This window comes from Chlamydotis macqueenii, chromosome 4, assembly GCF_036417535.1.
Source record: "Chlamydotis macqueenii isolate bChlMac1 chromosome 4, bChlMac1.mat, whole genome shotgun sequence".
NCBI classification, from domain to species: Eukaryota; Metazoa; Chordata; class Aves; order Otidiformes; family Otididae; genus Chlamydotis; species Chlamydotis macqueenii.
The window spans coordinates 10667723-10956080 of record NC_141559.1 but is presented as its reverse complement, the minus strand read 5'-3'; positions in this window follow the sequence as shown (position 1 = coordinate 10956080).

The following is a 288358-nucleotide window of genomic DNA, read 5'->3' as shown; positions in this document are numbered from 1 at the left end:
TAAAAAAAAAATTCATGCATTGCTAAACTAGTGCATTTAGTAACAGTGGTAGAATAATTTTAAGCATTGTAATTTTAAAATTGAGCCTGCTAATCTTTAGACTACAATTGGTACTGGCCCGTCACTGCCTGACTTTGGTCTTTATTTTATCAGAGTTTACCAGCTATGCATAATTCTATTTTCCAGGAGAGTGACCAACATTAGTCCGCTGCACCCACCATCAGAGTGTCTTTCATTTCTTAGCAGAAGAGCAGGCAACAGTTCTCGTTACAGTGGTTTCACGTCCTACTTCTCGTCCTGGTGGTGGTTTAGATTTCTCTGAACACACCCCTTGTTATCACAATCTTTAGATGATACCAGCCAGAGAAGAAAACATTCCACTGCTGCTACTTTTTACGTGCATATGTCTAGCACTTTCATGGGTGCATTGCCAAATACTGTACGCTGTGTTTTTTAGGATGCGATCAGAAAGAGCAGACATGGGAATGTTGTGAAAAGTATGTGAAATAATTCAGATATATATGCTTTAAGGAAGAATTTTCCCACTAAATTAAATTTTGGAAAAGACAGTATTTCAGAAGGAAAACACCCACAAACTTGATCACACTGTGGGACTTAATCTTTAGTTCTTAACATGAAAGAAAACCCCACTGAATAGCCTCCCACTGACTTAAAATAAGGAGAATACTGCCAGGATTTACAGTTGTTGGATCACACCATCACATGCATTGCTTTTTGCAGTTGTTTTTTTCTCCGTAAGGGGTTTTATTTTCTCTTCCTTCTTCCTTTAGAGCAGCTTAACCCCACAGTGAAGTCAAAATCTTTGTATTTATGTGATGCCACAGCAAAAATCTGTGCTGCTATGGAAATTAATTTGATACCACAAATGCAGCAGTGCAACTTCACTGTTGGGATCAAGTATGAAAGGGAGACCGGCTGAGAACAAGCAAGCTTTTAATCTCTCCCATAATTATCGAGTGTGGCGAGACAAATATGAAGAACAAATGAAGGGTGAATATTTTAATTATTTTTCAGTTTGCCACGTTTCAGAGTTTCTCCTGTGTCCTTAAGTCCATCATTACTGTTCTGTTTGGTTGGTAAGCACATATAGACACAAAGCATAAACTACACAAAAGCTCAAGTCTTAAGCATTCTTAAAGGTGACAATTACGAGTTACAAAGGTCTCAAAGGAGAACTCCACATCCACCACGTTCTGTTTTCTTATTTGCATTCTAAGGAAATTTTTTTACTGGTTAAACAGGTAGAAAAGCCAGAACCTCCCCCTTCCATAAACTAAATATTCGGGGAGCATTCTCTTACTAGAAGAAAAAGATTATGCTTTAGCCACAAATCAAATTTGTTAGTCACTACTCCCTATGTACGACTACAATTTCTTTACACTTCAAAAAACTCCAACAAAAAACCCTCAAAAAAATCCAAGGACATGGAATAACACTGGTTTTCACAGTACAAGCAAATGTCAAGTTAGGCTATTCATTAAAATTATTTAAAAAAAAAAAAAATCTCTCACCTGTAAGAAATCTTTATTCTCTAACATAAAATACCCTACAAATACAAATAAAATTATACTAAACAATTTTCAATAGAGCTACAGCATATACAAGCAAAAAACTCAATGGCAAGTACATAATACAGTATTACTGTGACTGTATTATTAATAAAATCATCAATAAGAGGAAGTGTGGTCTATAATTAGTAGTAGTCTGCCTGTGATTAAGGAGAGCTGTAAAACGGTTGGTTTGGGGAAGCCAGATAATTTTTCTAGGTGTTATGACACTGGACAACTATACCACACATGATCCTGTTCACTTAAAGCAGTTCAGTCACAACAATAGTGCTGTACAGAGCATTTCCTGTCTTCTCTTTGGTTTCCTTTCTTATTTCTTCTGTCTCATTCTGGACCTTAAAAGCTCTTGGTAGCCTGAACAGCCTTTTCTACGTATTTGTCCATTTATGTATCCTAGCAGATATTAATTCTGATTACATCTTTTAGGTAAACAAACAAACAATAATTAAATTACCCAAAATAATGAAAAACATTTTAAGAAACAACACTGAATAATAAGCTTCAGTGCAAAGATCAAAATGAGCTGTATAAAAGCATTTTTTAAAAGGCTTAAAACAAACACCTTATCCCCAAGGGAAGATTAAAAAAAGTTTGAATGATTTCTGACAGTTGACATTAAAAAATAAATAAAACATAATAAAATCTCTGGGTGCTGCTACAGGGACAATTCCCTTTCTTTGGCTTAAAAGCATAAAAAAAAAATCTGCTCTAGTGACAACAATGACCCATCTTGGCTGAACAAGGAACAAAAGGCAGCCAACGGACCTGATGGACAAGAAATGTTTGCAGCAAGTGGATGCTGCCTCTTCAGTCAAGTTTTCATCGACTATACCTGAGGCATTTTATATTTTTAGTTGTTTGACCCAGTTCAAGACTCAGATACCAACTTTAGATGAGAAAATAGGTAGTTTTGTTTTACATTATAGACCTACGTTTATTAACCATACAAAGGTCCAAAACACAGATTCTACAACTGAAAACTAAGTACACAAGATTATTGATTCTACTACTTTTTTTAAAAAACAGAAAAAAAATATATTTCAATATACATTCTCAGCGATTCCCAGCTTAATTCAGATTACCACATGGCTGCACACAGGCGAGTCTACCATTGCCTCATCCCCAAACTCAAAAGTTTAAAAAAAAATCAGTAATTTACACTGAACATTAACTAGAGATGTGCCAGAGACGTAAAAAGGCACATTAGAGAAAACTAACGGCCACATGCACACAAATATAAAAGCTGGTTAGAGGGGCAAGACAGACAGAAATCTCCTATATGCTGTTTGGAAGAAAAAGGAGGAACTGGAAGTTCTCACTTAATTATACAATGTTCACTACCTGCTTTGCAGGAGCACAGTAAACACAATTAGTTCAGAGCATGATATGTGAGAGAAAAAAGCAGACCTGACAACAGCATAAAAGGGAGCCTTCGCTTGCCTTCCTTCAGTGACAGCACCAAGCACCCCGATGTCAGCTCTACGCAGAGAAATCGTGTCAGCTGCATTCTCTGATGACCACTATTTCCCCAACCAAGAGACGTTCCAATTTCTTCCTGTACTAAACTTTAGCCTCCCAAAGCTACAGCTGCCAAATTACAGGCTCCCTTCCACATTATGAATCTGTTCCCTTAGGAAAGATGGTATTTTCTTATTTCACTTTTGACCTTTTCCTGTTACTGGTAAGAGAGGATGATAATTGACCCTATTGCAGAAGAAGAGAGCTTGGTAGGAAATGGAAGCATTATGGAATACATAAAAATTACCTCAATATAATCCCCATACTTTTTTTTTTTCATAAAAGTAAAAAAAAAAAAAAAAACCAAAAACAAACAACCTCTTTACATCAAACCCACTAAGGAAAAAAGCAAATAAAAATGTTCTTTTTCCTTTAACTAAAAACTATAGCTCTTATTTACTCTGCTACTCTATACTAGGGATTGCAATGCAATAATAAAAGCCTGTCTCTAAATCATTTGCTCTTCTGCAACTTTTTTTCTCCACATCTGAGTCAGTCAGAGCTCAGTATTTATTTTTCTGGCAAGGTGTCCTTACCAATACAGAGTTTATTTGTATGGAAGGTCAGATGTCAGTTATCACATGATTGAAACAAAATGTTCTTGAATTTCTGTCTTTCGTGGATTTTCTATTAGAACCTGTAACTACACTTGATCTCCTGGCAAAGGACAAGCAGATAAAAGAAGGAAAATGTTTAACTGCTTCTGGTCTAGAGTTCATGCATAATCTATTTTAAACTGCTTGTTTAAACATCAAAGTTGTCTTCTTGTTGTTGTTTCTTTCCCCAACTGCGTGACAGGTCCTGTTCTCAAGCCCCTACAACTTAACAGTTCTTCCACTCCCACAACATGGATTTTGGTGTTCCTGTCAATCAGCTTCACCCTGTGTAAGTGCCAGGCAATGGTAATTCATGTGAATGGAGCTATTCCTTATTTACCCCAGTGAAAGCAAGCAAGGAAACATGCTCTGTAGTGTGCATTTCTTATATATTCCAGCTCACTGCGCAGTGAAAAATGAATGTTTCTTGACTGTTAACTATAATTTAGGACTTGAAATTGTGACTTTTCAAGTCATAAGTGTGAAAAAGCTTTCACTTTAAGGGTACTCATGTGCATAAGCTTTGGCATAAAATATTTTGTTTTGTAAGCAGAAGTTAAAATTACCCCTGTTTGAAGCAAAAGCCATTATAGATTGAATTAATGCTTAATTCCAGCATTTGACTGAAGTAGCTGGCTGAAAGAATATAGTAGGAGTAGATCACGTATTTTAACAGTATACTGAAGGCACCACAGTGCTTTTTCGATAGATCTGAAAGAGCAGACAGGAACACTGATGTCAGGCTTCCCACAGAATTTCTATCCAGGTAGATGTTCAGAGGAAGACTGGGAGCTGCCTTTAGACTGCTGCAGCCAAGCTATGCGGTGACACGTATCGCCGCCCTCATCCATCAGGTTCCGTGGGTCACACGTGCTGGAGACTAACGCTAGCCATGCTGGGGCCATGCCCGGAGGCTTACGGTGAGGCACGCAGAAGTTCTAAGGGGTCAACAGAAATACAACCTATATAGCCACAGTTAGGGCTGCCACACTGATTTGACCCATTTCATACATTTATGTTTTAAGCCACACTTAAGCACAGACTCTTTGATTTCCACATGTAACAGCACGCTTAGGACTCTTCCAAGACATGCCATAAAAGTATCTGTGTACTGAAAAAGATTCCATACCGGAGGTGTCTGACTTGTATTGATCCGAACCAGCATAATTCTCATTTAAATTGTGGCTGCTATTTATTTCATATTCACACAAACTGTACAAATTGAGAAAACAGCTCTATGTTACTGATTGAATAGCCCAACCTCTAAATAAGCCGCCTCAAACTTTTTACTCCCTTCCAGTTTTCTGTTCTTTTTCATCCGGAAGATAATATAGAAATCTAACAAGCACAAAAAGTTATGTCACTAATTCTTTCTTCAGAGTTTGCATTATTACATGCAAAAACCAAATGTCAATTCATTGCACGCAGTCTAATCTAAATCTACAACCTAGGTTCTGGACAGAAAAGGCTGCTCAAACATTATATAAATTCAAAACAACAACAAAAAAAAAACCTGTATTTCTAGAAAGTCAGTTTTGGAAATAGAGAGGGCTGTTAAATGTTTTCTTTCCATCCTAGCCTAGGATATTAAATTATAACTATATATTAAAAGGTGATATTTCCTTTTTTCCAGAGAGGCTATAAACCACCATTACACAGTGACAATCAATCTGAACTTCAGCAACTGAATTCTGCTGTTTCAGCTCTTTGCTGGCTGTGTCATTAGCAGAAAACAACACCCCCAAGGCTTACTTACATGTTAAAGATTTTAAGTGCTCAAAACAAATATTTTCAAAAGTAATCAAACTTGAATTTCTTTTCCTTATGCTTATTCATCTAAAAATATTGTTGCTAGAGTGTTCAGTGACAGAAATATTTTACACCCTATGCACCTCAGAGTCCTCCCTGGGATGCAGTCATACCACATAGATTTACACTTCAGTGTTTTTTTTTTTTCCACCCCAACCTCTAGAAGCTGACAATCCATGAGCTAAAAATCACCTGGTTCATGGAAGCAGGTATGTTTGACTTCACTATATCAATCTGCATCCACTCTGGTAAGTTAGAGCTCTTACATTTATTATGCTACTCAGTTTAGGAAAGCATTGAGACAATCACAATATTACCATAAGGGTATCCAGAGAGTCCCACTTCATCTCGCGTATCAACACATGGTAACAGCAAAAAGTAGCAAAATTAGATGTATTCTTTAGAAATCAAGAGGATGTAACACTAAACTAAATATATATATATTTATAATTTGGGATGTATTCACATAGGATTCTGAGGTAAATACAAGTTTATTCTGATAATAAACACAGCACGTTATTGAGCCCACACTAGAACACAGTCATAAGAAGTACAATCTATTAGGGTATCAATCTGAGTGATTTGGTCTGCTTCGAGGTCAGGCAACTTTTGGGCAGTTTCTGATCCACCCAGTATAGATAGAGGCTGCAAAACACTAACCGCAGCTTTTACACTAAGTCCATAATTTGCTTGTGCTGTATGTAGAACAGCCACTAAAAATACGCAGTCTTCATGCAAAGATTTCAAAAGAGATTATTTATTTCAATGGTAACTTTCTTGATCTAAATTAAGCTTTTATTCTAGATTGGTTTTGCATCTATCAGAGAAAAAGGGATGCTACTTCATTTTGAAGTCTTTCTTTCTTCCTTTGCATTAAGTGCAAGGCACCTTAAAACAGTTAATTTGCTTAGATTTGGATTGCAGTTTATCTTCTGGAAACATACTGTCATGCCCAAAGATCAGCATTTTTCAATGAGCTCAATGGACCAAATTGTGTCTTTTCCTCACCCCCTCGTGGATGGATAACAGCCTGTGATTATTAATAAAGCATTTGTTCTCACTCAATAAGTTGTTTTTTTTTTCCTTTACTTTGTTTGGGTTGTATGTGCATAGGGGTTGCACAGAAATGAGCTGCATACTGAGAAGAAGTGCAATACCAGAAACTATCAATTTTTTTAACATTGCCTACAAACAACAATTGTCATTTATCTTGCTGAATATGTTTGCACATAAATTGAAGAGGATGGAAGGTATTTTGAAACTCTAGATCTTCTTGCTCTGCGCCCACATACAGAATGATGTCTAAGTCTTTAAAACATGTAGGTGGGGAAAAAAAGATTAAATAGAAGAAAATATAAGGAGGAAAGAAGAAAACATGCCAAATTCCTTCCATGGACTTTGGAGTTCATGGAGGTCAACACTACATAATCGAATCTCTCTCTTACTTAAATTCATCTTAATATCTCTTTTAAGAAGTTTAATCGCATTAGCCAAAGATAAAAAAAAAGAAAAAAAAAGAAAAAGCCCTTCTTAACCTTGTTTTTGCATATGAAGGAGGGAATTTAAAAAAATCTTACTATTATTTCATTATCATTTCTCCAAGTATATGAGTAGGAGGAAACATTAAGTAAAAGAGTGAAAAGTACGATGCGTTTGGTTCGCCTGCATGAAGGCTGAGAACTGAAGGGTCACTAAGTCCACTGTGTCTCCTCTTAACCTGCCAACCAAGTAACTTCACTGCTCTCCGGAAAAGCTTCACGTACTTCAAAAAGGTTCTGTAACAGCCTTCCCCAATCTCTCTGACCTTACCAAGCTTGGCTTAATGAATGTAGCCCTAGAGGCATACATATGCACAGCCAGTCACTGTTTGCTCTCTCATGTTCCCTGATATCTTTTATACTTGGGTATATGCCACCGCACCAACTCCAGCCTCTTCGATACGTCTGCCTTCGAGTCAGACAAAAGCCACAATCATAAAATCAGGAAAGAAGATAACTCAACCCTTAGAGAAGGCTGCCAGAACTCGGTGGCTACAAGAAACTCTCCACTTTACTGGGGAAGACCCAGCACATTTCACTTGCAACTTCAAAGCTGCATCAGAATTTCTTCTCATTTTGTCACATCAAGTCAGAATTCGTTTTCGTCAAGCTAGGGCAAAAGTGTAACCAGGTCAGTATGTGTCAAGTTATGTAAAGAAAAAATGAGTAATAAATCAAATACAATGGGAAGCTGGCCTTCAAGGTTTTCTTTTTTATTCAAAGCATGCCCCTTTGCAGTTGTCTGGATGTGAACTCCCTATGAACAAATCTGAAATTATTGCAACTGGCATTTCTAATGACTGGTGATCTAGCCACTAAACATCTAAATTTTGTATTATATATCTAGGGCTTCCTTTTTAAACAGAGATACAACTCGTGTGCTTACATTTTGCATAGGCCCTAATCCAAAGCCTGAAGTCAGCATAAATTTAACGGAAAGATGCCACTTGCTTCCAGTGTAATTTTGAACAAACCATGACTGTGCCTGCTTTTCTGTATTTGCAAGTAGGCACTAACAGCCATCCAAGACCATTCTCTACATCTGCACACCCTGTGTGCACCCATACACGAGCAACTGCAACAAGCACGAACCCAAATTCACGTTAGGATGTGGACCTGCAAGTTAAAACAAAGCAGCAGGTACTACTGCACTTTAAAATAAAATAATTTCATCTGGAAGCTTTGAAAGTGTTACTATATTTCCCTCTGCAAGTAAAATCACAGTAAGAAATACTGTACTATTTATTCATTTTATCATGTAAGGGAATGGATGTGTCACAACGATCTGTTATGTCAATAGCATAACAATCTGTATGACGTTACAGGTCGAGGCATTCAAAGCTGTTAACACAACTCCGGCACTGCCACAGAAAGCATGGGTCACAATTTCAGGCTTTGCTAATGATCAGCATTACAGATCTATTAGAACAGTCTGTGGTTAAGGAGAGAAAGAAACAAAGGCAAGGGATTACACAGATTTAGTCTGAAGTCGGACTTGGTTTTAACAATAACCTTCCTCCTTTCCCATCGCTCTCCTACTGTCTTCTCCTGCTATTTCTTTGCAACTGTTCTTGTCGGCATTAACTACCCTTTATGGCTACTTGGTTAGCGACCTAAAACATTCTCTAGAAGAAAACAAGACAGAGGGATGAAAAAGAGCAGAAAGAGTAGGTAGGAATCTGGCTACTAGAAAAAGATAGTAAATTGACAAAGATACTAGAGTGTTTTCTTTTTGGTGTGTATTGTATTTCTTGATATTGCTGCCAATATTAAGAGCTTGATTTTTGCAGGTACTGTTGTAGTTCAGCCCCGATCAGTACCAGACTACGCAGTCTCTCTCTCACTCCCCCCCACCCTCCAAGAGAATAGGGAGAGATAATACAAGGAAAAATGGCTCGAGGTTTGAGATAAGGACGGGGAGAAATCCTTAAAGTTACCGTCACGGGCAAAACAGACTCGACTGGGGGAAAAATATTCATTTTCTAAAACTAGCAGGAGAATGAGACAGGGAACAAGATAACCTCCCCCCACCCCTCCCTCTTCCTGAGCTTAACATTATCTCTGCTACCTTCCTTCCCCCACCCCGAGTGGCACAGGGGGGAAGAGGGAATGGGGGTCGCGGTCAGTTCATCACACGTTGTTTTATGCCACTGCATCATCGTCAGGGGAAGAACTCCTTGCATTCCTCCCCTGCTCCTTCGTAGGGTCCCACTCACACACTAGTCCTTCCTGAAATTGCTCTGGCGTGGGTCATCTCTTCCATGGGGTGCAGTCCCTCTAGAACAGCTGCCCCAGCGGGCCCTCCATGGGCCACAGCCTCCTTCAGGCCTCCACCTGCTCTGGTGTGGGGTCCTCCACAGACTGCAGGTGGATCTCTGCCCCTCCGTGGACCTTCCATGGGCTGCAGGGGGACAACCTGCTCCACCATGCCCATCACCACAGGCTGCAGGGGAATCTTGGCCAGGAGCCACATTACTCCTCCTTCTGAACTGACCTTGGTGTCTGCAGCCATTCCTCACAACAGGCTGGCAGATGCCTCTCAGGATCCTTTTTACATCTTATTCACTTCTCATCTCCTCTCCACTTCTTGCAGCCAGGCCCGGCCAAGTTGGGCCCAGTCGGCTGCCCAGTGGGAGGCCAGAGGGTGAGGCCTGCAAGGCCCATGAGGCTCACGCCTCTCCCTCTCTGCCCACGCTCAGCTGCTTCACATCTTCTCCTTTTTTTAACCTGTTTTCCCCTTCTTAAATACGTTATCGCAGAGGCGTTATCACGGGACATTCTGCTACCAATTGTCTCGGCCTTGGCCAGCAGCGGGTCCGCCCTAGGCCCGGCCAAGTCCACTGAACAAAGGGAGCGACTTCTAGCAGTTTCCTACAGAAGCTACCACCTTAGGCCCCCCCTCACTAAACAAAACCAGAACAGGGACTTAAGGTAGGAAACAAAGACAAAGCAGATGAAGTTCCAAATGAACTAACCACCACATGAAGTATGAGAATTGAAGATGGCTGGAGTAGGGGTGATCAAACTTCCTGGATTTTTACCATTCCTAAGAAAGAAATGACAAAACACCGCTGGGAGTTGACCGTGACAGTCTACTGGCATGAGAAGTGCCCTGGAAGAAAAGCACCCAATGCAGAAAATTCAGCAAAGATGCATTCAGATTTCCAATGGTTTTACCTATTTCTGTTGCTGAATTTCATCTATTACTCTACCCCTAATGGGATCTAGCCCTTTATACCGTCTCTCTAAGGGAGGAGGATTGTCTTGTAGGTTCAAGTTCTCATACAGAACCACCACAGATCTACACTGGGCAGCTCTAAAGTGTTTTTCTTCCTCCCAAGATTTCAGAATAGGAGGGAATATGTGATCCTTTGCTTATTTCCTAAAAACCAACACAATAAAGTCTGATGTTTTAACACACCTAGTATTTTCCTGCCAACATACACTCTAGATCAGGCTGTGTTTTTATTTTGTTTTAAAATTTCTCTTAAGAGGAAGCAGTTCTTTTGAAGCAAAGCAATTACTGTAACCTGAAGTTCATTCTGCAAGAATCACTTCATAATTATCGGTATGCTTTATTAAAGTCAATATTCTTTTATAATTTTTCTCATTCACATTTTAACAGTATTAATCCAAACAGTATTTTTTTTTTCTAGTGGAACAATATGCAGTATTTAAGGGCTAGAAGAGTAGAAAAAGTTGACATTTTAGTAGTTTCACTCTTTAATTGGTCTTTTTCAGGTGTTCATTTTCATTATTCACCATATTACTAACTAGAATCAGTTCAAGTCAGCCCTTTAGTGTCACGCCACCTAAATACTGGTTTCTTCCTGTTTTCCACAATGACTTAAATTGAAGATTCTATTAAATGAAAGATAGAAGTCATTAGTTTCTTTTAGTTCTTGTCAATTGCTTCCCACTTGTCAGTGCTGTCTGCCAAGTAAATATTGCCACTTGAATTTACAAATTATTTCAAATCATATATTTTGGCAGTGCACATTGTACAGAAAAAAAAAGGTCAACTTTACAGTTTTACACACAATCCATAAATAACTTCCACAAAATTATTTACATCAAAAGTGAGTCAGCAAGCCACATATTTCTGTTATTTTCTAGGTCTCTATCCTTAGCAGCCGGTTCTTCCAAAGTACGGGATCAACACTATATGCGCTCTGTCTTTTTGGGAGAGGAAAAATGGAAGCCAGCCAGAACTGTTAGAAGTCTGTTTCTAGACTAGTCGAAAAAAGAAAGATGCAAACAAAAGCTTAAAGAAACTTACCTTTAATCTTATGAATGGCTTCCTCCTTAGCTGTACTTAATCATGGGTGAGAGTGACACTTAGCTGTGCTTTACCACAGCTGACACTTTATTTCAGTACAATTGAAAAAGTAATATGCTTAAAAAGCAAAGCTGAACCATGGGCCTGCACTTGGACTGCACCAGACTGCACAGCCAGAGTAAGAGGTCAGAAGACTCCTGCACCACTCGGTCAACCCTCACAGAAGAAAGGTAACTCCTGCAAACAGAAGAGCTGTGTTTCCCAGAAGGGGCTCAGGTTGAAAGCTGTGACATGAAAGCCAACGCATCTTTTGTCGCTTTTCAGAAAGACACCAAGATGGTGGATCTCAAAGCAGCTTAAAGGAGTAGCACTACCCAGGGAAGATACGTAAGTTGAAGATCTCTCATATAACAGAGAATTTTCCTCAAATACTCAACTCTCCCTTAATCTCCCTCTTCTCATCCTTCTACAGTCACTGATAACAATTATTGCAGGCATTCAGTATCATGATCTTTTCTAAATAATCTTGAAGCAGGACACAAGAGCAACAGCAAGTGAGGAAAGCATCCTATTCCAAGTCGAATTTTAGTACCACGCTTTGTATCACATCGCACTGTACCTTTGCAGGGTTTCTGAGAAGCAGCCAAGGCTGCTTGCTACCTGAGCAGCCCAGAACCTCCACATCCCAAACTAGCTGCGGAAAGGAGCAGCAGAAATTCACCCCTTATGAGCTTAGGTAAGATCTATATGGCAGGGAAAGCACTAGGACAGCATCCAAAAACTCCATAACTGACAAACAGGAGGACACCAAGAAAAAGCATAATAACAATTATTTCTAATTTCACAGTGCAAATGTCTATTAGAGAATGTTGTGCTGAAATCTAACATTACCCTTTCCATTCATAGTTTGATTTGGTTACAAAAGAGGATAAAAAATATCTTTGAATCTCCACACATAATACAATCATACCATTTATTATTTTTACTGCCTTGTTTTTTAATCATAGGAACATCAGCATCATTTGCTAATTTCCTAATTGTCACCATCAATAAAAATTAGCATTTAGGCCTCCAAGACTGATTCTACTTAGTCTGAGCATCAGCATAAAGGGAGCTGGGGAATATCGAATATAAATTGATGATGCTTTTATTATGCATCTCATTAAATAGACGCCACTGGCAAATAATATAACGGCACAATATATGGACAGTTCATTAGAACCAGAACTTGAACAACTATAAAAAAAAATTAGGCAAAAGATTATATTTTTTTTGGTAATACTCAAGTCAAGCAAATACAGGATGAATGGAACGTGCCCTTAACTCACTTCCCAAGTATCTAACATTCTTCAAGTACAGGTTGTGTAACCTTACAGACTTCCTTATTTCAAGTTTCTGCCAGAGGCAAAAGATATACATACAGAAAGATAGTATGGCAGAAGTATACAAGCATAATACAATTGGGCTAAATGTAGCTTTTCAGAATGAACTTCTAAAAAAGTTTCAGATTGCATTTTTGAATCTGTTAAATAACAGCTAAGAGTTGTCATGTAAACTGCTGATGGTATGGTTTGGTTTTTGTTGGTTTTTTTTGTTGTTGTTGTTTGTTTTAACCACTCACCACAGTAATTTGAAATTATCAGAAAAGAGTATTATTAGCGGTATAAATCAATACATTGAAGGCACTTAACTGAAATGACTAGTACGATAGTTAACCCTGAAATATGAAGATGTACAATCACAAATCAAATACAAGGTTATCACCATCTAGTAAACAGAACAAAGCCCATGACAAAACAGCTAAGTAAACACAGAGTAAACAAAAGAAACACTGTAAAATTATTATTATGTATGAAGTGTTCTGGAAGATCAGAATGTTGACTTTTTATCTCCAGTGGCTTAAGAAACCTAGTGTTTTCTTATAGATATGAAACATAACTGCAAGTTTACCAAAATTCAGAATTTGAGAACTGGAAAAGCACCGAGATGAGAGAGGCAGATAGGACCACTTATACTGTTTATTCATCTTGGGTGAACCAGGAAACTTCCCAGAATTATGTGAATCAGGATTCAGGATTCATAAGCAAGAATATAGCTGAGCATCACAATCTTGCACACTTTAAAACAAAAAAAAAAAACCCACTATAATTTGTAAACAAAAGTTTAGCATTGTCCACAATCTGAGGCACATGGGGTGCAGCCAAAAACTGAAGGCACAGTGATCTTATCTGAGCCATTTAGAAGCGAAGACAGATAACCAGGGAGCAGCCTGTTGACTATGCACATTGCATCATTTAATACAACTACTGTCATATTAGGCTTATGTAGGTAAACATAAAAACATCGAATGAGCAATGATGAATATGCTGTCAGCATTCTGCTGTTTCTTTTAGGCAGAGACTGTCGAAGTCTTTGGCATTTAACAAATCTCAAGCAGACTCCACAATAACTGGATGTGCAGTAATGAAAATTAGAAAATTGAGGTACAGTGAATTCTATAATACACATCTGGCTGCACGTGGATGAGTGGGCTGTCTGAAAAATCAAGTTATCATGGGATGGTTTGGGTTGGAAGGGACCTTTAAAGGTCATTTAGTCCAACCCCCCTGCAAGGAGCAGGGACATCTCCAACCAGATCAGGTTGCTCAGGGCCCCGCCCAACCTGGCCTTGAACATTTCCAGGGATGGGGCATTGTTGTGGTTTTGTTTAGTGAGGGGGGGGCCTAAGGTGGTAGCTTCTGTAGGAAGCTGCTAGAAGTCGCTCCCCTTTGTTCAGTGGACTCGGCCGGGCCTAGTGGGGATCTGCTGCTGGCCAAGGCTGAGCCGATTGGTAGCAGAATGTCCCGTGATAATGCCTCTGCAATAACGTATTTAAGAAGGGGAAAACAGAGGAAAAAAAAAAAAAATGGAGGAGAAGAGAAGATGTGAAGCAGCTAACCGGGGGCAGAGGTGCAGAGGGGAAGGCGCAGGCCTCATGGGCCTTGCAGGCCTCCCCCTCTGGCCTCTCGCCAGGGGGCCAACTGGGCCCAACTCGGCCCAGCCCGGCTGCAAGAAGTGGAGAGGAAATGAGATGGATGATGTGAAGAGATTCTGAGAGGCATCTTCCAGCCTGTTGTGAAGCACTTTTCTTGTGAGAGGAAGGGCTGCAGATGCCAAGGTCAGTGAAGAAGGAAGGGGAGGAGTAATGCGGCTCCTGGCCAAGATTCCCCTGCAGCCTGTGGTGAAGACCATGGTGGAGCAGGTTGTCCCCCTGCAGCCCATGGAGGTCCACGGAGGGGCAGAGATTCACCTGCAGCCCGTGGAGGACCCCACACCGGGGCAGGTGGTTTCCTACAGAAGCTACCACCTTAGGTCCTGCCTCACTAAACAAAACCACAACAGGCATCCACCACCAGTGCCTCACCACTCTCAGAGTGAAGAACTTCTTCCTTATGTCTAATCTAAATCTATTCTCTGAGTTTAAAACCATTACCCCTCTCAGTCTTTCTTCATAGATCAGAGGGCTGGAGCACCTCTCCATCTTCTTGGCCCTCCTCTGGACTGTTCCAACAGGGAGAATGGCTCTTAATGATCATAAACTCTCTCTTGGCTAGGCTAGGAGGTCTTGACCCTTAGCAGAGTGCTCGAGCAGCTCAGGGGGAAACAGGACAGCAAGGGTTTCTTTAACCAGCCACTAACAACAGAGATGACTTCTCACCGAGTTGAATACTAAAGGCTGTGGTACAGGACAGTAAATTTACCCTTCATCTCTAAATAAATGTGACACAAAGTGTATTGCTTCTCAACAAAATGCCTCCTTGCAAAAAAAGCATCACCCTTCCAGTGTCATCCTTTACTCTTGGCTACTGCAGCTTGCACAGTTCCTTACCCGAAGATAAAATCTTGTTCCAGTTTTCAACAAATCTTCCCATAATCTTTACAGATTTCAATGCCATCCGATCTAGGAAGTTAAGAACCCATCAGCCATCGCTAGCAACACTGGGATAATTATAAAGCAATTGTAAGTGCTGGTTTTAACTTCTGTGTGGTGAGCTACAATGTACCCTTACTAACAAACATTTCTGTACATGCATTTGAATCTTGGCTTCCTTATCAAAGCATGTTTTTGTGTAAAGAAAGTAAGTAAACAAAGGTAAGTAGTAAGAATGTGAAATGTAACCCTATAACAACAAGGTTAAGTTAGTTACAATATTGATGCTGTTATTTCCAATGAAGACTAGCAAGGACTACATCAGTTTGATTTAAACGGCGGCCAAAGTAATTTTGTTCTAAAAAAAACATTGCAGCAAAATCACATCCCCAAACCTCAAACAAGTCAGACACTCCTGAACTCTATCTGCTCTGGAATTCTAAGGATTTCATTAACATAACCATATAACAGTCTTTTTAGAGACCTAATATCTGTAGAATTTATACGGCTTACTCTTGCCTTATTTTGAGTGACAGTAACTTTTCCCTTCAGCCACATTCCATAATCACTTCAGCTCCCTGGTGTGCAGCACTAGCTATCCTTTACCTTTTGTTTTGGTTTTGTTTTTGGTTTTTTTCCCCCTTCCACATTTTCTTTCGTTTCTTGGCCCCTTTCCCTACATTATCAGGGAAAAGATGTAAACACTTATCTTCAGAGATCCAAATTTACTTTTCTCTTCCAATACCATTCTCCAGAGCTAGTGCATTTAGAGTAACAGAAAAAGGACTTAAAGTACACACAAAGGCTCCCTAACCTGCTGCCACCTCAACTCAGAGAACCACCATGGCACAGTAGTGAAGACACTAAGTAAATGTATGATGGTCTAATAAAACTTTCTCTGCTTACAAGTTGCTCTTATTCAAGTGAATGAAAGCCACTTCCACAAATTGCAACTTCATAACATGGAGATAAAACTATTTTCTGAACACACTGGAACACCACGTGCTTCAAACTATAGGAGTATCCAAGGGAAATAAATTATTTTTCCTAAAATTAATGTCCACACATTTCATGAATTGCAAAAAAAAAAAAAATCTAAAAACAGATTATAGTGCTCAGTGGGGGAGCCATAGGCACCCAGATAGCAAGAAAATTAAACAGGGAGGCCAGTGGTGAGGTTTAAGCTGTTTTCTGAGTTAGGCTCACAACTTTCTCCAACTCCACATAGAACCTGCTTTTGGATACTCCAGTGCCACATAGTTAAACTTACTTTAAAGTAAACGTGGTTTGCTTATGAAAACCCTTAAGAAATTTTAAAACTTCTGGTTTTCTTCTACCAATTTGCGCTTTTTAAAACCCTTCATTTCTTAATGCAGTGTCTCTCAATTTAGTGAAATCATGAGGGCTGTTTAATTAAATAGTGCTTCTAGCACAAAAGTAATTATCACTCACGGCTCTTGAGTGACTTAGTTCAAAACTCCCCGGTCTCTGCCCATTCCCAGGCCCACATTACAAAAACTGCCCTCATACTATGAGGTCATTGGTGCCACCTCAGCAGAGACAACAAGCAAGCATTAACTGGGTCCCCCCGCTGACCATGCTGTCAGACTCAAAATTAGTCCTGCTAGAGGAGTCTCCAGTAATTTAAGGACTCACAGGAGCTTTGTATTTCACCTGCTATACATGTCCTGGGGGCAGGCAAGAGTTGTTCAGCACCTAGCGTACTCTCCCTGGCACTTCCAAATCCTTATTTGCTTTACAAATCAGAACTTCTTACTTCCCAAGCTTACCTCAAACATGAATTAAGATTTCTTTTGAGGTGCTTGCTAATTTCAAAATTATATGGAACAAGAAAGAGCATCAGGTGATATTTTTTACTAATAGATTTTTAGCAGCCCTGTGTAATGCAGCACAGCTGCTTCAGGAATAAAAGACATACTGCCTTACTTCAGCTACTAAAAATCTATCATCAACTGCAGACACATGAAACTGCAGTTTGAAGAAATTACACTTTTAAATCATATTTGTGCAACTGAAAAAGTAGCATTATCTCACTCTTAAAATTAATTTGAACAAGAAATGGAATTTGGAAATAAACTTGTGCACTCCTATTATTTCTCAAACATCCACTCATCAAGGTATAATTCCACCCTACTAAACACAGAAACAGTCCCATCTTACCTCATTAATCGGTGCTGTTATCTCACAAAATTGGAAAAAAAAATACATAATTCTTTTACTTCTACAAAACTATTGAGCCAACACAGCTGAAACATTCCATTCCATCTTCTTCCATCATAAATACCAGCAGCTCCATTGTACCTGCAAGTTCAATATACCAAAATCGTTGCACAGCTCTAATACAAGACTTATCCAACACAATCTTTATCATCACTGATGATGTACAAAATGGAAATTACCCACCTCAAATCAAATTACTGTATTCTTGATAGTTTCAAAATAAACCTCTCTTCATTTCATTGTAATCTGGGTACACATATTCTGAAAATTACTGAAGCAAAAAACCATTAATTTCACAACAAAAATTTCACAGATTCACTTACAGAAGTAAACCTACCATTTAAAATTTAAAAAAAAAAAATTTAGTAGTCAAAATGGACTACAGATTCCCCTTCCAGTGAACCTTAAAAAGTAGATTAGTTTGAATAAGGAGGAAAAAAAATAGTCTTTAAATTTCTGTAATCAGAAATCAAAGAAATCCATGAAAATGAAAATAAATACTAAAGAAAGTATCCCACACAAAAGTTTTAAATTCACTTTGGTTTTGAAAAAGCGTAGCCCATTTCTCACAAATAAATTCAAGGTGTCTGCATTTTAAATATAAAGATCTCAATACAGCAAGGTGCTACCAGCTCTCATTTATGTTACTGGGAGGTGAAAGGCTCTCAGTACCTCACAGGATGCTCTGTTGAAGAAAATGATTCGTTTGATATTAAATTCTGCCTTGAACGATCAAAAGTAAGTTACAGATGGGTGGGATTTCAGTCTAGTATGGACTTTCCACATTACTTTCCTGTGTTCTGGGAAAGTTTAGCAGGAACATTGCTGTAAAAGAAATACAATAAGAGTGTAGATGAGAGAGCCAGAGCTCCAGCTTTTCCAAATTATTAGAATACCCAGGGAAGGTACAGAAAACATGGTTTCAGTTCCTCTTGCTGCTTTCTATCTTTTTATCTCCTGTCCAAATTTTAAAGTATAAGGGTGATAGTAGATAGTTATCAAATTTTGCCTTAGGTGGTACAGCATCCTCGCTGGAAAACTGCTCTCAAAACCTCACTATTACATTGCTGAACATTTCAACACTACTGTACTTTACCTATTACTTTTTTTCATTCTTTGCCATATATGAATCCACTTTTTTATCTAGAGAAATGCTTTTTTTTTCTCTCTCTTTTTCTTCCCCTCACATGCTCGGATTAATTCCGAGATCCTGCTTTCATTTGTTCAGTTACATAAGTTCTTCTCTAACTATTTTTCACTTTAATTGACTTACAGTAATGCTGAAGTTTTATTTAAGGAACTAGCAGATTTCAATAATTAATTCTACTGATTTAAGAGTTCCATATTAAAAAAAAAAAATCTATTTCTATTCAGTAGGTTTTGCTTTTGTTTAATCTGAATCAGCAGCAAGCACTCAATTCAAGGCTACTCTGGACCTACTCTTACAACTGCTGCTTAGTAGCTTCTGTTTTCCATTAAGAGAGCACCCTTCATACCCCAAGACACCCACCACTCTAGCAGGGTTTCCTTTGCCTCCAGGAGCACTAACATCATCTGTAGATCAAGCTATACCAAAGCTCAGGAGTCTATGGTGGATGCATAGCACCGCTCTTAAGAGAAAGAACTCCAGCTCCCATTACTGTTCCCCTGGCAGCAGGGAAGACCAGAAACTCAGCCCTACTGATTTTCAGTTTACTATCAGTTCAGGTACTACTTCTTCAGTTTAAAACCCTCTGTTGTTAAAACTCTAAACTCAGCTCCTTGTTAGGTGTTAGCAATTAAATGCCTGCAGCAATCAAAAAGAAGCTTTGTGTACATGGTCTATCAGCAGCACTAATCAGAAAAAGCTTATTCCCACCTTCCTTCCTTACAGGGGAAAGTCCTAGACATACTTTCATTTTACCCTTAAGATATGGGAGATCCAAATCCAATTCCCTGTCCCAGTGTATTCTTAGTGACATGTAATAAAGTGGGCCTGAAGGAGAAACATGCAAGGAGATAGCTCCATTTATTGTTGGGTAGTCATTCCTAGTAAAACAAGAACAGAGGCTTAAAGTTTTGGTCTGGATTTAAACCCAGCTCTGTTTTGTCTGGTGCAAGAACTGAGATAAAAACTGGATTTACTCAACCTAAAGTTTTATATCTTCAAAACATTAATGAACTTTCCCAGAGTTTTTGTGTTTGAATCCTTCTCTGGATTCTCTGAATAGTGGTGTGTTTTTTTTTTTTTGTATTAGTAATTTTGTTATCTCCAGCAGAATGAAAAAGCTATACAGTATTTAATTTAAGAATTTAATTTCAAACAGATAGATGAACAGGACTGCACTTTAAATTATAAATAGGAAAATTGAATGATAAGAAATATGCTTTCATTACTTTCTAAGTACAGTAATAACACTTGCTACCTTGGGCCAGAAGATTATTGGCAAACAAAGTTTTAATCATCAAAACAGAAAGATTTTGTGTATCTAGGAGATAGTTGTTTCTCTACTACAGTATATTCCTTGATATTTTGAGCTCTGGCTAATAAACATTTAATAATGATTATATTAAAAGTTATTGTCCTCAGGGCTTGCTTTTGATGTGTACCATATAAAACAGGTGTCCTGTATTATTTTACTGGCACTGGGGCTTTCCGGTTTGCACTGAGCTTAGAATTATTAGTTTAGAATCCAGTTGCTATCTTTGTTATTGCTTTGTAAAGTTCTAATTAGAATTTGGGGAGACTAAAGAAGCAATATGCTGTGTGAATAGCATTATGTCTTTTAGATGCATGATTGCTATTCACTTTCTTTCACTTGTTATATTAAGCAGAGAACAGCGAAGAAACGTTTGAATAATCATGTATATTTGATCTGTGCGTGTTGGAAAATTTATTAACAGTAAGAATAGGAGATGATGCTCAATCAGTATCCACTTTTAGGGTGCTAGAATGGAGACAGGGCTAATTAAAGAGTTTGAGCAGAATCTGTATTTTAAAAAAATGTCTACTGGTCATTTAGACTGTACGATTCCAGTACCTTCAGTTCAAAGAGACTCCATGTCATCAGCCCAGATGTCTTCACAGGCACACGTTACATGTTGCACCACCATTTCCTTTTGAACACCTCCACTGCTGATACCCCAATTTACAGGGCAATTGAGCGTCTCTCCTCAAAGCTAGGAATCTTAAGCAATACTACTTTAAAAAAAATTCCTTTTTTTTTCCCCCCATACACACAGAGTTAAGACTGTAACTTCAATGGAATAACATGCAAATGACCCAAGTCCTACCTTCTAGCCAAACCTCTCTGACATCTTAATCTTCCATAATGTTGCTCCACAGATTTTCATATAGCTCCATAAAGGAACTCAGTGATTGCATGGAAACTAAAGCAAAGGCCTGACTTCTGACTTTTCTGTCCCTTCAAGTAATGAAACGAGATCACCCCAGGACTGCAGGTTTTCCACAAGGACTGATACACTCTCTGTCAGGCTATCACAGTTTGGTACATAAAAACAGGGTGAGGGACAGGAGGTTGAGTGTCTTGGGCAAGAAGGGAACTTATTGAAATACCCATATCCAACAACAGGCTGGCAAAAGAGAAGCATGTAGTTAGACATGTGTAAATAATTGATTTTTTCAATTTAGCTACTGATGTGAAAAAATCAAAGAAAAAATTCAGACTAATTGACCCAGAATAGAAACGTTTTGGGGGTTTTTTTCCCCCTCTCATTCTCTCTTCAAATACGCTGAATGTGACAGGCTATTGAGTTTCTCTTTTGTTCTTTTTTGAATAGTTAGGATTGATCTAGATAGTAGAAGGGTTTCAGCAGACGAATCAAGAGAAAGGTCCATCTCAGAAGGCCTCTGGCTACTTTTCAGAGGCATAAGATGCCTGAGTTCAAGTCTATCTTATGAATTAGAAAAAGATTACAGGTCAGTTCCCTAGCCACTGGCTGAAGAAACCAGAAATGCTTCAGTTCAGAATGAACAAACTGAATTATTCTGACATTTCAAAACTTTTTATTTCCTCTCCCCAAACTAATTTTTAAATTTAATCTGGGTATGCTGTTTTAGTTCAAAACAAATATGTACACATTTTCTGCCTGGAAAAAGCACTATTTTTGGTTTGGGGTTGTTTTTGGTGGTTCCCCCCCCAGAAGGGGTTTGTTTCATGACTTTTTCCCTTGAGCTCTGTACGTAATCAAAAACAGATTATCTTCAGCACTGTGGGCTTTTTTCTTATTCTCTTTCATGGTCAGCAGTGGAATGGGAAAACAGCCAACTGGAGAAAAATCTCTTGCTCATGTTAGGCAATCCCTATGGAACACTCATAACTGATGTCATTAGCAGGACACAAAATGCCATATCATTTTACCTCTGTGAGTGGCTGATCTTTGGCAACTGTAGGTACCTTACTCCAAGGTCTAATAGCAAGCATGTTCATTTTACTCTTGAAAATAGGAAATCTGGACTTCTGATTATTAACTAGATGCAGCAGCTACTAGATTTCCTGCTTCCACTGCTTAGTCACATTAGTCAGGTCTAAGCCATTTCAGTACTCTCTAGTTCATCTGTGTGCATTCAGTATGTATCCAGTGGCCTAACTAGAGCCCCTGGGAGTTATACATGTTAAAAACTTAATGTTAAATTTGGTGCTCCATCCACTGTGGAATATTTGTGGTACCTTTCAGACTTGATTAACAAAGGCTACTGAGGGACTGAAGCATCATTCATATGAGGAGAGGCTGAGAGAGCTGGGGCTGTTCAGCCTAGGGAAGAGAAGGCTCAGGGGGATCTTATCCACGTGTATAAATACCTGACACACGGGAACACAGAAGAGGAAGCCCACTGACAGGGGCAAGAGGCAGTGAGCAAAGATTACAAACATTAAAAAAATTAAAACAAAAAAAATTAAAACTATTAAATTCAGTCCAAACACAAGAAAACAGGTTTTTACTGTAATGGCAGTCCAATGCTGAAACAAGTTGCCCAGAGAGCTTACAGAATTTCTATCAGTGAAGATACTAAAAAAATCCAACTGGACAGAGTCTAGGACTCTGCTCTAAGTTGCCCCTGCTTGAGCAGGGGGTTCCTTCCAACCTAAATGTCTCTGCAATACTGTGAACAGAACAAGAAAAAAGTCTACTATGCAATGTAATACAAACTACTGAACACACTGAGCTGGTGCTGAACATGTATGAATGACCCTTACTGAGGGCAGGGCATCGCCCTGCTGTGGTTCGGTGCTGCATACCCTTCCAAACAGGTTAGCACACAGTTTCCAATCACAGCAATTTTGCATCAGCCTATAACTAAGCATCCAGGGAGATGACTTCTTACCTGCCTAAAGTAATACTTATTTACAAAAACTCACTAAGAGTAGTGTACAGTCTCCTTTCATCCAGAAAAGCAGTAAAGCACAGGCTCAGGCTGCCCATCCTTCTCCTATGAGCAGGAGGAAGCCTCCCCTTCTGCAGGCGAGTGCTTTTTGCCACCTAGGCTAGAGCGCAGAGAACCAGCAAGCAGCGTGCCTTTCGGTCACTCACGCAGCAGGTTACAGAGCCAGCACAATGCAGAATGAGGGGGAACAACTCTACAGCCTCATGGTCTGACATGAGCCAGGTCTGGAACTCAGGCTTTCCTCTTAGTTTTAAATACTGAAGGAGAAATCAGAATTTACAGATGATACTTTAATATGATGTCAACTTTTGCACATTACACACTGCATTGTAGGTCCTAGCACTATTCCAAGTTCTCAGAAGTTGCTCATCTTCCATGCTGCTCCCATACTAAGAAAGTTGAACAGCTGCCAAATTTAAGGTATTTAAAGATGTATTCAGTAGTCAGATGGGGTTTAAAGTAACATTTAACATCTGGCTCACAGCAACTAAATCTGTCAATTAATTTCCATGTTCTTTTTTCCCTTTCAAAAATGGTTTCCTATATTTGATATATTTTGACCCATTTATTATTTTAAGGTGTATAGCTTTTCAGCAAAAGAGATAAGTGCTTAATTATTACATGGAAACAAAGTGAAGAAATGCTTTGATTACAAATGAACAATGAAGGAGGCATTTCTGCTTCCAATGCTTTTTTAACATCCTTGGAGGATGTATGCTGATACTATTACATTCCATAAATGTTTTGTGTCCTCTTCCGTAAAACTACAGATACAACTTATGCAATTTGTTTTATATATTAATATCCATTTATAATATTAAACAAGGAAAATATACAGTTAAGTAAGGCAACAGGAAAAAACTGAAGATATCTTTTTTATTTCTCACTAAATATGTGTCAATTACTGTTAACAGACCACTTGTTTTTAACTTTGTGGTCACTTTTTGTGGAAAAAAAAAAAACAAACAAAAAAAAAACCCCCAGAAAACCAGTAATGTTACTTCTTTAAAGCAAATTCAATAGCCCACTCAACAAACCACTAGTAGCATAGTACTTGAACATCACCTTGTTCCAGCAATCTAATGGCAGAAATGTGTGTGCACCAATAAAGCTTGCAAAATATACATACATGCAAAATGAGTCACAAAAGTGTTGGTTTGGGGAATACTGGGAGGTATAACAAGTTTGGGTTTTAATGTGTTGCTCATTTTTACAGTTGTTTGTGCTTAACCACATACTTAACTAAGTACACAAGTAAAAAATTAGCTAATAAAATCAGACAGCTAAGTAGAATAGTGTGTTCTTGTAACTGCTTTGTGTACAAAAAAAAACCCAACACACAACAAAAAAAAAAAACCAAAACAAAACACCACCAAATAAAAACAACACATCTCTAGCTAAATCTTAGGATTCTCCTAAATTACACTGACAAAATGCTTTGATATCACTGGCTGCCCTAAGATGGAGAGGTCATCTGACCAAGGGAACTGATGAGCAACGGGATAATCGTTAGGAATACTGGGGTGTTGGTTGCCTTGATAGCCTATGGCTCTGTTAATTAAGCCTCTGCCTTGCCCAATGGACAGCAGTTGTTCTCTCTTGCACTGAAAGGTTAAGAATACCAGAATTCTTAAGTGGGAGTGACAGAAGACACTCAAGTTATGGTCTCCTCAGTGTTTTGCCAAGAGTTTAAAGGTTAACATACGAAGCAGGAATAAGGAAGTCCTTCCCTGGGACATGGCCTAATGGAAATTCTCTACTGTGTTGCTGTGGTACAAAATTGATATTTCATGCCTACAAGATTTCAGCCTTTGATTTCTCCAATTCACTGCTGAGGCTCATCTTTTTCACAGTATGAAAGTCACAGTACATGGTCATCACACATTTTATAAACAGAGGAAGGACTGAAATGGACACAAAAATATAATAAATAAGAACACAACAGTGTTCACCTTGGGAAGCTCAATTTTTAGATGTCCTGAGCTGTAGCAATGCTATAAATAACAGCTGAAGAGGGACAAGTTAATTTATTTAACTTTTATGTAGAGGATTCTTACTGAATTCCTACTGAAGTCCTGCATTGCTCTAGGAAACCAGACTCACTGATACTTTGAAAACATCAACAGCAAAACCACTGTACAAATTCAGCTGCCCACATGCGAAAGTGAACCAACTGAACGCCAATGCTTATTATTGCAAGATTACTAAACTGGTTTGCCTCAATTTCACTTAATTTTGTAAGGATTAATGAGGCCTGTGGAAGAAGAGGGTATGGTCTGGTCCTACAGGGAAAGGTTTGCAAAGTCATGGTCACAATTCAGATGGTAAATGGCATTTGTAGCTTTGAAATTAGCCCCTATGGGCTTTACCCAGTTTGCATGTGTAGAAATCTATTTCCTTTTAATTCTAACACCACTACAGAATTAAGTGGTCATACATGGAACACAACTGCCTACTGAGATGGAGGGAAGAGTCTGCCAGTGGGTACAGCCTGAGACATCACCACCGCAACTCTGTTTCTGCCTCCTGATGGGGATTAATCAACTTGCAATCACTGTAGCATGACAGTTTCTTTGGTCCCGCTCAAAGTCTACAGTAACAAGAGCTTAAAAAAAAAAAAAAAGCCTACACAAAAAAAACCCACCCCTTAAAAAACAATTCTTCCTTAACCAAGCAATACTGCCCAGGGAGAAGGACAGCAGAGGGCGGCTAGTAATTTGCAGCAAGTACTGCCTTTAACAGCTCTAGTGAAAACATACCTGCTTTATGATACTACATCTAGGGCCACGTTTTTCTGTGACTGAGCAGAACCAAGTTAATATTATTTCTTATTAAAGATTTTAAGCTAAGCAAGTAGGAAAAAATATTGCCACTTGAAGAACAAATCACCACAGTTTCAGACCACAGGCTGATATAGGGACATTTTACTTTAGTCTTTATCATGTTATTTTTCACATTTGAGAGCTATGCTCTCAATTGTGTACCAATTTTGTTACACCCCTTGAATTTTTTCCATTTATAAATGTTAATAACTGTCAAAGACCATAGGGCTTTTTTTTAGCTGGGCTTTCTACAGCTGTTGAGGTGTACGTACACTTTCTGTAGTGAGCTGAAGCAACAGAACTGAAGTGACGCAGTACCACTCCTTCCTGTACTCTTTTGGATTAAGTTTTAATACTTTAATTTAAAAAAAAACCCCACTAAACTAAGAGCATCAGCTAAAGTCCAGGTAATTTTTTTTTAAATTTAATATTGTTATACAGTTCTGGTTTCCCAATACAAAAGAATAGATCCAGTATGTCTACAAAAAAAAAAAACAAAAAAAGAACAGAGATAAGAATATATAACTGATACTTCTGTAAGATCAGTTAACTGAATTCACTAGCTGTTGAAAGAATAATCAAGATTTAAGTTTGCAAAAACATGAGCATAACGGAAGTCGAATAAAGAAGGATCAGTTTCCTGTTTTCTTAAGTCAAACACCGTGCCACCACGTGAAACTAGCAAGCAGCACACAGAACAGTCCAAGGAAGGCAATTCCTCGCACAAGGCACAGGTAAGCTGGAGAGCTCCTCACTGGGACACATTGCGAATGCCAGAAGTTTGCCAGGCTCAAAAGGTGTTTGGACAGACTCACAGATGGAGAGGAGAGGAGGAGAAAAAGAAAAAAAAGACAATATCAAGGATCATTATAGACAAAGGCACTAGTTCATCCATTCCAGTTTGGAAAAATATTGAATCAGCAGCCACTGAGGACTAAGAAAGAAAGAAGCAGCTGCCTCAGCATTTACTGTCAGAGACTGCATACCCAGACAAGATTAAACTTCATCTTTTCGTCTTTCTTACTTAAGCTGATCTTTGTGTGTTATCTGTCCCCATGGTTTCAGATCAGGTCCTATGATTATGTCAAAACAAGTTTCTGTACAGTTGTGTGATAAAACAGATTGAGAGAAATGTCTAAACTATTGGGGTAAAGCAAAATAAGCAGGTTATTTATTAAAATCTAATTCAAATGTAGACTGATAAACAGAGAAGTCAAACTCACTCTGCCAGCCTTGTGATCATCTTAGCAGCTGAAAAAAGTAACAGAGCTACCAGAGCTTTGTTACTTACCCAGCTCAGTCTACAGTCATAAAAAGTATCCCAGTTCTGCTGTATTTTAAAGACAACATAGACCAGTTTTTCTCAGGCAGTGGGAACCCAAGAGATATGGATAACTGTATTCCAGAAATTGGAGAAGCAACGTACAAATTCCAGATCCTCAGTAAGCTAATCTTGCTGAAATCCTAAACCAGCATCTATTTACAAAAATACTCTACCATTGACTGAAGTGAACTATGGTTCAGGCCCTTTCCACTTTGTCTAAGGGACACGGCAAGATGTGCAATAAGGTGGAGTTAAAACTTTCTTCATGTCCTTCAAAACTCTCACACCCAAAGATCCCGGTAGCAGCCATTTGGGAAGTGTTTCCTAAAAGGACACTGAATCCTCCCACTGGCTGTTATTATGCATATTCAAACATCGCAGGAACAAGAAGTTCACCTGAAATACATTAGGGAGTCAATGAGGTTTTCAGTAAGCACTTCTCAAATTCCTCCTCCATACATAACATTTAAACTGGATCACTGGAGGACAGCTGCCAGCTGTAAACATGAATCATGACAACTGCAAGTAATATTGGCAGTACACTGATTTACCGTTAAGGTCATTTAAAGATAACGTCTACTCTTCATTATTCAGTCACATGCAACACATGCAATATGGCTTAAGAAAGACACTTAACTTAATGAGGATGGTCCAAGTATGCTTCTACCTACATTTTTTCTTTTTATATTTTCAGAGGGTCCTACTTTGTTCCACAGTGTTTTTAACTGAATTTGACCCTTTTGGAGTCTTTGTAATAAAAAGTAAGAAAGTACTATTTCATAATCACTATAGTTTGAAAATCACACTTCTGAAAAGTTTTCTACAAATGAGTGGTCTAGTAGATCTAGAAAGCATCTGAGACTGATTTGCAGTATATGTTTAATTTATCATCCAGTACCTACACAAATTTTTCTTGAAACAGCACTTGCCAGAGGAACACTCCCCCCAGCCCCCCCCTCATATAGTATAGTAGCTCTGCCAGATCACTACCACTGCCCTATTGATTCTTCTCTAGGGAAAATGGTAAGGAAACAACACTGTTTTATTGTTAGTTACTCATAAGAATGGAAACAACATTAAAACAGGATTAACTGACGCTCACACAGACCTATAACCCTTCTTCCTTTTTATTCTCAAAAGAGAACAAGAGGAAAAGTGCTATGTATTTGAAATAGTTTGCACCTATTCTACCTGTACCTCAGTGCTAAAGTGTTACTCCTCTATTTTAGACACACGGACAGTAGAAGGAAGCTGCTCTGTTTTGCCTTGATAGTGCAAATGCTTATAGATCCAAGAAAATTCATGCACATTGTAAACTTAGTCACACACATAAATGTTTGCAGGATCATGCCACAGCATATAAATTAGCACCTAATATTGTTTGTTCTTAGTCATAGCACAACATGCCATGGGTACAGTTTTATTTTGTTAAGTTACTGTGTCAGATTCCAAGTAGGAGTTGCAAGCACAGGTGGGAGAAAAATACGAGCTACTCTCTTCTACGTAGTTGTTAACACACCTTATTATTTCCAGAGTATTACTTTCACTAAAAAGAAGCGTTATTATACAAGTTATTAAAATGCAATTGATATTTACTTTAAATTCAAAATATTGCCTAAATTCATTGTAGTTCTCTTAAATTAGTATCTGATAAAAAAAAAAAAAACATAATCATAGTGTAACCAGGAGGAAAACAGAAGAATCTATTGAGCTGATAAAAAGGATGGAGCTGTTAGACAACGAGACGTGTTAAATTACATCTTTCCGTGTACCTGACAACAATATGTTTTGTTAAACAAAGTCCTTTTATTTGAATAACTGAATGCTATAAGAATAAAAGACACTGCTGTAGTGCAATGGGTTATCACCTAATCAGCCTCCTACACAGTGTGCTGAATACACTTTAATAAAAGTTGGTTGCGCCTTAAGAATAAGCCTGCGGGTACTTCTAGAACAGCTTTTATAGCTGGTGTCAGGCATGCTACTTCAATTCTACATTTCAGTGTTATAACGACGGTCTGTTTTCTCTGAATTGTATGTATGTGTCTTGTTTACACAAACACTTTTATGATTAGCCATCTTAACACAAGCAAAGCTCAAAACAGAAATTGTTCTTAAAAGGAACAGCCTTCTGGATTTCACCTCCAGGATAAACGGTTACACTTCCTTTCTTTTTTTGTACTTCAGTGACTTGCAAATTTATTTATTTATTTTTGCTTCAAAAGGACAACTTTCAACTAGAACTAGTAAGAATACCCTCCCCACACAGGAACTGAATTTAATTTATCTATATTGTCGAGACTGATTATGGAATAATGCCCAATTTACTTGAAGAAAGCTTCTTTTTCTGTCTATTTTAGATTAAACTGGTGCGGCCACCTTTCCATTCTACTGTTCTTAATCAGGCACATCCTGAGAACACACAATGGGTCAACCTCTGACACAGCCTATTCATGTAAACAACGACAATCCCTGTCCAGTATACACGCAGAGCCAGAAGGCTGAACCCAGGAAACACAATGGATAAAAATAAATAAATTTATGGAATCATCTTGACATGGCAAGTGAGATTTGGTTCTTGCAGTAGGAGCAACAAGCATCATGCAGGTAAGAACTAGGCACCATATGAAAAGAAATTTCTCCACAGAACATGGAAAGAGCAGAGCTGGGGAAGGACACGAAAAGGAAAACACATTACAAAGGTGGAAAGTGAAGGAGGAGCTCTAAGGAATGTTTTAGAATGGGATGCATTGAGCCGGTGACTAAACCCCCTTGAAAAGAAAGCCGATATGTATTGTCATGCGACTGACCGTAGAACAATCAAAGCAGTCCTCACAAAAAAAAAAAAAAGCCTAGAGACCATGGAGATGAACTGATTATGTGAAAATAAAGCTGCATTTTATAAATACAGGAATTGTGTGTGTATATATATATATATATTATATGGGAATTACATATAAGTATGAGGATTATATCTCTTCCAGCATAATTAAAACAAAGTGGAGTGTGCTAATTTAGAAAATCCAGTATATACCATACAACAACATCAATATCACTGCCACAAAGAGGAAGAAACTAAGGTACAGCTGACCCCATGCTCAGGAAGGAACAGACTCTTACTTTTATAGCACCATTTTCAAGTTCTATAAACAGACATTTTTCATCTCTTTTAGATGGGGATAGTCACATTTAGTTCTATGTTTTCTATTACAACACAGTTCTCAGATTTATCATCATTTCCCTTCTCAGCTCTGTAACTTCTCAGTACATATAAAAAGCATACAAACAATTCTGTAACTGCCTTATCCTTCATTTGAAAAACATGTAACTGAACCATTCATGTACTTAAAACTTCATTTGTGAGACTGAGATCTGACCTTACAGTGCAAATAGACATTGTTACGAACATGGAACATTTCCTTCACATTTCAGGCAGACTGGCACAGCTAATGCCAGTCTGGCTTTGAGAGCTCTAGGTAAGGTCCAGGTCACTCCCAGAGATCACAGAACGTTGAGTTAGATACTAACGCACTAAGCGACAATCCTTGTCTGGGAAGGAGCTGCAAGGTAAGTGATTAAAGCAGGGAAGGAAAAAAAAAAAAAAAATCTATCACAAATATGGAAAGACTAACCCAGAGGTCGTGTGTACAGAAAGGTTAGCAGAGACAGATGTACACTCAAATCTCCTGGCTTTCTAGTCCAGTGATGTAATTAGCTTTTATTGGAGCGCAGTGGAAATATGGTCAGGTGCCTATTTTTCTACTTAATAGCTCTATCTCCTGCTTTTTCTTTTGAACTTTTTAATTCCATAATTTAACACCTCGATTACATGCTGTCAAGTTTGAGTAATCAGTCTTAAGAATTTTTTACAATTATTTTGAAAGTTAGATCACGTTTTAAATCTTAATATGTAACTACATAAAATGTTTTAAAACCATATTTAATAAACATTATCATTTGCTATATTTAAAATGCCTTCTCAAGCCTTCAAGTAATTATAAAGTATCCAATCATGCCACACTTAATGCACATGGACAGGATAAGAATGTAATGGAAATACATATGGAAACGTTTTCTTATCTTCATCATTAAAAGTTCAATTTCTGGTCTGCAGCATGTCACAGGTTTGAGTTATTTCTTTCAAATTCAGTTCTAAAATGTTTTACGAGGTTTTAATCTTCATCTAAAGGAGATCAACAGATTATCACACACAAAGAGTTGCCCATGTTTCCCTGTTTGGATTGCCTCAGTCCCCCACATTCACACACTCATTCAGGCAAGTGCATTTCTGAAACAATGTGTGTTGAGACACTTGTCACACGCTTCAGTGTGATTTGAGCCCGGTATTTCAAGTATGTATCTTGACTTCTAAAGGGTGTACAACTGTATGTATTAAGCATTAGAGACTGAGTAGAACTTCAAAGTCTGAACTGTCCCAAAGCTCAGGACTTTTCAAGACTCTAACATCAGTTTCTTACAGTTTAGTAACTCTCTCCAGCTCCAGGAGTTGTGTGCAGACTATGGTCTTGAGGTTTTTCAAGAGCCAGGTACAAAATGTATATCCTCAATTTTATCATCTTGGAAAGTTACCTTAGATGCTTTTTTTTTTATGTCCTCTTGACCTCTTTCCTTTCAAACTAATTGTATTTATTGCAAATGAGAGCAAGATTTTACTGATATAAGCTATTGCTAGTTCCAAATTTGTGGGGTGGTTTTTTGTTTTGTTTTTTTTTTTATACTGAACAAGTAGAGCCCCATCTTCTTAGCCTCCTGTGATCTGGGAGGTTTTCCTCTTCAAGTAATAAAACCACTGTATTTATAATTAGAAGTGTACCCTACCAGCGAAGAAATAACAGATTATCACAGATCACATTAACAGTGCTTACAGTATGGTAGGACACAAACTAGAAAGACCAACACACCGGCAAAGGGCTGATTAGGTCTGGCTTGTTATACATCTTCAGTGGTTTTAGCATACTTCTCTAAGCAGGGTTAACAAGAGGCAGTAGAGACGCCACATTTATTTCGTAGCTCCTTTAAAATTTAAGGACAACTTAATAAAACCCCATTTGTCTTAAAACTTGTACTACAGATTGTACTTCATTAACAATTAAATGCCTTCATCCAAAAAGCACAGGCTGAAGGCTTGTGCAAGGGCCTTGTTAACTTACATTTTTAAACTGGTAAAAAGAGTTTTGATGAACCATTATGCTACTTCACTGTGGTAAACTATTATCCCCTCTTTTGTTGAATTTAATTGTTTTGTGTTAATTGCTTACTGTCTCTGCCTCCTCCCTCCAATTACATTAAAAATCCTCTACCTTTCATACCCTTATTTTCCTATTTTTTTCATTACTTTACATAATTATTTCTTGTGAAGTTAAACAAAAGGTTCCATCATTGTTAATTCGTTCAAAAGCCACAAACACAATCACATAATGCAAATACAGCATTGGAAGATGAGACTTTAAAACAAACAATCCAGCAATGCTCAGCAGAGTTCAATCCAATCGAATAGTTGCTAATTGTATGGATTACTAAACTGCATCATCTGCAACAAGTCATATGGACATTTGGTCTGGATAAATTAGGCTCAAACAATGATGAGCTGTCACAGAAATGGATGGGAAACTGAGGAGCAAGTGTTCCTGAATCAGGAAGATCATTGCCTTTCATTTCAACAGCCACACCATGTTCCCTTAACTTTACATATGTTAGAGTGAACAACTTCCTGTCTTGCATCCCTTTTTGGTCAAGTCTATCACTATTTCAGCATGCTTTTACTGATACAGCTTATTCTCTACACACCTTTACAAATAACAGAGGCTATGCTGACACAAAAACACAACCCTAATGTCACTAAACATGGAAAATGACAGCTTGGTTTTACATACACCCATTTGTGTAGACCAGAATCTTACCAAAATGGAAACTGTGCAGAGCTCAGGTTTAAACACAAAATGTTTCATAGTAAGTTTTTCTCTACTGCAAAATAACTATTTCAGACTCAGTTCTTTGGTGCTTGGCACAAGAATTTCCCTTTCCAGTCTAGAAGTCACCAAGGAACTCAAGGAAACCAAATTTGCTGGTATCTACCATGAGAATTGCTTCAGCTGAAAGAATTCAACTTCCATTCGGTTGCCTCTTTAGCCTTACAGAACAGCACGTATTCAACTCCCTAAGCATGGTTTTGAAATTAATCTTTATTGTCATACCTCCAGAAGGGGATCAATCTATTATATTCCATGAATATGGCTTAGCTTTTAGAAGAAATGGTAGTCTTGCTACAGACTCTCTTCAAAGCAGTTGATTAGTAGGGGATCATCATTTTTTGTAATGTTTCTCAGCTTGCTTGCTTTAGCATCTTTAAATAATAATACTGGAAAACATCTTTGCCTTTAATTTGCTTTAAATTCATTTGCATATTTAAAATAATTAATTTTGGACTAGACAAAAAAAAAAATAAGACCTGCACTTCTAGTCTATTCAAAACTAAAGAGATGATAGCTATTTTCCCCCAAAGTGAGAGTCAAATTGGGAAACCATTTCCATGAAACATCTAAGAAAGACTTTTCCATTGAAAGTCTTTAGAAGAGAGAAGCAAAAAAGCTCAAGGATGTGGGGAAGAAAGCCCCCAGGATATCTGAAAGATATATTAAGAAAACAAGGCATGTTCATCTTAGCAAAACAGTCACTGGCACACAAGTCCAGAGCTTCACTATAACTGATTTGATGTGAAGTCAGACTTAGTAGGTACTCAAAATAATGGCATCACATTTTAAAGATGGAAGGTTTGTCACCCCATTTAAAAAGAAAGGTCTGATTTTTATTTCCAAGAGATGCTGTTTTCATTTGCAAATTAGTTTAAAGAAAAATTTAAAATAATGAATGAAACATTTCACTCTTTCTAGGAAGAAATGAAATTCTTTCCTCATATCAAAAGATATCTTTATTACTACCTACAGAGTAAGAAACACCTCAAAATACTGGTTCTGAGTAAAAGCCCTGGTTACTTTCCAGCTCAGTATCACAGGCAAGGATTACTGTTTCCATCACCTGGGGTAACATGCAAAACAACTCCAAAAAACCACAGGTAATCTCTGCGCACCCTTAAATTTAAAAAAAAAAAAATTAATCATTAAAGTATGGATTCTTGTATCAAACTTTTCCCTGATGGAAAGCAATAAAGAAAAAATGTAGAGAACATTAAAATCCCTTTTTGTCCATGAAAAACACTAAGACTGTAAAGTTTTAGATTAATTTCTAGAAGCTTTGACATACTTCCTACCCTATCATTTCTACATCAGTAGATGTAAGCCAGTCTCTTAATTTCCATATAATACAAAAAACATTGTTTGTTCAAAGTTTTATGGAAGAAAGTAATTTTACATGTAAAATTACATTAGTGTGTTTTCCTGCAACTTACAGATGTCAGCAGGGAGAGAAATTAAATATAGGACCGCTGTATATCTCAAGTCTTGTATTTCTATTGATACCATTTCATACAGCATTGTCAGAAGGAAAAAGAATCCACCTTAGAAAGTCATACTCTACATAAGTAAACAAAACTCTTAAATAAACAGAATTTATTAATTTGTCTCTGTGTCCTGGTTTTGGCAGGGATGGAGTTAATTTTTCCTCTCAGTAGCTGGTGTGTTTTGGATTTTGTGTGCGAAGAATGTTTATAAACACCCTGATGATACCAGTTGTTGTGAATGAGACCACGGACACCGTCCTGCTTTCCAAGTCTCACTAATTTGCAGATGCAGGAAGCTGGGAGAAAGACAGACAGCATAATTGATCCAAACTGGCCAAAGAGAGTATTCCATGCCATAAACATCATGCTCACTATATAAGTGGGGGCAGGCGAGAAACTGTGTGGTGATTTGGGCTAAACCATCACACTCTGCCACACTGAAAGATAACAGACACTACCAGACCAATTTAAGGATTTTATTATTTACCATTTAGATTGATACTGTGTAGGGTACAGAGTGTGCACACTCGCCAACTCAGTGATATAGAATTAACAAGTTCCACATGGCGCTGTCCCATTCCAGCCTTCACTCCACAATTTTGACATTAATTCTTTTAACCTCAGTGGAAACTTCAAAATTTGTATCATTCTGAAGTATCTTAACATAATACAAGTGAGGGGTAAAGATCATCTGCATGTTTAGGGCACCTCATGTGCATACCTTTTCCATTCTTCTTCTAATTAAATACATATATGCATATACATACGCATGAACATGGGATACATGTGATTTTTTTTCCTGGCTTGAGAACAACTTCAATGGTGAGATGATCCAAGAAGCACTGATGGGACACCAGAAGACAAAAAACATTTTCCTCCAAGTAAGGAGAACAAAGATGCAATAAGTAAATTTGGAGTCTGACCAGCATACAGTTCTATGTAAAGTGAATCTTAGAAGTATTATTAGAACACACACTTTCTGTTAATTAAAACTAAAACCTGAAGATCATACTAGTCAGAACAGAAAAATATGAAAGGAATTTCATTGCTTATACTACTAGTTAGTGACCTGGGTTTTTTTCTACAATAGTTTGATCTCATTCAAAGCAGCACATTCTTTGCCACATTTCAAAATAAATAAAAAAATAAATCTGCAAAACTTTACAAGAAAGAAGCAAAAAAGCTCAACGATGTGGAGAAGAAAGCCCCCAGGATATATGAGGGACATATTAAGAGAATAAGGCATGTTCATTTTAGCAATAAAAGACTGAGTGTAGATGTAACTGTCTACAGATACACAAAGGAATGACACAAAGAAAAGGATCGATTATTCTCATTAGCTAAAGACAACAGAAGAGGATGCAGTGGGCTTAGCTGCAGGAAGGATATTTTAAGCTAAACATTTGGAAAAAAACAAGAAGTCTAAGAACTGATAAGCTGGCTATCAAGGAGTCATTGAAAGGCTGTGTTTTAGGCTTAACTTGACACTAATCTATTAAGACTAGTAAGCAAATTATTTAAATGTTTTGGAAGGAAATTTGGCCAAAATGTCCCACTAAGTGTGCCTTTCAAACATGAACTTACTTCTTTGTTTGCCATATCAATAGTTACTTTAAGAGGGGAGATGGAAATTGAAGTGGAGGTTAATAGCAAGTAAATATTGGGAAAAGAAACAATGGTAGGAAAAGGTAGAATTAATAGATATTTCCATATTTTCAGTAGCTCACCTGAAGAGAAAGTCTTATTTCCGCATCTGTAACATATCAGATGTATAAAATCAAGAGGGCCAGTATGGACAAGACACCCAAGTATATTTTTATCAGCCACAACATTAAAATGATAAACTGTCTCAGCTTTCAAATTCTTAAAAAACTGTATTACTAGGATCAGAAACACCGCCAACATCCAAAGTACCTAATCAAACTCTGGCTCCTTATCTGCACTTAACACATCAAATTATCAGACAGTTTGAAGGTTTCCTTGCTGGTACTGTTTTCAGCTGCTTGGCTTCCTTGTCAGTGGCACACAGGTTAGAATTTTTGCTCAGTAGTTGACTCTTAAATGCTTCAAGTAAACTAGAAAGAGTGAAGAATATGCTGACATTGACTTGCAGCTTCAAGTAGTTGCTCTAGAAGTTTACTTGCACTTCAGTGGCTGCATGAACCATATATTCAATATAATTATACTTGGCTGCATTTGAAGCCATCCATCAGCTGCCATAGATGGATAACTACTTACATATATTCTCCAGCATTTGCCTAGTTATAAAGGCAGGAAGAATTGTCATCTACATCTGTAGCTTATATTGTTCAACCAAGCAACATAAAGATGATCCTTAAACTGTAAAAGCAATACTGAGACGATATAAACACACATTAGACAGGGTAAAGATCTCACGGCTCTCCTACTGATTTTGTTTAGAATACAGAAGTGCTCATATCTGCTAGAGATGTCTCTAAAAAAAAAAAAAGAAAGAAAAACCTGTAAGAAAATGTTCAATTGCTGTTAGTGAAACTCGAAGCCTTAATGCAGACCGTAAGCCGTTTTCTGTTGCTGTTTTCAATAATACATCAATTTTACTTCTTCCCTGAGAAACTGGATGATGCAGTGCTGCATGCCAGGGAGACAGCCAGTAGGCAAATTACAATAGGGATCCAAAGTTGGCTAAATGAACCTTAGCAGTGGTGAGAGCCTTCTAAATTATTTTTCTCACTCTGGTATGAGGCAGGCAAATTAGGATGACTACTCTAAAAGGCAGCAAGAATAGCATTGTGAAAACCGGTAAGTACAGCTGAAAAGGACAGCTTACTGGTAGGACTTTATTACTCTTTAATGGGAAGGAAGAAGTCTTGATATCAAGATATCTGTTCTCCTTTGCTTTTCCCACACCCAACCTTGTTTTAAATTCATCAAGACTGAAACTACAGTAGTATATGTGAAGAGAGGAACACAAGTAACTACTTAACTACTCATGAATACTCCTTTTCCACTCAAGGTGTCTTACCAAATAATGTACATGCAATTATTCATGTTTGTATGCAACTCCTCACAAGTCAGTTGGATTTTTAAGACACTTGCAAATTGTTACATATGTATGTAGGCATATTTAAAGAAATCTTTCCATGCAATAGATTTGTCACTGACAACAACATTATTTGGTCTGTTTTGTTGCTATTTGGACATGGAATGACAAACTGTTTTGTACAGCTAGCTTGCTTTTCTCCTTTTGTTGCTCTAATCAACATTAATTTATGCCCCCTTTTTGCTTTGCTTCCTATGACTTACTACTCCTACTATTCTATCACCCAGTCACCTTGTATGAAGAAAATGAAGTGGGGAACTTACAATGCACCTTCCCATCCCTTTGCCCTCAGATACGCTTATGTCATCTTCTCTCAGCTTTTGCTTCACTTATCTCCACAGCACTACTCAAACAGGCTTTCCTTTGGTGATGGACTTTATTCATGTAACAAGCAACAGGAAACTGGTTCTGTGACACAACGAACATAACTGTAAAGGCAACAGGTCTCTTCATCTATGTTTAAGAACAAACCTAAGAAAAGGCTGTTTGGGTCCTAGTGAGAACAACAGTTACAATCAGCATACAGTGATACACCGTAACGACAAGACGTAGCAAGACGTAGATTCTGTGCCATTATTAAAGATGAGTCAACAACCTGAATGACCCCCTTCCCACCTCCACTCCCCATCAAGGCTATTTGATCACCTCTGTCAAGAATGAGTCTTCCCTCGTTCAGGATTTTATTTCTGATTTATTGACCAGTTTTACATTCACATACCTCCACTGATTCAAAGAAACAGAAGATAAATCATCTTCAAATTGTTAAGTTTTTCTCCTTCTCAGTGAGGAAATTGCCATTTTAAATAAAGTACATCAGGTTTTCACGATGAAAAGTTAAGGGGCTGACTATATTTGTCTTCTCTGAGCTGCCATTGATGCTCCCCCTGATAAATGTGTTGTTTATAGATAATTAGTCATCTGAAAGATACTTTTGTAAGTAACCAGTAAACCTGCACTGTAATTAGTCATCAGCAACAGTTTGTTATGTCTAGAGTGCACACAAACAGATGAAGCAAGGAATACTGTAAACTAAAAACAAAGGTATACTGTATCCTTACAACACATAAGGAAAGTTTAGAAGACTTCACTTGTAATGAATTACTGCAATAATAAAAGTATGTAAGTGACAGTAGGTGGAATGCACAGTAAACATCTTGTTAGTAGTGTATTTTTATATAACACAATCATGAAACAAAACCAAATACATACATACATTTCCCAAACATGAGGCAGAACCTGCTCCAAAGAAATGTGTGTTCTAAATGTTAGCATTATGGAAACACACACATACAAACAGAGCAAGCAGAGGGGGGTTGTTAGTTTCCCCACACACAAACTGACAATGCCAAACACACCCATGCTCAGGAAGATAAATTTACAATCAAAGTGGGAATAGTAGCATTGAGATTTTCACTCCATTTCACTGGAGACAGCCAGCAGCAAATACATCTGGCCAGAAGCTTTTCTAAGAAGCTGCTGCATATGGGTTTGATACACATTGATTACTACCAGAATGCACAAGCCAATGCACCAGACGCCCATTTTTCCTTACAATTCCATAACTGAGTACTTAAGGGGTAAAGCAGCAACTCTCAGCATGGCCTTTTACCTTCATTTCCTGCTCACAGGTCCCTACATCCTTACTGAACTGTTCCATCTACCCATATAACACAGACTCCAAATTTCCACTGTGCCAACCCTGGAGAGCCCTTACAAGTCAAGTTGATCCAAATAAGTAACTTGCCAGCTTCATCTAAGTATGAGCGTAACCCACAACATATCACATTATTCTATAAGATGTTCCAATGATAAATTATCTATTAGAAGGGTACTAGTTGAGTACCAAAACCAAAGTTTTTTCAGGCTTCAAATTTCTCTCATTTTACCTTACTATGTCTTTAGAGGGAAGACACCCACCACATGGTATCTATAGTCCCATAAAAAAGATCTTTGAGAAGACCATTTTCAGCACTTGAAATATTTTTACAGCTTCTTTTTCCAAATGCCCTCCAATTCTCAACAATTTTAATGAACTGTAGTCTCCCACATACTCTAACACACAAACTTTGGTCTCACTAGTGCTCCTTCCCACTCTTGTTTGCTTATTTAGTCTTCAAGGGAGAGTGTTAATTTCCTTAGCTACTGTGCACTCCATTTGAGTTACTTATTCAGCATGATGCCAAAAAGAATTTCTGTATCATATTACAAAGAAAAGTTCTTCACTCCAAAAGGATAATTTGCATAGGTTTTAAGTTGGTTTATTTTCTTGCCAAAACTGCAAAGAGAAGTTATTTGAGTTTGATCAGCCTTTGTAGATCGCTTGGTATAACTGAGGTGCAACTAAAAAGTTACACCAAAAAAGCTTTAGAGCTCTAAAGCCTTACATTTTCTCTACAAGCCTTCTGTCTTCTCTGCAGTAGTAATCCCATCCCCACTGTTGAAGATTCAGTTTAGTTTCACAGTTACACCTGCAGACACAGTTAACTTCTGGAGTTACTTTTTTTTTTTCCGCAGAAGCTCCCTGACACTTGCTAAGAGCCCCTCCTTTGTGCTCATAAAGACAAATTCCTTCACATGCTTTCAAATCCCAGTCTGTTGGTAAATTGTTTAACACTGACAGTGGCAGTGAAGACTGGGGTAAGACTGTATGGCACCATGTGTGCATTTTATGTCTGGAAGCAATATACTACCTGTGTGGAACCATGATTTTTAGAAGAGATCACATAACAGTGCTATCCTTGAAATCACAATATAATTATATCCATAGTTGAGATGCATTCTTGTCAACCAATTATCAATTATTTTATTAAAAGTATAGAGAATGTTAAATGTAGAAGAGCAGAAGAAAAACAAAGTAACAGCAAGTAGAAGTATTTTAGTTAGACCAAGTATAAAATTCTTCCTCCATTAAGATGGCTGAGAAGTAAGTCCCCATGGCAACAAAATTCCTCAGATTACCTGTGATATTTGAGTGATGCTCAGACTACAGCTCTTTTTCTTGCCCTAGCTATGAAAACACCTAGCTTTCCACACCAACAAATCTACATGGTGTTTCATATTAGGCACCAAAAGCTGAGGCCACAGCTTGGCTGAAAACTCAACTGGCACCGAGTCCGTGTCCACATCCAAAACATGCTGCATTGACTGGATCTAATTGGCAGATGTCAGCGGAGTTAACAAAAGCCTGATTGAAACACTGACATTTTTCCCCATCTTGATTATGAATCAGACCATGTGTATACACACACACGTACATAAATGTGAATATATAGGTACAGAGGTGTGTACAAGAGCACAAAAATGCTCTGGTCCTTTACCCAGCTATAAATCTAGATACACGTTTCACTTTATATGTTCAACCCATCTGCCAACAGATTTCATACTCTGAATTTTTATGAACTTAGCAAGAAGTGACATCTTTGAAGATGTCAACGCAGAATTCTTTATAGGCAGTGTTAAAAGTATGCAATTAATATGCGGATAACAGTTGGCACTAGATAATAAAATATAGAAAGTATGGGCAAATGGAGACTTTTTGGCCTTGCTTTTCCTTTTTTTTTGTGGTTCTAGTAATACAGATAATTTCTGTATTTTATAGCAGTATCACAAGCAACAGGACAATCTTTGCCAGTTGGTCCATAAGCAAATACATAGATTATTCTTTCAGCCTTTTGTATCTACCTCGCTCAAATTATATCATCATATTGCATTACGATAGACTATATTGTTTCAACATGGTTAGCATGTCAATCCCAAAGATCTCACTTTATCCTCACTTCTACCTGTAGGAAAAAGCATCTGACACTGATAATAAAGAGAACATGACCCATATTCTTCCATAGTGCTGTCAGGTGACAGTAACAGCAGATGAGAAGTGTCTTCTGAAATAGAGAACCAAACTCTAGGATTCTTTTTCACGGTCACTTCCTATTTCTCAAGGAGATGGTTATCCCAGCAGGACTGCACCATGTCCTTACCAAGAACAATCAAAATTCACTAAGAGAAGAAAAATGGTAGTTATTAGAAACAACATTTCAGTCAATTTTCAGAGTTTCTTGAATTATCAAGAATACTTTTCTTGACATTGATTCTAAAATCAGAGATCTCTGGTTTTGTCAGATACCTAAGTGACAATTTTACCTTATAGAAACCTGTTTGATCTTTTCTTTTAAAAATCCTCAAGTTAACTACTCATAATGAATCACAAGATCTGATGTTGTATCATCAGTCATCTAATTGTCATTTAACTATTCAGCTCTCAGGCTATTTTTAAAACATCAAATAGCAGTAACAAGTGGAACCAGCAACTTCAGGGCACTACACAAGGTAGTTAAAGGTCAATTTAGATTCTAACACTGTTCCACAGTTTACCATATGTATTTTATATAATGTATGTACATACACATGCACACACACTCAGCTCATAGAAGTCACATGCTAGAACTTTAAGCAAGTCCCAAACTTTTTAGAGAAAGGTTTGTGAGACTGAAACAGATGCATATATTTTCAGAGGTAGGTTCAAATGACAAATGTATAAATCCTCCTCCTTTTAAATTATACCATGTAACACTATACTGTAAGTGGCAAAGCATGGAGTTTAATTCCAAGAGCTCAGAAGTTACAACAACTCATATCAATCTGAACAAAACCATATTCTGGGCAACTCTTTTCACATTTGACACCTTTCTCCTGGGTGTACTCCTGTAGAAGCCAAGGGCTTTGTCCACAAGGTTTTCACCAACCCAGTTTTATCCTGCTAGATCCTTTGCCCCATTTTGTCTCAGAGTAATTAAGAGTAGTCTGCCTCTATAGCATCATTTTTTTTACTTACCGTGGTAAGAAACAATAGAAAACTTCTGAGGCCATTCATATATTTATACATAAAATAACTTCTAGAATATAGAAATAAAGTATAATTCTTCCCTTAATAAGATACTCAAGAAAAATTTGCCCAGTTCATCAAATGTGATATTCTTGCTTTGTATCTTATAGAACACAACGGATTTTCATAAAATGCCATTTTCCACAGCTGATGTGGAAGTTTAGATATATAAAAAGAAATCAAAGCTCCATGTTGTCATTTGACATATATTGTTATTACTAATCATCCTAAGCTGCAGTAGGATTTTGCTTTGGGAGAAAGTATTTTCTAAAATCGTTTATCTTTTATATCCTATACTTAAAGACTTTCTAACCCAGGAAGAAAAATTTTGCTAAATAGTCTAAGATTCATCCAGATTACTAATTTGAAACACAATGCAGAGATCCTGAAAGTCAATTACAAGCCCTACCCCAACTGGACAGGAGCTTAGATGGTACTGGAAGTGAGGTCTATACCTAGCTTCAGACTCCAGACTGTAGATATACACATCTTAATTTGTCACCCTATGTTCTCTTTATGGTCAAAAGAAGAGAGAAAAGGACTACATCATGGCTCATTTAACCACAGAACAAATGTCTCAAATAGGAGAGACAACTCACACCATGGTATGGGCCTAATTTTTTTCCATTGGTCCTACAGGGAGTTTTGGGCAATCAGTTGCATTCTAGAAAGCTCAGCTGATGCAAAAACTCCCTTCTGTGTACTCAGGTAGGACAAGCTAGTCAAATTAAGACAGATACAGATATGTCAGAGCCAAGTTCCTTCAATCTGTTAAAAAAATTAAATTAGGAGACAAGCCAGCTACACCGGGAATGCCAACGGCCATAATTTTGCTCATCTGAATCCCAGATAACTGGTTATGGATGGAAAAAAAGCTCCCTCAAGTTCAGTATAAGCGTTATATAATCCTCAGGCTCTCCTTGTCTAAATCCCACTATAAGAAGTGGTATGCAGGAAGCGTAGGTGAAAAATTCCTAGACAGTTAAAATTATACATTGCATCACTGTTTACAGTAACTTAACTCACATGATTTGACTCACGGGTAGAAACTTGAAATTATTTTCAAATGGAAAAATTGCATTCTGAAAATGCACCAAAAAAATCCACTTTCCAGAAAAGTGTATGCTTTAAAGTTTGTTCAGCCAAGTATATAAACTCAGCAATGTCACTATTGCATAATCTTTGCAGTAAAAAGAAATGAGTTGCAACATTCTAATGTTATATAACCTTGTGCTACATTTTGACTATACAAAAATGTTATAGAGTTGAAATCACAGAACTAGTCTCCCAAAAAAATAAAATAGATTAAATCAGTACCTGCAAGAAAAAAAAAAAAGGAAATCTTAAAAGTTTAAGTATATTTAGATAATCCCAATACACTATAGTGTTGTGTCATTTAAAGGTTGTACTTCAGCATAACACAATTGACTTATTCATGACTTAACTGCTTTTGCAAACTATAGTTTCTAACCAATAAAGTCTGAACCTGGACAGTTTGAGCTTTCACTTACAAATGACGCCTGACATACCCATTAAAAGAGGTAAAAATTGCTTATCTTTCTGTTTTTCTTTTGTTTGGTTGAGGGCTTTTTGTTTTGTTTTCAAATGTTCTTTGGGTCCACAATCTAGAATAAAATAAGTGGCAGGTTCTGCTAGATGCAGTGGTGGTGTCACAGCACCAACATGAAGCCATCATACTGCCTGACAGCAGTCATAACAAGGGAGTCTGCGCTGAGAGGCCCTAGAGTTAATCTGCGGATTGTGTCAGGCCTGGATTAACCCACACTGACAACTGCATAGAGAAAGCTAGTAAAATGTCTGTTTACACCCAGCTCAACCAGTCAGATTCTCATTGCTCAGGCATTAAAGTTAGGTTTTGTAAACAGTTCAACCTAGAAGTTATTTTTCAGAAACATTAATAGATACTCAGTTTGCCTTTAAAATGGCTGAAGAAACAAAGTAAGAAACATACTATTCTTATATGCATTACAAAAAAAGCAATTAGATGCTCTACTCCCCCAGATTTCCCACATATAGGTCATTCTTCATTTAAACTAACTTTTAAAATTATTATGAGGAAATACTATTACTCTTCTGAATAACAATAAATGAAAGCATTATGCTTCAGGGTAGACTTTTTTTTGTTCTTGATAAACATGCAGCATTAGCAACTACAAAGTCATTACATGTTTTATTGTTTTTGAAAGCTAAGGATCGAATGCAGTCACAAAATGACAGAGGAATCTGCTGGAAACGTTTCAAAGAGCAACGGTAGTGTCAGATGCCTCTATCCATCATATAACTGATGAGGATGGTATTGTAGCCACTGACCCAGTTGCGAAATTAGTCCTTAGAGTAAAATGCATTTATAACCAGTTAGAATCCAGATTCTATAAGGAGAATTAATTGTCCTTTGGTAAGAAAGGCTTGATGTTTTAGCTCTAATTTCTGGAGCCTGTTCTCTTTTAATGAGGCTCTTCCTTTTTATATCCATGTTTATGTGATTGTTTTCATCCTGGAACAGTATTTTTCAAAAACGCATAAACATTAGCAGTCCACAAAACAATACATCACCTGAAGAACAAGACTGGTTGAACCATTTCCATCTGAGAATAGAACAGACTCAGCAGCTTTCCGAAATGACTAAACACCCAAGAACATCTCTCCTTTTTTGACGTTTTTGCCCATTTCACAAGTGCCTCAGCCCAAACGCCAGTGGTTTAGCAACTCGTCAAAGCTAATTCTGAAGCCTGAATATACCTTTGGCTACTGCTAGGCTGTGCGGCCAGCGTTTCCCACAGCAAGGCTGCAGCAGCTCTGACCCCAGCAAGCCCACAGCCAGGATACGGCTGGACAACACTGCAACTCCCACCAGCCTGTCTGCCCCGATCTCCTCTCCTCCTTGTGTCCAGATCTTTCCGCTGTATGGATCTGGAAAGCATCCAGGACATATGTCTGGATGCAGAGCTGACAAGTGCTCCAATTCCTGACCTTGGAAGTGTCCAGCATGTAGCTGCGCTCAGGTTGCGCAGGGGATCACCCTAGAGCAGGCTGAATTTCTCTCCCCAGCCCAGTTACTAGACTGTGAAAGGAGCATGGTGTACTGGGCCCCGATTTCAAGAGTATTTCGGATTTTTATCCGGCAGCTGTTCAACAACGTGCGTAACCCGTTCTGAAAAACCTTACTTCTCAAAGCAAAACCTGCAGTTTCTAACCAAGATCTATCTCCCTTTTGCCAGACTAGAAAGTCATCTTTTGCCTGATGCTTTTCTTTGCCTCACAAATACCACATTGCTGGCTGAAGACCAGCAGTTTCTACAACAGCCATTGCTTAGCAGTTAGCAACATCCCTCGGAGCAGGTGAAAGTCTCACCTATGAGCATCTAGCATGGAGGAATGAGAGCAAGCCCAGACCCCAACACAGAGACGCAAAACTTCTTCATAAGAACCTTTTCCCAGCAAAGCCTAAAGAATTACTCAGTACAATGTCAGCATACTCTGCTCTTAAGAGATTTCCAGTATTGCTGTGTTTGAATCTCCATCTCTCCCTCACACAAATAGTTTAACTGATTCCTATGTAAAAACCTCCCCATACAGGAACAGTGAAGCACTAGGCCAAACCGACTCCAGGAACGTACAGACGCAGCAGTTGTATACCACAGAAACTTTTTAGAAGCCAGTCAGCACCACCTTGCAAATCGGAGTTTAAATGTTAGTGGCTGAACTCATGAAAGGATATACAACAGTTAATTTGCAGCTTCTCTACTTTCTTTGTAGAATAAGTCCACAGCTAATCTCTACTGTGAGGCTTAAAAGCAGTTTATCTCCCACTCACATACCATTTCTTTGATAGCATTTGGTCACACTCTTCACAAAGGTTGTTTGTATTTGATTTATGTAAATCGCAAACTGTTGGCTTTGTTCATATCACCTGCTTGGGCAGCATATGAAGTGTTGCATCTTAAAATGAAATATAGGCATGCATTTTCAGTGGCTGATTAGAACAAAGAGACCAAAATTACTTTCTTCCTCAACATTCTATAGACACTAAGCAGAATTTAGTCCTGATGTTCTACTACACTTCAGTTACTGAAGTATTAACTAACAACTGGCTTCTGGCTGGACCTTACTGCCATTTCAAGTCAGGTATGTGTGCAAAGAAGTTATCTGACTAGGCCGAGAACATAACCACCTCCATTTATTCCACTTGTAAGGAGTCACATATCACCCCAGTGTTTCCTTTAGAGTATAAAGAAAAAAAAAAAAAAGCAGTAACTACTACGTACGTTGACATGCTAAGTAACATAGTATTTTATACATATACATTTTTATAAATATATTTTGAGTATATACACATTACAGTGCATAATATACAACATAATATTTAATATATACTGCAATCTATAGTGTCAAACAAAAGAAAAAACAAAATTCCTAACTCACCAGACTCAATTTTTTTGTTGTTCTTTCAGTGTACGGTATTCTCAATTCCTCTATGTATCCTCCTCCATTTTTCACATTTTCTCTTGGAAAACTATATTATGGCTGAACTGGAAAAGAAACATAGCTTCAGTTATGAGTTAGATTCTCCAACTGTAAATCTAACTTTGTACCTGGTCTTACAGAACTGTTGAAGTGAATTTCAGTTTTGCTCTTAGTTGACTTTGAACACTATCATTCAATTTTCCTTCACCTGTCAAAGGGGCACAAACTCAAAGAAGTTACATCTTGCAAGAAGCTCCTGCATTTGAATTGAATACGAAATAGCCTGCAGAATCTTACAGCTCCAAAATGGCAAAGGAGTCATTCAGAACTTAATGGTCCAAAAAGAAAACAGCAGCACAGTATTGTTGAACAGGATAAATGTCAAAAAGGGGTGTAAACTTGAAAACAAGTAAGTCCTTTCCACTGCAGTAACTGTACCAATCTGGGAATTAATTTTTTTTTTTGCAACATGCTAATCTTGGTGGCATATCTGACAGGTAACTCTTTAGACCAGTAACCTGCAGTAGTAACCTTTAGACCAGCAACATATTAAGCAGCTTCCTTGTACACAGACACTAAAACATAGCAACTAGCTTTAGTTGTGTCATTCTCTAAAGCAAGGAAGGATCTCAAAAGAGATTCAGATCTGGTTTTACTGCATATTTTCAGTAACTGACTAGTCCTCTGGCTCATAACAGGCTGTATTCTTCCTGGAGAAGTCAGGTACCAGCCACACGCTGCTCAACTTTCAGCACACTGAAAATGGAATTGAAAAGCTGGTAATGTCATAAATGCTGTGTTTGTGTTCAGTGATCTTCAGTGGCATCTGAACCAGAATCCCTTGGAAGCCTTTTGTTCACTATCTTGTGTGACAAAAGATCATCATGCTACTGATACTACCTCCACTAGCAACTTGATTCTGCATCTGACTTCAGCAGAGCCAGTGCCAGAAAACCAGCACGCTGTAGGTGGATGTGTTATCTTTAATACTCCATTTCCACACAAGTGGCCTATGCTTAGCAATTGAATCCTTTTGCTAGCATACTAAACTCAAAACATTTTTAAAAAACCATTAAATCATCAAGCCCAACTACAAGAGTTTTTCACTGCCAAACCACAAATCCAACAGGCAACTCTGGAGTAGGGCACAACTCACTCACTGTTAAGTTCTAGTTCACTGAAGCGGACATTTGTTTGTCTTTTTTTAACCAAAAAAAACTGATACTGGATTCCTGAACACTATATTGGAGTTTACTCAGGTCTTAAGCAGCTGTTTCAGAAGTATCATGAGCCCCTGCACTTGCACTCTTATTCCCAATCTTTTTATTCATGCCCAGTACGGGAAAGACTTGCGTGCGGAGAGTTGTTGCCTGAGAGTTGTTGATGCATTACTAGATGCCTTACTGTACCGAGAACAATCTTGGTCTGCTTGCCAAGGCCGCCCTTTTGGATGCCAGTAGAGTATCCACAAAGAAAATAAAGGAAGTCATACAGCAGACTGCAAGTACAGAGATACTGGAACCACTGACAGGACAGAACTTTCTTTCCACAGCAGAATGACTCTAAAAACACAGACACAAAAAGCTACATCATTGGAAATGCCATACTCGATTTGCAGTCCATGATCAAACATACTAACAATAATGCTTCTAGATTCCTACCTAAACAAATCTAAAGCCCTTCTTAACAATAACAGGCACAATATTCCAAAATGGAGGTGCTTGGACTGTATGTAAGAAGGAAGCAAAACTTTTACCCATGCTTAGAAGAGCCATGTAATATCAAACACTTAGCAAGTGCTGCAAGTTTCTATCATGTGTCTTATTCCTGGAGAAAAATACATAGTTGTGGTAAAAGATGGGATATGGGAAGAGAGAACAATTTATCCTTATAAGGGATACAGAAAAAAATAATATAACCTGCCTAAAAATGGATTTATTGTCATAAACTTCAACAATAAAACTTAAATAGAAATGTTACTGTGATTCACTTTTAATTCAGAGAATCCTAACTAGAATATCGTACACACAGCCACATTTCAATCAATTCCTGCATGACTCATGCTAGGCATTTTAGGGCACTGAGTAATTGGCATAAAGGTAAAAAAAACGAAATTGAAAGAAAAACAAAAACACACACATACAAAGCTCTACTTCCCCCCCCCCAGGCAAATCCCAGAAGTAAAATAAAACTTATGTTTAGACTCAAAACCCCCAATATATCAGAACTTTCTGAACTCATTTGGTAAGGTTCAAAGCACAGGTCAGCTGAGAGGCCTCCCTGCTACATTCAGAACAAAGAGACCCATTAAATAAGAGGAAAGACAGTTCCAAGACTGGGTTCCAACACACATCATTTTGAGCACACATTGTTCCCTAAGCCTAATTGCCTGAAAAAGGCAATAACGTGTTGCGATAGCCGTTGCACAGCCACGCAGCAACTTCCCCATCCTGAGCCACCTCTAAACACTGCTGGGGCAGCGGAGGGGAGACAAGGACCAGCGCCACCAGTAATCAAACCTTCAAGTTGGCAGGATTTTCTGTTGCAGTAATGGGGAGTATTAAAAGACTTTCTTTGCACTAATGGTCTACCTCCGGGCACACGCAATAATTTTTTTTAACAGCTAGATGATGGTACGATAAGTCAAGCCGTATAATTTATTAAAGGGAAGTAATGCAAATAGAAAGCTCTGAGGGGATACAAGATTACTACAGCTACCTTGGGGAGTTTGGCGACAGAAGTTTCTGAGCTTTTCAGAGGGAATTAGGTTTTTCCTTTCATAATCTGATTGGTAGTTAAGACAGGCTTAGCGTAGGGCCTCAGTTCAGCTGCTTAGAGTGGTTCTGTTTAAGAGCTGGTTAAAAAAAAAAATACATTAACTTGGGGATACAAATAACATCGTACTGGTTCAACACACAGAAATGGTCTTACTACCACACTTGCAGAACTTGCTAGGCTTGGTCCAGAAGAATGGCATTTTGTTCCCATAGGAACCACTCACTCGGAAGGGGCAACACTAGCAAGAGACTGGCAAATAGAGAATCCGAACAAAATGTGGCATAAACAAACACAATGAGGCATAGGAAAAAAATGTTATTGCCATGCTGACCTAACTTGTATTGGCATTTGAAACCACAGATTCTTAGCAATGAATATTTTATAGCATTGCATATGATCACATAGTCACACTGGCTCCTGCACTCATTTACACCTCTATACATAAGCAAGCTTTCTGGGCTGAGTTTAAACCACAGCTTCACAGCCACAAGTTGTCACACACTACTAAAAGACAGTCTACCTAGATGTAGCTTAACAGTCTCTTCCCCACAAGGTGAGCTCAGTGAGGATACGACTATAACAAAAGTCTTCAGCTGAACTGAATGTTTTAGCATCATTTCTGAAAGTTAATAGTTGGTACTTGTTATGCTACAAACAACTAGCCACATTATTCTTCTCCTGCACTCAAAAAGGTTAAAATGCATAATCCAAACCAACAGCTATCTGAAGAAAACTTTACTGTTTGCCCCTCTTTAGCTATGAAACATTTTTATCCAATTATTCAAAGCAATATGTAGTATACTGCCTCCATTGAGACCGTTTGTATACAGGTACGCTCTTCCTTCTCTGTTCACTTCTGCAGGTTTTTTTAATCCTTATTGTCTTTCGTATCATTAAGAAATCTAAATGAAAGGAAAATAGGAGCTTTTTTTTTACGGTCTTTCAGTAACCCCAGCGAAAACTGAGGGTGCGTAGAATACAATGATGCAGAGCCCTAAATTCCAACATCTTATTTAAAAAAAAAAAAATGAACTTTAAAATAGCTGAAGACAAGATACACCCTGACTGTCCCAATACAGCCCAGGCAGGTGTACCTTTGTTCGGCAGCCCACTGCAATTCCAGCTGTCATCTTTCCTTAAGTTTTAGATCTGAATTCTGAATCACTTGGTAATGCATATTAGCTTTTTAGAAATTTCAGAAACAGACTTTCAGAACTAAACACTAGGAATTTTAAAGAAGTATCACATCACTATAGCCCAATTGCAAGTCTAGAAGTTAAAAGGACTTGACAATTAAGTTAAAATGAAAGGCTAAAACAGAAATTAACTAATACTAGGACAACACATCATGCAGATGAAGAAATAAAGTCTGGCAGCAAGAGCAGATAGACTTTTTTTTCAGTACTTCCATGCTAGTTTGTGAAACATTCACTGTGCACACCCCATGTATGCCTGAAGCATAGCAGTGTCACTAGATATGCCTTCCTTACCTCATCAGGTAACTGCTGAAATGACACTGGAGTAGTTTAAACCCTAGAAAGCATCCTGCAGTTTCTACATATACTGTATCTACAAGTTAGAGTCTATGCTCCTTTCTCAGTACAAACAGGTTCTCATTCGACTGACTGGTAATTGGATAATTCAAAAGCATAAAATTAAGAAATTCAGTTAAAATACATATTTCTCTTGTACTGACTATTAAAATAATACAAGTTTGAGTACAATGATTTTACAGTCACAACAGATAGTCTAATAAAAGCTTTATATGTTTTCAATACCAAGGGAGAAAAGATTTTGAAATTGTATGTGCTTTTCTGTTTTTACTTTTTTTAATAACAAATGCCAGTGTAACTGATGCATTTGGGGAGTGTCTCAGCAAACAAACACAATAAAGAGACTTAAGTTAACAGTGTGTAAGATATAAAGTCCTTTATGTATTCATATTGTTTTGTGTGCCTGAAGTAGTATTCAGCTGTTTGTTTACTTAATAAGGTGATACTGGAGCCACAGATTTTTAAATACCATTCTCTTCCTACTGCTTTCTCCACTCCAGCTACAATTAAATACAACCATCAAGAATCTTTGTGACATGTCCACGAGCAAATTCAGACACTTAAGCAGTATCTTAAAACCTGACATGCATATGTTATGTAAATCTCACTGCTCTCAAATGAAGTATGGGGGATAACCCATGGGACTGATAATAGAAAACAGCATCCTTCATGGCTAGTTGTCAGTTTGAGACTTTGAATTACCAGCGACTGCAAGTTGTTACCGTCTGCTGAAAATTGCATTACTTGGTGGTGTTTGTCCAGTCTCTACTGGGCAAACACTCCTGTAGCAAAACTATTCGTATTCAAAGAAAGACTCAAATGGTGCTTCCGTGTCAAGTGTTTAAAAGTAAAAATCAAAAAGCAAAGTTCCATATTGATTTCACTGCTAAAATTGTAACTCATTTATTAAGTTTTGCTTAATTTCAGAGTTGCTCTTACCTGCACTTTTAAGCATCAATAACTGAAAACTTGAGCAGCTCTATATTTTGGCTACTGGTTTTGTTCATTCTTTTTCTACCTATTTAATCATGAAAAGGTTGCAAGGAAAAACTACCATGAGCCCTGAGTTTTGAAGCAGGATGTATTTGTTTCCCAACTAGGAATAGGCAATTACTTAACCTGCGATATTAAACATAATTTTTTTTTTTTTTTACCTCAAGCTTACACACTGAAAACTGAAATAACTTGCTAGTGTTTACACTCAGCCTTTATTCAAATACACTCCCATGCCAATTTCTACACCTACTCGCAAGAGATCATTTTATGCAACTTCATTTATACATTATGGGTGGGCACAGAGGATTAAATTGATTGTTTGGTAGGTAGTTCTCCCAGTGTGTTAATTTAAAAAAGATAAGAATATGAAATGCAAGAGATGTGATCTAGCTCCTTCATCAAAAAGCTTGAAAAATGTGTTGCATTTTTTATTGAGTAAGGGCAAACCACTTTTTTTTAACAGAGGTTTTTGATGCATGGCCTAACACAGGCCTCAGCAAAAAGATAGCAAATCTTAGAATTTATTATTGTCAATAGTCTGCATGACCTTTACTTTAACTGCATTTTGGCTGTCAGTAATAATCCAAGGCTGCACTTCCAGTGATAGAATGAAAGATTTTGCATATTGAGTCTCCAGGTCTCCTTGAAAGCGTTCAGGAATCACAGTCATTTATTCCTATTGGCAGGGCAAGGTCCATTATGAAAGCTCATTCGTCTTTACTTGAAAATGAAGAGTGGAGAAACTCCATTTTTGCTCTGAATCAAGTACTAACTACTGTAGTTTTCTCAAATAAATCAACAAGGAGGCTTCTAGGTCCAGGGTCTGAAATCTTTTCTCATTCAGGGCACCTGTTCTCTAATGGCTTCCTTCACCTTTGCAACGTACAATTTTGGTAGTAGATAAAACAGCACTTTAACACAGACCTGGGGATTTTACATTCTAACCTTTCTTCATTTGTGGTTTGTTTTAGCTGACAGGTTAGAGAGTTTGCAAGTTCAGAAAGACTCTAGTAAAGACAGGATTGCAAGGGCAATAACAATAAATAATAGGCTTGTACTGGCGTCCTCTCCCCCAAGATGTTTTTAAAGGCAAAAATTACTTAAGCTGTGTAAGACATGATACGTGTAGCTGTGTAGTAAAATATCCTCAAAAGGTGTCTCAGGCTACGTGCAGATCAACCCCAGGTAGTTCTTTGCTGCTTGAGCTGCCTGGATGAGTCAAAGCCAGCCCGGAAGCCATAGAGATGTACTGGCACAATATTATGCACAAGCTGATATGCTTCTTCCGCATGTCTAGTCCTACACGACAAACATGTAAATACTATGCACTTTTTAAGAAGAGTCTGTAGAACACAAAAAAAAGGAAACGGGGTTTTCCTACAGTGTCTGTAATAAAAACTGCATTTGAATCTCACCTCTTCAATATCTCCCCAGGTTTTATATTTCTGGCATCACATAGGAGACCACACCTGATCTACATGGGAGCCCTCCTCACATCCACCAAGAGAAAATTTAGGGCAAGGAAAGAAAATTATTCACTCTCTGGGACAACAGCATCCTCCCAATAGCGTCTAGATCTAAGGTCCTGCAGAGGCTGATAGCTAATTCTCCTGCAAAGTGACTGAAGCCCATAGGGTTCTGCAGAGGCTCAGCAGTCTGTAATACATGGCAAATTGTGAGCTTCAGGACTAAGTTTTAATTAATTCTTCCACTGTGGTAAACAAAAGTTACCCCTACCTCTCCTCCTTTTAATCCTCATTTTATAGCAATTCATCACAATAGAAATATCAAAGGGAACCGCAGGCACGGGAAGCTCTAGTTGCCTGGGCCTATCACAGCCGTATTTCTAGTGAGGTTGGACAACTTTTCCAGAAAGTTTACTCACTAAGACTACAGATTCAGGTCAACTGATACTATTCACAAACCCATTTAGCTCATCACTCCAGTGAACATGTACTCATCTATGTAAAATGGAACACTGTCAACAGGAGAGACAGGCAGCAAGCCCTATAGGCACAGCAAGTGTTTTCCTTCACTTCTAGTTAAAATGCAGGACCCCATAAGGTATTTGTTAGGTTTACCATGCTGAGCCTGGATACAAAGTCTGCAGGACAAGACAGAGCCAATTTCATACACAGAAAACCTCTCGAATACTCCACAAGAAGGACACTAATATACATTAACATACCTCACATTCTATCCTCTAAACATCAGGCTGCGATCAGGACAGTCAAATTACATAAAACAGCTCCTTTCCCCCGCCTCCCCCCACCCCCCCCCCACCCTCCCGCTCTAGCATTACTTTAAAGTATCTACTTTGCATCATAGGGTTTGGAATTATTACCGCAATAAGCAAGAGCTGAAATCTTGCATGCCTTAACCTGTTTTGCTCTCTAGCCTTAAAACCTTTGAGAGGAAGAAAAATCTAATTGATTCTTGCTGGGTCATGTAACTGCTGGCAGAAGTCCTTCTGTACTTCCACACCTTTCTCCACCTTCTTTGTTTGACTTTCCAGAAGATTCTTGCCAAATCTGCCTCACTGCCAGTGCTCTTATATAAACGTCTCCACATCAGACACACTCTGAGCTATAGCATCCGGCATATGGGTTGTGGGCTGAGGAACCATCCAACTTCACAGCATACTTTCTATTGGCTTATAGGCATATATTCTCAAGTCTACTAAGTTTTAATTCATAACTCCTATGTCCTCTGACTACATACAAAGTAATAAATACATACAAGAGGACGGGAGAAATAGGAAGAGGGAGTTCAAGCTCCCTGATGGCACCTTTCTTTAACATAGAAGTTTTAGTTCCCACAAGAGAAGCCTCAGAAATGGAACAGAAAAAAAAAAAAAAAGTCCTGCTGTCTGCCAAAGTCCGATGACACCCTGAAACAATTCCTTTGAGAAATACAAATAATTCTGTGATGCTGAGAATTCAAAAAACATCACTGCAGCATAGCATCTGTATGTAACACACCCAACCAACCTCCTCCATTCAGCAAGTGGCCAATTAGCCACCGATTCTTCAGAGACCCAAACCTATTGAGGCCACTACTATTCTGCTGTTCTCTAGCAGGATCTAGGCGTAACAGAAGAAAACAAACACCCTTACGCAGTTGTACCCCCCTGAAGTCTTTTAGTCATCGCTATGATCTACATCACCCATGCACCTACATACAGAACCACAAGATTTTATACAGCCCTGTAAAAATCCTCAACTTTTTCCCTTTCACCATTGGATATGTCAGAATTTTAACCAGTTTACACTCTAACAATGTATACTAGCACACATTTTTAGATTTAGCAAGTGCAGCACTGGTAGTCCACAGGGTAAAAACGCCTTTTATTCCTAGCCACTTTCTCCCCTTTTTCCCCGTGGCCTGAATGATGGAATATATTCAGTCTACAACAGAACATTACATATTTTTCTATATGTAAGGCCATCTTAAAAATAAAAATGTATGATTATACTAAAAGATACGATTAGAACGTCAAATTATTTTGCCAATGACCTTCAGATGTTCACTGAAGTAGCAATTTCCTTCCTCAGTGGCAGTGGATTGTTGTTCCCTCGTCCTCACAACAAGGAGGAAAACAATGATGCAGTGTGTGTAGTATCTGCTGCAGACAATCAATAATTTTTTTTTTTTTTGCCAATTGCACAGAGTATTTCAGCCCTGGACCTGAAGTTTCCAAAACAAACGCATAGGTTGATACTTTTACTCTAACTTCACTCCTTTTGGGTTTAAACATACCACATGTCCCCAAGTGCTTCCTATCCATGTAAGCTACATCCACTTTAAAAAGGTAAGAGAGATTCTTAGCCTGTAAAGCCATCAGCAGAGAAGCACAAAAATGAATCAGTAAACCGTTGTACAATCATAATAAGGAAAGAGGTGTCCCAACTATAAACTCTGACCACCGGTTCCAAAATACATGTATCAGCAATCCTCTAGTATTTTCATTGCCAGGTTACATCAGAAGACAGCTAAAAGACATTAAATTTACTTCATACTCCTCTGTATTTTACTTTTTATAGCACATAAAGAGATCAGGAGGGGGAGGAGATGCTCTATACATCACATTTTCAAAAAGCCCCTACCACAATAATTGTGTTCCTTGCATTTGTATCTGTTTTTGCAGCAGAGTACAGCTGCCTATTGATGGCAGCTTGAGATGCCAGAGGTGAAGCTAATTAAACAGATTAAAATGAAATGAGCACTAAGAGATTATGAACCAACCAGCAAGTCTCCCCAAGATGGATCCAGTCAAGGAATTCAAAGAAGTTTTCCTTCAGGTGATTTTTGTATTTTAATAATTTTCATATTGGGATATATGCGTTCAGGAGGATTTTAGGTTCGGGTTTAGTTCGGGATTTGTACATATTTTGTGCAAAATGTTAGAGAAAGAGTAGATGTCTCAAGGAATAATTTAGATTTTTTTTTTTTTTAGGCCCTTTTCAGCTCAACAGGACCTTTCCAACCATCTCCAGTGGGCGCTAGACTGAGGGTCAAAAGGAGCTTAGAAAAAATGCCACAACATTCGATTTAAAAACAAAAACCCACACACCTTAAACTCAAGTTCAGGTGACCGGACACTTGCCTGTTGCGTGATTAAATTTTTAGCGAGTATCCCCGCCGCTGATGGAAACCTTTCCCTTCGGAAAGCAGCGGGCAAGCACCCGCATCGCGCGGAACCTAAAATGGCGGCGGTGGAGCTGCAGGGCAGCGGCGGGCACTCGGCAGAGAGCAAAGGTCGCCAAGGGCGGCCCTGTGAACCACCGATTCTTAACGAAACGACTAAGGCAAAATCAACACCTCGCCCCACCATCAAATTTAAATTGATTTGGAGAAATACGCTCTCAGACACCGGCTATGAAATAAAGCAAGTGGGGTTAGCGGAGACGCGTGGCTGCAGCGATGACCACCCCGCACACCAAGGAGACCGGCTGTTACGGAGCCTCAAACCCCAGTTTATTTCTGCCGCCAGTCACCAACAAGCGGCCTGTTTGGGGGGAAAACAAACCATCCATCCAAACCACACCTCCCAACGCTCTCCGCTTCCCTCGCCCGAATACCCTGCTCACACGAAGTACCTGACGGGACGGCGGCAGCCCGGGCCAGGCGGCCGGCTCAGCCCCACGACGGAACCCGGGTTCGGCAGGATGGGGCGAAAGCTCCGGTCCACAAAGGCGAGGAAAGACGAGAGGTCCGAAATCCAGACAGACAGAGAGGAGGACTGAAATAGCGGCTGGGGGCGAGCAGGGGCCAAGCGTGGCCAGTCAGGGCTGTTAAGGACCATTAAGAGCCGTTAATACCCCAGAGCCTGGCAACAGGTGGGGCCTAAACTGCCCCTAAATGGGCTATTTGAGGTGAAAAATCCCAGCTGAAAGGACCAAGCTCAAATGGGTGTACCAAGCAGTCTCTTCCCTCTCAGCGGTTTGTCCGCGGCCTGTAGCCGTCACCCGCCGTTAGCGCCTTGGGACGGCCCGCGCTGGCGCCTGGGGAAAGAAAAGGAGAAATTTGTCACGTTGGCAAAGGTTTTTTTTTGAGAAACAAATGGAACGCTTTTTTTTTTTTGTCTATGTTAGCTGCAACGTCCCCCCTCATCGATAGCAGCGCAAGAGGTCGCGGTTGCAGGGGTGCAACCGGAGCGTTGCTTGGCCCTGGGTCGCGCAAGCCTGGCTCAAAAAATTCAGAAAGAGAGGTAACAAAGTATGTGACAGGCCCAGCTGCAAAGGATATGTCTGAGTAGTCCTGCAACATAACTTAAAAGCATGGTTTTGTTTTGTTTTGTTTTTAAAGTAGGGAAAAGAAGGAAAACCCTGCACAAAGTGTGTATTTTTTTTTCCCTGCAGTTTTCAGCCACTGAATTTTTCTTATCTTAATTCCTTAAAAGTCAGACAACTAAAATTTATAGACTGTACTAATCCTTAGAGTACAGATCCACTCTTTTGAAAGTCATAAATACAGAGCTAAAGAACCACAGGAAATTAGTTCTCTGAGTTATGTTAATTGCTCCCAACACTCCAGTTTCTATCTACACAACGAAGGAATGCAATTTGAAGAAGACATCATAACATATCATGGTTAAAAAAAACCAAACATTATGCCAGACGCTTTTTCTTACGAATTAAAAGGGGGCTGACCCACTTAAGAGGAAAAATAAAAAATAGCGTGTCTGAAACGTGGCCAGAAAGTATGTGCACAGTAGAAATAATTGATCTGAGTGCTGTGTTATCTGTCAGTTTAAATCTCCCTCTCTGCAGCAGCAAGGGAGTGAAACCCATGAAAAGCGGCTGTAGAAAAAGGGAGGGAGGAAACAACAGGCTATGACTACGGTTCTGAATCCAAAAGATTAGCAAAGGTACGTTTCAGTATTAATAGGGTGGCTTCAAACAACATGAAGATAGCGAGAAAAGTAAATGACATTAGAAGAAAAACAAATTGGTAACTGTTTTAAAACAGTATAAAACAGTGCAACAATATAAGCAAGAGCAGTGTGAAAAGTTCTCCTTGTATCTGAGCATACGTGAAGAATCTGATTTATACCACTGAAATATTAATTAATTCTTAATTTCATCTACCCCAAACAAGCAAAACTATGTTACTTTTTTTTGTTGTTTTCAATATGAAAAATAGTTTGGAGATTTGGACCATGCGCAGGTACTGCCTTGCAATATACATTCAAGGTTAATTTGAAAACTAGCTAGTGACTATTTTCTTAGACAGATCTATATAGAAAGCTTTTAAAACATGTAGTTTAGAAAGCTTTTAAAACATGTAGTTGTTTTTAAGGCTCCCTCAATTTGTCGTGACTACAAGGCCTGCACAGGTCAGACAACTTGAATATAGCCAGGTGGCTATGGTAGTGTCAGAAATTTATCTCAATTATATTGCAGAAAATAAATTCTAGTTAAGGTTGGAAAAATGTGCAGTCCTGCACAGAGTAGAGTTAAATCCCAAATCGCTACAGTAGTTTCAAGTTTTTATAGCTGTGATGAATAGAAGACAGTCTGGCATGTCAGGGTTTTCTATATGACTGATAATGTTAAGAGATACTTCCTCATGGCTGGCTACACAGGAACATTCAGCTTTAAAAGAAAAATAACATATATCATTTACATATTCCTTTAATCCTAAAGTTGAAATAACTTCATGGAATTTTGGTGGTACTTCACATTTGTTATTTGCTATGAAAAAAAAAAAAAAGGCATTTATGAAGTAGGAAATTACAGAAAAGCCTAGAAAGTAGGCTTTTTCTCCCCTAACAGAAGACTAAAACTTAAATATATATCTGTTTTTAGCACTCTGGCACTTCCTGCCCTGATTGGCAGTGTAACCAGAATCACAGGCCACGGTGCTCCAGCATGGGCTGATCAGTGGCAGTCCTCACTCCTGACATCAGCCTGAAATGTGGTTGTCCTTGTCTTCCAGGATAGCCACCCTTGTCCCAGCTGAGCTTCACGACTTGTCCTGTAGAGATTACTTACTGGTATAATACTTAAAAGAACCATGTCCTAAATCAAAATAAGTGTCTGTGTACACTGTAGGCTGAAATACATTCGATTTGGTTTACAACATTTTGTGCTCTGTTGCCTGCATTCTCAGTGATATGTTCTTAATTGCTATTCTTAGGTTTGTTTTTAGGTTTTTTCCTCTGATGGTTTTCTTTTCAATGGCTCTGTGAAATAAGTCTTTCATTGCTAACATCTTCTTGTTTAAGTTTGGTTAAATATTTTGTATTTTAAATATAGCATGTTAATAATTATTTTTCAGTTCTGAATTGGAACAAGTGTAGCTGAATGCATTATTCAAGAACAGCATCTGATCTTATTTAATATCATGTAACGCTTTGCTTGTTCTTACTCTTTTTTTCATGTAGATGCAATATAGCATGCTTGCCAAATGTGTACAAGTACCTTTTCTCTCAAACAAGCTGTTCAGAAAATGTTATTAGCCTAAATATCTTGTCTTGAATTTTTTGAAGCATGTTTCTTCTGAGTTAATCATAATTTTTTTGTGTGCATTGGTTATAGTCAGCTGTTTCAGAAACAGCTGTGCAGTAGGATGTACCATAATACGATAAGGAAAAAGTTAATCTTCTAAGAAAGTTAGTGACCTTTTTTTTTCCTGGTTTCTAAGCTGCTCACTGAGTCTGCTTGAATCTCTCTCTTAAATATCTCTAGGGTTTGAGAACCAAATGTTTTCAGGTGGTTGAATCCTTAGGGATTTATGGTTGTGTGATTTTCCGAGAGTATTTAGGCGTAGACAGTAACTCCAGTGACAATCAGCAAGTATCACACAATTATGTCCTCCTGAAAATTCCACAAGGCGCCTTTTTACTTCCTTAAGAACTAAATGTCTTAGTTTGTACAAGTTGTGATCCCAGCCGTAAAGTCATACTAGACTTTTCCAGCACAGATCTGAGCAGCCCTGAGAGGTGTTAGGGCAGGTGGGTTTGCCTGAAAAGTGGGCATGTCCTCCCTTCTGCTAGTAACTGAAGTTTACAGTACTGAAAGAATAAGTACAGAAAACACAAAACTAACTGCTTTTTTTCCCCTCCATCTCCAGCTTCTCAGTGCTGACTCTGCCCCTTTTTTTTTTAAATTCACTCTCTCCTTTCTGGCTCACCCAGAGCCTTTTTTTTTCATGCAGTAGACACTGTTTCATCCTTTAGTCATCGCTGGAGCTGTTCATTGTCACTAGCAATAATTTTTGATACATACCTTGCCTTAGGAGGCATATGCATAAGTTCATATAAGATGCCAAGCTCCTTAGAATATACTTACTGATTCTTATTTTGGCTCCATAAAAATGCGCTTTTTTTTTTCCCCAGAATACCTCACGGCTGTATAAATATGACTGGCAATACAATGGTGAAATTCAATATTAAGAGTGCTGTGCTTTGGTAGCATACTGGTAGCATTTTTCATTTCTAAGTATCATCAAAGGATCACTCTTTTATGAGGAGAAGCTACTACGTCAAAAGCTTCTGTAACTACACAGAATATCCTTCCTTTCCTGACTCCTCAGGCTGAGTCTCTCTGGCGAATTTGAAGCCTACTGTAAATGAAGATAATTTGTTTCTCTTTGTAAGGATGGGAGCTGGATGTTTGGCTGTGAGGCTAAACACTGGCCTGCACAAATTGTTCGAGTAAAAAAGAAGAGTCTGAATATCATGAGCCTGGAACATCTGTGGCCATGTCCGAAGCTAATTTTTTTAATTACTCAAAATAGCAAGCGGGATGTGCAGCCAGTAACCTTCCTCACCACATCATAATGTTTTATAGGCAATTTTACATTCTGTGTGTTCTTTTTTTCCTCTCTGTTCATACTCATTTGGATTGGCTGTGGGGATGCGACATATGCGTAAGTGTGCAAACTAGAGTACACAGTGTGTACTTATAAAACCTTATGATAAAAAAAGGCATCTAAGTTACCCTTTTCTGACCTGCTTATGTGAATAATCTGTTGGTGGGAAGCGAATCTAACACCAATGATATTTATATTATGAAGTCACAACTTCATTTCTCTTTCAATTCTTCTCCCAAATAAATGATCAGATAAATAATACAGGAGATGTGAGTGTTGTGGTGAAACAGATTTTTTTTTTTAAATAATTCTGAAGTTGTAACTTGCTTGACTTCACAAGCAATCTCATGGGAAACATTGAGTCTTTAAAGTTCGTTTAACCAGGTGTGTAGGTCACATGGCATAGAGAGAACAGCTAGATGGGTTTACTTCTGAGTCTCAGATTTATGCTGTGCCTATTAATCACTGGAGTCTGAAATGTTGATTTGATGATTATTTTCCACCATTATATCACTATTTGCTGTTTTTTTTCCAGTATTTCTTTCTGTAAACTAATTTGGTACAGTGTTTGAAAAAGACAGACACAAAAGAAGTGCAAGCACAGTAAAGCTTAAATTTAGAGCTGGCTGGGAAATTTTCAATTTTCTTTCATTAGAAAAATGTTGGTTTGTAGAAAACAAAAATTATTCCTTCAATTCAAGCAATCGCCTACTAAGGAAAGAATTGGAAAGGGTTTATAAGCTATTAAAATAACAAACATTTTAAAGTAAAAGGGTTGCTTGCAGGTCAAGTCCTCTTTTAGTATTTTTAATTAAAACACAATAAACTTATAACTAAAGAAATAAAAGTTAAGAATTTAAAAAATACTTCTAAAATCACACAACCTTAGGTTGACCTAATTAAAAATGTGGAATTTTAAATAAAAAATAGGATATCAGCTTCTTTTACAAGTACTTGGTATGAAGAAATGCAGGTATCAAGGGAAGTGTCACATGATGGAAGAATGGGTGTCTTGCATCCATCAGTTTTAAAAGATCCTGATGGAGATTATAAACTGGACCAAGCACCTCGGTCCGACTCCAGCTCTGCATTGACCTCTGTATTAGACTGCATTTACTGCACAGGGAATTTTTTGCTCAGGTGTCTACAGTTCTGTATTCTGAGCACCCACTTGATTTCCACTTACGTCTAATTATTGTTCTCCTTTTCCATTAATAAGCTTTCTTGTTTTCAAATAGCAGATTCAGAAGCTGGGGTTCAGTCCCTTTGTGCTGCAACCCAGAAAAAAGTATTCCAGAGGGTGTGCATCTAAGCTGATGCATCTGCACTACAGCTGGGCTCTGCATTTCCATGCTTCCTTCCAACACGTGGGGTGAGCTGGGACAGCGGAACAGCAATCCAGCGTGGCTATTTTCCAGTGGCGCAATGCCCAGGACCTGACAACACTAAGCTCCTTGGCAGCGGCTTCCAGTTTCGTTGGAGTCAGGCCTGGCCTTGAAATCAGGGAGCTGATCACATCTCTCTACCATCTCACTGGCTCCAAGAGTTACTAGTCACAAGAGAGAACGTGACGCTCCCTGCTTTCCATGAGGCTGATCTATCATTATTAACTCTGCTAATTAGACTTGGGCTACAGAGCTGTAAGACTGGTGTAAATGACCGGAACCAGACCCATCAGCCATTTTGGTTCTAATTTTAATTGCATTTCACATTGCTTATTTAACATACTGGTCTCCTTACACTGTCAAAGCATGGAAAGTATCCCAGTGTTTGAGAGATGTAAATCTGACTTAAATTAAAAAATAAATAAATAAAAAACCTTCCAAGTCCAAGAAATAAATCTTTTAAACCTTCACTCTTTGGGACTTCTTGCTTGTACAGTGTTAAGAGTAATTCACGTAGACAATAGTTTACATGCTCAAACCCTATTTCCACAACCTCTCGTTCTGATCAGGGAAAGGAGTAAACCACTTATGTGATAAACATGCTAACCTTTTGCACAGAATATGTGAAAGTATGTGCGTGAAAATTCCTTTTATATTTTAGATGTTTCCCATTTTATCTAAGTATATTATACTTTTACAGTAAATACACATATATATCCTATTTTATCTAGGATAATGTATTCAGTCAAAGACATATTCATGTGATGAATTTCCCCAAACATATTATGCAAAGAGCATTATTCAGAATTAAACAGGAAGAGTCACTGATTTTGTTTGCTAAGATTACAAGTAAAGTACCATAAGGCAAAATTAGCAGTCGGCAAATGCTATTAAGGGCATCCGTTGACTACAATTAGACTACAGAATGCAATCAGATGGATACTATTCTAGGCACCTCAAACACGTACATGATTAAGAGTCTCCTGTTAAGGAGTTTATCTTATGTGCTCTGCCTAGGAAGTCTAAATGGTACGAATTAGAGAAATTTTGAAGATCAGTAATAAGCCGGTTGATAATACTTAATATTAATTTGCAATCTGTTTTGTTAGCTATGGACTCTCTCTTTCTACACATACAGAAAAGCTGGTGATTTTGTTACCACTGCTTTCAATACAAATGTTTCTACTGAATTGCCTGAATTTTCTTTCGGAAGTTATGGTTCCTGTTCTAGTAAGAGGATAATCCAGTAAAAGCAAATCTTCATACTGGTGAATTCATATGAAACAAGACGTAAAAAGTAGGAATATATTATGGTTTATAATATATAACAGCATCTGGTCATCGAGGGCTAAGTTAAAAAATAGCCAACATAGAGGATAGCAGTTTAACTTCTGTTTTTCTCAAGGTGGAATACTAACTGCAGTGATCGGAAAGTCTATGTTCCTCAGAAGCAACTATATTCTTTGATGAATTATAAGTGTGTCAATAGCCAAGCATGTTAGGACTGTTCAGAATAACTGAAGGATAACACGGGACAACACATGCTGTTCTTTCACATCGGGACAATTTTTATGAACACATCAGCTGACTGTAGCAGTCCTGTGGCTTTAGACTTTAGTTTGCTTGGTTTATCATCTGTTGTCAAAGTAATATTTGTGGAAATCCTGCACATTTTCATGTAGGAAATTTATTTTATAACTTCTGTTCCACCTTTGATGTATGTTGCTGGTGTTGCGATTTTTATAAATAACATTTTTATGGATTATGATGCACGCGGAACTTGCATGCATATTAGATGTAGACAATATAAAATCAAAGATAAAAGATTTAGTATACACTCTCAGAAATGTTGGGGGCAGGAGAGAAGAAAATGACATAAAAAAAAAAAAAGGAATGGAGAGAATGAAAATGTCAGTTGTTTGGCCATTCTACACATTCCAAAATGTGTTTTCCTGTGAATTTCGCAAAGCTGTTTTTTTATTGATGTAGATTACTTTTTTTCATGAATCATTCAAAAACTGCCTTTTGAAGAAGAGGACATGCATATTTTAATGCATACAATGAATTGTATATTGTATTAGAATAGCAAATTCTTTCAGTTTTCCTCTCTAACAATGTTAAAAAGGGGGAATCTTTGTGACTAATTATATTAACAGGGAATATGGGAAACAAAACAAAGCAGTGACAAAATAAAAGGTAGTCAAGAATTTGTTTCATTAAGTTCTCAGTAACTTCTGCAGATTTTATTATCTGTTATTCTCTATTAATGAAAATGTTTCAATGAGAGAAAATGGGACTACTCCTGCAAATAAGAACTCAAGACCTGAGTTTCCTTACATTCTTTTTTTCCTTTTCCTATTTCTGCATTTTATCGCCGTGACAAGAATGTTAATCCTCGAAGAGAAGCAGAGAAATAAGCAGTAAACTTGCTGCTATTTTTGATTTTGTAATAGATTCCCTATGTGGGCAAGTCATACATGGTCTGATTCTGCAGCCCTGACTTGCACAGGGCTCGTTATTCACATGAGTAATTCCCTCAATATTAATAGGGCTGCTTGTGCACGTAAGAATTACTTACATGAAGGGTACAAAACCAAGCCTATAATTCTTCTGTATCAGTCTTTCCTAGCTTCTTCTTGTAATAGGAGTATGGCTACATTAAAGGTGTCCAAGTTTCAATAGGCTGGGTGTTTGATAGAAGTACCTTTTTATCAATAATTATTTTGCATTATAAAATGGAACAATGGGCTGTGACATTTTGTGGCTTTAGAATTTCTGTATAAGAACAGTGTAGATAATAACACAAAATATTCTGATAGAGCTGATTTCCAGCTTCTCTGGAATTAAATAGCTTTGATTGCCTCAATCCCTTAGTTCCTGTTCAAACTCCCTTTGAAATCCTATCTTATTTTGCTGCTGGAAACAAAATTGTACTATATTAAGAAAGCAAAACCCTCTCTCTTCCTTTTAATACAATACTTCCCTAAACTCTTGTTTGTAGAGAGTTGAATGTAAAGTACATCTTTCCAACATTAAAAAAGATGGCTGTGGTCCATTTTTTTAAATTACATGGCTTTTCTAACATGCAAAATAAACGTGCCTGCAAATACGTTCAGAAACAAAAGCCCTGCATGTACAGCATGAAAAAAAGATAAAAGAGATCTCAAGAGTATTGTATCTGAAAGCCATCACGAGATCACTTCAGGTTTTTTATTTTCTTATATTCCAAAGTGTGACATTTTGAAAGGAGTGGCAGTGAATGAACTATCAGATAAAGGGATGACTTCACCGTGAAATGAGTGTAGTCATTGTACTCAGAAAAAGAAAGTATTTTTTTCTCTTTTTTTTTTTAAGCGTGGCTAATCTTTTTTATTTAAAGATCCTTGTTAAAGTTAGGAAGTTAATTGCAGTGCTTACCCATTTTTCTATTTCTGATTGGGAACTGGTCATCCACATTTTGAAGGGTTAGGAAAGATTTTAAAGATAGTCAGATGGAAAAGTGCCTATTTCTTTTAAAATGGTTCTATTCTTTTTTGTTATACATTATACATCAGAGTGATATTTGAAGGCAGATTTATTACACTCCCTGGCAGAATGCTTTGTACATTTATAATGCAAAGCTTTTATCTAAAATTCAGAGCATTATTCTAGAAAAAAAGGTGTATCATATCTGTGAGACAGGTTGAGCAGCGTCCATAGGAGCTGAAACTATGTGGTAAAACTGATGGTCAGGGAAGAGCTGAAGATGAAATCTGGATGGTTTGCTTCCTGTAGTGTTGCTTTTGAGCCTTACTCTCGTGATCTGGTTGGAGATGTCCCTGCTCCTTGTAGGAGGGTAGGACTAGATGGCCTTTAAAGGTCCCTTCCCACCCAAACCATTCTATGATTCTACAAGATCCCTATCTAACTGCTTGATCTGTGAGTTATACATAATTTGATAAAGTAAAACTAATCTATATGGTATGCACATATTGAATCCGGTAGAATTTGTAGAAATATCCTAGAAACAGTAAAACTGTCTTAAAAGAAGAAATATTTAAGCTCCTTCTGTTTGAAATTATTTCCCAGCTATACCCTTAGCACATGAAAAATTGCTATTGTAAGGAAAGAGGTCTATCCATGAGAGGAGATTGAGCTGTGTTTTAATCCTATATTGACAACCAATGGCTGGAATTTCCAGAAATTAATGCATTTGGACAATCAATTTCCACCAACATTTAAAATAGCAGGAATTTTGACACTATGTGGCTTTGAAAATGTAATCTAATCTGCCTGCCCTCATACCTGTATTTTCACATACCACTTGTCACCCTGTGCTTTCATTTTCAGACGTTCCTTGAAGAATTTTGAAGCAGCTTGAAAAAACAGTTTTGCTTCTAAGCCCTTCACTCTGTGCCCGTTATCAGTGCTACAGACATCAGTCAGTTCACTGGCTTGGGGCTTGGAATGCAAGGGGATTTTTAGGGTTTTGTTCTCTAGTGTCAGGGATTCAGCACTGAACTGAGAAGCGTGAGTTCTCAGAGCTCACCAGCAGTTCTTCTGTTTGCAAAGGAATAAACATCATACTGATGGAGTCATACTCTGCTAAGCAAAGAATCTGCAATAAAAGGGTTAAAAATGTTTTGGTTAAACTTAGTTATCTTTAATAAATTAACAGGTTAATACTTACAAAAGTTCTTGAATGTTATTGAGTAAATTTAAAATTTGCTATGAAGAATATTTTGTGAGATAAAGTAAAAATGATAGTCAAACAGCATTTTTTCCATTAAACCTATGTAAATAATAGTCAACTTTCTCTTTGTATACTTTATGACCACTTGACACTTCTTTAGAAAGTCATCCCTGTCCACAAAGAGAGTTAACATGTTGGTGTCAAAGCCAAATGCAGTCAACCTAATCTGTGTTGCAAGTTTTAGTACTGGAACTTAAAAAAAAAACCCCAGTATTTCATTGTAGCAGTGATTTCAGTGGGACTATTTGTGAAGTCACAAACTGCTAGGTATGTAAGTACGGTAATTTGGATTCCCTGGCTGACCATCTTCTATACTTCCAGTCTGTGATAAGATTCCCTGGATCTGAAATGGTGCGGGACACAAATATGTTCTTTCTTCTCTCTCCGAGGCCAGCTGTCTTCTGTCAGGCCGTACTGATGAGACAGACTGGGGAATGTCCACTTTGGAAATACTTCTAAGAGACTCTCACAGCTTCTGTTTTAGATTAGGTTTTGCATTTGTCATTAGCTGTGGAACGGCATCAGCATTTGGAGAGTTTATCATACATGCCATATGGCATAGAAACTTAGTCACATTTGAAAAGCTGAGGAGTGTGGTCTGAAATTTTACCAGACTCCACAAGATGGACTTAGGTGTTTTTGTCAGAAAAGCAGGTATCTATAGGTGGCCTGTTTCTTCTGTAGACATAGGCATAAGAAGCTTAAACAACTGGAATTTCAAGCCAGACAATTTTATACCTGAAATACAGTCAAGTGCTTTATCAGTGAGTGTAAATAACTAGAGCTGTGATAATTCCTTGTCATAAGACTTCAATACAAGAATCAGTATCTTCCTGAAGGAAATGTGGCCCAGACATCACTTACCTTGATGGTCCTGTTGCCTCCGTACTGCAAAAGGGATGGCAGGGATGGCCGCAGCTGGTTCAGAGCAAGGGGCGGATCTACGCTTCCTACCACCTCCACTGGTAGTGGTGTTTTACTTTCCTTTTCATTTAGCTGTAAAGGATTTCATTATTCTAGTGGAAATAATACTTTCATTTTACTTTATGAAGATAGATAGGCAGATGCTTTTCTTAGTGCTCCTAAAAAACATGTATCTTTTAATATTACAGACATTGCTAATTACACACTTATTAGCGTATCTGCCATATTTCATGTCGTACTTTGGATATAAACTAGTGTCTGTGCTCTAGGGAAATACTGGGTTTGTTCTTCTTTCCTTACTTGGAAAAGAAAATACAGTGGAAGGGTGTAACACATTCAGTGACACGTCAAACCCATTGCTCCTGCACAGAATGCTCTTTAAGGGAGTGAAAAGAATTTCTGCTTTTTGTCATACCCGCCCATATGATACACGTCACATCAGGAAAATAAATGTTCATCCTTTAGTAGTGCATTTATGTCTTTCATAAAGTTTCAGACTTGATTTGAAAGTTTCAAAACTCTTAAGTGATACGGTTCACAGATGGTTCAAAATCCATTGATAATTCAGTGTCTGTTCAGCTCTACAGTAGAATGAAGACCTGGTAATTAATGTCCTGAGAGATTTGAAAAAGCTTAAGCACACATTTGTAGATACACTAGTATTTGCTGTCAGTGTTCAAACATTTTCAGTAAATTGAACTGTGATTTGGAGCATATGTTTCTTGTCGCCTAATTGGTAATCAGGCCCACGGAGGGCAAGATCCACACACTGGCAAGTAGCAAGGGCTACAAGGTAAAGCATTGATTAAAGATTATAGTTGAGATGATGTTTGCTGAAGTGAGCATCAATCGGTCTGCGTATCTGTTGCTCAGTTCTTAGTTTGAAAGTGTTAAGAGATAGATTTATAAATTTAAAAAGCAAAATAATCAAATCCTTCATAAATGGAAAGTTCCCATCTAATGGGCTGATTTTGCACTATTTACGTAAACAGTACAACCACTTACCATTTAAAACATAGAGACAATCAAAATGGCACAGATCTAATCAGTCAAAACCACTCAGGTTGATTTTAGTAGTTACTGATACACGTGTTGTGTGTATGTATCTGTAGAAGAGTTCATCACTGCCAGCGAAGAAAAACATTTTTATATTTCAGTCCTTTCCCTCCTCCACCACACCAGACATTGTCTTTAGTTTCACAGTTCTTTGTGATATAAACCATGGAAACTCAGAACAGGCATTTCCATAACTCGCACTTTCAAAAAAACCTAATGGCAAAGATATTACAAAGCATGGCAGACCTTAAACAGCAACTGTTATGAACAGGATCACAACTAATGGCAGCAAGACAGAAACTGAGGGATAAAGAGCAGCTCCTTTTATATCCACAGTCTGAATCTTCCAACCCGACAGAAGGCATTTTTTACACACAAAGAGTGGTTTCCAGGATGTTCTGCACAATCTAGTCCTGGTGACAAAATTGTTTATAGCAGAAAAAAATGTTTACAGTACTTTGCTGAACAGAAAAAGGAAAATTTTCCCACAAAGACTGCATTCTTTCACACCTTGTGGGTCTTTTCCCATGAATCGGACAGATTTGTAATTAGCAAATTCTGTAATGGCAAATTTGAAAGCCCCTGTGCTGTCCTGCTTGCTCACTGGGAGACCTGCAGGACCTAGGACTGCACTCCTAGAGAAGAGTTTGAGTTCACGTTCCCTGAACTTCCCATTCAGGTTCATCTATCTTCAATGAAAATTAGTAACTGAATCTCTGTGTTGCTAACACATGATCACCTTCAAAAGTTACCAGTCACTAGTGCATGGGTCAGATCACAGTTTTCATTTCATACTATATTAAGGCAGTAACAGGAGTTCAGCTTTTAATATTATGTGAAATTTCTCCTCTCTCATTTTCGTTATTTTTCCTGTTCTAGAAGTAGATGGCAATCATTTGCGCTCTGATTATAAGCTATATCTTTATCTATGGCTTTTCTCATCACAATATGTGAAAGTGGTAAATACAATCTATAAGTAATAAGTTTGGTATGAAATTTCACGAAGTCCTTATCATTCTGTGTCATCATTCTTGTCTTTGTTTCTCTCTCTCTCTCTTTATGTAGGAATATTTTTTATTTAGTGTAGGGTTTTTTTTTTCTTTGCCTTTTCTTATTCTTTTTGATGACTGAAAGTATTCTGCTGTCTAAAATCTAAAAATAGCTTGTGGTATTTTCAAAAGGTTGCTTTATATTTAAACTTACAGATTCTTTAATGTTTATCTCCCTTTTTTTTCAGTCATTGAAAAGCTAAGGATTTAAGATGCATGCATGTACTTGTGAAGTTAATATAACTGAGCAGAGTGTACCCCAATCTGTCCCCCAAAATGTTGTAAATTTTGTGCTAATGACATTTCAGATTGTGTCTCTGTTCTTGACCTTGGAGGACAATGCTTGCCTGCTCTTCCCAAAATACAAAGATACTTCTGTACTTCCAGGTATATTTGTTCAACTGACAGGCAATTACACATCTTTAGAATTGATGTTTCATTTTGCTTTACTTTTGCTTGAAAATAAACCTCCTTAAAATTCTTTGTGAGGGAAAAGTCTGAGGAAGCCCAGTTGGTTGGAAGCCATGAGCCACTATGGAAGCCTTTGATTCTCAGAATTAAGGACAATCTCATTTCCTTTGTCTACAGATACTTCAAGCTTTGGGTTCACAAAAAAAAAAAAAAAAAAGCTAGAAGGAAATGAAGGAAGCAAGCAAGCAAGCTTGCCAGTGTAGGAAGTTTCTGGTGAAGTTAAAATTTTGGCTCCTTCTTGACTACCAGACTAAGTGTAAAGAAGGCAAGTAAAGTTAGGAAATCGGAAACTTGTACCTCAGTTCTCTAATCCATGGATCTGGACCAGGTAAAACAGTGCAAGCAAACAAGTTTCAGATACAAGCCTGTGTAACACAATTCCACTTGCATATCGGCCAGTTTCCATTAGGTTTGAGTGAATATTCCGTGAGATTTTTTTATTTTTAGAGATTTCATTGATAGCCACAGTTTTCTGATAAGAATTTGTAAGTAAAAATGAAATCTTAACGTATGCCAGCAGAACGGTGACATTGTTAAAACACCAGAGCAACCCAGAACCTGAATACCTCAATTAAAACCTTACTTTTAACAATTCAAGTATTTCTAAAACATAGTGAATTTTGGTGGGGTCCGAGATCCTAGCAATCTACATGGAACCAGGTGGAGGAACGCAGGAGGAAATTGTCTGCAGAAAGCATCGGGAAGTGGGCTCGTGTACACATGCAAAACTAGCCGGATTTACAGCATCTCTAGAAATACTTAATTTAGTAATAATAAATGCAAAAATGTGCAGCATATGCAAGATGGCTAAACACATAATTATACTATGAACTCTGGCAAACACGTGCAGCTGTGGAGATTTTGAAGATTCACGTATTAGAAACAGGACTACATGAAGACTTGAGATTTCACTTCATAGTACTCTTACAAGCATCTCTTCGAACCATTAAGGAATATATGAAGCAATGCAAGAACAGCTGAGCTGGATCAAAGTAATGATAGCTACTGATTCAGATCAGTAAGTGAAACCAGGAAACAGGACCAAAAAAATACTTGGTGTCACTGTTCAGTGCTAATGCAGTAGAAAGTAACATGGAAGTAAAGAGAAGAATGCCTGGGTTCTGAATAGTGGACACTATCCTGAAGGCAAACCTACACCCAGGTGGCACAAAACATGTTTTTCCTTCTGGTAAGACACTGGGATCTCTCTGCGTTGAAGAGGAGAGAAAAAAAAATCCCACGATGTCTCATTAACATTCTAACAGAATAAAAAGCATATTTCAAAGGACAGCTTGTATAGATGGCACACCACAGTTTGAAAAAAACTCTGTGATTACAGTGCTTAAGATTACAGAACAGAGAGTTTTATTAGCAGCTATTGAAGAAGAAAGAAAGTCTGCACAGAATATTCATCACTACACCTGTTGCAGCTATCACAGAATGGCTTAGCTCTCTAATAGTGGTAAACGTTAAGAAAAACAGGACTTAATACAGATCTAAAACCACTTACTAGTTACTTAAGAACAGTAGTATTTGTTACATGTGACTGGAGATATCCTGTGTTGTTTATCCAGCCCAAAAGCGTTCACTGTTGGTGATGGGTTTTGACACGCTAAGCTAGATAAGCCACCCAACAATTTAACAAACCGTCTTGTGCTTGAGACCTTGTGGGTACCAACCCAGCTCCACCGTGCAGCTAGTGAATACTGAACCAGGCAGTGGAACAAATCCTGCATGTGTAGGTATGTATACATGTGATTCCATCTAGGGTGATATTTATGTTTACCTATGAATGATACTTACACTGTTGGACAAAGTGGTTTTAAAAGGGAGCACATCCAAGCTCATACTATCAATGTGAAAATTCTGTAATGGATGTCAGAAAAAAGAAGCTGTGTGCAAGTGGAATAGCTGGAGTTGAGGGGAACTAAAGTATTTTTGCTAATATGAAGACATTGTTGTGCTTTAAAATATTTTGGCTTAGCCTTTAAAATACATGAGGGGCCTGTAAATGCGTATGTCAGTCAATATACAGAGAGAAACAATGGAGACTTTATGTTTAGAGATGAGAAGAAACACAGAACCCCAACCTGGAAAGCTCTGGAACATGTTTTTTTTTTTCCCCTCACTTTTAATCACTGTAGCAAATCATTACGTTAATCTGGGAAGAATTATGCAGAGAAGGATCATTGGAGAACTGCCATCCAGGAACTGAAAACACATTTTTTCAATTTATGATGTGGACACACAGGCCACAACGCACTTCAGTATAATTTCAAGTGTTAAATTCTAACTTAAGGCACGTTCTCCTGCCTGCCTCAAAACAAAAGGGTTAACATAGATTTAAGGATAAAATTGGAGTAGAATTACCAAATAATTCTCAGGTGTTATGAATTATAAAGAAATTAAGATGTGATATATTGCTGTTTTCTTCTCTTTTCCTCATGCATTTGAGGTGGAAAACCATGGCCGTCTAAGACATAAACCCCTTTCTTTCCCTTCTTTTCCCCTCCTCCTTCCCCTTTGTTTAATCCTTACCGAGTATGAGCACATTCTCCGTCCCTTCCATAGTTCAGAGCGTGTGCATTCCCATGCTTCCATACAGGAAATACTGCAAAGACATTGATAATCATACTGATGTCAAGACACAAAAAGATATTTGTTATTCACTTTGATCACGTGAGTAATCAGAACGACTACTAAAGCAAATTGCATAAACGAAGCATACGCGTTTGGCTCAAGATTTCATTGCTGATAGCTTTGTGGGTATTGTAGGCAGATCTTTATCGTACCCGCCAAAACCTTAAGATCCCTAAGCTGAGAGCTATTAAAATTGTATAAACCGTATAAGACTGAGAATGGATAGCATGCATAACCAGCTTTACTGTATTAGAACAGTGGGATCTTGAAGGTGCACCGAGAGACTTTGTGGTATTTCATTCAGGCAGTATTTGACTGTTCTATAGACCTCAGGAGGAAACTGTTTTCCATTTGTCTAAACGCTAGAGATGCTGGTGTTTTAATCAAGTATTTTAAATGTCAGTGATCTTAATATGAAATATTCTTTCTCCTCAGCTACTTTCCTGGTTTTAGAACCGGTCTTTCCTCCTCGTACTTACCAGAGGTGCCTTCCAGTTACACATCCAATTGTGCCTGAGGTTGAAAGATTTCTTTCACTGTCTTCCTGAAGTTCCCTGCCTGTAATCATCAGTCACTTTTACTGGTTATAACAGTATTATGAGGCTTTGTGAATCTCAAATCACAAAGTATTCAAAATGAAAAATAATTTTTTGTACCATGTCTGTTTTCCTCCTGTAAGATTCACCCTTTGCCTCTCTGCCTCTGGGACTACTTGAGGAACAGCAGGTGCTCCAAGAATCTGAATTCAATGCAGGAAGGACCTTCAGTGAAAAGATCCTGCTTCCATCCTTGGTGTGTTGCTAGATAATGACAAAGTCTAAAACAGGACATAACATACATCTCTGCATTCTGCATGGTACTAGTAGAGGTTAAAGAATAACCAAACTGATGGACTGACCATCCAGCAAAACATAACAATTAAGTTATAACAGCGTTTTCACTGTCATCGTTGTTTTTTCTTTTAAGCTTGTTTAAATGACATGGCACACAGGCAGAGATTTCAGAAACGGGAATTTTACCAAGATTTATTCCACAGAAAATTCAAATACAAGAGATTAAATAGAAAGTCTTGTCAAGAGAGACCCTGCGAAACTAAGTTCCAATCGCTGAGCAATGTCTGATGGAATTGCTAATTAGATCACATATTTCTCCTTAGCTGTAGAACAAGGAATCACACCAATGATTCCACTTTTCATCTGCAGAACAAGTTTTCAATCCCTTTTGTAACTGGTTAGTACAGTACAAGGTACAATTTCCTACTGATGCTGAACAGAAACATTTACGTATTTATAAGCTAATACACGCCTAGGGAAAAAAAGCCTCCAACTTTTATTTTTCCAATATTTATCGTCCATTCAAAAACAGATGGTAGGAGGTAAGCCAGGTTATCTCAGACTTCTTGCGATGGGTTCAGTGGCAGAGACCCAAACAGCCTCGTATGCAGCAGAGTACCTATCCCACTGGCAGCCCGTTTTTTCCACTCAACTCCTTTTTTCTCCTTGGAGCCAATCCAGCCCAGTTCAGCTCTTTTGTAGGAACTGAGGAACCAGTATTGATTTCCCATTTAAACCAATCTTGCGTAAGCCCACCACTGCCTCCCTTGCTATGAATAGGGGGAGCACTGGAGGAAACCAGCTGCAGCATTTTCGAGGCAGAATTGCTTCTTCGAGCTGGACGTGAGCTGAGTTGCAAATGAGAAAAATAAAAAGCGAAAATGGCAGTGTAGATAGGCTTTCTTTTCAAGTCTGATACACATTCAGCACTGCCTTCCTAGAGAGGATTCTCGGAAAACAGGCAGTTTGCTTGTTAGAGCAAAAGAAGGAGATTCTTATTAGAGACTTCAGCACAGTTGTCAGCCAAGATAACAAATCCTTGTACCAAAGTGGCCTTAGAACACTGAGGCAATGAGAGCTTTCTTAAAAAAAATATCAAAATTGTGCAGTGCATTTTTTATGAAAGTGTGAAAATCTGTTGTAACTGTCTTTACTGAGTGTTTATGGATTTAAGCTGAAGACTGCAGTGATGTATGAGGTTTCTCGGGCTCTGTGCCATGAAAGCTACGTTACCAGATTCTGAGTGTTCGGCAGGCGTCCATTGCGATCGGGGAAAAAATACCTCCTGCACAGATATTTTTAGGGACTGGCAGTGAAGTTTTCCCACATGCTTTAAAAGATAAATCAATGCTAACAACATTGATACAAACTTTCCAAAGTCAGTTGGCAATAAGCTTCAGATATTTAGGATGCAGTTGCTGAAAACTGGAACACAGTTTGATAAAAAAACTGGGAGTATATCCTGAAGTATAATGTAACAGTGAAGTACAATTTTCAATTGTAGATTGAAAGTCGGAGAGAGACTGTTTGACCCCTACATGAAATTACCAGGCTAGTCTAAAAATCAAACTTTTGGAAATCTCACTCAAAATGGCTTAGCAGCTCTCTGACCTCATTTGCTCACTCTCTGTTCTTGGCTGTTCACAGTCTCTCAAACGGGAATCTATATCTGGAGTTTGTCAGGGACAAATTGTAGGAAGCTCTTGCATGGAAACAGGATGCCTCGTTCTTCTGGCAGATATCTGCAAAACACTTACAGTAACCATCCCCAGGCAGTGGAGAGTAGAGGCACTGCTTGGTCTTGTTTTTCATTGAGAAACAAGCCACCGGACCCCGGTCACGGCTGTGTTCTTGCCCCACACAAACACCGTTGGTGAGATTAGTCCACTGACTGTGATTAATAAAGACTGAAAGGACAATTTGCAGCAGCCTGATGGATGGAGCAATTTCAGACTCTACCACATGTATGTAGGAAATGAGAAACGACTGCAGCTTCCTGACTCGGCCTCCCCACTGCTTATTGTCAGGCTTTGTGCAGCCTAATGAACAAAGATATAAGCTGCTTCTACACAGAGTTTTCAACTGATGTGGAGAAAAGACCCTTTTTTATTTTTTTCTTTCTATGTTGAAAATACATAAAGCAATTGTGGACAAAATGGAGTCCATTAGGATATTATGAAGCTTAGCTGTCAGCAACTATATTTTTGAGTTATATGTTCTTTGTCAGATAACTTTATGCAAGGAGATTTCCCAAGAGAAGGAAACTGAGAGTTAGGTGGATTATTTTCATGTAGTGGAATCAATAACCTGAGTTTCCTTGGTGAGCGGTCAGAAGAGCCAAATATTTGTAATTCTCAGTTTTCAGGTATCCCCACCAGGGAATAATTAGCAGCCTAAGCTGCTGGTTTGATTGATGAGGCTGCTGAGTTATTATTTCTCCAATTTTCCCCAACTTCAATTCTCATAGACTAGGGTCAGTGAAAAGAGAATTTCATTTTAGGTTTTCAGATACCAATATTCAAAATCTTTCTGTATTTATTAATATATTTTATCTACTTTTTCGAAGAGTGAATCTAGAGGCACTGCTGAGAAGGTAAAAGACTTTACAGGGATTTTTGTGGGAGTTTTGCTGAATTTATTGCATCTGGTAGAGATTAGAAAGAATGACAGAACAGGTTCTGCCTAGCAGAAAAAGCCTGAGGAGGAGGCAGTAGTAATATTTGGAGAGAGTGAGAAAGCTGTGGAAGGAGCGATGAACATCAGAGTTCTGGTTGAGATGTAGTGCCCAGTGAGAGAGAGGAACAGGAACAAATGTCAACAGGAACAAACCAACCTTTTGCTTTTTAATGTAGTCATAAAAAACTTAGGTGCGGATAAGGAATATTTTAAAATGTGCCTCAGACACAAAATGTCATTCACGTCTACTGAAAAAAAAAAAAAAAAAAAGGCTGTTGCCTGGGGCTATGCTAATTCTTTAATGTGATGGCATTCCTGTTAGGAGAGCTCTGTAAGCTTTCCAGGCTGCCAAGCGTGCTTGGCGCCCATGTCTTCAAGCACTATTCCTGCAAGGCTCCTGAGTACATTTTCATTTTAATGGGTTCTTAAGTCAAGAATCTCTGGCAAAGTTGCTCTCCTAAAAAATGAGTGAGAGCTCATACAAGGGACAATGACATTCTTTAATATTTACTGCACTAAAAATAGCTTTAAAAAACAATACAAGGTATACAGAATGTTCTCCCCGTTCAAAAATGGCCATTTTTAGCAGCATTTGATGGATGCGGTGGCCTCCTGGTAAGTACAGTTAATATATTTTCTTTCTATATTCTTTCAATACTAAAGAGCAAATTGCTTAATATGTAATCTTGAGTAAATGTTTCCCCAGTTACATTCACTTTCTCTTTTTGATATGCTTTATTCCTGCCTGAGTATTTTTCTCCTTTTAATATTCTCAGCAGGCTGGATTTATGAGCCTATGAAAGCAAAGGATAGGAAGAATCTTCTTCTGAAGCCAGCTGCACTGGTGAACTTACTGAATAGCTGGCCGAGTACTGAATGATAGTCATACAAAGGCAAGAGAAAGAAAACGAGACAAAATCACCTTCATTTTCAAAAAAAAACCCACCAAAAACAACATAGAAAGGACCAACACCACACAGAAAGAGATAGAGAAGAAAAGAAAATCAGGGAGAGCGAACCCATAGTTTGTTTCGTTTTTCATTTTCACATCATTTCAGCCACAAAGAATGACAATATAAATGATCAAACAACTGTTTGCTAATGCATTATAGATAGTCAGACACAATATGGCAGCTTTATACTTGTGTATTTACTCACCATGAATACAAAATATACTGAGAGTGACAGGTAATGTAGCCAAAGCTTCTACTCTCTGTAAGCATCTGTGTACTATGAATTATAAATGAGAGTCTTGTGTCCAAAGGTAGCAAGTAATGTAGATAATGCCATCTGAGTAAATGAATAAATGTGGAACAGATGCTTTTTGCATTCAGGGCACACAGGTACAGCCAGGAAGCCACCAGTACAGATTATGGATGCTGGTGAGACAGCTGTTGTCTGCATCCGGTGCCAGGTGCATTCCTACCTGGAATGTGTCGAGCCAGAAAAAAAGGCCTTTGTCTTACTCATTTTTGACGAGTTTCCAGAAGGATGAGGTATCTTCTTATGGAGATTCCTAAGGTGCCTGGATTTCCTCAAAGCTTTCCTAAAAAATCAAATCAGCATCCTTATTAGAAGAGTCCTTTGAAAGAGGTGGATAAACTGCCTGAACAGAACATTTCATTTTTAACAGTCATAAAATACTTTTTCTTTGCTTTTTATTCAAGTCTCTTCTGGTTTGCTTATATATTTTTATCTCAACAAATATTTTGCCTCAAGATTACATAGCATAAGAAATTACTGCTAGAAAGGCATTAAGAATTGTATATGATTTTTTAATACATGTAAATGTGCTCATTTTATAAGCAAAGAGAGTGAGCTTGGACTCTGGTTAGGGAACCGTTTTTTTGCTGTCACTGCAGACTGCCCCCTTGATACCTAACAGGTAGGTTGAACTCCCCAGATAAAATATTAAGCCTAACAGTGCTGACAGATAGTCTTTACTTCTGAGCTACAACTACTGCTATTCTTTAAAGTTCAAATAAGTTCATAATGCAATTTGGGTTTCTATTGCTCTTGCAACTCTTCTTTTTCTGTCTAATGCTAGATTTGTGCTCTGTGCATTTCCATGTTTGCTGAGGAAAAACTTCTGTCCTTTTCACTTGCAAAAAGGAATCCCTGGGACCCGTTTCTCTGCAGATTTGTCCTTCATGAGTTCATTATATCGTGTAGGGTTCCTAAGTGTGGAAGGAAAGCATATACTAATACAGTTTTAAGAGGAAAATTAGCAAATGCAGTAATAGAATATGCCTTTTTCTTGTTTAGCGTGAGCACCTGAACTATACAAACTGTAAGAAGGAAAAAGTTCCAGGATCAAATAAAGATCTGTACATATTCTACAATGTAATTTCACTGCCTCTTGTGTAACTGAGCATTTCGGAGATAGAAAGAATAATCAGAGATTCATGCAAAAATTTTAGAAAAGCCTAAAGAACAACATACACCTTCTCAGAACGTACCAAGATGACATTTCAACTCTTAACAGAATTTATCCAAAACTACCAAGGCAGTCTTTGCAGTCATTTCACCGCGTTCTCTCAGAAGTAAGATACTTTTCTTCCAGACCAAATACCCCTAGCTTTTCAAGTTTTTTGGCATAGGTGTGGTCAGTCATGGGGTTTGCCTGCCATTGCCAGGCTTAATTTCATATTGAGGCCAATCCAGAGTAATACGGATGATATCCCAAGAGGAATTCTGCATTCTACAGGTGTCACAGAGAAGTGAGCTTTGTAGCCCAACAGCAAAGACTGAAATCTTAAACCAGAACCATACAGGTCCTGCTCCGTACTCTCTCTTTCTTTGTTCTTTCATTTGCATCTGTGCAAAGTCAGCGTAAAACACTGCCAGTTTGTCACTGCACAGATTGTTCCAGTTTGTCACTTCTGCATCCCAATTTTTCATTCCATTTGCAAAAGTGGAGGTGACGGTACACCTCGTTGGGGCGTGCAAAAGGAAGGTATGTGCAATCCAAGTAACGGGGATGGCCAGACCCTTCACAGTCTCTGGAATGACCCGTTACCACCATTGTCATACTCCAGTATGTTTAACGTAGTAAAGAAAGCAACTCCTTACGAGTTACCAATTTTGACTTGCAAAGCAAAGAAATTTCAAACTATACAACTTTGTAAGCTGTAATATTGCTTTTCAAACAGCATTATATTATTTAGATTTAGTGAATTTTAACCACAAAAATGCCATTAATCCACAGGTGGCTTGTTCCTATTTTTCTCCATGTCCTTTCCTTTCTTTGGGTGAGGAGTTGCATTTATTTCAGTGCAAAAGGGGTGGGAGGGGGTGGGGGGAAGAGACTGCGTAGGTTTTTAAGAAGTTTGAGAAGTAATTTGCAAAGTAATAGTTTCTGGTAATGAAGGGTGCTACCTTTGCCCAGGTTTCTCAGTCTAATAAAATTGTTTCAGAATGTTAATTACCGAATAATCAGATTCCCTTGAAAATGTTACATCAGCTTTTTGTGAAATATGATATTCCGAAATTATATCAGAGCTGTAGTATGGTCAAATCAACAATTATACTAAAAGAACTCATGCAGTATTTTCTGTAAGGATGAGACTCCATTATCTCAAAAGAATTAGAAAAGCATTTATGATGCACAGCCAATATGGAGACATTCGTCCCATTGGCCTCTATTATCCAGATGGAAATGAGGAAACGCTTCCATTACATTTTGCAGTGATCCGTGCCCGTCTCTTTTTGAGTCAATAAACTATATCTTTCACTGCAGTAGTTTGTGCATGTGTGCAAAAATGACCTTTTGCAGTTTGGCTGCTGAGACGCGTGCTGAGAGAGGTGGTACAGGAATTGCAGAAAGAGATGCAAACCATTTCTTACTGCCAGGCGCGACCTACCATGGAGTAATAAAATGAGGCCTGCAAAGCCTCTTGCTATGCGTAAGATTTTATTGTTCTTTGTATCAGGAGTCAGAATTCCTTTCCCAAATCAGTTCCCGCTAACCAGTTTAACTGAATTTGATGCTCAGACCACAGAAAAGTATTACAAAGAGAAAGTCCCTCAAGTGGCATTTGACCTCTGTGGAAGCGCAGTCCCCTCTATCACATCATATGCCTACATACAGCCTGTTCAAAAACCTCCTTGAAAAGAACATAAAATCACATTGATTCATAGCAGAGAGGGGACTGGGGGCCACTCAGTGCTCTCGCTCTCCTGCAAGAAAAAAAAAGAAAAAAAAACCCTTCAGAAAAAAGTACTTTGAAACTGGTGAAATAATCTTCTAAATAATCCACCAGTGGGGAATACCCACAGTCACTGAGGATAGCGTGCTGTTCAGCGGATCAACAAAAATACATTTGGCCTGAGGCAATGCTGAGGGCAAACATATCCCAGATGGACTAGAGAGGCCCAAATACCTTCAGAGATGAAAATTTAATTAGAGGAAATGTCACCACAGTGAACAAAGGATTGCTTTAGTGATTTTTCATCATTGTTCACTACAAGTGAAGTATAGTTTTAAGTGTTAGGACAGGCCTAGTACAGGAATGTTCTTAAGCACTAGAATGGAGATGAAAGGAAGGGATGTTGAAGGTCAGAGAATCACCCACACTTGAGGACTGATCAAAAGGAGTAAACAATCAAATGTTGACAGATAGCAATTTTTAATTGCTTCAGTGATGTCAAAAGGTGACAAAAGGTGTCAAAGGCAGTGCTTTCAAGGCACTATGGAGGAAAAGCTGACCTTATGCTGTTGGTCAGTTTAGGTTTTTGTTAGGTTTTGTTGTTGTTTTTGTGACATCCCAAGCATGATAAAAAGCTTGGGTCTCTCAGAAATACACAGTCATCCCTGAAAGCTGAGATGGCTGATTGCCTCTTTACCGCTTTGATAATCCACTGTATAATAGCAATTCTGATTCTTGCACAAGCCAGGGGTGAAATTGCTGGAAAAGCAATATAGGAGTTGCTGCAGCACAGTCACAAGGAATCAGCCTCCTTAAATGAAAATATGTGAGTTCTAGCATGAGTTCCAAAAGCTGTTTGGGATAAATTCAAAGAAAATAAGACATAGCAAACATTACAGAAAGTCTGTCAGACTACAGCATGTTCCGCGTTCGGATTTTACATCTTCAGAATGCAGAGCTGAGATTTTCGGTACGTAAATGTTGGTAACTTTTTTTTCCCATTCAACCTTCATTTTGTATTTTCCACAGAAATGTTCTCCATTTAGCAAAACAAAATAATCACCTTAATTGAAAGGATGCACAGCATGATTTTCCTGTCGTAGTATCAAAATAGTGCTAATATAGCACTATTTTTATTTGCTACTACGTAACAGGAATTACATACTATTATATACATCAAAAATAACGAGTACAGAAATAGTAAGTATAAAATATCTCTCACAAAGGCCATACCAATTTCAGTCAATTCATCTTCTTAAGAAGATCAAGGAGACCTCTACCTATAGACAGCTGGAGAGGAGACTCATTAAAATGGCCACAATCAAAGTAAAAAATGAAGAAAGCATTACACAAGTATAATTATATACAATTATGTATAGATCAGTATACTTATTTGGGCTTAAAACAAACTTCTGTTTTGACATAAAGAGCTCCTTTACCTATTTCCATTGTATTTCAGTTAATAAAATTTTTTTTTTTGGCATCTTAGATCTTTGATAGATCCCTTGGATTTTACTCCTGCTGTTGTGATACGTGTTCTTCTGGATCAGATACAACTATATATATAGATTGATTATTTTTTGTAGAAGGTACGAAGGAACTTGAAGTCTGCTGAAGATATTAGAAAACCTTCACACTGTTTTTAGCAGAGTTTGGATCAAGCCTCTGGAGTACTTCATTGACCTGCTAAGTTTACTGGGCAACGTGTGTCTTAAGTTCAGGTGCTTGCTTTTGGTCTCTCTTGGTGCTACTGTTTATTCTCACCTGTTACTCACACTTTTCTATTCTGGCCTAAATAATCTCCCTAGATTTCAGCTGACCGGAGGTGGTATGCTTTTGCTGGCAGTCAGAATTGGCTTTGTGTTCTCCTACATTATCTTAACAGTCCTTCCTCTTTACCTCACCTGCTTCCTTGTTTTATTTTTTTTTCTTTCTTTCTTTTTAGCAGATACAGTTCTACACAAAGTTTAATCAAACGTGCAGAAATTTGTTAGATTGATGCCAAAGGGCTTGCCCAAAGGCAGGCTCTAAACACATTATTGTTTGAAACCTGTGACAGAGAATCCAACCACCCTCTGATTAGGCAACGTGCCATACTAAGCAGATATTCATGAATCTTGGCAACCAAGTATGAGAAATCCGTTTTCTTGCCATCCTTTCTCTGTTACAGATGGTTATCTGGAAAACCATCCAAACAACAGAAATACACCATATGTAAAACAAAGCCTCTCTTTTTATTTTCAGGTTCACAGACTATCAGCTTAAGATTTCACAGTATTTATTATTTTTATAATTCAAGATGAGCAAACACATCAATATCCAAATGCATCCAAATTACGGAAGACTGAAGAAAGCAGAACCGTGCTTTATGGGGATGTGATCGTATTACTGACGCTAGGGACTCCTTGATGATCCACTCAGAGTATAGAAACTGAAAGGACAAATTTCTGCTCTGTCTATTTATCAACACCCGTAAAATGGAAGTACTGAGGTCAATAATGCCAGGTGAAAACATGTAAATATACCACCAAGATATATTAACATTGGACTAAATTACAGAGATTCTGAAGCGATATTAAGGCACAGTAATGAAGCTTAGACATCTGTTTTACTACTTTAGTCTTACCAAAAGTCTGTTGATGATAAATCCATCTTCAGCTAAAAAACAATTCTGAAGGGGAAACTAATTCTCCTTGTGTAGCCTTCTTCCTCAGCTCATTATCAGCAGCGTGGATTGCCCACTAACCATGCAGGGATTGCAAACCTGAAGTCACTATAGTATGTGAGACAAGACGGGAGACAAATAAACCTCCTTAATCAGATGTAGGTGACACTCTGCAGAAGCACAGGAAACTTAAACATGGGTAGAAAATATGTGTGTCTATTTCCACATGTTATCTCTTATTGTGTTTCTTAGTAATAATTATTTTTCTGCAGAAAATCTTTATGAAGTTATTTCCCAAGCAACTAGACTAGAACAGAGAAAAACAAATGCCTACAAAAAAAAATTCACAAATAGGCAAAGAGTGACTCCTTAGTAAGAAAAATAATTCATAGATACAAAACATTTCTATGAGGTTTTTTTTTTTTACATAACTGTAGAGCTGCTTACATGATTTTTCATACTATTCTGATGACTTATGCACCATATGAACCATCTTGTGATGTTCCTACTCACACTGAGCAGGATGTCACTCCAAAATATTTGATCTCAGTTCATTAAGACCACAAATGGTGGAAGGTAACTATCCAACCACGGGAAAGCACTGCAGTATTCCACAAAATTAGTGAAATTGCTCACATTACATAGAAGGCAGGAAAAGGTGAAAGTCTGGTGCAATAGTTTGCCATGCAACATGAGTAAGAATTTTATATTCCTGCCATAAGGGCTATATCCTAAAAAAGCTCCTAAGTGCCAAAACCAGGATGTATGAGAACTTTTGGCATATAAGTCCAAAACTTCCCTCTGAAATAAACCCACTCACCATCTGCATAAATCTAAAGGTAATGAAGCTCACTAGGTGCACTCATCTGAGCTTTCCACAGACCAAAATCCTTTACATCTATCTTCTGTAAAAATGACTTGACTGACATTTTTCCTTCTTACTCATCTCAGCATAATCATCAAAATACATTAATGTGTCTTACCTGGTGTACACTACTATGGGCAAGGTAGGATTTTTATTTTTCTCTTAACTTTTCTTCATTCCAGGATATGTCATCACAGGTCTATTCTGAATATATCTACTTTATCACTTCCACCTGCCAAAAACTCAATTTAAAAAACAAACAAACAAACAAAACAACAAAAAACCAACCCACACATGAAAGTCTGTGATCTATTATTTTGGCTTATACAGACTTTCAATTGGATATTTAAGTAGTTTAGAAGTAAAAGCTTTTCATCATTAGAAGATGCCTGAGAACAGGGTTATGGGTACAGGAAGGTTTGCTTGTTTGTTTATCTGCCAGTTCATAGGAGCAGAGCCTTGGATGGGGATAGGGAGGAAGAATTTATCACATACAGCAGACAGTTTGCTCATTTGATATTATACACAGAATTCCATGTGTTGGTTATCCAAATTTTATAATTTCCTCTAACATTTTATTTGATTTTTAGATTGGTTTCTAGATTATATTTATAACTGTGAGGTGAAGAATAAGCCTAAAAGAAAGAATTATTGCTGGCCTTCATTTTTTCCTTTATATATTTATAGCTCAAATCTGTACATCCAGAGTCCTTGGAAACCTCCAGGTTCTGGCAGTGTTTCTTGGGAGTGAGGACAACCCCACCTAGTAAAGACAGTAGTGCTTGAATATGAATAGTGAATAAATCTGATCTTAAAAGAAAGCTTAACAAACCCTACAGGAATAATTTACTGATAAATCCTTTAATATGAAATTCACCTCAGCAGGTAACCCAAGCACTGACACTGACTTCGACTGGAGGAACGTTAACCCAGCTACGCCAAGTTAAACCAGAGAGCAAATAATTTCTCCCAGCTAAATCATAGGACTGAGTTTTAGACACGGCTCTTCTGTGGCTTCTCTATGTGTCTGCTTTAACCCGTGTGCTAATGGAAATAATTACATTTTGCTATCAGAAAAAGCATTGGGAAGCTTAATTAATATTTGTAAAGCAAGTTGACTTGCTCAAGCAGAAGATACTACCAAATTGCAAAATATTATATCATATCAAATTAACATACTTTGATGCAGATTGAATCAAAATGTAGTCCATAATTTGAAAATGAGCACTAACAGAAACCATTAGATAATAATTCTTACACTGAAGGGGAAAAAAAAAATCTTTTAAAATACCTTGGCAGAAGTAATACAGAAAGTCAAATCACCTGCTCTGAAGACGTTGTCAGCAAAAGTCATATGGATTCAATCTGTAACATAACTGTGGGCTACAGAAACTGGAGGCTGTTGTGGACACGGACAAAAAATTAACCCAAACTGACTAGCAAAGCTCACCAGACTCCTGTTATTTCCCTTTGCAACAGAAAATGGTGTGTATGTCATCACTGAAAGCTAGAAAACATATTCTTAATGAAACAGAGAGAGAAAAAGCATCATGATATAAACAAGTTGTTAGTAATGTTTGTATAGAAATTCCAGGCACCTAGGGAGCAAAAAGAAGAAACAGCCTTAACGTTGAAATGCATCAGACTGGAAGTAAGAGAGTTACCAGAGCCGTGCTGGAGGATGAGTGCCAGTGAAGTGGAGGGACTGAATGATGTGCCCTGCGCAGAAAAATCACAGAGCAAAGTGATGGTGCAGAAGGTGTAGGCTGGTGGTATGAAAGACTGTAAGAAGAAAAGAGGAGTAGCGTAGAAAACTGGCCCTTCTGATGTCAGTATCTTTGCAGAGAGGTTTGTGTACTCTTGAAATTAATTAATATGTTGCCTCAGTTTTCGGTGTGGATGATTGAGTTAGGGGTGAGAGCATGAGAGACAGTGGGAACAAAGTTATAGAAATTGAAATTACCATGCTAAAAATAACAATAATGTGAGGAGTTGAATGCACTGAGGTAAAGGAATGGGGAAATCTCAGGCCAACAATTCTGGGAGAACTGGTGCATAGGGTTGCGGGCCCAGTGATGAAGATTTCAAGCAATTCTACCAAGTCATTGAAGAATCCCAGCAGTACTGCCTGCGTTCAGACAGAGGACTAGAGGTCATGGTAGTTACAGCCTGGAGGTCTAACGTCCATGTGAAAAATGTAAAGCATTGGAGTAGATTTAGGAGGAATTAATCATTGCAAACATTCATGAAAAGGGGGAAAAAAAAGAAACATGTAAGAACCCAGAACTTCTGCATTAACAGTGTACAGAATCCGTGCATTTGGGTATGATTACAGTGTCTGATACAGAAATATATGGCAAATAATGAATTAAAGCAAAGGATGAGATTTAGCTGAAGATATCAAGGAGAATGAGCTGCTATTTGAATGGTAGCATACCATTACATATTAGCATACATATTAGTATATATTACTAATTTAATATCTGTAAAACCAAAGTAAATGTAGTTACTTTTAATCAAAGTTTTTTTATCCTCTCTAAGGTCAGGAATACAGCTGTGAATTGCTTATGGCTGATCTAGCTGTCTGATCTCGTCCTGTGATGATCTCGGTTCACGTCTCCTTTCCCACATCTAATGTTATTCTGCTCACTTTTTGTTTCACTGGTGTGACTGAAGCTAAGCTGAATATACACTACCTTGAGTTCTTAGTAATGTTTTGCTATTTTGTTACTATATTCTTATCTTATTTCTTAAGGTAATCCTATGATATTTCTTTCATAATTTTATACCATGCAGTCCAATGAGATTTCCTAGAAGAGGAAATATCATAGGTCTATACAGGTGAACATGTCAAGTAAAATAATTTTTTCTTAACTATACACAAAAATCAACTATCCATTGCCAACTTTCAGAAGAACCAGAAACAACCTCTTCATCCACTTAAGAAATGTTACTAGTACATTACTTGGACTTGCTGCTTTTCTATGCTTTTCCCTTTTAATTTTGAGTGGAGATGGTTGAGTTTTATTGGAGATAGTTCTCTTTTACATTTTGAACAAATACCTTTAACCAGTTCTTTATTTTCATATGTGCTTCACCAAATTCTTTCACCTGTCTGGCACTCACTTTTCTGCATGTCAGGATCTCAGCCTTTTCTTTACTGTTGGTACAATGAAACATCTTTCAGTCTCTGTTGTCGCCTTCTAATTTCTCCTCTACCCAGCCGATCTGCTGTACCCATTTGTGGCTAGTTAGGTTTTGGATTGTTAAACTCTCTTTGATTTAGCCTTCAGTCCTGCTTTCCTTCCACATCCACTCATCTCCAATATCCAGACTGAGCTTTTTCCTTCTTTTTAGCTCTTTTCTTTCTCCCTAATGTATTTGCTGACACCTCAGAGTTTTCTTATTAATCTCAGAAGTAGCATTTACATCTCACTTTTCCTTCAGTATCGACAGAATTGAAATCTGTTATTCACATTAGAGATGTATTGTTCTTTCTGTAGATTTTTGTCAGGGTTTCTGCAACTTCATTTTTCAGACTTCAAGTCTCAAGCGTGTAGAAATCTAAATCAAAAGTAGGACTTGGGTAAGTGTCCAGTGTAGTCAAGCTGACTCATCCCCAAAGAACCACGATGCTCATGAGGTCCACTTCAACTCTCATGGCAGATGGGTAGCACATTACCTGTGGCCAATCTAATTCTACTTTCAGCTTACTTCCTCTCTGTCACTCTGAAAGGATGTGGTGTTCTCTAATTTCCTGATTTTATTTGTCCCTACGTTGTGTCAAGTCACGAGAAATTAGAAGCCTTTTGTGAGAATCAGAGTTTTTGACTTAGTAATCATTCATAAATATCTCCACTTCCTCTAGCAAAATTAGGGTATAAATAACCACACCATTGCGCTTTTCGTTACAATTTTAACACATCGCACAGACGGTAGCTTATTATGTACTCATTTGTAGCAAAGAGTTGCTCTAGGAGGTTTCTGATTCTGTCAATATCTGTGGAGCACAGCGAGTGCTCTGCCAAAGCGATGAAACAGCCCTCACCCGACTGCCTTCGTTCTGCCGTACCCACCAGGCTGCTTCTTAGCTGCTCTAGCTCCTCTTTTATGAATAACGTCTTTCTGTGAAATCTTCAGGTGTCCCAGGTACCATTTTCTCTTTCAGTGTTTAAACCCAATAGCCACGACAGAGCTTTCAAAGTCACTCTTATAAAAGGATTTTATAGAAATATATTCTCTCCCTTCTCCAATGATGTGCAGATTCTCAGCAAGTTAATGTCAGAAATATAATTTGTGTTCACTCTGTGGCCAGTAAAAGGTGCAGCAAATATCCAAGGAAGGTGGTGTAACAATGCCAGCAACCTTAACGTAGCAAAGAAGCAAGCTGAGATTGCACATCAACAAAAGCAACAAATAAACCTGAAGGTGGAAGCACAGATAGAAAAAATGCCCATGCCTGGGGACGCTGTGTGGATACTGTCCATGCGTATCCCGTGGTCTCTTTTTGGAGAGTTAAATGTTAGCTCCACCAGCTGAATGCAAAGTAGCATTTTCCCTGCAGAATATGGCTCCTCCCTAGAGGAATTCACCAATAAGACATCCCGCCCTATTAAATATCCTAACTACATGGTATTCACCGGGCTATGCATCCTATTTGATATAGATCCTGTTTGAACAGTGGCATTCAAAAATGAGGGATGGAAAAGAACCTCCATCCTACGGGCACCTTTTCTCTGCCAGAAACAAATCTAGATTGGTATTTTCTTTTGGTTTGAGAAAAGAAAACTCAGTCTGATCATATTACTTGGGTCCTTCGTTGCAAATAGAGCACACAGTAATGAATTTGAGGCCTTTCCTTCAACCTTGCCCTCAGATATTTAAAGTCTTTTTATCTTTATTTCCTTTCCTCCTCTTTCATCCTTACTTCACATTTATATAACTTTCCTTCAAAGCTCCCCAGTGTCTCCATCTCATCTCATCTCAGGTGCGTATCTTGCCAGTTCCATCACATAAATTGCTTCCAAATTCCATTGCAATAGCTGTCCACCTAGTAACAAGAAATTAATTGTTTTCTTTTTATTGCGTTTTCTAACTTTGGAGAAGGTAAATGGAAATACGTATTTAAAAGTATTCATGACAGGCAGACTCCCAGTCTTTATATGCATTTCTTGGAATTCATTTTATGTTTTCATTGTGTGCTTCCACATAGGATTTAGCTTTGACAAATGTAACTTCAACAGCTTACTTCTAAAAAAAGATGATAGGAAAAAGTTGGATTTTTTTTTTTTTTAAACAGAATAGAAGCTATAAACTGAAACCATATGTGATGTTTTTACTTTGGAGTATGTAAAGATTCCTTGGTTTTAACTGACATAAATTCACATACACCATACAACATGATTTTTTCTCTGCGAATATTGACTTGAGCTAGTTACTTATACAGACCCACTTGTATTTGTCATATTTTATGTGCTTTGTAAGGAAATCACGGGAAAGTAAACATTTCTTGGTTGTGTGAATAACTGATTTTTGAGTTTGGCTCAACAGAAAAAGATGATTTGAATGAATCTGGTTTTTGCCCATTTTTAACTTTTTCTCTCCTGAATAGAAAATTTTAAAATGTTCCTCACTTGGCTAGCCATGGCAGCTAGGGAAAAACAATGAGATTTAATAATTAATCTGAAAAGTATAACACTTAGGAGAGTGAGTAAGTGGGTGGTTGGCAGATCAGGCTTCTATACCCTACGCACTCCCTAAGCTCCATAAATTCTGTGGTTTGAGGCAAGGGGAGGCTGGGAGTGGGGAAAGCAAAGGAGAATAATCACTAGAATTTCTTTGCTTTTCAGGAAGTTTTGCAAATATAGATCTGAACATTTATGCTCAGCAACGATTTTTATGGATTTGATTACTTCCTCTGGATTCAGTGTGTTCTCTCCATGACTTATATTTTGGAGGTTATCTAATAGAGGCCAGAGCCTGAGGTAGCTCAAGGCTATCTGAAAGGTACGTGAACAATGCGCAAGTCTTTGAATATGAGCATCTGTGAATTTTTGTTTTACTCTGAATCTTCGAGACTATGAAATCCTCCCTGTTGGAGTAACGTGAGAAAAGATCTCCACTGGTCCTCCACTCTTCCACACTGGAAAAGTGAATCTGGTGACAAACAGGAACCTACAGAAAGCACTGGGAAACTAGACAACTTTTCAAAACATTAAAAATGACAGCTCCAATTTGAAGGCACTGAAAAAAAAATATTAAGTAAAGAAAGTTAATCTTTATTCACAGCGTTCTCACAAATTAAAGGTTAAAAACAGGCAGTGCAAGCTCACTAGCAGTTGCCAGCTCATATTTAATACATTGTCACATCAACTTATTCTTTTGAGATAATGTCACTACACTCCCCCTATACACAAATGTTGCTTATTTTCCTTTGCCATTTATTCAGCTTTGTGGCAGTAATTAGCAAAGGACTGTGATTGACTCGGAGAAAACTGAAGACATAAAACAGGAGCATGATGTGAAATGAATTTTCTGTTATCATATTTACACCTTCCTTGCATTTTAAATCAGAACTAGGAACAAAAATAATGGAGGTTTTTTTAGATTCTTAATAATCTTTTTGTCTCTGTTTTAATTTTGCATTTCACATTCGAAGTTTTTTCTGCCCTCTGTCCTTTTCCACTCAGTTGCCTCTGTTTACAGCAATTTTGTTCTATTTAAATATTAGACTCTGAGTTCTCAAAGCTAGCTAAAAAGCTCTTAAACGTCCCTGGAAGCTACTTCTGCTGCAGATTTTTGCATCAATGAGTTGTCCTGATACAGCTGATCTTAGAGAATTAGTCAAACGATCAAGCTCAAAAAATAATTTCAAGAATGATTATTGTTACTTGTTTTGGTTCTGTTTTAGTCATATAAGCACAGCGTAAATAACTGATCAAACATACTTTAGAAGGGAGTTCAGGAGGTCATACAAGAAGGAACGTGACACCAGAGGTGGGGTATGGCAGTAACCTCTCAAACTGGCTTCATTCTCTGAGATTTTCACAGGGAAGCTCACTTCCAACTTAAGTTCAAACTCCTTTGCGTACGAAGTCACTTCCCTCTTTTTGCTGCTTTTCCTACCATCCCTGGGGCTTCCATGAAATGAAGCATTAAAAAAAAAAAATCACCAACAAACTGTGCAATTTACAGGAAACAAATGACTTGTGATTCATAGCCTGATATCCTGCTTCATACTTAATTGATTCCAGTTAGGCGTAGCAGGACAGTAGCATTCTGCATTTTACGGCCTACCAGAAATGTCAGCCATCTGTTTGCACCTGCGGAAGTTGCTGTGGATAAGTATTGCAAATCCTGTGAGCGTCTGGGCCCGAATTTCCATACTGAGAAAGTGTTTTTTTGTTGATGACTGTCAACATGAAGGCATTGATAACTGAGGCTAAAGACATGTTTGAGAGGGAGTGCTCCCTCCAATACGAACAGCGCGAACACTTCAGTCTCCACCTAACCTTCAGGAGGACTGAGCAGACATTTAGTTCTTCCAATTTTGCTATTAAGTTTTGGTGAATGAACTAAAGTGTAGAGTCTATATTACTCGGGACAGATGGAAAATTAGCATGTCATAAAATTCATTAAAAAAAAGTGGTTGATGATGCTGTCTGTCTCAAGAAAATAATTACATAATTATTACCTCCTTTGAGAATACCAACAGACTCGGTTAGAGAACAGTCAGTTCTCTGATTTATCTAATACTGATTTTTTTAGATGTTTGAGATTCTTCAGGTAGGACATTTTGTATGGTTAACTTATTCCTTTAACTTACAGTTTTAACCCTTAGCTTTAAATTTTTAGATGCTTTGTGTAACTGAGCACTAGTGAAATCCAAGTTATGAATCTTGTTTCAAATATTTGCTCTAATTTAGAAACTGATTATTTTCTTCCAATATTTCTTTTTTAGGACAGTTAAAAGCATGTCCATTCTTAACAGATTTATTTGTTTTTCTTAACGGATTTCTTTGTTTCCATACAGCCTAAAAAGGTTGCAGGGTTCAGCAAATTCATGAAGACCTTTGCCATTGTCTTTAGCAAGTCAGATACTGACCACTAAAAATAGGTGTTAAGAAAGTAACCAGTAATGTATTTTCTGGGCTAAATAAAAAGCAAAACCCAAGGAGTTAGGTACAATACTTACTCCTGAATATAGGAGATTTAGACCACTAAAGCCAACTGAAATTCTTGGAAATTTTTAGTATTCTTAATTCATTTAAAAATACACATTCAGAATGAAAATCAAAATATAAAAATAACCCTTTTTGGAAACTATATACCATAACATGTTGGTTCGCTTTCTGTTTCAGTATATGTGTTAAATATTTGGAGGCAGGTATAAAATGAGGGCCATGTAGCGTGGTCTGACTCCGTATCTGTGGAGAAGACACTTGAGCATATGGGCCCATGAGCTAACTCACCCTCTGGGAGACCAAGATCTTGGCATACTCCTGCAGGACAGTTTAGACCCAACCATTTTACTGAAGTGGACTAATTCCAGGAGAGCTATTCTTTTCCACCTGCCCACTTTGCACAGATGAGCTTTGAAGCTGAAGAGGTGGAAGTCCTTAATTTACTTCATCACAAATTTTGTCAAGTTGGTTCAATCAATCTCATCTGAAATTTAAACTAAAAAAGCTAAATTAGCAATGAAATAGATGATCGATGTTTATGGAGTTCTGCCTAGGTTTGCCGTCTACCAGCTGTGGCAAACTATGCAGTGGCTGAGGGACAGTATAAGTTGTTCAGCTGAGACAGAGTAAATGCATCAGGATTTTCTTCTAGAATCCACGTGCATCCTGTGCTTGTGTTAATGTTCAGATATTGAACTGCACTGCTCTGCAATTATAAGTACAGAAAAAATATCTGCAAGCCTGAAGTTTAAGGACAGTGGTGCATGTGAGGATTTTCATTAATATATTATGAATTGTTAGCAGTGCAAAAAAGAGAAAAAAAAAAAAAGTAACTTTTCTATTTCTTTCTCCCAGAACTCTTCTTCTGTCCTAGAGTACCAAAGATGATCATTATACCTTCCAATTTATTCATAAAGCTAAATAACATAACACGGAAAGGACAATACATTTGACATCTCCTTTGTGCAAGAAATTAAATGTTAAAAGCTTCAATGAATTAAGTAATTCACTTGGGAGTGATAGACCACAAGATATTGAGGGGGTCCAATTACAGAGTTGTTTTACAACAAAATAAACCTGGAGAATAAGATAAGGTTAATAATATAAAATGTATTTATTTGCAGTCTTTAAGACTTTTCTTTTTGTTTGGGAAATGAGAAGGTTCCCCTACAAATGTTCTCCTTTGGAAGGAGGGAGCTCCCTCACCAGTTCTCAGAAAAGCCCTTGCCGTGGCTCCAGCGAAGCCTGCGGTAGGCTGTCCCTGAATGCTAACTATGAAAAGCAGTAACAAATATCTGCCTGCTTTTCATCTGCCTAGAACTAGCCGTCATGTTAACGTAATATAATTAATTATTAGATGAATTCAAATAGTGAACAGTCATCAGAAAATCAGGTATAAAGAAAGCTGGCTAGCTTGGGTCAGGTAGCGCAGATGGGGATTAAAAAGAGAGGGAAAGGAGTTACAGTATGCAAGGAGGCAATGAAGTATTGCTAGCAGAGAAGGATTCCCTGCCAGAATAGAGAGTGGAGGAGCCACTCGCCCTCTTCCTTCTCTGCTCCCTTTACACCTAGATCCAGAATGCTCCAGATCCCTGCTCTGTCTGGTGCTACGTGCTGGAAGGTGGGATAATCATGGTTTGCTGGGTAGGACTGAATTGTGTTCTGTGCTCCCCTACTAGGACAAAAAATTAAGGGCAACCTATGGCAAAGGACAGGTCTACCTCCAGGTCATAAGAGCAGAAGCCCAGAGAAGAGCGGGAGGGCCGCTGACAGTCTCAGGAGTTAAACCAGTGGTTTTGCAGTCATTTCTACGGTCATTTCTGTCACATGCTGAACTTAAAACAGGCACGCTCGTGTAGCGGTATCTATACAACTCAGTGAAGCCATGTGCTGAGAATGCCCGTTCTCGGTGCATATCACAGTCTCTCAAGCGCTGGCCCTAGGCAGAGGGGATGGGGATACTTGTTAAGATACTTGTTCCTACATTCGTCTAGGAAGCAGGGGAGAGTCTCAGCTGAGATCTTCTCAACGGAAAAAACACTGTTCTGAAAATCCTTTTCTCTTAAATCTCTCTGAAGTTCTCAGCTTCTCCAGGCATCGCTGATTCCCACGTTTACTCAGGACACAGACAGACACTTTTTTTCCAGGCACACAAGACTGACTAACAGTGCTGTCACTTCCAGCTGCCCGTCACCATTCTCGAGATCAAAGTTGTAAACCACAAAACTCAGCTGGTAAAATGGAAAGCCAGAAGTGTCTTTTCTGCACCAGTGCAGTCAATTTAAGTCAAAAAGGTGTAAGCCAAAATGCAGATTTGGGCATTGCAGTGCATGAAGACACACCCAGGTGACTATTTTATGGAAGCAAACGCTTTCTGCATGGGAGGGGTGGCTCTTAAAGATATTTAAACTACTCCGGCTCTTCCCAAAGGGAACATATGACTGTTCCCTCATATGCCTTGAAATCTGTTAGGCACCATAAGAATGAGGGGCCAGATTAATGATCCAAATGTGCTGTCACTTAAACTAAGGGCTCACACAGTACAGTTACCTTAGACACACGGCTGTATAAACACACAGACATCAAAGCTTTCCTAAAGATTGACAGATTCTGTCAACTTTGCATACACAAATGACATTCAATCCGTTATTCCAACCGGTTCCCAAAGGTCTCAGTCATTCAAGATTTGTATCTCCGCTTGTTGATGGAATCCACTTTATTTCTGGCAAAGAAATACTGAACAAGGTAATTGGAGTTAAGCAGTTCACATAAATATGAACCTAACTCGTTGGAGAAAAGGTTTTGTGCCGTATTTGCATTTAGCTGACAAAGTTCAAGGAAAGCTATTTCTATACCCATTTACTGGTACAATCTGTGCTGTGGTAGTGAGGGAAAAAGAAGATTTTCAGGACCCATGGTTTTTAGAAGCTCAAATATTGTTAATGTTCTTTATACTCTGGAAGGCCATAAGACAACTAAGCCTGACTTAATTATAGGTTATTGATGCATTTGTTACTGAGAAATAATAAGGGTTTTTTTTATGAATTCATGGTCTGTCTGTATTTAGAAGCCTCCTTTAGAAAGGCTTTAAGAGCAAGACTAAAGTTCCTATGATTTCTTTTTTATAAAGTGTTTTGTTTCTTCCATGTGAATGATACCCTGAGCCTTTTTGTTTCCTGACAAGACTGTGCAGTGAGGTCATTTTTTTTCTGAGGTGAACATACGGATGCATCACCTGGCCTGGCATTGCTAGAGGACCTCTTATCATATCCAGATGCCAGCACACTGCGCCACTACCAGTCTCTCTCTGAACACAACCCATAGCAGCAGTGATGAACATCAGGAGGACTACACAACTTAAAAAGTTGGAAATCAGCAAGTCACAGAATCACTGGTCTTTCATGTAAGGGAAAAAAAATCAGAATTTTTATGGTGACTTTCATTCTCATTAACAGTTAGGCTGTTTCCCATTACTCTATAGATTTAACGGGGAGTCTAAATAAAGTTTAGTCCTTTGTAGGGCCCAACAGTAAGATCCTTTAGTAGTCATAATATATATATATAGATATATATAAATTCTGTTTTGCATATTCCTTCTGTGTGTAACCCTTCTAAAAAGTTCTTAAGTAAAGGTCATTTTTTCCTCCTAATAGTATTTCCCAGAACAGACTGTTTAAGAACAACAGACTCACCAATACTCAAAGCAAATGAATATATACACTATATGCATGTCACTAAATTTAAGCATTTGTATTAGATTTAAAACAAACAGGCAGTTTACTAACCAGATCAATACAAAAGCCGTTTCTGTAATCGAGTTGGCACCAGTTCACAGAAAATATAATTTGAAAAGGTTCACATTTAAATGAATCTCGCTTTTCATCCTGTAATGTCATTCCAAACTCCTAGGATGAGGTATTAACCCTTCATTCACTTCTAAAGAACCTCAGCACTGAGCTTGAATAACCTTGACTGCAGTTACTCATCAACATACAAAATTAATGGAAAAACTAACCCTTCCTCCCTTACTGCAATGTTGTGGTTTTGTTTAGTGAGGGGGGGCCTAAGGTGGCAGCTTCTGTAGGAAACTGCTAGAAGTCGCTCCCCTTTGTTCAGTGGACTCGGCCGGGCCTAGGGCGGACCCACTGCTGGCCAAGGCCGAGCCGATTGGTAGCAGAATGTCCCGTGATAACGCCTCTGCGATAACGTATTTAAGAAGGGGAAAACAGGAAAAAAAAAGAGAAGAGAAGATGTGAAGAAGCTGAGCGGGGGCAGAGGCGCAGAGAGGGATGTGCAGGCCTCATGGGCCTTGCAAGCCTCACCCTCTGGCCTCTCGCCAGGCAGCCGACTGGGCCCGACTCGGTCCAGCCCAGCTGCAAGAAGTGGAGAGGAGATGAGAAGTGAATAAGATGTAAAAAGGATCCTGAGAGACATCTACCAGCCTGTTGTGAGGAACGGCTGCAGACACCAAGGTCAGTGGAGAAGGAGGGGGAGGAGTAATGCAGCTCCTGGCCAAGATTCCCCTGCAGCCTGTGGTGATGGGCATGGTGGAGCAGGTTGTCCCCCTGCAGCCCATGGAGGACCACAGAGGGGCAGAGATTCACCTGCAGCCCGTGAAGGACCCCACACCGGGGGAGGTGGAGGCCTGAAGGAGGCTGTAGCCCATGGAGGGCCCGCTGGGACAGCTGTTCTGGAGGGACTGCACCCCATGGAAGAGATGACCCACGCCGGAGCAGTTTCAGGAAGGACTGTGGCCCATGGGTGGGACCCCATGAAGGAGCAGGGGAGGAATGTGAGGAGTTCTTCCCCTGACGATGAAGCAGCGTCACGAAACAACGCATGATGAACTGACCGCAGCCCCCATTCCCTCTTCCCCCCTGTGCCGCTCGGGGGGGGGAGGTGGTAGAGATAATGTTAAGCTTGGGAAGAGGGAGGGGTGGAGGGAGGTTATCTTGTTCTCTGTCTCATTATCCTGCTAGTTTTAGTAATAAATTAGTAGTTTTCCCCAAGTTGAGTCTGTTTTGCCTGTAACGGTAACTCTAAGGATTTTCTCCCTGTCCTTATCTCAAACCTCGAGCTGTTTTTCTTATATCATCTCCCCCTGTTCTCTCGGAGGGTGGGGGGAGTGAGAGAGAGACTGCGTAGTCTGGTCCCGATCGGGGCTGAACTACGACATGCAATCGCTTAAAAGTTCTAAGAAATACCAACCACAAGTACGTGGATAAACCTACAGATTGCAGCTCAGCTTGTGCCCTTAGACTTCATGAGTGGGATAGCCTAATCCCTGCCGTTATTGATTATGTCTTCAGAAATGAGCCACTTAACCCCTCTCAAGCAGCGTTTGTTCCCTCACACTTGAGAAGCCAGACAGCTCACGCAGGGGCAGTCGGGTTGGCTTCACTCCTAGTTCCCCCCTCACCCACATGAATGGAGGACAGGGGTTAAGTTCTCTTCCACTCATTTAGGACTCCACTCCAGACAATGTTGACAAAACTCTTCGAAATATGGAGTTTTTCTAACTCATTGCCATCCTGAGGGAAGTCCAAGGGAAGCTGAGCACAGGGAACTCACATATTAATCCACCGCTTCCTACCGTCACACCAACCACTGGAAAACATGCAAACGTTTATCGGCATATAAAATGTCTGTACGTGGGTACGTACTACACACACACAGACATATGTGTACAAACTCACACACATATGTGCCTGTGTGTCTCTACACACAATCTGACCTGCCTAGAATCCTATCTTTCTGTGAAAAAAAAACATAAAAGAAAATGGAAAGTAGCTTCTGGTAAAAATGGCAATACTGCATGTTCAGCTGGGTAGGAAGATAAGAAACCCAGCACAATTTGTAATTTTACTTTCCACCATGCTGCATAGCCACTTTGGTATATCATGAGCCTTGAACTCAAAATCCTTCAGGAAGAGTGGTCTGATATTTGCCACCCACTCACAGCCAAAACACGTATCAAAAGACACACAGATTTATCCATGCAAATACGTTTGCAGAGTTAGCGGGACGTGGTTTTTTCTGTGAGCTCTATCCATGTCAGTCCCAAGTGATTTCCCACACTGGAGTCAAAGGGTTCTCACAGTTTCCTCAAATGGTCAGATTTCTTATATGAGATATATGGTTTGGATGGCTACATTTCTAAAAGCCTTGACGAATACTCTTAGAATCATAGAACAGTTTGGGTTGGAAGGGACCTTTAAAGGCCATCCAGTCCAACCCCCCTGCAAGGAGCAGGGACAACTCCAACCAGATCAGGTTGCTCAGAGCTTCGTCCAATTCGGCCTTGAATGTTTCCAGGGATGGGGCATCCACCACCTCTCTGGGCAACATTTGCCAGGGTTCCACCACCCTCACTGTAAAAAATGTCTTCCTTATATCTAGTCTAAATCTATCTCCTTCTATTTTAAAACCATTACTCTTTGTCCTATTGCAACAGGCCCTACTGAAGAGTCTCTCCCCATCTTTCCCCTTTAGGTACTGGAGGGCCGCTGTAAGGTCTCCCTGGCACCTTCTCTTCTCCAGGCTGAACAGCCCCAACTCTCTCAGCCTGTCCTCATAGGAGAGGTGCTCCAGCCCTCTGATCTTCTTCGTGGCCTCCTCTGGACCCACTCCAGCAAGTCCACATCCTTCTTATGTTAGGGGCTCCAGAGCTGGACTCAGTACTCCAGGTGGGGTCTCACTGGAGTGGAGTAGAAGGGCAGAATCACCTCTCTTGACCTGCTGGCTGTGTTCCTCCTGATGCAGCCTTCTGGTTACCTTCTGAAGGTTGGCCTTCTGGGGCTGCAAGCATGCATTGCCAGCTTACGCCCAGCTTTTCATCCACTCGTACTTGCAAGTCCTTTTCTGCAGGGCTGCTCTCAATCCCTTCATCCCCAGAGAGTGGTCACACTGACCTGATGCAGAGCCACTGCTCGTTGTGCGCACAGCAGCAAACTGAGCTGTGATCCGCTTTGGTGGCACTCGGTGCGCTTGCTGTGCTCCCATGGGCTCTCTTCGTTCTTCAGACCTGTTTGCCTTACAACTTTTTTAACAGGACGTTACTCCTCATTAGTGGAGCTTTCGAATTACTGAAAGGCTGTGTAACATTTAATTAGTCTTTATCTTTACAAGTGATAAAACGAGTACCTTTTGGTAAAAGAAGGCAGTCTCCGGCGTGCCGCTAGATAATAGCAGGTTTTTGATTTTCTATTCAAACAGCTATCAAACACATAATAATTTTAGCTTCATTATTTGGTTAATTCACATTTTCTTAAAAGACACATGAGAGCAAGTTTATAAATATTGCAACAAAGAAATTTGGAGTCAACAGTAAGAGGAGTTTCAAAGCTGACAGATGAGAACAATACTTGTAAAAATACAGTTTGTATTACCTGCAGACTGTTTGGTCTTTGCTAGTTTCACTTAAATAGAAATAGTCAGGAACTTCTGATACTTTTGCAACTTACCTGTTGATTATTGACACACCATGTCTTTGTTTTGAATCAGCTTCAGTATTATAGTATCATTTTCAAATACTGGAGGTCTCCTTCCAATTTTTAACAGATGTTGAGATTTTGTCAACCAACCAGACTGCAAAACAAAACAAAAAATACAAAAATAACAGAAATTTAACAGTTTCAAAATCAGTTCAAATGTAGTATCAGGACTGGCTTCTCCCAAAGACATACTGCTAATTTTTTCTCAAACCATCACTGTAAAATTTGCTCTCTGAAAATCTAACTCAGATGTCATATAAACGAGAGTAATGCCTTTTACTACATGGAAGTTATTTTTCATTTACATGAGTAAGCAGAAGATCAGGAGGAACTTCTTGACTGTTGTCCAGTATCTCTATAGAAGCAGTAAAGGGAAAACTATAGTGGCTAGCCCAAGAATATTTAATATGTGAAAATGGTTAGGAATGAACTACAAGGTATTTCCTTTTGTGAACAAAATAAGTATTTGGGTGAAATACGAATATGTAGGATTAAGTCTTGAGTTAGAATCACTTCACCCTTGCTTTCCTTAAGCATTGTTTTGTAAACAAAACCACAAAATAAAAAGTTTTGGTTTTAGGATATCACATTGAGATTTTGATATTATAGAGCAAATAAAAGTTGCAGTACTGTAATGAATGGCTTAAGAATTTAAAAATTTTCTAATGTTGTTCACATGGACGATTGTCCCTTAACTGAACATTTGCTACTACTTCTCCTTTCCCATTGATCCAGCAAACTTGTTCCAACCAGGAGTAAGCAGGTGCCAGTTTTAACTCTTGGAGTTCAGAAGACAGTAGCTGTCTTACCCTGGCTGTGCTTTTGGCACCCGTGAAACTCATCCCTGCATGCATGTGCCACTATAGACCACTTGTTTGTCATCAGTCAGCGACAAGATTGACTCTGTATCAGCAAACAGGGCAGCAGGGTAACACCAAGCAGCTGATGAGCGCCTGGGTCTCAGCCGAAGTTAGGAGCAGAAGGGAGAGAGAGGGCTTTATCCGAAGCACGAGGATACCCGCTGCAGGTGTTCACCTGGCTCTCGCCACTCCGCAGGGAGGGCTGCGTGCTCTGCCTCTGGTTCTGTGCTTGTCTGCTGCCCCTCCAGCCGAGCAGGTGAGATGCCTTTTCTCCTCACAAGTGAAACCTCAATCTCTCGTAATAAAATGTCTGCAAAGAGAGGTAGAACAGAGGTTAGAGAAGGAGGGACTTTTAACAAGCTACTTAGGAACTCTTCTTTCTTCTTGGGTTTGGTTTTTTTTAAGAGAGAAATAACTCTGATGGTCATCCTGATCCACTTGCTAGAACGTACAATGGAGTTCTGTGTGTAGTTCTGAGTGTACAATTGAGAAGAATTTTGCTAGAGAAAATGTAACCAACCTGTTGGGCGTTTGAGTTTCAAAACTATGAAATCTGTAAACTGTACATAATCTAAAGTAGAGCGGGATAATCTCTACGTTTATGACATTTCCCTAGAGTCAAGCCACAGCTCACCACTACAAAAACTGAAAGTACACTCCAGGACACACATAAATACACATCCATGTATACATTACTATATCCTTCGGACTCAGCCATGCTAATTCATAATTCTGACTGCAGGATTCTCCAATGTTTTAATGATCAGACGGAATAAATGCAATTAACATTTGCTTTATGCAACAGAATAAATTTGATCTTGCCTAATTCAGCTTTTCAATCTAGCCACCATTCATCAAACTGAAAGTTTGTTTCATTGGACTGTTTGGTGCAGAATAAATATTACTTTGTAAAGTAATGTGACACGAATAAATATTTTGTAACAATAAAAAAAAAGAGTGCTTTGCTTGACTAAAGAAACAACAGAACACTTGTTCCAATATACTAAGATGCCATATGGAAAACAGAAGAATTTCCAGAAAACCTTTCTGGTGACATATTGAGGTCAACGTGAATCTGTTTCTGGCAGTGCCAGGGTAGCATTTGCAAACTCTTAACCTATGGGTGTTGTGGAAAAAAAAAATGACCGATCATATTAAATAATTCTTGTAGCTAGTCAAGCTCGTGTAGGTGCTCTTAGGAATACACATTCCTGCTTATCATTGCTGCTCGTTTTGGACTACTTAGGTGAGAAATGTTTTCTCCACCATACTGCTCATTGGAGAACAGGGAATCAATTTGAGTTACCTCTCAAATACTGGTTTTGGTGTTGACAAGTGATCTTCCATTTCCTTTTTGACAACTCTTCTGATCTGTCCACTTCCCTGTTCCACTCAAATTTCAATGCAGTCCTTCAGGTTGATATTCCCTAGGACAAGAAAAGTAGAGTATATTGTTTCAGTTTCTTTGGGAAAAGAAAAAATAAGACTACAAGCCTAGAAAACTTAATTATGTTGCTTTCTGTTTGAAATTGGATAGATTGTGCGTGTACACAGAAAATATTTCCAACCTCAATACCATTTCAAAGATATTAAATAGGAATTATTCCCTGATCTCGGTATTTATAAACATTAAAAACGTGAAAGAAGATTCTGAAGTGCAGATCAGTGTTTTAGTCAGTATTTGGTATAAAAAGAAATTATGTCATCCCGATATGTGCTAAATAAGATACACGTTAGGTAAAAAATGCAGCCAGGAGTATGACATTTCTAGAACTAAAAGGAGAAAAATTAGAAATGATACAATTAAATTTCCTCTTTAAAAATCTCTAATTGCTGTAGTTCTAAATGGAATGACTTGTCTAAACAAAGCAAGTAATTACTGCTTAATGCCTGCATGACCTGGAATAAATAAATGATGGTAATGACAGGTGGGAAGACAGAAATAATAATGCACTGTTGACACTGATCTCTCTTCTCTACCTTTGTTTTTGTTTTGTTGTAAAATAAAAAATGAGTTTACATTCTAAATGAGAGTGGCAAGCCTTTTCTTTGCATAGTGCGGAGTGACTCATGGAATGCAGCGATGTACGGTAGGACAGCAAGGCATCAGGATGAGAAGGAATTAATTTCCACTGTCTCACTGTTTTCACTGCAGCAGCCTCAACAATTTATTCTGTTGGGTTTTTTTCCCCTTTTCTGGGTTCTACATTTCCACACGCGTTCAACATCCTTCTAGCTGATGAAAAAAAGAATGTGTAAAGGGAACATTTTATTTCTGTTTACACATAAAAGATCCATGATCCAGGACCGCTTTTTCTAGCCTTTGGTCAATATACGCAATAAACAACAGCTGACAGGTTTTTGAGAGATTGTTGTAGGCTCGACAGTTCTAGGATTTGCTAGAAAACATTTCCTTTAAATTTGCACTTGTGATCACTTATTTTTCAATCGATAGAGATGGCCAACAGACAATATATTTTTTTTTCCTTTTCTAGGCAGTAAGGAGATAACAGGGAATATTTTAATATTAATAAAGTGTAATATATAAAAATACAATTTGACCTAGATAAATGCCGAAAGAAACCTGAAAGCAGAAGCAAGATAAAACTTCTATAAAGATATATGGCAACCAGGATGCTACCAATGTTTGTTAGATTTTTCAAACGACTCTTTTTGTGAGAGCTACAGGTGGAGAGGGAGAGGTGGCCACTTGTTCCTTGTTTCTTTGGTCAAGGTTTTGTTATTGCTTTTCCAGAGTCCCTCTTCTCATAACTGGTTAAAGCTTTTATAAACAAGGCTATTATTTCTATTTTCATATTGCATTAAGCAGATGAAGTCATACGGAAAAGTTTAATGAAAATAATGCCTGGTAAAGCAAATTACAACTGGAAAAAGTGTGAGAATATTGGCTTCAGATATGCTGAACAAGTAGTAACCAAAAGAATCTTGAGAAATCTGCCTTTTTAGCATAAATCTGCTCTTAGTTTAAATGTGGCTCAGTGCAGAAGATGAGACAAGGGTTCTCGGGAGCAGGAAAGGCACAACGTAATTTTACACCTCATTATTAAAAAGAAGACAGTGCTAGAAATACGATTACTCGCTGCTTTCACCTTAGGAACATGACTGCCAAGGTAGACTAATAATGCAATTACTTTTAGAAGAAGTTCTTATTTTGCTGAATTAACAGAAACTGGGAGATGTACAATTTAATATGCAAATTGAAAAAGGGAGTTGTAGAATTCTGGCAAGAATTCCCCTTTTATTTGTGTGTGCTCATTATTTTAAAAGGAATCTAGGTACCTTTCTTCAACTTAACTAACTCTTCTTTCTTTCTATCAAGTAATGGCTTCTCATCATAATTGCTACAAATTGAGATTTCCAAAATTGCTAGACGGAGTTAAGTGTTCAATTCACTGTGAAAGCTGGGGGACAAGATTGTGTTACACTGAATTTGAGACTTGCGCACGTTCATGCTCAGGCTGCAAAATAAATGTTACCTAGACTTTAATTAACCCTTTTTATTAAAAGACTTGAAAGCCTTTATGAAATGTTTCAAATTTAAAAAAAAAAAATCCTTTGGATTTTTGGGGTAAAAAGAAATCACCATCTAAGATGTTTGGAATCTGTCTGTTGAAGACTTTCAATATGACAACTTTACTGTAGATTGTTTTAAAATATTTAAATATTTAAAAAACTGAGTTATGACATAATTTTTTTAATGTTATATGACACTTGAGCCATATTGTATTTTAACTAAACCAGACTTGAGGTCCACTCTAAGACATTTTTTCCATTTAAAAGGTTTTTAAGCATTTAATTTTTTTTTTTTCTGGGTATTAGTGAAAAAAACCCCTTGGAATAGTTTCACAGAAATGTAGTTGTGCTGAGAGATGACTTTGGAGACAGGAGTTACTTCTAGCTTAGGAATAAATGTGAATAAATTGTTACCTGAAATATGGCAGTCAGGCTTTAGTCCTTGCTTTCCCTATCTGAGAGTTTTTCATCCAAGCCTTTCATTTAATTTCTTTCTTTAACAATTGGAGCAGATGCTGAAAGATGAGTTTTCTACATTCCAGCTTGAATTATTAAGCACCCACGCATAAGCACTCATTTCTTTTTCCCATTAGGAGAAAACCTGTGGGTTTGACCTGAAGAGCAGGCCTAAGGTCCATAATGTCAGACATTTAATTTTTTTTTATATCTGCTGATACGACATAATACTGAAACCTCTCTGTGCATCAAGGTTATTAATGCAATGTCTGGAGATTGTTTTAAACCACCTGCTGCCATTCTGACTGGTATTTTTACTGTCAGCTTTCCAACAGAAAATGCTCCTGGAAAAGGTCATATCGTTTCTTGCTCTCTCCTTAATACTCCAATGTCCATTCTGGGTTACTGAGAGAAGATGCTCCTGGAAAACTCTACTGAAAGTAGGGAGGGACTGGTTTTCTCTCCTTAAGATATGGGGCATAGTTTTCTTATAAAACGTAGCTGAAGGAAGAGGTCCACTCTATTTCGCTAGATTAAGCCCAGGACTGCCTTGAAGCTGATGCTTACGCATCCTGAGGGTCTTGTCTCAGTCACTGCTTTAAGAGCGTGCCTGCACACGTGTGTGGAAGCACATACAGCAGAGTGGATGTTCTGGTTCTTCCTCATGTCTGTAAATGAAATTAGTTACTCCTACTGCCTTTGTGGTGAAGCTCAGTCTTGGACAAGACATCTTTAAAAAGTTAACATCCTGTAGCCACGTGCCGTAAATCCGCTCAGTCTTCTGCAGACAAAGTTTTAATTAGATATGCTTCAAAGTCAGTTTATTGATACCTGAGAAATCTTCTGATTAAAAAGGAGGCACCTATGGAAGTCAGGTGCCTCCAGAGTTAGGCTGGATTGTAGGATTACAGTTAGGATTTAGGTGTTTAAATTTCATCTTCAGGCATTAAGTCGCTTCTTTTAAAAAATTACTGTGTGTGCTAACGAGCCCTAATTATGCCAACAGGAAGAATTTTATGGAATGTGCCCTCGGCAACGAAACCTTCAAAGTCATGAAAGTTATGAATTTTCCTGATTAGCTTAGGTAAAAGCTAGAACCGTTTCAACCAAATCAGATAAACATTTGATCTTACTCTGCCAGGTAAAAGCACTGTAATTTGTGCTTTCAAAACGTTCTAGAAGTACTTTACTTACAAGAAGTGTAGTGCTGTAGCTTCGCTGTCCCTGCCTCAAGGGTGATACACTGCTGCCTTTCTGTAGGCTCAGCATCACGCGGTTAACAGAAAGATGATGAAGTGATGGGAATTAAAGAATGAAACCTTTAATAATCCTAGATATTCACAGAGTCCTAACAGTGCATAGCAACGTCATGCATTTGGTGGTATCACCAAAACCAGTGAATGGAAAATTTAAGATTTACTATCTGTTGTGAATATCAGTTCCAAGGTTTGCACCTTTCAGCAGCTACTATACTTAGACGGTTTTCCTTTTTCTTATTTTTAACCATTTGGCATATATTTTACTGCTTCGCTTCACTATGATCTGATCCTGCTCAATGGAAGGTGTTAGAATTTTCACAGCTGTGGGATATTTTCAGGCCAAAAGGACGACAGGTGCAAAACTCCTCTTGAAATTCTCTCCTAGTGTTTTCAGTTGTCACAGGATCCGGTCTTGGGGAAAAAAAATGCTATGGAACCATGTATTCATAGGTGCCAAAGGCTTAGATCCTGCAAAACTGTGTCTCATTAAAAGTACAAATTTGAATTTCTGAAAATAACTTATGTTGCTGTAACTTTCAGCAAGTTAACAGGTACGGCTGCAAGGATCTATACAAAGAGACCTTATCTCCCTCTCTGACCATTTTTCATGCTGATCGACCATAAAATAGCTTGGAAATGGAAATTACAGGGCTATATTAGTGGTCACAAGACTGTGTTAATGCACTACTTCTCTTCAGGCTAATTAGCTCTGCTAAGCACCTTGAGTACTGTCCAAGCACAAGTTACTGCAAATACTTATTCTGTATGAAAACATTAGTACGTACAATGAAAACAAGAATAACTTCAGTGTGCCCAAGAGTCCTCTTTCCTATAGAAACCTGTATCTTTATCATTGCGTTCAGGGTCCTTTTGCTGTAGATCATATCCGTGGCGTCCGTATAACCAGGGAGTGCCAGCTACTTCATGTGTTACTAGGAATTGAAGAAGTAATGTTCTTGTCAGTAGGAACAGCAGCTCAATTCATCTTACTATGCCCAATCACAACCTTGTAGAATAATGTTGTGCTCCCCCAGAGAGGAACAGAATGTTTCCTTTTGTCTTCATTTAGTGTTTGCCATTTGCCCTTTATAAATAATATGCTGCAGTTAGGAATCCTCGTGCTGCTAAAATTAAAACATTGTCTTCTTTTTGGCATCCAGGGATCTGTGAGGGAACATGAAGAACTGGTGCACGTGACCCTTTCCAACAAGAAAAAGTTGAAAGGCTGCATTTTAGGCTTGGCTCCTAATTTACCTTTTAACAAATGACACATTTGTCTTCTACAGCACGCGCGATATTCCTTGCTCCGGTGATGTCCCTGCAATACCTGTGGGGAACCTACGACGAGGGAAGAGGGGACTTGACGGCAATGTATCTTACTCTGCGTATGCAGATGTGTAGAGGAGGCTGCCGCAACCCTGGAAGCCTCCAAGGAAATATTATTCATTATGTATTTACAGTTATTGGATTAAAACTTTGTAATGTGCTTTGTTCAATTAATAATAATACAGAGCGGAATGAGCTATGAAATGCATTGTGCCTTTTAAAAGATCTAATATAAGAAAAGACAAGCCGTTTGTCCTAATGAATGCATCTAATTGGTGCACTTTATTATAAAGCACTGGAACAGCATTTTTCACCAGGCAGTTCTATTTGTAACAGGCTGTCTCCAGCACGTCAGGGTGTAATAAATGTGCTGCAGACTAGAACTGCTGATTAGCATTTCTGGAAGCCTGGGAAGCTAGTGGAAGTTGTTTGCCATTGCGGAAAGACCTTCTGAATCCTTACGGAGGGACTTGCAGCGCTGAGATCCATTAGGGATATGCTTACACGACCGACCTTCTGGAGATCTCCGCTACCAGCTCGTGGTACGCGTGCGCAACTGCGATAACTGAGCAGCCAAAACAACAGAGAATTGCTACGACTTTGTTCTACCCCTGGTGACTTCCACAGTATTGATATACAAAAGAGGCTTTCAACAAATACCGTCTTCAACAAAGTAGAGTTTTCACAGCAATAACTTGAGATAGACATATGGTTTATGTATGACTGTAACTCACTGTCCGCATCATCCTTTGTTCATTTTTGATGAATGTAAAGAGGAAGAAAGGAAGGATGCACACGGAAGATTTCTTTTGAGTTATAAGAAGAAACAAAAAGCCCTAGAGGAACTTCTGAAAACACACCTTAAAGCCTTAGAGGAAAACAGGCAACAGTCAATATTCTTTTGGCAGGACCCGTATAGAAAATGACATGACAGCGTTCAGGCAAAATAGTTTAGATAATATCAAATCTATGCAGAAATCCAATCTCTACTGAAGAAATAAGAGACTATGAAAGGAGTGAGCTTTGACCCAGGATTCTTTTGTCTGCGCTCTCAGAAACTAAAAAGTAGCTTTTCAGGCCTTTATTTTCCAAAAAGCTGTACTAGTAAATACAGTCAATTTTATTTTCTGCCTTTTGAAATAGAGGATAGCCAAGAAAGCTTCCCTTGGAAAAATAAACTTATCCTTTCAGGCGCAGGATAGAGCCTTCAGTCTTCATACATGCAAGCCTCTCAATCTGAGCATTAGCCTTCATTCCCTTCATATCTACTGCTGAAAGGCGCACCCTGCACCCCTCGCTGGGGCTTGCGGTCCGGTAGCCTGAACCTGGGAAACATGTGTCCCAACTTTGCGGTGTTATTCAGCCTAACTGCTCTAATCTGCCTTCATACATTTTCCTGTAATGAGACGGATCCACCCCATTACTTTCACTAATTTATCTGAAGGAACAGAGGCTTCCACAACGGCTGCTCGGGCACTGCCCTGGTATCTACAGCATTCAAAACCTGCTGATTGTCCTCATGGCAAGACATAGATTATACAGCCATACCAGGAGAACATGACTGTGTATTCACCTTCATTAATGCTCCTGTCCCTGAGAAAGGCAACTTTATGATGAGAAGCAGTAAAAACAAAGTCGTGAGTTGCAAATAAACACGCTTTGTATATGTACTTCTGTTAGGAGCCTCAGACATAAGTGTTCAAATGAGGTAAAAGAAGAAAACAGGCATCAAGCAAGGATAATCAGGGTACCACATGCTTCCTTCGTCAGACGATATACTAACTGATTGGCCTCAATCACATCACATTACGTTTTCACACCAAGCGCTGCTTTGAGACCAAACCACAGGGAGGTTGAGTGGAAGTTTTGGACGGTGTACGCATCCCAGGACTGGGTTCTGCTGCCAGACTGCCAGCGGTGGCTGAGGCACACGTGTATGATGTACAAAATGGTCCAGGGTGTGACTGTCCGCTCAATTCCTCCTCAGATTTTGGCTAAGCCAGCTGATGCTAAAGCCTGATGTATGCTCGGAGCAGCACCATTAGGTCAAAGTGAGAGCACCATTTAGGCAGGAGACGGGGCCAGAAAGAGCTGAGGGGCCATTAAGCAGCCCTGATCACCTACAAACTGCTGTCTCCGGCAGCCATTATCTTTTGTCTGGTAGTGTCAGAGTCCGCTGATTTACGGAAATGGTACAGACCAGACCTCCAAGCTGGAGGCTACAGAACATCAGCTTACCCAAAAACATTTTGAAGGAGATCCAAGAGCAGCTGGACTGCTGAGGCTTTCGTGTTTCCAGTGTGATAGAGAGGATGCTGGCATCCTGATGGAGGAGGAAGGATGAGCACTCTCATTGTTGGCTAGGTAACAAGTTCTTTTCTTCTGCTCAAAGGTGCACCATGTTAAGAGTCGTGGGTTATAAGTTATGAAATCTTATGACTTGAATGGTGAAAAAGTGAATTAACGGGATAGACTAGCCTGGCCAAAGGGGGATTGAGCCTGTTTCTTGTATTTGTTTATTGTATTTCTTAACGACCTCATGAAATAAAGAAATCATGACCTCATGAAATCACAGAGTATGTTGTTCTGTAAATGCGAGAGATCTGAATGGACCTCGACACAGGGAAAGCTGGAAATCCTGCCTTAGTGTCACTCAGTCCTGGCTGCCTATTCTGGTCTCAGGATGAAATCAAAGAATTGTAATTGATGATCTTGCTAGAAAAACAGCAAAGGCTTATGTAACTTACAGCGTATTTACTGTACTCCTGTTACCCCTTCCTGCCCAAGGGTGAGCATTGTAGGAATAATTTTGTTGATTAAACAAGTCCAAGCAACTCTGCATCAGTGAGCTATGCTGGCTTTGGGCCACTCTGTACAGTATCTGGCCACTGTCTTAATGATATTAACATAATTTTCTATGCTGGTGCTTCTGAATATTATTTTTCTTATCTTTTACCTACTTGTCTATTATCTATTTTTCAGCAGTATCTACTAATGCTGATCCTGACCTGTCATTGTGTCCCCAGACATCTATGGCCTTCTGTTCTTCCACTTCAAGCCCCATTTCGGGGCAGCAGCTAGGACTTGGTAGGCCAGAAGGGTGAATGGGAATGAGTTTGGAAGACTTTCTCTTCATGGCAGTGTCTCTGCATGAGACCCTGGGGCATATATTAAAATCCCAAACATTATTTAATGCTGTTTCCCCTATGCTTAGATCCCCCCAATAAATTTACCTGTAAGACAACAGCCCTTACAGATGGTTTGGCATTACAGGTCTCTCAGGAATCATGATTTCATGAGGGAAATATATATTTCAAGGAATAAACTCTTTATGAGAATTCTGAAATTCTTTGGAGACTTCAAAGACATGACTGCACAATAGTATGTGTGTGGCCTTTTGACATTAAATAGACAGCATGGAGAAAAACAAACCAAGCCAAACAAAAACAAGAATGAAAGCCTTCTCTTTTGTGCCTTTGATGACAGGATGTAAAAGAAATGGTGAGTTTCCTTTTTAAAAACAGAGGTCCTAATTAGGATTTCTTACACACTGGAAACAATCTGCTTAATAGGTCATAAATAAATGATAGTTATTCTACATACACAGTCAAGATACAAACCTGAATTAGCTCAGCTTGATGGAAAATATTTGTGTATCTTGTAAATCAGACATATAAATCAGGCATATTTTGCCCTGCATTTTCAATTGATTGAGCCTGAACTGAAATGTTCCCTTTTGGGTCAGAGGCTGGTATTGGCCTTTTCACTCTCTGTGCAAGAGCTTCCAGGCCTGAACTTTCTCAAGCATAAATGTCAATACAGTAGTCAAAGTGTCTGGCTTATTCCAGTAAAGACATTTTTTTTTTTTGGCGTATTTCCATATATAGGATAACATTAATATTAAAAAAAATAATCCCCAAGTTCTGTCTATTACTTATAATATACGCCAACATACAAAATAAACTAAAACATGCTAGGGAGATTCCCCTACATGTTATCTCTGGAATACACACAGTACTGTAATTTCCTGGAATTAAGTGCATAATGCATAAACATTTCTGATGGCAGTTTATAAAAAGGACATGCATAGTGTATGATTATTACAAACTATTTTTCTGTCTTTGAAAGGTTCGTGATGATTTTTGTTTCAGTGTTTCTGAAGAACTGCAAGGGATGCAAAAAGATATCTGAAATAGATACAGATAGGTAAAAAACAAAATGGAAAAATACACACTGAAAATAGATAAGAGTTTTTAGTAAAGGAACTATTATTTACATTTCAAATATTTTATCATCCCTTTGGTCTGAGCTAAATTTCAGGTTGTTTCGGCAGCAGAAGGGTTTTCAGAGCCTGCACAAGTCTACTCTAGCTGAACAGAGGAAGGAATGAGCAACAGAGGTGAGTGTCTGCTCCCATTCCAAAGTCCCTTGCAGTCATCAATTTACCCCAGAACAAGTTAGTGACTAACTATACTCTTAAATTACTGCTCATTAAGCTGGCGTCACGGGTTTATAATGCACCAGCTACTGTACATCAAAGGGCTAAAACAACCACTGATTTCCATTTCCCTTCGTAAGATACAGCAGCTACCCTTACATTTTGGGAAGTGATTTCTCCACGTCCCAAGCCTCTTGTTTACTGAAACTGAGTAAATACCTTGTAAAAGAGCTGAAAAGTTCATTTCCTGGTAAATTGCAGGGCCTTATTATTTGTAGCTTCATGGGTCTTGGCGTTCATTTTTTAAAATAATTTTCTCCTAATAAGGGTTTTTTTTTTCCATGATTCAAACACGGTCACTTTCTTCTACATAAGTGAATGAAAATGAAGTTTTTTATTAAAGAATTTAAGCATTTCAAGACAAAAGTACAGATATGCAAATATGGTCTCCTCACAGGAGCAGTGAAAACAGCAATATTAAATATTCATGGCTAACGTATGTCGCTTTTACAAAAGTGAAAGCTGGGTGACTATATCATCATGCTACTGTGACTGTATTACACTATGTGTGGTTTATTAATATGATTTTACAGTTTTTGGTTGTGTTATGGTTTAGCCCCAGCCCTGGCTGGAGTGCAGGGCTAAGGGAACTTTCCTCTGCTGACAATACTCTATACAGTTAAGTCCTGTGTGACAGACAGCATACTTTGGCCAATATAATGCATATAATTAATTTCCTCATAAATTGTTGTGCAAAATAAAAATCAGAGTCTAAATTTGCCTATTAATTTTGATACAATTTTCAGAGATAGAAATCATTGACTTGACATTGCATGACTGTACTTGCAGAGAGATAGTTTGATGTCTTCGAATCTGTGAAAAAAATATTGATTTTTGAGAATTTGAAGGGGGTTCATAAATATTTATCTAATGCTTTTCCGAAAATAGTCAAGCTTCTCAATACAGTCTTTATTAGCTGTGCTAAGTGGTTAGATGCATTATGGCATTTCTCCTTTCTGACTCTGTAATCTTTTCTGCAAAAACCCAAGCACAAATGCCAAGGAGAGTGTTCAAATGGGGAATAACAGGTTATTTTAGCCATGCGTAGTTTGGCTTGGAAAATAAATGTATTCCTCAGAAGAATATCAATGTCCAGCTAGTTGAGTAGCAAGGATGTGAGTGAGCAAGAGAGAAAACAGCCAACAACCATTCATGTTGCCAGCTGTTAACACAAACTAGTGGAACCCAAAGGTGAAGACACCCCCTTAAATGTTGGCTCAGCGCTACTTGATCAGTCGCATCGGAGGCACGTTTGGTTATAAAGAAGTCTGGACTTTTGTTACTAAGCAGATGAATGTACACAGTTGAGTCAACGTCAACCTTTGTGCTAGGCTTCCAAGTGTACCCAGTGCACCTGGCCAAGGCACGAGACAGCATCAAGCATCAGCTTCTCCAGGCCTTAGTGGTAAAGCTCCATATACACCCACTGTGAATACATAGAAGGAATGTAAAACAGAGATAAAAGTACATCTCCGCCTTCCCGATATATTTAGACATGAAATTGCTAAGAAGACGATGTAGGTATACATGCTTCCGAATGCACAGGTATCCTTTCAGACTAGTCAAGCCCGTAAGCTCCTGAATGGTGATACACATGCCAGAGCCAGAAAGCAGATGCCAGAGCCTCCTTTGAAGCCCTTGGCCCTCCAGGACTCGGACATTTTTGAAAATAAATCTCTCCAGTAGCCTATCTATATTCATATTAATGCACGTGTACATAGGAAGCTGGTGTGTGGCATCCAACCATAAAGTTCCTAAATCTAGAGCCCTGTAGTGCCCAATGGACTCACCTGTGTTTCTTAGGAGTTCAGAAACTGAAATCACCAGGCGGTGTCTTCTTCAATTATTTATTTCTCATCTACAGTCACTTCATCTCCAAGGATATGAATGTGATATTGCTCAGCTGCTTATTCCTCATAAACCATTTTACTACATTTAGGTATGTCAAATCAACATAGAAACCTGTAATAGGCTTATTAAAACAGATCGTTACGGTCTTATTATTGCTCAGTATTGATAACAGGACTGAAAGATAATAAAACACGATGTTTCAAAAGTGAGCAATAAAAAAGTCACAAAAGAACAGAATAAAAATTTTATTATGCAGTGTCAGGAATGTAAATAGTTTCCAAAGTGATACTGTCAAGCCTTTTGGGACCCATCTCATGGCGCAGTCTCTTCTCAGAAAGAGAAAATAGAAATAACTTCACAACGCAGACTGATTGTTTATAAAATCAGTGCAGACAACACTGTGCTCAATGATCTATGTTGATTTATATCAGCCTAAGTTTTGGGCACTAACTCTAAATACATGCTGTAGAACCAAAATTTGACCTACCACAGGAATATATAAAATCTATTAATTTAGCAAGCAACATCCTCCCACTGTTAAATCATCAGTCCATCCATCTGTACTCAGAAATTTTTGTTTTGTTTTCAGCTCTCTGGAAATATTTCTTATCTATAAAAGTAACATACCTCTTTTTTATTGCCTGATTGTGTTCCAAGCTTTATTTATGTAAAAGTCTTCAAGCACAAATATTTATGCATGAGATGATGAAATTCTGTTTCAAGAATATCTTCAGAGGGAGGTTGGAAATGCATTTCTTGGGAATATTTTGGTCAGCAGCATGCAGTTACTTAACTGCTGCATATCTGTGACCTTTTCAGTACCTGCATACGTTTTCCAGCAAAAGTCAATTTGGAATTGAATGAAAAGTCCAGTGGAAAGGATCTTCTGTATCTTTTTGTTTCTTTTCATTTAGTGTTAAAATTCCACTTGAGTTGTATTTTAGTCATATTATATTGAAGTCTCTTTACAAAAATCTTGTAATTATGTAACAGTCAAGGACTGTCAAGGTATTTCTAATATTTTACATTTTATTTTTCACATTCAGTTGTAGGCAACAAATAAGTAAGATGAAAGGAAACACTGAATTAAGTTTGAGGTTTAATAAATATCTCCTACCTATCTCTGTAATAACAGAGCCATTGAACTACTGTCTTTTTTGGCTGCTGAGCTAAATAACTGTTTGAAAATGTCTGCATGAAATTTAATTTTTAGGGAAAAAGTAGTTTAATTTAGCCAACACATAATTTCTTGTAGCAAACAAAAACAATTTTGCCATTTTGAAGCTATGCAAAGATTTCTAGAAAAAAAACCTGGAATTCTTTTGCAAAAGAATTTTTGTAATTAATACTTTTGTCTCTGTGTATCCTGCCATCTTGCTTTCCTGACTGTACGGAAGAATTACTAGAGTCAAAATGCTTGCTCTGCTTTTTCAGCCATAATAATTCCTACAAAGGCTGAGCAACTTGAAAGATGCTATTTCGTAACACCCTTATGTAAGATGCTGTATTTTTTATTCTTTGTCTTCAAAGATTAAACTTTGTAATTTCATATATTGAAACTAGGAGGAAATCATTCAACTTTTAAGGACCAAATATGATATAATACTAAATATATACTCACGCATGAGTGTCAGCTCCACATATGTATCAGAAAGTAATAATGATGCTGGAAAGAGTGGGGATTGAGTGGTGAGACTTTGGCTCAAGATGGTAAGTTGTCTGATTAATTAAAAAGCGGGAAAATATATTCTCTTACAACCTAGGAATTTAGGGTGCATTTTATCACTCAGAGGAGCCAACACTTTGCAGGTTTAGGCAAATACCAGTTCTGCAGCTGTTATTCATCAATTTTTGCAGATACTAGATAAAGCTAAATCAGAGTCTCACAGTCTTAATTTTTTTCTAACTCCTAGGCCTTTCAATTTTTCATCTTGACAATGTTTCTTTAGAGAAATGATACAGTATAAACATACCTTCTGAAGGAATTAAGAGAGACAAGTACTTAGAAGTAACACAGAATTCCTACATTCTTGCCTGGAAGGAGCACATCCCAAGGATAAAAGGGGAAAGCGGCTTGCTGCTCTTGGATTTTCCAAGCTTCCCTGCTCTGCGAAGCAAAGGGGCCAAGAGCAGGAGCAGTGGAGGTGAGCGTCACTGCCAATTAAAAGAGGAAGGAGCTGGACCTCTATCAAAAGTTTTTTAACAGACATTAGAACCATTTTCTTATGTTGTGGTGTTTTAAGACCATGATTCAGACACGGCTGATGTTTTACAAGAACACAGCGCAACTTATCTGATAATTTCACTGTGCTTTATACATTAAAAGTGCAATTAATAGAATACATACCGAGCAATTAGATGACTTGTTGTGACCTTTCAATTTACACTGCAACAAAGACGCACGCTTGGAATTCACTAGTGAACCATTCCCTGGCTTTCATGCAGCCATTTTAATGGAGCCTGGCAATATTTAAATCAAAAGGGGGAAGATGAAAGCTAATTACAGCCAATATACTAATGCTCAAATAATTTGTATTAATAGAAATTTAAAATAATGGGGGAAAAAGGAGCCGGTATTACATGCAGCGAGCACATTTTTCTCTACTAATTTAAACATCGCTATGGGATAATTCCTGTGTTGGTCTGTGCTGATGTTGCATGACTTTTATTAACATGAATGAGACTGGTTAATTTATCTACAGTAGACTGGAAAAACATACCACATTATTTTTGAACGCAAATGAAAACAACACAGGTTCTCATCGCGTACTTAAGTATCCGACCCACACAATTCAAACCCTCCCAAATCTTCGCATGGCTTCCCAGTGTGCTAAATGCCGTCTTTGAGGTTAAAAATTTGCTCAAGTAAGGCGTGAATTGTCATTTTCAGAAGAAGGTGCTCTCTCGCGTGAAAGCCCTCTTTTTCCTAAATTCCGTCAGCACTGCGCTCCAGGCTCCATCCCTCCCACGGGCGCAGCGGGTGCAGGACTGATGTGTCGAGCCTAAACCCTGCACCAGGAGCACCTTGGTCCTCTGCCTGCCAGGGCAGGAACCTGACACCTCCTGTTCACCCTCCAAATGCGGGACAATTTCAAGAGAGTCAGTTTGCCTCCATGGCTCCCTTACCAGGAAATGGCAAGAAATGAGCAGTTTTGGTTTGTTGCAGAATGGTACATTTTCATAGAATTCTAATGCCTATTTAATAGTTGGTTTAATCAAAACATTTTATTATGAAGCTTAAAATGGCTTTTTTGTTTTGTTTTGTTTTGATTTTGGGTTTTTTCAGGACACACAGACTGAGATTTGTTGAAAATATGTGTGCCGTGTCCCAGGTTCTGATGGGGATATAAAGAAATGTTTCAAATTCTGTTAATTTTTGTTAAATTTTGTACATTTTTTTATGCTCTTCTCTTAACTGATTTGAAATATGATTTATTAGAGCAAATATGAATTATTATAGAAAAAGAATGCGCTAATCATCACTGTTCTACTCCAGACAAGCCTCCATTTTACCAAATACAGAGGAAAATCCTGCGTAACTGAAAAAGTGAGATAAGTTTCCATAATAATTTACACTGAGAATTCACCATCTAATTTTCAGACTTGGAAATTCAATGATGTTTACTGTTTTTCTTCTTATAGTCTCTATACAAACCAGCCTACCGCTGAGGACGTACACTTTGCTAAGAAAACATTTTCTTCCTTCCAAGAAGTACCTATTTCCTTTCCAACAAATATGGTTCATTAGTAGTAGTAAGGAACATTTTGGTTAAAAAAGTCACTGTGTTATTACACAGGCCAAGATTTTAATGATAATCTTATTTAGCCAAAATAATGTTTTGAGAATGTATTTACTACAAAGAACAATTTATTAAGGACAACAGAGTCTTACGTAGAGAACCGGCACTGAACCATGTACTGAAATGATGTAGTGTTTCCCCTTTTTTTTTTCATTCTCTCTTTGTGTGGTTGAGTTCATTTTGGGCTTGATTATGCAAGTCAGTGACAAAGCTGCCCCTTGACTTCTGTGTTACAAAATCCAGCCTTATTTGATTTCCTGTTTATATTTTTAACCTAGTTGCTATTCCTGTCATGCAGCCTGCGAAAGCTTCCAGTACTGGCTGCACGCTTTCAAGAAGGTCATTGTTCTTTTAGGATCATCAAATGATCATGAGTGAACCATGAATCAACATGGAAAACACGAGGGGAACGTTCTCCCAAAAGATAAGAAAACACGTAACTTCTGCAGTGCAAGTCAAATGACTCATCCCAGAAAGGAGCATCTTTCTTTTAATGTTGGAATAGATTGCCCTATGGCAGTCCTGGTTCTCGCTAAACTTTGATTAACTCAAGACAGCATGAAGTGGTTTTGGTTTATGGCTAAAATCAGGCCAAGTATTTCTTGCAATCTGCTTAAAGAAAAAGATCTCTTTCTAGACAGATCATCTCTCTTTAGAGGGCACAAAAGCCAATCCTGTGTGAATTTCCCTGATTGTACTGTTATTTATCTAAATTTGTGTAATAGTGCTTTTTGGAAGGTAAAGCTCAATGCGGAAGAGTTGGGATAATGGTGGTTATTACTGATTTTTTTTTTTTTCAACCCTAGGGAGAAGTCAAGGAACTAAGAATTACTATTGTCTTCTTAGGATCTATATTTGCCATCTATGGCTTGAGGAGTTTCATACAAGGTTATCTCACTGTACTGTTTGAAATACAGTTTGTTCATTCTTAACCTTGTTTTTTTTTCCTAGGAAATATTTAAACTGAAGTTGTTCAAATAATTAATCTTGTAGTAGGCTGCCAGAAATTTTGAAAGACTGCAAATTCTGTTGTCCTAAAGTATTACCTACCTATCCCCAGGGCAAAAAAAAAAAAATTCCCCTATCTTCATCAAATCTTTTATTTTGATTGCACATTAACTGTTTAAATGCTTTAAAAATTCTGTTTATATTTTCAATTATTAAAGCAAAATTTAACTACAGATTAAGAGTGTGCTAGAATTGCACATTTTAAAGGCTGAAAGATGTTTTGACATTTTCATCTTCCTTTTGGATAATATAGAGTGGACTCCTAAAAGAATCTAGAACCAAACAAAAAAAAATTACTGAAATTTTTTAAAACCATAAGAAACAACAACAACAAAAGAATTGTATTTGCTTGGTCTGGATCATAACAGTCTACAGCTGTTTAAAAGAAGGCTTCAAGGAGGGTGGCAATGTGATGTTGTGCTTATCTATGATGCAGAAGAGAATCTGCTGTCTGAAAGCAACAAGTACAATGAGTTTGAATTGCAGAGTGGCAGCTGAGCTGGACATTACAGAAACATCTCCCTAATAAGGGTGCTAAGGTGCTAGAGTAGATTCCAGGGATGTTTTGGAATCTCTGAAACTGGAGATTTATAAAAGGAACTTAGACAAACATCATCCAGTAGTCTGTCTCTTAGGTAATGGATTAGCTGACCCCGCAGCATCCATTGCAGCAACCCTAAAGAGTTGTCGCTAACCAAACAGGTTATTATCTAAAAACATTTCTAGCTCTTTAGAAATGCTTTAAATATTTTTTTTCTAGAGCATCTAGAAAAATTTCAAGGTTTTTAGAAATACAGCTGTATGTTAGGCTTATTCTTCTCATTTTCATAATTGTTCATAAGTTTTTGAAGGTAAGTGGGAAAAAGATCAATAGTTCCTCTGGAAGTTTGGTGCTTCTTTGCTGTTTCAAGTTTTGTGTTCCCCTTGTATTTTGCTGTTCAATATTCTTTTTCCTTAATCCTCCGCTCTGTAGTTAATTGTATTTCCAGAACTTGAGCTCTCTCAGACATTTAAATTAACTTCTAAAATTCATACAAAAAAAAAAAATCTCTAAAAATGGTAAACAAAATCTCTTTCACTTAATAGGTAAACTCCCGTTTTCTCTAGTTTTACATAGGGTTAAGGACATCTTCTTGCCTGCTCTTGAACTGTGTGGATTGTCTGAAAGCAGTCATTGGTGCTTTAAATATGCTCAGCACAAGTTTCCAGCCTGGCTCTTAGGACAATATTAAATTTAGAATTGTATGTCACATACGTTCTTGGTCCTTGATGAGAAAAAAATGTCATTTTTTTTTAATGACATTTAGACCAGCCTCAACATGCAAGTGCTATGTGTAATAGAAATTACCAAGCATTTATAAAGAGATTTGGTTTTTGTGGTTCTGTAAGTTGTTCATATTTTGTGTTTGACTGCTTGTATTTTCCACAAGCTAACAAAGTGACTGGAGTGAGCAACAAAGCCCTTCCTATGGCTACTGGGTACGTACCCAGTCTGGTGGTGATCAACACTTTGAGATGCCATGACACTCCAGTTGTCTCCAGTTTCGTCTCCAGTTGCCCGACATGAGGAAGATGAGCTGTGGCTTGCCCGCAGAGAGTGAGTTATAGCCACTTCACCTCTTCTGCCTTCCCATGGGCCCTCCGACGCATGCGAGATGTTTGAAAAGCAATGCTAGCGCGCTGCATGGCCTACTGTCAAAACCGCTTTGAGCTCAAACGCTGGAGCGCGTCCATGTTCTTCGACACAGCCCCTGCCTGGCCGTTTCTAACTGATGCGCCTTGGTGCTGTTGGGGCAACACGGGTGCAGCTTTGGGGAAAGATGTCATGGGGCACGGGGGGACCAGAGGTGCCCCACAAAGGCTGGGGATACGGGGATGCACTGCAGATGCCAGGCCAAGTGTGCGGCTCAGCCCGCTCCCATGGAGCAACGCTCCTCAAAAACCACGGCAGAGTGCATTGGCGCACGTGCAAGTCATCACGGAAAGAAGCAAGCAAGGATTAATTTTGGTTTTGCTGCTTTTTTTTTTTTTCCTTAACTAGCCAGGTGGCAACCTTATTTTTCTGCCAATATACAAAGCTCGATTGAGGAACCAGCTGAGATCTCTCAGCCAGAAAGCCACATTGGCAGCTTTCGGCACCTATTCCTGTCCACCGCTGGCACAGGGAATGCTCTTGAATTTGTGAGAAGGGGACTTGATTACAGTAAGCAGCTCTGAGACAACTCTGAATTGCACAAAGGAGTGCCTGGCCCTAGAAGCCCTCAACGTCAGCAGAGATGAAAAGATACCTGTCTTTTTATATTTGCAGATTGAAATGCTCCTTTTATTCTTTTATTAAAAAAATAATTGTCAAATTATTCCATGTTTATTTATTGTGATTTCTACTGTCCTTCCTTCATCTCTGAATGCATACATACATGGCACCTGGCCATGTCTCCAGCAGTTCCAAGCTTGACTTTAATCCAGCTGCTGCCATATGACTGTTGTTACCGGTGGCACCCCACAGAATTCACTGTTTCTACTGCCACCTTTCTAAAGGACTGGTCATGATGGTAGTATTTACCAAGAGGAAGAGAAGCAATACTGCAACATAAACAGATTTTCTAGTTTTATATCTGGACAAAAATAAAATTAACATTTACTGTTAATTATCCTGTATTTCCATCTCCTATCACAGAAAGATCCTGCTGTTTTATCTTCTGCAATTTCATCCCCTCTCCTACTGATGCTATAACGCAAAGCATTTTACCATTAATTCTATTTCTCTCTCAATTCCTAAAGGCAAGTACCTTTAATTTAACTGCAGTTTTCTATTATTTGATTTTCTCAGTTCTGTAGTTTACTGCAGTTATCCTACTCAGGTCAGTAGTTTACTGATACTGTTGGGCTGACAGCTGCCAATGGCGTGTCTGTTTGATGTATAAGCTTTTAAAGCCTCCTCAAGGAAACTGTGTAGGTTTATACAGTCTTGTAGTTTTGACAATTAAAGCTCTAAGGGCCATTTGCATAACAAACTAGCTGTACCAGTGGAAGGCATCAACCATCATCTTACCTTAGGACTTAGGTCTATGTCTACACTGATTGAAGTTTTGCTACTCATACTATCTTTATAAGTCTGTCTTCAATTAGTGTATATGTATGATGCACAGAATGATCTGCTTTGTTTTGAACACGTTCAGAAGGCTGCACACAACTGAGCATTGATACTTAGATGAAAAGTAAACACCATCTTATGAAAGAACTGATCTCCTTTCCTTTTCTCCGAAGTCTCTGACCTATCAAGACTTACATTCCCATATTTACTTCTTATGAGCATTTTCCTTTTGGGGTCCATAAAATTTGTTTTGGTTTATTTCAGTGGAAGCAGGATCAGGTCTCTTTACTCATTCTTATGGCTTGCGCTTCTTTTACCCATCTGTTAAATGGTTTGTAAGTGATATCCACCTACCAAACACCGCTTGTGGCAAGCTCCATTTTCCTATTTTACTCTTTCTGATTCTGTGGTTTATTAAAAGCCTCGCACTGCCCGGGGACAGTAACATCAGTGGTTCAGATTAATTCTTTTTGGTCTTTAGCCAAGCAACCAGCTAATTTTGTCACTTGGCTAATTTAGTGATGTGCCAGCAAAATTCATAATTACAGCTAAAAGTATTTGTACTACTATTGCTTGCTAAGCTAAGGTGACTTCATGAATACCATGTATTCCTTCTGCCCTTCAGTCCAGAGAAACATATTTAATAAAAAATGTAGAAGTGGAATCTATCATCTATCCATTTAAAACTTTTATTGCCTTTGTTTTTTTTTTTCAGTAAGACACTAGGCCATATCCCACCCTAAGTTACACAAGAAGATATTTAAGGAAAGGATTTTTGTCCCTGGTTAGGAAATACAGCTTACAAGCAGACTATTTTAGACAGAATTTGAAAACCATGCAACTGAATATTTGAGTTAAAGCTCTGTTAGATGATGGGAGAAAAAGCCCTTACATGTGGTGGCCTTACTGAGACACATGATACGTTCTTTGGATGAGAAACAAGGAGAGCAATCTTTACAGAAAGTAAAATTTAAGGGATGTTTTACTAAGCTTCTGCATATTTTTAAATGGGTAATATTTTTGAATAAAATCTTCCATCAAAACAAAGAAATGCCATTTCCCTACAGAAATTTTTTGGAAGATAGGATTTAAGAGGCCACAACCCCACTATTAACCTCATTAGGGACAGTGTCTGTTCCACATCAGGTTCACCCCCATCCCAATCCCACCTTGTCGTGGTTTTGTTAGTGAGGGGGGGCCTAAGGTGGCAGCTTCTGTAGGAAACTGCTAGAAGTCGCTCCCCTTTGTTCAGGGGACTTGGCCAGGCCTTGGGCGGACCCGCTGCTGGCCAAGGCCGAGCCGATTGGTAGCAGAATGTCTCGTGATAACGCCTCTGCGATAACGTATTTAAGAATGGGAAAACAGAAAAAAAAAGAGAGAAGAGAAGATGTGAAGAAGCTGAGCGGGGGCAGAGGCGCAGAGGGGGAGGCGCAGGCCTCATGGGCCTTGCAGGCCTCACCCTCTGGCCTCTCGCCAGGCAGCCGACTGGGCCCGACTCGGTCCAGCCCGGCTGCAAGAAGTGGAGAGGAGATGAGAAGTGAATGAGATGTGATGTAAAAAAGATCCTGAGAGACACCTACCAGCCTGTTGTGAGGAACGGCTGCAGACACCAAGGTCAGTGAAGAAGGAAGGGGAGGAGTAATGCGGCTCCTGGCCAAGATTCCCCTGCAGCCTGTGGTGACGACCATGGTGGAGCAGGCTGTCCCCCTGCAGCCCATGGAGGTCCACGGAGGAGCAGAGATCCACTTGGAGCCCGTGAAGGACCCCATATCGGGGGAGGTGGATGCCTGAAGGCAGCTGTGGCCCGTGGAGGGCCCGCTGGGACAGCTGTTCTGGAGAGACTGCACCCCGTGGAAGAGATGACCCACGCCGGAGCAGTTCCACGAAGGACTGTGGCCCGTGGGAGGGACCCCACGCTGGAGCAGGGGAGGAATGTGAGGAGTTCTTCCCCCAACCATGAAGCAGCGGCGTAAAACAACGCGTGATGAACTGACCACGACCCCCATTCCCTTTCCCCCCCCGCGTGCCGCTCGGGAGGGGGAGGTAGTAGAGATAATGTTAAGCTTGGGAAGAGGGAGGGGTGGATGGAGGTTATCTTGTTCTCTGTCTCATTATCCTGCTGTTTGTAGTAATAAATGAATAGTTTTCCCCAAGTCGAGTCTGTTTTGCCCGTGACGGTAACTTTAAGGATTTCTCCCTGTCCTTATCTCAAACCTCGAGTCGTTTTTCCTTATATTTTCTCCCCCTGTTCTCTCGGAAGGTGGGGGGAGTGAGAGAGAGACTGCGTAGTCTGGTCCGATCGGGGCTGAACTACGACACACCTCCATCATCACCAAATGTGGCTGCATCCAGGCCAGAGATTTTTCCCTAAATACTGCTGTTGTTGGCTCTCCAAGTGACAATATTTGATAGATACTCAGCAGTCAAACTAGGAGCCTGGATGTTTGCTGAAATACTTCATGAATTTCTTAAGACTTGATAGAACTGCTCAGCGCTTCAGTTTGGCAGTTGTGAACTTCAAGTACTCAAAACCAAGCCTCCAAAACCATTAAACTACTTAAAACAGAGAAAACATGCCAGTGTCTGGTGAGATTTTTCTTTTCTTTGCAACTCTGTGGATGGTAATTCCTCTTTGCCCTTCTTATTAAGGGCAACGTCTGAAAGAGAGAGAGGCGGGCTCAAAAAGAAGAGTGAGTGTCTGGGGAGGAGGAACTGGCCCAGGCTGGAAAGTGGAGCTCCTCAGGCTGAAGCCAGGAACCGAAGCTGCAGCAGGTTTGGTACAAAATTAATCCCTGAGTACTTCTGCTGCCACTGGAAGGATATGATAGTGCTAAGGGCTGCACATGTTCACAGGCTGCTTCCCCAGCTGCTTTGAGATTAAAGCCTCGCTCCAAAGTACACGAGATGCTCAAGCGTGCTATGTCCACATCTGCAAAGAGCCCGTGCTGGTCTGCCTGGGGAGGCTGGAAAGGAGCAACTGCAGGAGCGGAGCAGAGAAACCTTGCGACCTGGCAGGGGTCTGGCAGCCTGTTGTCGGGAGGGAGAGGAGGGGTGAGAAAGGCTTCACAAGAGAGGGAAGTGGAAATAAGGGTCATGGGAGGACTATAGAGCAGGGCAGAAAAGCACTTAGAGTGTCAAAAGGACATGTTCATATTGCTGACTCTGACTTGATTTGGAAGCTTAGCTGTCATTATGAGAATTGGATCAGAAACAATTTTGGAAGATGATGATATTTACTCGCCAAGCCAATCTCTATCACTAATTCTGAGTGCCGGCTCCCTCAGCTCTCAGAAAATAGCCGCCTCTGATTTTCTTTAGGCTGGAAGCAAATACGGATTTAATGGGAGTTGTGGGTTCCCAGCACTTTTCAAGACTAAGTGTTAGATGCACGCTGAACTTAAAACCTGACACATAAATCAAGCTGGTTTGTTTTGGTATTCTGCCTTCTCTAGAAAACAAATTGTTGTAATACAAAATTGTGCTTCTCACTTTGATAGCTTATTTTAGTTACCCATGCTGATGCTCTGGGTGGTTCAAATAGGCAGAATCTGACACTGAGGTTTTCTGGCACGTCACTTCTGGTGAAGATGTGATTGAAGTGACACAGCGGTCTTTCAAAGTACTCATTGAGGGTAGACAGACTTCACACAGACTGCTTACGAGCAGAGGTACGGAGAGATTTTCAGCGACACCAGAAGCGTTCATCCTCTCGCAGCCGAGCCTTGTGAACTTCCCCTTTCTGATTCTTCCAATTAAAGGTGCTACCTGTGTGTCTTTGTACGCTTGTCACTAGAGATTTAGATTTTCATCACAATAATGGTGGTGCAAATGTAAAATAAATGCATAAATAAATAAATCCAGTAAACCCTTTCTGAGTATGGTTTATACTGCTGTCATGTAACTCTGCACATGGTGCGAAGAAAGCTACGTACCAAAGTAACAGGAAACAAACCTGCAACCCGAATGGACTTTTTCACTGCTGCTCACCAGCTGTTCTCTGTCCTGAAGCTTTATATTATTCATATTACCTGCTCATCTACCATAGCATGTGACTGTATCTATATAATAATAACTCTGGCTGTGGTCAGTGGAATTTACTGCATTTAGTTGGCAGGGAATCAGGACAAGATCTTCTGACAGAGAGCTTGCCAGATTTACATTGGCAAAAACCCCACGCATTACAAGTCTCAAAAGGTAGAGGGATATAAGCAGTAATATTAGAGTCTTAGTACCTTCACTAAGTAATGTATTTAGCCCTAGAAGATATTTCAGTCTTTAATTTTAAGTACAGGTTTTAGCCCTACTGTCTTCAATAGCCCCAAGTCATGTATTTAAGCAAATGCCTTGATCGGTACAGTCCTACACTGTGCCAGGTATTTGAACTAACTGCAGTTACCTGAACTAAATTAAGGCTCTAGGTAAATGGCACTCACCTTTACGGGCATAATGAATATACATACATATTTGAAAGAATAACTTGCTAGAAAATAGAGTTTGTGGGGCAACTTGTGAATGGTCTCACATTTCTGTAACATACACACTGTTGCCTTTGGTTTTTATTCACGTTCTTGAAAAGCACGCTCTGTATTAGACAGAACAGACATACATCTGGAAATGGCGTTTCTCAAATTGTAAAGGAGAATAAGAAAAAGGGAGAGAAAAAAAAAATTCTATTGCCAATGTAGCATTCCATATAATAGCTGACAACGAACCTAAATCACAGATAAGGTGTAACAAAAAACAATAAGGAAAATTAATTGTAAACTAACCATTTCTTCAAGGAAGAACAATCTTTTTGCCTCTTTTCCCACCTTTTTCATGTTGACATTAACGTACCACTTTCCAGATAACAAAATCAGATACTGGAGGTTTTCTTTTTCTCCATTCAAAGGTTTCACTGGATTTACATATTTGATATCATTTCTCCAACACTCAATACATTTTGCCTCCTAGAGAAGGAAACTATGAAACCCCAGATATTTCAAATTATAGTACAATCAATGAATATCCAGGAGCAATATTTTAGGGAGTCTAATTAAGACTTCCAATCATACTTTATTGCTACCATCCAGGCCCTGCCAAGTCATGTTAATGGAACTCAGACATAAGATGGTTTACTACCAACAGTGGAGGAGTACGCGGGAATTAATTACCACAAGTAGCCTAGCCACACAGTGTCCTGAAGTGGGGCAGTAACCGTCTAGCCTAGCAGGACTCTGCATTTCCCCCGTCCCACTGGAGTCAGTGTAAAGTAGTCTTCAGGAAGTTTATATCGATTTTATCCACTGCCCTCCCCTTTTAAATTTTTTTTTTTAATTTTAACTTTATGTTTCCTTTCCTTCTGCTGTATCATTTTTTATTCTATGCCATCTCTTTGCTCATCTACTTCCCTCCCAGGTCAGTGTCCTGACCCTGCAGTAACATCTCATGAAACCTGATGTAAGTCAAGAGAACTTCATAAAAACCAAAAGACAAACCTTTAGCGTTCCAGTTTGGTGTTTGTGCAGACAGTACCAGTTGTACTTCAGCATTTTCTTCTGCAACTTTTCCTTAAGCTCTAGCTTCCTTTTCTGTTTTTTTTTTTCTGCCTACTTTTCCTGTTCTTTTTCAGTCTTGTCTTTCTGTCTCCCAGCTTCTTGACTATTTTCTCTTTCCTTTTTCTTTCCTCCCTCTGCTCTGATGCCTTTCATCTCTCCTAAACCATCTTGCAGCTCAGTAGTCCAATTCTACCCCTCACTGTTCAGGCCCTACTCCATCACTAACCTTTTTCTCATCTTGCACAGTCTCTTTGACTCTATCTATGCACTTAACTTTCAATATTTCCTTACCCTCACTCTGTCAACCTTCATCCTTCAGCCAGTATGCACCACTTGGTATACAGCTTAGCTGACAGCGTCTTCAGTGGCTAATTATGCCAAAGAGAATATATTTCCTAGTCACAATCAAAATCCTAGGGACAATAATATTTTCCACTGCAAAATTCACAATAGAGGCTCTGTTAGAGACAGTGGAATAATGCATTGGTCTGTTTGGTTTTCCTTAATGAAACAATTTCATTTAGTAATTCTGATAAATCACAAAAACATAAAACATGCAAGTACTTTGTGGAAAATACTTTACTCACATGTAAAAAAACAGAGATGTGTACAGCTGTTACCTCACTTTACTTATTCCATAGCCTTTTCCTAGTTTAGCAACGAACCAACATGAAACCATATTTCAAGCTTGTGAGTAGAGAAAAGAGGAAAACAATCAAAGAAGACAGGAGAATATAAATATAAAATCAGTAAAATCAACAATAAAATAATTTACAAAAGGATCCTCTAGAAACGACCAGAGGGAAAGGAGAAGCTAAATACTGTGGAACTCCAAAGGGGAGCAAAAGGAAAAACCTGAGGAAAGACAAAAGAAAGGTGCTGCTTCTGTAAAAAGGGAAGGCGAACAGCACCCTTCCAGTAACTGAAGGTTCACTTCATTAGACTCGGGGCTAAATTAGCATATCCAACCACCAGATGTGGGCTATAACATCACTTGTAACTGCTGATGTGTCCAGAGACACCAGAGCCACCAACCCAGCTAGCGGTGGGGACTGGCACACTGATGTTCACAGTTTTACCCGCTTACGGAGGGCACGGCTGCAATTCTGCACAGCCTTCCTAGTGCATCCAGCTATCAAGATGGTATTTGCAGGGCAGGAAAGCACTGAAACACTGACTGAAAGTTCTGATGCAGCTAGACAGAAAGTATTGTTGCTCTTAGCTGAAGAAACCAGCGTTGCAGCTCCAGTTTTGACCAAGGCAGCAATGCCCAGTTAACATCTGGACAGGATGCATCTAGTACGGCAGGGAACAGCGCTAGAGAGGCGTCGCCAGTCCTGAGCTATTCCACATGCCGTGCTACCTGGTAGAGTACTTGAAGCAGCACTGCCTTTCCCCACAAAATCTGAAACTGCAGGTCTCCTGGCAATGTTTTATTATTCATTCCCACAAGCCACTTTTTGTAGGCGTGCAGGTTGTAATGACCAGTCCTGTTAAAACTACCCACCCAGTTCAATTTCCTCTGCCTCTTCGAGTGGCTATGGCATTCTTCGTTTGCTGTCTTACATTGTTAGGTAGCAGTGGTATGTACTGTTAAACTGTTGTCACATCTCATCCCAAAGGTGCTGGTATTTCACTGACTGATAAAGTGTGATCCTTTAATTTAAAACTTAAGGGACAGATATTGATAGCACTTTAACCCATAAGGGAATCTACCACTCAGAGGAAGATACTATTCATTATAAATAAGGTTATCAGAATCTAGCCCAGATAGTATTAGGGTAAAACATGTTACTTTACAAAAATGTTAGGCTTGTTCTCAGTTTTGCTACGCAGGTATTGGCAGGTTGCTGTGATAACACAAAAAGCCCAGTGCTTGACAAAAAAAAAAAAGAATTAGAGTAGGTGCATACTACTATTATAGGGATGGAGGGAACAAAGGCTGTAAAGAATTCAGGTGGAATCTTTATGTTGTTGGAAGAGATAAAGTCTTAAAAATGACAGAAAATAATTGCCTAATAAAGAGCTACAGTACTGCCCTAAGCTGCAGAATGAAACAATTATTTTTATGTAGCTCCTCATCTTTAGAATCTTAAATTCTTTTTGTTGTTCTCTTATCCTTCCCTTGATCTGTTTGAAGACTTTTCCCTGTACATTTAACAAGTATTTTTTGTTTGTTTTCTCTCCCCCCTACCTCCACTCTCCCCCCAGTGCTTTATCTATGATGCTTCTCTGTAACTTGCCTCTGCAGTGTTGTTACCTTACCAACTGGAACATCACATCATAGACCAGATCATTACAGCCATCTGTTACCCAGCGCAGCTGACATATTAACCTACAAACGCCCCTCTCTCTCTCTCCGTTATTCTTGCAGGTCAGTGCGGTTCATTGGTACCCTGTGATAGATGATGCAAAAGGAGAGGAGATTAGAGCATCAGTGGCAGGAGACTGACTCTGAATCTGATCAGTTTAGGCAGAAGGGATTTCATGTGATCCTAAGATGCAGCTGTGGTGTAATCCAAGAGATACTTCTTCATGTCTGTCATAGCGAGTGCAAAATCCCAAATGAGCAGAGACACTGAGGGCAGTTGCTCATTTAATTAACCTGCCCTGACTTTATCAGCTTCCAGGGGCTAACGTCATTTGATAGAGTTTTCACTCTGCTTCTTAGATGAGATCACCCATTCTGGAGGCAGTCTGTGAGGCTGTATCTATGCTGTAGTTCATGTGTGAGCCCAAATGCACCTCACCTCCAAACAGCATCTAGAGGACATCAACAGAGAAAGCTCGAGCCTTTGTTCAGTATCGTGGTTACAACCCCGGCAAGCCTCTATTCCTGAACGTGCTAAAAATTTCCAGGCTCTCCCTAACAGGCTACAGTGCCTCAAGCAGATGGTGGTGAACACGGGGTCTAGGCAGGCAGTGAAGCACAAGAGGCACGGCCACCAGTCCTACAGCCAAAGTGATAAGTCCAAGGATAACTGCAGGTTCAGATTCCTAACCTTTTTTTTGGTAAGGATTTTTAAAATACCATGCTTTACATAATTTTAAGACTCACATGCATATTCCTCTCCCTCTAATATTAAATGAGAAGTTTCATATTTTGTCGATTTAACAGCCACGAGCTGAAACTCCTTGGTGTTACGCAATAAAGCACAAGACCCAGTTCAGTCCCTTCCCAATCACTACTGAAAAGCTGAAGCACTTTGGAGTGGAGGCAGCAACACAGAGTATTTCCTAAGCCTACACACCTATGGAAGTCTTAGTTAATGTTTCCAATGTATACTGTGCTCATATTGTGTCCTTTACATAAGCTGCAAATAACATAGATTTGCAATATAGTTGTCACTTGCATGGTCTCAATAAGGGAGCTTTTTCTTCTCTATTTGCCTGATTAGAAAAAGGAAAATAACGCAGCTGAACAAAGAATACAAAATGGGTAATTTAGCCTACAAATTTTACCCTAATTTACTCAATCTTAATTTTCTGCTTTTAAAATACTGGGAAGAACATAATGATTGCCTAAGTGTATTCGTTATCATCTCTCTGCATCATTTCTTAGAATATTTAAAATTCACGATTCAAGCTGTACAGTTTAGTTGTCACTGGTCAGTCAAATCACACAGCATCTTATCCGTTCTCTAATGGGCAGTTGAACAAAAAAAAGCAAAAAGTATGAGGAAATGTAAAAAATCTAGTTCTGCACATGGTCGTGCCAACTCAGTAAGTTCTTTATATAGCTACTTATGAAAATAACATAGAATCATAGAGTAGTTTGGGTTGGAAGGGAACATTTCTATTACAAACATAGCTGGCGACAAGAGAGCCTAAAAATGGGAACCAAAATGCATTAGTTTTTGAAGAAGTATTCACTGAAAGTGATGTTCAGTATTCCCTCAAATTAAGATAACAAGCTATCCATCATATTCAAAAGAGAGGTTTGGCTCTGGCTAATGGCGTTCTGTGATAAAGGCAATCACTGTACCTGGTTGCCAACCAAGTACCAAATTTTCCCAATGATTGATTAATGAACTAAATATGGATTACAGCCTATTCAGAAAGTTTGAGGTGGAAATAGATTATGCCTTTTGTTGCCACCCAAAAAATATTACATAAATTACAACAGATGTTGGAAACTTTACAGTCAGCCTTTTTGCGTCCTGCTACACTTTGTTAGAAACTAGTACTTTAACCCTTGAAAAGAGAAAACAAAATGCCAAGTTGTGTGAACACAGGACCACATTAAATAACAAGAAGGTCATACACTCACACAAGCTAGAGAGAAAAATCTTTAGTCTAAAATCTGAATAATAAAATTCTAGGCTCATTGATTTTAATGGGCTTTGGATCAGGCCATTATTTCTGTTGCGATGACAATATCTATATAATGTATTCATTTTTACAGTCATGACAATGAGTTACTGTTTGATAAGTGTTTCTAATTTGAAAGAAAAAAAAAGTGTCATTAATTAAAGATTATTCCTTGGCATTAATTTTATAAAGTGTGCTGTAGAACTCTTTTTCAAATTAAGAAAGAAAATCTATGCCAACGGAGTGCCAATGAAGAACTTGTTATGAGTTAACAGCCCTAAGGATGAATAGGAGACACCTCAACTTTGTTTAGTTTTGACACTATACTGATCAACCTTTTCTTAGTAGCGCCGTCTCAGCAATGTGCTCATCTAAAAATAAATTTCAGGTTCACTGCAATCCAGATTTTCCAGCTCTAACAAATAATTTTTCTGTGTCAGGTAGTACAAAGGACTGGTATAAAACCATTCACCTCTTGGTAAGCCACTTTGGCTGACAATAATTGGAAGAGGTTTTTTTTTTTAATTGTTTATTGTTAGCTGAATTTATAACAAGTTGGAATTTCAACCACTTGATTTACTTTTGTGAAAGCAAAAAAGCTGAGAAGCACTTCTATCATTCCGTAACTTCTCTAAGCAAACAGCTGTGAATCTTTCCCTTACCTGAGAACCACCAAGTGAAATGCTTGATACAGTTTAATGACAACAGCAACAAAATAGAACAAAGAACTTGAAGATTTTTGCTCTTAGAAGTATTAATTCCAGAGAAAGAATAAATAAATAAAAAAAGAAGGCAGCTTTAGAACTGTTGCTAGTCTTATTATTAGATCTGTTTGGCAGAAGGGGAAAAGATATGGACATAGAATATTCTGTGGACCACAACATTTCTGTCATGACACCTCCCAAAGGCAGGATTCAGGTAAATTCTCCCCAAATCCATTGATTCTAGTTATGGGGTTGCATAAAGTTTCAAGTTACAGTTTCAAATAGAATTTACAATTTATGATATCTTGAAAATCCCACTGCGATTTCCTTGTTGTTCTGCCTCCCCAACGTAGAGCTTACCCAAGGAGTGGAGAAGCAGCTGGCCTAGTTTGTTGCCAGCACACCTGAGGGATATTGGCTGGAGGGAACAGACAGTGACCTGATAGCAGGAAGGTCAATAGTCTTTCTGGATTAATTTAAAGACTAAGGAACTTTTGAGGAGAGATCAAACCTGAAAAAAACCCAAATGCTAAATCTGGCTTATAAAAGCAAACATAGGCCCTAAATCCAGATCTTTTCCATTAATGCAACCACAGAACATTGTCTGACAGCTGGATCACAGTGAAAAGTGCCTGTTAATATAAGTGATAGGAAGTTACCTGTGGCAATTTAAGTAACGTGGAAGTGTTAATTTAAGTAATAGGACTTGTTTTAAGGATGGTTTCAGAGAAACTGGTGCACGTGAAAACATCCTGTTCCTTTGGGTCTGGGGATCCTTCAGCTGAGGTAGGTGGCAGAAGCAATTGCAATACTCATCATACTATTATATTTCTCCAGCGTACAAAGGGGAACATCTTTTTTTTTTCTGAGCTGCACGATTTATCTGTTCGAAAGTATCGAGTACACAAGACAATGTGGAAGAAGTACCCTTTGGTAACAAAAGAAATATCCCTGGAAGCAGAAGGAGAACCCAAACTCTAGGGATTTTAAGGAGCTCTTAACCAGCTTAATAAAAACAAAACAAAACAAAAAATCAAACGAGAAACAGAGAAAACTACACTTGTTGGGGGAAGACTGATACCATCTGGGAAAGCTGCTAAGACTGCCAACACATTTCTTAGCTGTACAGAGAAGCAGCCTAAATGCAGACTATGATGAGTACATCAGGAGTCTGCGTTCACGCTAACATAATGTGGCCACAAATAAGAGGCATTTTGCTACTGCCTCTTGTGTACATGAACAAAGATGCAAATATGCATATATTTTTCTACAAAAACTCTTAAAGCAAAATCTCAAGGATGGAGAACAAAATCAGCGTGTAGGCTTTAAATCAATGGCCATTTTTTAATAGTCTCAAGTAACTTTGCATGGTTTTAATCACCACTGACTTCAATAATCCACAACATACCCTGAAAGTTACCAATTTCCTCTTTCCCAAACCTTAGAAGTGAAGATTCCCACATCTATTGTTTATGTCTATGGTGATTCACACAGAAATTACACAGTCAAAAGATGAAGAAATATAACACAGTGTAAAGCACATAAGGTATCTTCCCTCAGCCTGAAGAGACATGGTAATTTTCCACCAGAACTAGTGAACTAGAAATTTTGATTTATTGATCTTTGAGGTCAAACACAGATATTTTTGGTTGGCTGGCTGATTTTTGTTTTGCATTGCCCTTTTGAATTTACAGAAGGTAAGGTCAAAGTGTTAATGCACTAATTCAGCCAGTATTAAAGAGCCCCTTTTACATCTTTCTGAGTATCCCTCAAAGCTGACATCTTGTTTAATATCTGTGTCTGTCACCTCTGAAAAACAATGTCATGTTGGAACTTTAAACTGCCATAGGATAGCAGACAGTTTTGGTCCTGTTTTTTACTTTAGCAGAGTTTCACTAGGAAAGGATGAGAGGGAGAAAACCCTGAGGGGTAGAGAAATAAGTTTACTTTCTTGAAAAAAATATCTGTTATTAAAGACTCAAGCTTCAACGAATCTGATTGAATTAAACTTGAGAAGTGTGAACAACACTATTTTTTATGGCTTGCAGTAATTTCTAACTGAAAGGCAGGCAGCAAGTGTAATAGGCTGATATCTGTTATTCTGGCTTTTTGCACACCAAGGATTTAATTATCAGAGGACATGTAATTTTGAGCTGCATTTTCCTATAATTTTAGTCTTTTCATGCCCAAATCACTGTGTCCTTCCAGAATAGTTCTATGGCATTACTGTATTGTAATCTTTAGGTACAGTACTAAATAAAAGCAACATTACTGCTTTGCAGTTGGTAAAACAAAATGCTGTCCATGTTTCCAAAATGCCTACTACTCTTTAGAATCATAGAATCATAGAATGGTTAAGGTTGGAAGGGACCTTCAAAGGTCGTCTAGTCCAACCCCCCTGCAAGGAGCAGGAACATCCCCAACTAGATCAGGTTGCTCAGAGCCTCATCCAGCCTGGCCTTGAACGTTTCCAGGGATGGGGCCTCCACCACCTCTCTGGGCAACCTGTTCCAGTGTTCTATAACTCTCATTGTAAAAAAATTTTTCCTAATATCCAATCTAAATCTACCCCCCACTATTTTAAAAACATTACTTCTTGTCCTATCGCAACAGGCCCTACTGAACAGCCTTTCCCCATCTTTCTTGTAGGCCCCCTTGAGGTACTGGAAGACTGCTATCAGGTCTCCCCGGAGCCTCCTCTTCTGCAGGCTGAACAGCCCCAACTCTCTCAGCCTGTCCTCATAAGAGAGGTGCTCCAGCCCTTTTATCATCTTTGTGGCCCTCCTCTGGACCTTCTCCAGCTGGTCCATGTCCTTGTGTTGGGGGCTCCAGAACTGGACACAGTACTCCAGGTGGGGTCTCACCAGGGCAGAGCAGAGGGGGAGAATCATCTCCCTCAGCCTGCTGGCCACGCTCCTCTTGATGCAGCCCAGGATGCAGTTGGCCTTCTGGGCCGCAAGGGCGCATTGCCGGCTCATGTTGAACTTCTCGTCCACCAGCACTCCCAAGTCCTTCTCCTCAGGGCTGCTCTCAATCCATTCCCCGCCCAGCCTGTATTTGTGCCTGGGATTGGCATGACCCAGGTGCAGGACCTTGCACTTGGCCTGGTTAAACTTCATGAGGTTGGCCCGGGCCCACCTCTCCAGCCTGTCAAGGTCCCTCTGGATGGCATCCCTCCCTTCCAGCGTGTCGACGGCACCACACAGCTTGGTGTCATTAGCACGTGATTTGCAAAATTTTCCACAAAAAGAAGAAAAAGCAAGTATAAACCTCCCCCTTGACATGAGACTTATTTCAGTAAAACTTAACTAAATGGAAGTAATTCTTCGTGCTCATATTTTGTGTTTGTCTACACACACACATATTTATATTTAGATACTCTGTACACATATAGACTTAAAAATCAACAGTATGTTGACTCTACTTTGCTTCCTAGACCATTGATTTAGATTGAAAAATAACACTTGATATTTCTCAGGGTGAAATCTATCATTGCATGATGGCCTACAAACTACTGGAGGCTCACTTATTTCAGGGTTCAAGTAGCATTTCAGTGATGCGTAGCCTTGTACAGATAGAATTTTACCTGTAAGGATCATCCTGCTTCTTTTCTTTTGAAAGTTTTAACTGTGCAGTAGAACTATAAGTGTTTTGTAAAACGATACTGTAAAATTTGATGTTTCCTTCCCTCTCGGTTATATATATTCTTATTCTGAGCAGACTTTTTTCCTATTTGAAAAAAAAGAAAAAAAAGGGGAGGGGGGAGGTTTTAAAGGAAAACAGTCTTCTTTTTTCTTTATATTACCACTAGTGCTGATCATATAAATCTCATTATGAGAAGTGAGGTGCTATCTGATGTGTAAAGAGACTCAACTTCACTATTCCTTAATCATGCTATTGTGCATCCTTGAGTGTAGTAAAATCGTGTCATTTTTCATTTTTCAGGAAATCAACATGTACAGAAGCATTCCGAAAGGCAGTTGGTGCAAACAAATTTATTATCACCATAGCTGGGAATAGCACTTTGTAACCAGGCTAGGTTTCTTTTCGTCAGAAAAATAAACCAGCTCTTATCTACTACACAGCGGAGTCGGTGGAAGTCCTTCCATCAGCGCCAAAGAAAATTGAGTAGGGCCTGCAATGCACAGGCTACAAGAAGATGAAAAAAGATCAAACGCATGTGGAAATGCACTAATTGAAGAACAGGGACACTGCGAAGAAAGGATTAAGCAGATTACAAATCTAATGTATAATGAGTTGCTTCATGCATGATCGTGAGTTACTCAAACCCAATTGTCATGTTGTGCAGGGGCTTCTGTTCCACAGCGCTGGCTGAGGAGGACTCTTTAAACAAAGTAAGCAAGCTTTTTTTCCAAATTTTTGGGCCCTGAATTATATCCAAACACCATGCTCCAGACTATCTAAGAGGAAACTGAGTGAAGTGAATTTTAAGTAACCTGTCAGAATTTATTCCCATAAACATAAGGCAAAGAGTTTCAAGTCCAGATGAGCAGTTTCATTACATATATAGCTTTCTGTTTAATGATCTGATAAGTTCTATAGTTTTTCTTCCCTGAGAATATTTAGATATCAATAAAATGTCTTGTACTAGTTCCAAGATTCTTGGATGTATTAATAATTATGGGCACAAGATCTTGATGAAAATAGGTTTCTGAAGTTGACAGTGAGGGATGTTTCTGAGAAATTGTTCGGGACGTCTCAATACTTCAGAGACTTACCGCAGCAAGTAATTTCATGAAAGCCTAGATGCGTACTACCCTAAGAAATATCAACTGCTAAAGCTAAGTAAATGACCTGGTAAACAGTGAAATCTAAATGCTATGTATGAGCATATACACACCTGCAGAGTAGATAAGCAATATTTATTCACACTCATATATAAATTTCAGATAAACGGAAATAAATGTCCCATGTCAATTACAGATTTACAGATACTGCATTTCTTTATTTTTTAAGATGAATTTTTGCAAATCATGCAGTATTGAGAACACAAAATCATGCATATAGAGAAAGTAGTAGCAGAAAACACCTATAGCATTATTTATTTCAACCCATTTCATAAAAGCTAGAAGGCAAAGATAAAGTAAGTTCATTTATTCTTACAACTACAATGTTGCTGCTGGTATTGGACTGCTGATAACATACCCCAAAAACCCATGGCATACTAATAATTTCCACACTGGGTAGCAGTAAACAGATTTGCACACTCTATGACTTTCACAGTTATTTCGTAGTTTTGCTTGACAATAATTCCTTGATTTGGAAGCATAAGACTAGAAGAAAACTAAGAAATGTAAGGAGCAAGTATTCAGACTTTGGCTCAAGTTTAGGACAGTGTGGTAGATAATGATGGGTCAAATGATGTTAAAGACCAGAATAATTAATTATACCACCAGAAAACAGACTCATGAATTTACCATCTGGAAGTGTTATTACGTTGTGTGTCTAAATTATTCCGCTACACTTAGCACAAATCTTCAAAGGGTGGCAATTTAATTACACAGAGGGCAAAAATTAAACTCTGTGAATGATTGGAAGGCCTCCTCTCCAGCACTGGACTGAAGAATCTTAGTAGGAGGATGGTATTTGATGAGACTATGCCGTGAAGACCAAAGCAAGAGATTGCCCCTATGCTGCATACCTGTAACAGGGAAAAGCCTCTGATATGTTTCACAATCAGCGTATATCTAGTTTTTAACCCCTCAAGATGTGAGACAAGCTTATGTACAGTTGCCAGAGGTGACATCTGAGTGTGTAATACTCGCCTGATATTGCAAGACTCCAGCCTTCCTTTAGAGGTCAGAGAGAAGGCAAACTGTGTGGCAACAAATTGTCTCAAAGTCTTCCTCTTCAGAGGTGGGGAAAAAAGAATGGAACAAAACAAATAATACACACACACACTTAGCATTAGGGAATATCTGCTTCAAATTTTTCGCTTACTACCAGAACTTCCCAAACTTCCTCAGGAGAAAGCTGCAGGTACAGCTGTACCTGTGAATGTGAACAAAGAGCACCAACACAGACCTTGGGGCAGGCAGACCCCTTTACACCTGGCGTAAGGAGCTCCCCAAATACTTTGGGATGCTGGCTAGATATCAGTTTCCCGATGCTCCTAATATATTCATGACATGTTTGTGTCAGTGCAGGTGAAAATCTACCGAGTGAATTGATATTTCTTCCATAGTACCTGTGACAGTGCAATGGTTGCTGAGTGAGGTTGGAAACGGTAAGGAAGAAGTACGTGGCAAAAACTGCTGCTTCACAATTTTCACGCCTGCCCTCCAGAAAAGTTACAAATGTCAGTTCACTCTCCACAGTTCAAAATAGATGAATGGGCACCTCAAAAGTAAGAGCCAGCTCAGACTATTACCAAACTTCAAAAGAACTCCAACCTTGCTTGGTGTTCAGAGTGCTCCTGTTCCCATTTCGGGTTGGTTGGTTTGTTTGTTTCCTTTTCAATGTTTGTGTCTTTGCACTTTCTGCAAGAAGCCAAAAGGAGAAGCAGAAATAACACAATAATGCGAGAAAGGTCAGCCTGTTGACAGTTCCAGCCTGATTTTCAGGTCAGAAAAGCCAGGGAGGGATAAACATTGGATAAGTACAGGATGTGTGGATCTTTCAGACCTTTTCAGGTTTGCTTATCAGAATCTGCAAAATGGAAGAAACCAAAGATTAAAACTATCATGAGAAGAACGTGAACATTGACATCCACAGGTTACTCCTGTAGAGGAACTGTGATTTGGGTCTTGTTTTCACGTATGAGTCTCATTTCAGGGGTGATGGCTTAAACAACAAACAAAAAATCACCACCACAAAATCTTGGTCCCAAACATAATTCTTCAGACATTAATTTGTCTCGTTAGGATGGAGTTGTAGATGGCACTTGAAGCCCATCCTGTCTTTTCTCTTTGCTAGAAAGTACATTTCTTTACTGGAGAACAACGGGGAAAATTTACTTAGTTTAATTGTACTTTTGCTAGCAAATATACTCAACTGTATCCCTATATTATTTATTGTTTCTGAAGATTATGAAGAACTAATTAGGTGCTATAAATCACTCAGGAGTAAGGAGGGAATTTCACCTGCAATGTAAAATTTTAAATATTTTAGACTTAAAGTTAACTTTTTGCAGGTCTACATTTTCTCTTATGTGTATTATTAATAACTTAGAATCATAGAATGGTTAGGGTTGGAAGGGACCTTCAAAGGTCATCTAGTCCAACCCCCCTGCAAGGAGCACGGACATCTCCAACCAGATGAGGTTGCTCAGAGCCTCATCCAGCCTGGCCTAGAACGTTTCCAGGGATGGGGCTTCCACCACCTTTCTGGGCACTTTCTTCAGAAGTGTAAAATGAGGAATATTTTAGTTGACTGAAAACTTATTGCACTACTTGATATGAAAAATCAACTCATCAATTAACTTCAATACATAATAAAGAATTTAATTATATGAGCTGTAAACTTTTTTTTCCGTGAAAACGTTTCAAATTTTATATAACCAAGCCAAGCGTCAAGTGAGCGTGCTCAGAAATAAAGGTATTGCCTTTATAAAAGTGGAGGCTTTAGCTTGATTCCCTAAATAATCCCAGTCTAGGAAGCTTTTTTTTTTAAAAAAAAAAATCTACAATAAAAAAGTGTTGAGTGAAGAAACCTACACTGAAATCCCAGTGTATGGAAGAGTGCAGGAGTGTGGAGCCAGATAATTGTTAGCCTCCCCACACTGTACTGAACAGATTTTACTAACCTAAAAACGTCCGATTTAATTCACGGTGTGCAAAAGCAGAACAAAACAAGACTCCGTTTCCCAGTCGTGATTTTGTCTGTTTGCACCTTGTAAGGGCTCCTCCACAACCACCCCTTGGAGTTTGTTTTGTTTGTTTACGTTTGCCGGTTGTTTTTTCAGAAAGAGCAGTAAAAGCCATAATCACAGCAGCGGCACTACCCAGTGCCATTAACTCCGCTTTCATACACCGCTGCTGCAGCTCTGACACTCGCTCTTACTAACAATATAGTAGAATTTAAGCTGGATCATTTAAATAATGATAAAGCTGTCAAGACTCTGATGTGATTTTCTTCTTGAGCAATTCACCTTCTATTACAGGTTTTATTGTACTTCATAGTGGGCATCTGTAAATCTGTGGATCAGCTTAGCTCCCTCATTTACACCCCTTGCACGTACTACATGGTTTTAACTGACTTACTTTAGAAGGATTCACAGTAGTTGCTAGGAAACCTTTCTGTGTTCTTTTCACTTCTTATATAGCATTAGCTTTTCAATTGATAAGGCTGTACCTTTAGGTACAGAGGGATTTAAGCAGAATCAAACAATGACAGTAGGACTGCAGCATAGATAAGCAAAAAAAAAAAAAAAAGTTGGGGGGGTGCAAATCCTTGTTCTTTGTACAGGTAATACGGAGGATTAGAGCAACAGAAAGGACATAGCACAATTTCCATGAATATTTTTTAAAGATATTCTGCATCGTATTAAGGAAAGCAGCAAAACAAGACTTCTTACTATAGCTTAAAGTTTATAGATTTGTAATGACTGTAGCAGAGGAGCCATTTCATTGTGCTGCTTCTGTTACATGGCATGTCTTCCCGGAGATAATTTCCACTGGTAATATTGTAGAGTATTTTTCTGTACGAGGGAAGGATAACTCCCTTACAGCTTTAAGGGAGTAAATGTTCTTGCCAGAAGTATCGCGATCGCAAATGTGTTCCCACCGAGATCACGCCGTTAAAAGTCATACTTTTTTCCTGCTGAAACACAGTCTGATGGATGTCCTCAGGTTAACAGACACATAGCCTGTGTGAGAGCAACACAGAGCCATGCAGAGAGCGGAGAGATAAAAGGAAACTTAACCCTTATCCACTGTAAACTACATTGCCTTACTTCTCTTCTCTACTGGGATACAATAGTCTCGTCTTTCATTAGGAAGCAAACTTTTCTCAACCAATTCAAGTATATAAACGTGCACCTGATGCAGAGCAGTAACAATTACTTTCAGAAGAAGATTTTCTATTATGCCACTTGTCTCCTCCCCAAAGATTCCTGTCTCTTTTCAAATGTTTCAGATCTTCTTTGAGCAGGCAAACTGTGAAGAGCCCACCAACGCTCCTCCATCTGCAAACCTTCCTGTTCCTGCCACACCCGGGTGCTTCTCCGTCCTGCAGGCCTCGCGGTGGCTGTTCAGCCGAGACGGTAGTGCACCCTCGGCACGGCAACTCGTTAGCCTGAACAGCACCTCAGCTATCTTTTAATAGGCCTTATAGTAAATTTATGGATAGTGGAAGATAATTTTGTTCCTTCACAATTGAACGAGGAAAGAGAATTGGAGTTGTGTTTTCTATGTCTTTTTAATCTGGGACAGCTATAAAACTTTAAGTGTAGGTGGTCCTACAGGTACTTGCTTTTTTCAAAGTTCCTGAAAGCCAAATCCTACAATTTCTTTTCTTTTTCTCTTTCTTTTTTTTTTTTTCCTATACTGTTCTGTAGAGATTAGAGAGTCTCATAACATGACAGGCTTACTTCAGAAAAGAATCTAACTCATTTCTTCCAATAGCCTTACTCAAATCTCTTGGGTTAACAAAACTGGGTTTGCATTAGCACTGTCTTGGGTGGAATGAGACTTTTTAAACACCTACTTTCTACCAGTCAATAAGAAAAAAGGAGAGAAAAGCATTCTCCAGCATCTTGCTTTCAAACCAGCCAAATCAGAGAACATAAAAGAATGCACAGAAATAAGAAGGCTATCATACCTCCATTTGTAATAGAGCCTGGCCAACCAAGTATTTCAAATCATAAGACAACCAAGAATAATAATTCATGAGTGAATTTAAAGTTCATGAAGCTTAAAGGCAAACAGACCACCGAATTAAATAGTGACTGGTGACACTGTAGATCATTGAATGCCACCAGTGGCCTCTGTGCCAAATCCACATCAGCCCTTCTTGAAAGGCATGTTTATCTAAAGCAAACGTCATCTCAGATGGATTTGAAAACATCCTGAGATAAAAAAGAATCTGCCAAGTCCAGTCATAAAGAATATCCTTTCTGTTAAAAACATTTGTCAAATTCTAATTGCAGGTTGTTTGGTTTAATCTTTTGGCCCTTCTCTTATTACCTCTTTTTTTTCCACTACTGTTTAAGAGTCTCTAGTACTCAATACTGTCGTAGCATCAAAACATTCACTTACATATGACAACTAAGTAATCTCTCAATCTTTTTGATAAGTTAACCAGATTGACTTGTTTAAATCTTTTATTGAAAGGCATTCGATCCAGTCTTTCTTTTTTTTCCCTGTAACTATTTTCTACAATCCCTCCCACCTTTTAACAACCTTTAAAATAGGGACAGTAGTCTTACGTGCAGAATGGTAATATCAATCTCTCAGTGATGCAGGCAAGGTAAAGCCCCTAACCCATTCCCAAGAAAAACTCCCCATTTGTGCATCACAGTCTTGCATAAGCTCCTTTAGCCACAAGATGAGACAGAAACCTTCATAATGACACTGTGAAAGGACGGCTAAGTTTTAAAAGAATTTGTAGAATTAGAGAGTTATGCAAGACGTATTTCATTATTATACAGGCAAGTATTCAAAAGCTTCAACCAGCATTACAACTGGCTGCTACTTCTCTTTGAGGCAGATGACATCCCTAGAAATAGTAGAAGAAACTGAAAAGATACCAAAGTGACAAAAGAACCTCCAAGCCAAACAAGTTTAGCAGAGCCTGCTGCGATAGGACAACAGGTAATGGTTTAAATTTAAAGAGGGTAGATTCAGACTAGATACAAGGAAGACATTTTTAACAATGAGGGTGGTGGAACACTGGAACAGGTTGCCCAGAGAGGTGGTGGATGCCCCATCCCTGGAAACACTCAGGGCCAGGTTGGATGGGGCTCTGAACAACTTGATCTGGTTGGAGATGTCCCTGCTTCTTGCAGGGGGTTGGACTAGATGACCTTTAAAGGTCCCTTCCAACCCAAACCAGTCCAGAATTCTATGAAACAAAACCCAACAATACAACTCTCAGATCCTAAAAAACAAAAGAGCAGCTCTCCATGCAGGATATGCTTATTAACTCTCTTAAGGGTCATTCTGAAAGTAGCAGAAGAAACATTACAGCACATGGGCTGAACTTCTATACCATCACAACTGACTTTGCATTGTATACTTTCTGTGCTGCTTCTGTGTATTTCCTAAAACGTCACAGGAATCACATCACATACCATAGATTTATGCTGCTAACAATAAAAGAAAAAGAAAGGAGGAGCAAAAGGAGGAGCAGGGACTTAAATATATTTCAAAAGGCTCAAAATAACTCTTTGCTTGAAAAGGAATTTTTAACACCAACAAAATTCTCAATGATAACTACTAAAAGCAACTTTCATCTCTTGGGTTAAATAGTTTGGATCACATTGACCTGAAGAGATCACTTCATATATGAAGTATGTAGATGAATCTACAATTTAAATACTGCAAAGATTTTAAATACTAAAAGAAAAGACTAATGCAAAGCAAAATAGAAAATTCAAATTATAACAAAATGACTTTTACATTGGGAAATACAAACTAATACACCTACGAGAATATTAGACCGTTTCTCTTTCTAAAACACATAAAAATCATATTAGCTAAAAATATACAGAAAAGACTGCTTTCACTCAGAACTGTGTCTGCAAAGGTACTCTGAGAAAATATACAGAACTAGGCTAAATTAGCTCTCATCTACTTTATTCTCATCTTCCTTAGGAGTTAGGAAATACATGAGGCTATGAAGTACCGTGTTCATCCAAGAGGAAATGCTTGAGGAATGTTGCTGCATACCTCAAACCAGCAACGACAGACAAAGCACTGATTTTATATGGAACTAGCTTATGTTATGCAGGTAAATAAAAGAAAAGTCCATCAGTCTTACTATACAACTGACTTTGTTATTTGGACTACTATTCAAGTGTAAGTTAGCTAGGATTAAAATAAGAGTGATGAAGAATAACTCTTCTATTTAACTCTTGCTTACCAAAACTAAATCATGCATTCCATACTATGTTATGTTTTTTAAAGAATGTTGTGTAGGAAGGAATACTTTAATTCAGTTTTAGAATTGCACTCAGGGAGAACATTGCTATTAGACTATTCTTGCTTCCAAGTTCTCTACTTCCCCAGCAGTGTTACACACCAAACAGTGAAAACAATACCTAAGTTGTATGCTTATGTATCATGCCTGCTCTTACTTCAAAATGCAATCAAAAGGTCTCATTCAGCCAGTGACGCTCTTTCTATCAATACAAACACACACTAGTGCATTAACTGGGAAATGCCCAGAGGTTGGCAACCCCTTCATCATTACAACCTATTTACTAGATGAGTTCAGTAACTCAGTGGGATTGGTTTGCTCCCAACTGCCTACTTGGTCTCCTAGAAGCACAAATTATGATTTAATTTAAAAAAAAAATATTATTCATTCTGATTTTTAAAAATTAAAAATAATTGGCGAAGACCATCACTTTGTGTATTGTAATTCTTAATTTTTCCTATCACAGGTTTTAAATAACTAGCAGTTAGTCACCAGATTTCTCATCTTCCACAACTTCTGTTGCACCACCAAAGAATGAATAGAACTTGGCTGCTTCTGTGTAGTGCCGAAGTCTTGACAGGTAATACTGCATTCCCCACAGTTCAAGTCTGGCAGATATTAAGAAATATTCTCATCCTTTAGAGAAATGCTAGTTGTGCACACACACAGGGAAAAAAAAATTAAAAAAAAAAAGAAAAGAAAAAGAAAAGAGAAAGGCTTCCTTAACAAGCAGAGGTTAAAAGCACATAGAAATAGATTGTTGGCATACACAGATTATCCTTACAGTGCCAAGGCAGGGGTCCTCGTATGCCCCAGTTCCCTCCACTGCTGTCTCACCAATGCTCCTAAACTTTACTGCCCCTTTAACAGCTTAAAAGTATCTCCACCTCCAGTCACCTCCCAGGTATAATGCAACTCCTTGTATGCAACTAGGATTCCAAATCAAGTCCAGATGAAGTCCTTCTCAAGTCTTGAGAGGCCTGACAGAATCAGACACATACAATGAAAAAAAAAGAGGTACAATTCTTCTATCCTAACTCCTGTTTACGATCAAACCGCCCTTCAGCTTCTGAGCATTTCTTATCAGTCCCTTCAACACAGCACTATTCTCCTTCTCAAGTGATACTAATGTCCTCATGAGCTTTTTCTTCATCTTCCAACTACTGTTCCCTCATCCATCATACTTTCATGATGTCTGTGTAACTATACACGAGCTGAAGTTTTTCTCATCCTCAATAGACCAACTAGTCAAAAGACAGCTTCTATGCTGTTTGGGCTTTTGTAACTAGAAGAGGATTCCAAAATGAAACCTAAGTGCTCTTCCTTGTCTTCTGTCCTCCTCCTTATCCCCTCTCCTCCCTCCAATGATCAGCATGCTCGAGTGCTTCTTTCCGAAAAGCTCTTACAGGATGTCTCCCACTCTTCAACACCGGGAGGGGTGGCAAACCACACCCTCTGCAGCGAATCAGAAGGAATCAACCAGCACTGTCCTACAAATTAAAAAACCTGTATGGCTTTTACCTTCTAACAGCTGCAAAGATACAGCTGTAAATGTGTTGCTGGCTCTTTCCTCTTCTGATGGCTGAGCAAGTCAGCGTTACCTGTGGAAGGACTTGTGTACTCAGAAAGGTAGCTTCTAAATACTTGTGGGATTTTTTGAGGGGAAAAAACCCCACCCTACAAAGTCTGTTGATGCATTTCCCCAAATAGTATCATTGTAATGAAGCCCAAACATTACAACAGACTGTAGAGACATATATGGCGAGCATTTGAAAACTGATGATTAAACAAGTTTGTTTTCCTATGCCAAATGTAGACTTGAGAAGGAAACAGCTTACATGGGTAATAATGTTTGTTTTGGATCGATACACAGTGGATTGCCCAGTGCTGATTATTTTGAACAAATGCACAGCTCTACCCCATGTAATAAAAATCTGGCTGCCCTTTGCTGCTCATGAAACTTGTAAAGGTTAAACCTTTAGCCTGAAGGAAAAAAAAGATCCTTTTCATCCAATGAAAATTAATAGGACTGAGCATCCCTCCCCTTGCAGGCAGCTGTAATTTTTCAGCTAAGAGACACAGAGGTTTAAGAAGAATTGATGATGGAAAGTATTTGTCACCACCATAAACACATTTTAAAAGCGGCTAGCAGTAGGCTCACACTGAGAATTGTCCGTCTGAGGCGATGCCAGTGGTACTTAGCGCAGCTGCTCGTGGCTGGGCGCCTAATTGAATGTTGTTTGTCTCAAGATTTTCCAGTGGCCCATTTCAAGCAGCAGCACGCAGCTGATGTGCCATATAACCCGCATTAACACCTCACCTGCAAAATACATAATTACATTCAAATCTGCTGATTAGATGCAAAATACAAGCACATGCCAGCGGTTGCGTTTCAGAAGTAACTGTGCCCATCCACAGTGAAGAAGACATGGTGGGGTTTTATCTAGAACTGGTCCAGCATCCTGTTTCTCCAGAAAAGATTATCGGTGCCATGTGTAGGAATTAAAATTTCACCTGATCATCTTTTGATGATGCTCTTTAAGGCTAGATAAATCTAATTCTGTTTGTTTCCCACACGTTTATTTTGCATGTTAACTCTTATGTAAAGATTTGTAAAATGCATTTCTATTATACTAAAAAGGGATATCTTCTGATAAATTATTTCTTCTATATATAGAATGAGCTGTCAAATTTAATGATTTATAAAACTAGAGGATGTTAACCTAATATCTCTTAATGTAACTGCTGCTCTCGTGACAATCATTTTTACTGGAGCACGTTTGTTCCAGATTTATGTATTTTTTAATAACTAGTGTTCACTTCACAGTGAAGTTTATGTTTGTATTAAACTAATTTGCATCCATTTGAAAAAGCTGAATCCAAGCCATTTCCTTTTTCCACTGGGAATGCAGTCAAGCACAGTTGTTGCTGAATAACTATTCAGAAAATATGTTTTTATTATTGTTGCATCTTCAGGTGATTTTGTGCAGTGGCTGATCTGAGAGATCACCACAGTCATTGTGAATGCAGGGGACTAAGCTTTGTTCTATCAGAGCAAGTAACAGCTAAAAAACTCCAAACAGAACTAAGCCTTAAATTTAGGAACACTTTCTTAAGACTTTCTTGAAATAATGCATTTATGTAGCATAATCAATTAAATTCACATCCACAATGAGACATGAAACATGGTTTGGGTTTTTTTTACCTTAGAAAATACAAATAGATAGCCTAGCAGTATTAGTCTTGCTAAATTCCATCTGCTTTGAGGTTATCTTCATTAAAATTCTTACATTAAAAAGAAATTATAATTGTTTCAGAGATGCTACCGCAAAATAGAAACAAACAACCTTGAGAACCCATGTTGTATTAAAATGACAGCTAGTGGACAAAACCAATCTCCTGAAAGAGATTTATGACAAAGGAAAAGCTTAGGGAAGCAGGCTTATAGTGAAGGTGAGAATGTAAGTCTGTCCCTTTGTGTCTTGAGAAGAAGACACTTCACTTTGTGAAGAAGGGTCCCTCTGAGGAAAGCAGTGATCTGAATATCTAATAAACATCTATATGCATTCTATAAAATAGTAAGAAAGAAGCTTGCATAGACAATCATAGAGCTGATGCTTCCTAATTTTACAGGCTACACAATCTACTTCTAACCTAGCCTTCACATGGTCTCCTAAGCATGAGATTCTTGCTAGAGAGAAAGGTACGAATAGACTTTGTTACCTCTCTATATATCCCATAATGAATCAGCTGAAGCTTTTGAACCTTTTTCCTTCAGTTACTGGAAAACCAACTGCTGTTACTGGAATTATCTGGCTGGCAGCACTCAGGGAACACACAGCTGCAGGCAAGACCTCAAAGGGGTTTGGGGAAGAAGCTTCTACTACCCTGTTTCTCCATCAGTGTCATCCTTGAGCTGAGGCTTCAGGATTTAGAGCTGGCTATATATTCTGCAGGTGGGACACTGCTACAAGCCGTCCAAATGGTTTTGAGATGGGCAAGATTTGGAAAGAAAATCTCATTCCTCTGCTTTTTCTCTTGTATACCTCATACCCACAAAGCTGTAGTAACTTCTTGGTGTCCCCACTTCAGCGAGTACTCTGCCATCAGCACTTTAAGGTATTTTTTCTCCATGGGCATGGGCTTCTCCACTACCTTTTTAATTGTTTCAACATTAATGGATCTCTTAGAGGTTTTCCACATTTCATTCTCTTACTTTGTCAAACTAATTAGTGTTGTTTTAATCACTTTCATATCTCAGAGCATCCACGTTCTGATAGGTGCTTAAGAGAAAAGAATAAAGGAACAGCTCCTTCCCTGAAGAGCTTGAAATTTTCTCATTGAAATAGTTCAAGAAAGTAGCTACTCTTAAAATAGACTTTACTTGTTAACCCTTACATTGCACCCATCATTATTTTTATATCAAATCTTTCTTTAATAAACTGATCAACAATTTCTTTTTAATAAACACTCTTCTTGAGAGTATCTCTTGCCTCAATCAAATAATTGATGCGTTTTAAGGAGCACATAGATTTTTTTTTTCCCCCCCACAATTTGTGTATTTTTACAAAGTATTGTATCACAAGGAAAAAGAGATTGACTTAGAGCAACTGTGGTAAACTAACAAGAGAAACAACTGCTCCAAGGATCTGACTTCATGAACAACAGCCTTTTGTACAGACACCAGATTTCACCAAAATTAAAGCATTGAGCTAATACGATACGCACTGTGCAGTCTTAAAGCCTCAGAGAACAAATGATTGGGGGGTTACTGTAGTAAGATGCAATTAGAAGGGCATTTAAATTTCTTACTACTAGAAGTGACTTTTAAGAAAGAATCTGACCAAGCATTATGACTCAGGCCTTTGAGAGAGCACTGTATTTCATCTCCTTAGGAGCAAATTTGAAGTGTTTATTTATTCGCTGACACCAAAGTAAATAAACTGTATTTTTAAAAATCTCATCTATTATTCTCTACTCTCATATGTCTTTTTAATTTTAAAATTAAATATTTTGGATACTAACTTGCAAAATACTCTCTTTAAAAACTCATTTCAATGTATTAATAAGATAAGCTACTGATTACACTAGCCCAGGTGCTCAGAACTGCTTAGATATCTCCATGGAGCACGGCGCCGTGCCGTATCATCATATTCTATCTTTTGTCTGGCTCATTTTGTTAGCAGAACATTTCAATAATGTAAAAAAATTAAAAGCTTCTATGTTTCACTTTATTTCATTCATGGCTGTTCTTATCCACACCAGCATTACAGTTTTTATTTGAAGGTGTTATGTGGGAGGTGATGAAAAGCCCAATGAACCTTTTTTTTTCCTTTTCTTCCCACTTGTGGTAACAGGTCATACTGGGGTTTAGCTAGAAGAAGAATTTGAGTGGCCTCACTGTAACAGAATAATTACAGTGCCATAGCTGTGCTGATATAACTCCCCCATGTGGATACTCATTTCCAAAGATAAAAAAAAAATCTTATTCTAGAATAATTACTCTGCTTTTTAATTCTATCTGATCAAAGTTACTTTCTCTCCGAAGGGAGGGATCGCATGGGAAGCATATCTACGAAGTTTTATTTCTTCTTGTGGTCCAACCCTTTCAGGGGATCCTGAGATGCTGGAATAGCACTGACTGCAACTCAGTGGAAATCTCCGCTGTACTTCAGTCATGGGAAGAGCATGATCTGCCATCTAGTCTAGTAAAAAAGCCCTCTCCACAGAGAAGAAGGGGACTGAAAATGGGATACCATGAGCTATCTCAACAGTACCAGGTGAGTAGCTAATATATAGGTTAATATCAGCCTGAACTGAAAGGATGAATTTGATCTTTGTTAAATGTCTAGACTAAAATCAAAATGTTAATTTCTTAGATTTTTTTTTTTTCTGATGGATGAAATTTTTGCTAAAATAGCTTGGTAAGAAAAGCCGAGGCCATCCCAGTTACAGACTTAACTAAACTGAGAAACATTTAGAAGTAAGGTTACTAGCATCATAGACACCACTCAGTCTCTAATATATACGAACACTTTTCAAGTTCTTCTACAAAATGGATCTGAGAGGCTGCATATAGACACAGACAGAAGATCTGTCTGTAGAAGTCTCTCAGTATAGAATATTTTCTAGACTTGCAGACAATTTCCACACTTTCGCTTCACATATCAAAAAGAATTCATGCATTAAATATATCAAAATAGGTTATTTAATACAAGTGAAAAGAAATAGGTAAGATGTTCTATTGTTTATTCCAGCCTTTCTTTTTTTCTCTTAGAGTGAAGCTCCTCCATGGTGTTAGACAAAAAAAAATTAGACTCTAGCTGATCTCGAAATGGAATAAAAGGTTTTCTATTGCTGCCATGATAAATAGCGTGGATTATCTAGAGCTGCCTGGTCACAAGTGGAGTCATGAATACATTTTGCGCCATCAGCATGGAAAGAAATTCCCATTGTTACTAGCAGAACCCCTACCACAGCCCAAATGCAAACAGTTAAGTTCACAGCATCTGGACTTGCAAAATCACCAAGACAGAACTATTTTTAGCTATACAGCTATTTTGTAGCTTTTGATTTTTCTTAAGAGTGCAGTTTTTAAAAAGAAAGTGCCTTGGTTACTGCTTTGCAGCTTTACGCTTCAGTTAGTGAAGTGTCACAGGTTTTAAAGACCATCTGAACTTCCCCATGAAAGGTATGAAAATAATCCTGCATGGATTCTAAACAACAGACACTTAGCTTGTGTAAATCAGTATCACTCCATTTACGTTAATGGAACTACGCCAACTTTCATCTGATGTGGTCTATTTTTTGCTTCCAACTATTCTTTCATGGAGATAGAGAACAAAAGAGTTTCAGAAGAGATCTTTCCGGGTACCGACTGACCTCCTCAAGCCTGACTGATACCATAAAATGGAACTTTAGCTGAGGAACCAAACGCTGCATCACATTTCCTCCAACAACAACAATTTGAAATAATGATCTATAGGCTTTTACTGTTGCCAGCTCTTTTTAAACATTTCCCCTAGTGCCTTAACAGTTGAAATCCCAGGAAGTTAAATCAGCTTGCAAATTTGACTGAATCAACACCTGCTCATCCAGAACACATTTTAACTACAGGAAGGAATTCTTCACTCTCATGTGGAGCAGCAAAAAATGAAACGCAGAAATCATGGCCAAACAATTGCAAGGCTCTGCAGGAATACAGAATTAAGCTATAGTATGTCCTTGCTGTTCCACCCTATAGTTAATAGTTTCTAATTCCCTTTTTTTTTCTTATATGCCTATACATTGCTACATATAATACTGTGATACACTGAATGCAAAAGAGTGGGATAACATCCAAAATATTTACATTTCTTCTGATGCTACGAATTCTGTCAAAATCGGTTTTAACTTGGCCTTGAAATCATAAAAAGACATAAGTTTATGTCTTTATTACTTCCATAACATATATGTTATGGAAGTAATAAAATTAGTCTAGAGAGTTTACGAATATTTAATTTATATTTATGTACCTGAAAATTTGTTGCTACTGGAATTGATAAGAAGATTTTAAAAGACATTTCAAATGTACGTACCTTTTATTGTTAGTTCATTGCATCTTTGTAAAGGAAGGAATGTATGCAGTGTAATGTTAATGAATATATTCCCTTTGTTCAGAAGACCCGAAATTGAGCTTGAAATTTTGGTAACTTAGGAACTCATGAATAAAATTGAGAAAAATTCAGATCTACAAACCAGTTGTGAAACTGGTGGTGTGGCTCTACATGTACTCAGCTGAGGCTGTTATATGAGAACAGCAGCTGATAAGCCATGAGACCATGGCTGGAATCAAGGAGAGAAAGAATTGGCACTGTCATCTCCTACATACCTAGGAAATGCCACAGCAAATGGGACTGTGGCAGTTTTAGTATGCATCTCTCCCCAATGAGTATGTTTTTTTTAACCACGAACATTTAAAGAAGAGAAATAAACTGAATTCCCAACTAAAATGTCCAGGAAGAAGATTTCCTGTTTGCCAGGTAGACCTAGCTGACCAAGACTTTATATTTAAGATGATACTTGAGCAGCTACATTTGAGAGGCCAGAGCAAGCCCCAGGAAGGAGGCCAAGTATGCAAAAAATAGGCACAAGAGTTTTAAGTGCATTGCATACTCATTTGTCATGCAGCATATTGTACATCACATGCGTTCTCATTCCTAACTTAGGAAACTGTACGGTATTCCTGTCAGCCCACGCTTAGATGTGGGCAGTGGTGGCCCGACACGCACACGTTCATTCTTTCCCTGTTGAGTCTCAGTATCACGGACGCCAGGAACAACTCCACCACTGGACCCTGATCCTCATAACAACTAACACATACGCAACTGGATTCACAGAAGCACCTTATCTTGAAAATGGTCCCCTGATTTTCAGGTGATCCACTGTTGTGACCGTTGCTATTAGTCTTTATCAGTGCACCACCATCTCTCAACTAGCAGCAAAGAGATGACCCTCCCTAGAAATGAATGACAGGAAATAATGAAATAATAAACATCTCAAGCTACTTTACTGAAATTGTATCGAGGGAGTGACACGTTCATAATTATGCTGCAAATATATTCTATGTATATGCACAGCTTATGCTATATTTTTACTGGAAATTTCCCTGCTTCTTTAATTTTGTGCCAGCTCTTTATGGAGCCCTGTACTAACTACTGTCAAGGGAACTGTTTATGTTCAGTTCCCTGTAGAAGGGGGTGAGGATTACACTAAGACTTTAAGAAGAGAAGAGATAACAAAGAAAAAAGGCAATAAGGAAGAGACATGGGAAAAAAATAGAAGATCCGTAATCTTGTAGTTCTCAACCTTTTAAATCAGTCAAAGAAGGATGAACAGTAATTTAATATAGTCTAAGACCAACAAGAAGTGAGTTTTGGAAGGCTGCACCTTATAGAACTGGAACAGTCACTTTTTGTGAAAACTTTTATAGCCCATAGCAAGTTTCTGAAACAATTTAATGAAAGTTTGGTATTTCTGAGTTTTGGACTGTGTCATAGTAGCTGTTGCATTAGGTACTGTGAAGCTTGGGAAGTACAGTCATGGAGCTGGTATAAAATCTCACTACAAAGAGACAGTTTGATTGTAAATAGGCTCATGTTGACTGTGCATGCGTTACGTGGAGAATTACTAGCTGGAGTGAACAGCAACTGCTGGTGAAATATTTTATCAGCAGTAGAAATAACTAGAGAGGAGCAGGTACCTTTACTTTTTCAGGCCACAACCACAGCACAGCATCACATTGTCCCACATTGCTAATTGCCGCGTTACAGAAGTACACCCCAAACACCGAACCTCTCCATCATGAGTATCGGAGGTAATGTCTATGCCAGTAACTAAAGTTTAACCCCCCACAGTGAAACATCCCGCTCATGCCTGACAGGTTTGTGAAGGCATGAACACCTCAACTTAAAAAACCCAAGTAATCTGCCTAAGTCAAGACCTGAGAATAGTGCAATTCTCCTCCCAGTCAGTGGAGCTGATCAGATGATCCCATAAAGGATCCTGTTGCCCGCAGAATGGATGAAAACCTCTGGCCAGTGATGCGTGCTGATTCAGATGATTCAGGGAGACTGCTTAACCTATATGGGTTTCTTGGACGATAAAAGCTCTCCGGGTTTACCGTGCCTGCACAACAGATTTAGTAGAGAGTCACAGTGCCTCTGCCCTCTGACACCAGTTTTCAGTCCCATAGTGCAAAAACCTCCTGTGGGAGACAAAAAGCATGCCGTGTAGGGATGCCAACCAGTGCCAGGGGTGAGAGGGGTCTCCTGGATACTCCTGGGACAAACACAGGGGATCCAAGCTGGCATTAGACCTGCAGTGCTTGAGACAAAAGCAGCCTAAATCCTGAACAACAGTTCCAGTCACAGAAGTAAAAGAGGGAAGATGGAGTTAGACAGAAAAGTGACATGATGGAGTGACAGCTTTCTCCAGAAAGAGGGAAGAGAGTGTCAAAGTTGACATTGGAGTTGTAAGCCTGAATGACAAGGAAGGTGCTGAAACTGCTGATGGACATGTAAGAGGAGATGTCAGGAGAGAGAGAGGTGCACCTGTGAAGAAGAGGTAGATCTAAGCCAGCATATTGAATGCAGCTAAAACAGAACAAGGGCATGGGAAAGGTAAGACTGTGTTAAGTTGTGAGACAAGGCGGCCTTCTTCAGGGACCAAGGAAGCATGAGAGAGGAACAGAAATAGAAGTAGGAGCAAAATTTTCATATCTATTCAGAGAAGCAAAGCACAAGTTACATTTTTCTGTCTTGAATTATTAAATCCATTATAGATAACCGTATTTGGTAAAGAACGCAGTTTTTTTTCATGTACTGAATTCTTGTCAAAATTACTCTGGGGACAGCCAGATATCATGTAACTCACGCTGAAGTCCTATACAGAAATGTGCTTGATGCATTATAATGTATTAACACTGAGAAACTGTCTAGACGGCAACCTAGGGACATTAACGTTGGATGTCTTAGCTGATGGTCCAGAGGCATGGGTAGGTGAATCTGAGTTTGACTTTGGGAGGTCTAACCTCTACTATGGTGGACATCTGGAACAAAAAAGACAGGTGCTGAATCTGTATTATAATTTGAAAAGTGACTGAAATATAGATGGTAATAATGGAATTCTAGCAGCATGGGGTTCAGTGCCCATATCTCTCGTTGCAAATACAAACCTTGGGGACAGAGAATTGCTCAGCTGTGGACTTAATGCTAGACAAACAGTAGGAACAGAGGAGGAATCCCAGGAAACATGAATCACAGCAGGGCTGAGATCACACTAGAGGGGGAAGCAGTTCATGAAAATTGTTGCTCCAATATACGTAGCTTTCAGTTGAAAATAAATTCCTTCCTAACTTGCATTCATTGCTTGCCTGCCATGTGTTTAGTTTTACTTTTTGCTTTGCTCTTCCTCAGGTGTTAAAAGAAAAATAAATTTACCTTAAGTCCAGTGAACATAAACTGTGATACGCAAGTTTGAGGCCTTAAGTTCAAAGGCTATGCAGAAGACAGATATGGGTTATCTTGAAAAGAGTTAAAGGAGCGGATGTTGAATACAGGAACAAACAGAGGGACATCAAAACCTATCTTAAGGTTCAGCAGGGATTTTCTCCCTGCTGCCACTGAATGACTACTCCAGAATCCCGGACTGCTAGAAACCTTCGAATCTCCACCCTAGAGTTCCTCAAGGCCTTTAAGCTGTAAATTTCTTTCATAAAGTCTAACACAGATTAAACATTAAGAGTTCTCACTTAATCTGTATGGTTGCTAACCTCGATGATGTGGCTGTCTTTGCCTGTTAGCCTATCTTTCCCTTTCAGATATTACCCTAATGGTCTCTTTTAAGTTATTACTTATCTATGAAGCCTGAGGGTCACCCAAATAGCTTTTCTGTTTACATAAAAATAATTTCTAGATATGAAAGCAATCAATATTTTCAGTTTACTTCACCAACTGCTTTCCTAAATATCTATTTTTTTTGCATGTCTTTAAAGTGAACCAATGGACCCATTTCTTAACCTCCCATTTAACTGAAATCTTAATCAGGCAAAGTTGTTTGACAGTTTGTTGTGCCGTGCATTTTTAATGACTGGTCTTCTACAACATGCTCATTACGTTCACAAACTGTACTGGTTATGTCACAATCCGGTAAGGAAACGTATGCAAAAATATGTCTGGGTCTCATCATTACTTGTAGAATTTTTTTTTTTTATTAACATCTGGAAATTACTTAATAACATAACTTCTGGGAACATTTATTCTTGTAATAACATCATAGAGACTTTACACGTCCAAGTCTGATACTTGCCATATGGTGGCTGGAAAGGTGAAATGAGATATTTTTTTATAAGGATGACAAGAGACCACAAAATATCTGAAGGGAAAAAAGGAAGAGAGGAAGCAAAGAGAGGGCAAGAGCAAAGCAAGGAAGATGTCAGAACAACTACTGAGAAAAACAGGGAGAGGACTCGGGGAGAACGAAAGCAAACAAACTGGTGAGAGAAAAACACGCTGAGCAAGATTTCTACCTAGTGTCCGTTTCAGGGCTGGAAGGGAGGGGGTTTCTTCTGTAATTCGCTGTAGTTCAAAGGCTGTCAGAATCAATATACAAGTGAAAAGAAGATATCTCAGATGGTACAATACTTAGGCAAAGTATTCCAAAAGTCTTACCCCATTTTACAAACACACACTAAGGCACTGTCTTTAGGCAACCCTAAAAGTCAGGCTTGCTCAACTCTGTAGTGCCGGCCCAAGAAGATGAAAGTCTTGTAGGTTGGAAGAACACCGCTCTCCCTGAGTGACAGCTACTGGATATCCTGTCTGCTCTTGAAGAGACTTCAGACAACCTTTTCTAGAGAATTTAGGCACCACTTGCTGCAAAGAAAGCAAGGATTTTTAACCAGTGTGTGACTACTAAATACCAGGACCGTTGCATCCTACCAGCCATATGGATATGTGGATTCAGACTGTGATGAGCTTTGGCTTTAGCCCGTTACTTGGCTTAGCCAAGAGTATAAGATAATCTTAGAGAGGAAGGTAAGAAAATAAAATGAGATAAGATCTTATGTAGATAAATTAGTGGTTGTAGAAGTATGACAAAAGAAATAGCTCAATAGGCAGGGTGATGCATGACAAAATAAGCTGATTATTAAAGAACAGACATTTGCAGCTATTAGACCATGCAGAAAAGAAGGGTCAGGTAAGTCCCACATCAAGAAGAGACAAAGACAAAGATTCTAAGTGAGGGAACTGATCTAGAACTACAAATTAAAATGGTCATGTCATGAAAAGGAGCAAGATGAGGCAAGGTGCAAAGCTAAATAAAAGCTAAGTAACAGAAAGTGAAGGGAAATGGCAAAGAAAAGAGAGCTCAAAGAGTCAAACTTATTGAAGAAGAAAGAAAGAAAAAGACAGCTGAAACTACAGTAGGACCCTGAAATATAAGGGAGCCATCATTAGTTATCAGTGTCTAAGCAAGGATAGAAACAGAAATGAAAATGATGTCTGACCTACTATGAAAAATAGTGTTAATTTTAAAAGAAAGGAATTATCTGGCTGTAGATAGGCAGTGTACTAATAGGACTGGTACCATTCATCTTACATACCCATTACTATGAGTAGTATCTAAACACAGGTACTATTGTACGTATCTATATATTACCAGGCAACAAATTTAACCGCGTAATTTAGAGTGAATATTCTAAGACAACCTCAGACTCTCTAGAAGAAAAACCAAACTGAGTTTGCAATACTCTGGTCTATATATCTGTCCCTAGAGACATCCTTTAATCAGATTTGTCTCAAATATTAATTTCTATACAAATGAGTTTCATAAAAATACAGTTAATTGAAATGGATATGGATGATTCCTCCTTTTCCATCAGAAGGTAAAGTACTTCTAGTTTTAGAAAAAAAAAAATCTACTCCAAATATTAGAATCTGAAAGTGAAATAGACTATAATTGACTATTTCCATTTTTAAATGAGAAAATTAGTGGCAGTTATAGCAAAAATAACAGCATAACATTTTTCTTTACTTTTTCAGTTTAAAGAATATAATCTGTTAGTTCCAACACAGTCTAAGTAAAAGATATTTACATTAAAAGTATGAGGCTAAATTGCTAGCATAGACAGATACAAGACCCGTGAAGTCATGTCAAAACAGATCTTTGCATACTCACCGTGGAACTAGCCCATCATTTCAACTGGATGGCGCCTCTTTAGATCAATATTCTGTGCACATGGTTGGACATTCAGTCACTGGAACTTCTCATCACAGGTGGGAAACCTAGAGTTTTTACTACATTCTTTCATTATTTTTCTTAGCCCTTTCTTCTCCTAGGCTTGACTGAAAGACCCACAACTGTCTCAGTATGTGAATAAAACATATAACAAATAAAGACAGCTCAGTTGTGAGACTCACCCTTCCTCTCCCAAGCCTCATCATTCAAGACCGCATGCTTGTGTTACTCCTTCTGCATGATCACCATGCAATAAGATGGGTGAACGTGTGAATCTGAGCATCACTGAACACTACAAAATGACTAGCCTTCACGGTTTTCATTTCTTACTTCTGAAGCACAGAACATCCATTACACGACACAGACCAATTGCCATGACTCATATCATGGTAGTCAAAAAGCTACACAGGTACTTTAAAATAAATAATTTTAAATAACATGCAATGTATGTTTCAGACTATCCATGGCATACTTGTATGCAGAAATCAGGTGCAAAACTGTACTCTCTTTGCTATGGATCTTGTCACAGATCTCTATTTTATCTGCCTATTCTGTGGTGCAGCAGAATGAGAATTCTTCATGGGGCTGTAACAGCCCCAAGGAGTTACAGACACAGCCACGGTCAGAACGAGGTCAGGTTATTCCACATCCCTTTTCTCTGGTACAGCAGCAGCAGGAAAAACATATGGCATAACAGATATTAAGCCATATTGCTCATTCTAAACTTAGTCTTCTATTTCTGCCACATGTGGAAAGTTCCACGTGTAGTAAATGTCAAGAGCCCTTGCATTGCCCCAAATATCTGAAAATTCTTCCACTTGCTCAGGCAGCTGAAGCAGGAGGGACACAAACTAAAGCCTGTGTACTCTGACACAAAAGCACTCAAAGACTTGTATTTTTTTTTTCAGGCTGCAAAGAAATGAATTTGCTCACTACAGCATCTCAGAGAAGAGAACTCTAGTCAGACGTGAAATGCCTCCAGTTTTTTATTGACACCATTGATCACATACCCATAATAAGCTAAGATGGCCACATTTGGTCTCCTTTTCTCATTGCACATTATAAACAAAGCCTGAAGTCATCCTGAAGATCACACTTGCTTCCAACAGAGACAGGAAGCGTTCAAAGGCAGGCTGAGGCGCGGTCGGTATTTCTATGTTGTCCCCAGCACAGCCGCCCTGAGCACAGGCGGTGAGGGGCAGCGCACCTCCAGGCAACCTCACTGCAAGCCGTGAACTTCTGCTCAGAGGCTATACGGATGGGAAGGAGGCAGCTGGTGGATTTTTCAGTATGCAGAGATTCTTTGGACAATACTTCTTGGAAGTAAATTATGGAGGACGCTATAGGGATTGGTAAGAGAGCGGATGTGAGAATCTTCTCCAGCATTCAAGTCCTGAACTTAGAGGGAATGTTTCAACTTGGACTAAAAGCTGCTTATAGAGAGCGAGGATCACAAACCCATTTATCATTATACTGGCAAGTGCTCCCTCTGCATTCGAAAGGAATGGGGGAGTCTCACCAGAAAATGTGCTGTGCCTTCTGCAATGTCCTCTGGGACAGCATGGCCCTTTATTCTTACTCAGAAAAATGCCTCAAAACTCTTTCGTATTATACATGCTTCACTGGGAGTGTTACATAGTCATTCAAGAGGAAAAAATAACCAAAAAAAGGATAATTAAAAGGACGTTCATATGTCGCTTTAAAAATGTTTATACGTATGCATACATCTTCAGAGTATTTTAATCAGAAATATCAATCATAAAATCAAGACCTACTGATGTAACTCCACCCTAAGGTGAAATTGTCATTGACTTCAACGGGATATTTGCCTGAGCAAGGCCGCAGGAATTAGATTGGATACAATTACAGCTATAAAATATTCCCTCACCAAAATAAAACCATAAAAAAGCTGCCAGCACTACCATAACACTGCATTATTCCAAGCGTGCGCTACCGGACTGTTATTATCCCTGCGTAGATAGTTGCAGGGGAAACAGCGCTCTACGTTCTCCTCTACCAAAGCAGATCTCTGCAGGTAATTTTAATGGGGCTGTTAATAACCTGGCAACCGTCCCAGCCAGATGTAGCACATTTAAACATTGTCCTTATAGCTTTGTCAGAACTGTTGACATTGCATGTCAGCAATGGAAAACTGCCGCTGCACCAACCAACCATCTTCATTACATGGAATCACATTGTTAATCTACAGCCAAATGCAACTCGAGCCGGAAAGAGAGTTTAGATTGCACCCATCTGTATACTATCACTCCAGGTGGCAGGTCGTTCTTCAGGATTAGAGATTGAATCAGTCTTTCCATCATCAATAAGCCCTCCTCCACAACGAATGCCTGTCAATCCGATATTTTACTCTCAGCACCGTGAGGACCGCACAGCATGGTAATGAAATTTCTTTGTAAGTAGACCACGGGGATCTATACCAGAGAGATATGTCTCTCTGCAAAGCTCGGGAAAATCAGACAGTGTGCCGCACAATCTGGACAGTAACTCGGTTTCAAGTGCCACCCTAACTGTTTTATCTGCTTAGGGACAAGGTCTACCAGATAAAACAGCATTTTAATGCTGGGTTATTTAATTTTTTGTGGTAATCAGTATTGGGTCATTATTTCCCATTTGGAAAGGTTTGACAGCCTCAGAAAAAGAAATTAGTTTCTGAAACAAAACAAGCTTGTTGGTATAAAGCTTCTACACTTAATGTTTTTCATCACATATGACAAAGTATGACCTTGTCTAAAAAAAATATTTTAAATTGCCCATGATTAAGACTTACTGGATATTGTTCATTATTATCTTTTCAAGATGCAACTTAGCCTCTTCGAGCAGCAACTGGTGTTTCTTCAAAGCCCACTTGCTACCTGCAGTAGGCATTTTGCCACCTTGAGAAGTCTTCTGCCTCCTTAAATGACCTGTCTTGCTCTTACATATTTACAGTATGACTCTGACCACGGTACCCAGTCACCCTCTCCAGGGCTTGCCTGAATCAGTTAGAATGGTTATATCAATACTTGAGGCATTTTGACTTTCTGATGATAGGTTTATTATAAAAACAAAACCTATAAAAATATATACAGACACACTAGCTGCAACTCCTATACTTCAGTTATTACAAATGAAATTACTTTCGTAACAAAAATACCATGAGTGCAAAATCCTCATATTGTAATAGACATCTAGCTTTTAAAAAGTATATGTATTGCATTCATTCCCACTTGCTTATACTATGGATATTAAATTCAGCTCCCTCCTTTTTTTAAAAAAAAAAGTATTCATATTTTAACTGAAAATGGATAGTTACAGCACAGTTTTTCAAAGCACACGGAAATAAGAATAAAGGCATTGTTCACTTTTTCACAATCTAATGTTAATTCTGGTACGTTGTACATTTGTTAAACACCTAACAAGCTCAAGCTAACAATTATGATCATTTAGCAGAAATTACTATGTGACATTGTCACAGAAACTGCTGAAAATAGGAAAGCAAATGGAACAGAAGACATTTCAGCTATGGAGGAATAGAAACAAAAGACAGACTTTAAACCCAGAATTTCTGGAGCAATAGAACTGGTAGAAACACACCCTACAACATGTCTTTTACCTCACTGCATCATTTGGTTTTGGTTTAACGCACCTGCAAATACAGGAAATGTATTTGTTTACAAACACAGTTCCTTAGAAAACAGACAATTTGATTATTACCAATCTATTGCTGTTGTATTGCTCAGGAAAATGAAAGAAAACACCAGTGGGCAGCTGAGTGTTTTTTTTTTTTTTTTTTTCCTGACAGATCTCCTTTTTATTATACCGACAGTGGGTCTGATGGATGACACTATTCCCTTTCTGACTACGTGGACTCTACTCCAGTGCCTACGGAGGGGGCTCTGCACACAGGACCACACTGGAGTACCTTAGAAATCCCAGCTCTGGCCAGACTGGAGCTCGTGGAATTGGATATCAGTAAATGCCCCATCAGGGGCACCTGCCAAGCCCAACCTGCACTGAGAGGAATTGAGCTATTCATGTCTTCATTCTGTGATCTTTTTATCAGAAATATCAGATCCAGTAAATTGTCAGTGTGGACTTGAATTTTATCTGAAGGATAAAGTCTGCAAAATTGAACTTTTCTCCCATATTTCTCAGTCATTTTATCATTTATAAAATAATAAGGCCATATCCTTTAGTATATTCTCTTATTTTTTCTTGGAGGTAAACTAAACTGATGCCATGAAAGGAAACATCACATGAAAAGAAACAACTGTAACTTAGAATAAAAAAAAAAAAGAGTTTTGTGGCTGGAACTCAAACTCTTCTATTGTCAGCCCCCAAACCAGCCCTTTCTGATGACCTTGGCCTAACTTGGTAACACTTACGAGAAGATAAAGGCTACCTTTACACTAAGAAAAACATTCTCTGGCTTCAAACAACCTACTACAGCGAGTTTGCATCTACATGTCCTTAGGGTTCAGCTCCATCCGTAAAGGATTAACTATGTCCGAAGTGTACCGCAGCCCACACTGTGCTGGGCTTGCCCTTAATTCCTCTGGCCCTATTTGCTGCTTCAATATCCGCCCTGAAGAAAAAGGCTTGTTTTTGCTGTTCAAAACACAGAAAATAATGGCCCTAAGGCAACCTGCCAAAAAGTTTTTTTTTTTAACACGATGCCAGGAGTCTATATTGTGTGCCAGGGGTATTGCACATATATATGAAGATATTCTAGGGTGCAAAGTTTGCCAAGACAGTGTGGGAAGACTGTGTAAACAAAGATCTCAAGGTCTTACATTTGAAAACAGCTGTCCCTGGAGTGAGCTACCCACAAAAGCACATCCAGGTTTTATTTTAAAAGGAACTGGCTGGTGTACACCAAAAATAAGCCTGCAAGTAAACCACCAGGTATGCACCGTGGTGATCAGCAAATGGGCCCAAGGGCCACGGGGAGAGCTGATTTAACTAAAAGTGGAGGCAATACTCTGACATTTCTTGGCTTTACACTGTAAGTGATCAGCTCTCTTTTGGAAGAGTCAGGATCCTGGACAGAAACGTGTCCTTCTTTCAAGGTCTGAGTAAGGAGCCTGCAAGCAACAAGGATTCCCCTTTTCTCCCTTCCAGAGCATTTTCAACTACTAGTGCCTCCTTGTGTGACCTTCCTACTTGCTTACACATGTGACTGTAGAAATAGCTGGAAAACTTTAAGGCCTGACATTTCCCCAGCTGCTTGTTACCACTCCTTTGCCCCAAGAGTCAAACAGGATTTGCAAGAGCACCGCTGCTACTTCGCTGCCACAGCCATCGTCTGAGCGGGGAGCGTGCTGAGGCTGGGGTGAACTCCTTGCAGAGCAGTAACAGCAAGGAGAAGCACAGGCCACGCTAAGTGGTCACAGCCATCCTTTCACTGAACGTCTCCGTTTGACTTGTCTCCCCCTTCGTAGTGGTAATTTCACAACGATAGCCAAAGATTAGCGCTGCAGCACCAATCTTGTATCCCTTTTTGGTGATCTGTGAGAAGTATTACAGCACATCCCATCCGTGTGCGGTAAAACACAACTGATCACTGTTTGAAGCACCTTTTTATGTCTTTGGATGGACATTGATTTTTAATACCACTCTTTGTGCAAACAGATCTTCCAATGCAGACAATGAAACAGCAGAAGGAACGAGACTTACAGGATATGAAATTGAAATAAACAGGCCATGTGTCATACCCCAAGGGTTGTTGGCTCACTGCTACAAGCATCTTTCAAGCAAATTAAATGCCAAGCATTAAATCTGGCCTCCCACTCTGCCACCCTCAAACTTGGTATGAATTTTGTTACCGAGTTCCAGAGGGGGGAAATTTACTACCAAACTTTCTGAATTACCATTGTATTCCTTGTATTATCAGGTTGCCCGGGAACCTGTTGAACTCCTGGCATCAATTAGAGAAAGTTTAAAGCTACTCTATTCATATTCTGGCTGTGAGCATCCCTTATGAGCCATCCACATGTCCAGAAGAGCCAGATAATTGACCATTCTGGGCCTGCCTGTAACCCCAGAACACCTCAAAAGCGGGGAGCGTTTCCAAAGGCTGTTTTACCCTTTTCTGACCTCTTTATACTGCCAAAGTGATGTAATTTGGATGAGTCCAACAGAGAGTGAACTCTTCCATGTGCATGTTGAACTGCTGAATGCAGAAACGCCCCACACCATGCTCTGTGACGGATTTACCAGTCACTCAGGCCTGATGGATGACTCCTCTCATTAAGTGGCATTACAGTGAAATTTCCTAGCTATATAACTAAAACCAGACTTTACGATGTGCAATGCTCAGTTACAGTAATTTAGTGAACATACCTGCTTAAGAGAAAGGTAGGTGATTTGTATAGAAAGGTGCAACATCTGAGAAATCATCTTAAAAGGATTATTACAGCCATGATATCTGTAGAGGTGAAAAGAGGCATGATGAAAGAAATTGACTTACATGTAGTTATAAAATAATTCACATAATGGAGAAAAAGCTGAGTCAATGAACAATTCTGTATCACTGTTATTGTGAAATGATTACAGTCCCCTTTATCACAGCTGTACAATGTGCTGACTGAACAGGAAAACATGCAGTATACACAGAGTAGTGATTTCTACCGCTGTATAAGTAAATGTCAGACTTGTTCCATGTATTCAGTGATTTTCTTAATGAAAACGTCAGCATAACACTGGCATTTTCCTCCTCTCATTTAATTCTTGCACTCCCCTTTCATCCAACTAGCTGACCTTTGCGTGCACTTGGTGGCTTGCCCAAGGTGCTGTCGCACCTTCATTGCTCCTCTCTAATGACAGTCTTTCCCTGCCAGATTCAAACGGGATATTTGGTAAGGAATTGCAGGGCCCTGTTCCCAGTATGGTACAGTGATGAAAACTGGAAAACTTCACCACGTGATGTCACATTTCACTTCTTCTCTGAAAAGAATAATCAACAATTGTTTAGCAGAATTAACCTGTTCAAATACTATCCTGTTAGAGTAATCTAGGGCTCACGAGAAGGAGTCACTAAAGGAACAACTATTGCACCAGCACCGCAAAAACGCTAAGAACTGGTAACTGCTGAATGGGTGAGACAGTAAATGGAGTATTTTTATGTTTTCTCAGTACAAAAGGAAAGGGATGATGCACAACAACAATGAGGGGAGTTTTACATGAGACAATGACAAACAGAAGTAACTTGCATTTTATAAAATAGGAACAATTATATGAAATTGCATCATGTTTATAGTACCATGTTGCACAGAGAAAACTTAATACTGTTGACCTAGTAGTTACACTGAAAGATCAACACTTGATCTGGATATATATTATTTCCAGCATAAATACAAATAAATTGTGGTCCAAGTTGCTGAAATAGAAAGAAAGATTAAAATCTTTTTTTAATACAAATCCTGATTGTGCACCATTTTCACTGCTGGATCTCTGACCACTGACCCCACAGCAGAGTCAGCAGGCAAGGGCAAGGTGCGCACTGAATTCTGGAGTGACTTGAAGAGGGAAGCAGCAAAGGCTGAGAGGACAGCCAGTAGCAGATGGTTCAAAAGGAGACTGAGTCCAAAGGTTCTTTCCTGAGCAATGCCATTTTGAGGCGTTGCTCTCTCTTTCCAGGGTCTCTATACTCTCAAAGACTAACTTTCTGCCACAGTAGCTCCTGTTCCTGCCTTCGGAGCCTCTGGGAATGAACAGAACAGATGCAATTACCTTTTCTACATCATCCTCCCATTGCTTTATACTCTTACTTTGCCTGTGGGTTGAGAAAAGAAGGAGCTGACTGCAAGAACAAATAGTTCCTGGCTAGTGGATTTCGTAAGGTTCAACAAAAGCCAGACCCATCTGGGCTACACAAGTTCACTTAAGCTTTGCTGCTATCGTGCTCTGTCAATACATTGATTTGTTCCTAACAAACATAATTCACTGCATACAGAAACATGAGGAATTCCAGTATTGGGCACAAAGCAGTTAAACTATAACTGCTAGCCACAGTTTACTCTAAAAGAAAGGTGACCTATTTGGGAAAACGAATGATCAGTTATTTAAATCCTTTTCTACATAGCATAACAAAACATATCTCATGAAAACAACTAGGTTATGAATTTGACAGGTTTTCTGCTGTGCCACAAGACTCTGTTAGGCAGGTCTCTACCTGTAATACCTATAATCAGTTTTTCTCATGAAAACGTGGATCAAAAGAAGTTGAAATGAGGCATACAGCAAGGTGTCGAACATAATAAGTAGGCTAAAGTAATTAAAGCTTTAGCTAAATATTTTTCACTTTTATCAGTTCAGTGCATGCTGAGAAAAATAACTTACAAAAGAAGGAAAAGTATTTCACATGCCATGGGAGAATGCTCATAGCCTGAAACACGAGGCGGTAAAAGGATCAGAAGTCTGCAAAGGATCGTGATGGGCTCCTCTCTGCCACGAGCATCGGCACTCGGGCACCGCAGCACCCGATCAGCATCTCTGAAGTGAGGAACACTGACAACTTCTTTAATAAACTTTAGACACTTGTGATTGAGATTTTTGGCCATGTGCTTCACACAAAAGCATAATTGAATGACAAAGTTCTGCTGTAATAAATGACTCCTTGTAATGGTGAGTGCTGGAGAGCAGATTGCTTATTTCTAGGAGTGAAACACAGTACTCTTTCAAGGATAATCTGATAATAGATCACAAGGATTTTCAATGCCACCAAAGACTAAGCAGAGCCTTGGGATTTCACCGAGAAGTGGGACATAACTAACTTAACAATCTACTGCTGAAGAATTAGAGATTCACTGCAAGCTGATATACTCAGTTATACAACCTTCTCTTGTCTCACCGCATCTTAACGAACTGCCAGGTTTCCCATAATGGGCTGTAAAGCCCTTGTTCTCCCCTCCAGCAAAACCCAACAGCTTTTACTTTCCTACAAAGAAATCTGCACAAGTGCTCTCAGCCTTCTTTCAACTGAACAAAATCGGCGCCCTAATACAAATTTCCTGTGTTCTACACAGGAAAACATTCCTTATCAAACTGTAATAATAAGCATGTGACCTGGAAAAGATGATCTGGTTGTAACACACCCTGCTGAACTATCAGTTTTACACCAACTGCTGCTTTGTTAGATAGCGTGTGTTTGTTCGGATGGGCAGGCTGGGCTGTTATGGTAGCGAATTGCACAGAGTGAAAACTTTTTATATTAAATATTGCTGGTTGATAGATAAATGATTTTGATAAGAGAACAAATAAGGAGAAGAAAACCCTACTAGATACAGAAAAGAGCTGAATTCTTTTCACAAGTGCAATATCCCTAGAAAGTTCTCAAAGGAAAAAAGCAGCAAGAATTGAACACACTCTTTTTTTTCCCCTCTACCGGTAGAGTCTGGGAACATCATTCTATAATGAGCAATGGAAAAGCAGAAAGCTCAAATTATTATAAAACAATGAATACCACCATACAGGCCTGGATGGCTTTTTTGTTCATCACAACATGTGTTGTCATGAGATTAAATCTACATCCCATTTTGTTCAAGGCAAGCAAGTTTGCTTCATATTTTCATCAATTACTTTCTTCATTTGCACATTTACCAGAAAAAAGTCTATAACCTTAGAGTAACAGATGAATGAGCTTTTCAAAACTACATACCTGGCATTGTCCCCCATGTAAAGCATAACGGACAGAGTTTTTCAAGATCTAGCTTAGTATTATCAAACTTGTACAGGCAGACAAAGTTTTTAGTGTGATGTAACCCAGCAGGCTTCTGTAATAGTCACTGTCTCCTCTGTCCTGAAAAGCAGGTAACTATTGGGATTATATTTTTAATTCAAACTTGTTTCTTCCCATCTGTTTCTTATCCCATTACATAGTTATTCAACACTAGCTGTATGTGTTTTACTATGGGAAAAAATGGAAAAAAAAAAATTATTTTTTTTTTTCTTTTTCATCCAGTTCAGGCTACAAATAGTTCAGTTTTACATTCTTCTCCTCCTCTTCTCTTCCCTGATACTGTATAACTTTATATGATTCTATAGACTAAGAGGCAGGGTAGAATTCAAAGAGTTTTAATGACTGAGAAATTGTCGAAATAGCTGTTTCTTCTGCAACACATTAATGAAGTTTGCCTAACTATGATATTTTTTTACTACATTAATTGTTAATCTGACTAACAGCTTGCTTGTTAATTTAAATAGCTCATTCTATTTTGTAATGCTTAAAGTCCCAAATTCTCTTTTAAGTTGTTCTTCTAGAATTACCTACCAGCAATCCTGCAAAGTTTCAAACATAAAGCTCATTACCATTTAAAGTAGATAACCTTAGGTAGTTAGAAGTAGTGATTTATGACATAAGTCAAGTAATTTTAGCAAAGATTAAGGAAAGAGAATTTTTGAAGTACTATAATTTTCAAGAAAATTCCCAACGTTTGAAGGAGATATTGTACGTGACTGAGATCTACTCTTCGTACAATCTTCTCCACTTGCTTAAGAGCTTGTGCTTTATTCATTTATGATAATAGGCCACTTTATATAAAGAGTCTTATTATTCTGAGTGAGTAATTTTGAAGGAGAGCATTTCCAATGACCTAGCAAACCATGAGTTCAGAATTTGAGAATTAAAAGTGGAAAATTTATCTGCAAATATTTCTTAACCAAAAGAAAAATCTTAAGTACTACATTTAGAACTTGCTTGATTACTAAGTTCTCAGCTTCATGGCTAATTCTAGGACCAAACAGTCTGATTGACAACTCATGTGCTCAGTGTTGAAATATCCCTGAAGTCCTTTAGACCAGAATCTAAAAATTTCATACAGATATGATCAGAAGCATGTGTTCATCTCGGACAGGGAATCACATTACATTTACACACCTTCTCGTCTTTGAGTACATGGTCTGAAGTTCAGAGCCTTAAAAATACCACATTGATTTCAAAGGGCACTGGATCTGGCATTAATTAAATACTCTAGCTGCAATAATATGCTATTTGAAAATATTTAATTGAGCTCTGAAAACTCCATGGGATACCAAAGCATATTTTAGTCCAGCTTGACTAAATTCAACTTCAAAACTTTGTAAGACTGATGGAACAAGCCCTAAACCAGGGGAAACTAGAAGACTTGATGGCATAACCCTTACTGCAAGAAAACTAATCATGAGTGTGTACCCACATTGCCTCTGCAGAGACAACGCTTTCATTCGAGTCCTGTGACTTATCCTGAGCAGTCAATGAATTTGCTGCCTTAGAAGCAAATAATGGCAATAAGCAACACTGGCACTCTACTGCAAGTTTTCAAAGCTAATTGAATCAGCATATAAAAATGTTTTCCCTGTGTAATAAATCTCATTATAATCAACCTCTCTATGGCAGACACTTCCCTATGATATGCAAATTTCGATTATTTATTTAGGATATATTTAGTGTTTCCATGTGATTCCATTTTCTATTTAAAAAGTCTGAGAGCTGCATTCAATGCCCAGCTCTCCTTTGGAAGTTGTTATTAGCAACAACATATGCCAACATAGTAATGGAGCTTTTCAAATATTTGGGCTACAAATACAATTTAGAAAAGGTGAAGAAAGGATTTCACTCAAACTTCATTTTAGGAGCTTCTTGGTCTGATCTGTTGTGCTGACTTCTTTACAATATGGAACACGGAAAGAGAACAAGGTTTTTACAGATACTTTACCTATTTTTCCCCAACATGAGAGAATAAACTTGATGACAAAACCATCCTATATTTTCATATTAAAGTACAGGTCAGTCTCAGTGAAGTCATGCTGGATTTCCAGGTGTAAAAAAAAATAAATCTTACAGCAACATTTACTGAGAGAGACATACAGACCTCTGACAAAAACATACTAGTGATGCACTGATGCTATGAATCTCTGTCTCAACTAGGGTTGTTAAACATCTGGAGAATAGCTAGATGTGATGTGGCATTTTTTAAATGCTAGCACACACACAAAAATGACCTTATTCAAGAAAAGAAGTCCTTTGCTTGAGAAAGTACTAAAATAATGACCTGAGTAGGGAAAATCCAAGCAGGTGGCATCTCTTGAAATTCATGTCTCCTGGTTTAAGCATACCCCATCATTTTGCTCTGCTGGAGGCAAGGAGAAGGGGAAGCATGAGAAAATACATATTGTCTAGTGGAACCTTTTCACAGAGTACTGAGTTTCTTGTTGTTTCTTGTAAGACATGAACATGGCAAAATAAAAGTCATATATAAAACACACGCTGAGATTAAAAGTTAAAGAGATGTGGAGTTGTTTTTATTCCCTGAGTAGCAAATGCTTCCCCCTACATCACAGTTACTGCGAATATAGAACAATAAGATGAGACCAAAACTTGTCTTGTGGATAATTACTATTTCAACTTGTACTAAGCATCTTCTCTGTTGTGATTCTGATCATGTAATCTGCCATAAGCACTAAGAACTAAAGCACTTGCATGGTGATGGCCACTTCTCAAGCCAACCTCTGAATTTCTACTCTTCCTTTTTATTGTTTTCACAGAAAATTGAATTAAATAATACATTACTTCAACACAGACAGACAGTCACTAAAAATGATTTCCAAAGAAGCACTAGCATTTAATAAATACTTTATGCTTGTTTGTTTTTTGGGATTCACATTGAGAAGTTAAATTCATAGGAAAGAAATAACTGACATATATATAACACAGGGCCAAAGAATTGCTCAGTAAAATGTACAGTATCATCAGCAAGAAAACAAGGATTAATAATGAAAGTATATTAAATCATATGTCTCATCAAGATAGCAGTTATCAGAGTGGTCAGGAATTAAAAAATTTTATACACCAAGCTTGTATATATTGTCTTATACCAGTTCCAGGTATAAGAGGAAGCTTTTATCATGGACGTTTCAGTGATGAATCCTGAACTGTGATAGAAGGATACATCATAAAATGATACCTGAATGTTCTTAAATAAACCCTAGCTAAGAACTGTTTGGTGCCAGATTCAAATATTAGCGTATGAAGGAGCTAAGGTTGCACCCATTCCAGGTGAATTCCCATACCAGAGATTTCTCCTCTTTTTTCTTTCCGGCCTCCTGGGTATTTAATTAAACTGGGCAAAACAAAAGAAATTCAAAAGGAGAGACAGAGGCAGTGTAATTGAAGAAAACCCAGAGGAGAAATACAGCAGATACACAGAGGATACAGATTTAAATCTCCCCTGATCCCACCTCTCTGGCTATGCTTCGTGTGACAAGCCTAGGTTAAACAGGTCAGAGCAGAAAAGGAAAGAGCCTGGTAAGAACATAAAACAGCTTCTGAAGTTGCTTACATATACTCTTATCTTCAGCATTTTCTGCTAACTGGATGTACGTGCCCTGTGTTCTCTGGATCACGTTGTGATGCACCTAACTCTCCCCTGTATAAGGGAAGAAAGACGAGTTACGCATTTTTGACATAATGATTAGTTTTGAGCATAGTTACTACCATGGGTAATGTCACACTGCTTAAATGCCTTTTGGATACGGGCCTGTGCGCACCCCTTGGCAATACACACGCGATCAAACAGGAGCTGCACTTCAGCGGCAATCGTTATGATGCTGAAATTCTTCTCTCAATCTAGTTCTAACAAACTATTGCCAGGAAAATAAAAATTTTCAAATCTAACCACTATGTTCTGTAAGCGTGGTAGCTGACATGTAGTGTTAGTAGGTACGTCTTTCTTAACGGACAGGAGCTAAGAGGAACTTCTGACTGCTGCTGAAAACATTCTGCCTACACTGGCTGGGCTCTGAACTCCTGGGAAAAGTCGTATAAGCTATTTCTGAATACAATCCCTACGTTCAATTTGGCAAAGACAACATCACACTCAGGATTCCAGTTTAAGCTTGTAGGATCTCTGTCCCTGCAGATGAAAGTGTTACCTGTGATTTTTGCCTGCACAGAGGAAGGAAAGTGATAGGTTACGTCTTACTGTGTGGCGTTGAGGTCTGCCTGCTCCCTTTCCAAACTAAAAAAAATAAAATAAAATGTGCTCTGGAAAGCATGACTCCTAAGAGAGAGACATACTCTGACTTTAAGAGAGAAAAAAAAGTCTGCATTAGGATGATAAATGACTGACTATAATTAATTAATCAATTAATTGTTTTTACAATAAACCCCAGTATTGGAAGTAAAGGCCTTAAATGCAACTCGACCCATAGTTTTATCTGATAAATTATGCTCCATCAAAATCCATAGTCAGCAGTTATTTATTGCGCAAAGTTCCAAATTGGATCTTCTACTTCTGAATTAATTTGGATCCTATGTATTTTGCATTTGTATTGCCACCCAAAAGGGTTCTTGTAAAAATCATGTTTAAAAAAGGGATATACAATATTTACAGTAGGAAGATGCTTGACTTTCTATGATATTAAAAAAGCTTAGCGAAAGGGAACAATGCTCATCATCTAAATGTCTGGTCTCCAAAAATTACTCCTGGGGTAATTTTAGGACGCTGCTCTCCCTGGATTCAATTTATGTTCTGCATCTGCAATAAAGGGCAAATGTCTCTGCGGTTCCCTGCTGAAATCCGTGTTGGGCTCGTACTGAGTCAGTCTCGCAGCTTGGAAGAAGGCCATTACAAAGAAGAACGAAAAAGGGAAATGAGCCACCGCAGAGAAAGTCAAGAGTGAAGATATACTTCAAATCAATTTTGGCATGAAGTTGAGCTCTTGTTATGTCTGGTAGGAATGGATTTTAACAGATAGGCGAGAATAACCTTAAGGTTACTATTCTCCTAATCACACAGATTATTTTTTTTTTCAGTTTGCTGGAAAGACCAAACTGTTATAGATTTTAAAAAATATATTTATTTTAAGGGTGCTAACTGTCTAACAAAAACTCAGAAAAGTGCTTCTGTCTTGGAAAAAGACCTTATTTGCCCTATGAAACACATTAACCAGATTTTTAAAGTGAGACTTTGCTATTCTAACTGTTACGTTGTCGTGTTCTTATGCAAGCACTTGCCCAAAGATGATGGAGAAAGAGACAAAAGAAGTGTCAGTCTGATGAAGTATTAAAAACAACTTTGAAATGGTATTTGACAACGTATCAAATAAAGGGCGCAATTCAATAAGGGGTCACAATTCAAACATTCAGTAGCATTTAAAAGACTACACAATTTAAACCCCACTAAAACACGTATTTATAAATGCTGTTCTAATGCACAGAACACAAATTGAGGAATAACATTTCAGAATAGCTGAAGATTGCTCATAAGGCTTTTCCACAACTAACTGAAATATAGGTCATAAGTCTCACAAAAATCCAGTTTCAAATACTTACCATAAACCTATCCCTACAGTTACACACATCAGCATCTTTGAGTTCAGCTTGCAGCAGCAGAGTTAGGTATGCTTGGCAACAAGAGAAAGCAATGTTTGTTGCTACAAATTCTTGGATTATAACTCAAGTGTCCTGGTCCGTAGCGCAGTTTAGAGCAGCTCTACAGTCAGTTATGTATTCGGGGTCTGTTATCATCTGGGTAAGCATGACCAGATGAGATCTCAACCACGATATTCCAAACATACACAAGTCCGTTTACACTGCAAATGGTGCTGTATGGATTCCTATCTCTTTTCTGGGTTATTTCACTAACAAAATAGTCACAACAAATGTACACAAAGGCAGTAAGCCTACAGACATTCAGACAGTAACACCACTCACCCCCCCAAAAAAAAGTCTTTATGTAATTGAAAATTGTGTGTGGTTGGTTGCGGCTTAGGTACATTGCCGAAAGAGTTTTCATTGAATTGCCACTTATCCACATTGCAACGTTCTCAAATTCACTTCATCTATTTTTAGAGATAGATAATAAACATTTATGTGATAAAAATAAATAATATACGTCCACTGAAATATCTCAAAGGCTTTGCTGTTCAGAATGACATCAGCCTCTGCCAGGGAAGCACACTCAGCACTAGCCACACTTCAGCTTTCAGCCATTTAGTTTTGATATAATGAAAATGCTTCCCCTCCGAGTACATGGCCTCTCTTCCTCTCTTCCATCAGAATCCACAAGCCATAGAGGGTAAAAGATGCATGAGCTTGTTCCGACTGAGAGCCAGCAACTTAGTCAGTGTATTTCTTTTTTGAGTATTTAGTATCTTTCCTGACCATGGTGGATTTAGAGCTCTTGAAAGCTAACACCACTGTGTGAGGGACAGTGACTGCTGAGACAGGACAGAGTCAGATTTTTTGCTTGTCCTACTTTCAAACACCTCGTTAAAGAGATAGGGTAAATATTTTTTTAAAGAACTCCACACATAAGGCAGTGCCACTGTGAATCACGCATTGCCGCTTGCAAGACACTTCTCTGTAACTGCAGCTGCTCACGTTCTTTTGTGTACGCTTACAGCTTGCAGACTGAAAGTCCTAAAATGAAGAGGAAAGGAAAAAAAAAATGGATTACAGATGATCTGACTGGATTGAGCCTGAAGAATATGAGGCGGTGGCTGCTTAAAGCTTCTGTTGGGGTTATCTAACTAAACCTGAGGGATTAATCCACGACTCTATTCCTAGATACCCTATCACCAAAGGCATTAGCTAGGAGTTTGTAACACAAGTAAAAGCATTCACCACTTCTACTTCAGCATCCTTTAAAATCGCAGCCAAGCACTGTTCGGCTGCATACTGACATCAGATCAGTCCTTTCTAAAGATCTCTACAGAACTGCATTGTTTCCCGCAAATCAGCAGTTTTAGGACAAATTCTATGAATCCTGGTGACCTTGTCTTTCATTAAATAAACTTGAAGCACTGCTGAATTGAACAGAGACTTTAACCAAGCTGAATAACAGTTTAAGCATTCCATGCTGGGATATGCAAAAGAACAGGCTATTCTGTAAAAGCACAAGCAGCCATGAAGTAGATTAGATTGTCTGTCCCAGCATCTCTGAAATTCAGTCCTTTCTTATATCATTTCAAAGGCAGATGGACAATGTTTTGCCAAGTCTGCAATTTGGTGGTGATAGAATTGCCTCATGAATTTGATGGAAGTTAGATGACTACTTAGAATTTCATGTATTTGTGAGAGAACAGAGGAAGAATCATCTGAGGTGTTCTAAACTGCAAGAAAAGAGAGGAAATTGGCTACCTGCTGAAGCATCGGCAAAAGGACAAGCTGAATCTGTTTATAAGAATGCTGGCAAAAGATTAAGTGCCTTACAATTTCAAATCAAAGGCCTGCTGCTGGGGAAAAGCTGGAGAGTAAAAAGAGAAACCTGCAAATAGAGTTATACTTTGCTTCTGATAAGAGATAGGAAATAGGAACAGAGAAATTAAGAGAGGGAGAGGAATGTAAGGCATTTTTATACAGGTAAGTATTTCTGAGCTCAAACTTGAGAAAAGGTAGGAGATATTGGAGGGAAAAGAATAATAAATACAGTAAAGAATTACCTCATATACAAATAAATTGTACAGACTATTTAATTTTGTATGATAGCAAGGACATTTAAACACTTAGTGGATATATTCTGTTTTGATGTGTTTACAGAATACATGCAGTGTAAGCTGTGCAAGCTGCTGGCAGTTCCCTTTGCCGTGGCACACTTCAGTTGTTTTCCGCATTACATTTAAAAGGGAGGGTTTAGAACTCCTTTCCCTACACTTGTTTTTCCTTTGTGTAGAGCATATCTATGCAAAATATGGCAATATTGGTAGGTAATATCATATAGCTAAAATGTGTTCCTACCTATATAACAATACAAAAAATATTGTTACTCGTGACATGCTATCCCAAGTACTTTGCTACAACAGAGACAGAAAAGGAAGGACGTCCCCAGTCATCTTTCTGTTTGGAACATCAACATCCCTACAGTTACTGACCACTAATAAGATAACACAATAATGGCAGATCTATTCTGAAGAAAGGGATGAAGAGAAAAGCCTAAAGACCGTCTGTAGAAGGACTCAAACTTCTAAAATAGGCTTGACTTTGGATATCTGACTTCAACCATGTGATCCAAATAGCTTCTGTTCATTGTCTCCCTGAACAGGCTCTCCAAACACAGAATGCCTGGTTTTGATCTGAAACTTTATTTCTACGTTTACTTGTCCCAATTTTGCCCTGTTTAAGCCCCAGCAGAGTAAAGAAAATGCACAGGACAGGGTTTAGGTCTTTAGGTTTTCGTTCCAGCATGTGCTCAGGGCATGTTCATACACCTGCTTAGGGCATATTAACCCACTGACAATTCTCTTTAAAGGCACTCTTAATGGCTTAGTTGACACTCATCTTGTGTAACAGCCTCATGCAGAAACATACATGTTCTGATCCAGTTGAGCTGAATTATAAGGACTTCAAGCCCTAGTGTCCCTCTACAATGCCTTAGCCAGACAAAAAGGCAGCCTGGATCAGAGCAGTGTAGATGCGCGTGGGAAAGCCATGACTTTGTCTTGCAATATCTGGACCTGACCTCCTTCATCATCCTCAGTAGGCAGAAAGATCGCCATCTGGTGATTCAAGAAAGATTTGTGACATATTATTAGAACTTATTTCAGTTTGCTCCGTTTGCTTTCATCACAAACTTTGTCTTTCCTCCCTGTTACTTACTTTCATTTTCCCTATCACAAAACTGGAACAATAACTTCAGATTTTGCTAGTGTCTGTTCTTATTACCTCTTTTAATCTTTCCCTTACTTTCACATCTTCTCACGTCACAGCACAAACATCCTTCCCCCCCTTGCCTCTCTAACTACCATTTCTCTTCTCTCTTTAATCTCTTTACGCTCAGAAATAGCACTCCTTCCTTGAACTGTCAGCTCTCTTCAACACAGTGAAGTTCCTCTTGAAATCAGTCTCCTTTTGGCTTCTCTGACTCTGTGCACTATGATAATTTTTTCACTGCTTCTTCCACAGAACTTTCTAGATTGTATCACAGTTCTTGGTGGGAACTCCAAAATACTTTGTATTTTATCTCCTGCCCTGCCTTTGAATTATCTCAGGGTACTCTTACCTGCAAATTTAAATTTAACTGATATCTTAAAGCAGCTCACAGCCCTACCTCACCATCCCAGACCTGTCACATCCTTGTCTCTTTGACATCTTCTTATGAGTGATTAGCTATCAACTTCTCAAGTTCAATAAAATTAAAACAGGCATCTTGTTATTCACTTGCAACATTTTTTTACTATATTCTTAATCACTCAGGATAACTTTCTTATTCTATCATGCAAGCAGCAATGCAAAGACAGTTTTTTCACTTGTACCTTTCAGTAGCCTTTCTCAATCTGGGAGTCAGTTTTGCAAATTCTTCTACTTGGCACCTCCTAGGTATACTATTCCTCTTCATCCTGACAACAAAATTATCTTTTTTTTTCTAGCTCTGATTAACTAGCATTTCACTAGCATATATATTTAGAAATATAAGACATATTCAGTCTCCCCTCTCTTGTTCAAAATGCTGCTGTAAAGACTGCTCTTCTACTACAAAGCTTTGTCCATGTCATTCTTCTCTTTTCATTCTTCCATTTCTTGTATGAAAGGTCACTTCTTGTATGAAATACATGTGTCTTACTTTTTAAAGCTTAATACATCATAGCCCCATGCTAGTAAATTCCAGTAATTCAACAGCAGGAACTCCAAATGAGTCCTCAGTTCAGTCTCCATATTTTAACTGTTCTACCTCTCCCATGACAGAGTGACAATATCTCCCCATCCTTCTCCCCTTCATTCATTAAAAATTCCCCTTATTATGAAGCCTCAGAAAACCTGAAAGTAGTGATGCTTGTAAAGCTTTATGACTACAGCATACCATGACTGTGCTTTTCTTTTTTTTGCATTTGGTAGCTCATTTCACTCATAGATCAGTTGGGCAGGGATCTTTGGTGCATTTGTACAGTGCACAGCCCACTGCATAACCAGTACTATTGCCACATTTATAATGCTCGTTAGGGATGTTCTCATGTGGGACTCACGTGGTTGTAGCTCCTTGTTCATAACTGACTACAAGCTCTTGAAAGCGTGTCCAAGACCCAAGGCTGGGCCCAAGATTTTTCATGGAAAGGAAATGGAGAAATAGAGAAAACTGATAGAGACCTTTCACAAAGAATATATGGTCTGGGGAACTGAGACAAGTTGTACAGGACAAAAATAGAGAACTCAAGTGAAAAAACTTTTTCTTTTGCCAAGAGAAAAACTGGCCTTACAGAAGGGCTTCTAGCAAGAAGTCACATCTCTTCTTCCCTTTGCTCTTCTCCCTGCCCCAGCCCTGCAAACATGAGTCATTCTGAAAGCAATGGTCACATTCACGCTCACAGGTTAATAATGACGAACACGAACCTTCTGTAGTACAGCAGGAGTTCTCCGTTATAACCAGACAGCAAGGAGAGGGACATGGAGCCAACAAACTTATTTCTGTTCAACACATACATAGGCATGTAAATTAGTTTATTTTGATGATTTTGTTCTAAACTAATGCTCGTATCAATACTGTTACTGATACTGCAAGCAATTACAAAATCTGTTTGGTGTAGATTTCTATGAGTCTTTTCACATGGATTTACCAGATCAATATTATGTCTTGGGTTGCTGTCCATTTTGAACTAAAAAGCTTAAGGTGTATTTTTATGAAACAGTATTTGCAGTAAAATGGTACGTGGAAAAATAGTAGGAATATCTCATGTAGAAAGTAAACATGTTTATACTGAATTACCTGATCTCTATCCTTTGCAATTCTGCATATTTAGCATCATTTTGTTTAGAATTAAAGACCAGCAGAAATGACTGATAAAGAGGTAGAAGTACACTTAATCCTATTTTATACTCAAGTCTTTATTGAATTATGTATTTTAAGTTACACTCACAAGGAGTGCAGAGAAAGGCACACCAAACTGGTCTTATATAGCAGTTAAAAGTCTTCTTCAAATGCTAATCATTTATAATTAGTCTACTTCAATTAGTAATGAAACCACAAATTGCCCTCTCCAAGAAAACAGAATATATTCCATGCACTGATTAAAAGGGAAGAGAGATCTTCAAATTGTGAAGCGAATGATTGATGTGAAGCAAAACTCTCTCACAATTTTGTTCTTTTAACTCTTTGACGAACTGATCAACAAAGGCAAGTTTCCCAAAAGTCTCAAAAGCATTATTACCAATTCACATCAAGAAAAGCACATCTGTGTTCATACGTTCGCACTTTAAATGCATCCTTACTTTAGTGTTATTTCATGCCATTTACTAAGCAGGTGTTATCTTCCCTCTTTTTCTCCCCAGGAATCAGGTCTTAATTGGCTACTTTCTAACGTGCAATAAAATCAAAAAGCAACTGACTGGTTGACAACCGGTTGTTAGGTGGTAGTCCCAAAAAAGCTTTGGGCAGGAATAAAGGCATCTTGTTGATCCAGTACAACCTCGATTACTACAGATTACAGAATTTATGAGGGAACACCTAAGTTGAATTTTAATTCAAGACTTTTTCCACTTTCTCAGTGTCAGTACTCTAAATTGCCAAGAAGAGCGTTTACTGGAAGAGTGGTTTTGCTCAATCTTAATGTACGTGTTCTCCGGGCAACAGCGTACTTTATGCTCAAGCATATGCAAATAAACAGCATTGAATCAGCTATAATGAAATGGGGCAGGGACAAGAGAAAGAAAATTAGATAATTAATTCAGAAAGTAAGTTTCTGTTTTCTGCTGATATTCCAGCCAGTGCATTACAGAAAATCAATATTCTGTTCTTTATGTTCTGTTATTTCACATATTTGGAGGTGTCTTGTATAACTGGAGTTTTGTTTACTGGTCTTGGTGGCATTTTTACTTTGTCAGGAGTGTGTGTGGGATATTAAGTGAAAATATACAGTACACTGTTACATTTTAAAAAGTAGAGAAAATTCAGATCACTGATATGAGCGTGTAGGCCACTGCTGTAGGAGTGGTAAAGAATACATTAACAAAAAGATTGAAAATGGAAAAATGCAGACTTGACAAAATGAGATAAAACTCCTTCAATGACAAATCTGTCTCAACAAGAACAGCTGATCTAGGTAGAGTGCTTCTCTAATGAAATTAATGGAATTTAACAGAGATTCCCAGTAGTTCATTTTAGCTTTACACTTCTTTCAGAAATTAAAGTCTGCATGTAAGTCTTCCCATAAGTACCCTCAGCATGGTCTCTGAAAAGGAGGTGGTATCTCCTTCCAGTCATCTGCCACAGGCACTGATTGCCCTTGTTTTGGGGAAGCAGACGAAGGCATAGAAGCATAGCTTGGAAGCTGATATAAACTGTAAATCATTCCAACGTTATAACATCACTTGAAAAGATGTAGACATGTATAGAATTGTGATCACTCCCCTCTATATGTAAATAGGGAAAAGGACATCATCTTATATTGCATAAATATACAGCTACAGCACTGATTAATTTCTTGATTAAATCTATAGATAACTTAATAAAACAATTAGGAATAGCCTCATAAATCATTTACGAAGTATCTAGAATTCAGATAGTAAACCATAGTTTCTCCAAGAAACTGGTTACTTCCCTTGTCTGTTTCTTCCTTCACTTTCAAACTACATCAGCAGTACTATGGTGAGCTCATAGCAATGCCATAAATGTTCTATCAGAGCTGAAGAATGATCATTATCCCATAAAACATTAGTGTATCTATATCTTTGCTTTAACATACTTAACCCTTTGTCTCAATTCAGTTGGTTCTGGAAAAGTTATTTATTGTGCATTACAACAACAAAATTTTTTTTCCAAGAATTTGCTACTTGATTGCAAATGATCTCATGACCCTACTAAGATGATAGGATCGCTATGATTAGAACTAAGTTGTATTTTTCTTTCTTTCTTTCAAGGTTTCCAGACAATAAAATGTCAATAAAACATTGCACACAACACATGTAAACTCGCTTGTACTGTAACTTATCTGTTTGAGTTTTTATACAGCGTCCTTCACAGAACCACTGTTTATTAAGGGATTATTCAGGAGATTAGTCAGGGATAGCCTTTGGGTCAAGTGCCTTGGTTTTCTCACACGGAGTTGAACTTCGATCCTAGACATTATATCTGGCTTTTTCTGGAGGAAAACACAACACTACATGTTACTGTGTTACCTCCTCCACATTTTGAAACGCACCGATCAAGTGAGGAGCTGAAGATATAATCTATTTAAAGAGAAAATCTATTTTGTTCTAAGACTTGCCTTCTTTCTGACCTCATGATGTGTGTATTGTTTTGTTTGACAGAAAATGTAGTATTATCAGACTATTGATGGACTTTCAGAGTTATCAATATTACTAATTCTGCAGAAATGAAAAATACTTTCCCAGGAGTCACTCAATTTACCACTTACAACGCACAAAGGACTCTGAAGAGAAACAGGAAAAATCACTTTGCAAAATAAAAGTTTATCATAAAAACTAAATATTGCCTTTAATGAAGGGGCTTTTCCTATAATAAAAGCTCTCACAGGACCAGAATCCGTATCTTGCTTCATGAAACAATATATGGAAAATGAACAGTGCACATATAAAATACTTAGCACATATCAGTTTGTATGTTCTGTGAACGCCAGTCAGGAAAGGGACATAATCCAAAGAATTAGTGAAAATATACAGGGAAAATAGCAATCTAGTTGCCTGGGAGCTCAGTGAGAAACTCAGAATAGTGTTACAGCTGATCAAGGTTATATTCAGATCAAGGTTATATTCAGTAAAATGGATCAAAGGTGCTACTCTAGCAAGAAATGAAGATGCATTTCGACAGTCTACAACAAAATCTGTTTAGGCATTCCATAAGGATAATCCCTTATGTTGGGATCTTTATGGATTCTTTTTATGGAAGAACATCCCGGAATAACATAAAGCAGTTGAAATTTTTTTCTTCATATCTGAACCACAAAGAAGTAGACACTTAAGGAAATAATAAAAATACAACATAAAATGCCAGCAGTTGGAGTTTTGTAAAGGATAGAATCCATAACTGGAAAGACAATTATTATTTAATTGGGAATGATATCCCAGAAGTACAGCTAAGAATAGTAGAGTGAAAAAAAAAGTGAAAACATAGAGAAGACATTTTCTCTGATAATGAGCTCTTCTGGGTTATGGAAAAATCTTTGATGGAATTCACAAATCTTGGAATTTGGACAAAGTACTATAAAATGCAATACAGGAAATGCTGATGGACTGACAGAACAGGAGCTGGAAGAGTTGTTAGGATTTCTCCTCTTTCATAACTCTTTACTCTTACCATTTACAGTATTAAGTACTTCTAGTATTTTTGTCACATTTCTATAGCAGTAAAAAGTTAATTCCATGCTTTAAGTGAAGGAACTCTCAATTTCTATGGGAACATCTTGCAATGTGCTAACAGATATAAAAAAGGTGACAACTGCAAAACAGCTAACTATACAGTGTCCCTTCACACACAGTAGAGATAAGCACTTCTAGAGCACACATCATTTTATATTGCCAACAGCTTATTTACGAGTTAGATCCTAAGAGGTCAATAGAACAGCTCGCAGACAGCGATGATAAACACTAAGTAAAAGTTGTACAAGACAATGTACAATGATAACGTTATTAGGATGTAATTAGACATTAGGATGCAATTTAAGTTAAATGGACATCAAATGCTTAGTTCCTGGGATGGGGGGCGGCACTGGGCATGATGCTGTGGGTTTTTTGGACGAGGGTGAGTGGCTGAAGCAGAACATAGTGGCCAGCTCTGCTGAACTGAGATCCTGGAAGGATCCTTCTGCCTCTGCACAAACACACACCATCATTAGCAGCAACGCAGATCTCCAGAGAAGTTCAGAGACTAGCATGCTCCTTTCAAAAGTCGCAGGAGCTGTCTTAAAAAACTGTGCGTCTCAGTTGAATGTACTTTGTACCTCCTCTTCTCTTGTTAACAGCCTGTGATTTGGAGCATATTTCTGCTGGGATATTTCCAGTTACTTCAAGAATCAAACTTCCTAATTTGTCTCCTACTTGTTCTTCAGCTATACCCAGCTGCGTAACAGACTAGCAAGCAGACTCCACCATGAAGGAACTGTCTGTTCTTTGCATAAACTAGGACTGATGAGTCCTAATAAACCCATGTTTTGAGTTGTACACATTCAGATTCAAAATGTATAGCCAAGACTGCTGACTGTGATCCCATCACACAACAGCATGCTTGTGTTCTGCTGCTATGACATTTTATGTAATCTCTTCTCGTCACAAGGAAAACCGAAAATGTAAAGTAAGCAAATGTAATATGCAGAGGTTTCACTCTTTCTTTTTGCAGCACTCAAATTTCAAATCACTCTGATTATACAGCAGTGAATTTAGGTATATCACAGAACACGTGAAGACAAATACGGCATAAAATTAATCTTTGCAGCAGGTAGGGTCTTGATTTGCCCCTCAGACTTCAGGCTACTGTTCCGAAAGTTGTACATTCTTAATTTTTGTACCTCCAGATTCACAAAGAATCAAAACTATTTCCCAGAATACTATTTTCATATCTTTTCATCAATTGAGGTAATTCTTCATCTGTTTGTTTGTTTTTTTTTCATTTAGATTATTAGGCATCAAAGATCATTTAAATGGAAAAATTAAAAACATCTTTATGTAAATGTGTAATTTTAAAACAGGTTATATATTTATGGAAAACAACAGCTAACTCCTCATCACTACATATTTTAAGTCAATATGATTAAACCTAAGACGCAAAAGGAAGTCCCAGTTTACCATTACAAACTGAAGGATTTTCTCACTGAAAAAGCCAAACTCATGGGCACTGTTCCAGATTTTCTGGGATCTCAAAATTACTCTTATATCATACCGTTTCTTACCCACTAATGTAAGGAAATGAGGTCAAGCACTCCCAAATCTGGATGATCTGCAACTCTCAGAAGAGAGGTCCAGGGCTATAGGCCACCGGACGCAACTTTAGAGTAGACTTTGCGCAGCTCTGATTTCAGCCAGCAGTAGGGATCTGTCTGGACCCTGGCCAGCGTCAGGCTTGAGGCAGTGACAAGCTTGCACACACTACCAGACCTGCTTTTCTATTTCTATCCCTGTTTAGACGTATATCAGTAACTTTACAGAACTTTTTGAAGAACACATACTTCACGGCCGACACTTTGCCAATGCAGAGCCTGGAGGGCAGCAGAGCTCCTCAGCGCTCCCCACAGCCCTGCTCCCTCAAACACCCTCACCACAGGCCTTCCAGGTTAAGCAGCTGTCTTTCATTCCCGTGAAAATTGAGCTGCAGAGTGGATAAGGGGAAACAACACATTTCCATCTTAAATTTTGGTCTCTTCCAGGCTAGAGGCTGTGTGCAGCGGAGTACAGGCTCAAACTGGTAAAGCAGGAATTGCTCATGCACTGTTGTTCAGATGTAGCAGCAGAGATCCTGCTTTGTAAAGTTTTGTGAGCTATGAACACATTTTACCTTTGAAATACTACAGTTTACAGGGTTAGAAATAATAAAATAATAGCAAGCCCAGCAGAAAGAACAGAGCTCGTCTTTAAAGTTGTCGTGGTTTTGTTAGTAAGGGGGGGCCTAAGGTGGCAGCTTCTGTAGGAAGCTGCTAGAAGTTGCTCCCCTTTGTTCAGTGGACTCGGCCGGGCCTAGGGCGGACCCGCTGCTGGCCAAGGCCGAGCCGATTGGTAGCAGAATGTTCCGTGATAACGCCTCTGCGATAACGTATTTAAGAATGGGAAAACAGAAAAAAAGAGAGAGAATAGAAGATGTGAAGAAGCTGAGCGGGGGCAGAGGCGCAGAGGGGGAGGCGCAGGCCTCATGGGCCTTGCAGGCCTCACCCTCTGGCCTCTCGCCAGGCAGCCGACTGGGCCCGACTCGGTCCAGCCCGGCTGCAAGAAGTGGAAAGGAGATGAGAAGTGAATAAGATGTAAAAAAAAGATCCTGAGAGACACCTACCAGCCTGTTGTGAGGAACGGCTGCAGACACCAAGGTCAGTTCAGAAGGAGGGGGAGGAGTAATGCGGCTCCTGGCCAAGATTCCCCTGCAGCCTGTGGTGACGACCATGGTGGAGCAGGTTGTCCCCCTGCAGCCCATGGAGGTCCACGGAGGAGCAGAGATCCACTTGGAGCCCGTGAAGGACCCCGTACCAGGGGAGGTGGATGCCTGAAGGCAGCTGTGGCCTGTGGAGGGCCCGCTGGGACAGCTGTTCTGGAGAGACTGCACCCGTGGAAGAGATGACCCACGCCGGAGCAGTTCCACAAAGGACTGTGGCCCGTGGGAGGGACCCCACAACGGAGCAGGGGAGGAATGTGAGGAGTTCTTCCCCCGACCATGAAGCAGCGGCGTAGAACAACATATGATGAACTGACCGCAACCCCCATTCCCTCTTCCCCCCTGTGCCGCTCGGGGGGGGGGAAGGTAGTAGAGATAATGTTAAGCTTGGGAAGAGGGAGGGGTGGGGGGAGGTTATCTTGTTCTCTGTCTCATTATCCTGCTGTTTGTAGTAATAAATGAATAGTTTTCCCCAAGTCGAGTCTGTTTTGCCCGTGACGGTAACTTTAAGGATTTCTCCCTGTCCTTATCTCAAACCTTGAGCCGGTTTTCCTTATATTTTCTCTCCCTGTTCTCTCGGAAGGTGGGGGGAGTGAGAGAGAGACTGCGTAGTCTGGTCTGATCGGGGCTGAACGACGACAAAAGTACGACGTTTCCTCGTCTAATGGGTAGATATTTATAATTTACTAACCCTGCAACGGTAATGAGGATAAGCTGACAAAGTGAAGTAAGCTCTCTGGCTTCCCAGCTTAGCCTTGTGTTTGCTCAGGTAAGCGAGCTGGTTTTCGTTTTAAGGGAATACATAACTCTATTCATTCTATTCTGCTCAGCACAAGTTCGCCAGCGTGTCAAGGTGAGGGAGACTCAGCTGCACAGCCGGAGAGATAACTGAGGCCTGAGGCTCACGTGGTGAACGCAAAGCAGCTGCAAAGTGTTGGGGGACAGAGGGGCCCCTGCCAGCACCCATCGGTAGCAGGTCGCGCTGCTCAGGCAGTCTGCAGGGGCTCCTCCTCAGGTACCGTTTTGCTCATCCCTCCGTTGCCCTGAGTAACAATGGCATCACTGCATCAGTAACCCCAACATCTTTGGGGGGGAACGAGCTGATATGTCAGCAAGGCCCAGTACTGCTTAAAGTGCTAAATGCTGTCTGATCACTCTGGCATTGCCTGGTCGCTCAGGCTAATGTTAATAGTTTGCTTTCTCAAGCTCTGCACCATACTAATTCAGCCATCCTGCGTCATTTTCTTAAAGCTGATGTAGTCTCTGGACATCCAAACGTCACTTCGGTGCCTACAGTCGTAGCTATCTCTGATGCTCTTGGTGAGAAAGACCTGCATCTCTTTTCTTTCCAAAACCACCAGATTTTTAGGTAAGAAATAGCCTAAACAGAGCCACAAAATGAAGTGATTAAAGGTTAAAAGGTGACTTTTTTTTTTTCTTGTGGGGTGTACAGGGGGGCACCACACATACACAATTTCATCCTATGTCTGTGTGCTGTTACACAAGATAATCTGGCTTTTCACACAGATATATTAGAATCACTCTGAAAAAAAAATACTGAATGTCTTTGTGCATACTATTTTCCCTGTATTTTAAAAAGAAAATAAGCCTCTGGTCTTATCTAGGCAATACGTCTAAGATTGCTTCTCACCATGTCCAAACAATCAACGTACCTGTAATAATTAGTGCGTTGATATTAACTAAATCTCTCAGGTATCTTTCCATGGAGTTTTCATAACATGGGCTGATTTATTTAATTGATGAATAGCTTTGTATGTGCTTATTTTTAATCCTACCCATTTATCTTATGAATAATTTCTATGTTTGTAATTATTCCAAAGAAATAATACCAATATTTTTAATGATAATAATGAATGACATGGCTTTAGCAAGCTTTTTTTAATGTTTGTAAAACAATACTCTGATTAGTCAGACTGAAATGTTTGCTCAGTTAATATATAAGAACTTGATTTTTTAACCTGATCTCATATCAATACAATGAATCCAACATGGTGAGTTTCTCTTTGAAATCCATGACCAGATTTTTTTTTTTTTAATCACACTCATCCTTTAAAATCTGCAGAATACTCTTGAAGACCTGTATGTTACTAGTTAAAGAATATGAAATACTACCAAAAAGAACATCTATAGCATTTTACCTGCTCTCATCTTCTACAGCTGACGGTTGTGTCATGATGAGAATTAAAATTAAAATATCTTTGTGCCAGGGAATGGGGTTTATTCTACCTGGCAGAACAGCTTCATTGTCCATTGCTAAGGTTCCTCGTGCTAATGCACTGCAAAGAATGGTTATTATTTAATGAATATCTGTCATCTCCAGGGTGGTTCACTGAGGTTTTCATTGTTAGTTACATTTTCTAAGCTTATATTAAAAATTACAGGAATAACTATCCCTTGTTCACTAAAGAGAACAGAAGTTTTTACCACTTAAGCAAAAAGCGTGTATAAATATTGTCCGTAGTTGCAGTCTCAAGAGTTCTTAAAATAGCAGAGAATCCATCTCTGGATGCCTGGCCCTGAATCTTGGCCTGTGATCCAAGATTCATTTTTAGGCCCTTAAATAGGCAGAGAAGTTTATAAAAGCCCTCATTATCTACTCACGTCACACAAGTCACTGGCTGCCAGTGGAATCCATCAGTCACTGGAGATGAGCCATTTCTCTTTTGCCAAGTTCACAGACTACAGAGGCTATTATTTTGATAATAGGCCTTCAGGTGTTTCTATTTTGATATCTGAAGCTTTTCAGAAGACTTCCAAAGACTTTCAGGAAATATCCAAACCATGCAATCTTAAATATTAAGAGAGGCCCACCTATTGCCTGCCATTTTTCCTCTCTCTTTCCTTTGATTCTTACAGAAAAATTTAGAATGAGATTTGCATTTTCAAATTCTTTTTGACAAATGACTTATCGATTTGAGACTTTAAAGCATGATTTTAAGTTATTTTTTGACCAGTCTAATCAGTTAATATTTACAGTACTTTAGCTTATGAAATGGAAAATTTGTTACATCCAATGCTTCTCAGAAAATACCAAGAAAAAAAAAGTTTATGAACTTCTACAAAATTTTGAAAACTTTTTCCAAGTTTTTAATTCATCTGAGTCCGTATCCACCTCCTCCTTCCCCAATCATTGTAAAGAGTTTGTTGATCATTAAGGAAATTAACCCTGCAGCTGATATCTCTTTCATTACATCTCCTAACAGAGGCTTTCCCAAACAAGCAATACACTATATATCAGTTTTGCTTAAAAAAGTGAACAAGGATAGAGCACATTTATTTTTAGATCTCTCAGTTGCATGCGATATACAACAAACTTTGAGCAAGAACTGAGGTCTTCTGAATATCACTGTGTACCAAAAACTGATAAAACCAGTATGAAAGTTCTTTCAGTCTGTGGAAAAGCATTAAGCAAATGTTTCATTGTGAAAAAGCACTGTAAATTTTGCCTCAAATTTTCAGAGACCTGACATATTTGGGTGCTTTTCTTCCTTGGTTTCTACTGTCTTGCTTTTCTTGTGTTCGCATACATAAGCAGAGAATACAAAGCGTGTTCGGCTTAAACAGAATGGCAACATTAAGTTATCTCAGTTTAAACGTGATGAGATTTCAGATTATCGTGTCTATTAAATTAAATCCCACCTAAGTTTTGCTTACTCTAAACTTCGTATCTAACCGCACCTCCCCATAAAAGCTCTCGGGTGGAAATAGAACTATGTTATTTTCTAGGTTTTAAGAACTCCTTCCTGCCTCTCCTATTAAAACAGAAAAAGACTGAAAAGCCATAACTGTTCATCAAATTCATTGTGCTGATAATGCCCTAAATTCCAATTTCAGTATAGTTTTTATTGGTTGAAAAAATTACTCAAGATCTACTCATGAATTATGTATTTAAGAACCAAGGACAGACAGTATCTTATGATCCATAATTACAAATCAAGTCTTACAGAAGAGTCTCTTCCTGTATCATTCTGGTCTTCTCTCAGCAATGTAGTTTTATGCAAGTTTTGTGTCTCTAATATTAGTTTTTTATTTCCTTTGGGATTGCATATTGTTAACCAAAAATAATTCAAAATATTCTCACAACAGGCTCACCTTGACATGGCTGTGGCATCGTCTCCATAGATACACTGCCACAGCTTCATTAGGCTAATGAGCATCCTTATAGCTGTTACTATAAAGAGAATTTTCTCTGTCCCCTTTAAAGGCTGGCGTTTCACCTCCTCTTAGCCTCAGGTGTTTGCACAAATTTCCAACAGGACAGGTCTATAGAATTTAATATTGCACCTAGACGCAGCACCCTGGACACACAAGCAAAGGGTGGTAAAAAGATGGAGAAAAGTAACGCTCTTGCAAGCCCTAAAGCCTGCTTAGCACTGGAATTTCTGGAAGAATAATTTTCTGAATATAACTGAACTTAGTCAAAGTATGAACTTGGACTTGCTATGTTCTTTAGTCGTTTGATCACAAGAGATTCCTGTTTTGATTCGTCCCCTGGAGGAGCACCCCAGACTCTGCAGGCTACATAAAAAGCTTGAAAAAGACAAAACTTCTTAACATAGGTGTTTAAGCTCAAGCCTAGAATAAAGTACTGTGGGTGCTCAAAAAATGTGAAAATGGAAAGCTCCAGGATCTTATGGTGTTAGAGTGGAAGCTCTACATGCTGGGCATCTCAACAGGTAAGAAGTTGTTCAGAAGAGATCAGCTAAAAGATCAGATGATGGAGGCATCTTCTTCAAGCACATCAGATTTCATGCAACAGTCTGTATGGCTTAGAGTTGGTCTGCCTCCTTTCTCCACGGAGTTTAAAATATTAGCTCTGTAGAAGTCTAGAAGCCCAACTCTTCTACTGTTCAAAGAAGGAGTAAACGTTGCAGTCCCTGCTCAAAATCAATTACAGTAGCTTGACAATTAATTAAAAAACCTGAATGCATATTTCTATTATTTTTATATGCAATTTATTTTAGAATCCTAGAGCCCTTCAATATGTGGAGAGAAAATGAATGCAAGCTTGATGTTATTTTTATATTCTTACTCTATCTTAATGATTGAAGGCATTTATGATTGCTTCAAACTAGAAAGCACATCTCAAACTTCCAAATCTATGAAAAGCAACTAAAATGTGTCTGAACGTTAGACACAAATCTATGACTTTTTTAAAAAAAAGCTTTGAATATTAATGAACACTTTCTAAAAAAATGTTTTAAACCTTATGAAGTGGTAGCTCTAATCACAAGTTGTTTGAGTTCCCTATAATGATAAGAAAGTACTAATTCTACTAAAGGGTTTAGGATACTTTTAAAAGAGGAGAAACAGAAACGCTCTTCTACCCTGAAAGTAAAGCTACTCTGATGCCACTCAGGATCAACGTATTCTTAGATAACAAAATACCAGCCAAGCATGAGATTTGCATCTTCACTTCAGCTTTCTCGCACATGAACTTCTTTCCGCCTTATCAACGCAGCTACCAAAAGGCTTAGCAAACACAGCCGGAGTGGAGTCTCTCACTGTAGTTCTGACTGAAAACTTAATTGTTCATGTCCATGTCTAGCAGCAAGTCATGCCTGCAGCCTCGTGATAAATGTAACAGCAGAACAGGAAAAAAAAATAGGGGATATACACAAATGAAATATTAACCTACATCTGTAAGAGTTAATGTGCCAAATTACGCACATAACTTCATTTCATTTATTCTTTCAATCAAATGGCCTGATCAAAAGGAGAAATACTCTACCTGTACCTCAAGCAATATGGGTCAGTTTAAACACGCTTAATGTTACCGTGTCCTTAGCAAATTTATTTCTGTCATTTAGATCAAAGGCATGTATTTGCAGCATTTTCCATGCCTGCTCTATAGATACAGATACGTTACTTTCATAAGAACCTGGTACTAATGCTATTGTAATTGCTCAGAAAATACTAAAATCACAGAATTTAATTCTGTGAAAGATTCCCTTTAATAAAATATTGCTGTTTTTTTTTCTTATGACTATGTCATTATTTATTCTTTTCATGCAGCTCGTTTCAGAAGTTTCAAAGTGTTTGACAACAACAAAAAAATCAATTAAAAGCCCAGAGACAACACTGCAGTAACATGAAAAGAAATATAATAAAATTAAATGCAAAGTTCTAAATTATTCAAATTAAAAGTTTTTGTAGGTGTCCACAGTAATAAAAATAATAAAAAACCTTCAAAGGAAGAAAAAAGGCAACAGAGGGTTTGAAGACTGATATTTGTTTTAATATCTGTAATTAGTTTAATAATTTGGCAATACTTTTGCCTCACTGGATAATAGCACTTGTCTATAGAAATTACATACGCACTTGCTCAAAATTCCATTTTTTTAACTATGCGTGCACCATTTTACAGATCCTTCATGCTGTATCTACTGAACACAGAAATATTTTGTGCTTTTATGATGCCTTTGATCTATAAATCTCCAAGTAACTTGAACAATCACAGCATTCGGCAAAATGAAAACTATTTTTACTTTATAACTGGGGAAACTGAAGCATAAGGTTCCTACCTTCGGACATTTCATGTGTTCCTGAGTGAAAATTAGTAGCCAAAAATGCAGAGGTGACAAACATCCATAGCTTGCAGTGATGTATGTATGAGTCAGAAAGCCTCGCTGTCTCAGCAGCATCAGTCCAGCTGCACTTAGGTTCCAAGGTACGAACCTGGAGTTCTTCACTTTTGGTGCCTGAGAGCATAACTGTTGGGCCACATGATTTATTCCCCGATTACATATTGTGGCACAGTATCTACAAATCTGTGTTATGGAGAATTCTTCTATCTCATTTGATGGCCTTTATTGTAATACAAGCTGAGAATCTCACAGACGGTGCGTTTGCCATCATTACCTCTTGTGACAGCACTCCAGTTTTACAGACTGAGGACCCAAGAACAATAGAATTAAGGGCTGAATGTAGGACTTATCTAAATTCACCTGGAGTAAGACGCTGCACTACCCCAGAGATAACGGAGGAATTAGCATAATGAGGCAAACAAATGCTTCAGAGTCATAACTTCCCCTCCAATGCCTCTTGCAACGCTTCCTTTGCTCTGTTGAGTATTAAAACCATCTCAGGGCTGCTGACAAGCAGGTGATAAAGGAAAAGAATAAAATGCTGTCACAAATGTTGCCCATTCCCTTTACGCTCTCCACACACATGATCTGGGGTACAGAAAAACAGAAACTGCGATACTGGGTTAGACTGAAATGGCTAAATCCTGCCTCCAACTGCAGCCAGTAGCCGATGCTTAGGAGACATGGGAGAAACAAGGTAAGGACAGAGTGATCCTTCGCAGCAAACATCACTGCTTCTGGCAGTCAGAAGGTTAAGGATTTCCTGAACTGCCTACCTGTCATGAAGTATCCATTCATCCGGCACCAAGTTCCACAATTGAACTACAAATTTTATGAAAAAAATATTTCCTATTGCTTGTGTTATATCTGCTCCTTGAGAACAGACACGAGCTCTCTTCTTTTGTAAGTAAATTGTTGTTCACGGACACCTTTGTAACAACATGGGTTTATTGATCTCTCTGTGATCCCTCCGTTTGTTGTATCCTTTGTTCCCTCTGTTTCTCAGAACTGGCACATCCTCATCTATTTGCTAACATCCGTCCATAGTAAAAATGCCCATTATTAATAAACCTCTATGTCACTTTTAATCCAGTTATTAATCACCACAACTGATAATCACTATGATTATGAAACAATCACACAAGTAAAAACATTTTCTCTCATTTTGTAATAGCTTAGTTTCCTAAAGGAACTTTCAGTGAGGAACACTGTCAGAAATACTAGTTCACCAGCACCAGAGCTACTCCAGTAAACTGGGGTGCCAAAGGCCGTTCCCACTCACCAGAATTTCTCTTCAGTTTATTCAGCCATTAAAATTGCCCTTGCCATACCTTTGGCACAGGAGAGCTGGCACTCTCTGGATAATGCCATCTGCGATGCAGTGTGTTAGGTTAAGACTGTTCCCCACGGGAAATTTGGATGCAGCCCTCCACCTTTGGATGCTGAGAGTATTTAATAGCATGGCCAGATGCTGCCTGGTGGCCCCAGGGCCAGTGAACGTGCCCTGGCACTGCTTGGGGTGCTAGCGTAGAAAAAGCCCAAATCAATGAGGTTATAGAGCACAAGGCATGATTTACCTTTGATGTCCACTCCCACTTACTAGAAGTGATTATAGATGATCAGCATATCCCCACATGAACAAACCCCCAGATTTTGGATGTTCTTGAAGGTATGGGGGCTCCTACATCCTTCTGTGGATATCTAGACCAAGCACATGCTATTCATAAATGCCTAACATAAAGAAAGCGAACCATAAAGCAGTATTCCAACATCTCAGTCCACTGCCAAAATAATATTTTCTTCTGTTTTGTGCTTAAGGTACATTTTAAGTCACAGGGTTTTTTTTGGTTTTTTTTTGTTTTTTTTTTTAATTAAAACAATGAAGCTATTTAATCATAGTTTAGAAGCTCTTCTGGTAGGACGCTTATTCCTGTAACAAACTATCTTATCATATTTAAAAATTTAAAATTATTATAAAATTATGTCTTAATTTGTGCCTTTTGTTCCAGGAAAGAGGTCATCAGAAATAAGCTATTTCTTCTACTTTGAACATTAAAACCTAGCCTGCACCCCTCTAGCCTTCCTACATTTTTTTCTTTACAGGCATCCCTTCATTAAAGACATGTTTTAGCATGGCATACTTCCTCACTCTTCCTTGCTTGGTTGTTAAGACTACCTAACTGATTATCCAGGTTGTCAGTTGCTTCCCTGAAGTCATAGTGTCTCATGCAGTTGAATTGAACTGAGCGCTTATTGAATAATGAGCTCTCATCTGACATCGTGATTCTTCTGATCAAACATAATTATAACTTTGCCAGTTTCCATTTAGGAAACCTAATCACCTTCTTACTGAAGCACAGGCTTTTATGTAATTTTTATGTATTAGTGTGAACTTTACTCCTTCTACATGTTTCCACTTTCCTTTGTGTTTCTTCCATCAGGTTTGACTGCCGCGCTGCCCCAGCTAGTTCAACAAGCACCAATTCTGCTAAGCTCTGCAGAAAGATGACTTATTCAATTAAACTTCAAGTGAGACTCATCTCACTAACTTTGGATAGCTACAACATAGTCATCTGAGTCTGCATTGGTAGAACCCTGCTACAGCTGGTGGAGAGAAAAAGGCATTTCATAGGACAAGATACTTCAGTCTACTGAAATCACAAGAACCAGCAGAGATCCAGACCTTTAAACCTTGGCCATCTAAAATTAGCTGAGATAATTCTGTTTCGCTTACATATTTTTGAATACCACCTTCCTCATAGGTACAGGAGGAGAGCTAATTCTTTGATTGTCCTGAGAAATAATAGAGGAACAGCACTTCAGAGCGCAACATGTTATATTTTCCCAAGTGATTAGCAACCAGAATGCCAACCTGCAAGTGTGAATCATATTCAATTACCATTAATCTGAAGTAGAAAACAAACGCACAATTGTTCATAGAGGCTTAGTGTGTAATTCTGTCTTTTTCAATTATTTCTCCAGAACATACTATACACCCAATGACAATCTTCCAGGGGCTTAATTTATAGCACGCTCTAAAGCATGAAACTGTCCTCTCTGATGACTTATGGTCAAATACATTGGCAGCCTAAGACAGAGTGAATTTGAACCAACAGTCTGTTGACTTGAGCCATGAAGGAGGAAATGGTCATGAGACAGGGAGGTTTATTACATGCCCTGGTTCACTACGCTCACATTCAACAACTCATTTCCCTGATCTTGACTCAATTTACCCTCATGTAGATTGAATATTCATATTTTCTGAAAAAGCAGCTGTGAAATGTTACAGCTCAGAATCACACTTTGCTTTCAAATACACATGAACTTCTGTTTGTTTCACATTTGGAATTGAAATTAGAGTTCAGCCCTTGAGGTCCATGTAAATAATGAGACTCTCAGCTGAAAAAGGCTAGGAAAGTGTGCATTAATATTTAAAGTTGCATTGCATGGCATTTTCTGGGACATGTTTTCTAATCATTGACATTATCCAAACATGCCACATTTCCTCTTTAGCAAGGTTTTACTGTGGGATTATCTTGATTGATGTGGATAACAGCATTGCTGTGAAGAGCTGTCTTCTATGCATGCACTCCAGTTTCTGTTAACAACTGTAAAGATTAAGGGTTTATACAACAGGTATTAACAGACTTTGCCTGTTATTAACCATTTGGGTCAGTATTTTGCTTTATATTTTGTGCATGAAGGCTTTATGATTAAATATTCAAAATGACTCTGCATTCTTCTTGTTTGATTTATTGCTGGACAAGCTTACTTACATCTTTGTTCACATTTCATATCTGAGGAATTCAAAAAGTCTGCAGACTTAAGGAAGGTGAATACATTATTTCACACATTAAGGGTGAATGTAAAATGCATTTCCACAGTATTTTATGCGGCTAAAAATGTTATCAGTAAAGTCATCAACCTCATTAAAATCACTTTTAAAATGACATATGTCATGTCTCGGATAAAACTCTCATCAGGGTCACAACAAGACGTTCAGAGGCAAATGTTCTGTTCTCTGTTCAATGCTGTGAACAGCACACCGTGAGAGAAGGAAAGGTAAATGTCACTCAAATAAATGATTACATATAATTGAAAGATTTAAAACATCTTCTACCTTAAGACCCAATATATAACATTCCTTTCTCACTCCTCTTCCCTCAAAAATTTCTGTTAAGGTTTTAATTTTTCTTTTTGTCAAAGGGCTGAGAAACCTCTTACATACTTGTCTTGAAGAAAATCTATGCCACATCTATTCCTGACTCCCTAGGCATTTGAAAGTTAAAGGTGTGCAGATAACATTTTTCTTCATGATGATAGAAGTATCAAAGGGTTAAAATGGAAAAAAAAATTAGAGCAATAACGTTAGGCTGAAATCTGTGTATTCACTTCCCTTTGAAGCCTGTAGCTTCCAAAAAACTTGGCGTTTGCATGATAAAAGGAATTTTTACATGTAAATAAGTTTCTTACAAATCACGTATGTATATAGCTTAAAAAGCATCCCAGAATCTTTAGGGTTGTAAAATGTTGAGTTGTTGACCTCACTTCATTCTTCCTAAGGAGAAACAGATGGCTGTAACTGAAATTATATGTGATTTTAAAGTTGTGCCTAATTTATGGATTTAGATATGGCTCTTCAGGACTTGGGAGTGCTGTTCCATGAGAAACTCAACATGAGCCAGCAATGTGCCTGCATCCTGGGCTGCACCAAAAGAAACGTGGCCAGCAGGTTAAGGGAGGGGATTCTGCACCTCTACTCCACTCTGGTGAGACCCCACCTGGAGTACTGTGTCCAGCTCTGGAGCCCCCGACATAAGGAGTACATGGACCTGTTTGAGCAAGTCCAGAGGAGGCCACAAAGATGATCAGAGGGCTGGAGCACCTCTCCTGTGAGGACAGGCTGAGAGAATTGGGGCTGTTCAGCCTGGAGAAGAGAAGGTTCTGGGGAGGCCTTATTGTGGCCTTCCAGTATCTAAAGGCAGGCTTCAGGAAAGGCAGGGAAAAACTCTTTAGAAAGGCCTGTTGCGATAGGCCAAGGGAAAATGGTTAAAGTAGAGGGAGGTAGATCCAGACTGGACACATAAGGACAAATTTTTTTTTATTATAAGGATGATGAACACTGGAACAGGTGTTTTTAATTTGTTTAATTTTTATAAAATTAAGAGATACAGCATCAGAGGCTAACACTGATGGCGTCACACCATGACTCAAGGGGAGTAAGATCTGGCTCAACTCAGCTGCTGCGACTGTCTTACTACCTCAGCTGGAAGTATCAGGGCAGAAGGGTTCCCTCCCTCATTACTTCTGTAATTTTGGTTAGCATGTTATTTCAGAAACATATTCCTTTCACATAAAAACAGCGAAATGTTCTCTGCTGATACAGAACCATTGTAATGTGCCCACTCTTAAGTAAATATTTTGATTTTGGCAATTAAACGAAAATAATTTTTCTTTCACAGTTTAAAGAACAAGTAAATAAAATACAATCACCACAATTCTTTTTAGATTCAGGTGATAAAATTCCTTTTAACGCCGTGTGACAAAAACACTTTCCCAGGGGATTAAATGTCCCCTGTCCCATTACCATTGACCTAAGCTTTATAGGGTAAGTAATCTCAACAGCAATGCCCTGCTTGGCAATATTAGAGTCTTTCCTAGAACCCTTCCCTGTACCCTACTGAGCTAAGACCACGGCAAGTCTCAGGATCTGCTTTGTAAGATGAGGTTAAACCCTCAGAAATCTCAACTAGCTCTGAGCATTTGCAAATAGGTACACACACAGAGATAAAAAAAAAAAAGCTGACCAAGTACAGGAGGAAAAAGAGGAATAAAGTACATTTCTCAAAAACTGGAGACAAAATTGGAAGTAACAACATATAGTTGAACATTTAGGGTAATTTTCAGGTAACTATTCATAGTGGAGAATCACTGAGATTTTGCATGACTCAGTATGGTTTAAAAATTATATTTACAAAATGTCAACCAGCTTGCTTCTACTTTCCTGCTCAGAGAATGACAAAAATATAACCCATGTGTTCCTAAACACACATTATTGGGGTACAGTCAAGAGCTGCCTGAAGTGCTGTTGTTCTCAAATGAATTCCTAAGCTGCTGCTCCTCCCTCTGATCCTTCTGTAAGGGAGGAAAAGGAGTTGGGACAAACAGGGCCAAACCAACTCAAAGAGGAAGCCCTTAAAATCTTCAAAGCGTTTGGAGCCCTTTTCACCTGATCCATGTTGACAGAACCGTTCCAGGACAACATACAAAAAAACTGAAGCCTAGCACCAAACACTTACACGATGAAGCACTACCTCTGTCACGAGGAGCTGAACATTCACAACGATGCTTTTCTCTACACCACTGCCTTTCAAGGCCAAATATTGGTTATACAACTTCCAAAAAAAAATGCAACCAGATAAATTACTCAGGGTGTTATCAGTAGATTTCCTCAGCAAGTGTAAGCAAGCGGTTTGTGGCTTCAGGTGAGAGGCCATCCACTTGAAAATGCTAGGAAAATTGTGCTAGAACAGAAGCAAAAGATTTAAATTAACCACCACACAAAGGAGAACTGTCCAAACCGAGTGAAATGTCAACGTTAAACAGCACAGTTCAGAAGCTATTTAAAAAAGTAAAATTTATTTTATTTTCAGGAATTTAAGAATTTAATTTTAAAATTACTACTTTTCTAGTACTGAGTTTAAGCACTTGTCTGCACTCATGTTTTCAAACATATCCTGTATTGAACACTGCACTCAAACTGAAAATAATATAAAGCAAGGTGTTAAAAATTTTCCAGTGGCACTTTGGAGGAACCAAATGGAATGGTTTTCCTCCGAGTTCCTTCTGCCACTGATAAACTGACAGTCTCTTCTTTCGAGAATCCCTTTCACCATTTTTCAGGTGCTCCTAATATCTAGCATGGTAAATATCTGCCTTACTGAGATCATGACAGCTTGTCCACTGACTTGAATACATTGCATCAGACCGCTTGCTAGGTAACATTTTGCACTGACTTCCCTCAAAGGAATGGATAAAAGATTAATGCCTCTGTATGACCAATTATATCATTGTCTTTCGTTATCAGGTTTAGTTTCAGGAATATTTTAAGGAGCTAATTCTCACGAGCTTTTTATGAAGTATTACTTCAAGAGAAGTACAGAATTTGGCAAAAATTAAATTTTCAGCATAACTAAACTTACAATAATGCAGAATAATTTAATTTTCATGATCAAAAATGTTTCACCACACATTTCAAATGCATTATACTCTTAGACCAGAAGCTACATGTATTTTCCTTTCTAGACTGAGGGGAAAGGAAAACCAAGACAAGTCCACAAAACATTACATTTTTGGTCAAACAGCAATCCTGTTCACATACATCACCTAATTAATGGAGACCTATAGGCCTTCTCTTTTAAAATGCAACAGGTTTATAATACCACACTACACGCTTCAAATGGCAGTAAGCATCTGAGATAGTGAGATACAGAATAATTGATAATGTATTATGAGACTCATACGAGAGCAAAAGTAATCATGTTTCATTTGTAACAGGGGTGGCTGAAACATGAGATACAATATTCTCCTGAGCTCCGATCATTTCCTCTGGGTTGCCTTAATGCTTGAGCAGATTTCTATCAGAAGTACAGAAAGAAAATGTCAAGCGTCCACCAGTTCTGACTACAACCCTTTTCTTTTTTGCCGGCTTTTGGCATCCCTTCAGCAAGGACCTTAACTACATTATACTCCCCACTGCAGGGCACAGAAATAAGGCGAAATATGACAGGAAAGATGCCTACATCTTCACCCACGTGAAGTGACACTCTCACTTCAGCCTGGTAAGAGCTCTCCTGCTTGACTGCACACTTATGTCTTTGCACGCTAGATTTTGGAATAAAAGGTGAAACCTATCTTCTAAGTTTGAATCAATTATTTTAAAAGTAAATAGAAGTAAACACTTCTTCCTCCCAAAATAGTTGTGAAGCAATCACAGAGTAACTTCTATCAAATAATAAAAAAGAAACAACAGCCCCAATCATGGCAATGATTAGTTCACAGAATCGTAGATTCCTTTAGGTTGGAAAAGACCCTTAAGATCCCTTAGTCCAACTGTAAACCTAACACTGCCAAGTCCACCACTAAACCATGTCCCTAAGCTCCACATCTACACACCTTTTAAATACCTCCAGGGATGGTCACTCAACTACTTTCCTGGGCAGCCTGTTCCAACACTTGGCAACCCTTTTGGTGAATAATTTTTTCCTAATATCCAGCCTAAATCTTTGCTGGCACAACTTGAGGCTGTTTCCTCTCATCCTATCTCGTTACTTGGGAAAAAGAGATCAACACTCACCTTGCTACAACCTCCTTTCAGGTAGCTGTAGGGAGTGATTTGCTAATTTCAAAGAGGCTACTTCTTAATTTTCCACCATATTTTTCCAATTTTTAGTTTCACAATATTTTGCATGAAAAGAAGCTTTCTCGCCTTGCAGCCCAGCAATTAGAACTGGCTGTCAGAGGCTCAGATTCAAATCTAATCTCTCTCAAACAAAACAACCATTTAGGAAAATACCTTATACATGAAGTAATACAGTATTGTGGGCTGAAGCCCCCTCAGTCTCTCTTTTTTTCTTCTATTAAGCACTTAAATAGTCATTAATACAGTTATGTGGGCATACCCAGAGAGTGTTCCAAGCAGCAGGCTACGGAGTTACTTTCTGTATTGGGGAACAAAATAGATGCTGAAGTGTTTTGTGCATAGTGGAGCTATTCCAACAGAAAGGCATGACATTCTGTAACAGCATACAGCTCCATAGTTAAGACATTTTCTTTTAAGTTAGCGGGAGGAAAAAAGGTACATTCTCCTTAAAACCAGTAGATATTTGAATTATTGCTGATCCAATACATACAAGAAAACCGCAGCACCTGTTCTGTGATAAGTTATAGTCTCCTGAAAATCTAGCTTTTGCTTTTATCTAAAAAGCCTGCAAATGAATTTTTGATCGAATAAAGCATGTTGCTTTGATTAGCTGGGAAAAAGAGGGAGAGAAGGGAAGAGAGATGTTTGTTGTCAACTGGAACTATTTTATTTTTAAGTCAGTCACTGAGCTGACGAATTAATTTTTTGTGTAGCCCCAAGTGCAGATCACCTGCCCCGAAGCCAAAGCATGCTGCACGTATGGAGGCAGAATTTGACCTTTGCTTTGTGAGCGCACCCCTGCGAGCTGCAGAATGTGGTTCCTGCTGCAGGCTCCGCAGGTTCCATGTCAGCAAATGCCAATGGGTAAGCTAAAAGAGAGAAGCTTTATAGAGATTAAGAGATTACAGTTTCTCTGTAAGATATAATTAAAAGAGAAGGAAGCTTAATTTCTCTAATTCCTAAAATGGAATAAATCTGAGCAAAATATCTTGTATTTTTATTTTCATAAAAGTAAGTATTAATGTGTTTCACAAAGCATTGTATCACTACACATGCATTCCAACAGGAACAAAGCAGATGTATCCATTAACAAACACCTGCTGAGATAAGCACTTTGCACTATACTAATCCATACTGATATCTATTATATATTGCTTTTTATAATTTCATCTAACTTCTTAATTCAGTAATTGTACAACAATTAAGAAGAGCAAGCAACGTAACAAAGAAGTAGAAATGTGGCAATTTTCTGCAACCTAAAGCAAAACATAAATACCTGAAGCAGATTTACTACTTTGCCATTTACTGTGGCCAGTCTGTACCTACAAAGAATTACTGCTAGGTACCTCCTCATCGTAAGTAGGAACAAGTTAATTTTTGCATCTCTAAACTGGAAGAATTGTAAATTATCTGGAAGAAAACTACCAGGAATCCTCAGCAAGAAAGCCAAACATGATCCAAACAGAGTCCGAAATCTGCATCTAGGTGTAGGTTTGATTTCTCAAACTGGGAAGGTATGAACATGACTTTCCATTTTCAACCCACTGCATAGATGAAGAGGGAGTTTTAAGAGCTAATATCCTTGGCTCGTTTCTTCTCAAAAATTCTCTGGCAGAAAAAGAAGAAAACAGGAACCATCTAGAACATCCTTTATCTCCCTGACTCTGCACTTTCTTTCAGAGAACAGGACCTGTAGGATATTCCCCTCCTATGCTAGGAGAATTCAATCCCACATTCCTACCTGCCTATTAACAAGCAGGTTACCATACCCATCAGGGCATTCCGCATACTCCCTGTGGAGGCTATGAAATTACAGAAGACAATGCTAAACTGGAGAATTCTGCCACATATCAGCCACCTTACCTGGAAAGGGAACTTCAGCTCTCTGTGCTGAAAGCTGACATTAGAGCCGAAGCTGTCCTTAGTGTGGAAACTGGAGCCCTCAGGTGAATACAAACCATTAAACCTCATGCTCACATGCTATTTTCTCTCTGGCCCACTGAATCATAAATTATTTTCTGCCTAAAATAAGAGACATATGAGGTTAAGGAAACTCCTTGTACATGAGAAAATATTCTGAATCGGTTTAGGTCTCAGGTAGTGCGGGTGAACACTCTAGCTGTAAATATATACATGGAGAGACTTTTATATCAGCAGCCCTTCAGCTCAATGCCTTAAATGCAAGAAAGTATCTATCGCTTTTTTTTAAAAATTTACCTCTACAGAGTATTCTTGAGACAAACCAGTTAGGTAGAACATGAGGAGAGGGCGTAGTGTTCTGTTTCTTCCCTGTCCCTTTTGATCTCTTCTATGAGGTACGGCAGAGACAGCCATTTCATTCTGTACACATGTAACAGCCAGGCTCACCCTCTCCTGCAAGCCATGAAGGACCAGAGACACAGCCAAAATCAAGTGGATTGTTGCTAATGCTGGCCTTTAACTTGGGACTTTGCATTTGCTCCCTCCCTATCTGAACAAATAATTCTTCATGACAGCAGAGCCTGAACAAGTATCTGGGATCTAGAAAACATTCTTCCTCTATGGCAAAATTTGCCCATTATCTTCTTAGCTTTGATATAAAATTTAATTTTTTTTTTTTTACAGCAAATTTGCTAGGTTCTACTGTCATTAGCAAGTTAGGGAGGTTCGATAAGGAGGTTTCTAATCAGTTAAGCTATCTGAATGCAAAATTTGATCACACCATTGCAAGTTCAAGGGAGCACATTAATCAGAATTTAGCTTCTTTCCTCAAATCTTTTTCTGGTACCTGTAGGATAACAGGAATTGGTTTAAGCTCCTGGGCTCTTTACTGAGCACAGCAGTATATTGGAGAACGGAGAGCAAACTTCTGCGTATTTTAGGGGCATCAGTGCCTTGTGGGAATTCAGAGGGTGCTGCTGGGCAGCCTGAGCCATGGGTCCTGGTTGAGGAAGAATAATTTTTAAAGAATCCTGGATTCTGCATTTAACGATGTTACGGCGACTGTTGCACCCGATTCCTTCTGGGTGAGCTACAGCAGGAGCTGTATTCATCAGTATGTACTTTGTGCACCCTGCATTTTTTCATATGCTTATGGACTACAGAAATTCCACGGGCTACTTCAAAAAATTAACTGTTAATAATGGCTATTCTCTAACAAACTGCCAAGAGATGCAGTTAAAGAGAATTTCACTGTGGCATCAGCTCTCCTTTAAAAAAGAAAGAGGGGCGCAGGGGTGTATGGAGAGAGAGAGAGAGATGCCAGAAGTTCAAAAGCAAACCACTGTTATTATTCTGAAGCAGGAATGACATCCTTGCATTAACACAGTATGAAATCATGGTAGCAATTTTCATGCCGTATTATTTTGGTTTTGTCAGGTCACTGATTTTCAATTTCATCAATACTATATAAAACTAAGGAAGATAATAGAATAAAAAGCATCCATTTGGAGTCCACTACTGAAGCAAGAGCATGTTGCTGCTTCTGTGAATTTAAACCAACCAATCCACCCACAGAAAATACAGGTTACTCTTGTCCTGGAATAACATAAATAAGCCAAACTCAGAGGTTACAGAAAAGGCACTATACCAAAGTAAACCTGATAGAATTCTAAGTTTACAAATTGATCTTTACCTTCCTCTAACATGTAAAGTAACCAGAGAAGTACAAAGCCAAAAAGCAACAGCAGGCTTTGTTTACAAGCATCTGGACTCATTTTCTTAAGCTTTTCCCAAACACTATTCATTTAAAGTGAAATTACCACTTAAATCACCCACTCCATAGCTCACACAGCTCTTCCGAGGGCAACGGTATGCCTGCTTTTGCCGTAAGAGTTTAAATGTGGACAATTGCTGTGATTTTCTCCACCGCCCTACCAGTATCAACAGCCACATTGTGGATTAAATTAGACATTTCATGATTTTTTTTTTTATAAAACTGGATCTTTCCCACCTCTATTTGAAAATAGTTAGTCCTTCTCCAGCACTGGATGATTAAAATGTAACCAACACCACAATTATTTCACATGATCAATGTTGGTTCAATGAATAGCCCATGAATTAATAATATCTAGGCACTTTTTCTAATTGTTTCCTAATGTTCTGTTATTATATATTCATTTGATATTCACTGTAATGCTAGTGATCACCATTTTTTCATTTGTTCCATAAAAATCACATATTTTGCCTCCACTTTCTGCAGAAAAATTACAAGAATGAAGTAAGGTCACTTGATTTCTCTTTGAATCTCACATTTCAAGAGTCATACAGTTGCTCATGGACATGGCATTTGTTTGAAAGCAAACCACACCACACTGCACAAGGTAAATGCTTACTCAGGGAATCAGTTCTCTTGAACTGGATGGTCAGCCACTGCCCAGAGGGCAGGAGTCATCTCCATTTCAAGCCTCCTTGCAGCAGCACCTTCAGTTGGATTGGGTTAGATTCCCCAAACTGCTATTCTCTGTATCTCTTAAAACCCAGCTGGCTGCTGGTCCTGTGCAAAACAGGCATCATCCATCACTATTGATCATCTTAACACACAAAACATATCCTATCATAACTATGCAAAGAAGTTGTTCTACATAGCCATTTCTGCATGGCAGGAACTGTTTCTACTGACTACTTACAGATGTCTCATCTATAATTTGGTTGTGCAGGAGGAACCACCTGGAGAACCTGCTGGCACAGCCCAGTTCTCCACCCAGCACACACCACATAAAGTACTTGGTTGTGGTGGGGCCTGGGAGTTCAGTTGATCACCTTGTTTCAAATTAGTCCATCGTCTCCTTTCAATCCATTGTCTCAGCTCCGCAGAGATGGGATGGGAAGGTCCTGTATCACCCAGGGAAATGAAGACTTCACTGTCCTGGGAGAGTACGTAGCACAGCCTTGATACCCAGCTACACCACAGCCACTACTGTAGTTCAAAGCTGAATTTCATCCTTATATCCCAACTCAACTTCAATTCTGTACACTTTTGCCACAAACCTCTCAAATCTGTTACTGACTCTTGATGCAGTCTCAGCTTTTTTTTGTCCTGGATGTATTGAATGTCACACTTCTGCATTAGGAATTTACTGTCACTGTGGGTACCTGTTTGGTTAACCTCTCTGAAGTCTGTCTCTCCTGTGGGCCAATAGCCAGTATAACATCACTGAGGCACATACTACTACTGGCAAAAATGAACAGATATACTAACCTGTCTCATCATGACTTGTCCCTAGAGAACCCTAAGTGCCCTGGCATTACAATTATTTTCTTCTATTTGAGTAAAAATTTTTTTAAAAATCATATAAATTCCAATGCATCTGTTCTCAAGCATGTATGTCCCCAGAAGCTGATATTTTTCTCACTCTTATGGTGTCCAAATTTTCCAGGTAGCATCAGCCTTCTTGTTATGAGGTACCTTTACTCTTAGTTTGGAGGTATGATGTAAAGAAAATCAGATGAAATTGTTTGTGGAATCACAAATTTGCCTTTAAACAACACAAAATATTCTAATTATACAAATTACTATCCACACATCTAGGAGAAAAATGAAATGCATTGTGTAGAAACACATTCATTGAAAGCAGGGCACCTGAATGTGATGGGAGTAACCAATGCAATATTCAAAGCAGTGTGTACAAGTACTGGTTTCATTTGTTATTAGGCTTTGCTTGGCTTGATCATCACTCCCAGAACAAAATCAGCTAAGACAGATCACTCAAGACAATACCGCAGACTATGTTCTTATTAAACACACAGAGAAAACTCCACATTTTGTGGCTATTAGCGCTCAGTGAAAGAGCTCACAAAATACAAAACATGATACAGGATGACTCCAGGCTTTGTTTTGTGCCCTCATCCAGATCTTCAAAACATCTTATGCAAAACAGAAGTACTTCACATCAATATTTTATTGAAATTCTTTCAGAGAAGACATATACATTACATTTTCAAGACAAGATGCAGACTATTTTAGTTGCAGGGGGAGAGCAATATATTGGATAACAGCTGACATTTGACTCCCAGGGTTTTTATTTTATGAATCAAAATTCATTTAGCAATAGTAATGTAGAAGAGTGTGGCTAAGAAATCAATAGAAATGTTCTGTATTCTAGTTATGGAACATAGAGATAACCCCCTAAGCCAACATTAACGATGCTGGCCTGTGTAAACATTGATGAAGCTAAAGCAATGATTTTAAATAATAGACTTCAAGCAGGTACCAACAAGCTGCGGTAATGGAGATTGCTGCCATACTTTATGACGGTTTTAATTTATTCAGTGTGTGGGAATGATCTGGATGCCACTCAGTTGATAGTTGTAGGATGATGTAATTTGGACAAATGTTTTGGTCTACATGGCAATGGTAATTTCCTGCTTTCCTCCAACAGCTCTGAAATAATAAAATCTCTTTTAAAATACCTACCCTTTATTTACCAGCTCACCCCAGCTCCATGTCAGTTGCTAAAGGTGGTTTTCTTTTTATTTTCCTTATTGGCAATGAACACACTGAATTTACACTACTGAATGCACATATCCCATTAATAAACCAGATAAAGCTCAGAAAATAGTAGAACAATGGCCTTGCATTTCCAGACTATCCAAAATACGGCTGCTATTGGGAAGGAACCATTTATGTTCAAAGAATTAAACATCAAAACAGAAGAGAGGGGGATGAGGGATGTGAGCTGTCTGCTCCACACATGTATGATTAAATCACTCTTCCCCTCAGCTCAGAAAGACACCTGCCAGACACAACTGAGCCAAGTAAAGGGGTAAAACAAAAGGATGGGATGAAAGATGGTTAACAAATACAGCTCCAACAGAAACAAAGAGGCAATATCGAGAGTATGCAGGTAAAGACCAAGGTACATTCCACATGGTTATATCAAGTATTGATTCTAGGAACACCTATTCTTCAGTTTTGGGATTTAAACACATTTTGTTTCTGAAACCCAGAAGCCTAAGCCAACTCTTTAATTAGACACTGAATAACAGCAAAAAAAAAAATCTATTTCTATAGTTTGTTTGACTTCAAGGAGTTGATTTTTATTAAGCCTTTGCCTGTTCAGATGCCAACATGTAATGTTCCCCTGATCCAACCAGCTGCTTGAAATAGAGCCATTCTTGAGATCTCTCAGCTGAACATCCACTTAATTTTCAGTTTATTCAAAACCAATTCAATTTTATTACTCTAAATGATCAAGAGTACTGCAAGGGAAGCTGTCAGCCATGCCTGTAACTACACAGTTCAGGACTCCGTGATATATATCTTATTTCCTTATTCAGCATAAATCAGAGGTTAATAGCAAATTATCTGTAAGAGGTGTCAAAAAAGCCATTATAGGATGAGTGACAGTGACTACACAAAATTAATTACAAGTTTCAGTCAGTGACGCAAAGGTAACAATAAACAAACATTTAGGGTCAATCCTTCATTTATTTATTGAGTCTTTCAATACTTGCTAGCAAGTATCGCTAACAAGGCCTCAGCTCCTGCGATTGTGAGAATTTCAGATTTTATTTAAAATGGCAACAAAAAAACCCACATATATATCTCTCAGTTATAAAGACAAGCTTAAACATGCAACTTTAATGTACCCCAAAGCCACAAGCAAGAACGCAAGGAAAAAAAGACATTTTGGCTTCTTTTTTATTTCATGTTTTAAGCAAAACTCCTGATTTTTTGTACATTTAACATAAGCAATACTGTATATTCAGAATGTCAGTAAAGAAAATCTTTGCCAGCAGGATCAACACAATGAGAATGAGGAATAAAAATACCCAGACAAAAGAAAGTGCCTTCTCTCCCCTTGGTTTGATTTCTTTCTAAGAAATCAAAATATGCTTATTACTCTCCATTGGGAAATACATATCAATTCCACTTTTATTTTATGAATATTTACTTAGCTGAATACCTAGTGCTGCTAATCCATATTTTATGAATATGCGTACACACATACACACACAAAAGCTATGTGGAAATTGTTTCCCTTATATGACAAAAGAACTTTTTCTCTTGGTGAGCATCTGGTTTTTTTGTTTTTGATCAGGGAGGAGGAATAAGCCCTGTCACCAACCAAAAATATATCTGAATTTTGGGAAGTTTTAAAGACTGTTTGCAAGCCAGGGATTATTTTTTGTTTTCATAGTGTATCTTTTGAGGCAGAAAAGGAAAGAACCTTTTCCTTTTGTCCTTTATTATGCCCTTACCTATGTTATCTTTAGCGAATAGTAATACATTCCATAAAGATAACTTAATTATTTTCAGGAGAATAAGCAGAAAAAGCCTCAGTGACTAAGGATAAAAATGCTTTCCTATTCACCACTCCATGTGATATTTTTATATCAGCTATTTTCCTTGGCAAGGGTGCGGGGAGAAGTACCAGAAGCATTTTCTGCACACATAGGAGAGAATAACTCAATATATGTGTTTCAGAAACCATTTCTCAGGATCTTTCAATTCTATTTATTTCAAATATCACTGCCTCAAGAGTAATAAATACACAACTGCCTGGGGACAAAACAAAGTGTTTAATCTTGATGCAAGAGGTTGCACAGTTGTTAAACAAGAGAACCTTAGAATTTATTTCTTTTAGACACGAGAAAAGAAGAATTTTATTCATTACACTTTCTGATACCCAAAAGAATTAAGAAATGTAGACCAATTTTAGCAATAAAGACATTAAATGAATGTATCATGCATGAGGATTTCTGTATGCTGACCTCACAAACAGTAATGCAGCAGAAGGCAGACCAGACAGGAAAAATTGGTCTATTTTGTAACAGAGCTGTGCATAGACACTAATGTTTACCTATTTGTTGACTATGATTCAGGAAAATATTAACTTCAGTCCTTCCTTTATGAAAGCCTGATTACTAAATCATTGCAGTGTACCATAACCACAAGCAGCTACGTATGTTCTTGCTTTGTTCAGCTCAAGAAAAACATGCTGGATTTTAAACTGTTGCTTAGTCCTGCCTTGTTTATATTTATTTATTCAGGATTACTCTAAAGTGAGTATTTTTTTTTTAGCAGTATTACAGTGATTTAACCAAAACATACCCTTGATTTTCTTCTGAAGTGATATCGTTAATCTTCAAATGGAGAAGACAGTCTCACAACACAAGAGAAACACCCACGTTTTGGCTTGAAAGGTGTCTTTAGAAGTGTCAGCATTTTGTCTAGTCATCTCAGAAGAGAGAAGATTTGTCTCAACAAACTACTTAAACATTAGCCACAGATAGCAAATGCATTAAAGAGGATTAAAATGCAACATTATGGTTTAGTTTGAAGAAAGTTTCCAGTATAGAAATATTGAATAATTTATCTAATTGTATTTTGGGCACCTGAACAGTCTATAGAATTCTTCTCCAAGGGAAGCAGATGTCAACTTTACTTTTCTCAATTTGCTGTATTAGCTGTAGAAACCCCACACTTCAGTATGGCAAGACAGCAGTGTCTGGGTCTGCTAGAAATGACAACGTGTAAGATCCCGCACACCACCTACCACACCGTCAGTCATCTGTGCTCCATATTTAGCCACCAAACTGGAAATCTAAGTTCTTTCCAGAAGACAAGGACAACAACAACTAATTCATCTGGAAAAAATCTGTATTGATGAAGCCCAAGAAATCTATTTCAAAGTGACAAAGTGGGTCACAAGAAGATAAAAAACATAATTCCGAAATGAAATTTAACTAGAAATACTTCTTCCCTAGCGAGGATGCCTAACTGCAGCATTTAGGCAACCAAAACTAAAAAGAACAAATGGATTAATAATGACACTCCTAAAATAAGAGTTATTTTCAATCCAAGGATAAATTTGAAATTGGGCTAAATCTGTACCAGCAGAAAAATACATTTTCTATTGTAGCTTCTACATTTTTAGTGTAAGTAAAGAGAGGGAACACGTGCATAGAGGGACACAGAGGAACTTTAATTCCCTCAGACTGTGCTGCAGCAGGACTGGCACTGCTCCAGATTACAGACCTCTTGCAGCTGCCTGGAGTCTGTGCTGCATCACTGCAAGAGGGGAAACACTGTGCACCCTCCTCTACATAAAACTCACCCACAGCTCGCAGGGCGCTTTTGCCCTCTTACATTAGTTCGGTGCTTGGCATTGGGCTTGATCTCAAACCGACCAGACTCCCACCTCGCTTACCTGTGGCTTTATGCGAAGCCCAGAGCAAGCCACGCAACCAAGTAGAGAAACCAGTCCTGGAAAGGACACATCCTGTCCTCAATGGGGGAGCTCATACGCAACAGAGCAGGGGGTACAGAGCCAGCTGTACTGGTCTCACAGTAGTGCTGAGATCTCCCTGAAATGCTATTTAAGCTAAGTATTTCACTAAACTCCTGTAGAAAAATCTGTATAAGAGACAATATCACAGTACTGTATCTACAGTGCTCCAGCTCTTGAGACCTTGGAGCTAACCTGCTCCTCTTCGCTCTGTACAGCCCTGCACAGTGCAGCTACACCCAGAGCAGCACAAGTAACAGAAAATCTTTAAATAACCTCTTGCCTTTTCTCCATTGTGAAATCTACAGGCTTTCCCAGTCCTCTGAGGCAGTTTGACAAGACAGTGCTCACCAGGCCCCTGTGAATGTCTCCTGCTCCCAAAACACTTCCCCAGCATGAAGCAGAGAACTGTAACCTTTAGACGTGTTTATTCCTAACTCTGCCTGGCAGTGCTCCAGGCAGCACAGGACTCCGTGCCCACCTGGAAACATTCGGAAAAGCAGCATGACAAGAGCTTCTCACTGCCTGGGTTGGACCTGGACATCCAGGAACAGTTCAATTACACAAGTGAAGTTCAAGGCCGGCAGAACCGAGGCCAGGCAGAAGCAGCTTGCTCCTGCCCTGCAGAGTACCGGCTTTGCTCTTCCCTGCTTGCCTGTCGCTCTTGTTCTCTTACCATGGGATTTTCTCTACAGTGACTGACATGCGACACTGAGTCAGCTTACCTACAAGTAGTGACCTTCCTGCATGTTTTGTGACCAACAATCAGATTTAAAAAAAAAAAAAAAAAAGAATGAGGCACTGGAACGGATAGCAAACAGAATTATTTGTCCTGCTTCAGATCCAAGGCAGCTACTGATCTGGAGACATTAAGACACTTCCCTATAGAAGGCTCTATAAACATCTCTGCTGGTGATTTCTAGGTTCCTTTGAAGTGTCAGACACTTGACATTACCAGAGATTCCTCTGCATTAGGCAGACAGATGTGATACAACATATGAATCCCAAGATTGCTATATCCCCTTCTGGCACCCACCTAAAATTCAGCAGAAAAGAGTGAAGTTAGAGCAAACCGCTTTGAAGATGGTTGTTGTCACTTCACTTATTTAGAAAAATGGCATTAAAGCCAAATACTGCATCACTGGAATCTGTAGGACAGCCTACAGCTTTGCTAAGTGCTATTTCTTCTTCATTGTGCTGCAACTGTAAGGCCCCTCTGAGCAGAAATAGTTCAAGATTGTGCCCATTAGACCCTTTCTTCAGGAGAGAACACTTAATGTCAACTCAGGATCAAGACCCTGCTGTGTTAGACACTGTGACAGCCAAGAGGTGACTCAGGCCAAAAGAGCTTTCATTACGTGTAAAGGATCTGTGGTCTTTTTGTTGTGGGCAGAGCAAGGGTATTTGATTGTACAAGGTCCCCAAAAAGCAGCCAGGGGAAGGGACAAGGCAAACGACCATTTGCCAGTGAAACAAGCCTTCCCCACTGTGGTTACAGGACATTTCCCCAGATCTGCTCTATCACAGCTAGCTAACATAGGAGGATAGGAAGGGGAAGAAACTTCTTCCCACCCCTAACAACCACATCTACACCCACAAACGTAAGTATGGAACACAGCATCCCTATGGAGATCTCCTGAAGTGCAGCACATGTGGTTCAGGAACTTTTTGAGAATGATTATTTCCAGAAGAGATACATTATAGTTTTGTACTACAACTGCAAACAATTCTGTCAGGTTCTACAGGCTTGCAATCACTGCACTGAAAGAAATCTGTGTTTATGAAACAAATACTATAAGGCCTTTGCCTCTTTTTCTTTAAACTTAAGATACGAAAAGGCACTTAAGCCCATATTTCCAAAGGTGTTTCTATCTTCTGTATGTCACTTAACTCCCACCAAACTTGGTACTTAACTGCCTTGGAGAAGTTGACCTTTAGATTTTTATCTAGACAATTTTTGAAAATATCTTCAACTCCCTGGGAAGTAACGGAACAAACATTAGTAGTGTCTCTTAAAAATGTAGAATATTTGAGCAAGTCATGAATAATCAAAAACAGTCAAGTCTTGAGGAAGTTTTGCAGAACGATGCCCTTCTAAGGTAGCAAGAATAGTTTAAGTAATACAGCAATACAATCAGACTAGAAAATGAAAATAATGAAAAGTGAGCCCATCTTATTTAAAATTCACCTTGGCTGTATATATTTTGAACTTGGTTATCCATGCAGAAATCGGCTGTAGTCTGTTTTTATTCTTTTAATTATACAGAGATAGTTAAAAGATGTGCAACTTTATTCTCTTCGTGTATAGAAACAAAGCAGAGTTTGAAATGTCATAGAAAATTTCTGAATGCTTTTACAGCTGTTTTCAAATACATTTATACTCTTATTTCAATTTATGAGTCACTTGTGACACTTCATCAGCTCTATTTTGTTTTGTATTTGTAAGAAAATGTTAAGTGCCAACTTTGTGTCAGTGTTGGATGCACCTAGGTCTGTTAACTTGGATGCAGTTGAGTTCAGTACCTGCGACCTTCTGTCCCTTCAGTATTCACAGCAATAGTGCAGCTCAGTCCCAAGCGGCCAACCTTGTAATGCATTCAGAATGACTACAAAACAGACACTTCTCCTCCTCATCCTTCATGGGAAATTATTTATTGTTATTTATATGAAACATTCCTCAGTACGCACATGTGTGACAGGAAGAACAGAGAACACAAGCTCTAGTCAAGCTATTCAAGAAAAAAAAAAAGTTAAAGTTTTTCTGCCAAACAAAATATTCCCCAAAATTTCCTTTTACAAGCAAGCACTACCACAGAGGGAAGTATGCTCTTCCATACTCTGGTGCCAATTTCCAGCCCTGTCCACAGCCCCAGTTTTGGGAATATAGTGGCCAAAACTGGCATCATTTTTATGTGTTAAAAGCTAACGTTGTCTACTTTGTTACACAAACAACTAAAAGGAGGAATTTGACCCCTTCATTTTTTTTCAACAGGTGTTCAAAAATGAGTAAGAACAATGTTACAAAGTCCCTCAGTTCATCACAGGAAAAAAAAAACCAAACAAAAAAAACCAAAACAAACCACTAGTTTCCTAAGATTAAAAGTTATTTTGTATTAGAATTATCAAACACATCCCTCATGTTAGAGGAGACAAGAAGTCCTTGTGAATGGATCAGTAAGCTCATCCAAGCTATTCAAACAACATCTACAAATGTCAGGGTTTAGAAAGCAAAAGTCTGTGCCAAATATACCTATACAGTTCTACTTTACAAAATATGCTTCAGAACACATCCTCTGATACTGTTTTTATTAAAATCATAGCACCAATCACCATTAATAAACAACACTTATCTGAAAGCTCTAGCTGCACCTTCAGAGAAGAGTCATTTTTATTATTAAAAAGTGCTACAAAACCTTGTTATGTAAAAAAAGAAAGCTGTATACCTTCTTAGAGAGCAACCATAATCCTGCTGAGGAACATTAATGTGTGCAGCTGAACTATCCACACAAGGCTGGTAAAATATTTGACTAAGTTCTCACAGTAAGTTCTGTATTCCTATGCAAAACTCTTTGGTAAACCATTCTTAATGTTAACCAGGTGTCCAGGAGCAGATGAAAGCCCTTCTGAGGAGTCTTTCTAATAAAACACTTTAAAAGTAAATAATCATTTTGAAGTACAAAATAAAGATTGGGTTTTGTTTTTTTTTTTTTTTTTCCTAAAGTAGAGCTCAGTGCTACTTAGAAGCTGGACTGAACTGAGCAATTTGGGGCTGGGGGGTTTGCAGTTGTGGTGAGAAACCGAGTAGACTCATTACACTGATGGGAATGCACTTTCAAAAGAGGTACATAGTGTAATCATGAGCTATAGAAATTATTTTTTTGTTTGGTTGGTTTGGTTTTTTTTTTTTTTTAACAGATCTAAAATGCTCACATGCCCTTTTGAACAATGCAAATTGATACTCAAGGTGTCAAACTCCCAGAAGAAACACAGTCCTCAAAATCTAGGATTATGTAGAACAAAATAAAACAGATAAACTATTTTTCAAGCATGAATAGCAAAGGATTCTGGCTTCAAGCCCAGCCATAGACAAGTAGAGGGCAGAAACCTCATGTATTCAAAGCACTGAGGAACACGTTCACCAGTGAACATCTGATAACTCACGACCTACACTCTTCCAACGCAAGGCTGGCTGGTGGACGGGAGGGCTGTCTGCAGTGCCCACAGCCATGGCACCTCCTGATTCCTTCCAGAACAAGCTTCAGCGGCAGGGGAAAGCAACTCAAGCAGAGCACAGGGAGTTTCTCGCAGACGTCAGTCCAGAGGGACAACACCTCCTCCCGCACAACCTTGCCTTTGGTGTAATTCCTCCACAACTTAACCTGTGCTTCAGACCTGTCTGCAAACACCTGCCTATCTGGTTTCTAACTTCTTAACTACGCCAGGCCTCCTAATTGGGATTTCTAAAGATTCTTTTTGCTCATTTGGTATATTCCAAAAAGAAAAGTATTAACTATATTGCTCCATATGCTTTAAAGATAATATTTTCATGTCTTTAAGCATCCAGCCAGAATAAATATGGCTTCCAATTCTAAGTAGGGAAGCTTTTTTCTTGTTCACTGGCTTACTTATGACTATACAATTTAATTAACATTTCTGTAGTACCTTTTGCCAGATAACGACTTTTCTTCAACTTTGCTTTTCAAAAACAGTATATAATAAATCACAAGGGAAAAATCTTTATTTTTAATATTTCCATTTATGTATTTAATGAACATTATTGAATTTTTGCCAAGTACTTATTGGAAACTTAGAACAAATATCTGTGAACTACTATTTCATTTCTGTCTGTGAGGATGAAGCGTTCTGCTGACACCAGAATTTTAATAATAATTAGCTCCGCTATTAGAAATCTGCTCTTCATTTTTGGTAACATTGTAAGAGACTGAGTTTTAAACTAAACTCAGAAATCAAAAGCTTTTTTTTATTGAAGCTTTTCCATCCTTTGAATATAAGTTTTGAGGAAATCTTCAAAAACAGACTGCAGAATGCCAAGCCATGCCTAGTACTAATTAGTACTCAGCACTGAATTTGGAGTTTTCAGCAATGAGTATTGGGCCTGCCCTCTTGAACTGCCTGCAGTTTCCTCTCTGAAACATACATTGTGCTGATGAATCTGCTACATTTTTATCTGCAGCTCCTTAGATCTTTTCAATACCTTGCTACGGGGAGGCCTCACTTCCCCACTGACCCTTGATACATGCACCAGTGGTCTCATCTCCCCACATCGTCAAGGATTCAATTCTCTTTGTAACCTTTCTTCTCATTTATTAACCTGCCTCTAAAGGAATTGTTCATCTTCCATTTGAGGATATCCATATTTCAGCTTTAATTCCCAAAATATAAGAAAAAGCAAAATGCCAGCACAAACACTAGAACTCTTACTATACTCACCCCCAAATTCTTCTGTCATGCTCATGAAACAATTACTGTCAGTAAGTTCACAGAGGTACATTGAGTGACAAAATGTGATCTACTTCATTGCAGATCTCTAAGGCATGGCATTGAGTGTTTAATTATGAAACATAACAAGCCTGCTTTAGAAAAAAATGACTTTTTTTCAAGCAGCTGTGTTATCCTCAGAGCATTTCATCAGTAGGGTGAAATAGAACTCAATATTTAGAAGTTGTATTTCTTGCATGCTGATATTTTGACAGGATCAGGTCCATTAAAATAGAGCTTTTAGTGCACAGTCCTTTATGTCTGTGTGTAAACTACCATAGTTATCTGAAGTTTTCACTCTTATAATGTATCTGAAGCATCAATTATAAATCAAAGCATTCAACATTCAGTAGGTTTCAAATTATGAATGCTCTTGATCATATTTCATCTTACAGCTTCTTTGACAAACTATAAGACAAAAGATTTTTTTTAAAGCCTAATCTTTACTAAATAATTGGGTATGTAATTGTTATGTTTTTGCATTTATGAAAAGGAACTGTGTATTTTCATTCTGAATTCTTTTTAGGCTAAAGGAACAACAAAACCAAAACAAAAATCTTCAAGACTAGACTGCATACCTCCCCTGTTAACAAAGGACCCTTCCCACAATAATCAGATTCATTAGAGACAAAAGTTAAATTAAATATGTGAAGAGAAGACAGAAAATTACAATTTGGTTACTTGGCATATATATAGCCCTGTATCAGAAGCACTTTAATTGGAAATTACAGTTTGGCAAGTACCAGTGCCATACTATTTGGATATGCAGCCCTAACTAGTGTTTCAAGAAGCAATATCCATTTCTTTTTTGGTCATTTAAAAAAAAATCTTGATTCAAGAAATGAATATTGTCTAAACTGTAGGCCAATATTTATATGAGTGAAAAATAGATCTTGATATTAAGGAGTATAAATGTCACTGTTTGGCAGAAGTCTGTGCACATACACGTACCCTTTTGCCCTAAGTCAGGGTAGATGTTTCCCTGTCTCAGAACTGTTTTGTACCTCCCTGCAGTTCCTTCACATCATACCAGACCCAGGATTAAGACTCAGTGTGAAATACTATCCTCTCTTCTGCAACTGGAAAGAATAGGAATTCTGGGATATTCCTGCACTTGAGCTTTATTAGCAGCAGCAGCATAACGAGCAAGTTGACTGGTAAGAAGCATGTTCTTCATACGTAGAGCACAGACTGTACTGTTCATGTTGAGGCTGTTCTTCCCCGTTATCGACCAACTCCAGACTTCATCTCTGCTCTAAGACAAACAGTACCTATTCCTCAAGAAACCTCGTCCTATATTCTGGTCTGCTTTCCTACAATTAGCTTGCCTTTTTTTTTTTTTCCTCTCCCCACAGCATGATGCTTTTACCAAGGTATTCCCTGTTTCTCAGTCTGGCAGAGCTAGACACAAGAGTTACATTTTTACACCATTCTCAGCTGTGGAAATCTGAGACATGATTCGCTGTTTACTGAAGTGAGTGGACAGTGTGTCATTGATCTCAACAGATAAAGAACCTGATCTTTTACATGCAAGTTTTTGCTTCCAAAGGAAAGCCAAGAATGGCTGGAAAAGAACGATTGGAGGTTATTGAGACCTAGTGCAGTCCAATTTTTCACTCGTGTCTTTTTTTCCTTCCTTATATCCTGATATCTTTCTAGATTTGCAGACAGTTCTCTAATTTGAAGACAGAACCTTCTAGTATTTCTGGAAGAAACAGACAGGCACAAATCATATCTGCTTTTTAGTAAGGAGTTCTCCTGTAGAGTATAATGTTTTTATTTTAACCACCCTTTTTTACTTTTATAAACAGATCAATACCTATCTATTGAGTAATATCTGGTATTCTGGTTTCTCTTTGTTGGTCATTGGAAGATTCTATAAACATGGCTTTGTAACTATACAGTGGCAGGCCTTTACCTATGTAAAATAAATATCTACTAGTGGCACATCTTAATCGTAGTACTTCCTAAAAACCAAGTACTCAAAGCTTCAACTCTTTTTAATGTAATGATAAAAGTGTTATGTATCTATGAGATTGTATACAGGGTTCTCAAAGTGCAAACCACTGTACCATATAGAAAAAAACCCCACGTAATTTGCACATCAGATTTAAGCATAGTTCAGCATTCTCCAGGTTACCAGACACCTTTAATCACATTTTGGCAATTTAGCTATGTTTATTTCTTCAGTACATCAAAACCAAGATTCTAAAAGACATCACAGAAAAGGAGTCTGAAAATAAAATTTGGAACAAGGTTTGCTGTTCTGCTGACATCATGTACATGTGAACAAACTGTTCAGCTCCCTCAATGCTGTTTCCTTTCCTACACAAAAGCAGACTTTGAAAGCACATGCAGTTTGGTGCAGAAGTATTTGCCTACATTCACAAAGAACCTGAAATAACTTGAAAATGTGAAGGGCCTCATCCATTTTAAGACTGATAACTCGTAGTAAATTATCCCCTCAAGTGCCAATATGGTTAACTGATCATCAGACCTGTCTGAAGCTTTGTATTACTCAGGTCTACGCAATCTGCAAATAACCACCCTTTAAAACAAGTGGCAAGATTGTAGATAGCCAAGATATACTTTAAGAGTTAAGGAAGGTCATGCTTGAAATGGTAATATTTAAACACAGAGCCACGAAGAAATTAAACATCCCTCTAGAAAAACACTGAATTTAAGTTAAATGTCACAAATTGACTAGTGGCCTTTGCTTTCCCCTACATGACATCTTTTAGATTAGAATTGTCATTTCTGACAATGAAAAAATTCATAACAAGCGCAGTTCGGACAAATCTACAGAAGATTTTTCCAAGGAAGGTACTATTTACTGAACCATTAAAGTTGTGGGAAGTGGGTATTTTACCTGTAATTTTCTACAACAAGACCTTTGGGACACATTAGATTAATGAGTCAATAATCATTAAGACCTTAGAAGTATGAAGCCTTTGAAAAAAAGATGGTTATTGAACATATCACAGTTTTAAACACAGTAATGCTATATATTCTGAATTCTCATTTCTGGCACAGTACTCATACTTGTAGGACTTCAGAAGAAACTAGGAACAACGTTTTAAGAAATCCAAGATATCTTTAATTTCATTAAACTCTTCTCATGTATCACTTGTATGATATTTGAATGTTGCCCAGGTTATTTCAGATAGATCCTAATATGAGTTACACTAGAATAAAAGAAAAAAGTAATCCTTTCTAGCTTTCCTGTCCTTGTAACTATAGCCAGACTGATCCCTGATCGTATTTTTCCTAGACTTGCTGGAACACATACAGTGATTCCTGAACCACTTGAACACCACTTCTGTCCAATTTTAAAAGTATTTTTTCTCCTTCAAGATTCTCACTTGATCCAAGATCCCCAGCAGCTGCAGCACTCAGAAAGCCTCCCTGTTCTGAGTAGGTCCTCTTTTTGGTAGCCGAGTGAGTACCAGCCTGGAAATGAAGTCTCACTGCTACCAAAAAAGGGAGTTTTATTTAATGCCTCAAACCAATATATTCAAACACTTTAGGAAAAAAAAAAAAAGAAAAAGAAAACAAAAACAGCCACAGAAAACTTTCAGGTATTTGGGAAACAAAAAAAACCCCACACCCCCAAAAAAACCGAACAAGCAACTACGTTCCCTTCCTCCCCACACGTTTTTGCTGCTGTTACAAGAAAGCTACTTGTGTTACACTATCAGTGCATTTCAGTGAGAAGAGCACCAAGGCAACCTATTCTTTCAGCAAAATTAAGACAAGATCTATAAACAAGAAGTTAAATGTTGTTGATGAAGGAATTGGCACTGATCATACTTCTCAAGCTTAGGGTTGGGGTGTATAAATATATTATCTCTTGTATTTATGCAAGAAAGAATGATGCTGGTTCATATGCAATGGAAACATATACCAAAGTTTGTGACCTTTTAAGTCTCAGATGATGCCAGCATGTGATACAGACACACATTTAGTACAAGGAGCTGTGTCTAATTATTATGCTCTTTAATTCCACGCATGAGGCTGAGGCTGAAAGTCTGAAAGAGTGCAATACTTTTAATTCCTCAGCTGATCAGTGAAATAAAAAGCAGTATTAAACATGCTGAAATGTTGACTATCACTATAATGAAAATGTTTAATTCAGTCAGACAGCCATTTGCAGTGCCTGAAACTAAAACACTCATTGTATTTCATTTGCAGGAGGACATAGATTTCATCATTAGAAGTTTTGATAGCCATAATATTGGTAACGGACAAAGTTACAAGAAAGTGATACCAAACAAATAATCCCAAATAGGCACTTTCATTTTCCATAGTTTTGAGATTCCTCTGTTTCCGTATCTAAAGAGTGATGATGTCTTTGGACCTCCCCAAAAGTTACAGCATATGAACTCAAGGGGCTGAAATCCATCATCATGACAACTCAGAGGAAATCAGCACAGGCCAGCACTGGAGTAAGCTCCTCCCTCCATCCCTGAATATGTGCTACATATATATGCATATTACAAGTTACTGGCTTGTAGCACATAGACACATGCTACAAGCCAGTATCTCCACTTAGCCAGGGATATGTTTCCTTAAATCTTTTCCTATTGTGTTTTAAATTATATTAAGATTAGGGAAATAATTGGTATTGTGGGGAATAGACCCAAACTTGCTGAAAAGTAGCAAAAGTATTTCTTGGTGTCTGAATTAACATCTATATCCATTGAGTAATCTTTGCACACAGAACTGAAATGCCCATGACAGCATCTCATGTTGCTGCATGCAGCAGACAAGGACCACGCTATTCATCAAGTTATCAATGCTGCATCACAGCCAACAAACAGAGCTGCTCTCCTGTGGCTGCAGTCATCGAGAAAGAAGCAAAACCCAACTATTAAACAATACATAACATTACTGGACATATTGCCAGTATGGGCACATATACAGAAAACTGCAGTGCTCCCTGAAGATTTGTTTGCATTGAGTAGTCAACAGATAGTATACAGTTTCAGATGTTGTGACTCCACTGTCTAAATACATCTTGATAAAAGTTGTGAAATGCAGTGTCACCCTCTGAATATAGATATAACTTCAGTACAGTAATTAAAACTGAAAAGACTTATGCAGAAATGTTAACCAAATAATTAAATAACATGTGTAACTGAAATCGGATCTTTACACATTTGAAAGTGTATCTACATATGATCTGATCTACATATCAGCCCTCAAATATTTTAACTCAGCCATGATAAAGATTATGGGACCAGGCTGAGGAGAGAAGGTTTATTACTTTTCTTAAGAATCCCAGCATTAATTATTTCACAAGTCGAAAATATAAATCTGACTATTCACAATCATTTTATAGCTGCAGATTTAGACTGAGTTTCTGTGATATTGTATCCACACAAGCGAAAGCAAAATCCAGATTCATAGCTTACCTCAGGATAAAGCCTGCAAAATCTTCAAATTATTTCTGCATTATACAGTTGGAGCAACATATGAATTTTGATACCTTTCATTAGGATTTAGCAAATACAAAGCTATCATTTGGATACTGAACAAGTAACTCCGCTTTTTCCTTAATCCCAAGAAGAAAAAAATCCCCCTTCACACTTTCCTTACTCTTGTTGCTCTCAAATGCAACCAAAGTTGCTCAACAAGTCAGATTCATAGACTGAAAAGAGTAGGAGATAACATGCTTTTTCAGTCATTTGGGTGTATAGAGGGCTCAAATTAAAATGCCAAGATTTCCACATTAGAAATTAATTAAATCCTCAGCAGAAAGACTCAAGTTGTTAGAAAAACAGACATAAAACTGAGCAGCCTTGTAGACAGTAGATTTATATTTTACTGCCACTAAAGTTCCACATTAAAACAGCCGGTGGGGTGGAATCATTTCCCATGGATCATGAATCAGTTGCTTCTCAGTGTGCAATGTTCAACTTGATACTACAACCAAGACTAATGCTACAGTATCTTGTAATTGAAGCAATTTGGCGTTATCTTTTGGAATTGGACGGATTTCCACCCCATCTGTTTTGGGAACTAACCAGATCATCAGGAAAAATAGATTAAAAAAAAATTATCAGACTGACATTATAGAGTTCCCACTCATTACACAGCACTGAAGGTCTGATCCTGCACTGCTTATTCCCATGAGCAATACTTAATGAAATGCCCATTCCCACTCACCTGAAAAGAATAATTCATGAGCAAAGATTATTCTTTTAAGTATTTACAAGATGAGATCTTCTAAGTATATAGGATAATGTAACTGGAAGGTTAAAGAAGTCATGGTGTTAACAGCCATATTTTAAGACTTTATATTTACATATTCTAAGTATTTTAGAAGTTACAAATGGATATGGAGATAATTATTTTCCTCACTTACTTTGCTAACACTTAAAAAGTCATTTCTGAAAACTTTCACTGCTAGCATTAACTCTGTTTTCTATGAATACATGCTGACCCTCGCAGGACTACTAGTGTTAAGGGCTGAATACTGACTGAAAGGATTTTGTTGTTGAAGTCAAACGAATAGAAGTTTGTAGGATGAGACTCCAAATCAAACCATAATCCTGACTGCCTAATATGGGTAAAAACTAGATTTTTATGTAAGGTCAAAGATCGCTATTTATGTCACTTATTTACTCTTAAATATTTCAATTATATATTGCTATATACAATAGCAAACCTTCAGTGATTTAACATGTTATCCTATAATATACAATATTTAGTATTTCACAAGCATACACTGGACTTCAGGTTTTGTAGAGAGCATGGAATAAACAGAATGAACACTTCTGCATCACAAGTATTATGATTTAACAGATTATTTACACCTTGTTTAGTTAGGGAGGAAGAGGAGAATATAATTTAAAAGGCAATGGCTTGGACATTATGTCCTTTGGAAATGAAAAAAAAATTGTAGAAAACAATTTTTATTCAATGAAAGCAAGGAAAAGGCAAGAACAGGTAACGTATGACTCCGGGCAATGAGATGATAGCATCACTGCTGTACCTATCCCTGGCGGTAATGTGCACTCCCAAGCAGAATTATCACATATCCCAGGACCAATACAAGTGGTCTATAAAACAGATCATAAAGTCCTCTTCTTCCTTCATACTCCTTGTAATTAAAGCAGTGAAATGCCTAACTTTTCTTTCCTATCTTGTCTACCTATTTATAATTTAATTTCAGTCTTCTACCAATTTAAATCCTTACAAACTATATTGCACTTCACACCCAATCACATCATCAGCTCAAGTTTCAGTCCACAACATTGAATTATTACACTGCAAAAAGAAAAAGCAAAGAGATCTGTTTCTGCACCTAAGCTCTGAACAGCCTTGTTTACCAATGTCATTGATGACAAACTTGGTAATTCCATTTCTTCATAAATATTTGAATGTTACATTTTCCTGGGTAGGTATCTGCTCATTTGATCTAACAGCTGTCCTTTCGAAAATGTCACAGAAAGCCATTAGCATAGCTTCACCAGTGTTAAATGGTTAGACATAAACGGTGATCGCTGAAAACAATATCCTTTGCCCACAGCACAGAGATGTAAGGGTTGGGTAATTTTATTACCTTTAATAGCATTTGCAGCTATGCAAGCTAAGCCAATGATATGGGTAATCAAATCTCAGGCTTATAAGATGACCACCTGTGGCTATTAGGAAAGGAATCCCCACTATCTCAGGCCCAGGGACAATGCTGCATAACCAACAACCCATCATTTCAGAGAGGGCAAAGAGACAGGGAGCAGGATGAGAAAATTGCTGTGGATGGCAAACATATTTAGTTTTCATCAGAATTGATCTGAACCATTGTTCATTCACAGAGGATCTTAAACATGAAGTATGGCAAAATTCTGAAATCTCCCTGTTGCCCCCTGTACCTTCCAGATTGCAAGTCTACTGGTTTGGTAGTTCCCTAATTTGTCTGTAATAGGTAGATGTGCGGTGCTGCCAAGAAAGGTAAACATGACCCTGTGAATGTCAGGCGTGCTACTCTCCATGCTGTTCTGCAACTGCAAGTGTTTGGAAGCACAAAATTTTCGACTGGAAGTGGCAGTCCCAGTGCCACTGCTGACTGCCTTCCCTGGAAGGGGCAGCACAAACGAGGTGGGAAGAGCTTCAAAGTGTGTGTTCTGTTCACTTATTAAGATAGCCTCATTTCCTTAATTGCAGACTAATTGTGCAGGCTGACCAGAACTTAACTGGGTATAAAGACAGAATAGTGACCTCAAAACTGGTAAAGTAAAGCCAGGGTTGTAGATATTTTTTCCAGCTTACATAGCATTTCCTTCATTATTTCTCAGCATACTGTGTTTTTGTGGTCTCATCTCTGCCGACGTAAGCTTCTCTCAAAATGTGGCACGGTGCAGAAAAGATGTGCTGCACTTCTGGAGAACTTCAAATAAGCAGGCAAGTTGCAATTTCAGAGTGATTTTACGCCTCTCTGATGAAACTGTGTAAATACACTGCAGATAATATAGCAAATATGTTAAAAGATAGAGCATAAAATATTTAGTTCTGAACTGCTTCATGTTCGAGGTAAGATCTATTCCATGGCAGGTACCATGGCTACTAAACCCTGAACTTTAGATCTTTAGATCTAGAGATCTGCTAAACCAGATACACAACAAAGTGTTGTTCAAACAGGTAGATGATAAATCAAAAATATCTCCTATGTGAAAATTAGCAAACATAAAGGTAACTTTTTTTATTATGTACTCACTTCCAAGAATACTGCATTGCAGAAAGCACTTAGCTTGTCATGTTCTTCTATTATTTTATTTTACACTTCATTCATTTCTATTACATAGCCTTGTACTTTATTATTAGGGTGTTCTGTTGTTGCAAACAGGCACACTGAATTCTGATCCAGTTATTCCAGTGGAAATTTTTTGTCAGCCTTTAAACTGAAACAAATGAATGAGCGTGATACTCAACAGTTTTAATAATATGTGTTGACTCTTGGGTATTCATGGCCTTTAGATGCCTAAAAATAATAATGTTTTTCTATGAAAAATGAATATTGATTAATGAGCTGTAATTTTCTTTTTAAACAGCAGTCAAGCCAGTAGCTATGCTTGTCATGTAATTTGTTACAAATCACAATGTATATACCACACAAATATATACCAAGCAAATTGAATTCTTCCACTGCAAAATGCCTCCCTATCGTAACCATATATCCTCTGTTGTCCTTAACCATGGAGGACAAAGATGCAAATACTAAAAAACCAACTATCCTCCCTGACATATGCTTGACAAATTTATGCACGAATAATTATCAGAAAAATTTCAGCAATATTGTAACCATCTGTGAAAATAACAAGCTTCTACCTAAGCTAATATCCTCTACATGTAAGAATTCCCTTATCTGCCAGTGATATTACTGGAAAATACTATGCTTTTTCTGGAGCTGAAGGTGTGCTAGCATTAATTATTTGCAAACTATTTTTTCTCAAGCAAAATACAGACTGAGCTATCATTACTGTGATGAACCAACCTAAAGCACTGCTAAGCCAGCAAGACCCTCAGTATCCTCAAATTCTACTGGACAACCAACTTCAGATCCAATGGAAAAAAGTGTGTACTAATCAATCCGTTCATGTGACAAAAGAAGCAACAAGAAGATACTAACTTCAATATGCACAACACCCAAGAAAAATATGAGCAGTAGGGTACTTAATAGGAAAATATGAGCAAGTAATATTACACTCCTGTAGACCAAAGAAAGACTATGTACATTTTAACAATAAAAATAAAAATACAGGAGTATGGATTTATATGTTCAAAGCAAAAGATTTGTCTGGAATTTGAAGCAGGAGATGCACAGGGTGGTGGAGCAGGGGCAGTGCCAGGTAGCACCCTGCTTCTACCAACCCCCTGCTGCCAGCACATTCACCTGAAGAGCACACCCAAAATCTTCCCCAGTCATTCCCAGCTTAAACATTTTGATGAGTTTGTTAGTTTGTTTTCCCCACTTGGAGTTACTGCTGTTGAAGTGAAAGGAACTAGAGAATCACACTTTTTTTTTTAAAACAGTGTGATTTTAACACTCCATTAAATGTCTTTCATTCACCATTAACAGAAAGGTCTATTGCCATGACTCCCACGATACTAAAAACCAATAAAGGTAACAGAATCTGGATATATCTTCCTTCTTCCATCTTTCCCTCTAAAATTTAACTTCTTTCACCATACAAGATCCACTACTAGTGGATATATTAAGTAATCTGCACATAAGCACTGGGAGTCTTACTTAGTGGTTTCTCGGAAATCTGTCATTTCTTTTTGCACCGAACCATTCTCAGGGAAGAAAGCTTATCTTCTCACTATGTTTCACAAAAATTTTCCTCAATCACACACATCATGATTTTCTACATTTTCTTTCACAGCTCCTTGCGGAACTCCTTTGATTCAGAGTTATTCTAAGTTGCCTATTATCAGAACAATAACTTCCTTCAATAACATGTAAAATACAGGCACTTCCATCAATCTGAGGTATTTTCCCCAGTCTTTTAGAGAACAAAACTATGTTATTTTAGAGGAAAAAAAACCAAACACATCAACTCTTATCTGAGAAGCAACAACCCTATGTTGCAGTAAAGCAGTTTGTTTCTGTACTTCTCAATTTCAACAAAAATTTACTTGTTCTTTTCGCTCACCAGATCTACCACAGAAGGGTCGCTTATAATGAAAGTCATTCTCATGCAGCACTTAAGATGGGGGCATTCTTTAAATCTATAAGACAAGTCAACCCTCCCTAATCATCTCTTTGTGATTAGAATTTACTCTTTCTAGTATGCCTGGTAGCACTCAGGAGAACAACTTATGCATATGAAAAGATAGTTTTGCTTTAACATGTCTTTATTTTGCAAAAATATACTTATTAGAGTTTATTTTCAGGGAGTCAAAACAGTTCATGAAATAAAGATGACATATAATTTGTAATTATGTAAATGGTCCTGATACATTTACATATCTGGACAATACAAAGTATGATTTTATTAGAAAGTTGTAATTGGAATCAAACCCCAAAATCCTTTAAAAATTTGCCTTGCTGTTCCTCAGTCTCCATTCTCTCTCTGCTTTTAAATATTCAGCAGATTTCATTTACGCAAATAAACATAATAGCATTTGGCTCAAGGAGAACATAGTTGTGTAACCCTATTTCAGATTGTGCCATTCCAGCATTAGCCACACAAAAAAAGTCATTGCAAATCTTTTCTAGAATACTAATGCATTTGAGGAAAATAAAGTAATTTTCACTTCAGAATCAATGACTTCTTAAAAAACAATATTTGATAATTGAAAATGCTTTGGAAAAGTTGCATCTTCCAGATAAAGAAATCCTAAACAGATGGAGAAAAATTAGACACTTTCCAGCAGAATAAAGTGGAATATTTAGAGATTTCTAAAAAATCCCAGAAGTTACAATATTAGTTTGCATATAAAGTCAGTTTTGAAATAACATTTTGTTTATTACAACATCTTTTAACTACCAGGCTTAGGAAGCCTCACAGCACAAAATCCTCAGCATTCCCACACAAATCAAGAAAGAGTGATTCTTAGATAGGATCATTACAGGATTACTCTATGCGCAAACATACTGTATAAAGTAAAAAAAATGTATTCTACAAGTGTACAGCTAAAAGGTCCCCAACACTTTTCCAAAATTGAGGTTAATTTTACTGTGAATCTTTATGATAAGCGCTAAAACACAGAACTTTTCATCCTTATTTGATGTTAACACCCAAAAATTCAAAGAAACCTTTATAGCTCAACACATACATAAAATTTCAAATTGCCAAACTCTCTGTAAGAAAATTCTTTTCAAGGCACTTTTTAGTTGTCCCAGATGGAATTATATACACTACAGAATATGAAGCTACTGCAATTTTATTTTGTAAGAACAGTAGAGAATGTGGAGGTAGGCTACAACAACTATGGATTATATACCCTGGGGAAAAGAACCTCTGTGGAAACCCCAGAAATACTGCAGTTCATAGTGCTATACCAAATGCTTTTAATGTGTATTTATTTCATCAGTTATTGCATGTTTCCTACAGAGATTTATTCAGTAATATTGAACAGAATTACAAACATTTCACTGATCTGGTCAAGTCTAAGATCTTTCTCTTTCTAGTTTCACTGGGTTTTCACCTCAATAGTTTGATTATTGCCACCTTCAGTGATGAGACAGATGAGTACATTTACAATGCAGAAAATGTGGGAAGTCTAACGGAAGATGCCTTTACAGCCATCTCCTTTTGTAATGCTCTTTGCAAACAGACTTTCTAGCTACTCTATTAAATATAAGTCCATCTTTCCACTCTCAATTGTTTTGTAAGGTAAGCTTCAAAATTACTTAAGAAAACAGTTGGCTATGTCATTGAAAAACATTCCTAAAAGAGTAGTGCAGGAGATATGATTTGCCCTCCACTAATTTTTGCTTCAGAATATCAATGTATATTGGCAACCGATATCTTAATGCATTTCTTGTCTCCTAAGAGAAGAAACCATTAGAGGGATCTGTAAGTAGCTTTCCCCTCCCCAGACTTTCATATAGAGATTAGCACAGGAGAAGTACCCTTCAAGAAAATCATCACGAAAATTTTTTCTTCTTGTCAAACAGGAATATCTGCCTCTCTCCTAGCATGAGGGAACACGGAGTGCAACCTCTGAAGCTCTTGGTGGAATCAAAGACAAGAGAAAAATAAAACCAAAACCTGGCCAGCTCAAGGTTTAAAGGAAAGGAGAACGTCACCAGCCAGCGCAGCCTGGGATGAAAATCCAGTGCCTGCAGTAAATGTGTCTAGCAAGAATGGAATAAAGAAGCTGCTGAAGGGGAGCAGATGGGGAAAGTCTACCAATACATACATAATGCAGAACAGAGAGGTCGCATGTTCTAGTAGGAAGGAAACAGAAGCTTGAAGCAAACTGTTGTATAAATAGCCTTTAAAGTAAGCAAACATGACCTCACTAAAATATTTTCTAGTGATGCGGTTTCAAGATAAAGCACAATCTAGTCTCTTTATGATAAAATGTATTAATCAGTAGAATGAAAACATCTTCTAAAAACAACACGCAAAACCAAATAATCCCAGGCCACATTGTCATTAATAATAAAAACGTTAAGCCAGTAAGAAATTTATTGCTTAAGTTTAATAAAATTAGGAAATCTGAATTATATGATGAAAGTTATAGATGTAATTGAAAAATGGAAATATACCAAAAACTAAAGCTCATTTTAGCACAGATTTTAAAAAGCATTTCCTTTCTTATTTTAGAATTGTCATTCGTGTGCAACTTAGTTTACCATACAGAAGAATATGAACTTGAAGTCTCGGTTAAGTGTGTATTTCATACTTTTATCTTTCCTTTTTATCTGGGAATAAATTCTGCTCCTGGTTTACTTATATCAGCTAACTGGCATATAGCATTGACACACAGCAGGGTCAGTTCCCCTTCCTCCTTTCAGCAAGTTCTCTCAGTACAGAAGTGAATCTCCACTTGTTTCACATGTTCATAGATGCACAACCCATTTCTTAGATCCGCTTTCTTCTTTTGAGTAAAAGAAAAGATTGGATGCAAGTAAAAAAATCCCGGGATACTAGCTGACTGTACCCAAGAATCAGAGGATTAAAATAAAAAAAAGTAAAACAAGATTCTTGTTGGGTATCAGTGAGATGTCCAGTCACATAGCTGTGAAGAAGCTTTAAAGACAGTCAAGCATTAAGTAGCAAAGTACTGCTTGTATTTAAAGTGTTTGAGATACTGACGACTACTTATTGCAATTAAACTTCTATTTTTGTTCGCTATTTCTCTTTCAATCAGTGAATACTATGGAGTAGCAAGGCAAGCATATTACTTGTTTCATATACCACGTGAAACATCTCATTTGCCTGTATGAAACAGCAGATGCTCGCTCCTGCACTGGTAAAAGATACTATACTTTTATTTACCTTATACCCTTGTACAGAGTACAATCCCTATATACAGAACACACATACAAGTTGTATTCAGCTCTTACATTATAGACAGAATCATCTCACTACCTCAGAGCTACTTGGTAGAAACTTAAAGAAAATAATTTCTTCTTACAGATCAAATACTTTTCTCATGGGCTCTTCAGTTTGCCTGTGAACACCTTAGAATTTTATTTTACCAATTGACTTCCATAGGCAGAAAACCATAAGCTTTAAGAACGCAATGTAGAACAAAATTTCAGCTAGTTATAATCCTTGGCTAAATACAATCTTAAAAGGTAAGTACATGCTTAAAGACTTCTGCTTAAATCCACTGCCTAAACAGTTCTAATTATGAAACTTGCATATTTTTGTGTGTGTTTGCTTACAAATACATTGTTTATATTAACTGCATTATGGTTACTGTTCGACATACATGGGAGACTGAAGAGGAAAAAGTTGGAATAAATATATATATTATATAAAGTATATTTAGTCATTTTTGTATAAGCACTTTCTGCAGAAGAAATTGAATTCTAGAGGTAGATACAGTTCATAAATTACTGAACATACTGACATTTCACAATTTCCAATGAATATTCAAATTTCAGTTAATTTGAAGATACCTCAGTATAAACAGGCCAGTGTTTTAAAACGCACAATACAAACACATTCATTGTGTTTTCAGTTATACCTTTCAGTAACATGTGATGAAATCTTCTGGTTTTTTAAATTTCTTTTTAGCTTGTAATGTAATCATATTCTATTAAATACTATAGCTTAGGACAGTATCCCATTACAAATGTATAGGGCTAAGAACATACAAGCAAGAATAGCTGGAGGGGTAGAAAGAAAGATGTGTACAATCTGTATTTAATCCTACCTCTTTACATCTCCTAGTCAGACTTACTCCCACTGCACATAACAAAACAGCAAACATCAGCTGCATGATTCATTTTGTAGATTTAGGCCTGAAACAAGTCAAGAATGTAGCATGTATGAATAAATGTGGAATATTACTGTTTATTTCTCATGTCATTACTAAAAGAAAACAAATGTATACTCTCAACTAAAGGCCTGAACATCTTCCACGAAAGCAATGTACCAGTAAGAAGTTCTTGAAAGAAAACAGGATTATCATAGCATATGGACACACAACTGTAGATCATAACCAAAGATCAACCTCAAATCTGAGAAGTGTTTTATTTAAAGCACAGCAATCCTCAACATAGATTTAATTTGGTCAGATGTAATAACCTGATAAAATGAACTGAATAAAAAAAGAATACCAAACAGCATAATTATTAAATACAGTGAAACACAATGTCTAAAAGCAATTTTTTTTTCTGATGAATGAGAGGTAATATATATTATTATAGAATTAGTGAGACTGCTTATCCTCATGATGCTCTTTATTTTTGTGTAAACATTTCTAATATGAATAAAATGTATTTGTCTGAATGTTCTATTAAATGACTATTTAAAAAAATCATTCATATCTGAAAAATATAAAATGGGTATTAAGGACAAGGTTTTGTTTGCACTTTATAAAGCATGTTTGAAATATGTATTTCAAAAACAAATCTTAACTATTTGACTTTCTTTCCGTCAGTAGATAACGATTACTTAAATAATTTTTTTTCCTGTATACCTTCCATCCATTAAAAAAGATTTAGTTATCTAGTTCTGTAGTAGAGAAATGTAATGATCCTAAGATTATCAGAAGACTGGTAAATGAAAGAATACTACAAAGTAACATTCTCACTGAAGGCAAAGATTAGTAGTCTATATATTAAAGGCTACTTGTCTTTAGTACAATTAGACAAAACGAAAGAAAACCGATGTATTGCACTGTATATGTTCAGTTTTTCCTTCATGATGATATTCCTTTGATTCTACTTTTTCCTTTTGAAGTATTGCCTTAACATTTAGCTTGCAAACTAATGTGCATATTAGCATAAACCTGTGCTTAACATTTATTCTATAGGCCTCTAGACAAAAGCCTGAGTTAGCGTATAAGGTCAGAAAAATGGACTTGGTAAATGTTACAACAGTAAACCACAAGCTTCAGGAGAATATTATATAAATTGTGTAAAAACTTTTAATTTACCTGAATCAAGGATATTAATATGAACACTTTTTTTTTTAAAAAAAAACCCACCCTCAATAAGCAATATCTAAACACATGTGAATAGTATACAGACAGAGAATGGTCTACAAAAGTCATACAGTGGTTAAAAACTCCTGTGTTTACAGAGTTAAATTTTAGAACCAAAAAGTGGATTTTCTTTTACTCCAATGTAAATTCAGATTATATCAGTCATCTTGGTATCCCCAATGTCACTACAGTTTGCTACTGGTTTAACAGTGAGAACACCGTTTCATTCTAAAAGTTATCTTTTACTACTCCAAGCAATTCCCCACCCTAACAATAGCCAGATGAATTAATAGGATTGTTACAGATGTTTGGAAAGAGCTGTGTGGAGTACTACAGAAAAGCCAGCAGATATATAGTAACAGATGCAAACGGGTCTCTGACAAGCAGAGAACACCTGATGTTTAGGAGTTTCTTATTCTGAAGTTCATTGACAAGTCATTCTACCAAAGACAGAAGTGGCAGAGAGGATTTAAGTGGTAGAGGTAATTTAAAAAACCCAAATATCGCCAGTCCTTTTTCAAGCCTCTGTTCATGGAGGCAGGCTCATGCTTAGTAACCTTCATTTTATTTGGAAAGTAGCTCACAGGCATGTAGAATTTGATTCCTGGGACAAAAAGGTTAAACTTGGCTTGAGCACTGAAAATGCATCAATACATAAGAAAAAGATCTATATATGCCCTAACCCTGTGCACACTTTTTGCCTGCCTACTATCTGCATACTACAATTCTGAGACGTGATTGCTTCCATCTTAAATTTTTACAGAATGTTTGGGAAGAGCTTTTGTGGGGAGAAGTACTATAACAAGCCAAGAAAGCCAGCTATAGACAAGACAAATAGCATATGTGTAAATGAAAATAAATTTAAGGTTTGGATGCAATCAAATTGGTTATTGTTCATGTATTCTGAATTATCCTTGAGTACAAGGAAAAAATAACAGCCTTGAAAGATTTTTTCTTTCAATATATCCTGAGTCAGGGTTAAAGCTAGCGAATGAGAGAAATATTTTTATTTAGCATACAGGGATAAAACCACAAATGACACTGGGCACTGAATCACCATTTAGATGGCAGAGCACTCTTGCAGTTCTGGAAACTTTTGTTCAGCTGGTGCTGATAGCTGCAGCACCTTCCAAAAGCTGATGTGCTTCCATGCTGATCCCAGTGAGTTCCTCTGTCACAACCAGCATGGTTCAGGCTCACTGTGAATCAATTTCATCTGGATCAGAGATGCTCAGTGCTGCCAGATCTAAGCATTCAACCTCGGTAAACAAGGTCCCTACCTTTGCCAGGCAATTTGCAGAGCTTTAATTTCAGTTTCTGCTCCATTTCGCCCCAGAGTTCCACTGCATATGCAGTTACCAAGGGAATTCAGGCACTTACAGAGCAAGACATCAGCAGAGAGCCAAAAGACCAGATCCATGCCTATTGCTGAAGACTAAGCCTCAGTTTCCTTCAAATAGTGGACTCAAGCAACAGCTTCCTGGCAGTTTTAACTCTGAAAGCTCCTCTGATTATGTAAGAAATTGCTCTGTTACATTTGTTCTTCAGGATGCCAAACTTTTAAAACAGAATTAAAACGCATGAACGAAGAAACCCTTATACATCATCAGAGCAAAGCTCTGCTTCCCTTTTTACCTGACCTGCAACAACAAGCTATTCACAGGTGTTCAAGGAAAGAGTGTAGGAAGTGTGACAAGCAGCATGTGTCAGGAGAAAGATCCTTCCCTGCAAGCACCTGGCAATCATTTTTTTTAGGAAAGATGCCTTATAGCCACTAATGGGCACTGGATTCTCACTTTTTTTCTTATTCTCTTGGCCTCCCTACCCCTAGAAGCCATAAGTTTAAATGATTGACTCCTCTCAAAGAGGGAAGAGGGATATTATTTTATACTTTAGAGCTGCTGCTTGAATAACAGCATTGGGCACCTCTTAGAACTGGCATTGTCAGAAACTGAGCAATCACTCCCTATTCACCTTTTCTATACTCTCATGATTTCGTAAATCTCCATCATATTTCACCTCTCTTGTACATTTTTTTTCCTCATTTGAAGAGTCCATTTCATCTTTCTTTTAAGACTCTCCTCTTCCCACATCTCTGTTCTTTCCCACTCTGGGTCTATTCTGGTTCTTTAATATAAATCCAAGCTGTCTTTCCTAAGTGCCGAGAACTAAATTAGAGCCCAACATTGCATATATGTCGATGCAGCTGTTTTATCTTGTCCTTAAGTGCATTACTTTGCATTTATGAATACTGTAGTTCTGCATGCCTTTCAGTCACATCATATAAGCATTCTTCAGAAAGTCAAATATAAAGCTGACTGAACAGCTGTGTACTCAACTGTCATGTTATTATTTACCCTTTTTTTCCCCAGATTATTTACCAAGGTTGCCAGCCCAGTTCCCAGCATGTGTTCTGTGAGATTTCAACAGGAACCTCACCCTGTGTAAGATGAGAACAAAAAGTAGTATTTGCAGTTATCACCTTTTATTCCCTTGATATCAAGGCTGATTAAGTGCAAGGTCATGCTATACAATCATTCGCTCAGCCACTTCATTTCTTAATCTCCCAAGGACTCTTAGGTAACACTAAGCTAACCTTAGATTTGTTACAGTTCATTTTCTTGTTTTAGTCTCAAACTCCTACTATTGGTACTGCAGTTTGAGACTGTTCCGAGGGCTTCTCACTAGAGAACACAAAATCCTGCTTTAGCACATTCCTAAACTCCTCTGGAGCAAACAGCATGGCAAAACACTAGCTTTGCCCGTGTGCTACAGCCACACCTTCTCCGAAATCTCCTTTTATCACCTCCTTTCTCTACTCCTCAATCTTAGCCAGTCTCACTAGTTCACTAGTATGCTTCACCATCTCTTCATTTAAGAGAGGTTTATGGCCTGCCTCACATCAGCTGAAATTCAAATCCACCATGGTCTCTTCTGATGACATTACAGAGCTTAAAAGGAGATCACATGTACCTGATTAGGAAAGGAAATTACTTCAATAAACTTGTATTCTCCTTCTTTCAAAATCAAGGACAGAGTTCTTCATCCTCTGGTTTCTCAAGGAAAACAAACCACACTGCTAAGGTTGACTTCAATTGAGTTTCTACAGCTTCCAATGATCTGGATACTGACTTCAGAGAAACATGTTCAACATCACCAGCGTGGTGGATCAAGCCCCTCATTGTTATTTGCATATACGCAATTTCCACAAGCAAAGGACTGAAGTTTCTCATCAGGGGACAAAAGGCTATACTTTAAAATTTTCACATTAATAATAGGAAGTGACAGGAACTACGGTTAACAAGAAAGTCTGACTAGTTCTATATTTTCTAAACTGAAAATAGGTTAGATGAATTTCATTTGAGGTTCAAGTTCACTCTATCCACTCTGTGGGACAGTAATAACCATATTTAAAGTAAAAATACCCAAGGACCTGCAAACTCTCAGTGTTGTCAGATCTAGCTGACACATCTAATACTCAACTGGATTCCTGGAGTTTGTGCTACAACAAGTATTCCCTTTGAATTAACAGGAAGCATACTGTGAATTCAAGTAAATGGGACCACTTTTGGAGCAGGGCACTTGTCAGCTGAAGTAGTACTGTCACAATCTGGCTTTTGCAAAATACTTTACTAAAACAGTTAAGTTACTACCACATAACAACGCCTGCTGCTGTGATAACACAAAATAAATTTTACAGACGTTTTTAGTTGAAACTATTTTTTTTTTTTAAATTAAATGTCCATCTATTATACTGATTGCAGGGCATCTGTTCACTTGCATGATTATGACTCATTATGACTTCAGCACAATATTTGCCTTCTAACCCTATTTATTTTTAACTATCCTTAACTATCCTACAGCAAATATTTTCTGATCTGTTCTATGCTCTTCCTCCCTCTGCTGAAGATCATTCATCCTCACAGAGTTAAGGTTATGAAATATGAACTGATAATCCTGCCAAGCCAATATAAACTATGCCACTATGCATATCCAAACAGCATGGGACAATAGCATTGTAATAATTCGTGTAAGTACTCCAATGTGTTGGGTGATTAAAAATCTACAAAAGATATTAGCAAGGGTTTCAGAAGTTTAAGTATTTAAATCATATTCAGCTGATGCAAGCACACAATTTGATGACCTCACTGGAATTACTAAAACTTCTGTCTCTCATAACATGTACCATTAAAAAAGTCAACCATAATTGAACTTCCAGACGTATTTCTCTAAAGAAACAGAAACATTCAAAAGAAAGGTTGTTCATCTGTCCAAGGCAGGTGCAGGTACGTGCTGCCATCTGTCTTATGATTCTCTTTGCAATATCCCTCCGATTACCTTACACTTCTGTGTGTAATTCAGTCTGCTCTCTCTCAGAATGCTGAGTTGCCCAGAGATAAAGTGCAGGTATTTAGCAGCTGTTCTTTGTAATACTCAATCTACCTTTCCCCCCTTGCCCCCCCCCCAGACTCAAATGTAGTGGATTAGGACAGAAAGTCTGTTCTCTGCTGTTCAACTGTTCAACTGCCAACATCTATTAAGGTATAAGTTAAACAAGGAACAAATATGCCATTTTCTATGTTCACAATATTTGTAAACCTCATACTACTATAGTACTTAATAGACATTAACTACCTGAGTTAAGCAAAAGTCTGTTTTGCTTTTTAACAGAAAACTCAAACTATTTTTTTTTTTTTAGTTAGCTTTCAGCTAGCATTATAAATAGTGGACAAAATTATCTATTTCACAAGTCCTGGTGGTAAAGCCATTTCTTAATTAATATCCACTAGTAATTATAGAAGTTAATGTCAAAATGCCACTTGAGAAATCACATGCGATGTCAAAGAACCTGTATCATTTAATTTTTCCCTTTGTCATCTTGCATACAAGCAAGGGCAGCAAATAACATCCGAACATTAGCTGTAGAACTGTATTTTCAAAACATAACTAGAGTAGAACATTTTTATTCCAAGAGGAAATAGTCTCAAGTTACTTTAGAATCTCCAGCAGGGAACATAATATCTGGGTTCAGTTTGGTTTTTTTGCAAGCAAATGGTCCATCAAATTTTAAAAGTAAAAATAAAACCACCCCAAATCAGGAAGAGTGCCACAGAAAAGCACTGATCAATTAATATTGATGGATCTCTTGTTTCAGTAGCACAGATAGAAAGCAAAATCAAATTCCCAAGAACATAGAGAGGCCATAAGCAATGCTCAGGATCCCAATTCACAAATTATTCTTATTTTTCTATTTATCTGCTTTGAATAATCAACAATTTAATTTTACTTTTATTTCTATTGTTACTTATTTAATGTTCTAATTTTTAACTGGAAGTCTATGTTCCCTCATTGCTGACTTTGCTTCAAAGCAGGGTCTGCAGCTTGGATTCGCATAACATTTTCATGAAAAAACTATCAAGATCTTTCATGCAGTCTGCCCTGTTCTCAGGGATGAAAAAGAATATCAAAGCGCTTTGTACTTATTGTAAACGTGTAGCCCTCCTTCCTAGACTGCCAAAATGCAAATATATAGCTGCCTTCAATTTTGATGAAATTCTCAGTGCAGTAATGCATCTTGAGCTTTGTGGTTCAGAAAGGAAAGCACCAGAAATTGAATGCAGATGTAAATAAACTCTGTAAATAGTATTGTTCTTGCAACACAAACCTTCTTACATCACTGAAGGAAAACATACATCACTGAAGGAAAACATACATTTTTAACTGTTTTACATTAACTTGATTTTTTTTATACCTTTCATTTCCCATTTTCGTTATTCAAATAGCAAGCATTCAGAATTTTAAACAAAAATCGCTCTTGACCTTTTCAGTAAGAAGCACAATGAGGCTTGACTTGTATTCACAATACCTCCTAAATCATATTGCCTGACCCCGATGCTTCTCATTATCAGCTTCTTTACTACTTATCATTTCTTTATGATCCTCTAAGATAATCAAAGAGATTGCATTATTCTTTAAATTCGTAGTCCATAAGCTGAAGACAAAAAATGTAAAACAAGTTACCTACCTCTGTTCCCAAAAGCTTAATCCTTTTACATTAGCTTTCAGCAAAGGACGACCATTTCCCACAATATCATACTGGAGACAAAAGGGAAAAAAAATAGTTTCAGTCACTGAGAAACAAGGAATACAGTTCGCAATATATCAAGGTTTTGTCCCATCTGGAAGTGTGAAAGCATGCATAATTAAGTTATACAAGTTGAAGTATCTAAAACATGTTCCATTTAATCATTTAGATCTTGCAGCACTATTTTATTAAATAGTGAAATATTTATTTTAATTAGAGCCTTAGAAGCTATGTTTTTTCAAAGTTATCTTGCTTATTTCATATGAAGACTTAACATATGAAAACACACAACCCAGTAAATATTTGAAAGGAAACCATCCATGAATATTCACTTATGAATGGCAGAGTGAAAGAACAAGCACACAAAAGCTACTCTGAACATCATCTGCTCCAAACCAGCAAAGCATAACCAGATCTAACTCACACAGCTACAACAACTTGTAGCTGTGTCTTGAAAACGCTTCAATTATGTGTAAAGGAATGGAAGAAATTAATGAAATAAGCAATTTTTGTCCTCCCATTTTAAAAGCAACACAACAACAGAACTACTCAGCTGGCCCTTTAAAAGCAGAGAATCTAGATAGAGGCACAATTTAAAACTGAACCAGTAGATTAAAACAACTGGTCCTGCAGTCACAGGACAACATTCACATATCCCACAAGATATGCACGTTCCTGCCTATGCTGTCTTACCACCACTGGCAGTCTGCACCTCTCCACAGGTGGAAAGAGCCCTCTCTTACACTTCCATTACTCTGCACTAGAAGGCTCTTTTGTTTTGCCTTTTCCTTTTTATTTGAAAACTTAAACACATCTTTATCCAGAAAAATGGCTCCCAGGGCTTTTACTTTCAGGGGAAGGACTTATTTTAAGCAAAGAGCAGGGTACACCAGTATCAGAAGGGCTGTGGTTACCTGGCTGCTTTCCTAAATTGTTCTCTGCTTTAACTCACCTGCACAACAGACAAGCACTTACAAATGGAGTTTAAATACAGGGACGCCGAATTGGCAAAGCCTATACAGGTACCAGCCCAAGACAGGCTTCCATTGACAACTGTGCCACAGCAGAGATCCTGCTCTTACAACATGGACGCTGCCTCCCAAACACCCACCACTCCTTCTTTGGGAGCAGCCATGTGCTTGTGGCTTTCCTGGCACCCGAGGCTGGAAGCAGAGCAGGGAGGGCTGTGCAAATGACTCCCCTGTGCAGACAGGGGAAAGGAAGAGCAGTTACAGCGTTACTCATGTCCTCTTCTCTGTCCTAACAGCGGCTGGAAGGAGACCAAACTCCTGCATTTGGATATCTACGCTCCATTTGGTGCCCAAAATGGAAGTTAGTGATTCCTGTAACTCTCACTCCAAGCCCCAGCATGATACGGACTATTTGTAGCATCTACATAACAGTGTCCTTTGCTTTGCTTTAGAGATGGATTTATAACAAGATACCTAAATAATTACATACCATTTATCAGTTGCATCAACAATTTACTGACTTTAGCTGTCCAGCTGATTTCAGATAAAGTCAGTTTGGATTTGTATAAGCATAGGGACTAAATATTTACCAGATGTAATGGCATTAATCAAAAGAAATTAGATTGCTAATGTGGGTAATGCAACAAGAATTACTACTCTGTAGTATTTTACATGTAATAATTGTGGTGGGTTCCCTTTTTTTTTTAAAAAAAGGAGACACTAGAAAAATCCTGTTTTTTTTTTTTTTAAAAGCATAATATTTTAACGCCTTATTTAAAATGCTGGGGGCATTTTATTTGACATTTCTAAATAACAACATTTTCATTTCCTTCTGAAAAGGAAATGGCAAATGATTGCCATAGTTCTTGTTACATTTCTTTTCAGCAGTAGCTTTTGTTGGTTTGGAGTTACAGGGCTTTTTTTTTTTTTGCTTGTTTGTTTTATATCAAATTATAGATGGGCCTGTGGTGAGTTAGCCTTAGCCATCCACCAGCCACCCCCAGCCACTCTCACTCCTCTCCTCAGCAGGGCAAGGGGGGGCCAAAATAAGATGAAAAATGTCAAAAGTGTGGATAAGGACCAGGAGATCACTCACAAGTTACCATCACAGGCAAAGCAGGCTCACCTTGGGGAAGGTTAATTCAACCTCTATTGCCAATTAAGAACAGAAGGGCTGAGCTAGGCCCAGTGGTGGGCCCAGAGCTGGCTGGAACCCGTTGTGCCCAGCACAGGGCAGCCCCAGCTGCTCCTCTCAGGGGCTGCCCTCCAGCCCCAGGGCCCCCACACCCAATTCCAGGCTCAGGAGCAGTTGCAGTTTCCCCATTTTGAGCCTTTTAACTCTCTAGTCCCTCTTAACAGTCGCATTCTTGTTTTGTGCAACTTCTCTTCCACCATCATTAGATTAACAAGAAAAAATAAAAATCAGAGGTGTAGCGCCAAAGGAACAAACACCCTCTGGAGGTGTCGGGTTTTCCCCTCCCCACGGTTCAGTTAGGTGAATTATTGCTATTAACAGAAATATCTATTAAAAAGCCTGTCCAATCCCCCAGTAACAGACAAGGATGAAGAAAACACCTAACTTCCGATATTAACTTTTAGATTCTGTAAAGGGAATATCATCTTTAAGCATATAGTTAAATCAGTACCATCTCAGTTTTCTTCTGGCAGCAATTTAGTATAAATACATACCGATAAGTACAAATATTTCATGTACAACCAAATCCTCAGTTCTACAAACATGGGGAAAGTTGTGTCCTGCTTTCTCATTTCAATCATTGGGTAATGCGCATTCTTTAACTCATTCAAGAAGCTTGAAATATACAGAACTAAAATAAAGTATTTTAGCCTCCTATCTTAAGTCTGGGGCTTAATTTCTTCTACATGTCTTTTATCACAATGAAAGAAGAAATGAACCGTCTCAAATATCAGGGAATTAGTCAACAATATATTTTAAGCTTTGAAATATTACACTGAAGTGATAACTGATTAGTATTCACATTTTCAGATCAGGAGAATATAAAGGCAAACACCACTAGAGGTAGCAAGGAAAGTGGCTTGAAGCTAAGCACACAATTCAAATGAGTTAATAAGATACAAATCACCAAGGGTCATGTTCACTCTGTGGAAAATCATAAAAGTCAGAAGGTTAGCACTTGGAAATCTGTGCACTCCAAAAAAGGCAACTTGAATTTGACATTTTTTGACAAAAAAAAAAAAAAAAAAATCAAAGTCCAGTGCCCATGAAATAGTAAGAGTTGTGGAATTAGCCATACAGTAAATATATTCCTGTAATATATGTTATAGTAATATTTGGTGGCAAAATTACATCAATTTTCTACTTTCTATTCCCTGCTAAATATCAAATCAATGACACTTGCGCAAAAGCAATTACAGTAAAACTGATCTACTGTCAGACTGTTGCAGCCTCACAAAAGATATTTATGGAGACAACTTGCACAAAGCAAGGACCTAGCTTAATCTTCAGATTTAGGTTAAATTACATTTCCAAAATTGTAAAAGAGGAGTTGGCAGCCTTTAAAACAAAACAAAGAAAAAATACAAATCTTATCAATAGACCACATTTGATACACTGAACAAAGTTAACCCTAATTCTCTAACAGGCTTCTGCAGAGTTCATCTAAATATTAAGCTCCTGAATTTTGCATGCCTGCGTCTTCAAATACTGCAAGAATTCTTGCAAGCTAAATCTGATGTTATTCTATTACCATGATTTGCACTGATTACCTTTTCACTTTACTATTAAAGAAAGGAAATTACTACAGACTACAATGTACTCCTCCATCTTCTTTTTCAATGGTTGAGAAAGTTCTGGGAGTGTTACGATGCACAGTCTGGAAACTCATCCCAGCAATAAGATAATGGCTGCTCTGTGGCTGAGTAAAATGTTAAACCCATCCTTACTTGAGGAGGTGCTCTCCAAATGTGTAAATCCTGGCTGGCAGTCAATTATTTGCTACTTTTACCACTTGCCCACACACCCATTGTTAAGTTAATGTTTTTGCACTCACTGTCCCCAAAGACCCAGTATAAACTTTATGAAAACTCTGACACAGTCCTTGTTAAAAAATATGCCTTCGATGGCAATTAATCAAAGGATGCCATGAGCTCAACAAAACCTTCAATAAATACAACAGGACTGAACATCTAGAGCTATTGTTTCAGTCATAAATCTTGTGAATGCTTTTTACTATAGCTACAAACTGCTAATAAATTCAACTTGCATTACCAGAAACATATAAAGAACAGGATACACTTCATGATGTTTTTTTCAGTGTCCTCCCTGAGCTCATGCACTCAGGCGTGTTGTTTCCAGAAATATTTTATAGTTAGCAGTGACACAATGTCCCCCATACTCCCTCCCAGGACTGAGGAGACAGAGAACATTGACTGAATGCCATTGCCTGGTACTAAGTCCCTCTCACTCAGAAGAGATGAAAGGTTTTATGCTTACAATTCACATTAGCAGCAATCATCAACATTAATTGCACATGTTTCTTTGGGCAAACAGACTTCTTTCTAAAAAAAAAAAAGGTAAAAATAGAAGTGTTTTTCCTGCTATTGTGCAAAAGTGATGGAGTTTTCTAGCATTCTTCTAACACACATATTCAGCAAGTGAGACTGACAAGCCAGCCACAGCTAAGGTTACTCAGTGAAGAGTCAAATTTTCAAAGTGCATCAAATACTAAAGTAGCACAAAAGATAGAAATTTCTTATCATTTCAAAGAAGAAATTATTTCTCCAGTGAGATGTACAGAAGCATTCACATTGCACACAGCTTTAGACCCTACCAACTACAAAGGTCACTGGCTTGTTTTTCCTTTCACCTCATATTACAGGTTTTGTTCTGAATGAGGACACGATAGACCTAAAGAGAAAAAGAGAGAAACTGATGTTGTTTGACATAAACCAAAAAGCCAGACTAAAAAGATCACAACCCTTATGCCTCACGTCTAGAAATCTCTACTGCTATCAAGTTGGCTGAGATTTAAACTGAGCCAAGTTGAACATACACGGCTTTTCAACAAGTTGTGCTTCATGTAATACAGTAGTTTACTCTGACAACAGCACGCACCAGCTGGGAGGGGGAAAATTATTCAAAGCTAGCAGGACTGTTGTTTGGTCTTCACATATTTCATTGTACTCTTGATGTTCTTACTCAACTTTTTCTTTGCTTCTTTATTTCTTGGAGGTTTGAAACCCATCAACATCTGCAGCCTTCAGAAATGCAAAACTGATTGAGCACAAAGGATTAAAAGGATAACATACTGAAGTTCTGTCTCCACATCCTCACCTACTTACTAATAAAAATTGAAAATGCAAATAGAGAACTGTTCCACAGAAGAGTAACCTGTTGACACCTACCCCAAGAAGAGGAGGTAAAGATGACACCATAACAATTTATCATCCCATTACCCTTATGATAGAGTTCAGTGCAACCTGTTAAGTCAGGGAAGACTGCAAATTTAGAGTTTATCCCAGAGACATATAATCTGCTTTCTGGGATGTCAGCATTTTGCTGGTGTTCAACCTTAACAAGTTCAATGCAGTTGTGCTGAAGTGGTATTGTCACAGCTGGCTATCTGCTTTCTGGAAGTAGAGGCATCTAAAACTAAGGCTAAGCAACAGCTTGGTAGACTCCCACTACCAAAGACAGAGATAAATAGATTTCAGTAGGGAAAAGGGGGAAGAAGATCACTCCCCCATATAAAACTTATTTAATAACAGTTATTTTCTCAAAGCCTTACAAACCCCATTCTGTAGAAATTTGACATCAGGAAGAGTACCAGAGTTCAGAGGCCAAGTGATTTTGCAAACATGAAGGAGTGACTACGATCACTAAATAAAGTAATAATAAACAAGTAGTGCTGGTATGTAAGGAAGTGATTTAGTACATAAAACTATTTCCTCAGTTAGGAAGAGTTACCTTTAAAAAAAACCAACAAAACATTTTTATGGAAATGATATTTCAATCGGGCATTTACTGCTATTTTTGAACTTAATGGAGTAAGTACCTTCTATTGCCAGGAGAACCATTAGTTTCAGTACATTAAATGGGTTTCCAGACAACTTTTTAGTAGCTTTTGCTTGGTTAAAGTCATACAGGCAGAATTTTCTGGAGGAACTGTAAGACACCTGCATTACAGCAACAGATACCAGCTCAAAGAGGTTTGATTATCTTCTACTTAGAGACTGAGCAAGAGATTATAAGAAGATACTCAGTTTTAGAAGGTGCTGCCACTGGTGCTTTGTTAGTTGTCATTTACTAACGGAGACCAAAACGGTTATCTATGTTTGGTTCAGGGCAGTTTAAGGGAAAGCTGCTTATTCTTTTACAAACTAATCCCTCTTCCCTTGTGTTCAGTCACATAATAGTCTGCAGTTCACAAGTACCAAATACTACCTAGCATTGTAAAGATGGAATCAATAGTATAATCCTATTAAATTCTGCAATGCAGGCTACTTTTCAGATATATAGTGGAATCCTCTTAAACTGATTTTTTTTTTTTTTTTAAATAAAAGGTAGGGTTATATGAGGCTCTAGCTAGGAACCTGAAAAACAGTATCTATGTAATGCTCTTAAGGTAGCAGTTCTGTCTGTTTTCCTCTGTACAGTTTCTGTATATTGGCTGGCATTTAACTGTGATACTTTACTAGATTATCTTCCAAAATAAATCCAAAGCTTCCTTAGTTATTGTAACCATAGAGCAATTAAATTATTGATGATCTTACTCACATAAGGCTTCAATGACAACTGACACTTCAATTTGCATGTGAGCTATTGATAGCTATTGCCAAATATCCTTCACTAGCATGATCAGATTGTTCTTATTTAAATTGAAAGCTAGCGTTACCATTTGCTTGAGTGTCTTTCCAGATACTAGCTCTTGTACAGTTTACTCCATCTCAAACTTCATCTGTTTATATTTGAAGATTGTACGATTTCTAAATCCACTTTGATAAACTGTCATGTTTGAACCTCTAGGAAGATTTAATCTATTTCCCTCACATAGCAGGAGGATAAGTATCACCCATGGCACTAATTACCCAATTCTCACATAAAAAAAACCAAATGTTATCTACCCCTGTCCACACACAGGCCACTGCAGCTCAGCAGTGGCGATACTTGCTGGTGGGCAGACCTAGATTTCCAGTCCTATTGCAACATCCTTCCAGCAAGTCATACCATAATCCATAGATGTTCCAGGACAGCCTGATATTTGTCTCATGTCTTTCAGAGCAAAGAAACTACACAGAGGAAAGCAAGAAATCCTTCCTCTGCTTCCCTAGGGAAGATCATTAAGTATTCTACTTTCTATCTTTTCCTATACTACCAACACTTCCCAGTTGTGCAGCCACTATAGATCCTGATGTTAGCAGATGTACAAAAAATTAGAGCCTTTACAGTACCTCAACTACCTTCGGAATCATAAAAATCTAACTACAATTTGCAATCCAGAAAATCAAAACAACTATGATCAGAATGATACACTGACATTGCCAAAAATATGACAGATTTCTCATTTCTCCAAGCAATAAATGTACATGTTCAGTGTTTTCTGAACTAATTTGATGCATTTTGCAGATTGATTTTTATTGCCAGTGTTATACCAATTCCAGAATTTTGATATCCACAAATCAATCGTAGCATTCCCCACATGTAGAGCACTAGACGTCTTCTCCCAGATGGATTCAGTGGAAACAGACAGGAGTTGAAGGCCAGGCAATGCCTCTGCTTGGCCCACTGGTGCAAAGGCCCATGAGGGAGGCTGGGGAGAGCACCCAGAACCCTGCCTGTGCCCCAGTCATCTTTCACATGTGAAATTAACCTCTCAATACATCACAACATGTTACAAAGGTTTAGGATTGACAGGAAGGGAAAAAAGCGCAAGTGTAACAACCTCATTAGGATTCTGCTCTCAAAGGCTCCACACAGCTTTGTCTTTTGAAGAGTAAAAGCTGCTTAACAAGTCAGCAATAGCTCGGTCCCCCCCGAACAGCTATGGTAACAGTCTTCATTGCACAAATACGTTACTTGAACTACTTTCCCAAGTCTTCGCTAATGCGAACCTGTGGAGTGAAATAAATGCAAGACAGCTCTTTTGTCTCCCTGCTTTTTTCAAACACTGAGCATGACAAGTATATCACTCTTGTTTCCTGTCTTTTGCCTTCTGTAAGCAATAATTCATCAGAATACACATTCCTGAGATTAGAGATAAGTAGTTTATGTGACTAAATCTGTAGAATCAGTTGTCACAACCACAGCCAAAGCTAGCCTAAGATTTCAGAGGATTTCTGTCCACGAGGAGCCAGTTGGCAGCACACTTCAAGATGTACTTGTTCAAGTAAACTTTTTAAGGTTAACAGGAATGCTTCTGGGTGGTTACACAACTATGCTAATCAGACAACCGCAACAAAACCTGCTTATCCACCCCAAGAAAACAGTTGTAGCTCTTCTCATTTTTGGAGACAAGCAGGCAGAAGATTTTCCCCTTTACTTCTATTTTATATCAAAATCCAGACACAAGCCTCTCCCAGAACACAAGCACCTGGCTGTCCTTACTGGAGCGCCTGCAGGGAAGCGCATTCAAGTGCCATATCTGCCCAAGGAAGAGGCAGCATGTTGCTCCTGCACCCCAGACACTTTGCAGCTACTTCATCTAGCCTGAAAAAATTTATATTGAAAGAGCATGGTGTCACGCTCTGATTTTGGGTGGGAGGAAGGCCCCCTTGCGTTCTAGCCAACCTCAGACGAGTCTGGGAGGCTAGGGGCAGCTAGACCAACCTCACACACACCGGAGGGTGGTTTTGTTCATATTTCTCGGGAACAGAATTAAGACTCAAAACGGAGTCAAGCGCCAGGTAACTTTATTAACCCGACAAGAAGTTCGCAAATGCAAGAGAAAGGAGAGAAAGAAAGCAAAGAGGGAAAAGAGTTTCAGTTGCAATAGCTACCACCATGGAGCTGCAGTTGACTCGGTGGGGGAAGTGTTCCATCCAATGTTGGTCATTTCTGTCCTTTTATCGTTCATCTTATCCACGTCACATATTCCAAGAGCGGGTTTGCTTGGCCGCACCCCTCACCTGGCAGCGATACGCATGCCCAATACCATCTCTGGGCCCCTCTGTTTTTCTGGTCTGGGTCTGGGCAGATACATAGGGGTAAGGCTAAATTTTGCAGAATCAGCTCTGCATTCAGGTTCATGGGAAAATAGGAGGAAAAAACAGGAAGCTTCCAGTCCTGTGGCTTGACTGGCTTGTAAGATAAGGGAATCATCTTGCAGGAAAACAGGAAGAGTCCAGTCCTATGGTTTGACTGATGTACCATTGTTTAGGTGATGGTTTGATGCTTCGACAATGTTGAGACAAACATTCGACACAGTCTCTCACACATGGCCAGAGAAATAAAATTACTTAATCATTGCCATGTAGATGTCTAATACTAAAACTCAATGGACTGCTGTTCTCTCGCCTTGCATGAATCCCGAAGGAAAAGCCATGGTTCTGTACGAGTGTGGCGCATGGGGCAGGCTATGTCAGCCCCCTACCCCAGCTGGTCCAACAGGTTATGCAGTCCCCTATGGGAATCGGATCCCTTCTGAACAACTTTCAGCCACCAAGCTTCAGTGCTCTACTATAAACATCACAAAGGTATTGAACACTTGCTTTAAAATCTTTCTACTGTACTGTCTTTTTGAAGCATGAACCCTGGGCGTGAAGATCAGGAAGCATGCCCTTACTAACAAAATGTGTAAAAAATAAATGCTTTTCTGATTTATTAATCAGAACAGCAACATTAATCTCAAGAGCAGATGAATGAATGAGAACCACAAAGCAGAGGTCAGCTTTTAATTTGAGATTTCTACTGATAAAAAACAATATGTTAGCTGTAATAAGATGTCAATTGTCCCAATCCTTATATACACCCAAGTTTCTACACAGTGGAATCAGAGCTAGAAATAAAGCAGCATTTAGAAATGTATATACATTTGCTTCACACACAGTTCTAAACACAGGAGGCCAATCTGTTTGAAGTGTTGCTAATGCCAGTATTGTTTCCCTTCTCTCTGCTCCATCTCTTTGCTTTTATGAGAGATTTGAATTGCAGAAGCAGAAACCATACTGTACTCCCAGAAGCACACCGCCGGCAATACTCAGCACAGCTTGCATATGTAGAATCACACATTTTATTTATAAAGCATAGGAAATGCTAAGCATTATAGAAATTCTCAAAATGACAAAAGTCAAATAAATACACGTGCTTAGGGTAGCATATGCAGTGCTGTGTTCATTCAGAAGATGCTTGGAGACTGAACTCTAAGTTCATTAATTTCTAAAACACATCAGCCTTGCCCTTTGAACAGGCACAGAGAGATGAGCTCCTAACAGAAAAAGTCTTTCAACATCCCTGGAAGGAAGAGGACCATTTAAAAAGCAGTGGTTGGAAAGCCCCGACAAAGGATAACAGTAGTGCCAACTTCCCTGAACAACACAGAGCTCTTCTGAAAGGAACTACAGGATTAACAAGTCAGATTTCTCCTGATTTTGAACACTATCTGCTTAAATTTAGTAGATGGAAAGGCCTGTACACCCCAAGAGTGAAATTACTGCATAAAAACCTTCATTCACAGCAGCTTGAAGGTCAACATACTTGCAGTGAAAATAATTTTCATTTCTTTCTTCCTTCCTTTTTACTTTAGAAGCAGAATTAAAAAAAACCCAACCCCAAAAAGCAATGTGTTTTCTAACAGGCACCAACAAATTGACAGGGAGGAGAACAGTCTCATTTCTAAGATCACTTTGTTATTTTTACACATGTAAGAGAAACATTAGTGAACTAGAAGTATTATACAGAATATGACTGATTCAGCTGGTGCTACTGAGGCAAAGATGATGAAACACACCTTGCACACTCCGTGATTCAATCCAGATACAAATCAGAAAATGAAAACACACATAGGTGTTAAGAAACAGGTGTGGGAATCAAAGAGCACTCAAGCAGGATGTACACTGCTCATAAAGACTCACCTAGGTGAAAAAAAAAAGAGCAGAAAGTCTCAGTGTTTCCAAACAGCCTGACAGGGCAAGAGCCATGCAGTGCTTTGGCCTTGATAGGTGCAGGAGAACTGTGGTGGTACAGGTCAGCAGCACATCTGAACAGGCATAAATGAGAACAAGATGTGTCCACCTGAAAACACTAATGAATTAACTAGTTAGAAAAATGTTTGTGTAACCAAGTATGAAATGAAAAGTAGTTTCAATGAAACACTACCTGATATTTAAAAAGAGAAAAGAGACAAGAAGTGTTCCTATAAAGATACATTTTGCAAGTGCTACAATTTTATCTTGCCCTTCAAGACTAGAGGGAGGAGGGGGGAAGAGGAATTATGATTCAGAAATAAGTCTGAATCACTTTTCCCTGGAACTATGCTTAGAAGAAGATAGTACTAAGCCTTCTGTATTCTGAGTTAACATCACAATATAACACTTAAATATTTGTGTCTAATTTGTCACCTATATTCTCCAATTCAAATGTTTAACGTGGTACCCTTAATCTAAAGGAAATGAACATCACCATAATGATCTAATGAAGAATCTGATCTGCAAACCAGCATTCTGAGAAAGAAGTTGGAACCAGAATCCAGTATTTCTTTACAAAGGCAAGATACCAAAGGACAGGGTTTTGCTGGAGCTGCTTCAGACTACCACAGCTGAACTTGATACCAGTATCATTGAAGGTTCCCAATTAAGCAGTTACAAACTGATTTCATAACCTACTTCTGTGCTCCTTCCACCCATCCTGCACTTGATGAGCTGGCTTCTCATCTCCTAGTTAGCACCCTGTGGAAAAGGTGGCAAAAAGTTTTGGTTTTTTTTTCACAGCTTCTTGAAAGCCCTCCATGTCCTTCAGGCACCATGCTCAGAGTAGAGGGGCCGCGGCATTCATCACGTAGGTATTGTTGTGTATTCATAACCAGGTGCTGCTGGTGGTGGCAGCCCTTTGGCCTTGTGCAAGAACAACAGAAAGTAACTTCATCTGAGTGCAGCTTAGCAACTCAGTCTTCATGATTTGCAATACAGAGTTTACAGGCTATGTGACCTCTGTTATTGTGAAATTATACTTAGAATCGGCTTGTTCAGAAAGGGAAGGTCTACCACTCACAGAAAACTAATACTTCAGGTCTTTCTAGGTTTCATATATATATATATATATATAGCCTGAGTTCTAGAAATACACACATACATACATAAAGCTACACCTGATCCAGTACATTTTGCTATTTGATGATTCATCAACATGAACCCAATCATAAGCATATTTTGCTCTCAATTATACATACTTGTATTTCATTTCTAAATATTTAAAACCAGATTTTCTCAACACATATAGCATCTAACACATTTTGTCCCTGACTCACACAGAAAACACTCATATTATCCATTAAAAAATGATATGCCATTTGTAATCAGAATATTTTCAACTAAGTGCTAAAACCAGAACCTTTTATTCTGATTTTGGTAAGTCTAAATAAATGAGCACAAAAGGGGAGCCTGGCTGATTTCACATTCTGTGAACACAGATGTGTGAACAGAAAGTAAAGTCCTTTACTCAGGTAAATCAAAATACAGCCTTTGAGTAGCACAGTGAAAGAGATGAAAAACTATTCTGTCAAAATTTTATTTGGAGAAAACCCTACAGCCTCAGTTTATGAAATTCAAATAAGGAATATTTGGTTAATTACCACATGCAAGTCATGAACTTCTGACATTCTTCAATATGCTGCTCACATACCCTACAAAACCAAATCTTAGTCATGCATCCCTAACTGATTTCATACTGCCCCCCCAATCTGTCTTCCTACTGCTAAAAATAATCTTGGGAAAATTCTTTGTACAGTTTGGCAGTCTCAATATCGTATTCGTTGTGCAATGAGTCAAAGATAACTTATGCTGTAGTCTAAATAATTCTTAAGCTGTAACATTTTTGGTAGATGTTTTTTTATTTTGCTTTCCTTAACTGCTTTCTCTGCATAATTGATAATTATTTGTACAAAAGTCACAGACTAACTCCAGTGTAGGAGAGGTGGTGTTTGCTCCCTCCACCTATTCAACCAAAAAGGGCAAGCAGGCTCAAGCAAACTTCACATCAGCCCAAAGATCAGTGCTGGAATGTTTGGCAGGTTTCTTCCTCAAGCAATCAAAATCCTACTCCAAACACAGCTCATATTTCAGGGGGATATGTTTGATAAGCCACCCTGCTGCTTGTAATAAGGAAAAAGGCTATAAATGTGAAAGGCAGCCTACCAAAGAAAGGCAGACAGCATTTTCTTTCTACACAATTAGACTTAAAAGAAAAAAAAAAAAAAACAGACTTTTACTAGCTCAAAATTACTGCCACAATTGGACTGCTACCTTCTGTGGAGGTTTATTCTGCAAGTAGCTGCCATCCCCTTTAAAGGTGGGGGAAAGATCTCCAAAGGAGCAGCAGGACTGCAGTTGTCCCTCGACTCCCCTTCAGAGTAGTCTGTTTCTACTGAGAGGAAAATCCTTTAGCATGAGTAACACACCAAGAGTTTATGTTCTGCAACAGATAGTGTAGCAATGAAACTAAAACCAAGTAGACTGAGGACAGAATAAATTATTTTTGAACCACAGAAAACCATGTCATTTTTTCATTTTACTCTCTTTCTGCAGCTGTCTCTATATCACATCTACTTTAACTCACAGCTTGGCTCTCCCTATTTCAACTACCCTCCTTTATAAAATATTCAAGCTCAGGAAGACTTAAACGAAGTATTTTTAAGAGCTTGACTAGCATGACAGTATGCTCAGAAATTCACAGAAAAAGATGAAACTATTACTAATTTCTTTAATTCAACTTTACTAACACAGAAGGAAAGATTTCCACTCTTTCCTAGATCTAGAGTATGACATTCCTAGACTGGAATTGTTGGGTTGTTTTTTTCAGTTACTAAAAGAACATAAAAATGACAGCATCTCTCATGGCATACACAGTCAGGTATAAGTTTTTCTCCAAAATCTTCCCTACACACATTTATCATAAGGGGGTCCATGGTTCTTCCATCGATGCAAAGAAAAATTTGAAGTAAGAGAAGATATCCAGCTGCCTGTCGATAGACCAGAAGAACCGTACACATCCTCATTGGGATTTTCTATATTTTAAAACTTTGTCCATAGCCCCATAAGTACTGACTGCTCCCTAGTCCCTCATTAGGAAGCTCTGCAGCCAGAAGATACATATTTTTGATGTGTACCACACTAGTGATTCGGAGTGGTCCTATTTTTAAAACTAATTTGAGAAAATTTAAAATGAATCAACCCAAGGAAGAATTCTTTCCCTAAAAGTGATTTGAAGAAGCTCTCCAAACACTACAGCATAAATTTATTGGTCAACCCTGACAATATAAGACAATACGTTTCGCTATTTTGTTAGTCATTTAAATTATTCCACAGGGTATAATTTATCAAAGTTAAAATAATTTAAAGCAAAATCAATATTAGCATTAAATCCCAGCAATATATTACAACTTCTGTGGTAATCCCTTCAAAGAAGCAGCAGTCATTCGGTAAAGACTGGAGGAGGAGACACTCCTTCCTAGAACACATTCTACATTTAATCCGAAAAGATGCACAGAACTGTTGATGTACTTCAACTGAACTACTATGCTGAGCACTGAGATGTATGTTTTACCCAAATTGTTAGTTATTCTGCTTTTAGTTTTTAAAACTTTTTTTTTTTAAAAGTCTTCTGTATTTTCTTTAGTCACCGTCATCCTCCCAGGTCCCTCTAGTTACACATTTGAGATTTAGCAGATGCGTATAAAATTCTCAACCTTTTAGCAAATGGCTTCCATGGCATTTATGGATTAGGCACATTAATTTTTCTCTATTGGTTTTCTTCTATACTGACAGAAAGAAAAAACTGTTCTTGCTCTTTACAGAAGTTACTATATGTTGTCACAGTAAGTACACCAACCTACACTGATACTTTTCTGCCAGCTCCAAACTATCAGCATAGTCTCTTGGTTAGCTGCTATTTTTTACTGGCATTTCTGAGGGCTGTAATGGAGCTATTTTGTGCCAAATACAATAGCAGCACTGATGCTATTTGAAACTGTTCTGTAGGTGTAGCTCTCCTGTATAAAACATGCAACGTATTTCTCTTTATAGAAGACATTGTTCAGCAAATGAACACTGGTCTTTATTTGAGAAGTAGTGTATCATTAACTAAACTATGGTCTCACAGAGGAGAGAAAGAACCTACCACGTTGTCCTGGTTCTGGCTAGGATAGAGTTAATACTCACCTGAGCTGGGAGGAGAACTGGAGCTGGTGGCCCCTATGGCTGGGGCACCCAGCTGGGATAATTAACTAATTAACTAACAGCTGGGGTTAATTTACCCAAATTAGCCAACAGGCTATTCCATCCCATTTGACTTCATGCTCAGTACATAAGTGAGGAGGGTGCTGAGGGGAGCCTCCTGCTACTTGGAAGAAATTAGGTGTGGAGATTTGTTGTAAGCCATTATACTGTATTTGTATTCCATCACTGTTTTGTTTTCTTCTGTTATTGCTGTTAAATTTACTTTTTGTTCAATCTCAACCCATGTGTTTTTGCTGTTGTTTTTTGGTTTTTTTTTTGTTTACCAATTCTCCCTTCTGTCCCACTGGAGGGTGGGGGGCATGAGAGAGAGACTGCGTAGTCTGGTCCCTATCGGGGCTGAACTACAACACACATGTACTTGGATTGAATATGTTAGCATGCAGAAGTTTATTCCCAAGCCTGAACTATGGGGAAGAAATATAGGGCATAGCCAAAGAAGAAAAGCTAATTATTTTCAGGCTTCATCAGTAAAAGTAGAATCAACTAAAATCAGGCACAATATTCAGCAAACAGCTTCAGTAACAGTGCTATTTATTCATGAATGAAGACGCAGCTTACAACAGCAGCCCATGCCTGTGAAGATACTCACAAACAGCTCATATGTGGTTCCCAATGTTTATACAGACATTTTAGACAAATAATTGTATGGCTTCATCTAATTATCATGATTCCCCTGACACTGTAGTTTTAAAGGTCAAGTAGGGTATTTCTAAGCAGTTTAGTTTTTGAAGCAAACTAAGAAGAAATTAAAATTTAGGGAAGGAGCAAGGGTGCGTGATCTTCTTTTGAACTCAGCCATGTGGAATTCAGTGATTAGAACTGAATTAATATACTGAAGAATAAATTAAGCTCAAGTTTATTTGCAAGTAGTTCATATGATGAACATCTCCCACTTAAAATAATTTTTGAACAGTTTACGTATTTGCAGATATCTTTGCATTAAAGGAAATGAATAATAAAAATAGAATGCAAAGCAAAAGTGTTGCCACTTTGCTAATCCTTGGCTTGCCTCCATGCTAGCATTAAATTACTTGTTCCCCCAAATTCTTACTTATCCCTATTCTTTTCCGACATATACTTCTACTTAAGATAGAAAAGTGCATTGTTTAAGGACTGGAGCATCAAGGCCATTTCTCACAAGCTTATTAACAATCGCTAACATAGAAATAGTTATAAGAGAATTTTTTTTCCCCTCTAGTGTTTACAGTATAGCACCTGTATTCCAAAACACATGGTTCATACAGATAATTGCTTGCTTTCATGTCCTTGCCAGAAAGTACTGGAAATTTATCTTTGACATGATAGAAAAGAACAGCTTTGTTAGTATTAGCAACTTTTCTACGTAGTCTTGTTAGGAAACATTCTTAACCTACCAAAAAAAAAAGCCTTAACAAAACCTCACCAATTAAGTAACAAACAAGGTAAGAGTATGTTGCATTACTTTCTTCTATAACCTTTAAAAGTTATTAACACTGCCGCATTGCTACTCAGTGTCAAACACCTTTCACTTACTTTTGAACGAGGACTTAGGCAAAACTGCCTTCCTGTTGATATTATGTGGGGAAAGTTATGTTGTCCCTTAGAGATCAACACTCTTCCTTCCAAACCTGATAGCCTCAAGATTACCAACCACAACTACATCTGGTCTCACCAAAGAGATAGTAATGATCCCCTTTTTGTTAATGTCATCTAACTATTTGTGTCCCTCCTGTGTGTTCATCCATGTAAATATGGATGCAGACCTTCACTTAAGAGGTACATGGGGGTGGAGAGGCCCAAAGGCACACTTCACTGATCAGGCTGCCATTCATAGCCTCTGGTGGGGTATTTGCAGTCTTTGCATCTCCAAATAAACATGCTAGTCCTTTGTTTTTCTCGTAAGGTCAGTAAGCCTCTGAGGAAGACAGAGTTTAAAGTGAACCCAAAGAAGACCGCAAGGGAGCTCCTGAAGCAGCCCAGGAGGTTTTACAGACAGGAGCTGTTTCTGGGAGAGGCACCCCAGCACTTCAGGCCTCTGGGGCAAGGAAGCAGCTCAGGAGGTCAGAGGAATGCAGGTACAGGGAGAGCAAGCTTTCCCATTTTACTTCTATGTAGAAATGCTTCACTTAAGTCTAAAAACATTAGTACCCATGTTATCTAGTCTGGATGCTGCAAATAATTTCATTTGGATTTTAATCTGCTTCGAATTAAAGGTAAGTTCCAAGTGAAAAATCTAATTGCTTGCCAAAGGATAAAGTGTCCAGCTATCAGGGATTAACTAAAGAGCACACACTCCCACATTCAGCACTTCAGGAGATAAATGGGTATTAATATGCGATTCCACAGAAGTAGTTATACTAATTCTTGTATTGTTACACACAAGACTTTGAAGAGAAGGAAGCATCTTCCAACCGCAAATGACATCCAGGAGCGCTCTCTGCCTATTGTCAGGGTAGCAGACCTTGAAGTGTTTTGGTGGTGTGTTTGGTTGGTTTAGGGTTTTCTGTTTATTTTTTAAGGCATTTATTTCAGCTTCCTTTAATGAAAAGAATATTGGGCTCATCTAGTTCTACATACAGGAGCTTCTACCTTCACATTGCCAGCCCCGACATGCCCAAACCTTTGACAACCAAATGAAAATTGGCTTCGAGCAAATGGAAAATACAGATCTAGTCCTCAGATCAATCTCCTGCTGCCCAGATATTAGGATATATGAAATGGCAGCTATGAATTTCCAGCATCACCCACTGCAATACAGTTAAGTCAGGCCTCTGCCATCCCATTGATTCATCCCCTGAATAAGGCTCAAGAAACCAAGTAAAAGTCAATGTAGAACAATTGAGGGTTATTTCCAGCCTTCGCTGAAATGACTAGAAATCTCTTACACAAAATCCTTCCTTGATCTACCTATAAGCACTGTCATAATTATTCATGTTCAAGAACATCGCGTGGAATTGATTAAAAGTTCAATAATAGAAAATTACTTGTCTTCAGGAACAAGGACCACTTAAATATAGAAGAGGAATTTGAAAGTTTAATTGATGCATTTTGTCATGACAACACTTCAGTAAACAAGCTGTAACTTGAAGAAATTAAAGCCTTTGGTACTGTCTTAAAAAGGAACAAATTTTCAAGTAGCAAGATGATCAATTAATAGAACAGACTGAAAGCTACTCAGGAATGACCCATCTTCACATTCTGTAACCAAGGCATATACTACAATTCAAACCTGTTACTCTGATCAACCCCCATACAATTCAGCAGCTGCACAGAAATTCAGAATACTACAGATTATTCACTATGGACTTAAATGATGAATTTATGCAGTACTGGATTTATGATATTTTACTAGAGATTATTTAAGTGGCTTCACTGTGTATACAGAAGACAAAGTATGTTGAGCTGGTTGTCTCAGCAGGGCAGAAGGTCACTGCCCTGCTAGCAGAGGGACAAGGCTTTCTTAACAGTTGTAGCTAGAACAGCAGGGATGGATCTACCTGCTTATCTCTCAATGCACAGACTGTTCCTGTCACCATTAGCTGATGTTTTTACAGTCAGGATAGCTACCGGTGTAACAGGCTTTATCATTATCCAGCTTACATTACTAGAAATATGCCCTGCTACTCACTACAAAATGCTTTAGCCAAAAAGAAAGGGGGAATAACTTTTGTCCTAGGACAGAGGAAAGATTAATTTCCTTCAATTAAAGTATGTTTTTCCAAGATCTAACCATGGTTGAGAAATGACTGTGATTATGTGTCAACATCAGATATCTAAACATCAACAGCAGATGCTCTATTCTTTTTTTCTCTCCATGTTGATGGTCCTCAAAAAAAACCGCCGTGTGCAGCAACTGTAACAGGACTAAATTAGATACCAGCCAGTGGACTAGTCCATCTTTCTCTTCTGCATTCTCTCTTGAAGTAATAAGATTTTTTTTATACCATTTGGATAGTAACTCCTTAGGTAAACATTTTTGGTTTTTAAAGGTAAGTTACCTGTTAATTGTCTTTTGCAGAGACTCAGTTAACACTCATTTAACAATTCATTAGGCTCCCTATGAATAAAAATTCAGGTATCACACTAAAAATTACAGCAGGATATAGAGTTACCTCAGAATTCAATAAAAGGTTAATGACTGCTAAAGGAACTGATTTTGATTGCCAGTATGCAAACAAAAAGTATCTTGTTATCTACTGTTTTGTTTTTATCTACTGTATATATTCATTTTCAAGACTTGCAAAGAAAACACAATTGTTAATACATGAATCAGTAACTCTTCTGGCTACACAGATTTCCTCAGTCTTTTATCAACATTCATGATGCTGCAATTGTATTAAAAACATAAATTTGCTCCTGGCTAATGCCTAAGAATAATCTAATAATCAGAAAGTTGTATCCTAAAAAAAATACCAGGTCTTTTATTTCATCTTTATAATCTTTTCAGATAATAATTTAGCTACTGCGTAAACATATTTGTAATGCAGTTCCCCTCTAAGAAAAACTTTTTAGACTTAGTTTTTCCTAATTATATTTCTCTGGATCAAGACACCTTTTAGGGGCTGATAAAACTTTGGTCAAACAAGTGAACTACCTTGGGCTCATCCTGAATACTTGATTTTCTTACTTTAAGGAAAGTCCAGTAATATAATTAGGATTTATACTCCTTGTGTAAAGTTACTTATGCCATTTTGTGTGTCCTCTTTCAGAAGAGTAGTAATACTATTAAGAGGTTTCTTTTAAAGCTTATTTTATTATCTTCCAATACATAACTTAAGATATTTTTTGTAGATAAACTTGTTGGGAGCAAGCGGTATTTGCACCGCATTTGCATCATGAGCTGATGGTTTTAAGAGCTGTAGACAGCTATGGCCTTTAGCATAAACCTCTGCTGGTTTGCCAATTTGAATGATGTCCTTCATCAATATTTCTCTGCTCTACTTTGTGACAGTAAGAAACTTACTGTATAGTACAAAGCATCTTTACTTGCCTAATGTGAACCACCAGTGACAACTGCAAAATCATTTTGACATTTGGAGAGTTGTTAACATGCTCACATTCTCTTTAGCATCTTGAACATGCTAATTACAAATTTCATTACTGAGGGAAAAAAAAGCAGTAAGCTCAAAGCTTGAATTCTGCTGCATCTTCTCACACCAAGATCATGTTAGAATGATGAATTTGGGATAAAGTAAGGTACTGGCTTATGCCACTTCCGAGCACTACCACATTTAGAAAATAAGACTCTTGCTAAAAATTGCACAAAACTACCTTAAGTAAAAGAACAAAGTCAGTGATATTCGTGTAGCAGACGGCATGACAGTTCCCCAGTGCCAGAGGTGACATGTATCCTTCATCAACTACACAAACTCATGATGTCTCCAAGACCAGAGTGGTAAGAACAGACACAGGACACATGCACACCCCCAGCCTTTCACTCACAAAGCCTCTGGATAGAAGCACAGACTGGATTCTTGAATCCCAGTGTGCTATGGCTTTACTGCCGAGGAAATATCCTCTGCCTGAAACAGTCTTGCATTTTACCATATTCTACCAGAAACGCCTTAAATGGGCATATTTTTCCTCCAGATACTTGCCCATAAGGTGCCATAACTGAGTACCACATAATTAAGTCATCATTTCATAGCTGATGATGTTGCTTTTTCCGAACTTGTGGAACAGCACATGATTATAACAGATTAAATCAGCAACCTTAGTACATGCCACAAAAGTTTCCTTCAGCAGGAGAGCCATTTATATGAAAGCTTCCTTACCAAAAATACTTCTCCTATGTATGCATAAGCCGTATACATATAAGCTGATTTTTGTCCTCCTGTACAAATATTTTAGATACATAAAAATTTCTTTGCTAGATGAAAACAGTAAAGAAAAAGCTATTGTACCATCAAGCTTTTTAATCAAGAGATATACATGCGTACTGAGTCATCATTGCCTAAGCAAGGCAAAGTTTAGAGAAACCTGAGCAGAATCAACTAACATAGCTCAATACGCAGGCCTTTCCAGCACAGCCGCCCTTCGTTGGGTCTAAGACTGAAAGAGCCTGCTAAGGAAAGGCAATCAAGTTCATCTCCACAAACAGAAGGCTGAAATTACTGTTTATCTCCAGATCTGAAGAAAGGCTTGCACGGGTCTGGTATACACAATCCCCAAACTTCTTTCACCAAGAGCAGTTTTCTGTGAGAAAAGTCCTTAAATAAGAGCATGTAAATAAATGTCCCCAGCCCTTCACATTGGCAGGTGGCACTGTGAACCAAACAAGATCAAACATAAAACAATAATCAGTCCTCTATTAGAAACAGTATGGTTTTTTTAAAGCACCATATAGACATCAGTTTCATAATGACACAAATAATAAGCTATGCCTTCCCATCAGGGGCAAGGCATTACTTTACCTAACAAATAACCATGGGGAAGATGACATCTTATGCTGCATCAAACTGTAGCCCTCCAATCAGCTTCACTGTTGGCTGTGTTCCATCAGAGTGGGATGGATTCATGTGCTGAAAAGGGAAATCTCGTGTTCCCTTTGGTTTTAAAACCAGCTTTACTACATACCCAGTATATAGAGCTGATTGTTATTTCTTCTTATCTGCTAATTGCCACAGATTGTGATGATCTGTTTATATCTTCAAAATACTCATAAACACACTGCAAAATACTTGCCAGAGGATTCAGAGGCCAGAAGTCAATCATTTGGCAGATATTGTGTATTTCTGCACAGCCAAATTATATTGCTGTTTCTCATTTTAAAAAATTACCACAACTCATGAGGAGAAAAAAAATTAACTGAATGAGGAAATCTTTGTCTTTAAATCTAATATAGGAGGGAACTGTAAGCAGTCTGCAGATTTTGACTTAATCTTTTTGCCTGCATATGGCAGGTATGCACATTTTACACCACAGTAGTTTTTAGAAGACTCGCCTTTGTAGGTGCTATAGCCACCATTCTGAAACAAAGTCTTTCAAATGTACAAAGCGGTGAAGCATTATCAGACTGCATTCCAACAAGGATACCTCTACTTGGTTGCAATTATTCAAGTTAGGTCTCAAAGTCACCAGCAGCACCGAGTACCCCAACCCAGTGTCAAGAAATGTTTGTCTTCCATTGATGGTGACTGCCCAGATAGGTCACCCACCTCTATTCCTTTATGAAATAGAAGCAAAACAAATAATTAATGTCACCACCATGAGCATATCTTTGTTTTTTCTTCGTTTCTCCTTTCCAAGAACCTGCTGTCTTACTTGTTTTAATTGGTGTCTGTCAAACTTTTCCACAGAGGAACAGCAAACACTCAACTTTGATTAGGAACATCAGGTTTGTAAGTTTAGCACTAGCATCTACTTAACTGACAATAGTTGAACCTATTCAGCTGTAGATGGGAAGGAAGTCTGGTATTGTATTTTACATACTTTCATTTTCCCTTTTTAGCATCTCTAAGGTTGTAACAGGCATTTTTAGAGCTTGTCAACGAGAGAATGGAGGAAAAATGAGGCCTGAAACAGGTCAGCAGTTCAAAACTCAAATTATCTGCCTGTTTTGCTGTAGGTGATAGCCTGCCATTGTTTCTAAAGTAGTTTGGTTCTTACCCTAGAGTAAACAGAACATGTAAAATCACGACAAACGAGAATGAAGACAACTATTGTGAGGATGCAAAAGGCACAGAATACTGATACATTTTTATTACTGAAACTCTAATTAAAACAATACCTCTCGTACCACAGGGCTAAAGAATGACCTGTTGACTTTGCATCCTCAGAAACAGCCTTGGCAACTTAAATGCAAACAAAAAAAAACCCCAGACATTGGAGTTTCAAGGAGGCTTTGTTCTAACTTGATAATATAAATGCTAACACAGTATGCCTTTCTACTACCAGCTCTTCGAAGCCTAAAAGTGATTAATGCTCCTACATTTCATGTTCGTGTCGTCAAGACCCTTCTGCACAGATCCTGACAAAAACGAGATTTTAAAAGCACATATTATTTATTCTGAAAGCAAAGGGCCTTTGTTACTGACAAGATGAGGTCTCTGCCCAGGAGCTGGTTTTGATAGCAGAAATCAGAGAGTCCTCCTCACGTTTTGTTCCACACTCATTAGCACTGTCAGAAACAGTTGTAGGTGAGAAGCCATATTATTCCGCTCCTCCTCCTTTGGGATGCCACTGAGTCTTAAGATTGACTGACATGATCCATCTTCCAAATCTATTATTCTCTTGTGCTTTATAAAATGCATTTTTTTACAGCTTTATCGTCTCCACTGTACTCTAATCTTATTCATGTCTCCTTAACAATTCAGCACTTTCTAGCATATTTTGTCCATATAAGAGGAAAATCTATAAAAAGATCTGTTTATTTATAATTAACTTGGATAGACTTTCCTATCTATTGTGCCTACTGCTGAACAGTGCTTATACAGCACCAAGACTTCCTCTTTTTCCCACTCTCACCCCCACAGCAAGTAGGCTGGGGGTGAAAAAGAAGTTGGGAGAGAACACAGGCAGGACAGGTGACCCGAACTGGCCAAAGGGACATTTCATCCCATCCAATGCCATGCTCAGAGCTCACTACCCCATCCCATTACTCCCAGTGGGAAGCAGGGGGAGAAGAGGAAAAGCAAAAGCAAGAAAACTCATGGGTCAAGATAAAGACAGTTTAATAACTGAAGGAAAGAGGAGGGTGAAACAAGCAAACAACTGATGTAAAAGCAATTACTCACCACCTCCCACAAGCCAACTGACATCCAGCCAGTCCTGGAGCAACAGCTACCTTGGAAGCCAAGTCAGAGTCATAGAATGGTTAGGATTAGAAGGGACCTTCAAAGGCCATCCAGTCCAACCCCCCTGCAAGGAGCAGGGACATCCCCAACTAGATCAGGTTGCTCAGAGCCTCATCCAACCTGGCCTTGAACATTTCCATGGATGGGGCATCCACCACCTCTCTGGGCAACCTGTGCCAGTGCTCTACAACCCTCATAGTAAAATCTTTTTTCCTAATATCCAATCTAAATCTACCTCCTATTTTAAAACCATTACCCCTCGTCCTGTCACAACAGGCCCTGCTGAAGAGTTTGTCCCCATCTTTCCTGTAGGCCCCCTTGAGGTACTGGAAGGCCACTATAAGGTCTCTCCAGAGCCTCCTCTTCTCCAGGCTAAACAGCCCCAACTCTCTCAGCCTGGCCTCACAGGAATCCCTCACCTTCTTCCTCTACTCCAGTTTTGTTTCTTTTTTTTTCTTTTGGTTTTTGTTTCTTCAGTGTTCAGCACTGATAATAGTAACAATTATTTGACAAAAATAAAAAATGAAAGATTGCTTCCCATCAAAACCGAGATGATGATCAAGAATTATGCAGGTTATTGCTTCTGAGGCATGGATTCTACCTTTGCATATGAGCTCTTGGTATTTATCATGCTGCTATTATTACCAGGTTTACCAAGTACAAACTTTTTAAAGGATACTACATCACATTTTACTACACTAAGAATTTTTATAAGATAAGATGTGGAAAAAAAGTGTTTGATTCTGAAAGAAAAGAATTTTACTATTCTTATCTGATGGCAAAGTAAGTCAACCTTTCTTCAGGCTCTTCATAACAAAAACAATGTCATTTAGAAGGAAAAAATGCCATTCTAATCTGATCTGCACAATCCCAAATACAATTATACACTGTACGTAAAATTGCATCAAGATAACAAAACTTGTAACAGTGTAGAAAAGCACGCTCACAACCATCTGTCTGACAGGTAGTTTGATAGATTCTTGGGGATGGTTAAGGAGAAAACTCCCTAGATACTACAGCATCAATCCATTAAGCTCTAAACCAACTTCCTATTCAATTTTTGAGAAATTCTGTAAGTTTACGCAATATATGCATTAATTCAATTAATTCAGTTAAGCAAACTAATTCTGCCCCCAGTTCACATGTTTTTTTCTTTATTATCTCAAGCAATCTGCAATAATTTGTCCAAGAAAATTATTTGTTCAATTCAACTAAAGAAAAAAAAAAATCTCTCCCTCCTTCTCATTTGGGCTTTCTCACATCTGACTACTGCCAGATGTTACAGGTAGAGGCAGACAGAACATGCCATCTGCACTACTGAATGTCTCGGGCGTATCCTAACAGGCTGTTGGCTCCATCCGAACATTAATGGCTGATGGCAGCACAGCAGGTGCAGTGGAGGACCAGTGGGAAATGTGTTGAGAAGTCCAGAACAGGCTCAAGTACTGATATGCCAGATGAAAGCTGGGAGTTATAAAAAGAGACTCCACAGTACCGACCAAAAAAACATTGAGAATATTGTTTCAATCACGACTTTCATTTCCAAATAATATTACATTGTGCTATATTTTAAAAAGGAAAGTCTTAGCCTATTATATTTCACATAAGTGGGAAATCAGAAACATAATTATCAAGATGTTTATAAACTGAAGTGCATTTTAATAGCTTGCTTGACATTCCACAAAAATGTCCAACAGCATACATTTCAACTGCAGCAGTTGTCAGATAACAGGAGACAATATGGCATTATTCCTCACTTGGTTTTAAAATACAAAGCTATCACAATTAAAGGGCATTCCTCACACTATTGTGCTATTTTTAAACAAACAGTTTGAGTGCACAGAACCCTATGCTTCCCCAAACCATTCTTTCAAAACAGTATAAGATCAAAACCTGGGTGTTTTTTAATCAGTGTATCGAAAACTTTCTTCTATGAGGTTGCATCTAAAGTTTATAAGCATGGCAAGAAAAACTCACTTTATGATCAATGTATCAAAGTTATTATCTGTTATTGCTATCCTTCAGTCCCTCTCCAACTAATACCATTTGCTACTCTGTTTTGCAAGAATTTTGCCCTCCCCCTCAGGATTTGCACTGAATTATTTCACCAGAAGATGTTAGAGAAAGAGTTAAAAACTTCAGTTACTCTCAGTAATCATCAAATGTATTCCATAGTGCTTGAGAGAAATATATAGCTGAAGGAGACTTTGCTCCAAGACTTTTCTGGTGTGCAAAGTCCAACACATTGAGCAAATCAGATCTGAACTTTGCTGACCTATCACCAAAGCTTTTTCGTGATACCCTGTCAGTGTATCTGTACCTACTGTGAATGAAAGTACTTTAGAGAATGAAAAAATAAAGCTAATCCCACTTATTACTCTGTTAAATGCCCAAGTTAGTTCAGTCTGTGTTAATGGGAAAAATCCCAACTACAGTATTTGATAAGTAATGTTTACATTTCTTCACCAGCAACCAAACCAAGACCTACTCATTTCACACATACAAGTGTTTGTTTTCAAAGATCACTGTAGATTAGTTTCCTTAAAAGGCTGAAGTCACTGTATCTCACTATCTGTTCTCTGACCTTACCAGTTACCTAGCACAGCTGTAAGAAAATAAGTTCACAGCAGAGCCATAATTCTAAAGGTCTTTGTATACCTACAAATCTTAAAGAATGGGAAAGCAGTAGGTATAAAAAAAAGACTAGACACAAGTCTGATGAACAAAGTGATGTGCCTGATCATTTTTGCTCATTAAAAATTTAATTACTCTCTACAATTGCCTCAGTCCCTAAATTAAGTCCCAGACTTTCTCAGCTCTCTGGATAAATTCTAATTCAGGTTACAAACCCTGTGTTGCTGCTGCTCCTTCAGTCAAAGCTCTCCTGTGACAAAGCCCACTGCGCAAAGCACCTGTGACACAGAGCACCCGCGGTACTCCCCTGCCACTGCACAGGGCCAGGGGTCAGCAGCTGAGAACAGATCCCATTACTGCACAGGCTGTCCATAGGCACTTTGGGATCTTTTCTTGATGAAGAGCTGTACATACATGGACAGACTTCAGCTGTTACCACAAGCAATTTCAGACCAATCACGGAGATATGTCACCAGTGTAATAATAAAATTACCTGGTTTGCTGAAGTGAAGATCACACTGCACTATCTATTCTACTTTGCCCAACTGCTTTGTCAATCAGCACAGCACCAAAATGCAGGAGGACTCTCATTTCTGTAAGTCAAATCCAGTACTTCAAACAGGCGGGAAACAGAATTTCATCACAACAGATAAAGGATTTTTAAGCCTTTGCTTGCTTCTCCCATTTAGGATTTAAATTGTTAAGCCTTGATCAATACCTTAAATTATATTCTGTACTCCCTTGCATCTGTCAAATACAAATAAGGACTTTCATTAAACAAAAAAGTAGGATCCATTTCCCAGTCACAGAACATCCTAGATGTTCTCCAACTGGAACAGAGCAAACTTCTGTTTATTTATTTTTAAGCTAAAAATCTCTAGTGTTTCCAACTACTTTAAAATATTTAATTCACTAGCCTAAAGCTTCGGTTGCCTGTGTGCCTGTCCCTTAATCAACATTTAATTGGACAGCACACAAATTGAGAGGACAAACTGTTAATTGTTTAATTCACACAATTAGCTTTACTCACACCAATAGCTCCATTAGAGCCAACAGAAGCATTTATTGAGGGAAGGTTGTGAGGCTGGTTCATGGTCTTTGTTTACTTTTCTTTTAGGCAGATAAGGGCAAAACAATGGAGTAAGTTTCTTGACTTCAGAATAGCTCCATAGGGTTTCAGTGGCATGAAGTTGATCCATTGTTTAACATTACATTTTCTGATGCTTTCCTTTATTATCCTTTGAATAATTAAAACCCTTGAAAGCCTGTTCCATTAAACAACTAACTTTAATCTCATTAGGTGCTTGGATAGCTGAAAGGGTAAACATATGAGCTATAGGTAGTTTTGAAAAAAGTGGTCTTTTCTTTTTGTTAAATGGCACCCACAAATCCTGTCAGAGATCTTTACAACCCATATTACTGAAAGGCAGCTTCTGCAAAATGTGCATACAGTATTAACAGTAGATTTGAGTTCAGCAGCAAAATATCACTGCTATTAATCATAATCTGATACTAAATTAAGGGATATTAAGCTCTTAAAAATTTAAATTTTTTATGTTAACCGCATTTGCTCCATTTATTCCTATATGCTCAAGTTATAGGACATTTTTAATTTAGGAGAAGGACAGGTAATGTTTTTCCTCAGAGTGAATCAATATTAAGGCAGGTATCAGTTGTTATCTTAAGAAAAAGCTTAGGCCCAAATGCACAAAGGCAAAACAGGAATTGATTCCTGCCAAGGAACAGTGTCAAACAGGAATCGTATTGTTCCTTTCTTCTTCTCTCGAAATTCTTACAGTCTATATATCATCATTAGTGGAGGGGAAAAAAAAAAGAAGGGTACCAAAATATCATCCTACGCTTTCTTTAATCATATAGAAAAGTCATCACATAAGCATTATTCATTCAAAAACTGTCTCATTTTCAACAGCCTAGGGCTAAAGGGAGATACAGATGGGAGGAAGTTAACAGAACACTCTACAGAGAGGAACTTGTCATGCAAAGCACTATTTCAAAGGAAATAAAGGATAGAGAAAGAGTACTCTGCGCTTGCTCCACTGCTAAACATAGGCTGGAAGTTACGCATTTAAATACATTTATTACTATTTATATGCACATACATGCCAATTACTTCTGTCAACTTGTTTCCAAATCAGGAAGCTCTGTAAGACCATACTTCCACTTAAAACGCAAGAGTTGAAGTTTCCAGTATTGCATTTTCCTTCCTCTAATGATTTATTTAAACAATCTGAGTTATTGGATTTTTTTTTCTGCACATTAGTTATAAACATTCTTTAACACATTATTTTTATGGCTTTACAAACTATTGCAACATCTTTAAATATTTAACCAGTAGCAAAGATTTGGCTTTTGGAAATAGAGCTATGTGACATCTCTACCTTAACAGCAGCAGTAATACATCAATCATGTCACCCTTCCAAGTTCAATGTGTCCAAACATAGCCTAGAAAGAATCTAAACAGAAGGACCCAATGTTCAAAAGCAATATTTCTGAGTAGAATATTCCAGATGTAATACACATTTCAGTATGAAAACTGAGAGATCAATCTCACATGGCTGGCAGAGAAAAGACTATTACAAAAACACTGAAGACCCATGCCAATAGTTCATTGAAAGCTTTGCTGCGTTGCTAGCTCAGAGCTCAGCATCCTGTCTCATCATTCACATGAAAAGTGACACCGTTGAAATAAAATTTTGACACTTGAGAGCTATGTCAATCTACAAACCATGAGTCCATACAGGTCACATAATCTGCAATTATGTAAACAGTGTGAAATTGAGCCCCCTAATTTAAAGACAGGGTACTGATCTGACTGGGAAGAGCAATGTTTCAGGCTGTACAGTCACCTGTCCTACAAGAAGAAAAGTTAGAGAAGGCCTCTGTTAGAGATGAGTACTGCACAGTATAATGGACACTAGTTAAGTACACGCATAAACATATCTGACAGTGTAAATATCAAATCTGGTATGAATTAAGTTATAAAGGTTTTCTGAACACCAAATTAAATGAGGATAACGCTTTTACAAATGCAGTTATGAGAAATTCTGACTTTTCTCATATTACCTGGCAGAACCTGATGAACATTTAAATTTTATGGAAAAAAATCCAACAAGTTTGGCTTTTTGAATATGCAACTTTTTGGCATTGTTTTTCTCAGAATATGAAAGGGAAAGAATGATTCTTCTGTCACATCTTCAACACCACTCATTCCAGCCACAGCAAAAACACTTGAACTTTGATTTCCATGGGCATGCATGCACTGGCATCTTGTTTACAACACTGGATGGGAAACAAACCTCTCATCATCTAAAACTGTTCCCTCTTCCACATGAGCCTGAAACTACAGAAAGATAGCTTAACTACAGAAGCAGTCCCCTCCACCTCCCAACATATACTACTACAGTTTCCTAAAAATTTGAGGCCCAAAAATCTCAGCTGCGATCCCTCTGGGAAGATCTGTCTTCAGAAATCCCGGTCCAAATCAGACACCAACTCATCAGTGGGCGTTCTTGGGTTTTGACCTCAAATTGCTGACTGCTCACAGAAAGCTCTCCCAAATAACATTTCACTGACACTAATAACTGAATTGGACAGACTACAGTACAAGCTGTGAAATAAAGGTAAAGCAAACTTATGATGTCCACAGTTAATTGCACAGGAAGAAAACCAAGGCTCTATTCTGGCTTTTTGACTACTATACTGCGTATCATAGCAGGGCTACCAGCATTAAAGGCCAAGAGTAAGCCGATAATATCTAAAGCCCGTAGTGGCTTTTACTGTGCTTAAAACAGTGCTAGCACTGTTGAGTAATCCTATAGCAAAAAGCTTTCTCACACTGTTTTCTTCTTTCCTTGACCCTATAAATTAGTTGTGGTGTCACTTTTCTAATACCAGTCTGTTCTTTGCTCATCATTCATTAAAAAAATCTCTCAAGCCAAAATGTTTCACAAACATATCTTAAGTATGACTAGGATACTGGATGATTTGAAAGCAAATTTGAAAAGTCCATATTATGACCAGACAGCGTCCCACACACATTTTTGTGTCATGATCATTGGAGACCCCCTTTAAGCTGCATGGAAGAGACTGTAACTGAACAGCATGCATTAGCAGCAAGCAAAGGAAGAGCTGCTTGGCACGGTCTGCCTGTGCTGTACTCCATGTCATGCCAGTTCAAAAAAAAAAAACACAAACAGAAAGCTGCTGCCTTCTCTGGTGGCATCTGAGTTTTAAGATTGCATTTTGCTGCTAAGCTCCCCTTGATAGACCAGGACAGCTACGGAAGACAGAGCACCCTGAAGGCAGAATTTTCTCTAAAAAACATAAGATCCTTTATATCCTTCACTGTTTTTGTCAATGCACAAAATGGCAGCTTCAAGCCTATCACACCGCCGAGCAGCATGAGATAGCATTCCCTTGCAGTGGCACTAAAATAAATCTGCTGAAGAAGGAAATAGGCAGTAGCACGCTCCAGTTTCCAAGGAAAGCATGTTAATGTCTAATACATGGTGGGGGAAGAATAGCAACAAAAATAAGAAAAAAGTATCCATTACAAAGATGTTGCTTAAGTGCTGCCAGGGGAAGATCAGCAGGACCTATAGTGATCTGCTGAGTAAATGCCGGTCATGCAAGCTAAAACTGCCCAAGAGCAGCTTTCAGTGACATATCCAATTTCAGCGTTTACAATGCATGAACTATTAAACTCAACCAATATGACTCTATGGCAGCCTTTTTCAGAGCTATATGCTGACTAACACTTCAATACAGAAGAGTATTTTGTTTGCTTTTCAGAACATATTTCTCAAGGAAAAGTACTAGCTTGTAGTACAGCCTGATTGAGATCCTGATGACAGCAAGAAACCTCCCCCTCCCCCCCCAAACTCTGTTTAGATCAAGACTGTTCACCAGCTATCTGCACACCAACATGACTCCTCTTTTGTGGTGTTTTCTTTGAGAAACAGGAACAGAGCAGGTATAATTTTGTCGTAGTTCAGCCCCGATCAGGACCAGACTACGCAGTCTCTCTCTCACTCCCCCCACCCTCCAAGAGAACAGGGAGAGAAAATATAAGGAAAAATGGCTCGAGGTTTGAGATAAGGACTGGAGAAAATCCTTCAAGTTACCATCATGGGCAAAACAAACTCGACTTGGGGAAAAGTATTCATTTATTTCTAAAACTAGCACGAGAATGAGACAGAGAACAAGATAACCTCCCCCCACCCCTCCCTCTTCCTGGGCTTAACATTATCTCTACCACCTTCCCCTCCCGAGCAGCACAGGGCGGGAAGAGGGAATGGGGGTCGCGGTAAGTTCATCACACGTTGTTTCATGCCGCTGCTTCATCGTTGGGGGAAGAACTCCTCGCATTCCTCCTTTGCGGGGTTCCTCCCACAGGCCACAGTCCTTCGTGAAACTGCTCCGGCGTGGGTCATCTCTTCCACGGGGTGCAGTCCCTCTAGAACAGCTGTCCCAGCGGGCCCTCCACGGGCCACAGCCTCCTTCAGGCCTTCACCTGCTCTGGCATGGGGTCCTCCACAGGCTGCAGGTGGATCTCTGCCCCTACGTGGGCCTCCATGGGCTGCAGGGGGACAACCTGCTCCACCCATGGTCTTCACCACAGGCTGCAGGGGAATCTTGGCCAAGAGCTGCATTACTCCTCCCCCTCCTTCTTCACTGACCTTGGCATCTGCAGCTGTTCCTCACAACAGGCTGTCAGATGCCTCTCAGGATCCTTTTTACATCTTATTCACTTCTCATCTCCTCTCTACTTCTTGCAGCCAGGCCAGGCCGAGTTAGGCCCAGTCGGCTGCCCAGTGGGAGGCCAGAGGGTGAGGCCTGCAAGGCTCACAAGGCTCACGCCTCCCCCTCTCTGCCCCCGCTCAGCTGCTTCACTTTTTTCCCCCCTGTTTTCCCCTTCTTAAATATGTTATTGCAGAGGCATTATCACAGGACATTCTGCTACCAATCAGCTCAGCCTTGGCCAGCAGCGGGTCCAGCCTAGGCCCAGCCGATTCCACTGAACAAAGGGGAGCAACTTCTAGCAGTTTCCTACAGAAGCTACCACCTTAGCGCCCACCCCCCCCCAACCAAACAAAACCAGAACAAATTTAAAACTAGCAAATTAAGTTTGGCAGGCCTTCTTGTATCAACCAAATGAGCAGTGCCATTACTAAGAGGCCAAGATTAAAGTTAAATATTTGTCCAAATAAATATTTGCTTCCAATTTATTACGTATGTTGCTAATAATGTAACACTATCATTAAATACACACCTTGTAGTGGTTCAGGTTTGTCCCTGGCTAGAAGTCAGCCAAAAGCACTGCACAAATGAGATCTTGAGCATATCTGCCTGGCTCCAAGTGACTAGATTAACCCATTATGAGCTGGAAAAACAAAGAAGGAATAGACAACTTTGTTAGTAACTGCTGCTAACTTCACATTTCTGTAGCACACTTGAGACGAGAATCCAGAAGTGAATGGAAACCCCAGAACAACCACTAACTGGCCTTACGTATAGAGATAATCAGAGGGATTAGCCTGGGGGCTGCTCAGTCATCAAGGCCACTGGCAGTTTACACCAGCAATGTAATCTAGAAAGCCAGAAGTATGTAAAACATCTCCTCCTGGGATAACACCACAGTGACTTCTGACACCCTGTAGAGAGCAGAGCCCTAGGTGGAACTGCTACACCAGTGCCATTGGGGCACAGCCATCAGCCAGGGCTCTAATACGTCAAGCTGTCAGAGCTTCCCATGGCTCTGTGGTGTCAGTCTCAACTGGGCCAGAGAGAAATCACTATCCATCCGCTGTACCTGTCCCACTCAGTAAATATTTTTCAGGGTATACAATCACCAAGTGGTGCGGTTCTGCTCTACCAGCCTCCCAACCCAATCCCCTGTAGTAAGTGCTCTTCCAAAAGCTATTGCTTAAGCATCATTTTATCCGTAACTTCCCACTCCACCCACTTTTATAACTTTTTGCCCAGATCACTGGGCGATTGTACAGGCATTAGCGACACCTTAGGAATGCAGATGTGGGAAAGCATGTTTGTGGTCAAGATTTCGTGGGAAAGAGTCCCTTCCAGACTTTAATGACGTTTCTAATATTTTAATTACCCCAAATTCCGTTTCCAAGTTGGACATACATACCCAAGTCTAAATGTGGACTGGAAAGGTCAATATCATTGTATCTGCTCAGCTGTGGCACAGAGTATTCAAAAATCCCCATAAAAGTCAGGGTTATCCAAGTGTCATACAGACAGCATATTACTGAAACTGGCCCTTTATTTGGCACTCTGTACAAAAAAGCTTAGCAAACCAGAATTTTTGAAATGGACTATTCAGTGGCTCGTGTGAGGCTAAATTAGGTTTCAATTTTAAGAAGGAACAGAACTAACTGTTAGGAGATAAGGATCAGGAACAGCCACTGGATCAGTACAAAACAGCCTCTCCACAGCACTACCCTTTAGGCTAACTGAGTGCCACACACCTCTTGCTAATCTTTGCTCTGGGAAATTCAGCAATACTCCTACAGAATTACTTATTGTGAGACCAAATATATTCCCTGAGCATGTAGCACTGCATTATTTTGTACTTGTCAATAATGAAAAAACTCTTGTTCTATTAACTACTGGCCTAAATAAAACATCACCATGCAGGAAATGCCTCAGGTGCTTTCAATATAGACTTTGTAGATCCCCACTCTGTTCCCCTTCCCCAGCAGGGACTGGTGATTATCAGCAACATGTTTGTTCTCACTTCACCATACAGGTCCTCTTGAACAAAGAGTTGTTGAACAATATTACATTACCAAAACACCTGCTATGACATTCAGATGGACAGAAGTCCAACAGATAAAGTCCATTATCTAATCTAGCAGATTGATTTCTCTTTCTACTTCTGTCTATTTTACTACAATAATCAAAGTTAAATACTTTACAAACTATTTCCCCTTTCCCATTTATAGCATATAAAAACCCAGGTTTTACATAATCATGTGTCTCCTGGCTTAATCAAGTAAATACTCAAGTGAATTCTTCTGTTATTAAGGATGAGACCACAGTTACTTTTCAAATCTTATCAGATTCCTAAAGCAGGATAAATTCAGACAAGTTCTATTAAATACAAACAGCAACTGTCAACCATAGAGACAGATTAGAATTGAACATTCAACCCATGGCCAAAAGGACAGCAAGGAAAAAAAAATCAGCAACAGCTTGTGAAGATTCAACATGCACATGTTAAGACTTGTTCCTTCAGATTGGTCAATCTCCAGCCAAGCCAGAACAAGCACTTGAAGAGCAGGAGGATCTCCAAAGCTGAGATAGGTAGAACTGGGTGTTTCAATGCAAGCGTTACTGAAGCTTCAGGAGAATCTCAGCCCAGTTTCTAAAAAAAGGAGTTTACACAAACTGCTTGATTCCTTCTTTACCCTGGAAGTGTTGCATGTTCCCTCCAATTCTACAAGGGTAGAAAAGACTAGAAAGGACAAACGCTATCTGTCCTATACTCCTCTGTCTCAAGACATCTTTAGCAACAGTTAGATGAAGTGAGTAAAAGACAAGAATTATAATCCATCAAATAAACCATTTAACGCTGTAAACACTGAGTAATACCAGCCCTTACTTCAAAGGGTATTTTGGTACGTGCTGAGCCCAGTGGAGTAACAACATTGATACATGTCTACCATATTTAAACTGGCCCAGTTCAGAACTATGCAGGGCAATCATATCTCCACCTGCAATTACAGTGTCTTCTCCAAAAATGGAAAGTCTGGAGAAACTGACACTCACACAAGTAAGAGAGTCCAATAAAATATCATTCAAATGTTACTGATATTTGTACAGTACAGAGACTGTCATCGCTCATTTTTTTTCCGTTCTCTGAAAACCACTATTCAAACACAGCATCTAGAACATGGCAAAACACATTAGCAGCACACACAAACTCTTCTCTTACACTACAGCACTCTGTTTCAAAAACATGTTGGACTGGCTCTATATGATCCTTCTCCAAATATTTGGCACACTAAGATATTCACTCTTTACCACTTCGAGTGTTACTAGTCAGCAAGCCTTCTCAAGCCTGCTGACACAAAGTGACATCAGCTTGTATACAGGAATTTTAAATCTCTTAAAGACTCCTGTATGACTAACTAGAATGCTCTAGCACTTTTGGCATTTGTCTACATAGACTGAAATATTCATGCAGATGGTCTTCACAAAGAACGAGCACATTGAAGCATCTCAGAGATACTTGGACATTGATGCATTGATCGGGCAACATATGAAGTTAACTAATGCCAAAGTGTTAAAATAATGCCACTTCATCTAATGGCACAGATGGAGATTCATAATATCACTGCTTTAGGTGGGTGTGCAGTCACCCTAAAGCAAGAACAAACAAATTGTTCAGAACCCATAATGCCTCTCACTCAGCGTGGCGACACTCGACACTCCCCGTTTTCTTCACGGGTACATGATAATCATATTTTGTACAGAGCTGCGGGTGGTGTTGCTAATGAGGATGCCTGTACTTGGCTTACAACTATTAGATTTAGAGCAAAAAGTCGAAAACAGCACCCACAAATGGAGAGCACAGCATTCACCCTGCATTTTTATCATTAAATCCATGCATGTAAATAGCTGGAAGTACTAAAACCAAAAGAATCTGGGAGCAGTAAAGTATTTGCTTTTTTCCAAGTTAAATTTGACATTAAAAAGTGCTTTTTCATTACGCTAATATTTTCTTTACAATTCTACTGCATGGGCTTGAAAAAAAAAACCACCAAGGTCTGTGCTTCTTAATGCGTTTACCATTGGATCTCAACAAAAAGTCAAAATTTAACTGCTTCGGAAAGGTGTTATTAATTTCCCCTATGGGTTGCACACGTTGGCCTGTCCTCTGACTGTACAATGAAGCAATGGGATACCTCCTCTATCCTACTGGGAAATACTGCTTCTGGTAATACTGGTTTTGAAATACGAGAAAGCAAATTTCAGTGCAACCACATTTATAGTGTTCTGCATAAACTCAGAAGACCCTAAAGCTGACAGTAATTGCAGAAGGAGAAGAAGAGTTGGGTTTTCCCCCTGCTTTTTAATAGAAATAATCTATTAGGGCTTTAGGAATGCCATTCCCGGGGAACCTAGCTATGCTTTCTTAATTTACTTCAAATACACATTGTCAGTTAGGACAGCTACAGAATATGCCTACCAAGTGAAAAAAATTCTTTACCATATATGAAAGGTAAACTTTGTATTTTATTCATAGCAAACAATGAAATTTTGTTAAACATGAAATTGAAATTGACTTGTTTGTATGAGCTAGAACACGCATAAAGAAGTTACTTTTTAATGAAAAATGAATATCAGCCATACAAGTCATAGGAGGAGCTCTAAAGAATCATGATTTTGAATCAACTAAAAAGCCAATCTATGAAGAGAAAAAATCTTCCTGTCCTTCCCTCACACAAACACATTTCTCAGAATACTACTAATAGGCACATCCCTCCTTTAAAATATTTACCCATATCTTTAAATGTCAGTAGTAAAAGAGAATTGTATTGCTTCTTAGGGCTTCTCTGCTAAGTGTTTAACATATTTTGGCAGAAGGTCTTTTTGCATATACTCACTTGTCTTTAATTAAAAGCACACATGCATTTTGTGTACTATTTCCCCCCGAAACACTCTCAGCCAGCCTGCACCCAGCCGTGCTACCGCTGATTCAGCAACATGGCTGTTCATGCCAAAGGCTAAAACAATTAGATCTGAACTTGATGAAATAGCAGCACTTTCCATTTACTAAATGATGTTGAAGTGTTTTCATATCTTTGTGTGTTTGTAACCGCAGGTGCCCTATGCATTAGCCCTAATGTTTGCCTCCGCCACTCTGACTTGTAACCATGAGTACAAGGAACAGATTATAACCTTGATAGCCTGATTATCTCTGTTGTCACATTTCTCTGTGGTACTATACAACTATTCCACTGACAAGTACCAGTGATCTCTCAATGCTGACAACAGGATGCATTTCAGCTGAACTGTCTAAACATTAGTTCTTCCACAGAGAGGAAAGAGTTCCTAAGGGTCAGAATATAAGGAAGAAATTTTCAGCTACAAACAGCAGGCAATAGGCAATGAAGGAACACCATGCAGGAAGACCACACAAAATGTATGTTGTTTTCACTACCATGGGCTAGTTACATTTCATCAGTAAAGTACAAGTTCTATCCAACTTTGAGTACAGCTAAGAAATTGACTCAAATTGCTATTCATACAACATTCAGTGATGAGGAAAAAGATACACCAAGCTTGCAAAAATTACAACAGAACAGAGAAGAGAATAATCTCCTGATGACAGCAGAAGGCAAAACTAAGGATGCTGGGTTCAGAGGTAGAGTCTCAGCAAGGTCAGTTAGTTTCCATCTCAAACACATTGCAGGGATTTTAGTGTCTTGAAAGCCCAGGTGAGGGTGTTGGATACACTCATCTCTCAAGAATTAAGCATGACAAATTAGGTCTCTGTTCAGACCCAGGATTTCAATTTTCACTTGCTAATCTTTTCCTCTCAGAGTATATGAAGTACTTGACTCCCCCAAAGCCATTTGCAAAGCAAGGTTGCTGAACACACACATGGAGCAGATGTAAGGCTGAGTACACACCATGGATCCTTCAGCTTTATCTTTGGAGATGATTTACTCATCATCCATTTCTGCTGTGGAAGCAGTAGATTTTATTTCCCAGTGAAACAGTGGGGGTTTGGGTGGGTTTTTTTTGGTGCAAGAAATGCAGACTTGACAAGGAAAATATGAATGCTGCCAAGGAACACTTGTACATTGAGTTACATCCAAGAAAATAAAAAGCTTTGGGAAATTAATGAATTTAACACTGTTCCTTTTCTTGTCTGCAGATGCTGTGAAGAGGTGAGATGCAGAAAACTGAGAAAAAAAACCAAACAATTTATAATGAAATTAAATATGAAGACATAAATGAAGAGGCATATAAAGACATTCAGAATTATATTTTAATCATTGTATCAACCAGTTAAGTATTTAGGAAATGGTATGTCTACAGAAAAAATTAAAAGCTACAGAAGGCATACCTGGAGGACATCCTTGCTGGACAAACAAGGATATTGTCCTAGAGCTTCTTCAGAGGAACAACTGTTACCTGCACTTCAATTAGAAGACTAAAGGATATTCAGCCTAAGTCCAAAGGCAACAGCATGATGTTCAGTCTACTGGAATAAGAAGAACAGAAGTGTGGCTGCTGGAGTAAGCAGGCAGATATCTGGTGTTGATATATACTGACATCACAGAAACCTTCACAGATTACAGAAGAATCTGTTGATGTTTCCTTTGACTTCACTTTTATTTCAAACAGGAAAAGAGTTTTTGAGAAGACTCTTCCCCCACAAGAGAAATAGATCAGGAAAAAGACAAAAGCAAGAAGTTGAGCACTGAGTATAAAGGTAAAGAAGGAGTATAGTCATTAAGTTTTGATTAAGTTTAAAATCAGTAAGAAAAGAAGGTGTTCTTTAAAGCATTCCACACTATGGCCATTTGAGTGACAAGGAAGAGGCATCGTATTTGTCAGAGTTTGAAATAACATATATTTGGCATAATGGGCACTGTTGGTGAAGTCACTCATATGACAACAGTGTTGAACTCCTCAAAAATAGCTTGTTGGAGAAGGACTGAGGGGACAAGGAAATGAAGTCTGCTACTTTGTGAAGCCCAGCCTTAAAGAAAGTAGAGCTTGATTTTGAATCACTGATCACCCAGAAGATAGACAAAAAAATAAAAATCCATACAGATCAAGATACTTTAATTCTAGTAGGATATTTTCAGGAATGATCAGCAAATCCCAGGTAGAAGAGATGATTAAAAGATTCTGAGGAAGCTATCACATAAGGCAAGATAAGTTTCATTCTTACAAGGAAAATTTGCAGCTGCACTAGAAAGATAGATTCAAAAAGAGGATTTTGTCATCACTTAGCCCACATCATGTCTGTTAAAGATAGGTAATAAAAATAAAACTAAGTCTCAGAAATTAAGAGTCAGCAACATTTCTAGTATTAGGAAGTGCTAGGCAGGAGAAGTCGCAGTCCAACAGACATAGCCAGAGATCCTCAGGTACTTAACTCCCATGTGTATTTGCATATATTCAGGAACACTGCAAGGAACATCTAGATTTTTAGCTCTTATCTAAGCTTCATTTTGATTCAAGATTAGAAGATAAGCTTAACTCTACTTCAGTCTTTCAAGTCCAAGCCATTATGCAAGGCCAGGTTATGCCTAACATGTTGACACTAAAAGCAAAACCCTCTTTTACAGTATTCAAAAGTTTTCAACTAAAAAGGAGTAAGATAAGGAGATGATTGCACTATCCATCCATAGCAGGGGAGCCATTAGCCATGAAACAGGCATACTAAGGCAACCAACCAAACTGTTATGCTGACCTAAGAGTTTGCTCAACTTCAGCCACCAGTGTGCCACATCACTCGGCCAGTGGCTACTGCTCCATTGCACGATCATTACCTCATCCAATATGCCTCACCATCCAGCTCATCACAAATTCACAGAAGCCTGAACTAGGAGGCTGGACCAGAATTCACAGCAATTGAGGCACAGGAGTACATTTAATTTGTGGTATACAGTTGGGACTGAGAGCACATTACACCAGCACAGCTAGGCCTTGCACAGCTCTCAGATTGTAGGCCCACACCAAGCTGCATTTCCCATGAGAGCTCCCTGTTCAAGGACAGACTCCTAATGCATAAGCTACACGCTAGCTTAAACATTTTATACTCCTTTTGTTGAAGCTGAGCCATACTGCAGAAAGAAACCATATTCGAAGAGATTCACATATCAGCAGAAGAAAACCTAACCAAGAGGAAGGAGGATCCTCTAAGTCATTGAAGGCTCAAGCCTATTCCAAGGGATAGTTTTGTATTCTTCCTGACAATCCTTTAATGAGGACATGCATGTGAAATGAAAGTGAGTTCTTGTCATGATTTCTGTTTCCAGAAAATTAAAGCTTTTTAAACAGCAAAACAAACTAAAGCATAAACTTGCACATGAAAGATGATCTGATATTAAGAAAAAATACAATAATTAATCTTACCTCTATTTCATAATGAATGAAAAAAGAAGGGGCTTTAGGATTAAGTCAGCAGTATGTTATTTATGTAGTGAAGCCTGTAAAGCAAGAGGAGAATATAAGGATCCAACAATGGTGGGCAATCAGGGCAAGTGAGAACAAATCCAAGTTCTCTTCTGAGGTCCTCCCAAGTCTCTTGCGGCTGTCTGACATGTTCTGAAGAACAACAAAAAATCAGGATGTTTGAAAGAGTAAAAAGCTTCCAAACCTTGAAAAATATATTTCTGAAGTCTTCTCTTATTAAGCTCAAGCATCTGGTAGTACTGATGCCAAAGAAGGAAGAGAATTTTTTTTAATTTCCACATTTCCTAGCTCTTCCTACAAAAGAATCTCTGTCCAAAGGCAGAGTGACAAACTGAGACATCACTTCAAGGAGACAATCTTCCAAGTACCTGAATCATCACTGTAATACAAGTTCATCTGAGCTTAGCTACTCTTCAGTCTCTTGGAAGAACAAATCAGCACATCAGATGCCTCACTCTGGACCTTTCAGACTGACAGAAAGGTCTTGCACAATTGTAACACTAAAATGTCATTAAAGCATTCAAGACAGTCTTACATGAAGCACGCAAACACAGGAATTTATAGCACTGTAAAAACCTCTAATTTCTGCTGAACTAAGTCAACTTTCTCACATAGAATCACCTTGATCAACTACCTACACTGAGGGGTAGTTGATCAAGGGACACTTTGACACAGTTGTATTGGCTAGAGATTTATAGAGAGATCCTCAGGATTGATTGCATTTAGTTCTCTAAGAAACTGAAGCAAACAAGTAAAATATGTTACTTCTGAAGTATTACCATTTTTCAGAAACAACATATTCCTACACTTCCGGAGCATACATACCATTTCCTAATGCCCCCACTGCTTCTGAAATGCAATATTTTCCTTACAGCCGCTAATTAGCACACCAAAGCATAGCAAAATTGGCAGGTAAATTATCCTTTAAGAGCATTAAAAACATTTTCCAGATAAACAATTATATTAAAATATGGTAAAGCAATGATTTTTCTGTACTAGGTCATGAGAAATATTTCTAAAAATCTACATTGCAAATTTGCATTCCACCTTATCATTTGTAATTTTTTTTTTCCACATAATGTACCTTTTAGAGCAAGAGAAAACTTCCTTGTCTCCTTCCTTACACACTGCTCTTTCAAAACCAACAGGACCAAAAATACCAGCCACTGCTCATACCCGACAGGAACAGCTGAACCTCTATCGGCTTCTCTCTGGTGATTATTCATTCCTCCCTCCTCATCTGGCACCAGAGGCAAATCTGCACTTGGGTGCCAAGATCCTTCTTTACAGAGTCAGGCTTTAACCCATGTAAACACTCACTTGGATTTATGCTAAAAGTGTACACGGAGAGCGTGCATCTACCTAATCTTGCCTTGTACCCAAGACAAAAATAAGAACATGTTTTATGTTGTTAAACTTCCTGAAATAAAAATCATCATATTTCTACAAGGAGATAGTAAAAGTGGACCAGTTTTTGTTTTAAACCTATAAAACATAACAGCCTGCACAGAGCTGGTTTCCACTACTAAACTATTTTAAGTACAGCATGTTTAAAATCTAGTTATTTCTACATTGCCCTGTACCTCAAAAAAGCAATTATGGCCAAGCTTTGCCAGGATCTAAACCAAGCATGTTGGTTAGAAGAATTACTGAATAAAACTATTGCTAAGTTGAAGGAGCAATTTCAAGTGCCTTTGACTTCAGCTTTCCAATTTAAAAACACATCTTCTGAAAAGAAATAGGAAAACAAGGTAACTCCCACACATCACAGGCCCTTAAGTTCCCTCAAAACAAGGCAAAAATCCTCATGTGTCTAAAAACAGAACATCACTACAACATAGCCTCAGAGGCACTTTACCCATTAGAACTGGAACTGCTACGTCAAGACAAATAAAATAGTAGCAAACATTTGTTTGCACAACGAGGCACATTCGTGCACTCTTGGACAACAGGACATGTCACAAAGCCTTGCCAAGCATCTCTTGAGGGAATTCTATTAACAGCACATCTGTCCGTGATCATGTCTTTCCAGGGTATTTTTTGTATTTGTGCGCTGCCTGTGATTTGTCCACAGAACAGCAAACAAACAAGTCAGTGGAAACCCTGCAACATAGTAAGAGATCTTTGTTTTGTTGTACCAAGTGGAAAGTAGTTTTAATTAAAAAGATTTGTTGAATTAGTGTAATCATAGGATCATTAAACTGAACAGTAATGTTATTGTAAAACACTGCTACACAAGCCAAGCCATATACAAAGGAGAAAACACCAAATTTAAGTCTCAAACTCCCCTCTTGAAACTTTCTGTTGGGGGCAATGAATATCAGAAGCCCTGGGATTGAAAAATAAGGGACTTTAAGAGAAGCAAAATTGAGGGCACCTGGTGGTGTGAAGATGATAATGAACATCTGGTGGTGGTTAGAGGAACTATGGGTATAAAAGCATGGAAACAGTAAGAATAGGGCTCTCTGCCTAGCTTGCAGTATCATCTGAGACCACAACTGAGACTTTGCTCTAACAACCAGACTACCCTCTATCAACTGGAACATGCTCTGAACAGCTACGCACTGACAACTTCCCTTTCTGAATATTGTTCTGCAGAATAAAGAAACACTTTCTAGTGTAACAGTCAAATCCCCCGTATACAGACAGACCAGTCCCATACCAAGAAGTGCTATAGGAAGTGTCAAATAGCACTCCAGGAGAACCTCCAAACCATTCTTGCCTCTCCTGTCCACATGAATCCAGATTTCACTTGGAGTACAACAGTTCCAGAGCATGAGCCTTGGAGTAGCCACAGGCAAAATTCTCCTGAGAGATGGTGGTTTGACTAGTCTCAGGTGAAGAGAGCTGAGCCCAGTTTTCCCCACAGCTCCAGTACGTGCCTTAACAAATCCATTTCTGAGTATCAAGGAAGTATGACTACAGGCTGCTGGAGCTATAGTTTACAATACACAAAAAGATATGAAAAATGCAATTCTTCCCCTTAAGATTTTATTTGTATGTGTCATGGTTTAACCCAAGCCACCAACTAAGTACCACACAGCTGCTTGCTCACTCCCCTCACCCCCACAGTGGGATAAGGGACAGAATTGGAAGACTGAGAAAACTCCTGGGTCAAAGTAAAGACCCAGTCAAAGTTTAATAGGGAAAGCAAAAGCTGCACACACAAGTGAAGCAACATAAGGAATTGTTTCACTACTTCCCATAGGTAGGCAGGTGTTCAGCCATCTCCAGGAAAGCAGGGCTGCATCATGTGTAACCATTACTTGGGAAGACAAGCAGCATCACTCCGAACATCCCCCTCTTCCTTCCTCCTTCCCCCAGCTTTATATGCTGTGCATGACATCATATGGTGTGGGATCTCCCTTTGGTCAGTTGGGGCCAGCTGTCCCAGCTGTGTCCCCTCCCAGCCTCTTGTGCACCCCTAGCCTGCTCACTGGTGGGGTGGTGTGAGAGGCAGAAAAGGCCTTGACTCTGTGAGCACTGCTCAGCAGTAACTAAAACATCTGTTATCAACACTGTTTTCAGCACATCAAATCAAAAACATACCAGCTACTATGGAAAAAAATAACTACCCCAGCCAAAACCAGCACAGTATGGAAGGAGTATTTCCTTATAGTTTAACTTGTCACCTTGCAGTCTAGAGGGTTGAGTTGCATGCAACCCATTGACTGGGTTAAAAACCCTTTCCCAGGCTTCTCTGTCAGCACTGAGTTATTCGGGTGCCTCACTCAGAGGCACTGAGTGGATCTCAGTTGTTTAAACACAGGCTTTGTAATATACCTTGTCACAACATCCGTCCCTTCTCTAGATCTGACTCTTGACATTTACACAAGCCCTATCATCTTTGTGAAAGAATTTAGTACACACAAGGATTAATCATTTTTTTGTTCTCAAATCCCTTTCTGTGATCCAATAACACAGCTGCTTCGCTGCTCTGGTGTGAATAACTCAAAGAACAACTAAAAACCCTGAGGTCTAGCTCATAAATACACTGGACAACTGACCAAAACCTGTTCCCATCTCCTCCTCTTTCACAGTTTCTTCCAGACATCTGTGCTCATAAATTAGACACAATATTGCTCTATATACTGCCCCTGACATAATGGCAGCATTTTGCAGTTCAGGCTGCAACAATTCATGGAACATGGCATGCCTCTCAGTGAGAGGCAAGACATATCACATGCTAGCTCTTTGGCTTCAACACGCCTTAGCCTAGGTCTCTTATTCCAAGAGAAAATAAGCAAACCCCCAAAATATTCCAGAACGTGACATGACTTTCACTTCCTTCAGAGCATGCCGTACATCACAGGACACTGCAGTCCTGCTCTGTACAGGAGCATTGTTATGTTCTCAAAAGTGTTGTCACTCTAAAGTATTGTTTGATTTCGCTAACTATTGCTATTAAAACCCCTACTGCAACTCTGGAGTAACTAGTGCAAGCACTCACCTTGGTATGGTGGTAACTGAAGAATAACGGATATCGGGTTTTCCATCAAGATCTATGCACAAAAATATTTCCAGGATAACCGAACACTTCATACTGGATTGTTTGCAGGTTTATGTTTAATCAACATTATGCTTTTGTCCTTCAGAGACTGAACTCTCAGATTGATAAGATTAGGGCTCTGGAAATGCTTAGCAAGGCTGAAGAAGATATTGCCAGAAACAGTCTACCTTTCAGCATGTATTTATTCTACCTAATTGTTCCTTCCATCATCAGAAGACATAACTTCAATCTAAGGGTTAGAAAAGAAAATATTGTACAGGGTAACTCAAATTTGAAAATATTCAGTTCATAAATGACCTGATGGCATGTTCCTTTCCATCTAGTCTTAGAGAATATAAAAAAATACCTGGAGTATTGTTAATGCATGTGAAGTTCCCTGACTTGAAAGTGTTTGAGTTATGCTGTTTTAGAACTACAAAGGTACATTAAAATACATCTTTAGAAAATTTTGTCTGTGAAGGAGGAGTGTTCTTTTATACCACCCAAACAAACTTTCTGGAAGACCAGAGAGCCCTTACAGTTACTGCACTCTGTATTTATGGTATACTAGAGATCAAACATGGACCACCTCCACAGAGCAAAGAATGACTAACTTGCATTTGTTTTAGAGGTTCTACTCATATCAGCATTTGGAAAGCCACAAAATAAAGCTAGTTTCAAAATAAGTTGTTAGCAATACCAGAGTATCTTTTCCACCTGCACAGATGGAGGGGAGGGAGGAGAAACCATGATATCAGGTCCCAAAAATCTGATTGTGTCCAGTTCTCATTCATGCTCAGGTATAGGTTAGGATGTGATAAGAGTTCAGATGTGTTCAAGCTTTTCAAGACCCATAAGGACCCTGCCTCAGCTATTTGTTTATTTTTTGCAGACAAATTCCTTTGGTAATGGATAATATGTCACGAGATTCTAAAAACTGATACAAAACCAACTCACAGCCTTACAACTACTGATCCAGTCAGGAGGGCACTGCTGTATGCCGCCAACTGAGCTTTTCAAGAAAAACATAAAAGTTCTTGCCATGCAGGAGTGCTTTGTGCCAAGTTCTGAACATCATTCAAATACTCTTCCTCACAGAAGTTCACACAGCCACTCCTGAGTTCACTGATCATCACCCAAGTAGTTTATTCAGGCAAATAAACACTTCATGTGCTGTAGCATTCAGCTGCCACCCTGTAAGGTAACAGAGTGCTTAATGACAAGCTCTGGTAAATCTTACTCCAGAAGTTTACAGTTGCCAAACCTGAATTCCCACACACTCCCCTGTTGCCTATCTACCCAAGAAGAGAACAACTGAAACTCTTCACTCCAGACTCCAGCTTCCTCACATAAGCCAGCTTAATTGATAATTTAAGATAATACTCCATACTTTGCAATGAAGCACATACATTACTCCTCTTCATTATACCCCAGAGACCAGATCAACAAAAGGAATCAAGTGGGAAGCAAAACGTTAACCACTCCAGCAGGATTCTCCAGGGCTCACCAGTTAGCAAGCATAATCGGAAGTACTTATTGCAACCAAAAGGAGACAGATTATTGTGATAAATGGGGGATTTTAATAGTCAAGTTTGATTTTGTTTTAAATTAAAAATTAAACAAAACAAAAGCATGAATAGGGTTGTGCATGCAAAAGAGCAAGCGACATCTCCAGAGACCTGAGCGCAGCTGGATTCCAGAAGCCAACTATAAAAGAGACACAGGAAAGGCTTTGGTAAGGGCACTTCTTGACCTCTGGTAAAATAATTTCCCTTCTCTTGATGTCCTGCTTAACTTAAGCGAGGAGAATTTTCTCTACCCTTCCCAGATCATGGCAAACCAAAGCAGGCTTTGAGTGACTGAAACATGTGTGGAAATTTCTGGTATCAATATGCTATCCTGCTCATCCCTGGAGGATGCTGAAGTGCAAATGGTCAGTCCCTTGTTTCATCCAAGTACTTTATGCAGCCAAACTCTAATTCAGTTGCATGCGGCTCCTTTTCCCCAAGGATTCAAAATATCTAGGTCTTGCATTTGTCACAAGAGAATGTGACATGGCATCCAAGCTCTCCTAGGTTTTATCTACAACCTTTAGCACAGAGATTAAGTAGCTTGAGTTTCCTCAGGCTCTTCACTCAGCTGAGTAAAAGAACAACTCGATTCAGAAAAATAATAAAAGAATTTACTAGTGCTGGTCCACCAACCTGGAAATAGCTTTTATAGGTGACAAGTGAGATCAGCAAGGAGGAGTGAGAAGGAAAAAAACATCTACTACTCTCAATTGAAATTCTCCTCAGAAAATTTGACCATCCTACCACTGAGTTACCATCAGTTTCAATGAACTGTAGGAAGGGAGTATTTGAAAACATCAGAAGCACAATAGTAACTTACTGGTAATTGCTCTTGTTCAAGGATAAAAACTAGGCAGCTATTGACAAAACTAAAGATGTAGTAATTGCAGTCCCCCATGTCCCCCGCTTTTGGTTTGTGGTTGGGTTTGGTCTTTCTTCTGTAAAATTTTAAAAGCTTTGAAGAGTCTGAATAGCTGGCCTGAACTTCAGAAGTAAAACTGGTCTAGAGTAATGCTTTTAGAACTAAGCAAAGAACTAATCACTCTTACAATTTCTCAATCAATTCTGCTAGCTCATGAAGAGGTGCCCACCAGCTGAGCTATAGTATCATAGTGTTAAATACATTGGCTGCCTTTCTCATTTGACATCCCTACTTGAAGTGCAAAGCAAGCTTCAAGTGTCAGAATCAGATTCCTGCAGAGAGATCCTAACAGACATGCAGATCCAGCAACGGAGGCTGACAAAGTTTTTTATGCATTTCCTCTTCTGTGGAGCTTTTTCCAGTCATCACAGCTGTGCACATCAGGACTTGGCAGGTTCTAGGCCTACAGTATCTTCAGGTAGGAACAGCAGTCAGCATTTGAAGCACAAAATCTCTCTTACCAAGCTCCTATGCAAGGAATAACTTCAAGTTTTGCTCATGCAAAATTTTCATAGATGGAATCTGACAATAAGCAAACACTAAGATATGATAGCAATGAATGAAGCACTTCAGTTCATGGGGGGGACTTGATTCAGGAGCCAGCTAGCACCTTAATGAGGCAACTGCTGTCACAAGACAGCTGATGATCTCTTCTGCAGTATTTCATGTATCTCTCAGCATGCAGAAAAATGTTTTAGTCAAGCTTATCTTTGCAACTATAAATTAAAACATTCAGGGAATCTTATTTTCCAAGTAGTTTAATAAACAACAATGCTTCTTTGTTAGAAGTCACTTTAACATAAATTCCACCTGCTATTTTGCAAATAGTGGCAATTCAAGAGTTAAAACTTAGCAATAGATTTGATGGCCTTTATTAAAAAATAATTTTACTCAAACTAAGTTTCATGAAAACAACTATTACTTGCTCCTGCAAAGTCCAAGATAATTAATGTAATTTCCACCAGATGTAACAGGAACAGTTTCAATTACCCTACTTTTCAATTATTCTCCATAATATCTTTTCTTTTAGAAAGACTAGAGTGTCTTTTTTTTAATGAAGTGTTAAACTGATAGTGATGATTGGGGAAGTTCAAGGAGTAGGGGAGGAACTGTCTACACAGGAAAAATTGTATCATTCATTATTTACCCTGTCTCACTCAAACTCCAAAGAAAAGGGAAAGACAGAATAAGTGATTTAATGTGAATATCTGAATTGGACACGCAGATGAGTTATAAGGATTAAGGTCAGAGGATAGATAAAGGGCATAAATCTGCTCAACATTCATTAAGATGCAGATGTTTTATTTAAAGACACTCCTAATTCAGACCAACATTAATAGAAAAAAATCTGTAAGACTAGCACTGTCAAATTTCTACTAAAGCAAGCTCTTTTTGAATCTTTCCATGTGACTTAAGCTAGCAGCACAAAAATGTAATTAGAGAAAACTCCTTTTTATGAGATGCTTAAATCCCATTTTGAGGTACTATAGGCAGTGGTGGTGAAGAAAACATTGCAGACTACTACAAGTACCATGACAATCCTTTACAGTTGAAATTGCTGTTTCCCAAAATAATTTCCTTACGTGACATAACATACCAGCTAATTAGT